This window comes from Nycticebus coucang, chromosome 11 (assembly GCF_027406575.1).
Source record: "Nycticebus coucang isolate mNycCou1 chromosome 11, mNycCou1.pri, whole genome shotgun sequence".
Classification (NCBI taxonomy): Eukaryota; Metazoa; Chordata; class Mammalia; order Primates; family Lorisidae; genus Nycticebus; species Nycticebus coucang.
This window is the reverse complement of record NC_069790.1, coordinates 111,058,359-111,316,735: the sequence shown is the minus strand read 5'-3', so window position 1 is coordinate 111,316,735 and position 258,377 is coordinate 111,058,359. Positions and strand designations below refer to the sequence as shown.

At 45.6% G+C, this 258,377-nt stretch overlaps 5 protein-coding genes, 1 long non-coding RNA gene, 1 other non-coding gene and 3 pseudogenes across 15 annotated transcripts; 6 read left to right on the top strand and 4 right to left on the bottom strand.

The window, feature by feature from the left end:
• Window positions 1-25,159: 25,159 nt before the first annotated feature.
• On the top strand, window positions 25,160-60,560 carry MKRN1 (makorin ring finger protein 1). Of its 2 annotated transcripts, none has more exons than XM_053609167.1 (8): window positions 25,160-25,599; window positions 41,665-41,793; window positions 54,353-54,579; window positions 55,066-55,292; window positions 56,751-56,965; window positions 57,717-57,827; window positions 58,376-58,514; window positions 58,872-60,560. In XM_053609167.1, the coding sequence occupies exons 1-8, from the start codon at window positions 25,400-25,402 to the stop codon at window positions 59,079-59,081; spliced, it is 1,458 nt and encodes a 485-aa protein (XP_053465142.1). In that variant the 5' UTR covers window positions 25,160-25,399; the 3' UTR covers window positions 59,082-60,560. The 2 variants fall into 2 exon arrangements, with proteins under 2 accessions (XP_053465142.1, XP_053465143.1); XM_053609168.1 differs by lacking the exon at window positions 25,160-25,599 and adding an exon at window positions 25,648-26,142.
• On the bottom strand, window positions 45,980-46,101 carry LOC128560622 (small nucleolar RNA SNORA22). The gene has a single exon (XR_008373098.1). It is a non-coding gene; the product is annotated as a small nucleolar RNA SNORA22 (small nucleolar RNA).
• A 10,452-nt stretch (window positions 60,561-71,012) lies between the features above and the next one.
• On the bottom strand, window positions 71,013-87,301 carry RAB19 (RAB19, member RAS oncogene family). 2 transcript variants are annotated; one of them, XM_053609603.1, is made up of 4 exons: window positions 87,148-87,301; window positions 83,257-83,480; window positions 80,656-80,839; window positions 71,013-71,762 (listed from the first exon to the last, which is right to left on the bottom strand). In XM_053609603.1, the coding sequence occupies exons 2-4, from the start codon at window positions 83,455-83,457 to the stop codon at window positions 71,494-71,496; spliced, it is 654 nt and encodes a 217-aa protein (XP_053465578.1). In that variant the 5' UTR covers window positions 83,458-83,480; window positions 87,148-87,301; the 3' UTR covers window positions 71,013-71,493. The 2 variants fall into 2 exon arrangements, with proteins under 2 accessions (XP_053465578.1, XP_053465579.1); XM_053609604.1 differs by having other exon boundaries at window positions 80,656-80,833.
• A 6,271-nt stretch (window positions 87,302-93,572) lies between these two features.
• Window positions 93,573-146,231, top strand: SLC37A3 (solute carrier family 37 member 3). Of its 6 annotated transcripts, none has more exons than XM_053609559.1 (16): window positions 93,573-93,708; window positions 99,410-99,557; window positions 103,171-103,279; window positions 107,228-107,320; window positions 109,701-109,796; window positions 111,130-111,213; window positions 114,642-114,787; window positions 122,846-122,942; window positions 126,254-126,338; window positions 126,945-127,123; window positions 130,001-130,142; window positions 132,322-132,423; window positions 132,985-133,032; window positions 134,000-134,151; window positions 142,773-142,838; window positions 144,743-146,231. In XM_053609559.1, exons 2-16 carry the CDS (start codon window positions 99,469-99,471, stop codon window positions 144,758-144,760), a joined length of 1,506 nt encoding a protein of 501 aa, XP_053465534.1. In that variant the 5' UTR covers window positions 93,573-93,708; window positions 99,410-99,468; the 3' UTR covers window positions 144,761-146,231. The 6 variants fall into 6 exon arrangements, with proteins under 6 accessions (XP_053465534.1, XP_053465533.1, XP_053465535.1 ...); XM_053609558.1 differs by having other exon boundaries at window positions 144,576-146,231; XM_053609560.1 differs by lacking the exon at window positions 109,701-109,796 and having other exon boundaries at window positions 144,576-146,231.
• LOC128598782 (60S ribosomal protein L29-like) lies at window positions 96,993-97,618 on the bottom strand (annotated as a pseudogene). Its single transcript, XR_008383702.1, has one exon. The product of XR_008383702.1 is annotated as a 60S ribosomal protein L29-like (transcript).
• On the top strand, window positions 114,985-115,435 carry LOC128598783 (DNA-directed RNA polymerases I, II, and III subunit RPABC4-like). Its single transcript, XM_053609564.1, has one exon. It carries the CDS (start codon window positions 115,148-115,150, stop codon window positions 115,343-115,345), a length of 198 nt encoding a protein of 65 aa, XP_053465539.1. The 5' UTR covers window positions 114,985-115,147; the 3' UTR covers window positions 115,346-115,435.
• A 48,435-nt stretch (window positions 146,232-194,666) lies between the features above and the next one.
• Window positions 194,667-195,072, bottom strand: LOC128598543 (40S ribosomal protein S17-like; annotated as a pseudogene).
• A 16,218-nt stretch (window positions 195,073-211,290) lies between these two features.
• LOC128598542 (60S ribosomal protein L36a-like) lies at window positions 211,291-211,695 on the top strand. The gene has a single exon (XM_053609043.1). It carries the CDS (start codon window positions 211,314-211,316, stop codon window positions 211,632-211,634), a length of 321 nt encoding a protein of 106 aa, XP_053465018.1. The 5' UTR covers window positions 211,291-211,313; the 3' UTR covers window positions 211,635-211,695.
• Window positions 211,696-236,692: 24,997 nt separating this feature from the next.
• On the top strand, window positions 236,693-237,926 carry LOC128598757 (uncharacterized). The gene is made up of 3 exons (XR_008383699.1): window positions 236,693-236,799; window positions 237,171-237,327; window positions 237,615-237,926. It is a non-coding gene; the product is annotated as an uncharacterized LOC128598757 (long non-coding RNA).
• A 16,891-nt stretch (window positions 237,927-254,817) lies between these two features.
• Window positions 254,818-255,402, top strand: LOC128560303 (39S ribosomal protein L18, mitochondrial-like; annotated as a pseudogene).
• The last annotated feature ends 2,975 nt before the right edge of the window (window positions 255,403-258,377 follow it).

Below are 258,377 nucleotides of genomic sequence, written 5' to 3'. Positions count from 1 at the left end.
AGGCCGGGTTTGAACCTGCCACCTCTGGTATATGGGGCCAGCACACTACTCCTTTGAGTCACAGGCACCACCCCAAATTTTTTATTTTTATTATTTATTTATTTGTTTTTGAGACAGAGTCTTACTATGTCACCCTTTGTAGAGTGCTGTAGCGTCACAGCTCACAGCAACCTCAAACTCTTGGGCTCTAGTGATTGTCTTACCTCAGCCTCCCAAGTAGTTGGACTATAGGTGCCTGTCACAATGCCCGGCTAAGGCAAGAGGATCACTTAAGCCCAAGAATTTTGAGGTTGCTGTGAGCTATGATGCCACAGGACTCTACTAAGGGCGACGTAGTGAGACTGCCTCAAAAAAAAAAAAAAACAAAAAAAAAACAACAGTTAGGGCACCGGCCACATACACCAAGGGTGGCAGGTTTGAAGCCTGGCCTGGGTCTGCTAAACAACAATGATAATGGCAACAACAACAACAAAAATAAGAAAAAAATAAAAAAATAAAAAACAACAACAAAAATAGCCAGGCGTTGTGGTAGGCACCTGGTCCCAGCTACTCAGGAGGTTGAGGCAAGGGAATCGCTTAAGCCCAAAAGTTTGAGGTTGCTGTGAGCTGTGGCACCATAGCACTCTACTGAGGGTGACATAGTGAGTTCTGTCTCCAAAAAAAAAAAAAAAAAAGCAAAAAGCAAAATTTAGGTCAGTGAAGCTGGACACAGTGGTTCCCACCTGTAATTCCTGTACTCTGGGAGGCCAAGGGAGGAAGATCTCTTGAGTCTTGAGCTGAGGACTCTGAGACCAGCTTGAACAAGAGTGAGACCCCATCTCTACTAAAAAATACAAAAATTAAGGCCAAGTGCAGCGGCTCATGCCTGTAATACTAGCACTCAGGAAGATGAGATGGGTGGATTGCCTGAGCTCAGGACTTTGAGAGCACCCTGAGCAAAAGCAAGACCCCATCTCTGAAAAATAGCCAGGTGTTGATGGTGCCTGTGGCTCAGTGAATAGGGCGCCAGCCCCATATACCGAGGGTGGCAGGTTCAAACCCGGTCCTGGCCAAACTGCAAAAACAACAAAAAAAATAGCCAGGCATTGTGGTGGGCGCCTGTACTCCCAGCTGCTTGGGAGGCTGAGGCAAGAGAATCGCTTGAGCCCAAGAGCTGGAGGTTGCTGTGAGCTGTGATGTCACAGCACTCTAATGAGGGCAACAAAGTGAGACTCTGTCTCAAAAAAAAAAAAGAAAAGAAAAATAGCCAGTTGTTATGGCAGGCACCTGTGGTCCTAGCTTCTTCGGAGACTGAGACAAGAGGATCACTTGAACCCAAGAGTTTGAGGTTGCTGTGAGCTATGATGCCACTGCACTGTACCCTGAGGCAACAGAGTGAGACTCTGTTTCAAACAAACAACAAAAAAAATTGACTCAGCACCTGTGGCTTAAGCGGCTAAGGCACCAGCCATATTACACCTGAGCTGGCAGGTTTGAATCCAGCCTGGGCCTGCCAAACAACAATGATGGCTGCAACCAAAAAAAAAAAAATTGCCGGGCATTGTGGCGGGCACCTGTAGTCCCAGCTACTTGGGAGGCAGAGGCAGGAGAATCGCTTGAGTACAGGAGTTGGAGGTTGCTGTGAGCTGTAATGCCATGGCACTACCCAGGGCAACAGCTTGAGGCTCTGTCTCAAAAAAACAAAGAAATTATATACACACACATACACACATATATATACATACACAGACATATATATATGGCCAGGCATGGTGGCTCACACCTGCAATCCTAGCACTCTGGGAGGCTGACGCAGGTTGATACCTTGAGCTCATGAGTTGGAGACCAGCCTAAGCAAAAACGAGACCCTATTTCTATCAAAATAGAAAACCTGAGGCAGGGCAGTGCCTGTGGCTCAAAGGAATAGGGCACCGGCCCCATATGCCGGAGGTGGCAGGTTCAAACCCAGCCCCTGCCAAAAAAAAAAAGAAAAACCTGAGGCAAAGGATTGCTTGAGCCCAAGAGTTGGAGGTCTCTGTCGGCTATGACTCTATGGCACTCTACCAAGGGTGACAAAATGAGACTGTCTCAAAAAAAGAAAAAAGGCAGAAGAAAAAAAATTTTTCCTACCCAGCGAAACATATACCCACGTACCTACCATTTATGTCAACCAGTGGAACATTAACAATCCCAGAAGCCCTGCCGTTGTAACTGGCTCTGTGAACAAACATCAAGAATCAGTATCTATTTTTTATTAATAAAATCCTCTCCCTTAACTAACTCCTTGACCTTTTGAGTTGTTTCCCAGAAATGATGGACTTTCTCCAAGGAGGAGAAGTTAAGATTCTGAAGATCCCAGGGTAGATGTCCTTATACCAGGACTCCCTATCTACCTTGACTGGCCCTTAGGCATGTGGCCCCCCCTTAAAAAGCCCCTCCATTATCTCCATTAGTTAGAAACACAGATTTGAGGAAGCATATCCCTTTCTCCCCTCAAGACGCCTATTAAATGAAAAATTCCTTTATTCCTTGGGAATCCTTGTTACTTCAATAATTGGATCTTTGTGTGATGAGCAAATGGACCTGGACCAAACTCCCTTGTGGTTTTTTTTTTTCCCTTGTGGTTTTGACAGCACTCTGTGTGCCCTCTTGTCACACATACTCCCCTGATGCCAAGAAAACCACTGTCCTAATTCTTTTTTGTTTTATTTATTTATTTATTTATTATTTATTTATTTTGAGACAGAGTCTCACTCTGTTGCCCAGGCTACACTGCCATGGCCTCAGCCTAGCTCACAGCAACCTCAAACTCCTGAGTTCAACCAGTTCTCCTGTCTCACCCTCCTGAGTAGCTGGGAATATAGGTGCCCACCACCATGCCCAAGTAATTTTTTTATATATTTAGTAGAGAGAGGGTCTTACTATTGCTCAGGCTGGTCTCAGAGTCCTGAGCTCAGGCGATCCACTCACATCAGCCTCCCAGAGTGCTAGGATTATAGGTGTGACCCAGTTTTTTTTTATTTTTAGTAGAGACAGGGTCTCCCTCTTGCTTAGACTGATCTCAAACTTCTAAGCTCAAGAGATCCTCCTGCCTCAGCCTCCCAGAGTGCTAAGATTACAGGCATGAGCTTTGTCTGGCCCTAAATTTTTTATTAATATTTACATTTATAGGAGTTCACAGAAAAGAAGCAAAACTCATAGAAAGCCTCTTAGTCTTTGGGGCTTACATATTACTTTAATAAAAGAAAGGGGGTTTTGGCTTTAAGAATGACTAATTCCCGGCCGGGTGTGGTGGCTCATGCCTGTAGTCCCAGCGCTGTGGGAGGCCGAGGCGGATGGATTGCCTGAGCTCAGAGGTTCGAGACCTGTATGTAACAGCAGTGAGCCAGAGTAAGACCCCGTCTCTACTAACATCAAAAACAGCCAGATGTTGTGGTGGGCGTCTGTAATCCCAGCTACTGGGGAGGCAACGGGACAGAGCATTGCCAGAGGAAGCATTGAAAAAAAGAAGAAAGAAAATGAACAAAAAAAAAAAAGAGTACTTCAAACGAAGAAGAATGATGAACAAGCAAGCTGAAAATAAAAATTAAAAAAAATTAAAAAAAGAATGACTAATTCTGGAAAAGTGACTAGGAATGTGGGGAAAACTAATGGAAGATAAGGGTTATTTTAGCAAGGTTTGTTTATGCACACTCACCCTGGTGCCAGCTCTGACTTTGATGATAAGAGTTGCTCTCCTCTTCCTGGTATGGAATGGGGGATCTTCACAGGGGAAATTTCTGTCCTACTTTTAGTCAGATAAGGAGATGGGGCAGAGAATCCTTAATTGACTTCAGCTGAAAATAATCCTTACGCCAAAGTTTTATATCTTGGGAGTGGCACATGCTAATCCCCTTCGTTTAAACTGTGCAAAAGGGTTAGAAAGAGTCATTATTTCTCCTTCATATTATGGGCCAAGCCCAGCCAACTGGCATCTCATTGGCAAATCGATAGTGTCTTGGTCTCATCTGGGGAAGGGAGGAGAGTCATTTCAGCCACCACCGTCCCCGTGAAGGCTGTGCCATCACAGGGTATGGGAGAAAGGGAGGCAGAGGCAGCCTCCTCTAGCCCTGCCGCCTACTTACTGTGGAGATACCGCTCCTTTACTCCCAACCTTCTGTTTCCCATCTGTAAAACAGGAGAAGGGGTTCCTCCTGAACCCACCTCCTCTGACTACTGGAGCTCCTATGGCCACCCCCAGGATAGGGGACCTTGCAGCCTGGTCCAGGGGCAGATCCCAGGGTCTTCAGTAGATGGTGGCACTGGGTAGGCTCTGGGGACAGGGGGGAGCCAGAGCCCTTTGCAAGACAGGGGATACATGAGGCCAGAGCAGATGGGGAGTTCACTGCTGCCTCCGCACAACCAGTTGCTAACAGCTGAGCTGACCTTACAGTCAGGGCACGTCTCAGCTTGTCTTAACAGCTATTTATAGCTCCTAGGAAGCCTTATTTGGATCTGACTGCACTGCAGGCTCCTGGGCTTTCTCTCCCCACAGAGGTCTGCCTTCCTGGAGCAGCTCTATTTCATACAGACTGTGCACAGAACGGGCACCCAGCCAGGTGTGCTGTGTATGTTCCCAATGCTTTGTGCAGCCCTTTATATATTTGTCAAATGTATATTTGTGTTAAAATACACAAAACATAAATTTTACTGTCTTGATCATGTTTAAGCATAGAGTTCAGCAGCCTTATACCCTCACATTGCTGGATAACTAATCTCCGGACTTTTTTCATCATGTAAAACTGAAACTCTAGGCAACGCCTGTGGCTCAAAGGAGTAGGATGCTGGCCACATATGCCAGAGATGGCAGGTTCAAACCAGCCCCGGTCAAAAAGGAAAACAAAAAAAAACTCTGTTTCCATTAAACAAGAACTTCCTATCCTCCCCACCCTGACCCCAGGCCGTGGCAGCCACCGTTCTACTTTCTGTGTACATGATGTGATCTGTCTTCTTGTGTCTGGCTTCTCTCACTTAGCATAATGTCATCAAGGTTCATCCATGTTAGAACATATGTCAGAATTTCCTTCCTGCCTAAGGCTGAACAATCTTCCCTTGTTTGTGTATTCTACGTTTTCTCTAAACATCCACGAATGGGCACGTCCACCTTTTAGTGTTGTGGATAATGCTACTATAAACATAGCTGTGTAAATCTCTTTGAGAGCTTGCTTTTAGTTCTTTTGGGTATATACACAGAGGGAGATTGCCTGATCATATGTTAATTCTATTCTTTTTTTTTTTTTATGCAACAGAGTCTCCCTTTGTCACCCTGGGTAGAGTGCCATGGCATCACAGCTCACAGCAACCTCAAAGTTTTGGGCTTAAACGATTATCTTCCCTCAGCCTCCCAAGTAAGCTGGGACTACAGGCACCTGCCACAATGCCTGGCTATTTTTTATTGTAGTTGTCATTGTTGTTTGGCAGGCCTGGACGGGATTCAAGCTTGTCAGCCTAGTTGTATGTGGACAGTACCCTGCCAACTGAGCTATGGGCACCGCCAAGGTAATTCTATTCTTGATTATTTATTTATTGACTCACAACTGGCAGAGAATTTTAGTTTGTTTTTTTTTGTTATTGTTTTTTTTTTTTTTTTTTTTTTTTTTTTTTTTTTTTTTTTTTTGCCGGGTCTGGGTTTGAACCCACCACCTCCAGCATATGGGACCAGCGCCCTACCCCTTGAGCCACAGGCGCCGCCCTGTTGTTTGTTTTTTAAAGACTGTTCGGGGCTTGGTGCCTGTGGCTCACGTGGCTAAGGCGCTAGCCACGTACACCTGAGCTGGGGGGTTTGAATTCAGCCCAGGCCCACCATCTAACAATGATGGCTGCAACCAAAAAATAGCTGGGCGTTGTGGCTGGCGCCTATAATCCCAGCTACTTGGGAGGCGGAGGCAGGAGAATCGCTTGAGTCTAGGAGTTGGAGGTGCTGTGATGCCATGGCACTCTACCCAGGGTGACAGCTTGAAGCTCTGTCTCAAAAAAAAAAAAAAGAAAGAAAAGACCATGTCGGGGCAGTGCCTATGGCTCAGTGGGTAGGGTGCTGGCCCCGTATACCAAGGGTGGTAGATTCTAACCCAGCCTCGGCCAAACTGCAACAAAAAATAGCCAAGTGTTATGGTGAGCGCCTGTAGTCCCAGCTACTCAGGAGGCTAAGGCAAGAGAATCACTTAAGCCTAGGAGTTGGAGGTTGCTGTGAGCTATGATGCCACAGCACTCAAATGAGCACAATAATGTGAGACTCTGTCTCTAAAAAAAAAAAAGACTATGTCTAGGCTGGGAGCAGTAGCACTCTGGGAGGCCAAGGCAGGAGGATCCCTTGAGCTCAGAGGTTCCAGACCAGCTTGAGCAAGAGCGAGACCCCATCTGAAAAAATAGAAAAAGTTAGCTGGGCAGTCATGGTGGATGCTTGTAGTCTAGCTACTCAGGCGGCTAAGGCAATAGGATCACTTGAACCTAGGGGTTTGAGGTTGCTATGAGCTAGGTTGATGCCACAGCACTCTACCCAGGGCAACAAAGTGAGACTCTGTCTCAAAAACATAAAAATAAAGATAAATCAATCAAGGCTCGGCACCTGTGGCTCAAGCAGCTAGGGTGCCAGCCACATACACCTGAGCTGGTAGGTTCGAATCCAGCCCGGGCCTGCCAAACAACAATGATGGCTGCAACCAAAAAATAGCCAGGCATTGGGTGGTGACTGTGGCTCAAGGGAGTAGGGCGCTGGTGGTGGGTTCAAACCCAGCCCCGGCCAAAAAAAAAAGCCAGGTGTTGTGGCAAGCACCTGTAGTCCCAGCTACTTGGGAGGCTGAGGCAAGAGAATCGCTTAAGCCCAGGAGTTGGAGGTTGCTGTGAGCTGTGATGCCACAGCACTCTACCCAGGATGACAGCTTGAGGCTCGGTCTCAAAAAAAAAAAAAATCAATCAATCAATAAAGACTGTCTAGCTCTGTTGCCCAGTCTAGAGTACAATGGCTCCATCAATGGCTCATTGCAACCATGAACTCCTGTGTTCCAATGATCCTCCCACCTTAGCCTCCCAAAGTGCTGAGATTACAAGTAGGAGCTACCAGACGCCTATAATCCTAGCACACTGGGAGGCCAAGGCGGGTAGATTGTTTGGGCTCATGAGTTTGAGATCAGCCTGAGCAAAAGCATGACCCCTTTTTTTTTTTTTTTTTTTTTTTTTGTAGAGACAGAGTCTCACTTTATGGCCCTCAGTAGAGTGCCGTAGCCTCACACAGCTCACAGCAACCTCCAACTCCTGGGCTTAAGCGATTCTCTTGCCTCAGCCTCCCAAGTAGCTGGGACTACAGGCGCCCGCCACAACGCCCGGCTATTTTTTGGTTGCAGTTTGGGCGGGGCCGGGTTTGAACCCACCACCCTCGGTATATGGGGCCAGCGCCCTACCAACTGAGCCACAGGCGCCGCCCATCATGACCCCATTTCTACTAAAAATAGAAAAACTGAGGCAAGAGGATTGCTTGAACCCAAGTTGGAGGTTGCTATGAGCTATGACGCCATGGCACTCTACCCAAGGTGACAGCTTGAGACTCTATCTCAAACAAACAAACAAACAAACAAACAAAGCAAGTGGGAGCCACCTAACCTAGCTCTTATTTTTAATTTTTGTTTTGAGACAGAGTCTCACCAGGCCCCCCCTCCCCCTTTGGTAGAGTGCTATGGCGTCACAGCTCACAGCAACCTCAAACTCTTGGGCTTAATCGATTCTCTTGCCTCAGCCTCCTGAGTAGCTGGGACTACAGGTGCCCGCCACAACACTCGGCTATTTTTTTGTTGCAGTTTGGCCGAGGCCGGGTTCAAACCTGCCACTCTCTGTATATGAGGCTGGTGCCCTACCCACTGAGCCACAGGCACCGCCCATGACCCCAGAACTTTTAGAAAGACCACTCTTAAATAGCCGGGCGTTGTGGCGGGCGCCTGTAGTCCCAGCTGCTCGGGAGGCTGAGGCAAGAGAATCGCGTAAGCCCAAGAGCTGGAGGTTGCTGTGAGCTGTGTGACGTCATGGCACTCTACCGAGGGCGGTACAGTGAGACTCTGTCTCTACAAAAAAAAATAAAAAGAAAGAAAGACCACTCCTTTCTTTCCTGTGATGGATGTTTGGGCCTGATGGGAGCCCTCTCCCAAGTAACTGGGACTAACAGGCGCCCCCCACAACGCCTGGCTAATTTTCTATTTTTAGTAGACTTAGGTCTTATTCTCTCCTCTTCTCCTCCTGGCATGAGCTACATTGTGTCACCCTCCTCCCCAAACTCCTATGTTGAAGTATTAACTTCAAGCACCTCAGAATGTAACTGTATCTGGAGATAGTGTCTTTAAAGAGGTAATTAGGTTGAAACCAGATGGTATGGGTGCACCCCAATCCAACATGACTGATGTCCTCATAAGAAAGATGTTTGGACACAGACACACACAGAGAGAAGGCCATGTTAGAACACAAGAATATGGCCATAGGGCTCTGTCTCAAAAAAAAAAAAAAAAAAAGAATATGGCCATCTACAAGTCAAGGAGACTGGCCACAGAAGAAACCTACTCCACCAACCAACACCTGATCTCAGACTTCTAGCAACCTCCAAAACTGTTAAAAAAAAAAAAAAATACATTTCTCTGGGGCAGCACCTGTGGCTCAAAGGAGTAGGGTGCTGGCCCCATATGCTGGAGGTGGCAGGTTCAAACCCAGCCCCAGATAAAACTGCAAAACAAATGAACAAACAAACAAATAAATAAATAAATTTCTCTGGTTAAGCCACCCAGGTACTTTGTCATGGCAGCTCCAGCTGACTCATACAATTCTCCTCCTCTGTTCTGTGATTTTCCAAAGAACATCTTAAGCTCCACTCCTGTTAAGATTTGTTTATTTCAAGGGCAAAAAGATGTTCAAATTACAAAGTATCAACTTGGTTTCCAAGGCTCATCTTCTTTTTTTTTTCGTAGAGACAGAGTCTCACTTTATGGCCCTCGGTAGAGTGCCATGGCCTCACACAGCTCACAGCAACCTCCAACTCCTGGGCTTAAGCGATTCTCTTACCTCAGCCTCCCGAGTAGCTGGGACTACAGGCGCCCGCCACAACGCCCGGCCATTCTTTGGTTGCAGTTTGGCCGGGGCCGGGTTTGAACCCGCCACCCTCAGTATATGGGGCCGGTGCCTTACCGACTGAGCCACAGGCGCCGCCCTCATCTTCTTAACACAGGCTGTCTGGGATTCACAGGACAGCCAGACACCTTTCTTTCTTTCTTTCTCTCTTTCTCTCTCTCTCTTTTTTTTTTTTTTGAGACAAAGTCTCCCTTTGTGGCCTTGGCATCATAGGGCTACAGGTAGAATGCCCTGGCATCATAGCTCACAGCAACCTCAAACTCTTGGGTTTAAGTGATTCTCTTGCCTTAGTCCCTGGAGTAGCTGGGGCTACAGATGCCCCAACACCTGGCTCTTTTTTAGAGACAGGGTCTCGCTCTTGCTTAGGTTGGTTTTGAACTCCTGAGCTCGGCAATCCACTAGCCTCAGCTTCCCAAAGTTCTGGGATTACAGGTGTGAGCCTGGCCTGCAAACACCTTTCCATCAGACCTGTTGCTTTCTCAAGGAGCCAGTGGTCCTACCTCAAACTAAGCTTCCTGGGCCTCATTTTAACTTCAAGGATCTCCTCAGCAGAGGCTATAGCCACTGAGGCAGCATCTAATGTAACAGAGGCCGTGAACCCAGACACAGTACTCCAGGAGTCTGAGCCCCTTTACCTGTTACAACTCACAGGACCACTCCCCAAACAATTACTCGTTGGGATTCCACTCAACATATATTCTTTTATTTATTTATTTATTATTTTTGTTTTTAGAGACAGAGCCTCAAGCTGTTGCCCTGGGTAGAGTGCTGTGGCATCATAGCTCACAGCAACCTCCAACTCCTGGGCTCTAGCGATTCTCCTGCCTCAGCCTCCCAAGTAGCTGGGACTATAGGCGCCTGCCACAATGCCTGGCTATTTTTTGGTTGCAGCCATCATTATTGTTAGGCGGGCCCGGCCTGGATTCGAACCTGCCAGCTCAGGTATATGTGGCTGGCGCCTTAGCTGCTTGAGCCACAAGTGCGGAGCCACAACATATATTCTTTATCATCTTCTGTGGGTCAGATACTAGGCTGAGGTGGGTGGATCCCTTGAGCACAGGAGTTCAAGACCAGCCTGCAAAAGAACAAGACCTATCTGGGCGGTGCCTGTGGCTCAAAGGGGTAGGGCACCGGCCCCATATGCCGGAGGTGGTGGGTTCAAACCCAACTCTGGCCAGAAACTGAAAAAAAAAAAAAAAGAAGACCTATCTCTACTAAAAATAGAAAAATTAGCCAGGCGTTGTGGAGGGCGCCTGTTAGTCCCAGTTACTTGGGAGTCTGAGGCAAGAGGATCACTTGAGCTCAGGAGTTTGAAATTGCTGTGAGCTATGACACCACAGCTTGGGCAACAGAGTGAGACTCGCTCTCCAAAAAGAAAAAAGTGGTAAAATATATGTAATAAGAAATTACCATTTAACCATTTGTTTTTCATTCAAGATTTTTTTTTTTTTTTTTTTGAGACAGAGTCTCAAGCTGTCACCGTGGATAGAGTGCTGTAGCATCACAGCGCACAGCAACCTCCAGTTCTTGGGCTTAAGTGATTCTCTTGCTTTAGCCTCCCAAGTAGCTGTGGGACTACAGGTGTCTGCCACAATACCCAGCTACTTTTGGTTGCAGTTGTCATTGTTGCTCAACAGACCCAGGCTGGGTTTGAACCCACCATCCTAGGTGTTTGTAACCGGCGCCTTTGCTGACTGAGCTATAGGAGCTGCCCTCATTTAAGCATTTTTTCTTTTTTGCAGTTTTGGGTGGGGGCCAGGCTTGACCCCACCACCCCCAGCATATGGGGCTGGCGCCCTACACCTTGAGCCACAGGTGCCACCCTCATTTAAGCATTTTTAAGTATACAGTTCTATGACACTAAGTATACTCCCTGTTGTGCAATTATCACCACCATCCATCTCCATAACTCTTCCATCTTCCCAAACTGAGCTCTGTACCCAGTGAACAACAACCCCCTTCCCCTGCCTGAAGCCCCTGGCACCACGCTTTACTTTCTGTCTATTCTACATCTCATTTACATGGAATCATACTGTATCTACTCCATCTCTCCTTTTCTGTCTGGCCCAAATCACTTAGAACAACGTCTTTTGTTTTTTTGCAGAGACAGAGTTTCACTTTATCGCCCTCGGTAGAGCGCCATGGCGTCACACAGCTCTCAGCAACCTCCAACTCCTGGCCTCAGCCTCCTGAGCAGCTGGAACTACAGGTGCCTGCCACAATGCTCGGCTATTTTTTTGTTGCAGTTTGGCAGGGGCTGGGTTTGAACCCGCCACCCTTGGTATGTGGGGCTGGCGCCCTACTCACTGAGCCACAGGCGCCGCCCTAGAACAATGTCTTTAAGGTTCATCCATGTTGGCTCATGAGAACATTCATTCTGTGCCACATTTTGTTTATCCATTCATTTGTCTATGGACAATTTCCTTTCCTTCCTGTGATGGATGTTTGGACACAATGGGGACCAGTCTCTCCTCTCCCCTCCTATTATGAGCTAAATTATATCTGCTCCCTCCCCAAACTCATACATGGTATGAGTATCTTTCACATTTCAGATGCATGTTAGAACCAGAGTCCCCACTGCCAGATTCTAATCAGATTGAATTCGCCAGTTTTATCTTTTTTTTTTTTTTTTTTTTTGTAGAGACAGAGTCTCACTTTACCACCCTCGGTAGAGTGCCATGGCGTCACAAGGCTCACAGCAACCTCCAACTCTTGGGCTTACATGATTCTCTTGCCTCAGCCTCCCGAGTAGCTGGGACTACAGGCGCCCACCACAACACCCAGCTATTTTTTTTGTTGTTGCAGTTTGGCCGGGGCTGGGTTTGAACCCACCACCCTCGGTATATGGGGCCGGCGCCCTACTCACTGAGCCACAGGCGCCGCCCTATCTTTTTTTTTGAGACAGAGCCTCAAGCTGTCGCCATGGGTAGACTGCCGTGGCCTCACAGCTCACAGCAACCTCCAACTCCTGGGCTCAAGCGATTCTCCTGCCTCTGCCTCCCACGTAGCTGGGACTACAGGTGCCCACCACAACGCCTGGCTATTTTTTGTTGCAGCCATCATTGTTGTTTGGTGGGCCAGGGTGGGATTCGAACCCACCAGCTCAGGTGTATGTGGATGGTGCCTTAGTTGCTTGAGCCACAGGAGCCAAGCCCTTTTTTTTTTTTTTTTGAGATGAGTCTCAAGCTGTCACCTTGAGTAGAGTTCTGTAGCATCATGGCTCACAGCAACCTCAAACTCTAGGGCTCAAATGATCCTCTTTCCTCATATTTTTTAGTAGAGATGGGGTCTTGCTTTTGTTCAGGCTGGTTTCAAACTTGTGAGCTCAAGCAATCCACCCACCTCAGCCTCCCAGAATGGTAGGATTATAGGTGTAAGCCACTGCACCCGGCCTGCCCAGTTTTATCTTTTTTTTTTTTGTAGAGACAGAGTCTCACTTTATGGCCCTCGGCAGAGTGCCGTGGCCTCACACAGCTCACAGCAACCTCCAAATCCTGGGCTTAGGCGATTCTCTTGCCTCAGCCTCCCGAGCAGCTGGGACTATAGGCGCCCGCCACAACGCCCAGCTATTTTTTTGGTTGCAGTTTGGCCGGGGCGGGCCTGAACCCGCCACCCTCGGCATATGGGGCCGGCGCCCTACCGACTGAGCCACAGGTGCCGCCCCTGCCCAGTTTTATCTTTAAAGCCTGTACCCTTGGGCAGCGCCTGTGGCTCAGTCGGTAGGGCGCCGGCCCCATATGCCGAGGGTGGCGGGTTCAAACCCGGCCCCGGCCAAACTGCAACCAAAAAATAGCCGGGCGTTGTGGCGGGCGCCTGTGGTCCCAGCTGCTCGGGAGGCTGAGGCAGGAGAATCGCTTAAGCCCAGGAGTTGGAGGTTGCTGTGAGCTGTGTGAGGCCACGGCACTCTGCCGAGGGCCATAAAGTGAGACTCTGTCTCTACAAAAAAAAAAAAAAAAAAAAAAGCCTGTAGCCTTTCACTGATCTAGGGGATGTCATGACCAACAAAGATTTTATGACAGGGGCCGTACACTGTGGCTTATACCTGCAATCCTTATTCTCTGGGAGGCCAAGGTGGGAGATTGCTTGAGGGCATGAGTTCCAGACCAGCCTGAACAGCAGTGAGACCCAGTTTCTACAAAAAAAAAAAAAAAAATAGAAAAGGCTGGGTGGCGCCTGTGGCTCAATGAGTGGATGTCAGCCCCATATACTGAGGGTGGTGGGTTGGAACCTGGTCCCAGCCAAACTGCAACAACAAAAATAGTCGGGTGTTGTGGCAGGCACCTATAGTCCCAGGTACTCAGGAGGCTGAGGCAAGAGAATCACCTAAGCCCAAGAGCTAGAGGTTGCTGTGAGCTGTTGCATCACTGCACTCTACCAAGGATGATAAAGTGAGACTCTCTCTCTCTAAAAAAAAAAATAAAAAGCAGTGAATGGAGGTGGAACATTTACTGGGGCTGAAAAGGCCTGGGCATAAAACCTAGGGAGAGTATTTGGAATAAAAAATATGAAAAGGCCACTGAAGGTGAGATGGTGAGAAAACTGGAGGTCATGGTAATCCCTGTGTGGGTGGATGTTATAGATGTCCAGCATTGTCATTTGTTCAGGCACAGAGATTCTGCAAGCAGGTGCCAAAGCCTCTGATAAACAGGACCTGTTTATTCGACTCAGTTAACAGGGCTGATTTGTTTTTCAGAACAGCTTGTATACAGAAACTGGAGTAGGACTTGGAAACATCCCAGTTAGAAGGATAAACAACAGTGGCAAAGCTGGCACCTGCAGGCCTTGGAGCTACCTTTTTCCACAGTTAGAATATCATCTGTCCGTGCCAGTCCCCTGCATGAAACTGTCCAGGGGCTCCCCAGGGCCTGCAGGACCCAGTCCAGCCACCAGCTGCCTGTTGCCACCTGGGCCGTTATGCTCCAATGATGAGCTGCTTCCAGCTTCCTCCTCCATCATTCTGATCCTCAGCAGTGCCTATGCTCCCACCATCTGTGGCCAGGGTGCCTGGGGCCAGGTTGGCTCCTTTACAACACAGCTCATGACTGTACCTTCCCTGGTACCTTCACTCTTAGCCACTCCTGGCTAAGTGCCACTCTCTGTTTTTGTTCTTTTTTTTGCAGTTTTTTGCCGGGGCCGGGTTTGAACCTGCCACGTCTGGTATATGGGGCCAGTGCCCTACTCCTTGAGCCCCAGGCGCTGCCCCTAAGCGCCACTCTCAGAGCTCCAAGGGCACCCTGCATGTTCCTCTATCACTACACACTTTCCTAGTAGGTTCCAAGCTCCTTGAGGACAGGTGCTATTTCCTTCTGTTGCATGACCGGAGATGCGAACGAACAGCAGCTTTGCCATGGGTGTAAACTCGCTCCTGTAATTATTAAGTCAAGAAGCAGACTACACGGATGGGATGCAGTGTAGCGAAATTCTTTATTCAGGGTTTTGATTTTATACCTTTCTAGTCACGTACACACTTAATCTATTATCTGTTAGTTTCACCATTACCTCATTTTACCTATCTGAAATTAACTTGAAAGGAAATATCCTGTTACTATATCAACACAATCACTTTTGCAGTAAACATCTTCTTCTAGACACTGACTAATCTCTGGGCAGGTATCTAAATAAAGATCGCAGGCCGGGCATGGTGGCTCACGCCTATAGTCCCAGCACTGTGGGAGGCCGAGGCGGGTGGATTGTCTGAGCTCAGAGGTTCAAGACCAGTATGAGCAGCAGTGAGCCAGAGAAAGACCCCGTCTCTACTAACAACATCAAAAACAGCCAGCACCGCCAGAGGAAGAAGAAAATTAACAAAAAAGGGGTACTTCAAACAAAGAAGAATGAACAAGCAAACTGAAATTAAAAAATACAAAAAAAATTAAAAAAAAAAAAGATCATGGCGGTGCCTGTGGCTCAAGGATTAGGGCGCCGGTCCCATATGCCGGAGGTGGTGGGTTCAAACCCAGCCCTGGCCAAAAACCACAAAAAAAAAAAAAAAAATCACAAAGAAGAAAGTAGCCACAGGGGAACAGAGTTAATGGAAGAGTATCTAGTTCACTCAGTTTATTCAGTGTGAAGTAACGACTGTGTCTTTTCCTCAGGGCAGAGCACTTATAGACCTCTGACAATATGTTGTTAACATACGTCAACCCTCTGGCCTTTCCTCAGGGCAGAACACTTATAGACCTGGACAATATGCTGTTAACATACGTCAACCCTCTGGCCTGTATCTCTGAGGAAGGTTGGCATGCCCTTTGATCTCAGGCTTCACAGGGCACACAGCTTCAGAGAATGGGCTTGTGGAATTTTTAACTCCAGGCAAGTCAACTCTGCGTGTGTCCCAGGGGGGCCCAGGTCCCTTAAGCCTCTGGAAAAAAAGCAAGCCATTTTATTTATTTATTTATTTATTATTTATTATTATTTTTTTTTTGTAGAGACAGAGTCTTACTTTATGGCTCTCGGTAGAGTGCCGTGGCGTCACACAGCTCACAGCAACCTCCAACTCCTGGGCTTAAGTGATTCTCTTGCCTCAGCCTCCCAAGTAGCTGGGACTACAGGCGCCCGCCACAACGCCCAGCTATTATTTGGTTGCAGTTCAGCTGGGGCCGGGTTTGAACCCGCCATCCTCGGTATATTGGGCCGGCGCCTTACCGACTGAGCCACAGGCACCGCCCCAAAACCAAGCCATTTTAAACTCACACTGAGTTCACTTTGTGTGCTTGATGTAGGATATGTTTATTTCTAAATATTATCCTACACCTTCTATCCTTGAATTTGCCCATAATTAATGTACTAATTAAACATGTATTTGTTGAACTACAGTGATGTGCCAGACACTATTCTAGTTGGAATGAATGCTCGCCTTGGATTGGAGCTTCTTTTTGTTGTTGTTTTTGTTAAGTTAGAGTGCAGTGGGATCATCATAGTTCACTACAACCTCAAACTCCTGGGCTCAGTTGATCTTCCTGCCTCAGCCTTCTGAGTAACTAGGATGACAGGTGCCCATAACTATGCCTGGCTAATTTTTGTAGAGACATGGTTTGGCTCTTGCTCAGGCTGGTCTTGAAATTCTGATCTCAAATGATCTTCCCACCTCAGCCTCCCATAGTGCTGGATTACAGGTGTGTGCCACCTTGCCTGGCCAGACTGGGCCTTCCTAAAATTCATTCATTCTACAAATATTATTATAATTTTTTTTTTTTTGAGACAGAGTCTCATTATGTTGGCCTCGGTAGAGTGCTGTGATGTCATAGCTCACAGCAACGTCAAACTCTTGGGCTCAAGTGATCCTCTTGCTTCAGTTTTTAATTTTTAGTAGAGATGGGGAGGTCTCACTCTTGCTCAGTCTGGTTTCAAACTTATAAACTCAAGTGATCCACTGGCCTTGGCCTCTCAGAGTGCTAGGATTATAGGTGTGAGCCACTGCCCTCAGCCCATTTTATCTTTCTTCTTCTTTTTTTTTTTTTTTTTTGTAGAGACAGAGTCTCACTGTACCGCCCTCGGGCAGGCAGAGTGCCGTGGCGTCACACGGCTCACAGCAACCTCTAACTGTTGGGCTTACGCGATTCTCTTGCCTCAGCCTCCCGAGCAGCTGGGACTACAGGCCTCTGCCACAACGCCCAGCTATTTTTTTGTTGCAGTTTGGCCGGGGCTGGGTTTGAACCTGCCACCCTCGGCATATGAGGCTGGCGCCCTACTCACTGAGCCACAGGTGCCGCCCTTTTCTTTCTTCTTCTTCTTCTTCTTTTTTTTTGGTAGAGACAGAGTCTCACTTTATGGCCCTCAGTAGAGTGCCGTGGCCTCACATAGCTCACAGCAACCTCCAACTCCTGGGCTCAAGCGATTCTCTTGCCTCAGCCTCCCGAGTAGCTGGGACTACAGGCACCTGCCAGCTTCTTTTTTTTTTTTAAATATAGAGGGTGTCTCACTATGTTGCCAAGGATAGTCTTGAACCTTGAACTCCTGGCCTCAAGTGATCCTCCCATCTCGGTCTTTAAAATGCTGGGATTGGCTCGGCGCCTATAGCTCAAGCAAGCGGCTAAGGTGCCAGCCACAAACACAGTAGCTGGCAGGTTCCAATCAAGCCTGGGCCTGCCAAACAACAATGACAACTACAACCAAAAAACAGCTGGGCGTTTTGGTGGGTGCCTATAATCCCAGCTACTTGGGAGGCTTAGCCAAGAGAATCACTTAAGCCAGGAGTTGGAGGTTGCTGTGAGCAGTGATGCCATAGCACTCTACCCAGGGTGACAGCTTGAGGCTCTGTCTCAAATAAAAAAAAAAAAAAGGGGGCGGCACCTGTGGCTCAGTGAATAGAGCACTGGCCCCATATACTGAGGGTGGCAGATTCAAACTCGGCCAGACCAAACTGCAATAAAAAAATAGCCAGGCGTTATGGCAGTTGCCTGTAGTCCCAGCTATTCAGGAGGCTGAGGCAAGAGAATTGCCTAAGCCCAGGAGTTGGAGGTTGCTGTGATCTGTGATGCCATAGCACTCTACTGTGGGTGATAAAGTGAGACTCTGTCTCTAAAAAAAAAAAATTGCCTGGGGCCAGGCACGGTGGCTCACGCCTGTAATCCCAGCACTCTGGGAGGTTGAGGCAAGCAGATCACCAAAACTCACGTGTTCTGAGTTCGAGACCAGCATTTGCTAGAATGAGACCTGTCTCTAAAAAATAGCCAGGTGTTGTGGTGGGCTCCCATAGTCCCAGCTACTCTGAAGGCTGAGGCAAGAGAATTGCTTGAGTCCAACTGAGGTTGCTGTGAGCTATGATGCCACAACACTACCAAGGGCAATATAATCAGACTCTGTGTCAAAACAAAAACAAAACAGACAATCTGAAACTAACCCTGGGTAGAGTGCCATGGCATCACACAGCTCACAGCAACCTCCAGCTCTTGGGCTTAAGCGATTCTCTTGCCTCAGCCTCCCAAGTAGCTGGGACTACAGGAGCCTGCTACAACGCCCAGCTATTTTTTTGTTGCGGTTTTGGCCAGGGCCGGGTTTGAACCCGCCACCCTCAGGGTTGCCTACATGGCTGGTTCATTTGCACCCTTTAGGTCTCTGTTCACCTCCCATCTTAGAGACCTTCCCTAACCATTGTGTCTAAATGAAGAAATGGATGATTCACTGATGCCATTGTCTCCTAAGCTGCAGCCCATTTAGACCATACCTAGAAGAAGCGTTTTTCTTTTCTTTTCTTTTTTTGTAGAGACAGAGTCTCACTTTATGGCCCTTGGTAGAGTGCCATGGCTTCACACAGCTCACAGCAACCTCCAACTCCCGGGCTTAAGCGATTCTCTTGCCTCAGCCTCCCGAGTAGCTGGGACTACAGACGCCCGCCACAACGCCCAGCTATTATTTGGTTGCAGTTTGGCCGGGGCCGGGTTTGAACCTGCCACCCTCGGTATATGGGGCTGGTGCCTTACCGACTGAGACACAGGCGCCGCCCCCTTTTTCGTTTTTTTGAGACAGTCTCACTTTGTACCCTCGGTAGAGTGCTGTCAAATCATAGCTCACAGAAACCTCTAATTCTTGGGCTCAAGCAATTCTCTTGCCTTAGCCTCCTAAGTAGCTGGTAGTATATGTACCCACCACAATGCCCAGCTGTTTTTAGAAGTGGGGTCTCACTCTGGCTCAGGCTGGTCTTGAACCTGTGAGCTTATCCAACCGCCTGGGCAGCCCAGAGTGCTGGGATTACAGGTGTGAGCCACCACACTCACCACATCACACCAATGAATGGGGTTTTATTTATTTATTTATTTATTTATTTATTTATTTATTTATTTATTTTTTGAGACAGAGCCTGGGTAGAGTGCTATAGCATCACAGCTCACAGCAATCTCCAACTCCTGGACTCAAGTGAGTCTCCTGTCTCCGCCTCCCAAGTAGCTGGGACCATAGGCCCCCCCGCCACAACGCCTGGCTATTTTTTGGTGCCAGCGGTCATTGTTGTTTGGGGGGCCTGGGCTGGATTCAAACCCGCCAGCTCAGGTGTATGTGGCTGGCGCCTTAGAGCCACAGGCGCTGAGCCATGAAAGGGGTTTTATTTTATTTATTTATTTTTTTTTTATGAAAGGGGTTTTAAAGACAGTTTGGCAGGCAATGGGCTGGGCGATTTGGTCTGCAAATTGGCTGGGTTGGGGGAAGAACCATAGTGATGTAGACATTGTTTTCTTGACTGACTTGGTTCGTGGATGGGAGTTGCAAGACCAGCTTAGTCAATTCTGGTTCCTTGGTATAGCCATCAGTCTGGGTGGGTTAGCTGTTGCACCGAATGTAGGGCCAGGAAGATATCTTAAAAACCAGCCTTAGGGCTGTGTGTGGTGGCTCACGCCTGTAATCCTAGCACTCTGGGAGGCCAAGATGGGGGACTGCCTAAGTTCACAGGTTCGAGACCAACCTTAGCAAGAGTGAGACCCCACTCCCCAAGCCCCCATTTCTGCTAAAAATAGAAAAACTGGGGGCGGCGCCGGCCCCATATACCGAGGGTGGCGGGTTCAAACCCGGCCCCGGCCAAACTGCAACAAAAAATAGCCGGGTGTTGTGGCGGGCACCTGTAGTCCCAGCTACTCGGGAGGCTGAGGCAAGAGAATCACTTAAGCCCAGGAGTTGGAGGTTGCTGTGAGCTGTGTGAGACCATGGCACTCTACCAAGGGCTATAAAGTGAGACTCTGTCTCTACAAAAAAAAAAAAGAAAGAAAAACTGAGGCAAGAGGATCATTTGAGCTTGAGTTGGAGGTTGCTGTGTGTTATGATGGCACGGGACTCTATTCAAGGAGACAACCTTGAGTCTCTCTAAAAAAAAAAAAAGAGACCCCCATCTCTAAAAAATAGCTGGGCATTGTGGAAAGCGCCTGTAGTCTCAGCTAGTTGGAAAACTGAGGCAAGAGAATTGTTTAAGCCCAAGAGTTTGAGGTTACTGTGAGCTATGATGCTGCACCACGGCACTCTACCAGGGTGAAAGTGAGACTCTGTCTCAAAAAAAAGCAGCCTTATGTTTCACAAGGGGGATGTTATCTATGGGAGCAATGAATAAAGCTAAGAATCATTATGACTATCAGGTATGTGACTCTTGGATATTTTTTCTTTTTGGAGACAGAGTCTCACTTTGTCACCTTTAATTTTTTTTTTTTTTTTGAGCCTCAAGCTGTCGCCCTGGGTAGAGTGCTGTGGCATAATAGCTCACAGTAACCTCCAACTCCTGGGCTCAAGTGATTCTCCTGCCTCTGCTTCCCAAGTAGCTGGGACTACAGGCGCCCACCACAACACCCGGCTAGTTTTTGTTTATTTTTTTATTTATTTATTTTTGTAGCGATAGAGTCTCATTTTATGGCCCTCGGTAGAGTGCCGTGGCATCACACAGCTCACAGCAACCTCTAACTCCTGGGCTTAAGCGATTCTCTTGCCTCAGCTTCCCGAGTAGCTGGGACTACAGGCACCCGCCACAACGCCCGGCTATTTTTTGGTTGCAGTTCAGCCGGGGCCGGGTTTGAACCCACCACCCTCGGTATATGGGCCGGCGCCCTACAGACTGAGCCACAGGCGCCGCCCCCTGGCTAGTTTTTGGTTGCAGCTGTTATTGTTTGGGGGGCTCAGGCTGGATTTGAACCCACCAGCTAAGGTGTATGTGGCTGGTGCCTTAGCCGCTTGAGCTACAGGCGCTGAGCCTTAATTTTTATTTTTTTTGACAGAGTCTTACTTTGTCACCCTTAGTAGAGTGCTGTAGCATCATAGCTCACAGTAACGTCAAACTCTTGGGCTCAAGCAATTCTCTTGCCTCACCCTCCAAAGGAGCTGGGATTATAGGCGCCTGCCACAACCCCAGCTGTTGCAGTTGTCATTGTTCCTCAGCTGGCCAGGGCAGGGTTCAAACCTGCCCCCTTCGGTGTATGTGCCTGGCACCATAAGCACTGTGCCACAGGTGTCAAGCCATGTCACCTTCAGTTGAGTGCCATGGCATCACGACTCATAGCAACCTCAAACTCTTGAGCTCAACTGATCATCTTGCCCCAGCCTCCCAAGTATCTGGGACTTTAGGCATTTTTAGAGACAGGGTGTCACTCTTGCTCAGGCTGGTCTTGAACTCTTGAGCTCAAGCAATCCATCCACCTTGGCATCCCAGAGTGCTAGGATTACAGGCATGAGCCACAATGCCCTGCCATGACTCCTGAGTGTAAGCAATATTTTTCCTACCCACCCTTCTCACTTTGAGGCCCTTTATTAATTTTATAAAGGGCTGTTTTACAAACAGGGATGGTAACTTGCTCAAGGATACACAGCTATTGTGTTCAGTCCCCCAAACTCCCCCAGGACTCCTATATAGCCCAGATTTTCTACACAGTCCTGATTTAGTTTTATGTTCTCCTGCCTAGTTCAGCTGCAAACTCCTTGTTAAGTTCAGCTGCAAAACTCCTTGTCAAGCCATGCAATAGTTTTGCTTTAATAAACAAGGTCACTGCACTCTGGAAATGACAACAGTTTCAGGCAAAATTGTGAAGGAGATAGCCACCTCCTCCTCTCTCCTCTTATCTCTACCAAGTGTTCCTAAACTGGTGTGGAGGCCAAGGGCAAACTTCCTTTTCACCCTAGGAAGGTTCTCTGAAAACTCAACCCACCCAAGGCAGGGAGAGAGAAACAAAAGGGGTACCTAATGGCACCCAGAAAATCCTGTAGTTTGATTTCAGGGAGGGAGAGACGAGAAACAGAGGTTATTTCCTTTCTTTTTTTTTTGTGGCAGAGCCTCAAGCTGTCACCCTGGGTAGAGTGATGTGGAATTATAGCTCACAGCAACCTCCAACTCCTGGGCTCAAGCAATTCTCCTGCCTTAGTCTCTCTTTTTTTTATTTTTTATTTTTGTAGAGACAGAGTCTCACTGTACCACCCTTGGGTAGAGTGCCGTGGCGTCACACGGCTCACAGCAACCTCTACTCTTGGGCTTACGCGATTCTCTTGCCTCAGCCTCCCCAGCAGCTAGGACTACAGGCGCCCGCCACAACGCCCAGCTATTTTTTTGTTGCAGTTTGGCCGGGGCTGGGTTTGAACTCGCCACCCTCGGCATATGGGGCCGGCACCCCACTCACTGAGCTACAGGCGCCGCCCCTGCCTTAGTCTCTTGAGTAGCAGGGACTACAGGCACCCGACACAACGCCCAGCTATTTTTTGGTTGTAGTTGTCATTGTTGTTTGGCAGGCCCAGGCTGGATTCGAACTAGCCAGCTCTGGTGTATATGGCTGGTGCTTTAGCCGCTTGAGCCACAGGTGCCAAGCCGAAATAGAGGTTATTCTATTGAGAAGCATTAAAGGATTACTAGGAAGAACGAAGGGATTAGGGAACAGAGATTAATTTTGAGAATGGTTCTGTCTGGAAAATGAATGTGCCTGAGAGACAGGTAATCTTGAAAAAGGATCTCTTCAGGCTCGGTGCCTGTGGCTCAAGCGGCTAAGGTGCCAGCCACATATACCTGAGCTGGCGGGTTGGAATCCAGCCCCGGCCGCCAAATAACAATGATGGCGGCAACCAAAAACTAGCTGGGTGTTGTGGCGGGCGCCTATAGTCCCAGCTACTTGGGAAGCAGAGGCAGGAGAATCGCTTGAGCCCAGGAGTTGGAGGTTGCTGTGAGCTGTGATGCTTTGGCATTCTACCCAAGGCAATAGCCTGAGGCTCTGCCTCAAAAAAAAAAAAAGGATCTCTTCTAGTGTCCTCACATTCTAGGTCTTGTTTTCAGTAATAGATAAGGAGATAACAGGGAGGGGAGGGAAAAACAATTGTTCTCTTTGGGGGTGGGGAAGTCTGTTAGGTCTTTAGTACTCACCAGAATAGTCTTTTTCAGTTGTTGGTCCCTAAGGGCATTTAATTTAAACACTATACCAGGAAGACAAATTTTGGAGTAAAGTTTTCTGCACTCTTTCACTGGCCTTAACTCCTGTCAGTGGAGGTGGATAAAACAAAGCTCTTTGGCTCCCGTGGGAGTACTCCCCACGTACTGGCAGCCCCCTCTGGTCTCTGGCATCTGAGAAGGCCTTAACATCATGTCATTACTCCACCTACAACTGAGAATCTGGCTGCGTGCACCATGCTGGTACACTCATACATATTTTGTGAGTGAAGAAAAACATCAATTTGGGGCGCTTGTGGCTCAAAGGAGTAGGGTGCTGGCCCCATATACCAGAGGTGGCGGGTTCAAACCCAGCTTCAGGCAAAAACTGCAAAATAAAAGTACTTTGGGCGGCATCTGTAGCTCAAAGAGTAGGGCGCCAGCCCTATATACAAGGGGTGGTGGTTTCAAGCCTGGCCCCAGCCAAAACTGAAAAAAAAAAAAAAGAGAAATACATCAATTTTGCTTCTGTGCAAATTTTACCGAGTAAAGTGAAACAGACCTGGCTGTTTGTTTAGTTTATTTTGTTCTCTTATAATACAAAACATCATTATTCCTATTTCCGATTGTTACCAGACCAACACTGATCTGGCTGCTTGTCACCGTCAGCCAATATGCAGAAACTGGGATAGGTCCACTAAACTTTGTCAGAAGGTGGGGATTCTGGAAATCAGTGAGAGTAACCTCTCCAAGACTGTTCTGTTCTTCCATTTCCAAAATAATAGTTTTATACATTTGAGTTCAAAGTGAAGACCATGTTAATCCTTACCTTAAACAATAATCAGCAGAACCCAGGACCCATAGTAAACAATAATCAGTATTACTCGTGACCTAAAATAATATTCCAATTCAAAAGTTCATCTCCTAAATCAATCCACCTAAACTACTCAAGATAGGAATCATTTCTTTTTTTGTAGAGACAGAGTCTCACTCTATGGCCCTCGGTAGAGTGCGGTGGCCTCACACAGCTCACAGCAACCTCCAACTCCTGGGCTTAAGCGATTCCCTTGCCTCAGCCTCCCAAGTAGCTGGGACTACAGGCGCCTGCCACAATGCCCAGCTATTTTCTGGTTGCAGTTTGGCCAGGGCCGGGTCTGAACCCACCACCCTCAGTATATGGGGCTGGCGCCCTACCCACTGAGCCACAGGCACCGCCCAGGAATCATTTCTTTTTTTTTGAGACAGAGTCTCACTACTTCAGTAGAGTGCTGTAGCGTCACAGCTCACAGCAACCTCAAACACTCAGACTTAAGTGATTCTCTTGCCTCAGCCTCCCAATCAGCTGGGACTATAGTGCCCGCCACAATGCCTGGCTGTTTTTTTAGAGATGAGGTCTTGCCCTGGCTCAGGCTGGTCTTGAACTTGTGAGGCAATCCACCTGTCTCAGCCTCCCAGAGTTCTGGGATTACAGGTAGGAGCCACTGATAGGGGAGAAGGCAGGAGAAAATGAGGACAAGTGGATTCGAGAGCCTTTTATTAGCCACAATGTTATTCTCTTGAGTTTAGAGAGGTTAAAATACATAGTCAAGGTCACACTGCTGATACCAGGAATAAGAGATCTTTTTTTTTTTGAGACAGAGACTTACTATGTGACCCTCAGTAGAGTGCCATGGCGTCACATCTCACAGCAACCTCAAACTTGGGCTCAAGCGATTCTCTTGCCTTAGCATTCCAGTAGCTGGGACTACAGGAGCCCGCCACAACGCCCGGCTATTTTTTGTTGCAGTTGTCATTGTTTAGCTGACCTGAGCGGTTCGAATCTGCCACCCTCGGTGCTTGTGGCTGGCGCCGTAACCACTGTGCTACAGGCGCCAAGCCGAGAGATCATATTTATTAAGTGTTTGCTATTTTCCAGGTACTAAATCTCGTGATGTCCACGCATGTCATATAAACCTCACAGCAACCCTAGGAAGCAAGGGGTCTAACTAACATCCTCATTAGGGAGAGCAGAAACTGAGGCTGAGACACAACAAACATCTAGCCCAAGTTTACACTAGGAAAACGGAAAAGTCCGATTTCAAACCCAGGCATTGCCTACCCAGGCCTCCAATCCCCAGACGCTTCCAGCTCTGAGTGAGGTTGTGAAGATGTACCTCGCCTGAATTTGCAGCATCGCAGCATACCTGTACACAGCCCCGAGTAGTCCCGCCCCCTTCCCGATCGAGCGGTCTCCTCCACCAATCAGATGCGCCGGGGGCGGGTCGCGGGCGCGCACGCTCCGCTCCCGCATCTCAAGTGGCAAGAGCTCACAGAGAGGCGGCGCGGGGCTGGCGGGGACCGAGCGGGCGCCGAGCGGGCGCCTCAGTCTCCTTCCCCTCGCCGCGCCTTGCCGCCTTTCCTCTTAGCAGCCGGACCGGAACTATGTGATCCCGGAAGTTCCGGGGCCATTGCTGTGTGGGATAAACAGTAATGGCGGAGGCTGCGGCTCCGGGAACAACAGCCACAACATCAGGAGCAGGAGCGGCAGCGGCGGTGGTGGCAGCGGCCTCCCCCGCCCCTCTCCCCACAGTCGCCGCCCCGTCCCCGGGGGCGGGAGGAGGAGGAGGCGGCGGCGGCAGCGACGGCAGCGACGGCAGCGGCAGCGGCTGGACTAAACAGGTCACCTGCAGGTAGGACGTTGCGTGGCCGAACTCCGGGCGAGGGGAGGGAGCCGCGCGGGCTGAGCGGGCGGGAGCGGTAGGAAGGAGGGCTGCCGGCCGGCGGGGAGCGGGCGCGGAGCCAGTCGGGGCCAGCGTGTCGGCGACCCCCGAGGCTGCCGCCGCCGCCGCGTCCCCGGCGCTCACTGCGTCAACCCCCGAACGGCCGCGGAGGCCTCAGCGCGGTCCGCGAAGGCCCGGCCGCGCGCGATCGCCCTGGTGGCCTCCCGGGCTGCTCCGCCACTTCCCCTCGCCTGCGCCCTTCCTGCGCTGGGCTGGGGCCGCCCTTTGAGGGAGGGTAGGATGGCTCCTCCCCTGCGGGACGGAGTGTGTGTGTGGACGGTTGCCCCCAACCCCTCCCTCCGGCTCCGGAGCTTGGGGACCGGGTCGCCCTGAGCCTGTCTGAGCCACCCTCTCCGGGCGCAGGAGAGCGGGCGAGGGCCCCGGCTCTCCTCCCTGCGTGTGATCCGTTTGTAACGTCTTTCGCGTCTCTCCGCCCCCGCCCCCCGTCCAACGGTGAGAAGAAGCTTTGTATTTTTTCTTTGTATGTTGGTGGAGGTTGGTGGTGGTGAGCTTTGTCTTAGGACCCAGCGACCAGGGGACCGGGGTCGTCTCCTCCCCTGGATTTTATGAGCTGCCATTATTACTCCTCCTCTGCACAGGGTTCCTCCTGAAATTAACGCATTTTCTGAGGGGAGTGAAAAGACGTCATTACTTTCCAACGAGAGATTTGGTTTTGGATAGGTAGGTGAGGTGTGAAAATGTCAGAAAAATAAGTGGTGGCAGTTGTTATGGATGTATAAGTGGGGGACAAAATTACCTAGCTGTACGCATAAGAGGGCATTTAATTGCTTGTTACGGTCCTTTTTCTAAATAGTGACCAGTAGGGGCTGTAAGTTGTTCTTTTTCTGTGGATTGAAACAAATCCTGTGAAATGCGCGTTGTCAACACGGTTGAATAATTTATATGCATGTATAAATGTAAACTTTTTTTTTTTGTGGAGACAGTCTCACAATGGCACCGTTGGTAGAGTGCCGTGGTCACAGCTCACAGATACCTCAAACTCTTGAGCTCAAGCGATTCTCTTGCCTCAGCCCCCCGGCGTGCCACAACACCTGGCTATTTTTAGAGACGGGGGTCTCGCTCTGACTCAAGCTCAGGCTGGCCTCGAACCCGTGAGGTCAGGCAATCCAACCACCCTCCCAGAGTGCTGGGATTATAGGCCTGTGCCACTCTCCCTCCCAGTAAACATATTCTTAATGTACAGAACTATCTTGTGTTAGTAACGCGAGATTGAATTGTTCCCAGTCTTTTTATTTTGCAGTTTTTGGCCAGGGCTGGGTTTGAACCCACCGCTTCCAGCATATGGGGCTGGCACCCTACTCCTTGAGCCACAGGCGCTGCCCTTATTCCCAATCTTTTTTTTTTTTTTTTTTTGTAGAGACAGTCTCACTTTACCCCCTCGGGTAGAGTGCCATGATGTCACACGGCTCACAGCAACCTCTAACTCTTGGGCTTACATGATTCTGTTGCCTCAGCCTCCCAAGCAGCTGGGACTACAGGCGCCCACCACAACGCCCGGCTATTTTTTTGTTGCAGTTTGGCCGGTGCTGGGTTTGAACCCGTCACCCTCGGTATATGGGGCTGGCGCCCTACTCACTGAGCCACAGGCGCCGCCCAAAATATATCAGATAACCCAGCACTTGCCTTTTCCTTGGACACTCTTTTTATTTTTTTTTTTTAATTTTTTTTGCAGTTTTTGGCCGGGGCTGGGTTTGAACCCGCCACCTCCGGCGTATGGGGCCGGCGCCCTACCCCTTTGAGCCACAGGTGCCGCCCTGATTCCCAATCTTTTATGTGATATTAATGGTGAGATGAAGCTTTCTTAGTCTTTATATGGTGTATTTACTATGATGTATTTTCCTTTTGTTTTTTTTTAAACAGAGTCTCTCTGTCACCCTGGGTAGAGTGCCATGACGTCACAGCAACCTCAAACTCTTGAGCTTAAGCGATTCTCTTGCCTCAGCCTTCCAAGTGTCTGGGACTATAGGCGCCCACCACATCTGGCTATTTTTTGCTTACAGTTGTTGTTTGGCAGGCCTGGGCTGGATTTGAACTCCAGTGTATGTAGCTGGCGCCCTAGCTGCCTAGCTACAGGCACCTACCCAATATGGTATATTTTCAGTAATGGGATGCAGAAAGCAGAAAGGCAATTTCAGATAACTTGCCTTATTCTGTAGATCTGAAGAATGGAATCAAGTGCAGTATCCCCAGAAATGAAAAATTTAAGGTTCCTAGATGGAGTGACGTGGCTCATGACTATAATCTCAGCACTCTGGGAAGCTGAGGGGGGTGGATTGCCTGAGCCAGAGCGAGACTCTGCCCCTAAAAATAGCCGGGCATTGTGGCTGGTGTACTGACGTGACAAAGTGACACTCTGTTTCAAAAAAAAAGAAAAAAAATTTAAAATTCCTGTTTATAGAGCTACTTATTTGAATCTCTATTTCTCTTTTCTCTACAATGTTATAGTTTATGTATGTGTTCTAGTTGTACTGTGGCTCAGTTGGTAAGGCGCCGGCCCCATATACCGAGGGTGGAGGGTTCAAACCTGGCCCTGGCCAAACTGCAACAAAAAAATAGCCGGGTGCTGTGGCGGGCACTTGTAGTCCCAGCTACTCGGGAGGCTGAGGCAAGAAAACCGCTTAAGCCCAGGAGCTGGAGGTTGCTGTGAGCTGTGTGATGCCACGGCACTCTACCGAGGGCCATAAAGTGAGACTCTGTCTCTACAAAAAAAAAAAAAAAAGAATTCCTTAAGAAGATGATGCCGTGGGCTGCTCCTGTTGCTCAGTGGGTAGGGCACCCGCCCCATATACCGAGGGTGGCAGGTTCGAACCGGGTCCCGGCTAGTTAAAATAGCAGTGGTAAATGCAACAAAAAAATAGCCCGGCGTTGTGGTGGGCGCCTGTAGTCCCAGCCCTTGGGAGGCTGAGGCATGAGAATCGCTTAAGCCCAAGAGTTTGAGGTTGCTGTGAGCTGTGACACCATGGCACTCTAGCCAGGGCAACAGCTTGAGATTCTGTCTTTAAAAAAAAAAAAAAATTCCTTAAGAAGCAGGTTGTGGGGCTGTACTTATGGCTCAAAGGGGTAGGGTGTCGGTCCCATATGCCAGAGGTGGCGGGTTCAAGCCCAGCCCCAGCCAAAACCCACAAAAATAAATAAATAAATAAAGAAGAAGAAGAGCTTATTTAAAAAAAAGAAGCAGGGTGTGGTGGCTCACGCCTGTAATCCTAGCATCCTGGGAGACGGGTAGATTGCTTGAGCTCAGGAGTTCAAATCCAGCCTGAGCAAGAGCAAGACCCAGTCTCTACTGAAAAAATGGAAAAATTAGCTAAGAGGGTGGCACAAGCCTATAGTCCCAGATACTTGGGAAGCTGAGGCAAGAGGATCTCTTGAGCCTAGGAGTTTGAGGTTGCTGTGAGGTAGGCACTCTAGTTTGTGCAACAGTGAGACTGTCTCAAAAAAAAAAAAAAAAAAAGATGTCCACATATTTACCCATCATCTCCAATGTAGAATCACTTGAGTGCCTATCACCAACCTGGCATTTTTCTTTCTTTTTTTTTAGACAGTCTCCCTATGTTGCCCTAGCAATCTTGAACTGTTGGGCTTAAGAGATTCTCGTGCCTCAGCCTCCCTAGTAGCTGGGACTACAGGTGCCCGTCACAATGCCCAGCTATTTTTTTTGTTGCAGTTGTTTAGCTGGCCCGGGCTGGGTTCTAACCCGCTACCCTTGGTGTATGTGGCTGGCACTGTAACCACTGTGCTATGGGCGCGGAGCCAACCTGGTATTTCTATACTCATTTATCTTATTGTGTCCATAAATTCACCCCAGCTTTACATTTCTACACAGAATTTATCATCACTTTGAACATTTTACTTTCCCTTCTGTTAGATACTTTTTCTTGTTTCTCCTTTTTCCAGTTCCTTATCCATAATCTAAGAATGAATCTAAACAGTTTAGCAGACTAATATTCCTCTTCATAGCTGGCACAGTGGCTCAACACCTGTAATCCTAGCACTCTGCAAGGCCAAAGCAGGTGGATTGCCTCAGCTCACAGGTTCGAGACCAACCTGAGCCAGAGCGAGACCCTCATCTCTAAAAAATAGCCAGGCATTTTGGTGGGCACCTGTAGTCCCAGCTACCTGCGAGGTTGAGGCAAGAGGATCACTTGAACCCAAGAGTTTGAGGTTGCTGTGAGCTATGATGCCACAGCACTCTGAGTGCCACAAAATAAGACTGTCTCAAAAAAAGAAAAAAATTCCTCTTTGTCAAAGGATGTTTGAACTGGTAAAATAATCCTAGATATTTCCTGGACTGGCAGGAATTTTTTGCCCAGGAACAAATAGATTTATGTATATAAGAAATTTACATAGCCAAGTAACCTAATAATTTGAAAAAGGATTATGTAAAAGATGTTTAGATGTGCTACTTTGGTTTTATGTAACTTCTCTATAGCTTTTGCTTGAGACAATTACCTCTGAAAAGTACAGATTAGTTCATATATCTTGGGTTTTAATGTTTGACATTTTTTCAATTGTTCTAGGTACCAGCATGATCTCATATTTTAAAAAGAATCTTCCCTTAGGTAGGGAAATATTAACTATGCTATTTCAGTTATGCTAGACTTCGAACTCTTGAGGAGTAGGTCCCTTCATTGTATTATCAGGGCTTTCGTCTGTACCTGGCATAGAGCAGGTCCTCAGTAAATGCTTGAATTGATGCTGATAAAGTCATACCTAAAGTTATCCATTTTAGTAGAAAATTGTAAGATTCCTCTGCTTTCTTTTCTTAACCACTTGTAAATTAGCAAAGACAAAGGACTTAATAGAGCATGTATATATATCTCTGGTACTATGTTGTTTAAATCATTTGAAAAGCATTGCATGCCAGCAATGAGAGATACAATACTAAATACTATTATTAAAGGGAATGCAGAAGTCTACTGGATTATAAATAAATATTATCAAGGGCAGAGCCTGTGGCTCAAAGGAGTAGGGTGCTGGCCCCGTATGCTGGAGGTGGCAGGTTCAAACCCGGCCCTGGCCAAAAACTGCAAAAAACAAAAAAACAAAAAAAAAACCTATTGATAAATATTATCAATATGTTTGATAGTTAGACCTCCTTTGAAGAGAATCCAAGTTAAGGGTGTTTTCTAGTGATTGTGCTAAGTTCTTGTAACAGATCACTCCTATATTTTGGAATTTGTTTGACTAAGGCTATTTTCTTCACTTAGGTATAATCCTCTTAAAAGTTGGTAGTTCTTTCGGTAAGGAAATTTGTTTTTAATTGTTCAGCATCATCTGTTATTTCCATGTTAGTTACTGTTTTCTTAAGGTTTCCCTTGAAATTCTGCTTAAGAAATTTATATAGCTAAGTAACCTAATAATTTGAAAAAGCTATACTTGTTTATCCTACTGTTTCCACAAATTCACCCCATTTTACATTTCTACACAGAATTCATTGTCATTTTGAACACCTTATTTTCCCTTTTATATCGCAGCTTAAGAAAAACCTAAGAGTATCTTTCCTAAGAAATTGTATTATGCTGCCACCACCAGGTTGTTTTTCATGACATTTTTTTTTCCCCCCAGACAGAGCCTCACTCTGTTGCCCTGTGGATGAGTGCTATGTGCATAGCTCACAGCAACCTCAAAAACTCTTGGGATTGAATGATCTTTATGCCTCAACCTCCCAAGTTGCTGTGCCTGCCACAATGACTGGCTAATTTTTCTATTTTTAGTTGAGTTAGAGTTTTTCTTTTGCTCTGGTTGGTCTCAAACTTCTGAGTTCAAAGGATCCTCCAGCCTCTGCCTCCCATAGTGCTAGGATTACAGGTGTGAGCCTCTGCTCCCGGTGTATGTCCTTTATTAGACAAATACTAAACTAGAAATGCTCATTGCTCCTTTTAGTTTCCTTGAGTGTGTGGTGTTAGGACAGTTAATATATGTATCTTTTTTTTGGAGACAGTCTCACTATGTCATCCTCAGTAAAGTGCTGTGGTGTCACAGCTCATAGCAACCTCAAACTTTTGGGCTTAAGCGATTCTCTTGCCTCAGCCTCCCTAGTAGCTGGGACTACAGGCACCTGCCACAATGCCTGGGTATTTTTTTGTTGCAGTTGTCATTGTTGGTTAGCTGGTCGTGGCCGGGTTCAAACCCACCAGCCTGGATGTATGTGGCCGCCAGCCTGGGTATATATGGCTGGCACCTTACCCACTGAGCTATGGATGACACCCTATAGTTGCTTTTTTTTTTTGAATTGACACAGAATCTCACACAATTGTCCTGGGTGGAGTGGCATGTCATCATCATGGCTTACAGCAACCTCCAACTCTTTTTTTTGAGAGACAGAGTCTCACTTCATTGACCTCTGTAGAATGCTTTGGCATTATAGCTCATAGCAACCTCCAACTCCTGGGCTTAGGTGATTCTCTTGCCTCAGCTTCCTGAGCAGCTGGAACTACAGGTGCCTGCCAGAATGCCCAGCTATTTTTTGTAGCAGTTTGGCCAGGGCTGGGTTCGAACCCACCACCCTCTGTATGTGGGGCCGGTGCCCTACCCACTGAACCACAGGCATCACCCCCAACCTCCAACTCTTTAGCTCACGTGTTCCTCTTGCTATTTTTGCTAAAGATGGGGTCTTGCTCTTGCTCAGGCTGTTCTTGAACTCGTGAGGTCAAGAAATTCACCTGACTTGGCCTCCAAAAGTGCTAGGATTACAAGTGTGAGCCACTGTGCTCAGCCAAAACTAGTTTTTTAATTTTTTTTTTCTGTTTAGAGACAGTGTGTCTATTGCTCAGGCTAGGATTTTTTGTTTTGTTTTGTCTTTTAAGTAAATTTGCTGTGACAGATACAGTGCTTTCTTTTCTTTTTTTTAGACAGAGTCTCACTTTGTTGCTCCTGGTAGAGTGTCAGAACATCACAGTTCATAGCAACCTCGAACTCTTGGGCTTAAGCAATTCTCTTGTCTCAGCCTCCCAGGTGCTGGGACTACAGGTGCCTGCCACAATGCCTGGCTATTTTTTTGTTGTAATTGTCATTATTGTTTAGTTGGCCCCGGCTGGGTTCGAACCAGCCTCTGCATGTGGCTGGTGACATAACCATTATGCTATGGGCTCTGAGCCTAGAAACAATGTTTTTTGTTTTTTGTTTTTTTGCAGTTTTTGGCTGGGGCTGGGTTTGACCCCGCCACCTCCAGCATATGGATGGAGCAGCTGCCCTACTTCTTTGAGGCACAGGCTCCGCCAAATGTGTTTTTAATTTATTTAGACTATGGCCAGGTTCGGTGGCTCACACCTATAATCCTAGCACTCTGAGAGGCCAAGGCGGGTGGATTGCTTGCGCTCACAAGTTTGAGACCAGCCTGAGCAAAAGTGAGACCCCTATCTCTACTAAAAATAGAAAAACTGAGGCAAGAGGATCGGTTGAGCCCAGGAATTTGAGTGCTGTGAGCTATGATGCCATGGCACTCTATCCAGGGTGACCAGCTTAAGACTCTGTCTCAAGAAAAAAATAAAAAAAACTTATTCAACCTAGGAAAGAAAAATTAACTTGCTATTGACACTATGATTCACCATCACATTTAGCTGTTTTCTATAGTATTTATTAAATAAATGTGTAAGTATTCTGTGTATAGGTACTATATGAGATAAAAAGCAGAATAAACCATGGGCCAGGTGGTGCCTGTGGCTCAGTGGGTAGGGCGCTGGCCCCATATACCGAGGGTGGCATGTTCAAATCCGGCCCTGGCCAAACTGCAAAAAAAAAAAAAAAAAAAAAATAGCCTGGTGTTGTGGTGAGCGCCTGTAGTCTGAGCTACTTGGGAGGCCAAGGCAAGAGAATCGCCTAAGCCCAGGAGTTGGAGGTTGCTGTGAATTGTGTGATGCCATGGCACTCTACTGAAGGCGATAAAGTAAGACTGTGTCTCTACAAAAAAAAAAAAAAAGATAAATCATGGGCCTTTTTACTTATCAGGAATTTAGTCTAGTTAGAGAAATAGTCCCAATACTCATTTAAAATTAAATATCAAAGTTAAGAAATGTTAACAGAGGGCGGCGCCTGTGGCTCAGGGAGTAGGGTGCCGGTCCCATATGCCGGAGGTGGCGGGTTCAAACCCAGCCCTGGCCAAAAAACCACAAAAAAAAAAAAAAAAAGAAATGTTAACAGCAAATGAAGTGATTAAATGTCGCAGTTAATCTTACAATTTCTAGAAATCCCCAGAGAGGTTGTTATGATGACTAGACATACCAGGAGGGTGGTGTTTAGTTGTCTTGTACCCTCACAAGGTACTTATTATGTGTCTTGGTGATCATGATTAGGTTTCCAAGAGGTGCAACAGTAGGGAGAGTCCAGTAAATTGTACTTGTCTTTATTACTGGACAATGTGTGCCTGAAGTCAGAATATTTGCAGTATAAGGAACTTAAGCCTGTCCCTGAAGCCAAGCTTAGTCTGGGCAGTGGCATCAGGTGAATTTGAATGGTGGTTTTGGTTGCACCATTTAAAAGCAGAACACAAGTATTTATTTATTTATTTTTTGAGACAGAGTCTTTCTCTCTTTTTTTTTTTTGAGACAGAGCCTCAAGTTGTCACTCTGGATAGAGTGCAATGGCATCATAGCTCACAGCAACCTCCATCTCCTGGGCTTAAGCGATTCTCTTGCCTCAGCCTCCCAAGTAGCTGGGACTAGAGGCACCTGCCACAGCACCAGGCTATTTTTTGGTTGCGGTTGTCGTTGTTTGGCAGGCCCGGGCTGGATTCGAACTTGCCAGCTCTGGTGTATGTGGCTGGCACCTTAGCTGCTTGAGCTACAGGTACTGGGCCACAAGTATTTATTTTTAATGATTTTGTTTTGGGGAGAAATTCTTGGAAGTGGGTTTTCTTTTCCCCCCTTTTTGTTATCCAAGTCATACTATGTGTCATACTCTTAGACTTGTATAGGTATGAGTTGGCAAGAGGGGATTTTATTGTGAGGACTGTTTATATTTCTGGGCAAACCACCAGTGTTAGTATCACTTAGGCACAAGGCAAGTAAAACAAGCCAGAAAACCAAATGTACAAAAACAACCAAGTAAAATAATGCTTAGTATTTGGCAGTACCTAACGAGGGCTTATATTCTAGTCTTTTCTGTGGTATTGGTTGATTAAATGTCTGCTTGAATTCCCTCAATGATGGTAGTTCTGGAACTTATTTCATTGCTGGATAGTTTGTTTTTCAGTCCTTGTGTTGAGCCAGATATATTATATAGCTTCCCACTTGTATTTACTTTGTCAAAGTAGTGCTGTAGTTCATGACTAGCCTGAGTAACAGTGAGACCCTGTCTCTACTAAGAGTGGAAAAATGAGCTAGGTGTTCTGACAGGCCCCTGTAACCCCAGGTACTTGGGAAACTGAGGCAGGAGGATCACTTAAGGCAGCGGTTCTCAACCCCTCATTAAAGGGTTGCGGCATTAGGAAGGTTGAGAACCACTGGCTGAAAGCCAAAAGTTTGAGGTTGCTGTGAGCTAGGCTGATGCCATGACACTCCACCCAGGTCAACGCAGTAAGACTCAGCCTTAAAAGAAGAAAAAAAAGACAGTGGATTAAATAGTTTAATGAGGATCATACAGCTAGTAAGGGAATTTAAAGTAAGCTGGAATTTAAAGAGTCATACTAATTCCAGTCCCTTGTGCTTTTTATTGCTACTGTTGTGGTGGCAGAATTCACTGTTGGCTTTTGAAATCTATGATCCCTCTAGACCTACCTATGTAGTTGGTCAAGGTCGGTTATCAGGAAGGAAGTTTAACAGTGTTAAAATTTAAAACTGATTTTGACACTTTACTGGTTTAGACCCTTCAGTGGTTTGTTTGTTTGTTTTAGAGACAGAGTCTCACCTTGTCGCCCTAGGTGGAGTGCCCTGGTGTCACACAGCTCACAGCAACCTGCAGCTCTTGGACTTAGGTGATACTCTTGCCTCAGCCTCCCGAGTAGCTGGGAATACAGGCGCTCACCACAACGCCCGGCTATTTTTTTGTTGCAATTTGGCTGGGGCTGGGTTTGAACCCACCACCCTTGGTATATGGGGCCGGCGCCCTACTCACTGAGCCACAGGAACCGCCCTTTTTTTTTTTTTTTGAGAAGAGTCTCAAGCTGTCACTCTGGGTAGAGTGCTGTGGTGTCACAGCGCACAGCAACCTCAAACTCTTGGGCTTAAGTGATTCTCTTGCCTCAGCCTCTCAAGTAGTAGGACTATAGGTGCCCGCCACAACACCTGGCTATTTTTTTGTTTGTTGTTGTTGTTGTTGTTGCAGTTTTGTTTTAGCTGACACGTGCCAGGTTCAAACCTGCCAGCCTCTGTGTATGTGGCCAGTGCCCTACCTACTTAGCTATGGGCGTCACCCATTCAATGGTTTCAATAACTTGGTTAAGATAACTTGGCTTAACAAAGCCCCGAAGAATCTGTTCCTTAGCTTTCCCTCTTTCTAGAATGTTCTTTCTCCTTTTATTGTAGGTTAGTGGGGACTTCCTAAACAACCCACTTTTATAGCAAACATTACTTTGTTGGTGAAGGGTTTCTCAAGCCACCTGGAAGTCATCTCTCCAATTACTGGGCTCTCATAGCATAAGTTAACTTTTCTTGATAGTAGTTGTATATTTTTACGTCTTTTTGTAGGATTATTTATTTGACTTGTCTCCTCCACTAAATATTCAAGTTCTGTGAAGGAGAAACCATCATCCCTCTAGCTCCTGCATAGCTCCCTACAGCAAGAGTCTCACTCTGTCACGTTGGGTAGAGTGCCATAGCATCATAGCTGATTCTCTTGTTTCAGCCTCCTGAGTAGCTGGGACTACAGTAGGCACCTGCCACACACCCAGCTAGTATTTTTTTTTTTTTTTTTTTTTTTGTAGAGACAGAGTCTCACTGTACCGCCCTCGGGTAGAGTGCCGTGGTATCACACAGCTCACAGCAACCTCTAACTGTTGGGCTTACGTGATTCTCTTGCCTCAGCCTCCCGAGCAGCTGGGACTACAGGCGCCCGCCACAACGCCCGGCTATTTTTTTTGTTGTTGCAGTTTGGCCGGGGCTGGGTTTGAACCCGCCACCCTCGGCATATGGGGCCAGCGCCCTACTCACTGAGCCACAGGCGCCGCCCCCCCAGCTAGTATTGTTTTTAAGAGACAGAGTCTCACTTTGTCACCCTTGGTAGAATGCTATGGCATCATAGCTCACAGCAACTTCCAGCTCTTGGGCTTAGGCGATTCTCTTACTTCAGCCTCCCAAGTAGCTGGGACCATAGGCGCCTGCCACAACGCCTGGCTATTTTTTGTTGCAGTTTGGCTGGGATGGGGTTTGAACCCGCCACCCTTGGTATATATGGGGCCAGTGCCCTACTCACTGAGCCACAGGTGCCGCCCTATTTTTTTATTATTTTTTTAATAGAGATGGAGTCTCACTCTTGCTCAGGCTGGTCTCTGAACTCCTGAGCTCAAGTAATCCACCCACCTGGGCCTCCCAAGGCGTGAGCCACCCTCCTGGCCCAAAGAAATATTTAAGTTATAAACACTATGTCTTGCAAATGGAGTATGAGAGAGTAAAGAATGTTCCCCTTGAGGATGGATCAGGAAAGAGCTATGTTGAAACAGTGACATTGCTTCATAGGAATAACTAGTATCAACTTGTATACCTTAAAGATACTTTTATAGATTTTTTTTTTTTTTTACAGTCTTTGGACATTTGAACTTTAATAACAGATTTAAGATTAATTTTATCTCAAAGGACACCACAACTGCCTAAACAACAAGGCATTTGAGTCATTTCTGCTCACAAAAAGTTCGCAATCTCTTTGGAGACATAGTTACTACAGTCTCCTGTAAACCCTTTTTTCTTTTTTTTTTTATTAATATTAAATCATAGCTGTGTACATTAATGTGATCATGGGGCACCATACACTAGTTTTATAAACAGTTTGACACATTTTCATCACACTGGTTAACATAGCCTTCCTGGCATTTTCTTAGTTATTGTATTAGACAATTATATTCTACATTTACTAAGTTTCACATGTACCCTTGTAAGACGCACCGCAGGTGTAATCCCACCAATCACCCTCCCTCTGTCCATCCTCCCCGCTCCGTCCCCTCCCTCTTCCCCTTCCCCATATTCTTAGGTTATAACTGGGTTATAGCTTTCATATGAAAGCCATAAATTAGTTTCATAGTAGGGCTGAGTACATTGGATACTTTTTCTTCCATTCTTTTTTTTTTGAGACAGAGCCTCAAGCTATCCCCCTGGGTAGAGTGCCATGACATCACAGCTCATAGCAACCTCCAACTCCTGGGCTCAAGTGATTCTCTTGCCTCAACCTCCCAAGTAGCTGGGACTACAGGTGCCCGCCACAACGCCCGGCTATTTTTTGGTTGCAGCCATTATTGTTGTTTGGCGGGCCCGATGCCTTAGCCGCTTGAGCCACAGGCGCCAAGCCTTTTTCTTCCATTCTTGAGATACTTTACTAAGAAGAATATGTTCCAGCTCCATCCATGTACTTTTATAGATACTTTGAAGCATGTTTATGTCACACTGCTATTTACAAGGTATCACTGACTTAGTGTGTTTTGTTTTTTGTTTTTTGTTTTTGTAGAGACAGAGTCTCACTTTATGACCCTTGGTAGAGTGCCATGGCCTCACACAGCTCACAGCAACCTCCAACTCCTGGGCTTAAGCGATTCTCTTGCCTCAGCCTCCTGAGTAGCTGGGACTACAGGTGCCCGCCACAACACCCGGCTATTTTTTTTTTTTGGTTGCAGTTTGGCCTGGGCCGGGTTTGAACCCGCCACCCTCGGTATATGGGGCCGGCACCTTACCGACTGAGCCATAGGCGCCGCCCCGACTTAGTGTGTTTTTAAAAATCTTCTAATCTCTTCATTATTTTTTTCATCTATCAGTACTTTATTAGGAATTGACATAATCTCTTAATTTTTTATGAGGCTAGAAATTGTTGGTACCATTTTAGCATAGATTTATTTATTTATTTTTTTTGTAGAGACAGAGTCTCACTCTATGGCCCTCGGTAGAGTGCCGTGGCCTCACACAGCTCACAGCAACCTCCAACTCCTGGGCTTAGGTGATTCTCTTGCCTCAGCCTCCCGAGTAGCTGGGACTACAGGCGCCTGCCACAACGCCCGGCTATTTTTTGGTTGCAGTTTGGCCGGGGCCGGGTTTGAACCCACCACCCTCGGTATATGGGGCCGGCGCCTTACTCACTGAGCCACAGGCGCCGCCCTAGATTTATTTTTAAAAGTAAAAATGTATCTAGCTTTATTTTATTTTATTTTTTATTTTTTTGCAGTTTCTGGCCAGGGCTGGGTTTGAACCTTTCACCTCTGGCATATGGGTCCGGCACCCTACCTCTTTGAGCCACAGGTGCCGCCCTGTATCTAGCTTTATTAAAGATTATTTTCATAAGCAATACCAATAAAATGGGGTTATATAGAGCACACCTGTCTTCAAAGGTTGCAGAACGAAATTCTGCAGTTGAGCACAAGTTCAAATTGAGTTAGAATAAGTTAAACCTACTAACAGTTGAAATTAGGCTAATTATACCTCTCATTTGTCTTCCTCCCCAGTCTTTTATTAAGACTGCAACCCTAGGACATTTAGGATCTTGATAGTTGTAAAACTATTACCCAAGGTGTTATATTTATTTTTTTCATGTTGTTTACTGTCACATAGAAGGTTCATTTGCAGGTAATCTATCTCTAAATAGAATCTTCCACATTTCAATTTTGGGGACACTTTTCTTCCAGGCTTCTTATATAAATATAAATCTTTTTTTTTTTCCTGAGACAGTCTCACTTTGTCGCCCTGGGTAGAATGCCATGGCGTCATTGCTCACAACAACATCTAGCTCCTGGGCTCAAGCAGTTGTCTTGCCTCGGCCTCCCAAGTAGCTGAACTACAGGCACCAACCATAACACCTGGCTATTTTGAGAGATAGGGTGCTCATGCTCTGGCTGGTCTCAAATAAACAGACAAAATTAAACCTCATAACCTTGCTCAAGAAAAAGAGACCAATAAGGAACAATTAAAAAATAAATCCCTGCAGAAGTCTCTTATGGCACACTAGAACCTCCCCTCCCCCATTCTACTCACTTTATAGGATCAAGGTTGTCTACCAAAACATAAGACTTTGTCTCAAATAATAATAATAATAATAAAAAAGTCTCAAATCGTCACCCTGAGTAGAGTGCTGTGGTGTCATAGCTCACAGCAACCTCCAACTCCCCGTTTGAGTGATCCTCTTGCCTCAGTTTTTCTATTTTTTAGTAGAGACAGGGGTCTTGCTTTTGCTCAGGTTGGTCTCAAACTTGTGAGCTCAAGCAATCCAACCACCTTGGCCTCCCAGAATGCTAGGATTACAGGCATGAGCCACCATGCTCTGCCTCACAACATAAGACTTAAATCATTTCTTCAGTATACACCTTTTCTTGGAGAAACACATATTGCTTGGCCCTCCCTCCAATTCCCATTTAGTAGGTCCAAGGTAGGGTCTCAATTTGCATTTCCAGTAGATTTTCAGATGATGTTGCTTGTCTACTTAGAAAACTACTGAATTGTATTCTGTACCTTGGCTTTTTTTCCTTTTTGAGGCAGAGTCTTACTAAGTCTCCCTTGGCATGGCATAACAGCTCATAGCAACCTCAAACTCTTGGGCTTAAGCAATTCTCTTGCCAGCCTCCCAAGTAGCTGGGAATACAGGCGCCTGCCACAGCATGCAGTCATTTTTTGGTTGTAGTTGTCATTGTTGTTTGGCAGGCCCAGGCTGGATTTGAACCTGCCAGCTTTAGTGCATGTGGCTGGCACCTCCGCTGCTTTGAGCTACAGGCGCCTAGCCTTAAATTTTGTTAACTAAATTTTTTTCTTAAGGATTTCCCTCTCCCTCACCCCACCCCCACACAAATCAAGATTGGGGATCAGTGCCTGTAACTAAAGTGGCTAAGGTGCTAGCCAATACACCAGAGCTGGTGGGTTCGAATCCAGCCCCGGCCTGCCAAACAATAATGACAACTGCAACCAAGAAATAGCCAGGTGTTGTGGTGGGTGCCTGTAGTCCCAGCGGGGTTCCAGCGGGAGGCTGAGGCAAGAGAATCGCTTAAGCCCAGGAGTTGGAGGTTGCTGTGAGCTGTGATGCCATGACACTCTATTCACGGCAACAGCTTGAGGCTCTGTCTCAAAAAAAATAATTAAAATAAAATAAAATCAAGATTGGGGCGGTGCCCATGCTCAGTGGGTAGGGCACCAGCCATATACACCAAGCTGGTGGGTTCGAATCCAGTCCAGGCCAGCTAAAACAATGGCAACAGCAACAAAAATATAGCTGGCATTGTGGTGGGCGCCTGTAGTCCCAGCTACTTGGGATCTGAGGCGAGCGAATCACTTAAGCCCAAGAGTTTTTTTGTTTTTTTTTTTTTAGTGACTGAGTCTCACTGTGTTGCCCTCCGTAGAGTGCTGTGGTATCAGATCACACCAAACTTCAGCTCTTGGGCTTCGGTGATTCTCTTGCCTCAGCCTCCCAAGTAGCTGGGACCACAGGCGCCCACCACAATGCCTGGCTATTTTTTGTTGCAGTTTGGCTGGGGCCAGGTTTGAACTTGCCACCCTTCGTATATGGGGCTGGCGCCCTACTCACTGAGCCACAGGTGCTGCCCAAAGCCCAAGAGTTTGAGGTTTGTGTGAGCTGTGATGCCAAGGTACTTTACCCAAGGTGACAGCTTGACACTCTGTCTCAAAATAAATAAATAAATAAATAAAATGGAGATTGGTGAGCAGCCTTCCTATAGACCCCATGTGGGTCATTTTAGGGTCGCGCAGCCTAGTTCTACTTTCTTCGTGTTCATTTTGTATGTTTGTGTGTTTGCTGGTGGAATATATTAGTTGTGAATTCTTTGAAGACTGGATTTAATCTTTTTTTTTTTTTAATCTAGTGTTGTGGTCTTTTGTCTCACAGGTATTTTATGCATGGGGTTTGTAAAGAAGGAGATAACTGTCGCTACTCTCATGACCTCTCTGACAGTCCATATGGTGTAGTGTGCAAGTATTATCAGCGAGGGTACTGTATTTATGGAGACCGCTGCAGGTAAGAATTCATTTACAAATTCATTGTGTCCAGAGGTAGTTTGGGAGAAAGGAGTGTGAAAAGCACACCTGGGCTGGGCTTGAACCATCTAGCCTCGGTGTATGTGGTTGGCCCCCTACACACTGCACTAGAGGCGCCAAGCCAACAAAATACATAATTCTAATAGCTTAATACATAATAGGTTAAAAATATTTAATACTATAGCCAAGTGTGGTGGAGCGTACACTTGTAATCCCAGCTACTGAGGAGGGTGAGGCAAGAGAATTCCTTGAGCTGAGGAGTTTTATGTTGCTGTGAGCTATGATGCTACTATACTCTAACCTGGGGTAACAGAGTGAGACTCTTCAAAAAACAAAACAAAACAAAAACATTTAATGCTTTGGCTCGGCACCTGTGGCTCAAGCCGCTAAGGTGACAGCCACATACACCTGAGTTGGCAGGTTCGAATACAGCCCAGGCCTGCCAAAACAACAATGACGTCTGCAACCAAAAAATAGCCGGACATTGTGGCAGGTGCCTGTAGTCCCAGCTACTTGGGAGGCAGAGGCAGGAGATTCCTTAAGCTCAGGAGTTGGGGGTTGCTATGAGCTGTGATGCCACAGCACTCTACCCAGGGCCACAGCTTGAAGCTCTGTCTCAAAAAAAAAATTTTAATGCTTTGAAAAGTAAGGTACTCCTGCCTGTAATACAAGCACTTTGGGATGCCAAGGCAGAGAGATTGTTTGAGACCAGCAGCTGAAGAGGAGCCTGGGCAACATAGTGAGACCCCATCTCTATAAGAAAACTTACGTATTGGGCGGCGGCACCTGTGGCTCAGTGCCAGCCCCATATACTGAGGGTGGTGGGTTTGAACACGGCCCTGGCCAAACTGCAACAAAAAATAGCTGGGCATTGTTGCTGGCACCTGAAGACCGAGCTACTCAGGAGGCTGAGGCAAGAGAATCGCCTAAGCCCAGGAGTTGGATGTTGCTATGAGCTGTGTGACACCACAGCACTCTACCAAGGATGACAAAGTGAGAGGCCGTCTCCAAAAAAAAAAAAAAATTATGTATGTATGTTATGTATTTACTTATTTATTTTCTGAGACAGATTCTCAAGCTGTCACTCTAAGTAGAGCGCTATGGCATCACAGCTCAGAGCAATCTCAAACTAGCGGATGTAAGTGATTCTCTTGTCTCAGCCTCCTAAGTAGCTGGGACTAGAGGTGCCTGCCACAATGCCCAGCTATTTTTAGAGACCGGGTTGGCAGGGGGTCCTTGCTCTTCCTCAGGCTGGTCTCAAGTCTGTGCACTCAGGCAATCCACTTGCCTCCACCTTCTAAGTGGTAGTATTAACAGGTGTGAGCCACCATGCCTAGCCTCAAGAACACTTCTAGTGTCTATCTCAGAGTGTTATAGAACCAACAGAGATTAGTTATTAAGCTCTATTATTATTCCTTGAATTAGTACCATAATCTTGTTAAATTGGGAGTTAGCAGTAGTGGGTTTGGGTTCTGTTTAACAACCGGGTAAAGGCTAGGTACAGAGGCTCACATTTGTAATCTTAGCACTCTGGCAGGCAGAGGAGGGAGGATCCCTTAAGCTCAGGAGTTTGAGACCAGCCTAAGCAAGATTTATATCCCATTTCTACTAAAAATAGAAATATTAACCACTAATATTGTGACATGTGCCTGTAGGTAGTTCAGCTACTTTGGAGGCCGAGGCAGGACGATCACTTGACAGGAGAATAAGGTTGCTGTGAGCTAGGCTTGACAGCACTCTTGCCTAGGCAACAAAATGAGATAACAGCTTAAAAAACACAAACAAAAATACTGGGTAGGCCCCTTTTATTTTTCCAGTTCAGAAAATGTTTAGGTATATAGATTATGTGAAACAAGTTACCCCAAAGTTTAGGAGTTTGAAACAGTGAATAGGCTGAGCACAGTGGCTTATACCTATAATCCCAGCACTTTGGGAGGCTGAGGTGGAAGATTGCTTGAGCCTAGGAGTTCAAGGGTTACAGCAAGCTCTGATTACATTACTGCCTTCAGCCTGGGCAACAGAATGAGACTCTGTCTCTAAAAACCAAAAAAACAAATCAAACCAACCAAACAAACCTAACAATCCTGACTGAAATCCTGACAGATACCTCTAGTCTCTTAGGTAGAGCCCATGTAGCTAAGCCATTCACAGATTCTAAAACCCCAGAAGGTGTGTGATTTTTGTTGTTGTTGTTTATTTATGGCTGCATGGCACTAGCTAACAGACTTGAGATATCTGTCTGGATTTCAGTCAGGATGGTAGTAATCTGAAGACTCGATGATGGAGGATTGCTTGCTTGCTTGCTTATTGATTGATTGATTCTTTTTTTTTTTTTTTCCCCAGACAGAGTCTCACTTTGTCACCCTCAGTAGAGTTCGTGGCATCACAGCTCACAGCAACCTTCAGCTCTTGGGCTTAGGCGATTCTCTTGTCTCAGCCTCCCAAGTAGCTGGGACTACAGGCACCTGCCACAGTGCCCGGCTATTTTTTGTTGCAGTTTGGCTGGGGCTGGGTTTGAACCTGCCACTTTCAGTATATGGATCCGGCGTCCTACTCACTGAGCCACAGGCACCGCTCTATTTATTTATTCTTTTCTTTTTTTTCTTTTTCTTGAGAGTCTCACTCTGTCAATCAGGCTAGAGTGCTGAGATACCAGCCTAGCTCACAGCAACCTTAAACTCCTGGGCTTAAGCAATCCTCTCGCCTCAGCCTCTTAAATAGCTGGGAGTATAGGCACATGCCACTACTTTCAGCTAATTTTTCTGTTTCTAGTAGAGACAGGGTCTTGCTCTTATTCAGGTTGGTCTTGAATTCTTTTTTTTTTTTTTTTTTTTTTTTTTTGTAGAGACAGAGTCTCACTGTACAGCCCTCAGGTAGAGTGCCGTGGCCTCACACAGCTCACAGCAACATCCAACTCCTGGGCTTAAGGGATTCTCTTGCCTCAGCCTCCCGAGTAGCTGGGACTACAGGCGCCCGCCACAACGCCCGGCTATTTTTTGGTTGCAGTTTGGCCGGGGCCGGGTTTGAACCCACCACCCTCGGTATATGGGGCCGGTGCCCTACCAACTGAGCCACAGGCGCCGCCCCTGGTCTTGAATTCTTAAGTTCAGCCATCTTCCTGCCTCAGCCTCTCAAAGTGTTACAATTACACGTATGATCCATAATGTCTGGTCTTGCAGGATTGCTTCTAAGAGAGCTTACTCATTTAGCTATTGGCAGGAGACCTTAGGTTTTTATTTTATTTATTTATTTATTTATTTTGAGACAAAGACTCACTGTGTCGCCCTCAGTAGGGTGCTGTGGTGTCACAGCTCACAGCAACCTCAAACTCTTGGGCTTAAGCGATTCTCTTGCCTTACCCTCCCTGGGACTACAGATGCCAGCAACAATGCCAGGCTATTTTTCTGTTGCAGTTGTCATTGTTGTTTAGCTGGGCCTGGCTGGGTTCGAACCCCACAGCCTCAGTGTGTGTGGCCAGTGCTGTAACCACTGTGCTACGGGTACTGAGCCAGGAGACTTTTTTCACCACAAGGCCCTTTCCGTCAGGCTGCTTGAGTGTTCTTACAGTGAGGCACTTAACTTTCTCTGCAGTAAGTGCATCAAGAGAGGAGGCACACAATGCCTTTTATGACCTATGTCAGTAGTCAGGTACTATCATTTCCACTAATGCTGGACTAAGTCACTAAGTCCAGCCCACGTTCACAGGGAGAGGAATTGGGTTTCACCTCTTGAATGAAGAGAGGCTTGTCAAAGGGCTTTAGGCACTACCCTAAAAAGTGTTTTAAGCCACATTAGGTAAGACTTCTTGGCAGTATCATAGCCAATTGTATTGCCATTATTAGAAAAAAATTATTCCAATTAGGTTCAAAAGTTTAGCATTCAGAATAGCAGGAAATTGCCCATGGATGGATGGGATGTTAGTTAACATCTATGTTAGGAAATCCAGTAAGGATGTAGAGGAAGAAACATCTTTTTCATGTGACTAGGAGCGCAGAGATAGATCCCTGAAATCTGAGTTTAGTAGTCACATCATTGTGCTCTCTCCCAATTTTTAACTTTATTTGTGGTGCAATTAAAAGTTCATGAGTTCATGATTAAGTTCAGATAATTTTAATCTTTGAAGGTATATTCTGAATCATTTATATCTTTTAATACAGTCAAGGTAATAATGTGCTGGCATTCTGAATACATTTAAAAGGATAAATACACCTTTCAATGCAGAGGAAAAAGACAGGCATTGCTCTAGTCCCAATTTTTTCATTGCAGTATTTTTTTTTTTTTGAGACAGAGCCTCAAGCTGTTGCCTCGGGTAGAGTGCTGTGGCATCACAGCTCACAGCAATCTCCAACTTCTGGGCTTAAGCGATTCTCCTGCCTCCACCTCCCAAGTAGCTGGGACTACAGGTGCCTGCCACAATACCCGGCTATTTTTTTGGTTGCAGCCATCATCATTGTTTGGCAGGCCCAGGCTGGATTCGAACCTGCCAGCTCAGGTGTATGTGGCTGGCACCTTAGCCACTTGAGCCACAGGCGCCGAGCCTGCAGTATTTCTTGAAAGGGAAAAAAAATGGCATACATAATGACAGTCTCCTCAAAAACACACCAGACGTGCCTTTTTTGTGGTCACAGTATTAAAGAGGGGGAAGGTTATTGGTACTTCACCTTATAATAAATGAATAATTACCTGTAGTCCCAGCTACTCGGGAGGCTGAGGCAAGAGAATCGCTTCAGCCCAGGAGTTGGAGGTTGCTGTGAGCTGTGTGATGCCACGGCACTCTACCGAGGGCCATAAAGTGAGACTCTGTCTCTACAAAAAATAAAAAAATAAATAAATGAATAATTATAGCTTATTATAGGGGAACTGTGTTCCAATTGGTTGAGAGTTACAGCCAACTTCAATGGAAAGGGAGAGGACGATTGAATTTATAGAGCAGAGAATCTGGCTGAGCAAGGTGGCTCACACCTGTAATTCTAGCATTCTGGGAGGCTAAGGCGGGTAGCTTGCCTGAGCTCAAGAGTTCGAGACCAGCCTGAGCCAGAGCAAGACCTCATCTCTTTAAAAAAAAAAAAAAGGCTGGGCGTTGTGGCAGGTGCCTGTAGTCCCAGGTACCTGGGAGGCTGAGGCAAGAGAATCATTGGAGTCCAAGAGGTTGAGGTTGCTGTGTGAGCTGTGATGCCACGACACTCTACCCTGGGGTACAAAGGGTCTCAAAAAACAACAACAAAAAAAAAAACAGAATCTAAGGTGGCTCATAGAGAGATGCGGAAATAGGGTGTGGAGCAAATGGGGAAAAAGTAAGGTTAATTAACAGATAGCTTATTTCAGAAGATGTTCTCGTCTGCTTATTTCAGAAGAGGTCCTCATCTGATTGGACTGTGTATATAGAATGAGTGGGAAATTGAAGGGTAAATTGAAGAAGTCTGTAATAAGGCCTAGCCTCTACATGTTGTTAATCAGCTTATATTCTTGTGAGTCGCAAATGGTTTGATACCTGAGAATGATGTAGACACCATATTTGAGTGAGGCTCTGATGTTTAGTTGTCTGTGAGTTGCCTACTCTTTGGGGGGATGATTCTGGTTTGAAATTTTAAGAGAAAGGAATTCAGAAAACCTGAAATAGTCTGCTTGAAAGTTGCTGATAATTGTTTCAGACAGACTTTTACAACTGACTATTGAAAGCTTGATTGTGGGGCGGCGCCTGTGGCTCAGTCGGTCGTTTGGCTCAGCACCCATAGCACAGTGGTGTTGGAGGTTGCTGTGAGCTGTGTGATGCCACGGCACTCTACCAAGGGCCATAAAGTGAGACTCTGTCTACAAAAAAAAAAAAAAAAAGCTTGATTGTGGACTAGCAAAAGAATTATTTTTTTTTAGATGGAGTATCACTAGGATTACAGTGGTGAGCCACAATGCTCGGCCAAAAGAAGAGGGAATCTTAAGGAGGGGTGCTTGGTTTTTTGTTATATTTATACCTAGGGCCTATTTCTTTCTTCTTCTTTTTTTTTTTTAATAAATTTATATTTTAAAAACAGGATTAAACAGCATGGCTGACATAGACCAAGTGCACACTGGTAAGCTTTTGAGAACTATTTAGTATAGGGCCTATTTCTTACTCTTACTATGTGAGGATCCTTTTATGTATGAAGACAATTAAGTTTGAGAACTCATCCTAGGATAAGTGTTACATGCCTCATAGCTGAAGGTCACTACAGACGCCAGATGGCCAAGTACCTGGAAGGTGACTAGTGATATTAAGCAGTGAGGTATGACATTTTTTGTGACCTTAATTGTCCGACTTCATATATTATGCAATGTGTAGGGGATTCAAATAATTTAAGTCCTCATAGAGGGAATAATTTTTTTTGTTTTTTAGACAGAACCTTAAGCTGTCGCCCTGGGTAGAGTGCTGTGGCATTACAGCTCATGACAACCTCCGACTCCGGGGCTTACGTGATTATCTTGCCTCAGCCTCCCAAATAGCTGGGACTACAGGTGCCCACCACAACACCTGGCTGTTTTTTGGTTGCAGTTGTCATTGTTGTTTGGCAGGCCCGGGCTGGATTCGAACCCACCAGCTCTGATGTATATGGCTGGTGCCTTAGCCACTTGAGCTACAGGCGCCAAACCTTTTTTTTTTTATTTTGAGACAGTTTCAAGTTGTCGCCCTCAGTAGAGTGCTGTGATATCAAAGCTCAGAGCAACCTCCAGGTCTTGGGCTTAAGTGATTCTCTTGCCTCAGCCTTTCAAGTAGCTGGAACTACAGGGGCCCGCCACAATGCCTGGCTATTTTTTTTGTTGCAGTTGTCGTTGTTGTTTAGCTGGTCCTGGCTGGGTTCAAACCCACCAGTGTTGGTGCATGTGGCACCATAACCACTGTGCTATGGGTGCTGAGCCAAGGAAATTAATTTTTTCCATTTTTTTTTTTCTTTTAGTAGAGAACAGGATATGGTTCTTTGTTGTGGGATACCTAACATCATTTGCCTCACCTCCTAAATACCATTAGAACTCCTTTTTCTGGACACCTCCTGGGGACAGGCAACATTGCCTTGGTTTGCCTTGTTGAAGGCAAATCTCATACTAAAGAATCCTATAGGAATCTGTTCTAGGCCATGGAAGCATGGGAGAAATTTAACCCAGCCAAAAGAAGAAGAAAAACTGATTATACTTCTTTAGGTGGAAGTTTATACTATATCAAAATATTTCCAAAATGTAAAAGAAAAGCTTAATATCTTTTATTATTATTTATTTTATTTTGGAGACAGTCTCAAGCTGTTTGTTGCCCTGGGTAGAGTGCCGTGGCATCATAGATTACAGCAACCTTCAACTCGGGCTTGAGCAATCCTCTTGCCTCAGTTTTTCTATTGGGTCTTGCTTTTGCTCAGGCTGGTCTCAAAATTGTGAGCTCAAGGAATCCACCCACCTCAGCCTCCCAGAGTGCTAGGATTACAGGCTTGAGCTTCTGCGCCTGGCCTTTAATATTTTTTTAAAATGTTGCCTCAGCATTAGTCGCAATTTAACACTACACTGAAAAGAACAGCAATTCTGTGACAATATATTGAAAAATTAATCCATCGGGCGGCGCCTGTGGCTCAGTGAGTAGGGCGCTGGCCCCATATGCCGAGGGTGGCGGGTTCAAACCCATCCCCGGCCAAACTGCAACAAAAAAATAGCTGGGCGTTGTGGCCTGCGCCTGTAGTCCCAGCTGCTCGGGAGGCTGAGGCAAGAGAATCACATAAGCCCAAGAGCTGGAGGTTGCTGTGAGCTGTGTGACGCCACGGCACTCTACCGAGGGCAGTACAGTGAGACTCTGTCTCTACAAAAAAAAATAATAATAAATAAATAAAAATGAAAAATTAATCCATAAGCTATAACAAAGTCACTGTCCTGGGCAGCAAATCCAAAAGATGTAAGAATAGAATCCGGGGGGGGGCGGCACCTGTGGCTCAGTGAGTAGGGCGCCAGCCCCCTATGCCGAGGGTGGCGGGTTCAAACCCGGCCCCCACCAAACTACAACCAAAAAATAGCCGGGCGTTGTGGCCAGTGCCTGTAGTCCCAGCTACTCGGGAGGCTGAGGCAAGAGAATCGCTTAAGCCCAGGAGTTGGAGGTTGCTGTGAGCTGTGTGAAGCCACAGCACTCTACCGAGGGCCATAAAGCGAGACTCTGTCTCTACAGAAAAAAAAAAAAGAGGGGCGGCGCCTGTGGCTCAGTGAGTAGGGTGCCAGCCCCATATGCCGAGGGTGGCGGGTTCAAACCCAGCCCCTGCCAAACTGCAACCAAAAAATAGCCGGGCGTTGTGGCGGGCGCCTGTAGTCCCAGCTGCTCGGGAGGCTGAGGCAAGAGAATCGCGTAAGCCCAAGAGTTAAGAGGTTGCTGTGAGCCATGTGATGCCACGGCACTCTACCCGAGGGCGGTACAGTGAGACTCTGTCTCTACAAAAAAAAAAAAAGAATAGAATCCAGGAAGCAGGGATGACAAACTTTTCATAGAGGTCCAAAGAATAAATATTTTTGATGTTTCAGGCTATTAATGATCTTTTACATGCAAAAGCAGCCATACATGGTACATAAGCCAATGGTGGCTGTGTTTTGTTTTTTGCAGTTTTTTGCAGTTTTTGGTCAGAGCTGGGTTTGAACCCACCACCTCTGGCATATGGGGCCGGCGTCCTACTCCTTTGAGCCACAGGCGCTGCCTGGGTGGCTGTGTTGTAATTGAAATTTTATTTGGGGATACTGAATTTAAATTTCATGTAAATTTTTTTTTGAGACAGAATCTCAAGCTGTTGCCCTGGGTAGAGTGCCATGGCATCACAGCTCACAGCAACCTCAAACTTTTGGGCTGGGTTTAAACAATTCTCCTGCCTCAGCCTCCCAAGTAGCTGGCTGGGACTACAGGTTCCTGCCATGTGCCCAGCTATTTTTGTTGTTGTTGTTGTAGTTGTCATTGTTTTTAGCTGGCCTGGGCCGGGTTCAAACCACCAGTCTTAGTGTATGTGGCTGGTTCCCTACCCACTGAGCTATGGGCTCTGCCACCTCAGTTTTTATATTTTTAGTAGAGATGGGGGAGGCTATTCTCAACCCTTGAGCTCAAGCTATGCACCTGCCTTGGCATACCAGAGTGCTAGGATTACAGGTGTGAGCCCCTGCTCCCAGCCTTCATGTAATTTTTTTTGTGTGAAAAATGGTCTATTTTTCCCAGTCATTTAAAAAAAAAATTTTTTTTTATTTTTTAGACAGAGCCTCACTCTGTAGCCCTGGGTAGCGTGCCATAGCATCACAGGTCACAGCAACCTCCAACTCCTGGGCTCAAGCAAGTCTCCTGTCTCCGCCTCCCAAGTAGCTGGGACCACAGGCGCCCGTCACAATGCCTGGCTATTTTTTGGTTGCAGCCGTCATTGTTGTTTGGCGGGCCTGGGCTGCATTCGAACCCGCCAGCTCAAGTGTATGTGGCTGGCGCCTTAGCCACTTGAGCCACAGGAGCCGAGCCTTTCCCAGCCATTTGTATAGTATTTATTTATTTAATTAATTTTGAGACAGTCTCATTTTGTCACCTTTGGTAGAGTGCTGTGGCATCATAGCTCACAGCACCCTCAAACTCTTGGCTTCAAGCGATTCTCTTGCCTGAGTATCTGGGACCACAAGCGCCCACCACAACACCCAGCTACTTTTTACTTAGAGACAGGGTCTCATTCTTGCTTAGGTTGGTCTTGAACCCCTGAGCTCAGGCAATCCACCTGCCTCTTCCTCCCAGAGTGCTAGGATTACAGGCGCAAGCCACCGCAGGGTTTCCTGAACCATTTTTAGTATGTCAAAACTATTCTTGGCTTTAGTTGGATTTCACCTGAGGATCATAGTATGCCCATCTCTGCCCTTAAGGAGGTCCATGTTTCAGTGAACCGTATCTTTCTAGTAAGCATCTTTAAAAATGGGAGTCTTGGGTGGTGCCTGTGGTTCAAAGGAGTAGGGCACCGGCCCCATATACCGGAGGTGGCAGGTTCAAATGCGGCCCCGGCCCAAAACTGCAAGACAAAAACGGGAGTCTTGGTTATCCTTTTTCTTTTCTTGCTTATTAACTTTTTCTTTGTACTTTACTCTTACTGTTGCTTACTCACAGATCTTCACTTCGGAAGCATGTTTTATGTAGCTTTTGTCTGCACTACTGGGAAAACAACTTTGCCCCAGCAGACAGATTTTAGAACATGTGTTTCTCAATGTCTTTCTCTGAATTTGAGTTCTGTTACGTAATATAATCTCTTAGAATAAAGTTATTTGTTTTTTTTTTTTGTAGAGACAGAGTTTTACTTTATCACCCTTGGTAGAGTGCTGTGGTATCACAGCTCACAGCAACCTCCAGCTCCTGGGCTTAGGCGATTCTCTTGCCTAAGCCTCCTGAGTAGCTGGGACTACAGGCGCTCACCACAACACCTGGCTATTTTTTGTTGCAATTTGGCAGGGGCTGGGTTTGAATTCATCACCCTTGGTATATGGGGCTGGCGCCCTACCCACTGAGCCACAGGTGCTGCCCAAGATAATTAGTTTTTATTTGATATATATTTTCTTTTCTTTCTTTCCTTTTTTTTTTAGAGACAGGGTCTTAACTTTGTTACCCTTGGTAGAGTGCCGTGGTGTCACAGCTCATAGCAACCTCCAGCTCTTGGGCTTAGGCGATTCTCTTGCCTCAGCCTCCCAAGTACCTGGGACTACAGGTGCCCGCCACAATGCCTGGCTATTTTTTGTTGTTGTTGCAGTTTGGCTAGGGCCAGGTTTGAGCCCGCCACCCTCAGTATGTGGGGCCAGTCCCCTACTCACTGAGCCACAGGCGCCGCCCTACATTTCCTTTTCTAAAGGAACTCTTAATTTTAAAAGTTAATTTTTTTTTTTTTTTTTGTAGAGACAGAGTCTCACTTTATCGCCCTTGATAGAGTGTCGTGGCATCACAGCTCACAGCGACCTCCAGCTCCTGGGCTTAGGTGATTCTCTTGCCTCAGCCTCCCCAGTAGCTGGGACTACAGGCGCTTGCCACAACGCCCGGCTATTTTTTGTTGCAGTTTGGCTGGGGCCGGGTTTGAACCCGTCACCCTTGGTATATGGAGTTGGTGCCCTACTCACTGAGCCATAGGTGCCGCCCTTTAAAAGTTAATTTTAAAAAGAGATTCTCAGGCGGCAGCGCCCATTGCTCAGTGGGTAGGGCACCAACCACAGAGGCTAGTGGGTTCGAACCCAGCTAAAAGAACAATGACAAATGCAACAACAACTGGGCGTTGTGGCCGGTGCCTGTAGTCCCATATACTTAGGAGGCTGAGGCAGGAGAATCACTTAAGTCCAAGAGTTTGAGGTTGCTATGAGCCGTGAAGCCACAGCACTCTACCGAGGGTGAGACTGTCTCAACAAAAAAACAGGGTGCCGGGCGGCGCCTGTGGCTCAGTGAGTAGGGTGCTGGCTCCATATACCGAGGGTGGTGGGTTCAAATCCAGCCCCGGCCAAACTGTAACATAAAATAGCCGGGCGTTGTGGCGGGCACCTGTAGTCCCAGCTACTCGGGAGGCTGAGGCAAGAGAATCACCTAAGCCCAGAAGCTGGAGGTTGCTGTGAGTTGTGTGATGCCATAGCACTCTACTGAGGGTGATAAAGTGAGACTCTGTCTCAAAAAAAAAAAAGGGGGGGGTGCCTGTGGCTCAAAGGAGTAGGGTGCCGATCCCATTTACTGGAGGTGGCGGGTTCAAACCAGGCCCCGGTCCAAAAACAAACAAAAAAAAATCGGTCAGTGGGTTTGGGCTACACAATCTCCATAGCAGAGTTACCAGGGTTAGAGTGGAATTTTAAGAGTAATAAATGGTTGACAGCAAGGGTAGGTGACTTGCCGGCCAAACCTGGCCAAGGGCTAGTTTTGTGAAGAAAACATGTTTATTCGAACCCAGTCACACGTTCATTTAAATAATGCCTATGGCTGCTTTTGTCCTGAATTGCAGAGTTGAATAGTTGTGAGTGTATGACCTGCAAAGTCTAAAATATTTATGTATTTGATCCTCTAAATTTGGGAACCTTAGTCTGGGATCACCTGGGGGCTTTCTAAACATGACAAATTATGGGTTCTACTTGAGACTTGTAAATTAGGTATCTGCCATTCTTTTTTTTTTTTTTTTTTGTAGAGACAGAGTCTCACTTTATGGCCCTCGGTAGAGTGCCGTGGCCTCACACAGCTCACAGCAACCTCCAACTCCTGGGCTTAAGCGATTCTCTTGCCTCAGCCTCCTGAGTAGCTGGGACCACAAGCGCCCGCCACAACGCCCGGCTATTTTTTGGTTGCAGTTTGGCCAGGGCCGGGTTTGAACCCGCCACCCTCGGTATATGGGGCCGGCGCCTTACCGACTGAGCCACAGGCGCCGCCCGGTATCTGCCATTCTAACAGTTTCCCAGGTGATTCACATACACCTTAAAATTCAAAGAGAATCCAAGGAAGTATCAGCCAGTATATGCAGTTTAGGCAGTGACTGCTTGCTTTTTGCAGTTTAGGCAATGACTGCTTGCTTTTTCATTTTTTCTAGATATGAACATAGCAAGCCATTGAAACAGGAAGAAGCAACTGCTACAGACCTAACTGCAAAGTCATCTGTTGCTGCTTCCTCAAGTCTCTCTTCAGTTGGACCACTTGTTGAAATGAATACCGGTGAAGCTGAGTCAAGAAATTCAAACTTTAAAAGTGTAGGAGCTGGTCCAGAGGACTGGGTGAATGCTATTGAATTTGTTCCTGGACAACCCTACTGTGGGCGTAGTAAGTATTCTGAAGAATAAAATAAAAGTTAGAGGCTAGACAGCCATTCATCAGTTTGCACAGCCTTCCTGCTTCCAACCTTCATTTTTAACCTCATCTTAATATAGTACTCTAAATTGGACTACCTAAGATATACAGATGGAAACTTTTTGAATCCTAGTAGTAGTAATGAATTCAGAATGTTTTGAAGAACTCAAACCTCTCTTCTTCGATTAGTACTTTTAAAAATTAAATTTCATTTACCCAAGAAATAAAGGAGAAGCGTTTTTGTTTTTTTTTTTTTTAAACAAGCCTAATTTTGGAAATACCAGCAATAGAAAAATTCCATTTCTTGCAAGAGTGAAGAAATTAGTTCAATAGACTGTTTTGGCATTTAATTGAAGTTATTTTTATTTTTTCCCCTTACTGTTAGGTTCTCAGTTACCTTATAGTTCTTATATTTGCCTTATCCATTTGGACCTTTATCACCCTCTTAAACATTTTCAGCTGCGCTTTCCTGCACTGAAGCACCCCTGCAGGGCTCAGTAACCAAGGAAGAATCAGAGAAAGAGCAAACCGCCGTGGAAACAAAGAAGCAGCTTTGCCCTTATGCTGCCGTGGGAGAGTGCCGATATGGGGAAAACTGTGTATATCTCCACGGGGACTCATGTGATATGTGTGGGCTGCAGGTCCTACATCCAATGGATGCTGCCCAGAGATCGCAACACATAAAAGTAAGTCTTTAGGGAGACGTGTTTGGTACTGGTGTGAGATAACAATGTTTGTCCTTTCACAGTATTGCCTATTCATTTCAGAGAAACATTTGGTGAATTGGATGGTTATCACTGAACAGGGAAGTTTTTCTTTCTGGGCTGCTACTTTTTTTTTTTTTTCCTTTTTTTTTTTGAGACAGTGTCACTTAGTCACCTTGGGGTTGAGTTGTGTAGTGTCACAGCTCACAGCAACCTCCAACTCTTGGGCTCAAGCAGTCCTCTTGTCTCAATCTCCCAAGAACTGGGACTATAGGTTTCTGCCACACCACCACCTGTTTTTTTCTGTTTTGTAGAGATGGGGTCTTGCTTTGCTCAGGCTGGCTTCCTGGGCAGCCAGAAAGAATGCTTTTATTTTTGAATGCTTTATTAAGAAGTCATACATCCAGGCTTGGCGCCATTTGCTCAGTGGGTAGGTCGCTGGCCACATACACCAGGACTGGAGGGTTTGAACCCAGGCTGGGCCTGGTTAAACAACAATGACACTACAGCAAAAAAGATAGCTGGGCGTTGTGGCAGTTGTCTGTAGTCCCAGCTAGTGGGAAGCTGAGGCAAGAGAATCACTTATGGCCAAGAGTTTGAGGTTGCTACGAGCTATAAAGCTTTTCTGAGATTTGCATTCCATATACAGTTTACTCTTTGTGAGACAGAGTCTTGTGTCTCACATGGGCTTAGAGTGCCAGGGCCTCAGCCTTGCTATGACTCCTAGGCTTAAAGGGATCCTCCTGCTTCAGCCTCCCGAATAGCTGAGACTACTGGGTCTGCCACAATGCCCAGTTAATTTTTTTCTATTTTTAGTAGAGTCTCTTAGTAGGGGACTCTAAAAAAAAAAAAAAAAATAGCCAGGCTTTGTGGTGGGCGCCTGTAGTCTAAAACTGGGGAAAAAAAGAATTACGTGCCTTCTTATAAGTGTCACCTAATAAGTGTTAGTTTCCTTCACCCTTATTTTCTGACAGGTTTTTAATTAGGTCCTTAATCTAATTACATTCTCCATTTAGAAACCAGAAATACAACACACTTAGAATGAAAAGTAACAATACATGGCTAATATTTTAGCCATGCATTACAACAGGAATTGAGCTACAGGTTTAAGCAGAAAAATGGGTAACTACATTTCTGACATTGAGTCCTTGTAGTGTGGTTTTTATAGTACTGTCCCATCTCCCTGCATCTGTATTTACTTGAGAACAAAGCTTTTTTTTTTGCAATTTTTGGCCGGGGCTGGGTTCGAACCCACCCCCTCTGGCATATGAGGCCTGGGCCCTACTCTTTTGAGCCACAGGTGCCACCCAAACAAAGCTATTTTAATGTCAGATTGGGAGTGTTATTTTTCGGTTAACTATTTGATTCTCTGAACATGAGTCATTAATGAGCTTTCAGGATTCAGTGACTTGATTATGCTTCCTGCTCCTCTTTCTCTAGTCTTGCATTGAGGCCCATGAGAAGGACATGGAGCTCTCGTTTGCTGTGCAGCGCAGCAAGGACATGGTGTGTGGGATCTGCATGGAGGTGGTGTACGAGAAAGCCAACCCCAGTGAGCGCCGCTTCGGGATCCTCTCTAACTGCAACCACACCTACTGTCTCAAGTGCATTCGCAAGTGGAGGAGTGCTAAGCAATTTGAGAGCAAGATCATAAAGTGAGACTCCTCCCCAATCTTCGTTTGTGCTTTCTATTTTGGGGAAGAATTTAGTAATTTGTGCCAACTTTGAACCAGCTGGACTGCATTTTAGTGCATGCATTTTACCTTGAAACTGGGGTGTTCTAATTGGGATTTCTTGTTTGTATTTCAGCTAGCTACTAGGTTAGTTGGTCTTTCTACTTTTATTTGAATGAGGAAAGCCTATGTATCAGTTAGTAGAATCTTTGTGCTTTTTCTAAGGGGATTGTATTTAATGGATTATTAGCCAGTTTGGCTCAGTGAACAAACTTACCTGGCTCTGAATGTATGTTTCTGGACGTTTTACATTTTCCACTTTCCTATTCCATCCATTAAGCTAGCCAATAATCCACCATCCTTTAAAGATTGTTCTCATAAATGAACAAAAACTACATAGTCTAAACAGAGCAAAGTTAACAAGAAATAAATTTATTTAAACGAAAGAAAAAGGAGTCTGTGTGAAATGTCTTCTTTTGTTTTTGTTTTTGTTCTTGCCTAAGTTATTTATTTATTTATTTTTTAAATGAACTGGCAAGCCATTGAATTGGATTTATGAAGGAGTTTGTCTTGCCTCAAAATAAATGATCAGTTGTGTGACAGTGTATGGAACCCTTTCAGGAAATGCCCATATGCCTTTCAGCTAAGTCTGGAGGGAACACGCCAGGGTGTGTCCTTGAAGAGTGGGCCTGTAAAGGGGAATGTGCATTGCAGCCTGTTCATTGTTTCCCAGGTCCTGCCCAGAATGCCGGATCACATCTAACTTTGTCATTCCAAGTGAGTACTGGGTGGAGGAGAAAGAAGAGAAGCAGAAACTCATTCAGAAATACAAGGAGGCAATGAGGTATGAGCACTGCAGCCTTTTCTCAAAGCCAAGAGCGCAACGTAGCTTGGGCTCACTTTGAAAAGAACAGTGCTGCATTATGCACTCCTACCTCCTCCCCACCCTCCTTTTACTTCCCAGTACAGTTTGTCACCCCTGAAAACACCTACCCTATATGTCTCTTGCTATAACACAGTCTTTGGGGTGCCTACCAAGGGGCTATGCTATAATGAAGTCTGTCCTGCTGAGAGTTGAAGCCTCACAAAAGGAGTTCTACTTCTGAATCCATGTTCTAGTTGTCCTATGTTAATTCTTGTGTGTTGGCTTTCCAGATTTTCTCTCTGTGGGTTCTGCTACGCAAGAGTTGTTAAATATATAGATTTGAACAGAGTATCTGCTTCTAGTGTTTCATGCAGTGGCACACACATGCTTATAAGAACACATCTTGGGGAGGGCTGTAAACAGACATACTGGTTCTATCCCTACCTATTTTAAAGAAACCCCAGATGATAGTCAGATACAGACCTAAAATCCACTGTGAATAAGGGCTGCGATATTTTCCTTTCCAGCAACAAGGCGTGCAGGTATTTTGATGAAGGACGTGGGAGCTGCCCATTTGGAGGGAACTGTTTTTACAAGCATGCATACCCTGATGGCCGTAGAGAGGAGCCACAGAGACAGAAAGTGGGAACATCAAGCAGATACCGGGTAACTCTCACTGTTTTTTTAAAGGAGGGGAAACACCACGATATCAGTTGAGTCCTGCAAATATTGGGGTAGGGGAAGGAGAAGATTAAACACTCAGGTCTGGGAGTGAGGACTAGGTATTACAGGAGGAAACCTCAGAAAACTGGGAGGGGTAGGAAAGGAAGAAATATAAAGCTGAAAACTCTAGGCTAAGTTGTTTACGTCAAGTAACCAGAGGGGAGAAATTGGTAAGATGGAAACCCTAAAAAAAAGTCTGGTTCGTCATGCCCTCTGGTGTGCTGGACAGTTTGCCTTATAAACAGCAGGATAGAAGATACTGCAGCAGTGCCACCCCTATCATGGCCTTGTTTCTTACAGGCCCAACGAAGGAACCACTTCTGGGAGCTCATTGAGGAAAGAGAGAACAGCAGTCCCTTTGACAACGATGAAGAGGTTGTCACCTTTGAGCTGGGCGAGATGTTGCTTATGCTTTTGGCTGCAGGTGGGGACGATGAACTGACAGACTCTGAAGATGAGTGGGACTTATTTCATGATGAGCTGGAAGATTTTTATGACTTGGATCTATAGCAACCTTGCGTGGTGCGTGGACTGGTCTGCTGAGCCCCAGACAGTAGCTGTCCCCTGTGCTGGCGTGGCAGTGCCTGTGTTTCTCTCCTAGGCAGGCCTATCAACTCCAGGTGCTGTCCTAATAATTTTTACCCAGGGCCTGTCTTCTCAATCCCTCACCTTTCCCCCAACGAGTGTGTTGTTTTCTCTGTTTAAAAAAGTTACAAAAATAAATCTTAAAGTTAGTTTTTTTGTAACATGAGTTTAACTGTCAGACAGTTAGTGTAGGTTTATTGCGTCATCTGTTTTCAACCAGATTGTGTTGATGGACTTTTCACACTCATTTTGAGGACCCCTGGGTTCAAAAGTAAAAGTAATGGCCCTAATCTGGGGTCCAAGAATAGAAATGTTGGGCAAAGGGACTTAAGCTGTAAAGTAGCCTTCTGCTACAAACTAGGAGGTGGATCCTTGAAGTTTCTGGTGAAATCTGCACATCTGTGTTTTTATATCTGTTCCCGACCCTGTAATCCCCACCATGTGCACTTGTTCTGTGGTTTTGGTCTCTTGTTTAATTGCACACAAGTAATACTACTGGGTAACCAGAACCAGGTGCGAATGTGTTGAGATTTCTACTGTGTTTTGCATGACAGGAAAATTGAGAAAGAATACATATAAAAGATATAGGGGCATAAAATCAATGCAGAGTGGAAGTTGACTCCCAAGGACTGATAGGCTTGGGGAGTGTGTGCGCGCGCGTGAGTGAGTGTGAGAGAGTGTGTGTGTGATAAGCTTCTTATTCCTGCATAGATGCAGTATTCTTAGCCTTAGAAAAACTTGGTTTAGTGTTTTCAGCCTAGTGTGGCAGATAGATCTTAAAGGACAGAGCAGTACCTTGGTAGTTAATATAGCAAGGCTAGCTCTGTCTACATACAGAGAAATGGGGTTAGCCATAGACATTAAAGCTATCTGATCATCCCATATATTAACACGAATTGGCTTTTGGATGTGCAGTTGTATTTAATGTTCTATGATCCAGCCTTTCCAGTCCAGGCACTTTCTGAAAACCTTTGTCCTCATTTGAGGAGTTCTGTTGTTGGTTTTTTGTGTTTGTTTTGGTGGGTATTTGCTTCATTCCACCCCCTGAGCTTTCCAGGTAGACGGATATGATTCAAAACTATGTTCTAAGGTGTTTATTGTAGTGAAGTACTTGATTGCAATACTAAGTCACACTTTTCCACTAAAGGGGAGAGGGTAGTAATAGATAATGCAAGCTAAAATTCAGTTGGAAGAATTCCTTGATTGGAAATTTGACCATTGCATTTTGTTGCTCTTTTTCCTAAAAATAACATGGAGATGCTCCTAGTTTGTCCATCTTTGATTCCTTGGGCCCCACCCGTTCTTTCACTTTAAGAAAAAACAAATGTTGCAGAGGCCTCTGTATTTTGCAGCTGCCCTTTTGTAAGAAGCACTTTTCCCAAATAAAACGATTAAAAAAATAAAGTTGGCTTCTGTTTTGTTTAATGAGCTGCTGTGAAATGTGCACATGAAGAAGGATAATATTTTTTTCCTCGACTCTTCATCAGCTCCTTAGTAAGACTCCTGTGAGTATAGAAAAAAGTGACACCTTTTACAAGACATCTAGCCTGCTGAGAAGCCTTAGAGAAAAAGGGCACTGTACCAGCTGGAATCATCTTACTCTTCCAAAGGGAGACCAGCCCTAGGTGGCCTCAGCAGAATCATGGTTTGAACCTGCTTTGTTCCCTCAAATAACAGGTGCAGGTCGAAGCATAATTGTACTTGAAAGTAGGAGGTGGTTCCTCAGTAGCTGTTCTGTTAGTATATCTGCATCTGTGGTGGGGTGAATGGTATTGGCAGAGTCCAAGTATGCTGCCAGGTCACTTCAGGGTTTAGGTAGTTTTATGTTTGGAGCAGCTCCTTTTGTATCTTTGAAAAGGCAGAAGCTTATATATTAGTCCCAGTAATTAATAATCCATAATACTACCCTGTCACTGGCTGCGTTCAGAGCTAATTCCCTTCTTTCCCCAAATATGGTTGCCTATTACAAAAAAATTTGATGGGTGGAAGCCCTGATGGGAGGATCACTTGAGCGTAAGAGTTTGAGATCACCCTGAGCAAGAGCAAGACCTCGTTTCTACTAAAAATAGAAAAATTAGCCAGGTGTTGTGGTAGGCGCCTGTAGTCCCGTCCCAGCTACTCTGGGAGACTGAGGCAGCCTCCCAACCTGCCACAACGCCTGGTTCTTTTGAGAGATGAGGTCTCTCTCTGGCTCAGGCTGGTCTCAAACCGATGAGCTCAGGCAAGCCACCCATGTCGGCCTCCCAGAGTGCTAGGGCTAGGATTACAGATGTGAGCCACCATGCCTGGCCTAGAAATAGGTAGAAGTTTCAGAAGAATGAGACTTTGTATTGTCAAGTTATAAAATATGTCAGAAGCATTTATTTAATCCAGTTTAAATGAGCAGTCAGACGATCGGTTTTTAAGTATCTCAAACAGTAAGAAGTAGTTTCTGAGGGTTTCATAGGTTTCAGCAGCAGCAAAGGTGTTTACTTCTAAGTGGAGAAAGAATTTTTTTTTTTTTTTTTTTTGTAGAGACAGAGTCTCACTTTATGGCCCTCGGTAGAGTGCCGTGGCCTCACACAGCTCACAGCAACCTCCAACTCCTGGGCTTAAGCGATTCTCTTGCCTCAGCCTCCCGAGTAGCTGGGACCACAGGCGCCCGCCACAACGCCCGGCTATTTTTTGGTTGCAGTTTGGCCGGGGCTGGGTTTGAACCCGCCACCCTCGGTATATGGGGCCGGCGCCCTACCGACTGAGCCACAGGCGCCGCCCTGGAGAAAGAATTTTTAAAAACTGAACAGTGAGTCCTTTGTAAGTTGTTTCATCTGAAGTGGTTAATGCAAACCCTCAGAGTGACTGTGTTTCATCATGTTTTAGTGTCTAGGACTTATTTCACAAACTTAATTATTATTATTATTTATTTTTTTTGCAGTTTTTGGCCAGGGCTGGGTTTGAACCTGCCACTCCGGCATATGGGGCCCACGCCCTACTCCTTTGAGCCACAGGCACCGCCCTTAATTATTATATATTTTTAAGAGACAGAGTCTCACTTTGTCACCCATCGTAGAGTGCTATGGTCTCACAGCTCACAGCAACCTCCAGCTCTTGGGCTTAGACAATTCTCTTGTCTCAGCCTCCTGAGTAGGTGGGACTACAGGAGCCCACCACAACGCCAGCTATTTTTTTGTTGTTGCACTTTGGCCGGGGCCAGGTTTGAACCTGCCACCCTCGGTATATGCGGCCGGTGCCCTACTCACTGAGCCACAGGTGCCACCCTATTTCACAAACCTTTAAACAGGTTTACATGATAGATAAATGAATTGCTCTGTCGCGGATTTGTTTTAACAAGACAGCACTTACTTCCTTGAACGACAGGAATAGAGTCATTTCTGGTAATAGAGTGCACTTCAGATCTTCTTCAGTACTAACCAGGGCTCTTTGTTAACATACCACATAGTATCTGAACAAATAAAAGTATTTTTAGGTTCAAGTGATGTGTTAAAGCAAAAACTCCATAAATCCTTAAGGATGTTGACTTCTAGAAGGTTTATATCCGTTCCTGCCTTTGCCAACAGTGAGTATAATCTAAAATGTGAAATAATTTGTAAGGAAATAAAAAGCCTATTTGCTTACTGGAAGCCTCATTTCTCATGATGTTTGCCTCCTAAGGACCTTACTTTGTTTCTACTCATATAGATACAAATGGCACTAAGTTGCTTTCTTTGCCCATCCTTGCCTTGTTAACAGATGACATTTTTAATAAGAAGGCACCCATTTATTTGACAGACATTAAAGACCCTGCACATGTGAGCGTTGTGCTAGTGCTTGAGATGCCGTGAGTGGAAACAGGTGGTAGAAACAGTGGTCCCCACTCCCTCGTTTCTCAGACCTCCCTGCGGTTAAGCTGGCAGGGGTAGCTAATTCTCACAACACGCCATGTGCCTCCTTTGCTTCTCTTTGGTGCCATAGAAGTGTGGGAAGCCATAGTGTTGACAGTGTTACAAGATGGGGGATTCTGTATCCCTGGGTCATGGATAGGGGAGACATCCCTTCCTCATCCCTAAATAAGATTTTTTTTTTTTTTTGAGATAGTCTCACCATGTCACCCTCAAAAGAGTGCTGTGGTGTCACAGCTCACAGCAACCTCCACCTCTTGGGCTTAATCAAATCTCTTGCCTCAGCCTCCCAAGTAGCTGGGACTACAGGCACTTGCCACAATGCCTGGCTACTTTTTTGGTTGTAGTTGTCATCGTTGTTTGGCAGGCCCTGGGCTGGATTTGAACTCGCCAGCTCTGGTGTATGTGGCTGGCACCTTAGCTGCTTGAGCTGCAGGCACCGAGCTTGGCTATGTTTTTTGTTGTCGTTGTTGCAGTTGTCATTGTTTAGCAGGCTCCAACCTGCCACTTTCAGTGCATGTGGCTGGTGCCATAACCACCCAACTACAGGCACCGAGCCAATACCACTATCTTCAAATAAAAACTTGCATGATGCTTTATAAAGCACTTTTACAGCTCTCTTACTTGATTCTCACAGGTCTGAAAACTAGTTCAGACCCCCCCATGTTAGTCTTATTTTGCAAATGAAGAAACCAAGATTCAGAAGTTATACAACCCACTCTTGAACAGCAAGTGTCTAAGTGGTAGACACGGCTTTGGACTCCGAACGTAGGTTACTTTACACAGATCTGCTGCTGTGTGCTGCCTTTCAGGACCTCCCTCACTTTTCTGGGTGACTTTAACAATAGATTGGTATTCTTCTTCACTGTACAATCCCCTTCATCAGTTGTCTATAGCTTTACCATCTTTTTCTTTTTTTATCTTTTGAGACCGGGTGTTTTAAAACCTTTTCATTCTTCCATAATGTCCCTTTTGGAACTTAATTTCAAATAACTCATTTGTTATCAACTATACAATTTGGGGGATGTGAGAAAAATGCCAGAATTGAATGAATGCCCAGCCCACATGGAACCATATCTAGAAAGCAAAGCCTCCCTCGGGGAAGCCGAAGTTGGTGGATCACCTGACATTAGGAGTTGGAGACCAGCCTAAGGAAGATTGAGACCCCGTCTCTACTAAAAATGGAAAAATTAACGGCCTGGTGGCGGGCACCGGTAGTCCCAGCTACTCAGGAGGCTGAACTAGGAGGATGGCTTGAGCCGAGGAGATTGAGCTTGTGGTGAGCTATGATGACAAAAGGACACTCCACATCAGGGAGACAGAATGAAACTCTCACTCTGCCTCAAAAAAAAGAAGAAGAAAGAAAAAAAGACAGCAAAGCCTGCATGCGGCAGTTTCACAGGGTGGGTTATGAGTCCCCTGTAAGCTAATAGAAGACTAGGCCCATGCAGGTGCTAAGCCAGGGAAACCACTCCAGTCGGTAAATTTTATGGGTTTCTTTCAAGTGTAGCCCTATAATTTCAACAGAAGCCCAGGTTTTTAATTACAAGTTGATGGTATTCAGGTGACCTTCCCACCAGGTATAACTTGTTTGTAGTACAATTTCAATTCTATATAATGCCCCAGAGTGCATAATCCCAGAAGCTGATGAGGTTTTCAGAGTATTGGTTCAGACTGATCTGCACGGCTCGGTGCCAGCCACATACACCTGAGCTGGTGGTTTCGAATCCAGCCCGGGCCTGCCTAACAACAATGACAGCTGCAACCAAAAATTAGCCGGGCATTCTGGCGGCTGCCTGTAGTCCCAGCTACTTGGGAGGAGAAGGCAGAGAATCACTTGAGCCCAGGAGTTGGAGGTTGCTGTGAGCTTATGCCACAGCACTCTGCCCAGGGTGACAGCTTGAGGCTCTGTCTCAAAAAAAAAAAAGATCTGCAGAGAAATGAAGGAAAATTGGTGTAAGTGTGTCACCAGGGTTGTGTTCTTTTTTTGAGTTTTTGTGTTCCTCTTTTTTTTTTTTTGTAGAGACAGAGTCTCACTTTATGGCCCTCGGTAGAGTGCCGTGGCCTCACACAGCTCACAGCAACCTCCAACTCCTGGGCTTAAGCAATTCTCTTGCCTCAGCCTCCCGAGTAGCTGGGACTACAGGTGCCCGCCACAACGCCTGGCTATTTTTTGGTTGCAGTTCAGCTGGGGCCGGGTTTGAACCCGCCACCCTCGGTATATGGGGCCCGCGCCCTACCAACTGAGCCACAGGCGCTGCCCTGTGTTCCTCTTTTTAAGTAATTGTTTTAAACATACATTTTCGTTTCACTTGTTTTTTTTTTTTTTTTTTTAAGAGATGGCGTCTCACTTTGTCGCCCTTGGTAGAATGTTGTGGCGTCTCAGGTCACAGCAACCTCCAGCTCCTGGGCTTAGGCGATTCTCTTGCCTCAGCCTCCCGAGTAGCTGGGACTACAGGCACCCACCACAATGCCTGGCTATTTTTTGTTGCAGTTGGGCCGGGGTCGGGTTTGAACCCGCCACCCTCGGTATTTGGGGCCGGTGCCCTACCTACTGGGCCACAGGCGCTGCCCAGTTTCACTTGTATTGTTAAGTAATCCAGAGTTCTTTGTGTATGGGGGTGTGTGTAGGTTTCAGTTTGAACTGCCTAACAGAGGTGGGTGGCCTTCCTCTGTCCCCACCTGGGTGGGCAGCAAGCCTCAAGGCCTCCATTTTCCTGGATGCCAAATTGTCCCCTTCTGACCCCAAGGCAGTGCGTGAAGCACTTGTGCTTTTAGTTTTTAGTTATCTCTTCATTTTTAGGCCCTACAGATTGTCTTTACTGTCTTGTGAGTTTGACTATGAATTTATAACTGTTCGTAAATATTTTGTCCAGTGTTTTCAGGCATTTATAGTAAGAAGATCTCAGGTTACCTAATCTGTGTAATACTGCAGCCAAAAGTCTGGTGCCTTAGTGTTCAATAAGTATTACCTGGGGCATTTAACCTTAATTTCTGTCTGTAAAATGTGGAGAATAGTAGCTAACTCAAGCGACAGTTTTGAAAATGAAAAGAGAGGTTTACATCTTCTTTACAGGAGAGTGACAGTTAATGAAATGTAGAAAAAATAATAGAATCTGAAAAGCACCATTTTACAACTGCTGATGCAAATGATTCCAACAGATGTCATCAGTCTGGGGTGCCAAAGCCAGTAGGTGAAATAATATTTGCACAGTGCCAAAGTAACAGGCAGAAAGGTACACCTCATTGCAAGGGGGGAAAATGTGCTTTTTCATGGAGAGATTTTCAGTCTCTACTTTGAATAAGTGATCAAGCCCAGCACCTCTCAGAGAAGAGGGGGCCTTTGGCCTGATGGAGTGGCCTGTGCACAGCATCCCCCCAGGGCCTGGTCTTGCCCAGAATGGTACGCCCTGAACTGACCTCATCAAGCCTTTCGATCAGACTTTTAGCAGACGGGTAATTCCGAGGATGGAAGAAATTAACCTGGAAGAAAAAGATAAGTTCAGAGTACCATGACATCATCATAGGTCACTGCAACTTCATTTTTATTTATTTATTTATCGAGACAGGCTCACTTTTTTGTCCTTGGTAGAGTACAGTGGCATCATAGCTCACAGCATCCTCAAACTCTTGGGCTCAAGCGATCCCCTTGATCGATGATGATATCCTGGTACTCTACTTGGGGCTTCAGAGTGAGACTTCAAAAAAAAAATTCCTTTTGTTGTCAAAGAGTATTTGTGCCAAGGTGCCAAGATGTAGAATAGAAGGTTTTTTGTTTGTTTGTTTTTTTCTTGAGACAGTTTCTCTTTGTTGCCCTTGGTAGGGTGCTGTGACATCTTCAAACCTCTTGGGCTCAAGCGATTCTTTTGCCTCAGCCTCCTTAGTAGCTGGGACTACTGGTTCCTACCACAATGTCCAGCTATTTTTTTGTTTTGTTTAGCAGGCCCGGGCCAAGTTCAAAGCCACCAGCCCCAGAGCATGTGGCTGGCGCCCAAACCACTGAGCTATGGGCACCCCCAGAGAGAAGGGTTTTATTCTGAAGGGAATAATAGGTGACAGGAAAATGCACCTCTTTGCCCACCTTCCTGGGGGTTAAAGCCTTAAATACCAAATAAAGTGTCTAGATTGTGGTCCAGTTCTTGCCCCTTCCCTGATGTCTGCTGAAATTTTGTGGTGACAATGATTTCTCGTTGTCTTTGTCATACTTTTGTACTTTCCAAGCATTTTGAGCCTCACTTCTTCTTGCTCCTCTCAAGACTTGAATTAAGTAACTGCATCTGAAGAGGTGTATGGCTTGCTGAGGGACACACTATGAGAAGAGCTGCATCCCATGCCCAGGGGTCACCATTCTCCCCAGGCTAGGCCTGCCCTGGTGGGTCACATGAGCTCCCAGCACCTTCCTTGGCTTGGTGCCTATGCGAGTGGTGGGGCCGGACACCTGCCCCCACACTGCCAAGTGCAGGCACCTGAGCATGGGAGGCTCTGCACTGGCGGCAGACCAGGAAGCTGGCCTTTCCACCAGAAATTCGTTGTCCTGAGTGTTCCGTGGAGCGAGGAAGCACCCATGGAACCTGAAAATAAGTTCCTAGTATTAGCCTGTAAACCATTCTTCTGTAGCTGGTCTCAGAGCTTCTCCTCTGTGAATGAAGTGAGGAGGAGGAAGAGGATACTATTGGGAAGGGGCAGAAACTCCAGCAAAATTGAGGCCATCAGATGGAGTTGCTGTTTGTTCTGTGGAGCTGCTCAGGTGGCCAGCGTCTGGCGAGAAGCCCTCCCTTCCCTGGAACTGTCCCCTCCCAATCTGCACCATGCAGATAGCTCTGTCCCTGTGGTGGGAAAACAGTCCCCTAGGTAGTGTCCCCCACTAGGGGATAGCTGCTCCAGTGATCTCTGGTTCCCACAGGCTGCCTTCTCCCCAGGTGCCAGCTTCCAGCAAACTGAAGTCTGAGTGATGTCTCAAACTTAGAAGTTTATCTCTTTAGGTTTGTGTCTTTGATTCCCATTAAAATGTAAATACCAGGCAGAGCCTGTGGCTCAGTGGGTAGGAGACTGGCCCCACATGCCAAGGGTGGCCGGTTGGGGCCTCAGCTAAACTGCAACAAGAAAACAGCTGGGCATTGTGGCAGGTGCCTGTAGTCCCCACTACTCGGGAGGCTGAGGCTGGAGAATCCTCTAGGCCCAGGAGTTGGAGGTTGCTGTGAGCTGTGTGATGCCACAGCATTCTACCGAGGGCGATAAAGGGAGACTGTCTCTACAAAAAAAAGAAAAATTTTTTTTAAATGTAAATACCGGCTCTGCAGCCAGCCCATAGCTCAGCCGCCACAACACACACCACACACACCGGGGCTGGCAGGTTTAAACGCAGCCAGGGCCTGCAAAACAACAATGACAACTACAATAAAAGAAATAGCTGGGCGTTGTGGCGGCCTCCTGTAGTCCCAGCTACTTAGGAGGCTGAGGCAAGAGAATCACTTAAGCCCAAGAGTTTGAGGTTGCTGTGAGCTATGACGCCATAACACTCTACCAAGGGTGACATAGTGAGACTCTTGTCTCAAAAAAAATGAAAAATGTAAGTGCCTGGCAGGGCACAGTGGCTCATCCTGGGATTGAGAAAATAGAAAAATTCACCCCGTGTGGTGCCAGATGCCTGTGGTCCCAGTTACTAGGTCACCTGAGGCAGGAGGATTGCTTGAGCCCAGGAGTTTGAGGTTGCCTTGAGCTTTGATGACACCATGGCACTGTAACCTGGGACAACAGAGTGAGATTGTCTCCAAAAAAAAAAAAAAAAATAGCTAATGCCTCAAGGAAGACTTGTACTTCCAGCTTTCTTTGATCTCTGACTTCAGATCTCCTCCTGGGGTGGAGGAAAGCAGGAAGGAGGGAGGCCTACTCTTAGGAGGGCTGTTCCAATGACCAGGGAGAACTGGCCCCACAGGTCAGCCTAGCAGAACCATCGTCTGGCCAGTGCCTGGTCCTGGCCCACATCCTGGGATTGGGACACACACTGGACAAACTAGTCGGCCTGTTCCTCAGGAATAGACTAACCAACAGGGAATGAAGACTCTGTTGCCAGACCAGGAGTTTCATGGAAACTGGAAAGGATGAAGAGTGCTTCCTGCGATCGGAGGGAGAGAGCGGGGACACCAGCTGTGGCTCTCTAGCTTTCCCTGGTCCTCAGATGGGTCATGAAGGTCAGAATTTAAGTTCTGGCTCCTCCCAGAATTTAAGGACTCCTTGGGGACCAAGAAATGTCTAAGGACGGCTCGGCGCCTGTGGCTCAAGCGGCTAAGGCGCCAGCCACATACACCTGAGCTGGCAGGTTCGAATCCAGCCCAGGCTCGCCAAACGACAATGACGGCTGCAACCAAAAAATAGCCAGGCGTTGTGGTGGGCGCCTGTAGTCCCGGTTACTTGAGAGGCAGAGGCAGGAGAATCGCTTGAGCCCAGGAGTTGGAGGTTGCTGTGAGCTGTGATGCCACAGCACTCTACCCAGGGTGACAGCTTGAGGCTCTGTCTCAAAAAAAAGCAATGTATTTAAGGAGAAGGAGGACAACTCAAGAGGAGGAGAGGACTGACATAGGGTGGGGGGTAGGGGAGGAGGGAAGGGCAAAGGGAGGGCGCCTGCCTAGAAACCAGTTCCTCTCTCTGGAATCAGCGTGGCTGTACCTGGGGCCACGTGGTATCCTGGTGCCAGCCCGGGAAGCTGAGAGTGGAGCAGGAAAGAAGACATGGATGGCTGAGGGTGTTGGAAGAGGAGCAGCAGAATGTAGTTGGTGCCTCTTTTCTCCTCCACTGGAGTGGGCAACCCAGGGCATCGTTCATTCCTGATGAGCCCTGCACAACTTTTTTTTTTTTTTTTTGAGACAGAGTCTCATTTCGTCACCCTCGGTAGACTGCCGTGGCATCACAGCTCACAGCAACCTCAAACTCTTGGGCTTAAACGATTCTCTTGCCTCAGCCTCCCAAGTAGCTGGGACTACAGGTGCCCGCCACAATGCCTGGCTATTTTTACAGACGACGTTTTGCTCTAGCTCTGTCTGGTCTCCAACCTGTGAGCTCTGGCAATCCACCCGCCTCAGCCTCCCAGAGTGCTAGGATTACAGGCGTGAGCCACCATGCCTGGCCCCCTTGCACAACTTCTGACCCTTACGGCAGCCCAGTAAACAGGAGCTGCAGGAATGAGTTGGCTTCATCTTCCCAGATCCCTGTCAGGGGGACGTCCACTGCTCCCTGTGGGCTCAGACCTCAAGGTCCAAAGGGGCTCCCTTGTCCATTACCTGCCACCTGCCCTGAAGACCCCTAATGCAGTCCCAGGGATGGGGATGCCTTCTGACCTCTTCTTATGTTTTCAATTCTGAGAGCTGAGGTTACTCTGCCCACAGCAGGCTCAGCTGCCCTCTGGCCACATCTCAGAGTGGGGCAATATAGCACTGGTTTGATATTCATCTATGAGACAATTTAATTTCAACTCGGAAATGATTTCTGATCTGGCAGACAATTTGGTGTTTTAGAAGAAATTGTGGGCTGGGCATGGTGCTCACACCTGTAATCATAGCATTTTGGGAGGCCAAGGCAAGACACTCCATGAAAAATTAACCAATTAGCCAGTTGTGGTGACACGTGACTGTAGTCCCAGCTACTCAGAGGCTGAGGCAGAAGGATCACTTGAGCCCAGGGATTCAAGGTTTTATAGTGAGCTACGATTACAACACTACCTGGGTGAGAGAGCAAGAGCCTATTCTCCCACCCACCCCCCAACAAGAAGGAAAGAAAGAATGAGAGAAGGAAAGAAAGGAAGAAAGAAAGAAGGAAGGGAGGAAGGAAAAGAAAAAGATTGTAGGCATCACTCATATTCCCAGGAGGGTGACCAAATCAGCCCCATTCCATCTTCACCAGATGGTTCCCGACCATTTGGCAAGATAGCACTTCTAATGTTTATGATAGCACTTCCAAAAGCTTTGCTCCCCGAAGTGAAGATTTCAGGCGTGAAGGTTGGGAACAAAGTGAAAACGTGCTGACTTATCATTGCAGGCTTTTGTCTCATCCTCCTACCTGTGCTTTTTTCAAACTGCTCCAGAATGTTCCAAACATTCTCCCCAGCTCTCGATATTCCTCCTCCCTTCTTTCCATCACTACCCCCATCGAACAGGAAGCAAAATTCAGTAGAAAGCAGTGAAAGTGTTGGGGAGACAGAGGAGCAAGGGGAGAAGAGCACGTGTGGTCCTCCCACGCCACGTCTGCAGTCTTGGTTTCATCTAGAATCAAGGAAAATGATGGCATCCCCTTCCCTCAGAGTCAGTGACTATGATTTGTGGTATGAACCAAGGTGAAGGTGCTGCATATCCAGGCTGGAAGGATTTGGGACACGGAAGTGAGACCACACTTGGGTCTGAAGCACAACCCTAGAGACAGGAGGCCCTTTGACCTCCGTGGTGAGCCAGCTGGCCGGGCCAGCATGTTCAGCAGGAGCAGTGGGTCTTCTCACTTGGACCCTGGGCCATCAGAACTGGGCTGGAGTCCAGGGGGAGGCTGCCCAGGGCGCCCTCGCCCAACAGGTGCAGGCTGTTGCGGGCGATCAGCTCCCTGGCCATGAGCACGAAGACTTCATCTATGTTCCTGGACTCCTTGGCAGATGTCTCCAAAACAGCTAGGAGGCCATATTTCTCAGCCAGTGTGCAGGCATCCTCAAACAGGACATGCCGCTTTTCCCAGAGATCAGATTTGTTCCCTGGAAGTAACAGATAAGCAGACACCACATTGAGTAACCTCTTCTAGTTATTTCAAAACGAACTTTAAAAAGAGTATTTTAGTTGAGCGATAGACATACACACATCCATTCACAAATAGCAATGGGGAGGGGAGAGATTTCCTGAAAATGAAACTAGTGGTGAATGGAAATGGAACCACTCTCTTCATTTACTGTTCTGGAAAATCTTTAAGAACTTTGAGGAATGGGCCAGGTGTGTGTGTGTGTGTGTTATTGTCTGGAACAGCGGAACCCTGGCATTCTTTGCAGGAACCATCATTCTTCCCTTCAGAGTTTGTTAAGGTGTAGGAGTGTCTCTCTCAGTTTCCCCTCTTGCTCCTGCCTCAGGCTCCTAAGTAGCTGGGACTATAGGGGTGCACCACCACACCTGGCTAATTTTTCTAGTTTTTGTAGAAAATAGACCAGTTCTTGCTCAGGCTGTTTCTGAACTCCTGCCCACAAGCAGTCGTCCTGCCTTGGCCTCCCAGAAGGCTAGACTTACAGGTGTGAGCCACCATGCCCAGCTTGCTCTTCTTCTTCTTCTTTTTTGATTGTTTCAGATTAATTGAAGGTATAAAGAATTAGGTTACAATGATTACATTTGTTAGGTAAAGTCCCTCTTTTTTTTTTTCTTTGCAGTTTTTGGCTGGGGCTAAATTTGAACCTGCATGTGGGGCCGGCGCCCTACCCCTTTGAGCCACAGGTACCACCTGGTAAAGTCCCTCTTATAATTGTGTCCTGCCCCCAGGAGGTGTGCCATACACCCCACCGTGTACCCATTCTCTCCTCCCCTCTCTCTGCTCCCTCATTGCCCTGCCCTCCCACCTCGAATTGATTTGAGTTTTTATCTCATGTGGGTGTATATTAGATGCTCTACTGGCTTCATGTTAGAATTGAGTACATTGGCTCGGCACCTGTGGCTTAAGTGGCTAAGGCACCAGCCACATACACCTGAGCTGGCGGGTACAAATCCAGCCCAGGCCCACCAAACAACAATGACGGCTGCAACCAAAAACTAGCTAGGCGTTGTGGCGGGTGCCTGTAGTTCCAGCTACTTGGGAAGTGGAGGCAGGAGAATCGCTTGAGCCCAGGAGTTGGAGGTTGCTGTGAGCTGTGATGCCACAGCACTCTACCCAGGGCGACAGCTTGAAGCTCTGTCTCAGAAAAAAAAAAAAAAAATGTAAACTCTCCTCTTTTTTTTTTTTTTTGTAGAGACAGAGTCTCACTTTATGGCCCTCGGTAGAGTGCTGTGGCCTCACACAGGTCACAGCAACCTCCAACTCCTGGGCTTAAGCGATTCTCTTGCCTCGGCCTCCCGAGTAGCTGGGACTACAGGTGCCCGCCACAACACCCGGCTATTTTTTTTTGGTTGCAGTTTGGCCGGGGCCGGGTTTGAACCCGCCACCCTCGGTATATGGGGCCGGTGCCCTACTCACTGAGCCACAGGCGCTGCCCTTTTGCATGATTTTTTTGGCCAGGGCTGGGTTTGAACCCACCACCTCCAGCATATGGGGCCGGTGCCCTACCCCTTTGAGCCACAGGCACCACCCAAGTCTCCTCTTTTTTAGTGGCTGAATAGTATTCCATGGTATACATATACCACAGCTTGTTAATCCATTCCTGGGTTGGTGGACATTTAGGCTGTTTCCACATTCTGGCAATTGTAAATTGAGCTGTGATAAAGAGTCTAGTGCAAATGTCCTTATGATAAAAGGATTTTTTTTCCTTATGGGTAGATTCCTAGTAATGGGATTGCAGGATCAAATGGGAGTTCTAATTTGAGTTTTTTGAAGATTCTTCATACTTCTTTCCAATGAGGCTGTATGAGTTTGCAGTCCCATCAGCAGTGTAAAAGTGTTCCCTTCTTTCACATCCACGCCAGTATCTGCAGCTTTGAGACTTTGTGAGGTGGGCCATTCTCACTGGAGTTAGGTGATATCTCAGGGTGGATATATCAGGGTGGTTCTGATTTGCATTTCCCTGACAATCAGGGACACTGAGCATTTTTTCAGATGTTTGTTACTCATTCATCTTGTCTTTCTTCATCAGAGGAGGTTCTGTTCATGTCTCTTGCCCAGTGATACATGGGATTGTTGGGGCTTTTTTTTTTTTGTGGTTTTTGGCCGGGGCTGGGTTTGAACCCACCACCTCCGGCATATGGGACTGGGCGCCCTACTCCTTGAGCCACAGGCGCCACCCTGTTGGGCTTTTTTTGTTGATTAATTTAAGCTCTCTATAGATTCTAGTTATAAACCCTTTGTCACATGGATACCCTGCAAATATCTTTTCCCATTCTGAAGGTTGTCTTTTGCTTTACTTGTTGCATCCTTAGCTGTGCAGAAGCTTTTCAACTTAATTAAGTCCTATTTATTAATTTTTGTTGTTGCAATTGCCACTGACATCTTTTCTTTTTTTTTTTTAGAGACAGAGTTTCACTTTGTTGCCCTCAGTACAGTGTCGTGGCATCATAGCTCACAGCAACCTCCAGCTCTTAGGCTTAGGCAATTCTCTTGCCTCAGCTTCCCAAGTAGCTGGGACTACAGGTGCCCGCCACAATGACCAGCTATTTTTTTGTTGCAGTTTGGCTGGGGCAGGTTCAAACCCACCACCCTCGGTATATGAGGCCGGCGCCCTACTCACTGAGCCACAGGCACCACATTCTTTTTTTTTTTTTTTTTGAGACAGAGTCTTAAGCTGTCTCCCTGGGTAGAGTGCCATGGCCAGCCTCCCAGCTTGTGGTGCTGGGTTACAACAGCCACAGCAAACCATTCGTAGGGCTGGTGCCTGCCTTCCAGAGAACTACAGGCCAGTTTGTAGCTAGGGAGGGTGAAGCTCAGGGCCAACCTCTGGTTCCAGCAGAAGGGTATGACAGCCCCTTGTGGAGGACTGGACGAGATGAGATTCTGGTCTGCCCCCTGCACCTCTCTCTGGAGTTTTGACACACACACCCTCCCCCCAGCAGATCCACAGGCCTGACTGCTGGGTCCCACCCTGCAGCAGCTGAGCCCAGGGCCTGGAGGGAGGAAAAACAAAGGGCTACCCCACTAAGTGTATGGTGTTGGGTGCCCACAGGCCGCCCCGCCCCAAGGAAGGGTTTCATCATCTTGTTAAGGAGGCAAGAGAGACACAGATTATTAACCAGCTATACAAGAATTTACCAGTCGAAGAAAGACCATGGAATGATATATACTAAGGACAAAGGGAATGGCATGAGTTGTCAGTAGGACAGGGGAAGAGTCCCTATCAGCAATCCCCAAATCTCAAAACCCCCAGATTCCTAAGTTCTGTGGCAATCATTTCACAAAATCTGACCCAAAGTAGCCATTTGTAAAATCCACTTTATATGACTGTCCATATACATGATTGCATAACTGCTAATGTATTTGGTACTGGTCTGGACCCTGCTGAGGGCATTGCAGAGCATGGAAATGCATGTCTCTAAACTCTGACAAACCCTGAACTCAGAAATATCTGGCTCCCCTAAGGGTTCTGGCTGAGAGACTGTGGCAGACCTGAGTGGGAGTTTAAGTGAAAGGTTTGGCTGAGATCCTACAGCATGAGTATCAGATGCTAAAGAGAGTTATGAGACAGAACATCCAGCATAACCAGCCAAAAGAAGGTGGCTCCTCAAGCCCTTCCTCTGGGGGGGGTGTGTGGTATAACGGAGCTCAGGGATCAGGGCAGAGCAGAGGGGAGTGAGAGAAAGGTAGGAAGCCAGCAGCCACCCCCAGGAAGAAAGCAGGGCTTGGTCACTAAGTGCTTTATCAGCTGTGTTTAGGAAGTTGTGCGTTTTCTTGAGGACAATGGGGAAAAATTATTTTTTAATTTCTGGTATTATATCAGAGATGGGATCTTAAACTCCGGGCCACACCACAGCCTCTGGAGTAGCTAGGACTGCAGGCAGAAGCCACCCCACTCTGGCATCAGGGAGGATTTTAAACAGGGACTCAAAGTAGCTGGGCCTCCCGAGAGCAGCTGGAGGAGGAAGAGCGGCACACGTCAACTCGTGTGGTGCTGAAGTGGCTGCAGGGACAGGTTAAACTTTTGAGACAGAAAGAGACACTTATACAAAGAAATACGGAGTCAGAATGGGGAAAACACAAGAGAAGCAGGGACGCTTCATGAGGCAACAGCACTGTTAACTTTTCTGGGTTCAGGTGAGGAGCCACCGATGGGAAACAGAAGGGCCTCAGCACTCAGATTACCTTTAGGGCATTTCCAGAACCAATCAAGAAGTGGGGCAGGGTGTAAATACCAGGGGACACTGTGAGATTCCTGGAAGCCCTGCAGGGTGCTGGCATTCATTAGTGTCAGCTCCCCCAGAGTAATTAGTAACTGAAGGAGGAGGATGGGGTTGGGGCTGGGCTGGGGAGAAGGTGCTGCTGCCTGGGAAGACAGTTCAGAGGGAGCTCCCCATGGCCTAGAGGCCTGAGGAAGGGCTGCCTCCCTCCCACAGTGTTCCCAGAGGATGGGCAGGAATCTAACAGAAGGGCAGACCCAGCCCCCACTCCTGGGGAAACCTCATGTGTCATAGAGCTGCTTTTTTCCCTCAGTGACCTATTCTGCTCCTTTCCTCCACTGGAGGTTGCCAGTGGCCCTGCCTGCCCATGCAGCACCCGCTGTATGTTACAGCAGAGCCCCTCTCATCTTTGCTCTACCAGGAAATAACAGTTTCCTTTTATCAAGTTCTTAGCACTGTGCGTGGTTTATGTACGTTATCTCTTTTCAACTCAATGATACCTTTATTATTATTTTTTTGTGTGTGGTTTTTGGCCGGGGCTAGGTTTGAACCCGCCACCTCCGGCATATGGGACCGGTGCCCTACTCCTTGAGCCACAGGCGCCGCCCTCAATGATACCTTTAAACGGGCACTAGAATACCAGTTTAACAGTTGAGGAAGCAGAAATTTAGAGGGTATGTAAGGAGCCCAGGTTCAGAAAGGAAGGACAGAGAGAGATTTGAACCCAAATCTGACTCCAAAGTCCAGGCGCATAGACAGAGACACGGCCTCAATCAGAGCTTCAGCAGGCCCCGGCTGCCTGTCTGAGCCTCACCAGCTACGGGAAAATATTGGAAAGGAGCAGAACTCACCATAGACTCTGGGACCAGGCAACATGGCTCAGATCTAGCCTCATCTGTCTGTAAGTAACGGGGCCAAGTTACTTGGCTGGATACTTAACCTTCAGATGCCTCAGTTTCCTCATCTGGGAAATGGAGACAGTGGCCTCTATCTGTTAGGATTGTGGTGAGGACTAAATGAAATAACCCAGGAGAATACTTAGAATAGAGTGGAACATACCAAGCGTTCAGTGGGTGTTGCCTGATACTAGTACCTCCTCAGCCCCATGCTACCCTGGCACATTGCAGGGCGCCCTGCTAGACAGAGAGCAGTAGCTGGGAATAAGGGTGCTAGCAACCCCAGTGAGCTTTTTCTCAGTGCCTTGCAAAAGTGTTGACAAGGAAATAGGGACTCATGTTTTTTCTTTTTTTTTAATTGAGACAGTCTCACTTTGTCACCTTAGTAGAGTGCTGTGGCATCATAGCTCACAGCAACCTCAAACTCTTGGGTTCAAGCGATTCTTTTGCCTCAATCTCCCTAGTAGCTGGGACTACAGGCACCCAGATGAAATAGGGATTCTTTTCAGATGTAGTTTTAATTTTTAGAACTCTGAACTCTGCCACTAGAAGAAGCATCCTTTGTATCAGAAGTCAAATCACAGAAGTTACTGGCCCCAAAGGTGGCCTTTGGATGAGAAAAAGAGCGGAGGGATCTCATCCCTCCTGGGAGAGATGAGGGTGCCCTCCCTGTGGACAACCCGTCTCTACGGAATCCCCCTTCTTCCAGGTTTCTTATGGTGGGAGAAGATACAGCCCCTCTGAGAAAAGGAGGAAACCAAATTTGAGGGGCATTTATTTTGGCAGAAGACTGTGGCTTTTGATCTCATGCAGCAGAAATGACTTTTTTTTTTTTTAGACAGAGTCTCAAGCTGTCGCCCTGGGTAAAGTGTCATGGCATCACAGCTCTTAGCAACCTCAGACTCCTCAGCCTCCCAAGTAGCTCGGAATATAGGCGCTCGCCACAACACCAAGCTGTTTTTTGGCCTGGGCTGGATTTGAACCTGCCAGCTCCAGTGTTTGTGGCTGGAGCCCTAGCCACCTGAGCTACAGGCGCTGAGCCAAGCAGAAATTACTTTTTTTTTTTTTTTCATTTTACCATAGGTACTGCCCCAGAAATGACTTTTGATTATTAAGTTAGGAGAAGCAGAATGAGTTATGAAGAACCATTCTCTTCAAGTCTGTGCCTAAGATAGGGGCAGAATAGACATTAAAACAGCAAAAACTAAAGGAAAAGAATGGTTCTAAAAGAACACATCCTTTGTGGAATCACAATAGTATAAGTAAATCTGCTAGATGTGCCAATGACCTCTGCTAGGGGAACAGGCAATCTGCAGCTGGGCTTTGCATCCTGTGGCTGTCTCCTCTCTTGGGGTCCAGCTCTTGGCCCAGGGTGGGCTCATTACAGGGCAGCCCATTTTTAGTCTGGCCAGCAGTCTGGGCCATGTTCTTCCAAGCAAAGAAGGAAGGGGCCATTGGATTCCCTCCTTGAGGAATGTGAGCTGATGGATACTGAGAGAATGAGGGGCTTTGCATCAGGAACAGGCGAGGGATGATGCTTGGAGAGAATCTACTCGAGACCATTCAGGTGTGAGAGTGTGTGACAGGCCCAAATTATCCCATGCACAAGCAACAGTTGAGTTAGGGAAACATGCATGGTGAGGGACAAGGAAGCTGGTTTACAGAGCCACAGGGAGGGTGGGCCCAAAGCCTGGCCAAGAGCCAGATCAGAACCCTTAAGCCCTTGCTTTAGGCGGGCCTGGCCTCTGCTGCAGTTCCGCTCTGGTCAGGACTTGGTGGTTTTGCTTGTTCTAGGTCCCATGGACTTGCACTTTTGCCACATGTCCCCTATTATTTGAAGAACCTAGATGAGTCAGTTTCTTCAAACAAACAAGACCCTCTAGAAACAAATCTTCCTCTTTATTAAGCACTTCCTGTTGCTAGGTGCCTCTAAGCACTTTATATACATTATCTCATTAAATCTTTACAACAACCTATAGATCTTACAGATGAGAAAGTATCAGTCCCATCTTACAGATGAGAAAACCAAGGCTCAGAGGGTAACTCACTGCAGAGCTAAGATATCCTTGTCAATTCCTAGATTATCTGTGAGACATGGCATTGTTCAGCTATTTCTCAGTCCCAGGGAAGCTGTCCAGACCTGTGATATACAGACTTTTACTTGCATGTGAATTGCTCTATGGTCCTGTTAGAAGAATCTGATTCAGCAGGTCTGGGATAGGGCCTTTTACTTGTACTTTTAACATACTCCAAAGTGATGAAATGTTGCCAGACTTGGAGTAGCAAGAGCCTTAACCAACTTGTCAAAATCAAGCAGCTGCTTGGTAAACAGTAGTGTATTTATGGCTCGGTGCTTATAGCTCAGTGGCTAGGGCGCCAGACACATAACATTGGAGCGGGTGGGTTTGAACCCAGCCCACGTCTGCCAAACAACAACTACAACCTAAAAATAGCTGGGTGTTGGGTTGCGCCTGTGGCTCAAAGGAGTAGGGTGCTGGCTCCATATGCCAGAGGTGCCAGGTTCAAACCCAGCACTGGCCCAAAACTACAAAAAATAAAAAATAAAAATAAAAATAGCTGAGCGTTGCATTGGGGGCCTATAGTCCTAGCTACTCGGGAGGCTGAGGCAAGAGAATCACTTAAGCCCAAAAGTTTGAGGTTGCTGTGAGCTGTGATGTGGTCATGTCATTCTACCAAGGGTGACATAGTGAAACTCTGTTTCAAAACAGGGCGGCGCCTGTGGCTCAGTGAGCAGGGCGCCGGCCCCATATACCGAGGGTGGCGGGTTCAAACCCAGCCCCGGCCAAACTGCAACAACAACAACAAAAAAAGCTAGGCTTTGTGGCGGGCATCTGTAGTCCCAGCTGCTCACCTAAGCCCAGGAGTTGGAGGTTGCTATGAGCTGTGTGACGCCACGGCACTCTACCAAGGGCAATAAAGTGAAAACTCTGTCTCTACAAAAAAACAACAAAAAAAAACAGTAATGTATTTATGAGGCAGGAAAGCTAGCCCTGTTTGTAAAACTAAAATTACTGAGAAGTGACAGAAATATTATGCCTTTCTAAATGTACAATAGGAACACTCGTGTTTCAAGCTGTTTATTTACTTGGTGCGGTTGAAATCTCTGTTAATTTTGATGTTAGTTTGTTGTTAATATTTGCTTAGGCTCTTTTTTTTTTTTTTGCAGTTTTTGGCTGGGGCTGGGTTTGAACCCACCACCTGCAGCATGTGGGGCCTGTGCCCTACTCTTTTGAGCCACAGGTGCCGCCCCTGCTTAGGCTCTTTACACTTAATGTGGTCATTCAACGATGGAACCAGTCATGTTTGTACGAGTGGCTTTCCAGGGATTGGGAGCCACTGACTTTTCTTTTCTTTTTTTTGAGACAGACTCTGTTGCCCAGGCTAGAGTGCCATGGTGTTATATCTCACAGCAACCTCAAACTCTTGGACTCAAGTAATCCTCCTGCATCTCAGCCTCCTGAGTAGCTGGGACTATAATGGTGCCTGCCACAACACCCAGCTAATTTTTCTAATGTTAGTAGAGACAGGGTCTCATTTTTGCTCAGTCTGGTCTCACACTCCTGAACTCAAGGAAACCTCCCACCTCAGCCTCCCAGAGAGCTAGGATTATAAGCGTGAGCCACTGCACAGAGCCCACTGCTTGCACTTTTCTGTGTTCTGCTGCCATGGAAAGTGTCAACAGGGAGGGGTACAATTAAACACTTTGAGAATGCCTTACCAATCAGCATAATGACCAAGTTAGCTGCTCCATATTTTTCTATCTCGTGAATCCAATGAGGGACAGACTCAAACGTGGACAGCCGGGTGAGGTCGTAGGCGATGATGGCCGCATGTGCACTGCGGTAGTAGCTTTGGGTGATGGTGCGGAAGCGCTCCTGGCCAGCTGTGTCCCACACCTGCATCTGGAGGACAGGAAAGAGAGCCACATCGGGAGTTCCCATGTGATGGGAACTTTCTGGGGTCTGATTCCTAGATATTCAGACTCAGGAGATGTGGACGGGGCCTGTGAATGGATTCTTTCAGTTTCTCCCAGGGTGAGCTGGGCATGCTTTCTGGTTTGGGAACCACCACTGAAGAAGACCTTCTCTTGGAGAGGTGGACCTTTTTTATCCTGGGGTCTGTGTTTTTTCGACTGTTCACCTCAATCATCCCTTGTGTGAGATTTTGGGGTTCATCTTTTGAGCTCACCTATTGATAGGAAAACCAGCAAAAGTTAAAGCATTGGCTAAAGTGTTTTGATTTTCAAGGGCCACTCAAGGTGTTTGTGTTTAGGAATATCCTCATAATAACACCTTCCAAATAACTATCCCAAGCATAGCATCCATTTATATACCCTTCAGCATTGAGGGGACCAACTTCTTCCTTCTCTCATACTATTTATATAAAATTTATTTATTATTTATTTTATTATTATTATCATCATTATTTTTAGAGATGGAGCCTCACTCTGTCACTCTTGGTAGAGTGCCGTGGCGTCACAGCTCACAGCAACCTCCACCAGCACTTGGGCTTAGGTGATTCTCTTGCCTCAGCCTCCCAAGTAACTGAGACTACAAGCACCCACAACAACCTACCTCCCAAGTAGCTGGGAATATAGGCACCCAACACAACGCCTGGCTATTTTTTGTTGCAGTTTGGCTGGGGCTGGGTTCAAACCCGCCACCCTTGGTATATGGGACCAGTGCCCTGCTCACTGAGCCACAGGCGCCACCCATAGAATTTATTTTTTAAAGCAAATTTGTAAACATACACAAAAGTAGAGAGAATAGAAAAATAAGGGTGGCGCCTGTGGCTCAGTGAGTAGGGCGCCGGCCCCATATGCCAAGGGTGGCAGGTTCAAACCCAGCCCCGGCCAAACTGCAACAAAAAAATAGCTGGGTGTTGTGGCGGGCGCCTGTAGTCCCAGCTGCTTGGGAGGCTGAGGCAAGAGAATCTTGTAAGCCCAAGAGTTAGAGGTTGCTGTGAGCCGTGTGATGTCATGGCACTCTACCCAAGGGTGGTACAGTGAGACTCTGTCTCTACAAAAAAAAAAAAGAAAAATGAACCTTTAGGGCGGTGCCTGTGGCTCAGTGAGTAGGGTGCCGGCCCCAGATACGGAGGTGGTGGATTCAAACCCAGCCCTGATGAAAAACTGCAAAAAAAAAAAAAGAACCTTCATACACTCAGATTTAATCATTAGTGAGATGTTTGCTACTTGCTTCATCTAGTTCTTTCTGCTGATTTCTTTGAGATATTATCTTAAAGAAAATCCTAGACTTCATGTCATTTTATCTGTACTCACATCAATACACATCCCTACATAAACACACATTTCCTTCCTTCCTTCCTTTCCTCCCTCCCCCCCCTTTCTTTCTTTCTTTGTCTCACTTTGTCACCCTTGGTAGAGTATTGTGGCATCATAGCTCACAGAAACCTCAAAATCCTGGGCTTAAGCAATTCTCTTGCCTCAGCCTCCAAAGTAGCTGGAACTACAGGTGTCCGTCACAATGCTGGGCTATTTTTTAGAAACCAGATCTCACTGTAGCTCAGGCTGGTGTCAAACCTGTGAGCTCAGGCAATCTACCTGCCTCGGCCTCCCAAGTGCTGAGATTACAGGCATGAGCCACCATGCCTGGCCTATTTTGACTTTGTTTATGGTATCTTTTTTTTGAGACAGAGTCTCACTGTGTCTCCCTCAGTATAGTGCCATAGCGTCACAGCTCATAGCAACCTCAAACTCTTGGGGTTAAGTGATTCTCTTGTTTCAGTCTCCCAAGTAGCTGGGACTACAGGCACCCACCACAACGCCTGGCTTTTTTTTTTTTTTTTTTGTAGTTGTCATTGTTGTTTGGCAGGCCCAGGCTGGGTTTGAATCTGCCAGCTCCAGTGTATGTGGCTGGCACCCTAGTTGCTGAGCTACAGATGTCAAGCCTGTTTATGGTATCTTTTTTTTTTTTTTTTTGCAGTTTTTGGCCAGGGCTGTGTTTGAACCAACCACCTCTGGCATATGGGACTGGCGCCTTACTCCTTTGATCCACAAGCACCACCCGGTATCTTTTGAATATATAGAAAATTTGACCCTTATATGGTTACATAGAAATGTATAAATAAATTTGACCTGTAAGATTTAGCAATATTTCCCATTATGGCTTTTGGGATTATGTTATATCTTACTTAAGAGGTGGATTTCCCCATTCCATGATGACAAAAATAAATATCCCCATGTTTTCTTCTGGCTCTTTCATGATTCCTTCCATGTATCTTTTATCACTCAGACACATGTTCTGGCACTGGAAACTCTGGCTGAAAGAGATGGAACCAGCCCCAATGCCCCTCTGACCTTCACTTTCTTGCCGTCAATCTCAAGGGAGCGCACAGTGAAGTCCACCCCAATTGTATTCTGCTGTGTCTCGGTGTAGACCCCAGACTTGAAATGCTGTACCACACACGTCTTCCCCACGTTGGAATCCCCAATGAGGATAATCTTGAACAAATAGTCGAAGTTCTCATCAGCTGCCCTGGCTGAGCTGGAGAACTGCATGGCTCTTCCCTCCTAGAAAAGACCTAGAAAGAGACGAAGGAATTCAGCTTCTCTTGAGTGAAAACCTACCAGCCACCAGGCACTGGGGGCCCACAGAAGACAAGACACAGCACTAACACCCTCCTAGGAGAAGATGCTATTGACTGGTCAGGCACAGGAGAGTTGTCCCCACAGGGCAACTGGGTGTGTGTTCGTATTACTTTAGAGGGACCTACAGATTGAAGAGGTTTTATTGCTATTCTCTGGTGGGCCCAGTAGACAGTCAACGCCATCGGATAAAAGCACTAATGACACCCTAGTCCTTGAGATGAGGTGCCCCATGCTCCAGCGGAGTGCCCAGAGTGCAGGAGGGTGGCGGAGGAGATGCCCCCCACAGTGACTCAGCTGCCATTGGAGGACCTGCCTGTTCATGTTGGGGGGAGACTGCTAACACCTAGGAGACTTACTGCCTAGGCAACAGCAATAAGGACCAGTAAGATTTGACTGGTAAGTTGTTTGGGAGTGATGTGGCATTTTTTTTTTTTTTTGTGGTTTTTTTTTTGTCCGGGGCTGGGTTTGAACCCGCCACCTCCGGCATATGGGACCGGCGCCCTACCTGCTGAGCCACAGGTGCTGCCCGATGTGGCATTTTTTTTTTAGTCAGAGTCTCATTTTGCTGCCCTCAGAAGAGTGCCGTGGCATCACACAGCTCACAGCAACCTCCAACTCTTGGGCTTCAGCAATTCTCTTGCCTCAGCCTCCTGAGTAGCGGGGACTACAGGTGCCTGCCACAACGCCCAGCTATTTTTTGTTGCAATTCTCATTGCTGTTTTAGCTGACCGGGGTGGGGTTCGAACCTGCCACCCTTGGTATATGGGGCCAGTGCCTTACCCACTGAGCCACAGGTGCCGCCTGATGTGGCATTTTTATTCTGGTTGGCATCTAATTTGTTCCTGGACAGGAAATTAGGATTTTGAGAAGAGTCAAAATTAAAACTATAGGCTGAGTACAGTGGCTCACGCTTGTAATCCTAGCACTCTGGGAGGCCAAGGTGGGTGGATTGCCTGAGCAGGTTTGAGACTTGCCAGAGCCAGAGCAAGACCCTGTCTCTAAAAGTAGCCAGGTATTGGGTGGCGCCTGTGGTTCAGTGAGTAGGGCGCCAGCCCCATATGCCGAGGGTGGCGGGTTCAAACCCAGCCCTGGCCAAACTGCAACAACAAAAAAAAATAGCCGGGTGTTGTGGTGGGCGCCTGTAGTCCCAGCTGCTCAGGAGGCTGAGGTAAGAGAATCGCGTAAGCCCAAGAGTTAGAGGTTGCTGTGAGCTGTGTGACGCCACGACACTCTACCCGAGGGCGGTACAGTGAGACTCTGTCTCTACAAAAAAAAAAAAAAAAAAAAGCCAGGTATTGTGGCAGGTGCCTGAGTCCCTACTTGGGAGGCTGAGACAGGAGAATACTTGAACCCAAGAGTTTGAGGTTGCTGTGAGCTGTGATGCCACAGCATTCTGTTGAGGGCGACAAAATTGAGACTCTGTCTCAAAAAAACAAAAAGGGTTGAAGACCAGTCTGAACAGCTTCTCAGGAGGCAGAGGCACGAGGATTGTGCAAGCCTAAGAGTTTGAGGTTGCTGTGAGGGCACCAGGGCACAGAGTGAGATCCTGTCTTTAAAAAATAAATAAAATAAAAAGGAAAGAAAGAAAAAGAAAAGAAAAAAATTCAAATTAAATAAAGAAAAAAATTAAAATGTTATGAGAGCTGGCTACAGTGGGAGGCCAAAGGAGGAGGATTGCTGGAGCCTAGGAAGTCAACACGAGCTAGGGCAACATAGTGAGACCCCCCCCCCACTCACACATAAAAAAAGAGAGTTATGGCATATTTTGCTACAGGTTGGAAATAACTTTAATGTTTCTTATGACAATGTTTCCCAAACTAATGGATTATCAATTTTCTGGAGAGATCATTAAAACTAGACATTTGTGGCTGGCCGGTCATGGTGGCTCATGCCTGTAATCCCAGCACTCTGGGAGGCCAAAGCAGGTGGATTGCTTGAGCTCAGGAGTTTAAGACCAGCCTGAGCCAGAGTGAGACCCATCTCTCCTAAAAAATAAATAAATAAATAAATAAATATAGAAAAACAGAGGCAAGAGGATCACTTGAGCCCAAGAACTTGAGGTTGCTGTGAATTATAATGCCGTGGCACTATAGTCAGGTCGCCAGAGTGCGACTCTGTCTCAAAAATAAATAAATAAATCCAGGGATGGCGCCTGTGGCTCAGTGAGTAGGGTGCCAGCCCCATATGCCGAGGGTGGTGGGTTCAAACCCAGCCCCGGCCAAACTGCAATTAAAAAATAAATAAATAAATAAATAAATCCTAAAAAAAAAGCTAAACAAAAAATATACATTCACGAAGCCCACCTCAGATGCATTGTTTCAAAAAAACAAAAAAAATTTTTTTTAATTACAAAGATTAAAAACAAAACAAAATCTCCTCTCTCTCTCTCTTTCCCCCCACCCCCCGGGTGATCCTGATGACAAACAACGTTTGGAAAACAATAACACAATCCCTCACCTGAAACTTTATTCCCATCATTAGCAGCCCTGCTTACATATCTACTGATGCTTAAATATCGTTGATCACAAGGAACTCACTACTTCCTGAAATAATGCCACTTTGTACTGAGAAGCTCTCACTTCTGTGGGGTTGACACCTGCCCCCGTGGGGTTCGCATCTGTCTGAGTGCCATCCTCACTCTACCAGCACATGTCAAATTCCGATTCCACATGACAGCCAGTCAGATATGTGGGAGCAGCAAGACGAATGTTCCCAGGCACAATATCGTGTTCTTCACATAGTATTGTTCAGGTCTCCTCATCAAATAGCTCCTGTAAGTATTATAACTGAAACCTTATCCATTTGACAATTAAATGTGACATGCCTCAAATTGCTCCTGTGCTATGATGGCCTTCTTCATTCCCCTTTGTTTCTTTCTAAAGTCATGGAAAAGGGCACATCTGCATCATCACACAAAGTAAAATGCACACAAATATCCAATCTGCAAGTGAAAACCCAGGGGTTTAGAGGCAGAAAAAAAAAAAATTAAAAACCCAGGGCTTTAAAGGGATAAGGAAGGGGGTGGCGCCTGTGGCTCAGTGGGTAGGGCACCGGCCCCACATACAGAGGGTGGAAGATTCAAACCCAGCCCCGGCCAAACTGCAATAAAAAATAGCCGGGCATTGTGGCGGGCGCCTGTAGTCCCAGCCAGTCGGGAGGCTGAGGCAAGAGAATCGCCTAAGCCCAGGAGTTGGAGGATGCTGTGAGCTGTGACACCACCGCACTCTACTGAGGGTGAAAAAGTGAGATTCTGTCTCTAAATCAAAAAAAGGATGAGGAAGGATTCCATACCTCTTTTGGATACTTCTGGAATCACCTTTGGCTAAATGACCCAGCAGATGAGAGACACAATCAAAACTTTTTTTCCTCTCTGACTTTTCATAAAGACAGCCATTCCACTTCCGGTGTCTTATCCCCGTAACCTTATTTCCCTGTCTTCCCTGCACACATTGCCCCTCCCCTATAGAATTCCACGAAAGAAGTCCCCTTTAACTCAGCCCTGCCAGGAGAAACAAGCAGTGTCCACCCGGACGACGCCCCTCCATCCCCCATCCGGGGCCTTCCTGGTCCACCTGTTGCTCACGGGTCTTGCTCTCTCACCTCTGCCAGCAAGCCGGTAATGCTTTCTATGTCTCCTGGCTTTCCTTTTCAGCCCTCAGAGCCCCTTCTTCCTCCTGCCTCGCTGCGTGGTGGGAAGTGTAGTTCTGGCCCCAGGTGTCAGGTTTGCGGCCTGAGAAAGTGAAAGGAAGGCGCCTCCCCTGAGCGTGGAGCAGCCACAGGGTTCACAGCGCCAGGTGAGGCGCTGGCCGGCTCTCCCACCCAGCATCGGTCAGCCCAGCGAGAGCCCAAACAAAAGGGAACAGCCAGTTAACTCAACCAATACCAACCGACGTTAAGTTGCCTCTGTTCCTTTCTGCTATTTACTTTCTCTTGTGCATCCTTCACTAAATTTTTCCTGGTGTCCCTTGTTTGGGCTGAAGCTTGTTAGCTGAGAGGATGTCAACTTAAAAGGAAGATAGAGATCTGGGAATTGAGTAATTTAATTGTTTGGCAGTTTTGAGTAACTCTTTTTGAAGAGTCACGGAAAGAAAGGAAGTGATGCAAAGAGAAGGGAAAAACAAAACAAAAACCCCCAGCCCGACTAAAATAACTTCGAAGGTGTAAGAGAAGAAACAGCTGACTAAACCTTCTGTTTTCCTCCAAAACACTGCCATACAAGGCAGGTTAATTTCTACGTCTGAGGACACCTAGGGGTTATCAGTCCCTGATGCTGGCCGTGGAAACAAAGCTGAGGGGAATTTTCCTCATTATTTTTCTGCCACAAACTCTACAACAGCACCTCCTTCTCTTTTTTTTTTTTTTTTTTTGTGGTTTTTGGCCAGGGCTGGGTTTGAACCCGCCACCTCTGGCATATGGGACCCGCGCCCTACTCCTTGAGCCACAGGCGCCACCAGCACCTCCTTCTCAACGCCTATCACAGGGACTAGATTTTCTCCACCAGGGCAGGATGTGATGTGTAGGGCAGGTAAGCGACATTATAGGCACAAATAAACAAAATAGAAACAGAAACATCCTGATTGATAAAATATTTAGATTGGTATAGTGTTTTCAAACTGTAAGCTGAGACTGATGAAGGAGTCATGAAATCAGTTTTAGTGGGTTGCAACCAGCATTTTTACAAGAAACAAGAAGAAATGAAAAAAAAATCAGAATGTGTCTCATGTAATAACAGAAGCATGTTGTGCTGGGGTGATGTGAAATGTATTTCTTTTCTTTTTGGGGGGGGCAAGGGACAGAGTTTCACCGTCACCCTTGATAGAGTGCTGTGGTGTCACAGCTCACAGCAACCTCCAACTCCTGGGCTTAGGTGATTCTCTTGCCTCAGCCTCCCGAGTAGCTGGGACTACAGGCGCCCACCACAATGCCTAGCTATTTTTTGTTACAGTTTGGCTGGGGCCAAGTTCAAACCCGCCACCCTTGGTATATGGGGCCAGCATCCTACCCACTGAGCCACAGGCACCACCCGTGAAATGTGTTTCTTACTGTGGTTTGGGTCCAAAAGTTTGAGAAGCCTTGAAAGAGAGGAAAAGTTAGTTACTATTCAAGAATATTGTTTCTATGATTTCTTCAGATGACCTTTAAAATATTTGTCTTACCCAAAATTCCATTTACACATTAATCATCAATAACCTGTCTTTTGGGAAAGATAAACTTTATTCGAGCAGGTAGAGTAAGAAAACAAAAGTTACTATTAGATGCTGCAGCAGGCTGTCACTTTGAGAGCCACCATCAGATGCCTGTGACTTAGAAATGAATGTAGGTCAAGTTCCACCCCAAATGTGTGAACAGGGCAGGAAATCAAACCTCTTAGGTATCAGTGTCATGAGGTTAGGTGTACAAATGTTTCTTTTCTTCTGATAATGGTTACTGTTAAAAAAAAGAAAAAGTCAGCTAACTCAGGCCTAGCACCTGAAAGTGTTTAGCAGTAGAAAGCAGGTGTTAAGATGTCCAGATGCTTATGGAGGTCCAGGAGATTGAGACTGTGCCTCTCCCCACCTAACCCTCTCTAGTAAGTCACTCTAAGTACATAGAGCACAGATTGGGCTTTCGAGAAGAAGGCATTCGTAACCTGAGTGGTGATGACACAGGTTATAGAGATAAACACATATAGGCACACATATACATGTATGTACACGTAATTGGTCCCTTTTGCAGTTCTTTTTTTTTTTTTTTGAGACAGAGTCTCAAGCTGTCATCCTGGGTAGAGTGCCATGGTATCACCACTCACAGCAACCTCCAACTCCTGGGCTTAAGCTATTCTCTTGCCTCAGTCTCCCAAGTAGCTGGGACCACAGGCACCCGCCACAACGCACAGCTATTGTTTGGTTGCAGCCGTCATTGTTGTTTGGTGGGGCCGGGCTGGATTTGAACCCGCCAGCTCAGGCGTTATGTGGCTGGCACCTTAGCAGTTTGAGCCACAGGCGCCGAGCCTGCAGTTCTTTTTTTTTTTTTTTTTTTGTGCATGAGACAGAGTCTCACTTTGTTACCCTGGGGTTGAGTGCCATAGTGTCACAGCTCACAGCAACCTCAGACTCCTAGGCTCAAATGATCCTCTGCCTCAGCCTCCCGAGTAGCTAGGACTACAGGTGTCCGCCATGACACCTGGCTATGCAGTTCCTCATGTTTCAAGTTCCCAGGCCAGTAAGTTTTGGTGACCAGAACTTTGTACTATTCTGTTTCACTGATCCCTTCCCTTTTGAGTCATTTTTCAGAAACAGTGGACCCTCCTTTTAATAACAGGATAACTGTAAGTCCTTACACTACCCAATTGTTCAGAAAAGTTAAGATAAGTGGCATTCCACTGCAAATATACCCCAGGGACCCACTGAGCAACCTATTCCCCACAATCTGCATGGGTACAAGACTTGAAAGGATGATCGATATTAATGCCTTGTTCATTATACTACTAAAATATCCACCCTGGGAGAGGCTTATCTGCCGTTTTTTGATACTACACATGTGCCAGTATGATTTCTCACAGTGCTTGTGTGTCCTACACCCCACTCCAAACGTGGAACGATATGTGCTCACTTCATCCAGATTCATTTCAACTCTAGAAAAACCCTTGACCCTATCAATTGGGGAGGTGGATTTTAGGCAATTTTCTGCCTTCCAGTTGACATCCTTTGAAATAAATATCCTTTTTCCCTTGGTGTCTCAGCAATTGGCTTTCGGTGTGGCAAATGACTGAGTCCAGGGAAAAACCTCCTTTGTGGGTTTGTTAAATTACACACACACACACGTTGCACTATATATGTATTTTTACCATCAAGTATACAATTCCCTGTTGTGTAACCAACACTGCCATTATCTCCAGAACGTTTCCATCATCACAACCTGAAACTCTATACAAGTTAATTCCATTAAACTTGCCATTTTCCCTTCCCATCATTCTGGTACCCATCATTCTATTTTCTGTGTCTATGATTTGTCTATTCTAAGTACCGCATATAAGTGGAATTATATAGAATTTGTCTTTTCTTTTTTTTTCTGAGACAGAGCCTCAAGCTGTCACCTTGGGTAGAGTGCTGCGGCAGCACAGCTCATAGCAACCTCCAACTCCTGGGCTCACGCGAGTCTCCTGCCTTCCCCTCCCAAGTAGCAGGGACTACAGGCACCGGCCACAACGCCTGGCTAATTTTTGGTTGCAGCCGTCATTGTTGTTTGGCTGGCTGGGCTGGATTCGAACCCACCAGCTCAAGTGTATGTAGCTGGCACCTTAGCCACTTGAGCCACAGGCACCGAGCCTAGTATTTGTCTTTTCATATCTGAGTTATTTCATATTTCACTTAGCATAATGTTTTCAAGGTTCATATTGTAGCATGAATGTTGTAGTCTCACTCTGTCACCCTGGGTAGAGTGCTGTGGTGTCATCATAGCTCATAGCAACCTCAAATTCTTGGGCTCAACTGCTCTTGCCTCAGCCTCCTGAGTAGACGGAACTACAGGTATGCACCACAATGCCAGACTAGTTTTTCCTATTTTAGTAAATGCCAGTCTTGCTCTTGCTCAGGCTAGTCTGTAACTCTTGATCTCAAGCCAGCCACCAACCTTGACCTCCCAGAGTGCTAGGATTACAGGTGTGAACCACTGTGCCTGGCCAATTTACCTCTTTTTCTTTTTTCTTTTTTTTTGTAGAGACAGAGTCTCACTGTACCGCCCTCGGGTAGAGTCCCGTGGCGTCACACGGCTCACAGCAACCTCCAACTCATGGGCTTAAGCGATTCTCTTGCCTCAGCCTCCCGAGTAGCTGGGACTACAGGTGCCCGCCACAACGCCCGGCTATTTTTTGGTTGCAGTATTGGCCGGGGCTGAGGTTTGAACCCGCCACCCTCAGCATATGGGGCCGGCGCCCTACTCACTGAGCCACAGGCACCGCCCAATTTACCTCTTTTTCAAGGCTAAAATATTCCACAATATTTATTTATTTTTGTAGAGACAGAGTCTCACTTTATGGCCCTTGGTAGAGTGCCATGGCATCACACAGCTCACAGCAACCTCCAACTCCTGGGCTTAAGCGATTCTCTTGCCTCAGCCTCCCAAGTAGCTGGGACTACAGGCACCTGCCACAGCGCCCAGCTATTTTTTGGTTGCAGTTTGGCCGGGCAGGGTTTGAACCCGCCACCCTCGGTATATGGCGCCGGCGCCTTACCGACTGAGCCACAGGCGCCGCCCCCACAATATTTATTTATTTATTTACTTATAAAAATAAAGACAGTGTTTCACTATGTTGCTCGGGCTCATTTCAAACTCTTGGCCTCAAGCAGTACTTCGACTTTAGGTTTTCCAAGTATTAGGACTACAGACATGAATCACCACATCACCGTTTTTTGTTTTTTGTTTTAAATAGAAACAGAAACAGAGTCTCATGACATATTTTTAAGAATACAAGTGGAGGCGCCAGCCCCATATACCGAGGGTGGCGGGTTCAAACCCGGCCCTGGCCAAACTGCAACCAAAAAATAGCCGGGCGTTGTGGCGGGCGCCTGTAGTCCCAGCTGCTCAGGAGGCTGAGGCAAGAGAATCACTTGAGCCCAGGAGTTGGAGGTTGCTGTGAGCTGTGTGAGGCCACGGCCCTCTACCGAGGGCCATAAAGTGAGACTCTGTCTCTACAAAAAAAAAAAAAAAAAAAAAGAATGCAAGTGGAGGGCGGCGCCTGTGGCTCAGTGAGTAGGGCGCCAGCACCATATACCAAGGTTGAGGCAAGAGAATCACCGAAGCCCAAGAGCTGGACGTTCCTGCAAGCTGTGAAGCCACGGCACTCTACTACCCTGGGCTACAAAGTGAGACCTCTGTCTCTAAAAAAAAAAAAGGAATACAAGTGGCATATTTGGCTCTTTTAGTTTTGTTCACCCTGTTACAGAAAGCTCAGTCCTTGTCCCCAAGGCAGAATCAATGAGAATGAAGAATGTGGACAAGTAACTGAGGAAAAAGCAAAGAGTTTATTAATTTGCTGGCAAATGAGAAGGATGCCAGACTATCTCTCAAAGACTACCATCCTGCCTTTCAGCAGAAAAATAGGCCTTTTTATTGTTTTATTTTTATTTATTTATTTATTTATTTACTTATTTTTTTGTAGAGACACTTTTATGGCCCTCGGGTAGAGTGCCATGGCATCACACAGCTCACAGCAACCTCCAACTCCTGGGCTTAAGCGATTCTCTTGCCTCAGCCTCCCAATATTGTTTTATTTTTATTCTTTATTTTTGAGACAGAGTCTCACTCTGGTGCCCAGATCAGAATGCCTTAGCATCAACCTCCCTCACAGCAACCTCAAACTCTTGGGCTCCTGCCATCCTGGTCCGCCAGCCTCAGCCGGCTGAGTACCGGGGACTACAGACTCCTGCTACGATGCCGGACTATTTTTTCTATTTTTGGAAAAGACAGTCTTGCTCTTGCTAAGACTGTTCTGGAACTCCTGAGCTAAAGTAATTCTGCCTCCTCGGCCTCTTGGGAGTGGAGTTTTAGGATTACAGGCCTGAGCCACTGTGCCCAGCCAGGAGATTAAAAAAAAAAAATTATGTTTCTCCAACAGTTGAAAAAGAGCCCAGAGCCTTCTTCAGAGACAGACGCGTGTTGTAAGGTCTTTCAAGTTTTCCTGGAGGCCGCGGTGATTGATACTGGCAGACTAATTAATGGCCCTGCCTGCGTGGGCAACTGCATTTCATAAAACAAAACTCTAAAGTTTAGGCAGGTCAGTAGCACACTTAGTTGCCTGTTACTTTGTATAAACGCAAAAAAAGAAATAGCGCTTTTTGGAAAACAAAACTAATGTACACACCAGTGCTCCCTAAATCAGACCTTCTCTCTCCTTGGCCGCCCTCCCCAGCATCGCCCCGGGCTCCTTCTAGCAGCCGGGCTCCCAGCCCTGCCCCCGCGGCGCACCGGTGGGGGCTCCTCGCTCGGACTACAGCTCCCGGCGTGCCCCGGGCGGTCGGTCACGTGAGCGTCCGGAAACCCTGGCCGCGGCGCCCGGGCTGAGGTGGCTGCGGGGCGGACAGCAGCGGAGCTGAGCGGACCTGAGACCTGGGCGGGCCTGAGGAACCGAGCGGCTGGGCGGGAGCGCGGCGACTACTGCGGGTCTCGGGTGCGCTGGCCGCGGTGAGTGGGCCCGCGCAGGCTGGGGGCGAGGAGCGTGTCCGAGGGGCGCGGGGGCGCTGCCGAGATGCAGGCGGCGGCGGCGGGCGGGGTCGGCCGGCTGCTCGCTCCCCTCCGCCCGGCGCCCCGGGCTTGGGCTCCTGCGCCAGGTCTGCTGGGACTGCAGCGGGAAGAGGACGGGCGGAGGGGAGGGCCCTCTTAGAGACCCAGCGGCCCGGCCCGAGCCCACGCGGCGGCAGGGGCTTTGTGCCCCTCGCCCGCGCAGCCCGCCCGCGGGCCCCGAGTCTGGGGGAATTGGACTTAACAATAGTAAAGCTTACCGTGCAGACCAGGTGGAGGGATGCTTTCACCCAGGGACGCTCCTTGGAAAAGAGGTACCGAGGTTCAGAAGGGAGAAAGGTCTTAGTGGACTAACAGGTTTTGTTTTTTTGCTAACTATCATGATATCAAGCAGTTAGGTCAAATGACTTACTTGTTTCTTCACTGTTATTTGCAGCGTGTGCTCTGTTTATTCTGATTTTGGGCAGGGAATAATGGGAATAAGCCTTTTTTTTTTTTTTTTTGCGTTTTCTGAAATATAAGATTGTAGGCGATCTCGGGGTGAAGTTTACTGAAATGTGTATAAGAATAGTTCCCGGGGTGAGCAAACAATGACTCTTTATTGCTGTTATTGTCCACTGCTTTATTTCCGCCTTCAGACAAACAGTTGAAGGGAATGTCCACGATATCTTGGCGCTTGCGTTCTTTCCTGTAAATTAGGCTCTGTACTACCAACTCCGTGTCAATTACCTCATTGGTCCTTATTGGAGGAAATTGAGGCCCAAAGAAGTTAACAAAATGGAGTGTCTTGGATTTCAACTTGAACTTTTATGCCTCTTTGCGATCCACACCTGACTTGTCCTATGAATGACACCGTTCTTCTTTTTTTTTTTTGAGAGAGTCTCACTTTGTCACCCTGGGTAGAGTGCTATGGCATCATAGCTCACGGCAACCTCAAACTCCTGTGCTCAAGCCATCCTCTTGCCTCAGTCTCCTGGGCCTGCCAGAACACCCAGCTGTTCCAGTCTTGCTGTTGCTCAGACTGCTTTCAAACTCATGCGCTCAAGCAATCCTCCACCTTGGCCTCCCAGAGTGCTAGGATACAGGTTTGAGCCACTGTACCTGGCCTTTTCTTTTATTAACTTTCAATTCGTAGTGTATGGAGAAAGTAGAAAAGTCAGAAGACAGTGGGAATCTCCTTTCCCTGTTCTGAATCCACTCTGTTCCCCTGTACCAGTTTCTTTCATATCCTTGCACTATTTGTACCTAGGCACACATGCCAGGCAGATTCCCCCCTCCCTCTCCACAAGCACTTGACACACACTGTTTATTATGCATTTTTTTTTTCATTTGTCAGAGGGTTGAGGTCCATCCATATCAGCACCTACAGAGTGGCCATGATCTTCTGAACACATGCACAGTCTTCTAAGACATGAACAAATATTGATGTTTAACTGATCCGTCGCTGTTCAGCTGGGTGGTTCCCAATCCTTTGCCAAGCCACACAGTCAAGAGCTCGCCTGGCACCTTTCTACTTTGTTCACGCACCTCCCAACCTCCCACCAGTCCTCCACGCTCACCACTTCCTACCTCCCCACACTTGGTCCCCCTCCGGTCCCTGCCCGCCCTGGGCACCTGCCACCTTGGGGTCTTTGTGTTTGCTGTTTCATGGGAGAAATGCTTTTTCCTGTTTCTTTGCAAATAGAAACCTTTCTTAGCTTGTCACTGAAATGTCATCCCATAGAGTGGCCTGTCCTGATCACCTTATCTAAAATGGTCTCCCTCATCCCTGTTTCTTTACTTCAGAGCATTTCTCTCAATATAATTATCTGATTTCATTGTTTACTTGTTTATACCTATGTTGTCCATAAAAGCAGAGGCTGTCTCTATCCTAAGTTCATATCTATATTCCCAGGGATCTAGTCTGCTATTTAGAAGGTTCTGGTAAAGAGTATCTATTTTTATCCGAGTCTTGGGATGTCAGTGAAGGGTTTTAAGCAGGGGCTGATTTATGTTTGAAGATGCATTTCTGGCTGGTATTTTGAGGCTAAGTTGGGTGGGGATGGATATGAAACGGTGAAACCTGCGGGTGGCTGTTGGAGTAGGCAAATTGGAGATGCTGGTGGTTAATCTTAGGCTGGGGGCAAGTGGAGGTGGAGAGAGGAGGGTGGATTTGGATTGTATCTTGGAGGTGAATTAGATTGGACTTGGTGATGGGTTGGTTGTGGAAGCCGAAACAAAATTAATGAAGGATATCCCCTAGTAACATTGGCAGCCTAGGCAGATGGCAGTACCCTTTACTGAAGTGGGGAATGCCACACGTGGGGGTAGATTTGGAAGGAGAAATGAACTATTCTGTTTTAAATCCATGAAGGGATATCAGGTGGTCAGTTACAACCTGGAGGGTCTGAGTTAGAGCCATGAATCTGGGAGTTGTTGGCATAAAGGCATGATACTAGATGAAGGAGGGCAAGTTGTAAGAGGTTTAAAAAGAGAGCTGTGAAGTAGCTGTCTCAGAGGTTGAGAAAGCAAAATTATTAGGGAAGTATAGGCTTGCTGGCCATGTTGTGTGCCCTCTGAGGTTTGTGGTTTTGAATCTAAAACATGTAACCAGCCTGCTTGAGTGATTTTTCTCTGGCAAAACTCAGCCACTTGGGTGCAGGGAATGAGGACAGTTTATTTACATTTTGTTAGTGGAATTTTATAGTCTTACTCTGCTCCTAATTTTGTTAACATTTTTCAGGAATGAAATTAGCTGCATTCTACTGATTTGGAATTAATCCTGGGCAGATCAATAGCTAAAATAATTATCTTTTTTTTGTGGTTTTTGGCCGAGGCTGGGTTTGAACCCACCACCTCCAGCATATGGGACTGGCGCCCTATCCCTTTGAGCCACAGGCGCCACCCTAAAATAATTATCTTTTATGTACTTTTTTTTTTCTTTTTGCAGAGACAGAGTCTCACTGTACCGTCCTCAGGTAGAGTGCCATGACGTCACACGGCTCACAGCAACCTCCAACTCCTGGGCTTATGCGATTCTCTTGCCTCAGCCTCCCGAGCAGCTGGGACTACAGGCGCCCGCCACAACGCCTGGCTATTTTTTTTTTTTTGTTGCGGTTTGGCCGGGACTGGGTTTGAACCCGCCATCCTCGGCATATGGCGCCCTACTCACTGAGCCACAGGCGCTGCCCCTTATGTACTTTTTATTATTTTTTTTTTTATTTTTTTTGTTTTTTTTTTAAATTCTGCCTCAAGTTTATTTGTACAAATAGCACAGGAGGACCCCAGCCCCATACAGACAGCAGCCTAGAGGTCACACCAGTCCTTTTGTCCTCATGGCAGACAGGTGCCTCTACTCTGGAGCCTTCGTGGGGGCCTGGGCACCTTTGGGAGCCTGAGCTGGAACTGAAGCTGGAGCTGCAGATGAAGCAGCAGATTGGGCCTTTGATCCTTAGCCTTAGCCTTTGGCCGGCAGAGCCTGCGACCCTTGGCAATGTGTGCACGAGCACGCTTCCCAAGCTTGGGGTGGGCAATGTAGGCAAGTCGACTGAGTTTACGGCTGGCACCCTTTGGAATCTTGGTCTTAGCCTCCTTGGGCTTTATAAGGGCCTTTATAGCTTCAGCACGTGCACTCACGGCCTTGGCATTGTTGGCCTGCATCTTCTTCAGGCCCTTCTTGTTGTGCTTCTTGGCAAAGCGCATGTTCCTCAGGAACTTGGGATCTACCCCCTTAAGAGATTCATATCTTTGTGATCGGGGTTTCTTGATGCCATTTCTGTGCCATTTTCGAGACTGGTTGTGTGTGGTGTGGTTCTTGGACTTGGCCATGTCTGCACCGCAACCCGCAACGGCCGAAGCGCCTACGACCGGAAGAGAAAAGGGCCCTTATGTACTTTTTAGAGATGGCATCTTACTCTGTCACCCATGCTAGAGTATAATGACTCTATCATAGCTCACTGTAACTTTGAACTCTCAGGAGTTTGAAGTTACAGTGAGCTATGATAGAGCCTCAGCTTCCCTACTAGCTAGGACTATAGGTAGGTGCTCCTGTGCCTGGCTAAGTTTTCTTATTTATTTTTTTATTTTTGAAACAGAGTATTATTATGTCGCCCTCGGTAGAGTGCCATGGTGTCTCAGCTCACAGCAATCTCAAACTCTTGGGCTTAAGCGAGTCTCTTGCCTCAGCCTCCAGAGTAACCGGGACTACAGATGCCTGCCACAATGCCTGGCTGTTTTTTGGTTGCAGTTGTCGTTGTTTAGCAGGCCCTGGCCAGGCTTGAACCTGCCAGCGTCCTACTCACTGAGCTATGGGTGTTGAGCCAGTTTTCTTATTTTTTGTAGAGATGGGGTATTGCTATGTTGCCTAGGCTGGTTCTGGGCTCAAGTGATTATGCTGCCTCAGCCTCCTAAGGCCCTGGGATTATAGACAAGTGCTGTCACCTCTGGCCTAGAACTTTTATTTCTTATGTTTAATACTCATTTTATTTCTTCTGAGTTGTCTATTTCCTCTACTCATTTTTTTGGGTAAAAATTAGTGATTTTCTTACCAGTTTGTGTAAGAGTTCTTTTTTTCTTTCTTTTATTTTTCTTTCTTTATTTTTTTTTTTGAGACAGAATCTTACTTTGTCACCCTCGGTAGAGTGCTGTGGCATCACGTAACTCATAGCAACCTCAAACTCTCGGGCTCAAGCTATTCTCTTGCCTTAGCCTCCTGAGTAGCTGGGACTACAGGCACCTACCACAATGTCTGACTATTTTTAGAGATGGGTCTTGCGCTTGCTCAGGCTGGTCTCAAACCCGTGAGCTCAGGCAGTCCACCCACTTCAGCCTCCCAGAGTGCTAGGATTACAGGTATGAGCCACCATACTCAGCCCTTAAAGTTCTTTCTGTTTAGGATATCTTTTGTAAAGGTTTTTGCTTGCTTTCTTTTCTTTCTTTTTTGTTGAATAGCTATAAAATATCTTTTTTTTTTTTTTTTTTGTAGAGACAGAGTCTCACTGTACTGCCCTCGGGTAGAGTGCCATGACTTCACACGGCTCACAGCAACCTCTAACTCTTGGGCTTACGCGATTCTCTTGCCTCAGCCTCCCAAGCAGCTGGGACTACAAGCGCCTGCCACAACGCCTGGCTATTTTTTTGTTGCAGTTTGGCCGGGGCTGGGTTTGAACCCGCCACCATCAGCATATGGGGCCGGCGCCCTACTCACTGAGCCCCAGGCGCCGCCCTATAAAATATCTTTAATCCAGTTTTCTGGTGTCAAATAACCTATGAGTTTTATTTATTTATTTATTCGTTTGAGACAGTCTCAAGCTGTCGCCCTGGGTAGAGTGCTGTGTTGTCACAGCTCACAGCAACCTCCAACTCTTGGGCTTAAGTGATTCTCCTGCCTCCCCAAGTATCTGGGACTACCGGTGTCCGCCACAATGCCCGGCTACTTTTTTTTTGGTTGTAGTTGTCATTGTTGTCTGGCGGCCCAGGGTGGATTCAAACCGCCAGCTCCAGTGTACGTGATCGGCGCTCTAGCCGCTGAACTACAGGCACTGAGCCAACCTATGAGTTTTTGATTCCCCAAAGGCCTGATTATAACCTGACTGGTCTAATTACTTCAGTTTTTGAATAGACTGTCTATTTTGAATAATGTTAATAATGTGTTTTATCTTTCCAGAAAGAAGAAATGATGTAAATCATTCACTATCTACTTTACGGCTAAAAGTGAGGAAGAACATGGCCTGGCCAAGTATTTTTCAGAGAGGAACTCTGTTTTCCCAGTTTAGCCATCATCACGTCGTTGTGTTCCTGCTCACCTTCTTCAGGTAAGCAGGTTGCCGTGAGAGCAATATTGCAGTGTAAGTGTCTAGTGCACTGATGGGCATAGGCTTATGATGAAATAGACTGGTTATTCCTTCTGTTGTACTTTTGGTTAACTCTACTATAGTAGTTCTCAAGGGCTGTTTTGCCCTCAGGGGACAGTTGGCAGTGTCTGGAGATACTTTTGATGTTGTAGGGAGAGACCAGCAATGCTGTTAAATATCTTACCATGCACAGGGCAACCCCCACAACAAAGAATCTTTTGGTCTAGCTGGGGGAGGTGGCTCACAGCTATAATCCTAGCACTTGGGAGGCTGAGGCAGGTGGATTGCCTGAGCTCACAAGTTCGAGACCACCCTGAGCAAGCGCAAGACCCCATCTCTAAAAATACTCGGGTATTGTGGTGGGCGCCTGTAGTCCCAGCTACTCAGGGGGCTAAGGCAAGAGAATAGTTTGAGCCCAAGTGTTTGAGGTTGCTGTGAGCTATGTGATGCTGCAGCATTCTACTTTGGTCCAAAATGTCAATAGTATAGAGGTTGAAAAGCCCTGATCTAATGTAAAGTCCTCTGTTAAAACCAAAGGCTTGAGAACAACAGATATGAACATTCAGGGAATGCCCAGTGCCTCCTGGAGCAATAAAGGTGCTAAGAGGGAATTGTAAGGAACTTTGTGTTTTTTTTGAGACAGAGTCTCACTATGTTGCCCTCAGTAGAGTGCGGTGGCATCACAGCTCACAGCAACTTTAAACTCTTGGGCTTAACGCGATTCTCCTGCCTCCCCAGGTATCTGGGACTACAGGTGTCCGCCACAATGCCCGGCTATTTTTGTTGTTGTTGCAGTTGTCACTGTTGTTTAGCTGACTGGGGTGAGGTTCAAACTCACCAGATTTGGTGCACGTGCCCGGCGCTGTACCCACTGTGCTATGGGTGCCAAACTGTAAGGAACTTTGTTAACTCCTCTGAGATCCCTGAGTGTTACTAGATCTTGCTTGACTAGTCAGGATGACTGAAAAAATTATCCATGTTTGTGATTCTGTAGTCACAAGTGTTATCTTTTTTATTTATTTATTTATTTATTTATTTATTTTTGTAGAGACAGAGTCTCACTGTACCGCCCTCGGGTAGAGTGCCGTGGCGTCACACGGCTCACAGCAACCTCTAACTCTTGGGCTTACGTGATTCTCTTGCCTCAGCCTCCTGAGCAGCTGGGACTACAGGCGCGCGCCACAACGCCCGGCTGTTTTTCTGTTGCAGTTTGGCCGGGGCTGGGTCCGAACCCGCCACCCTCGGCATATGGGGCCGGCGCCTTACTCACTGAGCCACAGGCACTGCCCCACAAGTGTTATCTTTAGTAACATAAATATATCAGTCCATTGGGTGTTAAGGGAGTGTTATATAAAAACTCTGTTAGTCAACTATTTTTGATATTTCTGCTGAGTAGATTTTATTATTAATCTTTATTGATGGAATAAAGATGTAAATAATGATGAAATAATTTTTTTTTTTTTTGAGACAGAGTCTCAAGCTATAGCCCTGGGTAGAGTGCTGTGGTGTCATAGCTCACAGCAACCTTTAACTCCTGGGGTAAAGCAATTCTCTTGCCTCAGCCTCCCAAGGAGCTGGGACTATAGGCATCCGCCACAATGCCCGGCTATTTTTTAGAGATGAGGTCTCACTCTTGCTCAGGCTGGTGATCTCAGGCAATCCACCTGCCTCGGCCTCCCAAGTGCTAGGATTACAGGCGTGAGCCACTGTACCCAGCCTGAAGTTTTTAAGGTAAAAACTTGGAAAATGCTTATCTAATTATATAAGAGTTGGTATGTAATTTTGGATGCTTGGTTTAGGAGCTATTTATGAGGCATGGGAGGCTGACATTGAGATAAGGAAAAGACAATGACCTGAGGAAAAAGCTACTTGAATAGCTAGTACATTAGTGGCCAGTGGTTTCTATAGACTTAAAATCTTCCAGAACTGCAGATAGTGAGTTAAAGTGAATTGGGATCAGTCACAAATCCAGCTGCTAGTTCTGGGAAAAAGGTAAGAGTGAGCATGGACTCACAGTAAGGATGACTGGTTATCTTTTCCTTTAGGTTAGTGCAGAGACTGTCTCAATTGATAGTTCTTACAAGCAGTACTTTTGTTTTCTTTTGAGATAGAGTCTCACTGTGCCACCCTTGGTAGAGTGCTGTGGTGTCACAGCTCACAGCAACCTCAAACTCTTGGGTTTAAGTGATTCTGGCCTCAGCCTACTGAGTAGCTGGGACTACAGGCGCCTGCCACAATGCCTGGCTGTTTTTTTTTGTTGTTGTTGTTGCAGTTGTCATTTGTGTTTAGCAGGCCCTGGATGGGTTTGAACCCACTAGCCTCGGTGCACGTGCCTGGAGCCATAACCACTATGCTATCTGTGCCGAGCCAAGCAGTACTTGTTTTTTTTTTTTTTTCAGAAGTACAAGCTTGCAGGAGGCCGGCTAACCTTATTTGCAGGATAGCCCCGAGCAACCTCTGCAGTAGCCTTTTATTGACACAGCATAAGACAGGTGAGGGGAGTATTAGATAATGACTCCGTGCCTAAGAATCCTGGGCTCAGGCTCTTTCTCCACGAGGAGCACCTGCAGACGAATCGCCCGAGGGTCTGTTCCCCAGCTGCAAATCATCTTGCTCAGAGGTTGTCTGGCTCTTGGCGTCCTCCACACTATATCACTAAGACAATAAACCCCTTTATGTTCTGTGTCTGCCCTTCCCAACATGGTGACCAGCGGCCATATGTAGCTATTGAGATACTTGCGGTGGGGTTTGTCCACATTGAGATATGTAGTTAGTGTAAAATACACACTGGATTTCTAGGACTTAGTAGAAATAAAAAGGATGTAAAATAGCTTAGTAATAATTTTATATTGAATACATATTAACATGATAATATTTGTGCCATACTTGGCTCAAAAAAAAAAAGTTAAGAAATTAAAATCTATTATTAAAATTTTTTTTCTTTTGGAAATGAGGCTACTAGAAAATATGTCTCACACTACGTTTTGTTAGACAGCACTGTTCAATATCAGTCTTTCTCAAACCCAGTGACCCATCAGAAACATGTAGGAAACAAAACAATATTTAAAAACCCACAGCATCCTGGTCTCTATTCTAGATCTACTCAGTGAGTCTTAGGAATCTGTATTTTTGAAAAACTCTCCAGATGATTTTGAGGCCATTAATTAGTAGAATGTTTGCAAGCAGTACTTTTTTTTTTTTTTTGTAGAGACAGAGTCTCACTTTATGGCCCTCGGTAGAGTGCCGTGGCATCACACAGCTCACAGCAACCTTCAACTCCTGGGCTTAAGCGATTCTCGTGCCTCAGCCTCCCAAGTAGCTGGGACTACAGGCGCCTGCCACAACACCCAGCTATTTTTTGGTTGCAGTTCAGCCGGGGCCGGGTTTGAACCCGCCACCCTCGGTATATGGGGCTGGTGCCCTACCAACTGAGCCACAGGTGCCGCCCAGCAAGCAGTACTTTTTTTAAGAGAAAAATTGTAGAATTGAATAAAACAAATATGGCATATTTCTATAATTTTGTTGAATACTGTTTTCTTTGTTCTTCTTCAGCTGTATTTCTTCTATTTTGCAGTTATTCATTGCTCCATGCTTCAAGAAAAACATTTAGCAATGTCAAAGTCAGTATCTCTGAGCAATGGACCCCAAGTGCTTTTAACACATCACTTGAACTACCCAAAGAGGTAAGCGGAACAAATGTGGTAGTGACTTAAGAAGGGGACCATACCCACTCCTAAATTCTTCTTAAGTTCTTTTCTTTTTATATCATTTGCGTGCTTAGATCTCTGGCATGGCTTACTATTTCCTGTGGCATAAGGTCCAAACTGTTCTGCCAGTTTCTTTTTTTTTTTTGTGGTTTTTGGCCGGGGCTGGGTTTGAACCCGCCACCTCCGGCATATGGGACCGGCGCCCTACTCCTTGAGCTATAGGCGCTGCCCTGTTCTACCAGTTTCAAAGCCTGCTCTAACTCAGGCCCATTTTACCTATCCAGCCAGAGTATTTTTTCCTGTCTTGAAATTACAAATCTGGTGAGGCTATTTTTTCACTGAGATTCCCAAGTACTGTGCTCATTTCTGCCTTTGAGATTTTTTTTTTTTTTGAGACAGAGCCTCAAGCTGTCACCCTGGGTAGAGAGCTGTGGCATCACAGCTCATAGCAATCTCCAACTCCTGGCCTCAAGCGATTCTCCTGCCTCCGCCTCCCAAGTAGCTGGGACTATAGGCACCCGCCACAATACCCCGCTATTTTTTGGTTGCAGCCATCGTTGTTTGGCAGGCCCAGGCTGGATTCGAACCCACCAGTTCAGGTGTATGTAGCTGGCGCCTTAGCTGCTTGAGCCACAGGTGCTGAGCCATATTAGAGCTTTTATTTTAATGCATAGCTGTATTAGGTGCTAATTTTTTTCAAGTTGTAAAATACTTATTTTTTTTTTTTTTGAGACAGAGTCTCAAGCTATTGCCCTGGGTAGAGTGTTAATGGTGTCACAGCTCACAGCAAGTTCTTGGGCATAAGTGATTCTCTTGCCTCAGCCTCCCAAATAGCTGGGACTATAGCACCCACCACAACACGTGGCTATTTTTTGTTGTTGGAGTTGTCATTGTTGTTTAACTGGCGTTGGCTGGGTTTGAACCAGTGAGCCTCAGTGTATGTGGCCGCACTGTAACCACTGTGCTGTGGGCAAAGAGCCTTTACTTAATTTCTGTGAAAGATTTTTTTTTTTCAACATTGCTGGTTGTGGTTTTTCTCTTTAATATTCTAAATTTGAGGCCAGGCTTGGTGGCTCATGCCTGTAATCCTAGCACACTGGGAAGCCTAGGGTGGTGGAGCACCTGTGCTCAAGAGTTTGAGAGCAAGAGCCAGGCTCTGTCTCTACTAAAAATAGAAAAACTGGCCACTGTGGTGAGCGCCTGTAGTCCTAGCTACTCGGTGGGTGGGTGGGGGCCGGACCTGAGGCAGGAGGATCACTTGAGTGCAAGAGTTTGAGGTTGCTGTGAGCTATGATTTCATCGTACTCTACAGAGGGTGACAAAGTGAGAGTCTGTAAAAAAAAAGAGTTTGAGGTCACTATGAGCTATGACACCATGGTACCCTACTCAGGGAAATAGAGTGAGACTCTGTCTCAAAACAAACAAACAGGGCGGCACCTGTGGCTCAGTGAGCAGGGCGCTAGCCCCATATACCGAGGGTAGAGGGTTCAAACCCGGCCCCGGCCAAACTGCAACAAAAAAATAGCCGGGCGTTGTGGCAAGTGCCTGTAGTCCCAGTTAACTCGGGAGGCTCACCTAAGCCCAGGAGTTGGAGGTTGCTGTGAGCTGTGTGATGCCACGGCACTCTACCAAGGGCAATAAAGTGTAACTCTGTCTCTAGGAAAAAAAACAAAACAAACAAACAAACAAAAAAAGGCTCAGTGCCTATAGCTCAGCAACTAGGGTGCTGGCCACAAACACCAGGGCTGGCAGGTTCAAACCTAGCCCGGGCCTGCCAAACAACAATGGCAACTACAATAAAAAAAAGATAGCTGGGCATTGTGGTGGGCACCTGTAGTCCCCAGCTAGTTGGGAGGCTAAGGCAAGAGAATCACTTGAATCCAAGAGCTTGAGGTTGCTGTGAGCTAAGAAGCCATGGCACTCTACCAAGGGTGACCAAATGAGACTCTTGTCTCAAAAAAAAATAAAAATTGTAGGGGCGGCACCTGTGGCTCAAAGGAGTAGGGCACCAGCCCCATATGCCAGAGGTGGCGGGTTCAAACCCAGCCCCGGCCAAAAATTGCAAAAAAAAAATTGTAAATTAAAAATCTCTTTCCTGTACCAACCATCTCAGAAATGCCAGTACATTATAATGAATGGGTACTTCGGAAATGATTCAGTTCAGTGGTTCTTTAACTTTTTGGTCTTAGGACTCCTAAGGGCTTTTAGTCATGTGGGTTTAGATATGAAAACTGAGAATTTAAAAAATACAGTAGGTTTTCTAGTTTTAGTTTTTTTTTTTTTTTAGAGACAGAGTCTCATTTCATTTCATAGCTCTCCTTAGAGTGCTGTGGTGTCATAGCTCACAGCAATCTCCAACTCTTGGACTTAGGTGATTCTCTTGCCTCAGCCTCCCGAGTAGCTGGGAGTACAGGTGCCTGCCACAACGCCCAGCTATTTTTTGTTGCAGTTTGGCCAGGGCCGGGTTTGAACCCGCCACTCTCGGAATATGGGGCGAGGGCCCTACCCACTCAGCACAGGAGCTGCCCTTTTTTTTTTTTTTTTTTTTTTTTGAGACAGAGGCTCACTATTTCGCCTTGGTAGAGTGCTGTGACATCACAGCTCATAGCAACCTCAAACTCTTGGGCTTACGTGATTCTCTTGTCTCAGCCTCTCAGCCTCCCAAGAAACTGGGAATACAGGTGCCTGCCTGCCACAATGCCTGGCTATTTTCTTGTTGCAGTTGTCATGGTTGTTTAGCTGGCCCTGGCCGAGCTCTAACCCACCAGCCTCCATGTACGTGGCTGGCCCTGTAACTACTGTGCTACAGTTGCCACACCGGTAGCTTAGTGGTTAGGGTATTGGCCACATGCACTGGGGTTGGTGGGTTTGAACCCAGCCCCAGGCCTGCTAAACAACCATGACAACAACAACAACAAAATAGTCAGGTGTTGTGGCAGGTGCCTGTAGTCCCAGCTACTAGGGAGGCTGAGGTAAGAGAATCACTTGAGCCCAAGAATTTGAAGTTGCTATGAGCTGTGATACCACAGCATTCTACTGAGGGTGACATAGTGAGACTCTGTCTCAAAAAAAGAAAAACTGAGGCAAGAGAATTGCTTGAGCCCAAGTGTTTGATGTTACTGTGAGCTATGATGCTACGGCGTTCTACCAAGGGCAACAAAGTGAGACTATCTAAAAAAAAAAAAAATAGTTTTGACCTTGTAGACCCGCTTGTAGAAAGGCTCTTGAAGCACTTCCCTCCCCCGCATGTTCCCTAGATCACTGTGGGAGAGCTATTCTCTGTACCCCATAAGTGTGGACAAGTATTACGTGTCAATTAAAAATAATAAAAGCAGGAATGGTGCCTGTGGCTCAAAGGAGTAGGGTGCTGGCCCCATATACCAGAGGTAATGGGTTCAAACCCAGCCCTGGCCAAAAACTGCAAAAAAAAAAAAAAAATAATAATAATAAAAGCAAAAAAATAAGAAATGAGTGTATTAGTTAGGAACTTTATAAATGTATTTGAAGTAAAAATTGGTCTTTAGACCAGGCCTAGTGGCTCATACATATAATCCTAGCACTTTGGGAGGCCGGGGCAGGAGGATTACTAAGCCAGGAGCTTGAGACTAGCCTCAGCAAGAGCAAAGATCCCATCTCTACAAAAAATAGGAAAAATTAGTCCAATGTGGTGACAGCCACCTACAGTCCCAGCTCCTCAGGAGGCTAAGGCAGGAGGATCAGTTGGTCTCAGGAGTCAGGGGTTGTATTGAGCTATGAAGACTACATTGTAGCCTGTGTGACAGAGTGAGACACTTGTCTCCAAAAAAAAAAATAAAAAATTATCTCTAATATTACTGATCTTTTCAAAGTGTTTGTGAAGGGGATTTGAGAAACAAAGCACTAGCAGATACCAACAGGGATTAACTTGTTCTCATATTTCTGTAGATCTGGAACAACAGCCATTTGTTTCCTAGTGCAGAGGAAGCTACTCTTTTCCTTGGGACACTGGATACCATTTTCCTCTTCTCCTATGCTGTGGTAAGTTTTGTTTTATTTTATTTTATTTTTTTGATAATCAGGCCCAGGCCAGGTTTGAACCTGCCACCCCTGGTGCACAGGGCTGGTGCTCTAACTATTGAGCTACAGGCAGCCTGTGGTAAGTTTTGGAATTCTGGGATTTTTAAGTTGAGGAAAAAGAATAAAAGCTAGTGTCTCTAAACCTTGTGAAGTTTGTCAGAGATTTTGAATTTGCTGACTGAGTTCAGTGTTTTTGAAGTATATATTTCATGTCCTTCCCATTCATTTGATAAATGTTTATTGAGTATTTGGCAAGTATCAGGAGGAATTTATCATGAATGACACAAAAAATCCCTACTTTTATAAAGCTTATATTCACAAAATGCTATAAATATAGTACAAGCTCTGTAAGTTGACCACCCAAGGGAGTGTAACAAACTACTCAGCATACAGAGGTGGTCAACATAAGGCACTAGGCCTATTGTACTCAGAGGTACATGTGGTGTATGTCCCATTTGTGAATATCAGGTCAAATTGAGGTGGTTGATGTAGGGAGGTGGTTAACTATGAAGGTTCTACTGTACGCTGTATTTTTGATAGTGATGAGGTGGTAAGTGCTGTGGAGCCCTACTTTTTGTAGAGCAGGGACAGGGGACTAAATAGGCTTGGGTGGGGGTGTAAAGAGCTTGTCATTTTAAGTAGGAAGGCTGGGGAGGATGGTGTAAAGGAGGATGTTTGAGGTAGGTGAGTGAGGTCGGTGTAGCTGGAATAGAGTTGCTGGAAGCAAGGTTGAAAGGTGATGGGGTCAGATCAGTAGGGCTCTGGTTCCTGTTTTTTTTTGAGACAGAGACTCAAGTTGTCGCCCTGGATAGGGTGTTATAACATCACAGCTCACAGCAACCTCCAACTCCTGGGCTCAAGCGATTCTTCTGCCTCTGTCTCCCAAGTAGCTGAGACCACAGGTGCCTGCCACAATGCCTGGCTATTGTTTGGTTGCAGCTGTCGTTGTTGTTTGGCGGGCCTGGGCTGGATTCGAACCCGCCAGCTCAGGTGTATATGGCTGGTGCCTTAGCTGCTTGAGCCACAGGTGCCAAGCCTGCTGTAAGGTTTTTCATAGAGTGACAACATGTGACTTGGGTCTGGACAGGCCTACTTACCACTCTGAGAGACAGGGCTCCAGGACAGAGGAATTGGGAGACAAGTTTGGTTTTTTGCTGTCTCGAAGGGAAACATGGTGGTTGGATCCAGGCTTATAGTAATGGGGTGACGGAAGGAGTTTTTAGCTGTGTTTCGGAGGTAAAGCCAATAGTATTTTTTTCCTATTGACAGTGGAATACCAGAGAACAACATCAAAGAAAACTCTTCAGGTGAAAGTGTCAGGGCAGAGCAGAGGACTATGGGAAGAGAAAGCCTTGGAGGAATCCCTTTTGGACATGTCACATTTGAGATGCCTGCTTTGCCTTAGTGATAAAGAGTCGATGCTTGGTCATATGAGCCTGGAGTTGAATACAAATTTCACAGTTCTTGGCATGTGGATGGCAGATGAAATCATCAAGACAATAGGTGAGAATAGAGAAGAGGTGTGAGGACTGAGCCCTGGAGCTTCCAGTCTTTGGAGGTGGGGCTGAGAAATGGGTGAGGAGGCTGAGATGAATAGCAAGAGGCAGAGACTGAGAGGGTGGTGTGCTGGGCGGTACGGGCAGGATGAGGGACAGGTCAGTGTCTGCAGTAGTGTTGGTTTGGGCAGCTAATGTCTCTGTAGGAGCATCTGTGGTGGCTGCCACATTAGAGTTGAGGGGCTCATGGTGGCAACAGCCGGAACCATGATAGTGAGGAGTGTCCTTTTCTCCCTAAGCATCTTATGTCCTATCTTTAAAGTCTTTTCATTTATAAAAATGTGTTAATTAGAATGTCCATGCAATGTGAAATACTGGGAAGGTCCCCAAGTAATCTCTAAATAAATGCTTATTTGGGTAGTTTTAGGGTATCTTTTCTTCAAAAAGGATCTTATAGAAACAATAGAAATGGATTTTAGATCTTTCATTTAGCCTGGCTTCTTGCCTTGCGCACTTTCTGTACAAGAAAGTAGACTCTACACTTTCTGATGTAGAGTCACGGGGCTTTGGCTGGAGCCCTTCCAGCGATGGGGTGCTTGCTTGTCTTTGAGTCACTGGTTCACTTCAGGGACTGTTTTAAGAGGCAGTATAATTTAGTGAAAGATCATCTCTGCCATGGTTAACTAGCTGTGTTAAACTTGGTTTCAAAATGGAATTTAACCTTTCTTTGATGTTTAGTTTCCTCATCTGTAACACCTACCTTAGGATGAAATAGAGGAAAGATAATTGCCATGAAAAATCAATAGTTCTTCATCTTGAGTTGCGTTTCCTTCTGTGACATCCAGGCCTTTTGCTTTTTGGAGCTTCACAGAATGAATGGATTCCCTCATCTGAAACAGAATTGGGAGATTTTTCTTTTTTTCTCCTTTCTTCTTTATAGGGTAAGACTGTGGATGGGGGGAAGCTGGGGTACACTGGAGCAGTCTATTTTAATGCTTGCTGCCTCTTTTGAGGACAGGGAAGCTTAATGACAACCAGAGAGAAACATTTATAGTGACATCATCTATATTTCTCTATAGTCAATTTATTAGAAATACCTGGTCCTCATCTAAGTCAAGACATTTAACTCATTTTATATATTTGTGGAAGAAACCTAATGTATGCTGCCCTTAAGGTCTTCAGTCTCCCTTCATGCTATGATCTCCGCATTTTTTTTTCCTCTGTGTGTGTGTGTGTGTGTGTGTGTGTGTTTCTTTTGAGATAAAGTCTCACTATGTTGTGCTTAGTAGAGTGCCTTAGCGTCACAGCTCACAGCAGCCTCCAACTCTTGATCTTAGTGATTCTCTTGCCTCAGCCTCCCAAGTAGCTGGGACTACAGGCAGATCTCAGTGTTTTAATTCCAATCACTCAGTGGGAGGGGAGCAGAAGGCAGAATGTTTATCTCCAACTGATTGTTGTCCCTGCCTTCTTGCTCTTCTTGCCTTGGGAAACAGTGAAACCCAAGGGTCAGATTAAATAGGCAGCAGGTGTACCCTACAAGCTTCTGTTTCACTTCTTACAAGGTAGGAGCTGAAACTGTAGGACATGAAGTAACGCATCTTAACTCATCATGCACATGGCAAAGATCTCTTTGAAAAATCTTATAAATAAAGTTTAGGAATTAATCTAGTCTAGAAAATGAGATGTATGTGTGTGTTTATTAGAGTTTTTTTTTTTTTTTTTTGAGGCAGAGTCTCACTATGTCACCCTTGGTAGAGTGCTGTGGCGTCACAGCTCACAGCAACCTCCAACTCTTGGGCTTAAGTGATTCTCTTGCCTTGGCCTCCCAAGTAGCTGGGACTACAGGTGCCCGCCACAATGTCCAGCAACTTTTTGGGGGGGTTGTAGTTGTCATCGTTTGTCAGGCCTGGGCTGGATTTGAACCCACTAGCTCCGGTGTATGTGTCTAGTGCCCTAGCTGCTGAGCTACAGGCGCCTTACCAATTATTAGAGTTATTCTTAGGCGATTTTGTTTGTTTGTTTTCCTTCAGGGAATCAAGTAAAATCTAAGTTTGCTCTGAATTATGGTGTCCTTGGGGTGTAGTGCACAGACGCTCACTGCCATTTCATGAAAGCATTTGTGAAACTCATATAAATAGCTAGCCTAAGCATGTGAATGAGACTGAATTTTAAATAATCTTAATGTTTTGTTTGCCTCATTTGCTTTGCAATGCATGTTATTTTTTTCAGACTGTTATCATTTAAAGCTGTAAAAATTAAATCCTTCATTTTTAGGGCCTTTTCATCAGTGGCATTGTTGGGGATCGGCTGAATCTACGATGGGTTCTGTCTTTTGGCATGTGTTCTTCTGCATTAGTGGTAAGTTGGAAAGGTGTTACAATTGTTATAATTTTGGCCAGGTATTTTAGAATCCAGATAATCCCTCCTCTTCTCTATGTAGAATAGAATAGTAAAATTTTTTGGTGTTCTAGTCCCTCGTTTGCCCTTTCACTCAGCTGAGCTTCTTTAAATTACATCTCTGATCAGGTCCTTTCCTTGACTGTCAGGCACCAGCAAAGTCTAATATTAACAGATAGTCTGAATAAATAGCATGGCATCCACCACTCTCTGGAACCTGATCCCAGCCGGCCTTTACAATCGTATTTGTCACTCTGCTTCACCCCTTGCTCCAGGTTACTTTCTGTGCCCCTGACGTGCTGCTCTCTTCTACCTCAATGCTTTTCTTCCTGCTATTTTTCCTGTCTCTCTTCTTGGCTCTTCGTAGCCCACCTCACTGTCTCCTTCGCATCACTGACCAAGCAGCACCTCTTTCAGACGGCCTGACCATGCTGACCCCTCTTCCGGAAGTAATTAGTCTTTCCCTCTTCTGAGCTCTTGTGCCTGTGTTTCTCTGCAGGCATTTGAAATTGCCACTTAGCCTAGTTATTTCTGTCTCAGTCCCGCTTTCCCAGGAGTGGGTAGCATGGTGGTTAAGATCGCAGATTCTGACTCCATGCTGTGGCTCAAGCCGCTAAGGTGCCAGCCACATACACTAGAGCTGGCAGGTTCGAATCCAGCCCAGGCCCGCCAAACAATAATGACGGCTGCAACCAAAAAATAGCAGGGCATTGTGGCGGGCACCTGTGGTCTCAGCTACTTGGGAGGCGGAGGCAGGAGAATCACTTGAGTCCAGGAGTTGGAGGTTGCTGTGAGCTGTGACGCCACGGCACTGTACCCAGGGCGACAGCTTGAGGCTCTGTCTCAAAAATAAAAATAAAAAAAATCGCAGGTTCTATAGACTGGGGCAGCCCACGTTTCTTTTCTTTCTTTCTTTCTTTTTTTTTGTTTTAGAGACAGAGTCTCACTCCGTTGCTCTCCATAGAGTGCTGTGGCGTCACCGCTTACAGCAACCTCCAGCTCTTGGGCTTAGGGGATTCTCTTGCCTCAGCCTCCCGAGTAGCTGGGACTACAGGTGCCCACCACAACGCCTGGCTATTTTTTGTTGCACTTTGGCCGGGGCCTGGGGTTTGAAACCGCCACCCTCAGTATATGGGGCTGGCGCCCTACTCACTGAACCACAGTTGCTACTCTGGGTTTCTTTCCCTCTTCTGCAGTTTCCTAGCTTATGATTTCCCTGTGTTTCAGCTTCTTCATTTGGAAAAGACAGTATGCATGTTACCTTCTCATAGGGTTGTAGTGAGAATTATATGAGTTTCTATATAGGAAGTATTTCGAATAACGCCTGGCATATTAAGTGCTACGTACGGCAAGGTCCATATCTCTTTCATCTTTATTTACTTATAGGCTCCTATTCAGGAATTTTTGTTGGTTGAGACTATGGGGTTTAGTTAGACCTTCATTTATTACTGTTTTTCAGTGTCTACCATTTAAATACAGGAAAACCCTTTTTATCCTTGAAATTTTAGAGATTGGAGCACTTTATAAACTGCCCAGCCAAGCACATATATATACATAGTATTTTTTTTTTTTTTGTAGAGACAGAGTCTCACTTTATGGCCCTCGGTAGAGTGCCGTGGCCTCACACAGCTCACAGCAACCTCCAACTCCCGGGCTTAAGCGATTCTCTTGCCTCAGCCTCCCGAGTAGCTGGGACTACAGGCGCCTGCCACAACGCCCGGCTATTTTTTGGTTGCAGTTTGGCTGGGGCCGGGTTTGAACCTGTCACCCTCGGTATATGGGGCCTGCGCCTTACCGACTGAGCCACAGGCGCCGCCCTATACATAGTATTTTTTAACCCTGTATATATACTTCCTTGTTTTGTTTTTTTTTTTTTTTTGCAGTTTTAGGCCGGGGCTGGGCTTGAACCCGTCACCTCCGGCGTATGGGGCCAGCGCCCTACTCCTTTGAGCCACAGGCACCGCCCCTACTTCCTTGTTTTTAATTTTAAAAAATGGAAGTATGGGCCAGGTGTGGTGGCTCACACCTGTAATCTCAGCACTCTGGGAGGAGGAGGTGGGAGGAACAGTTGAGGTCAGGAGTTTGATACCAGCCTAAGCAAGAGTGAGACCCCATCTACTAAAAATAGAAAAATTAGCTGAGTGTTGTGGCAGGGCCTGTAGTCTCAGCTTCTCATAAGACTGAGGCAGGAAGATCACTTGAAGTCGGAGGTTTTAGGTTGCTGTCAGCTAGGTGATGCCATGGCATTCTAGCCTAGGCAATAGAATGAAGCTCTGTCTCAAAAAACAGAAAACAAAAAACAAAAACATCACAGTGGGTTGGTTCGGCGCTCAGTGGTTAGGGGGCTAGCCAAATATACTGAGACAGCCCGGTTTGAACCTGGCCCAGGCCTATTGGACAACAGTAACAACTACAGCAAAAAAATAGCCAGCCATTGTGGCGGGCACCTGTTGTCCCAGCTACTTGGGAAGCTGAGGCAAGAGAATTGCTTAAGCCCAAGGGTTTGAGATGCTGTGAGCTGTGACACCATGGCACTCTACTGAGGGTGATAGCCTGAGACTCTGTCTCAAAAAAAAAAAAAAAAAAAAAAATTGAAGTGTGTATATAAACTCACCCTCTTTACCATATAGTTCTGAGTTTCAAATCAGTGAGTATGGTTGTTTAGCTACCTTCCTTTTGGCCCAGCTCTGGCAGCCATTGCCATTTTTCTATCCTTACAGTTTTGCTTATTTCAGAATATCTTATAACTGGAATCAGACAGTATTATATATACCTTTTTTTAATCATGCAGAGTTTTCTCAGAATAGACTTTAGCTGCAAATAAAATGTCCACTTGAACAAAATGCCTGGAAAAAAGCAGCTACTTGATGAAAGCTACTTAATGATTTAGCAGATCCCAAGTTAGATAGATTGTACTTACACTAATTAACTTAGTAGCTGTAGTCATAACAGTGGCTAGCACTTACCTGGTACCTTTACCCAGCACAGTGCCTGGTGCTGTTGGAGGGAGTTTGCCCACACGGGCTCATCTGTCCTCACAGCAGCCCTTTGGAACTTGCTACTTCCTTCCACATCCACAGTCTGAGGGAGAGGAAGTGGAATTAGATATACAATGGGGTAAAAAATGGAGAATTAACTTTTTAGCATCAAAGATACAAATCAGTGGGCTGTGTTGTTCAATATCCTCGTCTCTCTGGGTCGGTGATGATCGGCCCTTGCCTCCTCGGTGCTGGCTGAGCAGGAAAGAGCCTTGCAACAATCAGTCACATGTCTCTTAGGCACTTGCTGTTTGAATATATTCTTCACGTAGTCCTTTTACTCAGAAACATAAGTGTAGCGGGCAGTTGAGTCTACTAAAAATGTCCCTTTTTATTTCTCCCTTCTCTAAGGTATTTGTCTTTGGCACCCTCACAGAATGGCTGCAATTCTACAACAAATGGCTGTACTGCTGTCTGTGGATTGTGAATGGCCTGCTACAGTCCACTGGTTGGCCCTGTGTGGTTGCTGTTATGGGCAACTGGTTTGGGAAAGCTGGGTATGCCACTTCCTTCCTCTTTGATTTCTCTGTTTAAGTGATTTAACAGACTTGGATTACTCAAGATTTGTCGAAGTGAATTAACCTGATCCCATAGACACTACCCACATACTCTTTTTTTTTTTTTTTTTTTTTGTAGAGGCAGAGTCTCACTTTATGGCCCTCAGTAGAGTGCCATGGCCTCACACAGCTCACAGCAACCTCCAACTCCTGGGCTTAAGCGATTCTCTTGCCTCAGCCTCCCGAGTAGCTGGGACTACAGGCGCCCGCCACAACGCCCGGCTACACATACTCTTTTTATTTTAAAAAGTAATAATAGTTTTGGAGTGGGAAGGTTCGTGGTGCTGCGTAGGAACTACAATGGACACCCAAAAGGACGTTCAACCCCCAAACCATCAGCCAGTGATACATATCTGTGGAGAATGTCACACAGAAAATGAAATAAAATCCAGGGATCCAATCAGATGCAGAGAATGTGGATACAGAATAATGTCCAAGGAAAGGACTAAACGATTGGTGATTTTTTTGAGACAGAGTCTCTCTCTGTCGTCTCGGTAGAGGGCTGTGGTGTCACAGCTCACAGCAACCTCCAACTCTTGGGCTTAAGTGATTCTCCCCAGTCTCCCAAGTAGCTGGGACTATAGGCACCCACCACAACGCCCAGCTATTTTTTGTTGCATTTGCCACTGCTGTTTTAGCTGGCCAGGGCTGGGTTCGAACCTGCCAGTGCCCTACCCACTGAGGCACAGGTGCCGCCCAAACATTGGTGTTTTTTTTGTTTTAAGAGACAGAGTCTTTGTTGCCCTTGGTAGAGTGCTGTGGTGTCACAACTCACAGCAACTTCCAGCTCTTGGGCTTAGGCGATTCTCTTGCCTCAGCCTCCCAAGTAGCTGGGACTACAGGTGCCCGCCACAACGCCCGGCTATTTTTTGTTGCAGTTTGGCCAGGTCCCGGGTTTGAACCTGCCACCCTCAGTATATGGGGCCAGTGCCCTACTCACTGAACCACAGGTGCTGCCCAGATTGGTGGTTTTTGATGCCAGATGAAACATGTGAATTCAGAAGATTGTCTTCATTTATATTTGGATTTGCCCCATTAGTATTTCTCATTATTGTATATATATTTCTGTTTAGCATAAGTAATACTCTCCACTTATCCTCGGGATATTTTATTTTCCAAAACCCTTAGTGGATGTCTGAAACCTCAGATATTACCAAACCCTGTATACGTTATGTTTTCCTATGTGTACATAACTGTGAAAATTTTTAATTTATAAATTAGACACAGTAAGAGATTAACAACAATAACAAATAGAACAATTATAACAACAACAACAAAAAGAAATAATAGTTCTGGGAGAGATTTCACATAAGCACATGTTGGAAATGGTGTGGGCCTTGGGGTGATCTAGCCCAGAGGACACATTTCTAACTCCCTGAGCGTCATATTCAGATTCTGAGTGTGAACTAAGGCCGGAGGTCTCAAATTTTTTTTTTTTTTTAAATGCATTGTCCCTTTAGAGAACATTAAAATCTCACATACTGTTCATCCATCATGTATCTTCCTTTGGGTTTGCCTTCCCATTTAACATATTTTATTTTATTTGTTTCTTTTCTTTCTTTTTCTTTTTTTTGAGATAGTCTCACTGTGTCACCCTTGGTAGAATGCCATGGCGTCACAGCTCACTGCAACCTCAAACTCCTGGGCTCAAGCGATTCTCCTGCCTCCACCTCCCAAGTAGCTGGGACTACAGGCTCCCACCACAACGCCTGGCTATTTTTTGGTTGCAGCCGTCATTGTTGTTTGCCGGGCTTGGGCTGGATTCGAATCTGCCAGCTCTGTTGTATGTGGCTGGCAACTTAGCCGCTTGAGCCACAGGCGCCGAGCCTAGTTTTTCTATTTTTAGTAGACATGGTGTCTCGTTCTTGCTCAGGCTGGTCTCAAACTCCTGAGCTCAAGCAATCTACCTGCTTGGGCCTCCCAGAGTGCTAGGATTATAGGCATGAGCCACAATGCCCATCTTAATTTATTTAGTTTTGAGACAGGGTCTCATTCTTTTTTTTTTTTTTTTTTGTAGAGACAGAGTCTCACTTTATGGCCCTCGGTAGAGTGCCGTGGCTTCACACAGCTCACAGCAACCTCCAACTCCTGGGCTTAAGCGATTCTCTTGCCTCAGCCTCCCGAGTAGCTGGGACTACAGGCGCCCACCAAAACGCCCGGCTAGAGACAGGGTCTCATTCTATTGCCCAGGCTAATGTAATGGTGTTATCATAGCTGACTGCATCCTCAAAATCCTGGGCTCAAGCAATCTAACTGCCTCAGCCTCCAGAGGAGCTGGGACTACCCAGTTGCGTGCCACCATGCCTGGCTAATTTTTGTGCTTTTTGTAGAGACCGGATCTTGCTCTCGCTTAGATTGGTCTCAAACTCCTGACCTCAATTGCAATCCTCTTGCCTTGGCCTCCCAAAGTGCTAGGATTACAGGTGTCGACCACTGTGCCTGGCTTCTCTTTCTTTTTTGAGACTTGTGATTTAATTTAACCTTATGTCAAGGGCAAGGAAAGTGAGGCCAAAAATTATTCATGTGACTTGTCTAACGTCACTTGACAAGGGCTCTAATAAGATTCAGATGAATAGGGAGGTGCCTGTGGCTCACAGGAGTAGGGCACCGGCCCCATATGCTGGAGGTGGTGGGTTCAAACCCAGACCCAGCCAAAAACTGCAAAAAAAAAAAAAAAGATTCAGATGAATAATGCCTAATTTTAGAGCTTCAGTTAAATTGAATGTTTTTTTCTGCTAAATCTTCAAGTAGTTGTTAGATGATATTTGATTTTGTGTGTGATGTGGGCTGTGAGATAAAGATGTAATAGGTACCTATAAAGTGTCACTTTAGTAGGCCACTCAGGAAGAATAGGCATACTTGATTCGTAAGGTGGAAAATAAGTTGAAATAACCAAAAACTTTGCTTTGTTGTTCATCATTGTTTGTGATGGCCCTTTTTCAGAAATGTTATTAGTTTGGATTTTTTTTTTTGCAGTTTTTGGCCAGGGCTGGGTTTGAACCCTCCACCTCTGGTATATGGGGCCGGCGCCCTACTCCTTTGAGCCACAGGTGCTGCCCATTAGTTTGGATTTTTATTATTTTTTCTAGATAAATATTTTTGTCAGATGCATATTTGTCTCATTGATGTTTCTCTCTCTTTTTTGTATGTTTACTCTTTTGTGTGAAGACCAGTGTGTGCACCAGACATTATGTACCGATGTCAGGGCTCAATGCTTGCTGTGGCTGACTCTTCTTAGTTTTCTGGCTTCTATAGTTTCATCATGGGAGTTAACTTACTTGTTAATGATCTGTGACATTGTGAGAGTTCACCCATATAATGTCTATGGTTTGAATAAGCACCCCTTAGAAAGAATGCTCTGGCCCCATGATTGCATTAATGTACACAGCTATGATTTAATTAAAAAAAAAAAAAAGAAAGAATGCACTGATTATATTTTAGTGTTATAGTGATCTCTCTTTCATTCTAACTCTAGTGTCACTGGTTTAATGGAATTGTACTGTAAAAGACATTCCCCTATGATAGTTCAGTTTTCCTTTGGAGTAGATGATACTGTGCTCATGTGATATTTTTTTCATTAAGATTTTTTTCCCCTTTTTTTGAGACAGTGCCTCAAGCTATTGCCCTCGGTAGAGTGCTGTGGTATCATAGCTCACAGCACCTCCAACTCCTGGGCTCAAGCGGATTTTCTTGCCTCAGCCTCCCAGGTAGCTGGGACTATAGGCGCCTACAACACCCAGCTGTTTTTTGGTCATAGTTGTCATTGTTTGGCAGGCCCAGGCTAGATTCCAACCTGCTAGCTCTGGTGTATGTGGCTGGTGCCTTAGCTGCTTGAGCTACAGGTGCTGAGCCTTTCATTAAGAATTTTTTTTTTTTTTTTTTGAGACAGAGCCTCAAGCAGTCGCCCTGGGGAGAGTGTTGTGGCATCACAGCTCACAGAAACATCCAACTCCTGGGCTCCATCTTCCAAGTAGCTGGGACTATAGGCACCTGCCACAACGCTGGCTATTTTTTGGTTATAGTTGTTATTGTTGTTTGGCAGGCCCAGGCTGGATTTGAACCCGTCATCTCAGGTGTATGTGGCTGGCATCTTAGCCACTTGAGCCACAGGTATCGATCCTCATTAAGATTTTTTTTTTTTTGAGACAGAGCCTCAAGCTGTCACCCTGGGTAGAGTGCTGTGGCATCACAGCTCATAGCAACTCCAACTCCTGGGCTCAAGCGATTCTCTTGCCTCTGCCTCCCAAGTAGCTGGGACTACAGGCGCCCATCACAGTGCCCGGCTATTTTTTGGTTGCAGCTGTTATTGTTGTTTGGTGGGCTTGGGCTGGGTTTGAACCCGCCAGCTCAGGTATATGTGGCTGGTGCCTTAGCCACTTGATCCATAGGTGCCAAGCCCTCATTAAGATTTTTAAGGTAGGCGGCACCTGTGGCTCAGTGGGTAGGGCGCCGGCCCCATATGCCAAGGGTGATGGGTTCAAACCCGGCCCCGGCCAAACTGCAACCAAAAAAAAAAAATAGCCGGGTGTTGTGGCAGGCGCCTGTAGTCCCAGCTATTTGGGAGGCTGAGGCAAGAGAATCGCCTAAACCCAGGAGTTGGAGGTTGCTGTGAGCTGTGATGCCACAGCACCCTACCGAGGGTGACAAAGTGAGACTCTTGTCTCTACAAAAAAAAAAAAAAGATTTTTAAGGTAACTTTTTTTCCAATTCATGATTTAAAAAACATTATATAAGGAATACTTGTTTATTTTAAATAAACCATAAAATATAAAAGAACAAAGAAAAAGTTTAAACCGACTGACACATCCTGCCACTCAAAGATAACTAACTACTGGTTTCAACATGTATCCTTTTAGAGAATTCTTTTCTGAGCTTTTATGGATTGAATGACACTGGGTCTTTGATAGCAGTGACTGAGTAATGTGCTTCATTATTTTTGTAAATCTGTGACAAAGGAAAAGAAAAGACAAGAAAAAGCTATTACAGTTAAATTTTAAAAGTAAGGGGTGGCACCTGTGGCTCAGTCGGTAAGGTGCCGGCCCCATATACCGAGGGTGGCGGGTTCAAACCCGGCCCCGGCCAAAAACTGCGAAAAAACAAAAGAAATGAACAGGGAGACAACACTGTACAGTGAAAAAGAAAATCTATTGGCAAGTTCGAGCCCTGCTTGAGCCATGTAATCACATTCATCACATGAGACTCTGTGTTCTTATCTGTAAAGTGTTCTTCAGAGGATGACAGGGTGCAATAATACAGGTGAAAGGGCTTGATGCTATTCAAATGGAAGCATTATTATTGCTCAATTTATATTTGTTTTAAAAAACAAGGATCCTTTGAGCCACAGCTGCTGCCCCTCTCTGTTCATTTCTAAGACTCCTTCTGTCTCAGTGAGGTTAGAAAAATGGTTAAAGAGTTAAAAATGTAAACCTAACACAGTTAGGTCTAGTTAGTTGTTGTTGCATATATCAAATAGACCAACTGCATACTACCATATGATAGGTGTGTGTTTGCCTTTTTAAGAAACTGGAGGTCTCTCCGAAGTGGTTGTACCATTTTACATTCCCAGCGGCAGAGTGTAAGGGTTGTAGTTGCTCTGCATCTTTAGCAGTGTGCCTGGTCTTCTTTGGTTTTAGCCATTCTAACGTGTATAGTGATATCTCATTGTGATTTTAATATGGATTTCCCTAATAGCTAATGATGTTGAACATTTTTTAATGTCCTTATTTGCATCATATGTATTTTTTGAAGTAGCTATTAAAATCTTTTCCCCCCTTTTCAACAACTTTAAGATGTTTATAGATTCATGCTTTTTTTTTTTTTTTTTAAGACAGAGTCTTGCTTTGGTAGAGTGGCCTGGTGTCATAGCTCTTAGCAACCTCAAATTCTTGGGCTCAAGTGATTCTCTTGGCTCAGCCTCCCAAGTAGGTGGGACTACAGGCACCCACCACAACGCCCAGCTATTTTTGGAGACAGGATCTCTCTCTTGCTCAGGCTGGGCTCAAACTTGTGAGCTCAAGCTATCTGCCTGCTTCCGCCTCCCAGAGTGCTGGGATTACAGGTGTGAGCCACTGTGCCCAGCCTTCATTCATGCTTTTTAACATACTATTACATTATCTCTGTTATTAATTGAGTTCTGAGAGTTCTTTGTATTCCAGTCACCTATCAGATAAGCGATAAGCAAATATTTCCTCCCGATTTGTCTTTTTAAGTTCTTGTAACAGTATCTTCCAGTGAGCTCCAAATTGAACTCTGTTTTCTTTTTTTGAGACACAGTCTTACTCTGTTTTCCAGGTTAGAGTCAGCCTGGCTGGCAGCAACCTCAAACTCCTGGGTTTAGGCGATCCCCCCTGCTTTATTTTTATTTATTTATTTGTTTTTTAATTTATTTTTTGCAGTTTTGGCTGGGGCTGGTCAGCCTCCCAAGTAGCTGGGACTACAGGCACCTGCCACAACGCCCAGCTGGTTTTTGGTTGTAGTCGTCGTTGTTTGGTAGGCTGGGCTGGATTTGAACCCTCCAGCTCTGGTGTATGTGGCTGGCGCCTTAGCCACTTGAGCTGCAGGCGCCTAGCTGATCCCCCTGCTTTAGCCTCCCAAGTAGCAGGGATGACAGGTGCCTGCCATGATGCCTGGCTAATTCTTTTTTAATTCGTAGTGGTGATCAGAGCTCACTTCAAATTGAACTTTATTTTATTTTATTTTTTGAGACAGAGTAGGGTGCTGTGGAGTCACAGCTCACAGAAACCTCAGATTCTTGGTTTCAGGCGATTCTTTTGCCTCAGCCCAAGTAGCTGGGACTCTAGGAGTCCACCACAATGCCTGGCTATTTTTTATTGCAGTTGTCATTGTTGTTTAGCTGGCCCAGGCCGGGTTCAAACCCACTAGTCTTGGTGTGGCTGGCACCATAACCACTGTGCTATGGGTGCCAAACCCAAATTGAAATTTTTTTTTTTTTTGAGACAGAGCCTCAAGCTGTCATCCTGGATAGAGTGCCATGGCATCACAGCTCACAGTAACCTCCAACTCCTGGCCTCAAGCGATTCTCCTGCCTCCGCCTCCCAAGTAGCTGGGACTACAGGTGCCCGCCATAATACCTGGCTATTTTTTGGTTGCAGCCGTCATTGTTGTTTGGCGGGCCCAGGCTGGATTTGAACCCTCCAGCTCAGGTGTATGTGGCTGGCGCCTTAGTCACTTGAGCCACATGCACTGAGCCCCAAATTGAACTTTAATATAACAAAAATCTTAGAGGAGACCTAATGCTTTGTCATTTTCATGTATTTTTTATTTTTGTTTATTTATTTATTTATTTTTTGGTAGAGACAGTCTCACTTTATGGCCCTCGGTAGAGTGCCGTGGCCTCACACAGCTGACAGCAACCTCCAACTCCTGGGCTTAAGCGATTCTCTTGCCTCAGCCTCCCAAGTAGCTGGGACTACAGGCGCCCGCCACAACGCCTGGCTATTTTTTGGTTGCAGTTCAGCCGGACCAGGTTTGAACCCACCACCCTCGGTATATGGGGCCGGCGCCTTACCGACTGAGCCACGGGCACTGCCCTATTTTTGTTTATTTATTTGAGGCAGAGTCTTACTCTGTCACCCTGGGTAGAGTGCTATGGTGCCATAGCTCACAACAATCTCAGTCTTTTGGACTCAAGCTTTTCTTTTGCCTCAGCCTCCCAAGTTGTTGGGATTACAGGTGCCCACCACTATCTCCAATTCATTTTTTAATTTTTAGTAGAGACTGGGTCCTGCTCTTGCTCAAACTGGTCTCCAAACTCTTGAGCTTAGGTGGTGATCCACCTGCCTTGGCCTCCTAGAGTGCTAGGATTATAGGTATGAGCCACCATGTTAGCCATTCTCATGTATTTTGAAGACATTTTAAATAGAATTTTTAATCTTTGTAATGTGACCCTTCACTGTTTGGGCCATTCTCTACTCTGAACTGCACGGAGAATCCCTCGTGACCTTACTGTCTCCTGTCCCCCATTGTTCTATGTCTTAGACGAGGAGTCGTCTTTGGTCTCTGGAGCGCCTGTGCTTCAGTGGGCAACATTTTGGGAGCATGCCTAGCTTCTTCTGTCCTGCAGTATGGTTATGAGGTAGGTATTTTTTTTCTGGCTTTGTATTGCTTTTTACAAACTGTGGCCATTTAAAACTAGGTCGAGCTTTCTGGGTAGGGGAAGGCTTAAAGGAGGACAAACTTCTGATTCGTCAAAAACATAAAAAAATTATTAATGGCAAAAGAACCATAAAAGAGTCTAAACACAGCCAATTGAGAAGAAGAATTTGCAACTCACGTTACAGATAAAGGAGTCATATCCCTAGTATATGAAGAGCACACACAAATTAGTAAGAAAGAGACCAGCAACAGAAGGGTCAAAAATTTGAATGTATAATTCATGGAAAGGAAATAGAAATGGCTTGTATACATACGAAAAGATATTCAACTTTACTCATAGTTTATTCATTCATTCAATAAATATTTAAGTCCCTCTGTGTGCCCTCAGGCACTGGAGAATATAGAACTGGCCAAAGCAGACAAAAATCTGCTTTGCCCTTATGGCGCTTAGTTGGACGAGAAATGCAAATTAAATCTACGCTTTTAAAGAAAAAGTAAAACTACATTGTGTACTTACTAGATTGGTAAAAATCTAAAAGTTTGATAACAGGTTGTGTTTATGACGACTTGAAGAAACCAGCATTGCAGTTGGGAGAATAAATGTCCCCTTGAGGGGTCAATGTGGCAGTGTCTATCAAAATCGAAACTGAGCAGTTCCCCTTCCAGGAGTTAATCACACAGGTGAATAGACTGTAACATGGACAAATGATATATCTGTAGGTTCTGCCACCTGCTTTATTTTAGTATTGTTTGTAATAGGCAAAGATTGAAAACAAATGTCAAGGCGGCGCCTGTGGCTCAGTCAGTAAGGCGCCGGCCCCATATACCGAGGGTGGCAGGTTCAAACCCGGCCCCGGCTGAACTGCAACCAAAAAATAGCCGGGCGTTGTGGCGGGTGCCTGTAGTCCCAGCTACTCGGGAGGCTGAGGCAAGAGAATCGCTTAAGCCCAGGAGTTGGAGGTTGCTGTGAGCTGTGTGATGCCACAGCACTCTACCGAGGGCCATAAAGTGAGACTCTGTCTCTACCAAAAAAAAAAAAAAAAATAAATGTCAATCAGTAGGGAAATAAACGATCATCTTCCTGTTCAAAGGAGTGCTGTGCAGCTGTGACGTAGAGTTAGGAAGCTCTCTATGTACTACTGATAGAGACCTGTGCACTGGAATGGTGTCAAAGGCACGTTAACTGAAGAAATCGAGAATGCGAAACTGGTGCTGTTTATTTTAAAAGGAAGAATGACCCAGGTTCATGCCTGGAATGCCAGCACTTGGGAGGCTGAGGCAGGTGGATTGCCTGAGCTCATAGGTTTGAGACCAGCCTGAGCAAGAGTGAGACCCCCATCTCTGAAAATAGCCAGGCATTGTGGCGGGTGCCTATAGTCCCAGCTACATGGGAGGCTGAGGCAAGAGAATTGCTTAAGCCCAGGAATATGAGGTTGTGTGAGCTATGATGCCATGGTACTCTACTAAGGGTGACAGTGAGACTCTGTGTAAAAAAAAAAAAAAAATATATATATATATAATAATAAATGAAAGGAAGAATGAAAGAGCATGTATTTGTATTAGCTGTATGTCTACAAAACAATCTCTGGACAGTCAAAATTAAATAACGCTGGTTATTTTGGGAAAATTGGAAGAATTGGGTGGTGGGGGGAAGGCATTAGAGCGTGAGTTTTCATTGTACATCCTTATTAGTCTCTCTTACTTGAATCATGTGTACATGTTGCTTAGTCGAAACCTAAGTAATTAAAGGTAAGTTGCTCTTTGTAGAAATAGATATATTTTTAAAGAGCTCACCAAGAATTTTAGTTTAGAGCCAATAAGAAGTCCTTCCTTTACTCACAGTCACTTTTATTCTAGCTTTCTTAGCCTCACACCTGGGTAGTCCTGATGTGTTCACTTGAGAATTTCATTTTACCCTCTCAGATTTGACTTCTGGAAACACTGCTTTAATTTGTCACTCACATGTTTAAAAATTTGGTTTGGTGCTGTGGCTCACGCCTACAATCCTAGCACTCTGGGAGGCTGAGATGGGTGGATTGCTTGAGCTCACGGGTTTGAAATCAGCCTGAGCAAGAGTGAGACCTCGCCTCTAAAAAGAGCCAGGTATTGTGGCAGGCGCCTGTAGTCCCAGCTACTTGGGAGGCTGAGGCAAGAGAATCACTTGAGCCCAAGAGTTTGAGGTTAACTGTGAGCTGTGACGCTATGGCACTCTACCAAAGGTGAAAGTGAGACTCTGTCTCAAAAAAAAAAAAAGATAAAGTAAAATAAAAATTTGGTTTGTCAAAAAAATAAAAAAATTCGGTTTGTCTATCTACGTCAGGCTCCAGTCTCTGTAAAAACTCAGTTTGCAGCATGGCAGTTGAGAGGCTGTCACCTTTCCAAATCTGTTTTTTTTGAGACAGAGTCTCACTGTGTCACCCTAGGTACAGTGCTATGGCGTCACAGCTCACAGCAACCTCCAACTCTTGGGCTTAAGTGACTCTCTTGCCTCAGCCTCCCTAGTAGCTGGGACTACAGGCACCTGCCACAATACCTGGCTATTTTTTGCTTATAGTTGTCATTGTTGTTTGGCAGGCCGGGGCTGGGTTCGAACCCACCAGCTCTGATGTATGTGGCCGGTGCCCTAGCCTCTGAGTTACAGGCGCTGAGCCTCCAAATCAGTTTTATTCCCTGTTGCCCCCTAGCATAAACCCTCTGCTTCAGTCAGGCAGCAAACTTTCTCTCCCTTTCTTAGCTACCCTTGCCTGGAAAGATGGGCAGTTGCTTTTTTTACCTCTTCATTAGAACTTTGTCTTGCTGCTTCAGCCTCTTTAGGTTTTTCCTTCTTCAGAATTCCTGTGTGTTTCTTACTATGTCTGGGTCCCACTTACTTAGCTTCATGTTGCTTTATAATACTGGTTTTTGTGTTGTTTAATCCCCTCAACTGGTTAATATCTTTGAGGGCAGATACTGTGTCTTTTGTGAGAAGCTGTGTGATGCAAAGAATTAGATTTTTGGAGATAGTTCTGGTCTCACAGTTGTAATAGTGGTTGCCACTTAGTGTCCAGGGGATCTTAATTATCCCCTCCAAGCCATGTAGATTCACTGGGAAACTTTAAATAAGTGAACATGAGTAGAACACTTTGCACAGTGTCTGGCTCACTGTAGCAGTCAGCACTCATTTTTTCCCCAGTCTCCCTGTCCTCCCATTGTTCCCCTACCCCTGCCACCCACAGACCACATGTGTGCCTTCGATGAATGTGTCCGTGGTGACTGTCCCCAGACGTGTAAGATCTCCTCCCTCTCCTCCAGTATGCCTTTTTGGTGACGGCGTCTGTGCAGTTTGCTGGTGGGATCATCATCTTCTTTGGACTCCTGGTGTCACCACAAGAAATTGGTGAGGAGAAGCTGTCTTTTCTATTTAGAATGTTTTACTCTCCTGGCCAAAGGGAAATCTGAGGCCAGGAAATCAGATCTCCTTTTTCCCCCAGAAAAACTGTGAACTCCTTTTAGTGAATTGAAGGAGAACAGTATTGCTGCTTGTGTCCTGTGGGCATGGGAGCCACGCCGCCGGCACAGCTGCACTCTTTGAGGGAGTGGTGCCTGCCTTTTATAGATAACAGGAATAGCTTAGCATTTGCAAATTTTTACAATCATCAGCCTGGCTAGGAATTAGCATGGATATGCTTCTACTTTCACTTCTTGAGTCAGATTTCTTTTTGTTCATAAATAATGATTCAGTTTGATATTTACCTACAGTTGAACACAGAATGTGTATAAGTAAAACCACAGAAGCAAAGAGATGTACAATTCTTCTCTTTTGAGTATTTTTAAACAGGCTATGTGAACTTAATTGACCTTAGTTGATTGGTCTCTGAACCTTTGTTGCTTCTACCGTAAAATGGAAATAAAAATAATATCCACCCCATAAGTAGTGTATGCCAGCCATAGCACCAGCCACACAGGAGACTCTAAATGGTAGCTGCTGCTGTTGTTGTTTTAGGTCTGTTGGGTATTGAGGCAGAAGAAAACTTTGAAGAGGACTCACACAGGCCATTAATTAATGGTGCTGAAAATGAAGATGAATATGAGCCTAATTATTCAATCCAAGAAGATAGTACTGTTGCCCAAGTCAAGGCTATAAGCTTTTATCAGGCTTGTTGCCTTCCTGGAGTCATACCGGTAAGGACTGCTCACACCTCCTTATCCTAGCCAAGAAGCTGTTACTGCACTTGATATTTACTTTGCCTGGGATAAAGCTTCTGTAAGTATTTAGATTCTCTTTGATGCCTTATTTTAGGAAAATATGTTCAGAGAAATATTGTGTAGTGCCCATCAGCTTATCTGATACCTAACGCAGGGGTCAGAAAACCATTTTCATGAAGAGCCAGGGAGTAAATAATTTTCAGCTCTGGGGGGACTATATAATCACTGCTACAACTGCTCAGTTCTATAAAGCAAATGAAGCCATAGACAGTATGGGACAAATGGGTGTGACCAGATTTGATGACGCCAATTTAGCATGTGACTGCGAAAGCTAAGTTGATATTCTTAAATACATATTTTTAGGCCTTTTAAAGTATTATAGAATTATATATGGGTCTGAAGGGTTTTTAATAGTTCATTAAGTCTGTATTATTTGCCTGCATTCTAATCATTCTGGGGGGGAAAAATTGTACGTTTTTAGAAAGCTCTAGAACAGGTGGCGCCTGTGGCTCAGTCGGTAAGGCGCCGGCCCCATATACCGAGGGTGGCGGGTTCAAACCCGGCCCCAGCCGAACTGCAACAAAAAAAATAGCTGGGTGTTGTGGCGGGCGCCTATAGTCCCAGCTACTCAGGAGGCTGAGGCAAGAGAATCGCTTAAGCCCAGGAGTTGGAGGTTGCTGTGAGCTGTGTGATGCCATGGCACTCTACTGAGGGCCATAAAGTGAAACTCTGTCTCTACCAAAAAAAAGAAAGCTGTAGAACAGAGCACTCCACAGTATTTCTTGGTGATGCATTCCAGTGTTCCCACAACCTTTGCTGTCAGGCAAACTTTATAAGTCTGAACTAAATCCCTTCTGCAGTTTTTCCATCTTGATGTTTTGGGTGCTCTAGCACTGGAGTGGAAGCTGAGAAGCCTAGTTACGTTTGCAGCTTACCCACTTTCTGTGAGACCTGGGATAAGTTGTTCAACCCATCCTATGTCTCAGTTCCCCTTCCTATGGAATAGCATAATTTCTTTCCTTTCTTTTTTTTTTTTTTTTTTTTTTTGAAGTTTTTGCCGGGTTTGGTGGTTTGAACCTGCCACCTCCAGCATATGGGGCTGGCGCCCTACTCCTTTGAGCCACAGGTGCTGCCCATAATAATTTCTATTATGCCCATCTTCCCCTAGGTCTGTAACATTGTGTTACTGTGTGGAAAACGAGCACTTGTTTTTGTTAGTTTCACTTTTTAATGGTGCTTTATGAATGAAGGAATCCCTCAGGTAGATTCAAAATTTACAGGCCATCTTTTTCATACTTACCAGTTCCCTTCTGCCTGTGTCTCCAAGCTGAGAACTAACGTAGATAGTTAAGTATGAGTTAAGATGTAAGTGTAATTTTCTATAATTCTATAATCCAAAGTTGATGCATAAGGGAAATGCATGTTCCTTTATGCTAATAGTACTGTGACTAAAATATTCTGCTGGCAATAGTTTAATTTTTGAGACAGAACTTAAATTTGTTGCAACTAAATATGGAACTCTTTTGCTGTACCTTTGTTCTTTACAAGCTATTGTTCTCTGACAAGGGCAGGGATGTAAAGGAAATCTAGTTAATTTAATTCCTTTGTGTTTGTAGTAGCTGTCTGGACAAAATGCACTCATGATTGGGATTTGGCTCTTTAGGGGGTGTCTGTTGCCTGCCAGGGAAGCTGTTTTAAAACAAGTGATACGTAGGGAATAACTGGCCGCTCCAGGGAAAAGAATATACTAGCCAGACACCCTTTGAAGTCAGTCCCTCTGTTTCTCCCCCTTTTGCCTTTGATGCTAAATGTCAGGATTTCCTGGTAATAACGTGTTGGATATAGGAGTCTTAGCCCCACCACCATTTTAAGGCAGCTGCAACTTTTTTTTTTCTTCAGAGGAGAGCCACAAGGCTGGTGAAAACTGTGCTCTTTCATTTTTTTTTTTTTTGAACACAGAGTCTCACTTTCTTGCCCCTGGTAGAGTGCCGTGGCATTATAGGTCACAGCAACCTCAAACTCCTGGGCTCAAGTGATCCTCCTGCCTCAGCCTCCCGAGACTGAGGACTACAGGCACCCACCACAACGCCTGTCTATTTTTTTTAGAGACGGGGTCTTGATCTTGCTGAGCCTGGTCTTGAATCTGTGAACTCAAGTGATCCACCCGCCTCGCCCTCCCAGAGTGCTAGGATTACAGTTGTGAGCCACTGCACCTGGCTGCTCTTTCGTTTTTGACTCACAAGAGATATACTTGTCTTTTCCACTGGATGGGGCAAAATACGGCTTTTGAAAACTCTGAAGTGAAAGTAGTTTTAATGTCGATGCTTTTTATAGACTTTGAAAATACATTGTAGTCCCCTTGCCCTCTATCATTCACACTGCTAACTTTGCAGGAAGTGGAATAACCCAACAATTGGCTGCTTGCAGTAAAAAGGCTGTGTGTTTCCTGGACTTATTTGTCTATGGTTAACGCTGGTTAGCGGCATGCAAACCCCCTATCTTCGTGTGAATAAAGAAATGTGGGTATGTGCCCTGCCTTCTAGCTTCAAAACACTGGTTTGCTTCTACCAGAGAACTGATAGGAGAAGAAACTAGGGACAATGAAGAAATAGCCATCCATGTTTTTTACTTCAAAGGCCTGTTGTCCATGCCTGTCTAGAAGCTAACGGGGATGAAGAGCAGGGGAGACTAGGTGAAGTCAGGCATGTGGGAATTGGTAGAGATGTTTAATTGTAAAATCAGGTACCATTCATCTCAAGCTGCTTCATTTCATTTTGCTTTTTAATTACATTAAACATTGTGGTCATTCTGTGCTCTTTGTCTCTTGCCGATAGTTGGATGTTTCTCTTGTAGTATTCACTGGCCTACGCCTGCTTGAAGCTAGTCAATTACTCCTTCTTCTTCTGGTTACCCTTTTATCTGAGTAACAACTTTAGATGGAAGGAGGCTGAAGCTGACAAGCTGTCCATTTGGTACGACGTTGGGGGAATCGTAGGTATGCCAGTGATGAATCTTTTTCCGTAAGAGTCACTAGTCATCTTTTATTGGGTTATGAAATCTGGCTTCGTTTAAAGTTTTATTACTTATTTCACAGCTATTTTTCCTAAACTATCCTGCTAGTAAACAGCCAAACTCTTAAAAAGCAACAACAAAAGCAGAAAAAGAAAGCCCCAAGCCAAGGCAGGGCTGTGGTTTATACAGCTCTCATTTCTTGGTTCTCTGTTGATGGATCAGTTCTTTTGTCTTGGAAAACACATGAGTATCTCTTATAATAGAACCATTTCATACCTTTTCACTGATATCCTAGTTCTAAAGCTAATGTATGTCAGAGATCCAAGTTAAAATGTGAACATGTTCATTTTACCTACCTCCCACCCTGCCCACCACCCCTGGCCAAAGAAGGGAAAATATAGTAAGTAGTCCCCTCTTAACTCTCAAGTTTCATTACTCAGCATACAGTACAGTAGATATTTTGAGAGAGAGAGAGAAGCCATTCACATAACTTTTATTTTAGCATATCATATTTTTTGATATTGTTAATTTATCATATTTTTTGATATTGTTAATTCCTTGTTATGCTTAATTTTTCAATTAAACTATATTATGGGTATGTATGTATAACAAAAAACATAGGGTTTGGTATTATCTATGGTTTCAGGCATTCACCGAGGGGCCTTGGAACATAGCTCCCCCTGATGGGGGACCATTGTCATACCTTAGTTATGCATTGTTAGATCATAGAAGTAGAAGTAACAGCAGGGATTAATTTTTATGTTTCGGAATTGCTTCACTGTAAACAGATTTTAGGAGTGACTTTTTGCCGTAGCCAGAAACAGGAATAAGGAAGTAAGAAACTTTAATAAGATAATACATTTTACTGGAGGCTACTCATACGCCTATGATATAACCTTAATATCCTTTCTTTCAATGTTTACTTTTAGTTTTTTGAGACAGAGTCTCACTTTGTCACCCTTGGTAGAGTGCTGTGAAATCATGGCTCACAGCAACCTGAAACTCATGGGCTCAAGTGATCTTCTCGCCTCAGCCTCCCAAGTAGCTGGGACTACAGGTGCCCGCCACAACCACTAGCTAATTTTTTTTTTTTTTTTTTTTTGTAGAGACAGAGTCTTTATGGCCCTTGGTAGAGTGCCATGGCATCACACAGCTCACAGCGACCTCCAACTCCTGGGCTTAAGCAATTCTCTTGCCTCAGCCTCCCGAGCAGCTGGGACTACAGGCGCCCGCCACAACGCCCGCCTATTTTTTTGGTTGCAGTTCAGCTGGGGCCGGGTTTGAACCCACCACCCTCGGTATATGGGGCCGGCGCCTTACCGAAGGCGCCGCCCGCTAGTTTTTTTTTTTTTTTTTTAAAGATAGTGTCTTGCTCTTGTTCAGGCTTGTCTCGAACTCCTGACCTCAAGCAATCCACCCACCTGGGCCTCCCAGAGTGCTAGGATTACGGCCACCCTGCTGGCTCACAATGTTTACATTTAGAACTATGGTACAGCTCAACTGCTCTGAGCACACAAAAGCACATGGTACATCCTTAGGTGATATACTATTATTGTATTTGAACTTGCTGTCCTTCTTCTTAGATTCAGAGCCACAGGTGAGGTGGCCATTTTTAGACCTGACCAAACTTCTGTGTGCTCCGAAGTTAAAATAGCCTAGGTGCTTCTGCCTGAAATGGATGCATCAGATGCCTCGTGCTCCTGGAACTCGGAGTGGAACTTATTTAAACGTGCAGTGTTGCTTGAAGGGTTCATATCACCTCTTTCTAAATATCCTGACCTATTAGTCATTATGAAACCATAATTGCTGCATTTAATTTTAGTGAATATTTACTGGCTGCTATTAATAGCCTGTGAGGCATGGTTTTAATCATCTTTTAAATTAAAAAGCAAAGAAGTCGGGAATAGCATCTACATCTTGTTTTGCATGGGACAGTGGGTGATTTTGATGATTTTTCCTATTTGTGGTAGCCTGTCCCCATTGGCCATCGTGGCAATTTAATAGTTTTAAAGAAGAGAATATTTTGGAAAGTCAGCCAACTTTTCTGATAGACCAACGTTAGGGTCTTCTAGCAAGACCAGAGGGTACACTGGGGAGCGTGCTTCAGGTCACTCAGCTCATTAGAAATGATTTTGATAGTGATGTGCTCTTTGTGCTTGAAGGTGGAACTTTGCAAGGCTTCATCTCTGACGTACTACAGAAGAGAGCACCGGTGTTAGCTCTAAGTCTGCTTCTAGCAATTGGGTCTCTTATCGGGTATAGCCGTGAGTATTTTTATATGGTTATATTTCCCCCCCCAATCTCTTAGCAATAGGTGCCATGGGGAAAGCCTGGAGACCAGCTTCCTTTGTGTTGCCCTGTGAATGCCTGGGAAAACTGTCCTCACATCCTTTTATTCGTGTAGGGAGGAAACTGGCATTTCTTCCCCTTTGTTGATTTGTTTAAAAGCTCACTTGGGAGTGTATATGCTTTGTTTGAGGGGAGGCTCCAGGGGGACAGCATTATAGCCAATAAAACAATAAAAGGAGGACAGTTTTTTCCCCTTTATAAAAGTGAAAAGATGGCAATCAGTAGGTTTGGTATATGCCCCTTAAGATGCTGCGAGATAGGAGTAGAGTTTTCCTGTAGCTTTTACAAGTCTCATTACCTTGAGCAGCAGCAAGAAACAGACAACACAAATAAAAGCTGGAAGAGGCAGTGAAAGTGTTGTGTCTGTCTGTTGTCTCTGAGAGTGATTTGGAGGTCGCGGGATTTGGATCTTTGTGTACTGTTCAGTTGAGGCACATGGGATCTACTTTTCAAGACTCTGTGCATGTCTTTGACAGGTTCTCCAGATGATAAGTCCATTAATGCACTCCTGATGACCGTCACAGGTACGACATACGGCTTTGTTTCACTGTGCCATTACTATAAATTCAGAGTAAAAGGGAACTGCTTTCTCCCCTAATACTGAGTAATGCTAAAACCTTAATTACAGAGAACTCAAATGGTAAAAGGAAAGCCGGCTCCTTTCCCTCCTGGTACATGACCTCCTCAGTCCCATCGTGACAGAAGAAGTCTCTATTGACAGATTTTCTAAGATTCTTTATTGCTGCCCCAGCTCCTGTGTTATTTCTGGAAGAGACTTAGAAAGATGCCACATTGGAAACCAGTTCACCAGCTTTGAAAACACTATAGCTAATTTTTCATCTTATGTTGGACTTGGTCAGTGTTTTGGTGCTTTTGGGCTTTGGGCTAGATGAAACAGTTGGGTGCTATTACGGATCATATTATAGCAAAATGACTTACTTTTAAACTTAGATTATAGTTGGGAGAGCCACCTGAGGCATGGGGAGCTGGTCCCAGCAGTGACCCAGATTCACAGGGCCAGCCCATGCTTGGGTCTCAGGCAACTTGACCGAGCACAGTGGCAGATAGAGTCACTGGCACTGTTTCAATAGTTTATTCCTCTTCTTTGTTTTTTCAATGTAGGGTTAAAGGTGGGGAGTCAACTGCTTATATGATGCAACTCTACCATAATAGGTTTGTTTGATAACCTAGTGCAGTCAGTTATTAATGAATGCATACTACCAGGATTAGAAAGGCTACACGTTTCTCTATATTTTTTATATCTTTGGGTTCTATAAAATATACTCAAATTATACATAATTCAAGAAGGGATTTCAGAAAAGTGGATGCTGACTAGTTTGAAGATGATACTATCTGGGTGAGTCCCTACTCTTCATTTCTTTCCAACATATTAAATAAAATATTGGGATAATATTTTGCTTCATGTAGTAGCTTCCTGGTGGCGTTATGAATCATGTTTTTACTAAGAGCCTGTTCTGTTTATGACTTTAGGATTTTTTATTGGCGGACCTTCTAATATGATTAGTTCTGCTATTTCTGCGGACCTGGGTCGTCAGGAGCTGATCCAAGGGAGCAGTGAGGCTTTGGCGACCGTCACAGGGATTGTTGATGGAACTGGGAGCATTGGCGCTGCCGTGGGTCAGGTGAAAGAACAGGAGGGGTCAGGGATTCCAATGTCTTCCTCCTGCATAGGTGGAAGGATTTTACCTGCCTGTTGGCCCACAGTAGGTGGCACTCTTGTGCTGTAGAGTTCTGTACTGACAGCCCAGGGTTTTAGTCTCTGAGGTCCAGCTCATGTGCCCTAATATGGAAGGGCTCCCTACCTTTTTTAGTTTTTTTACATTCTTTCTTCCAGATTTTTCTTGCTTGCACATAAGCTTACGACCTTATAAGACAGATCATTCTGCACCAGCCCACCAACCCCCTTTTCCAGTCCGAACTTGGCAGTCTGCAGGGTGGGGGGAGGTGGTGGGGTGGTGGGTGAGACACATGCTTCTTGTTATCCCCACCTGGTGTTCAAACCCCACCTTTTCTCCTCTCTCCTGTCTCTACCAAGAACTCATGAGTACACAGGCTTTTTAAATGGGTCATCATCACACGTGGACACATGGCCGTGCACTCTGCAACTGCCTCTGAGTTACTTTCTCTGGTTCCTCCATGTCTAAAAATCTGTGATTGTATTTCAAAGGGTGGTTCATAAATGCCTTGTATCAGAATCATCTCAGATACTCATTAAAGTACAGAACACTGAGATTACTGCAGACTCGGTGAGTTAGAGCCGGGGGATCTGTGTGTTCAAGAGCCTTCTTGGTGATTCTTTTTTTGGAGAGACAGAGTTTCACTTTATTGCCCTCGGTAGAGTGCCGTGGCATCACACAGCTCACAGCAACCTCCAACTCCTGGGCTTAGGCGATTCTCCTGCCTCAGCTTCCCGAGTAGCTGGGACTACAGGCATCTTGGTGATTCTTAAGCACGCTGATGTTTGAGATCCACTGAGCCAAGATCAGCCTATTATATGTAGTCAGAACTATTTTTTTTTTAGAGACAGAGTCTTACTTTGTTGCCCTCGGTAGAGTGCTGTGGCATCATAGCTCACAGCAACCTCCAGCTCCTGGGCTTAGGCGATTCCCTTACTTCAGCCTCCTGAGTAGCTGGGACTACAGGTGCCTGCCACAACGCCTGGCTATTTTTTAGATTCTGCTTTCAATAGTTCTGACTGAGTGGCACCTGTGGTTCAGTGGGTAGGGTGCCGGCCCCATATACCAAGGGTGGTGGGTTTAAACCTGGCCAAACTGCAACAAAATTATAGCCGGGTGTTGTGGTGGGTGCCTGTAGTCCCAGCTACTTGGGAGGCTGAGGCAGGAGAATCGCCTAAGCCCAAGAGCTGGAGGTTGCTGTGAGCTGTGACACCACAGCACAAGCAGCATTTGTAGCGTAATTTTAGACCTTATCTCAGAAAGGTACTTCTTGTCTGGGACAGTCATGAGTCATGCCTTTTCTAGAGTGTGCCACTCCAAGTCATGGGATGCTGATTGTGCAAATATATGGATTTGGAAATCATGTGCCTGGATGAAACAGTTGAACTTATGGAAGTGGATGAGTCATTTAACGGGGAGAGAGAGTGGAGGCAGAACCTCCCGGAATGCCCAGTGGTCAGAAAAAGAAAGCTAACAAAGTAACAGCAGTCAAGGGAATAGTACTTGATAAGGTGTTAGTCAGGTGACAGATGTAGAGGTCAGGAGGAAAACTGAAGGACAAAGGACTTAGCTTTGACTTTGACAAGTTGTGTAATGGCCTTGAAGATTGCTGTTTTGCTTGGTGGGCAGGAGTGGATTGCTGATATCTTGTCACTAGCGACTAATGAGACAGCAAGTATTGAGATAAAGTAAACCATCCTAGTATGTATTCTTTTTTTTTTTTTTTTTTTTTTGAAGATAGTGTCTAACTTAGTCACCCTTGGTAGAGTGCCATGGCATCTTAGTTCTCACCAACCTCAAACTCTTGGGTTTAAGTGATTCTCTTGCCTCAGCATCCCAAGTAGCTGGGACTACAGGCACCTGCCACAATGCCTGGCTATTTTTTTTGTGTGTGTGTCTAGCAGGCCCTGGCTGGGTTCAAACCTACCAGCCCCGGAGCATGTGGCCGGCACCCTAACCACTGAGCTATGGGTGCCCCCATTTTCATTTGTTAATGTCTATCTCTCTCACTGTAATATAAGCTTCATGAGGGCAGCATTTTCTGTGTTCTTTTGTGGCTCTAGTACCTAGAACAGTACCTGGTTCACAAGAGATATTCAAATGTTTATTGAGTGATTGTGAAATGAATGATTGATATGCTTAGCGTATTTGATCATAATACTAAAAGACAAAAAAAACTTTGTAGAGGCAGGAGAAATTTGCTAACCTGATTATGCTTTTTTTTTTTTTTTGAGAAAAAAGCTTTTTTTGGTAGCATACTTAAAAATGTTAAAATACAGGGCGTTGCCTGTGGCTCAGTGGGCAGGGCGCTGGCCCCATATACCGAGGGTGGTGGGTTCAAACCCAGCCCCGGCTGAACTGCAAACCAAAAAATAGCCGGGCGTTGTGGCAGGCGCCCTTAGTCCCAGCTACTCGGGAGGCTGAGGCAAGAGAATCACCTAAGCCCAGGAGTTGGAGGTTGCCGTGAGCTGTGTGAGGCCACAGCACTACCGAGGGCGATAAAATGAGACTCTGTCTCTAAAAAAAAAATATTAAAATACAAAATGACTATCGAAGAAGTAAGATCATGCTCTGGAGTTGGAGTCAGACATGCTCTTCGCCACGTTCCGATCTTCATACATGGCAGAAAGGACGACTGTGACACTGGGCACCCTTTTCTGACATTGTTAGATTTTAAGTTACCCTTCCGCATGAGTGTTTTCTTCATTAACGAAATGGTGGATTATAGTGAGCATTTCAGGGAATTTACTTTTATTTGGAATGCCTCACCTGCCAGTGTTCAGACTTCTAAGGTTGAACTTGGGTCAACATTCAACTAACCTTCATGGCTGAGGAAGCATATGTAGAGTAAATCATTCTGCTTTCTTGTTGATTTCTAAATGATTTCCCATTGCCTACGGAGTGAAATCCTAAGCTTTACAACTTAATATTAAAACTCTATTAGCCTTGTCCTCAGCCCCTTGCCTAACTCACCCGGAATAACTTTGTTGCCCCCACCTTTCTCTGACTTCCCAAGAAGAGAGCTAGTTGTTTCCTCCAGGTCACCATTGCAGTTGGCGCACACCTCTGTCTAGCAAAGCACCTGCCTCTGTGCATCTCTCTGTGTCCTCTGGACTCTGCATTCCTTGAGAACAAGAACACCGTCTCCTTCATCTTTGTGTTCCCAATACTTAGTGCATTTTTGACACATACTAAGGGCTCAGGAAGGTTAAGTTGTATCTATTCAAGAGAAATAAGAACAGATGTCTGTGTTAAAACTTGTACCTGGCTGGGTGTGGTTGTTCATGCTTGTAATCCCAGCACTTTGGGAGGCCTAGGTAGGAGGATTGCTTGAGGCCAGGAAATTGAGACCAGCCTGGGCAACATAGTGAGACCCTGTCTCTACAAAAAATAGAAAAATTAGCTGAGCATAGTGGCCAATAGTCTCAGATACTCCAGAGTCTGAGGCAGGAGGACTGCAGTGAGCTATGATTGTACTGCCTCACTCCAGCCTGGGTGGTAGTGAATATCCACGAGCCACTCCTGTTTAATTATCCTTCCTCCCTTCCTCCCTTCCTCCCTTCCTTCCCTCCCTCCCTCCCTCCCTTCCTCCTTTCCCTCCCTACCTTCCTTCCTTCCTTCCTTCCTTCCTTCCTCCCTTCCTTTCCTCCCTCCCTCCCTCCTTCCTCCCTTCCTTCCTTCCTTAGATTCTCACTATGTCGCCCTCGGTAGAGTACCATGGTGTCATAGCTCACAGCAATTTCAAACTCTTGGGTTTAAGTGATTCTTTTGTCTCAGCCTTCCAAGTATATAGGAATACAGGCGCCCACTACAATGCCTGGCTATTTTTGTTTTTTCTTTTTTTTTTGCTGTTGTTGTTGCAGTTGTCATTGTTGTTTAGCTGGCCCAAGCAGGGTTCGAACCTGCCAGCCTTGGTGCAGGTGGCTGGCGCTGTAACCACTATGCTACAGGCACTGAGCCCTGTTTAATTATTTTTTCTTCCAATGAGAAGTACTATAAATTGATGCTTCAAAAGAATTTTGTCTTTTAAGTATGCTGATCATTTTTCAATTATGCTATGTGTTCATAGGATTGCTGTATTACTTGAGCATTCTGCAGCATTTTTATCTTACTTTATTTTTGGAGTAAAGTAAGATCGTGCTTGGAGACAGAGTTTTACTATGTCACACTTGATAGAGTGCCATTGTGTTACAGCTCACAGAAATCTCTAACTGTTGGGCTTAAGCAATTCTCTTGCCTCAGTCTTCCAAGTAGCTGGGACTACAGGCACCCACCACAATGCCCGGCTATTTGTTGTTGTTGTTGTCACTGTTGTTTAGCAGGCCCATGCTGGGTTTGAACTTGCCGGCCTCAGTGTTATGTGGCCAGTGCCCTAACCACTGAGCTACGGGCGACGAGCCCTTACTTTACTTTCTAATTTATTTTATTTTTTTTGAGACAGAGTCTCAAGGGGTTGCCCTGGGTAGAATGCCATGGCTTCACAGTTCACAGCAACCTCAAACTCTTGGGCTTCAGCAATTCTCTTGCCTCAGCCTTCTAAGTAGCTGGGACTACAGGCAGCCTCCACAATGCCCAGCTATTTTTTTGGTTGTAGTTGTCATTGTTGTTTGGTAGGCCTGGGCTGGATTTGAACCCACCATCTCCAGTGTATGTGGCTGGTGCCCTAGCCACTAAGCTACAGGCTGCGAGCCCCCTTACTTTACTTTCAGTTACTAAAAGTGATCTAAAAGCATACAACCCTGGCTGGGTCTGGTGGCTCACACTTGTAATCCCAGCACTTTGGGAGGCTGAGGTGGGTGGATTGCCTGAGCTTACAGGTTCAAGACCAGCCTGAGCCAGAGCAAGACCCTGCCTCTAAAAATAGCCAGGTGTTATGGTGGGATCCTGTAGTCCCAGCTACCAGGGAGGCTGAGGCAAGAGAATTGCTTGAGCCCAAGAGTTGGAGGTTGCTGTAAACTATGATGCTATGGCACTCTACCGGGAGTGACAAAGTGACTCTGTCTCAAAAAGAAAAAAGCATGCAACCTATTTTCCTTTTTTAAATATGCTAAAATATATCTTTTTTTTTTTTTTTTTTTTGTAGAGACAGAGTCTCACTGTACCGCCCTTGGGTAGAGTGCCTTGGCATCACACAGCTCACAGCAACCTCTAACTCTTGGGCTTACGGGATTCTCTTGCCTCAGCTTCCCGAGCAGCTGGGACTACAGGCGCCTGCCACAACGCCCAGCTATTTTTTTTTGTTGTTGTTGCAGTTTGGCCGGGGCTGGGTTTGAACCCGCCACCCTCAGCATATGGGGCCAGGGCCCTACTCACTGAGCCACAGGCGCCGCCCGCTAAAATATATCTTAAAACCAAACAAAACAAAAAAATGAATTTGTACACAAAAGTTCATAGTTGGCTCGGCGCCTGTGGCTCAAGCGGCTAAGGCGCCAGCCACATACAGCTGAGCTGGCTGGTTTGAATCCAGCCCAGACCTGCCAAACAACAATGATAACTACAACCAAAAATTAGCAGGGCACTGTGGTAGCCGCCTATAGTTCCAACTACTTGGGAGGCTGAGGCAAGAGAACAAGAGAATCTCTGAAGCCCAAGAGTTGGTGTTTGTTGTGGACTGTGAGGCCAGGGCACTCTACTGAGGGTGACATAGTGAGACTCTGTCTTACAAAAAAAGAAAGAAAAACATGCTAAGTGGCTTGGCGCTTGTAGCTCAGTGGTTAGGGTGCCAGCTACATGCATTGGGGCTGGCGGGTTTGAACCTGGCCCAGGCCTGCTAAACAACAATGACAACTACAACAATAGCAAAAAAAAAAAAAAAACCTGGGCTTTGTGGTGGGTGTCTATAGTCCCAGCTACTTGGGAGACTGAGGCAGAGAATCACTTAAGCCCAAGAGTTTGAGGTTGCTGTGAGCTGTGATGCCATGGCACTGTACCGAGGGTGACATAGACTCTGTCACAGAGTCTCAAAAATAAATAAATAAATAAAACTTAGTGAAGTAAGCCAGATACAAAAGAACAAATGTGGTGTCCCATTTATGTGAAATATCTAGAATAGGCAAATTCATAGAGAAAGCAAATTCACAGTAGCTATGTGATTACCTACTCATGGTCTGGAGAGAGAGGGTAATGGGCAGTCAATTCCTTAATAGGTTGAGAATTTTTATTTGCGTGATGAAAAGTTTGGAGAAAACTGTAAAAATACTAGAGGAGAATGCAGGGAAAACCCTTGAAGAAATTGGTCTGGGTGAGTATTTCATGAGGAGAACCCTCCGGGCAATTGAAGCAGCTTCAAAAACACACTACTGGGACTTGATCAAACTAAAAAGCTTCTGCACAGCTAAGAACACAGTAAGCAGAGCAAGCAGACAGCCCTCAGAATGGGAGAAGATATTTGCAGGGTATATCTCTGACAAAGGTTTAATAACCAGAATCCACAGAGAACTCAAACTCATCAGCAAGAAAAAAACAAGGGATCCCATCGCAGGCTGGGCAAGGGATTTGAAGAGAAACTTCTCTGAAGAAGACAGGCGCAAGGCCTTCAGACATATGAAAAAATGCTCATCATCTTTAATCATCAGAGAAATGCAAATCAAAACTACTTTGAGATACCATCTAACTCCAATGAGACTAGCCTATATCACAAAATCTCAAGACCAGAGATGTTGGCGTGGATGCGGAGAAAAGGGAACACTTCTGCACTGCTGGTGGGAATGCAAATTAATACATTCCTTTTGGAAAGATATATGGAGAACACTCAGAGATCTAAAAATAGATCTGCCATTCAATCCTGTAATTCCTCTGCTGGGCATATACCCAGAAGACCAAAAATCACAACATAACAAAGATATTTGTACCAGAATGTTTATTGCAGCCCAATTCATAATAGCTAAGTCATGGAAAAAGCCCAAGTGCCCATCGATCCACGAATGGATTAATAAATTGTGGTATATGTATACCATGGAATACTATGCAGCCTTAAAGAAAGATGGAGACTTTACCTCTTTCATGTTTACATGGATGGAGCTGGAACATATTCTTCTTAGTAAAGTATCCCAAGAATGGAAGAAAAAGTACCCAATGTACACAGCCCTACTATGAAACTAATTTGGGACTCTCACATGAAAGCTATAACCCAGCTACAACTTAACAATAGGGGGAAGTGGGAAAGGGGGAGGGGGTGGGTAGAGGGAGGGGGATCGGTGGGATCACACCTGTGGTGCATCTTACAGGGGTATTTGCGAAACTTGGTAAATGTAGAATGTAAATGTTTTGGCACAGTAACTGAGATAACGCCGGAAAGGCTATGTTAACCACTGTGATAAAAATGTGTCAAATGGTTTATGAAGCGAGTATATGATGCCCCATGATCATATCAATGTATACAGTTATGATTTAATAAAAAAAGAAAAAGAAAAGTTTGGAGATAGTGCCGATGGTTGTACAACATTGTAAATGTAACTGATGCCACTGGATCGTACACTTAAAACAGCAAATTTTATGATATATTTTAGCGTAATAGAAAAAAAGAAAATGGATTGTATGCTGTTAGATCACTTTTAGTAATTAAAAGTAAAGTAAGAAAAAATTGCTATAGGCTCAGTGCTTGTAACTCAGTGGTTAGAGTGCTGGCCACATACACTGGAGCTGGCAGGTTCAAACCCAGCCTGGGCCTGCTAAACAATGACAACTGCAACAAAAAAATAGATGGGCATTGTGGCAGGCACCTGTAGTCCCAGCTACTTGGGAGGCTGAGGCAAGAGAATCACTTACGCCCAAGAGTTTGAGGTTGCTGTGAGCTGTGACGCCATAGCACTCTACCAAGGACAACAGCTTGAGACGCTATCTCAAAAAAAAAGAAAAATTGCTATAGAATGCTACAGTAATACAGCAGTCCTGCAAGCACGCAGCATAATTGAGAAATGAGTGGCATACTTAAAAGACAAAACTTTTTTTTTTTTGTAGAGACAGTTTCACTTTATGGCCCTCGGTAGAGTGCTGTGGCCTCACAGCTCACAGCAACCTCCAACTCCTGGGTTTAAGCGATTCTCTTGCCTCAGCCTCCCGAGTAGCTGGGACTATAGCGCCCGCCACAACAACGCCCGGCTAAAAGACAGAACTCTTTTTGTGAAGCATCAATTTATAGTACTCCTCATTGGAAGAAAGAGTAATTAAACGGGAGTGGCTCATGGATGCTCATTTTCCTCTCCAAATAGCAAAGCGAATAAAAATAAACCTTCAGAGCAGGACAGTAGCTATGGAAGTTGGAATCTGCGAAGGAGCATGTAACAGCCCACCTACACATGAAAAAAAAGGAAAAAAGAAAAAATTCTGATCTCACAGCTTCCAGTGTACAGTTTGTATTTGAATTCTGCAAAGTTACAGAATGAGGTCGTTAATAAAACTGAAATGGGAACGTGTCTGTAGGAAGAGTTTTATAATCTGTAAAGCACAATCCAAACCCCTGACTCCCTTACTACTCTCTAAAATAGCCTTGTTTAATCTGCTTTTTAGCTGCTCCATGTTATTAACTTATAAAGAATTATATTGTAATTTCTTTTTCTTCCTTTTAGTATTTAGTGTCTTTGATCCAGGACAAGCTAGGATGGATGTGGGTTTTCTACTTTTTTATTCTCATGGTAAGTGTGTACTCTTTTTTTTTTTTTTTTAAACTAGTCATTTTTCCTATTAATTTAGTTCAAAGCATCTTCTTGAAACCAACAGAATTGCTGATTGCTTTTAAAGACCCTTTTGTAAAAAGTAATATTTTATAGTTTAAAAGACACATTCTCTTTTGAAGGAGGAAAAGGGCCCTCAGTTTGCCCTTGGCCTGAGTTTAATGAGCATTGCCATTTATAATTCCAGAAAAACAACAAGAGACTTATTTAAAGGATTGCCAACCATTAATCAGTATACTTTTCCAGGTTATGTATATCTGCTTAATACAATTTGAGAATTCTTTTTTTTTTTAGAGACAGAGTCTCAAGCTGTCACCCTGGGTAGAGTGCTGTGGTGTCACAGCTCACAGCAACCTCCAACTCTTGGGCTTAAGCAATTCTCTTGCCGTAGCCTCCCAGGTAGCTGGGACTACAGGCCTGGCTATTTTTTTTGTGGTTGTTGCAATTGTCATTGTTGCTTTAGCTGGCCCGGGCCAGGTTCAAACCCGCCAGCCTTGATATATGTGGCTGGCGCCCTACCCATTGAGCCACGGGCGCTGCCATAATTTGAGAATTCTGAAGGAAATTACAATGTAAGCCAAGCACCACAGGGTTAAAAAGAAAACACGGTAGAATTAAAAAAGAAGCATTGCTACAAGTAACACTGTCCTGTGTGTCACTTCTAAAATAGTGGTAGCTTCTTGAGGAACTATTTATTATGCCTTAGACATTGTTGGCTAGGATTCTGTACTTTCAGGAAATACCCAAAACAGAAGAAGGCCTATGCTTTTTGATCACATTATCAGTGGGACAGTGCTCAAGACATGTTGAAACTCTACTTGAGAGAGTCTGGTGAGGCTCGGCGCCTGTAGCTCAAGCGGCTAAGGCGCTAGCCACATACACCAGAGCTGGTGGGTTCAAATCCAGCCCGGGCCTGCCAAACAGCAATAACAACTACAACCAAAAAGTAGCCGGGCATTGTGGTGGGTGCCTCTAGTCCCAGCTACTTGGGAAACTGAGGCAAGAGAATCCCTTAAGCCAGGAGTTGGAGGTTGCTGTGAGCTGTGATGCAATAGCACTCTACCCATGGTGACAGTTTAAGTTACTGTCTCAAAAAAAAAAAAAAAAAAAAGAGTCTAGTGGTGGCCTTGCCCACCAGGGATGCATTTGGCATCCTGTCCTCAGATCCAGGGCATCCTGACTAGAGGCAGCCTTAGTTATCCTGAGCCCAGGAGGCTGTCCTCTTGCTTTATCCGAGGAGCCCTGGGATGATCCAGCTCTAGGAATTCCCTGAAGCTTCCTTTGCATTGCCGTCTGGGCCATGTAACTCTTGTGTTTATTTCTGACATCCGTGCTAAGTAGAGGGGGCACCCTCTGGTGATCCTGGTAGTGTGGCCACACTAGGAATTGTAGTAAAAGAAAACTGGATCATAAGAATCACTGTTTTTAATCTGAGCTCCAGTATCAATTTTCTGTTCTATCTATGGCAAATTATTGTGTACTTCATTCTTTTTTTGATAACTGTAATGTGACATTAAACTATTTTGTAATATTAACTATAATTTTCAAAATCATTTTCTGATTCATGGAAGATTAAAAATTATCTTTGAAGTCAAAATGAATATAATTGTCCAAATCCATTACTGTGTTCCAAAACGGGATGCTCTAACAAAAGTAATTAAATGTCACTGTGTATTTAATACTTTTCTCTCTTCACAGACAAGTTGTACAATTCTCTTTATCTCACCATTAATAGTGAGGGAAATACTCTATCTTGTGCGAAGAAGACAAACTCACATATTGAGTGAGTGACTGGTGCTCACAAGGCAAAAGGAGCAACGGTAAACATACTGGGGCTAGTAGGTTTTTAATTCACCTTGTTTTAGGCCAAGAGCTCAACATAACCTCAGGTTGTCAGGAGTCTTTGAACATTGCCAGCCACCCGAGATGCTGACCAGGAATGAAGGCTGGGCTATTTTTCTACACTACGGCAATTATTGTTGGTGATTTTTACTGTTGTTTCATGAATGTACTGAATGGCTTATGGATCAGCCAGCATCTTCGTTTGGCCTGTTGAGATTTATCCCTGTACCTTAAATGTTATATTGGACCTGGGCCCTTGTTCTTCAGCTTCGAAAGTTGAGAAAGCAGAAGGTGGAGCCATGCATGGTTTGTGGTGACAGTGTGTTCTCCAGTAGGAAGGATCGTTGCATTTTGCTTTGGTAATATGAGAGAGTGGCTCATCTTTGAAGCATCAGATTTTGATAAACTGCTCAAGCCGGATCAAGCTGTAAGCTTGCTTTGGACAAAGAATCCCTCTGTTAACTGTAGCGGGAAAGATCACACTACATGCCTGCTGGCTTAGTCACTCAGTCTGGTCTAAATGTCATTCAGTGTGAGAAACAGAAATATCTTCAAATTACTGTCAATTTGTTTTCCTTTGTCTTCCTTCAAGATTAACTTTGACTCCTGGGAAGTGTTTAGTCTTCCTTTTAAGGATCACAAGGTACATCGGTTAACTTGAACATTCCATCGCGTGACTCACAGCTGAAGCTCTCAACCCCACATTTGCTGTCTAGGAACTTTGGGGTCCTCTGTACACTAATCTGCTTAGTCTCAACTGGGTTCCTGGAGGTATCTCAGCAGCAGACTAGAATTAGAGAAAAGGGAAAGACGTTTTGTCCCTGTGTTAAGTACAAATGACCCTCAAATTATGGAGGGGTTATGCCCCAGTAAACCCATTGTAAGTTGAAAATATTCTAAGTTGAAAACGCATTTAATACAGCTGAGCTACCAAACACCCCAGCTTAGCGCAGCCTACCATAAATGTGCTCACAACAGTTACCTTTGCCTACAGCTGGCCAAAGTCATCTAACACAAACTGTATGTTATAATAAAGTATGGAATAGCTTACGTAATTTATCAACTACTATACATTATGTCAAAGTTGCAACAGTTTACATCACTGTAAAGTCAAAAAGAAGTTTAGGACCCCCTCACGTGACATTGAATCTCATCCTTGGATTGCTAGGGCCCTGAGGGGTGTCTGTTCTTTAGAAGATTATAGAGTATATGTCTCCAGGGCTGTGAATTCTATACTAATTACCAATATTTTAGGATCATCCTGTATATATATATATTCTAAATTATGTAAGTGAACAAGGGAGGAGTGTGCAATTTTGAGGGGTACTTAATTTGCATTGGGTTAGGGAATATTTTTAAACTGCTTGCTTTATACTCTGAACTGTGGTGTGTTTATGAACTTGTTAATGATATTTAATCATGCAGATTTCCAATCAGTGTATTTCTCATTTACTGACAAAAAGGGAAAATACGAAACACAGGAAGGGAAAATAAACTGACTTTTGTAATGAATCTGTGTGCATTTGGTTATTTAAATCTATGCAGTGAGTTTTGAGATTGAGTCTGTGATCGGTGCCTTTAGGTTTCCTGACACTGAGCGATACCAAGGACTCCTGGGCAAGCTGGCATTGACCCCACCGCGCCGCTGGGTCCCACAGCTTCTCCACACGAGGTGCTAGGTGCCTCTGTTTCTGTTCTGTGAAAACTACTACTTTTTCTTTGTGAAAGAACTGTGCTCCATTTGAGTGAATTGCTTAGTTATGATTAAAGATTTGTCTGTGGATGAACCCCATTTTATCATTGAACCTCTTGCTGATGTTTGATTCAGTTTCCTGTCCCCCACTATCAATATGATTGCATATTTGTGTCCTGACACCAACCAGTGTCTTATACCCAGTTTCACTTTGGGGGTGGGGGGGCGGAGAATTCTGACCTCTGTAGGGGTCTCCAAGCTATCCATGAAATGAAATTATAAATAAGCATCTAGCCCTGGACAAAAATGATATGTTGCCCTATGGGTATATTTCTTTATTCTAGTTCTGTCAATCTACGTAGGAATGAACTGGAATAACATCTAAGAGTTCACTTCACTTTCTTGTTAATTTATTTCCTTTGAAGAAAAGGCCATAGCAAAAGCTAATTAGAAAATGCGTCCTTCCCTGACAGATCACTGCTGCTCAGTAGGTTGAAATAAAATGCTGTGACCTGTCTTTTCTTTTTTTTTTTTTGGCCGGGGCTGGGTTTGAACCTGCCACCTCCAGCATATGGGGCCAGCGCCCTATCTACTTGACCACAGGTGCCGCCCATGACCTGTCTTTTCAAAAGGTGTTTTCTCCTTCCTATGGTTTCAAAGGAGAAAATGTCTCTCCCCTTTCCTGAGGGAGCAGAGTGCCACGTCCACATCCATGTCGGATGCTTAACAGAGAAACGGCATCAGTTCAGCTACCATCTGTTGTATGGTTAACAGCAGATCTCCAGGGAGAGAAATGGGCTCCATGTGTGTAACCTCAGCCCCCTCTTTGCTTTTCCTTTTTTGCCCCGATGATTTCTGGTGACATAAAGTTTGTTTCAGTGTATATCTAGGACAAATCAGATTAAATATAAAATGTATTTATGTGACCATATATGATGCAAATTGCTTAAGGTGTTTTATACATGTGTATGTATGTTATATGTAACATACATGTAGTTATTTGTTACTAAATGGCATTTTAGGAGCAAGAACGTTCATGTTATGTGTCTTTGTAACACTATATAACTATGTATACGTAGTTATATATAATATAGTACATATATTTTCATATATTAATATGGTTAAACAAATCTCATACTTGAAAAGCAGTGGCCTTCAATCATTGATAAAATAGTGCTTCATATGTGTGTAAATCTTTCAAAACTGCTGTTCCATTCCCCGCTCTTATTTGTCCCCTCCATATTCTGGGAGGTCGGCATGTGGTTCTGTAGTTGGCAGGTGAGAACCGAGACTCAGAGACGTTAGTGCTTTACCCAGCATCACATCATCTAAATGACAGAACGAGGTCTGAATTAAAACCCAGTTCTGTCCACTTAACTTCAGTGTTTTTTCTGTTCTGCCACTTGGCCTCTCTTTTGACTGAGTCTTACCCTAGGCTTACTTCCAAGAAATAAATCATTCAGCCACTCTCATCTTTCTCAAGGGTCAGAGTCTCAGAACTGTCAGATCTTACGAGGCTGATCCACCTGCAAACCACCTGCAGCCCGGCTCCTGCCTCAGGCTTGGGTCCACTCCAGCTGGCTGGCCTTTCCCGGGGGTCTTAGCCTGTCTCTAGGTGGTTCTCCATTAGCTTTGCCTTTATAAAAGCAGCTCCGCATTCTTTTTCAAGATGCTTCTTTGTGAGTCTGAGAAGTCCACCCTCCCATACACTTGTGTTGTAATCCCTTCCCTCTGTGTCCTGGGACAGGCAGTGAACATGTGCTCATTCCATGTACCCAACTGAGCCAGGTGTGACTTGCGTAGGTCCCTGCTCAGGTACCCTTTTTCCTAATGAATATTCGACTAACTCTGAATGAGATTCTTGCTTCTAAAATGGCATTAGCTTTTTCCTGCTTGCTCTTGCCTTCTGATGAAGGAATTTGTCCTTGCAGAAATTAGATAAGAAGTAGTAAAATCATTCCAAATGGCTGGGTGCGGCAGCTCACACCTGCAATCCTAGCATTCTGGGAGGCCGAGGCAGGTGGATTGCTTGAGCTCACAAGTTCAAGACCAGCCTGAGCAAAAGTGAGACCTTTTCTATTAAATAGAAAAACTGGGCAGCGCCTATGGCTCAGTGGGTAAGGTGCCGGCCCCATATACCGAGGGTGGCATGTTCAAACCCAGCCCTGGCCAAACTGCAACAAAAAAAATAGCTGAGCATTGTGGCGGGTGCCTGTAGTCCCAGCTACTCGGGAGGCTGAGGCAAGAGAATCGCTTAAGCCCAGGAGTTGGAGGTTGCTGTGAGCTGTGATACCACAGCACCCTACCGAGGGTTAATGAGACTGTCTCAAAAAAAGAAAAAAAAAAATAGAAAAACTGAGGCAAGAGGATTGCTTGAGTCCAAGAGTTGGAGATTGCTGTGAGCTATGATGCCACAGTGCTCTACCCAGGGCGACAACTTAAGATTCTGTCTCAAAAAAAAAGAAAAAAAAAAAAAACATTTGAAACTTTTCAGTTTCCTTTATCACTGTGGCTCAGGACTTCCTCATCAGAGAAATGCAGATAAAAGGACCACCCTGATTCACAGGAATGTTGTTAGGGATTTAGTGGGATATTGTTTTTTAGGTAAAACCTTTCATCTGAGCACTTCAAAGACCTTTACCTTATTTCATAGTTATTATCACACCCTAGAGAGTGACATCAGGATACCATGGTCCTAGCTAGGGTTTTGTGTGTGTGCATTTGTTTGTTTGTTTAGCATTTTGTTTGTTTTCTTAGACTCATGATAGAAAGTTTCAGACTTAGCATTGCAGTTGATTTCCACTAAAAAATAGTACCTAACAAATAGCATGTGAAACTTCCCTCTGTTTTGTGGAAGATGTTAATTGGGTTGTAAAATTGAGAACAACCACAGTGGAGCCAGGAGGGCAGGGCTGGGAGGGAAGGGACCCTGGGGAGAGGACAGCAGCAGGAGCTCCCTCCCCAGTGCTCCTGGAGGGAGAGGTTTGATCACTGTTGGGGTGATCTGTGAACAAGCTCTTAGAGCACATCTTTGGAGAAACAAGCTTGTGTGTGCCTGAAGGAAAGATCCCTAATTAAGTTAAAACAAGACCACCCCCACCTCCAGCCTCTGCAATCAATTATAGGCTGGGAAACAGCCTCTGGATAAAGGGATGGGATCCGTGGTTACAGAGAAAAGCCCAGCAAGGGTGGCCCCCCTGGGGACAACCAGTGTTGTCCTCTTTCTGAGTTTGTCTGGTCTTTGGCTGTGGAATAAGCTGTGTCACTTTCTATGAGCTCATTTAATGCTGCAGGATTGTGATGTTGCCGGTTTATAAGATTTTTATATCGTCGGTTTTGCTTTTCTCCCTCTTTCCCCTCAAAAGAAACAGTCCTTGGGCGGCGCCTGTGGCTCAAGGAGTAGGGCGTCGGTCCCATATGCCGGAGGTGGCGGGTTCAAACCCAGCCCCGGCCAAAAACCACAAAAAAAAAAAAAAAAAAGTAACAGTCCTTGCACTGCGGAGGGCCTTTCCCCATCACAGGCCCTTGAGACCTCTCAACTCAGCAGGGGGAGACAGAGTGCCAAAGACACCCCGCTGCACTTGTCAGGCGGGAAGTGCCACTTCTCCATTTCCTTATCTGTTGGGAAGCCCTCTTGGCTGTTTGTCCCCCCTCCTCCCAGCTCTCTCAGTCCTCAGTTCCCTCCCCAGCCTCCTGTATGGCGAGAACCTCCCAGCCTGCTGTTCTGAAAGATCAGGATTATCTGGAGTTCTTCCACTTGAGTCCCCATTCTCAGCCTGGGCTGATGTCGGGGAGGAACTGATGGTTTAGCTTCACTCTGAATTCTATTCCCATTAATTAGCTTCTTTCCGCAGTTTTTCTTCAGTCTTATGTCCCCAGGCCTCTAACTTGAAGCCGTGGGAGATCTGGCCATCAGATGGTGGTGAAGCTTGGTGGTGAAGGAGGTGAAACTCGGCCATCACCTCATCCATGGCAACTACATCCTACTTTGACTAGTGAACAGATTCCTCACAGGGATGATCTATCTGTGCAAATCTCACTTTTTCCTCACCAACTATTCCTTCCCTCATCTGGAATCCAGCTTTGAATTAGGAGTTTAGAGCCAAAAGGGAGCTCAGTCTGCCTCCTCCCCAGTGTCTTCAATCTACACGCTCTAGAAAGTTAGGACTACATTCTAGTTTTTTTTTTCAAACCCCTCTGTGTGACACCAAATGAAAGGGAGGTAGAGTGTTAGTAAATATTTAATTTTCTCTCTCCTAGTTCTGCTACTTCCTTTAAAAGTTTACTTTTTCCTATTTTGTGAAACATACGGATACCTACCAAATATTTAGCTCTAGTCCCAATTTATTACTCATTTTCTGATCCTTTTTCTTTTGAGACAGAGTCTCAAAGTCCTGGGCTCAAGTGATCCTCCTGCATTAGCCTCCCAAGGCACACACCACCATACCCAGTTTAAATAACTTTATTGAGATATAATTCACATGTGTCGTACAAGTGACTCATTTAAAATGCACAGTGGTTTTGGAGCATTTACAGAGCTTGCAACTATTATGATAGTCAATGTTAGGACATGTTCTTTCTTTTTTTTTTTTGAGACAGAGTCTCAAGCTGTCGCCCTGGGCAGAGTGCTATGGTGTCACAGCTCACAGCAACCTCAAACTCTTGCGCTTAAGTGATTCTCTTGCCTCAGCCTCCTGGGGCAATGGGACTACAGGCGCCTGCCACAACGCCCAGCTATTTTTTTTGTTGCAGTTGTCGTTGTTTTAGCTGGCCGGCACCGGGTTTGAACCCACCACTCTTGGTGTATGTGGCCGGCACCCTACCCACTGAGATATGGTCACCACCAATTTTAGGACAGTTTCATCCCCCCAAAAGAAACTCCTTGTCTATTAGCAAGCAGTCACTCCTCATTCCCTCCGAGCCCCCAAACTCTGGCAAACACCTGTCCACCATCTGTCTCTATAGATTTGCTTATCTGGGACAAATTCCATTTCCTCTGAATGGAATTGAACACTGTGGCCTTTTGTAAGTGGTTTCTTTCCTGTAGTGTGATATTTTCAAGGTTCAGCTATGTTGAAGCATGTCTTTTTATTGTGCAAAAAATATTAGATTGCATGTTTACACCACATTTTATGTATCTGGTCACCAGTTGATGAACATTGGGTTGTTTGTCTTTATTTTATATAATACACATACATTAAAATCCACTCCTTGGTACAATTCATTGCTTTTTAAAGTTTCTTCATAGAATTGTGCAGCCATCACCATTTTCTGATTTTGGTATGTTTTTATACCCCAAAAAGGAACTCTACACATTCTGCCCCACTCCCTGCTCCTGGCAAATACCGGTTTACATTACGCACAGATTTCCATGTTCTGGACGTGCCACACACATGGGATCATACAAGGTGTAATCTTCTGTGATGGCTGCTTTTACTTACATGATGTTTGTCAGGCTGTTCTAACTTTTTTTTTTTTTTGACTTCTGATGCCCTCCAGTGAGATCTAACTGTAATTCTTATAGTCTGTATTTGTCTATTTGGCATCACTCTTCACAGAGCCAACTATATTAACTGTATTTTCTTTTTCTTTCTTTTTTTTTTGTAGAGACAGAGTCTCACTTTATGGCCCTCGGTAGAGTGCCGTGGCCTCACACAGCTCACAGCAACCTCCAACTCATGGGCTTAAGCGATTCTCTTGCCTCAGCCTCCCGAGTAGCTGGGACTACAGGCGCCCGCCACAACGCCCGGCTATAACTGTATTTTCTTATTTTCTGTCACCTTAATGTTCTATTATTTGTGACCTCCCTGACTGAGAGGAGACCATCCCTCCAGAGCTGGCCCATCCTTAGAGATGGCAGTGGTCCCTTTCAGGAGAACACCTTTCCTATGTGAACTAAACCAGTCATCTACTTTATCCAACTCTCATAAACCCAGCCCTAAATCCACTCAGGGACAGGTATAGGACAGACAATTGGGGATAACCCCTACTCCCCAAAGCCTGCCAGAATTATTCAAATTGGCCAATCCAGTTGAATTGGATTCAGGCGTTGAAGTTGAAAAATCCTGGTCCTGGGTGGCATCTGTGGCTCAGTCGGTAAGGCGCTGGCCCCATATACCAAGGGTGGCAGGTTCAAACCCGGCCCCGGCCGAACTGCAACAAAAAAATAGCTGGGCGTTGTGGCGGGCACCTGTATTCCCAGCTGCTTGGGAGGCTGAGGCAAGAGAATTGCTTAAGCCCAGGAGTTGGAGGTTGTTGTGAGCTGTGTGATGCCACGGCACTCTACCCAGGGCCATAAAGTGAAACTCTGTCTCTACAAAAAAAAAAAAAGGAAAAAGAAAAATCCTGGTCCTGCTTGCCCCTCTGGGCTGGGCTTTCCCCTTGTCCCTTCTGCCTTCTAACTAAAATTGGCGCTCCTTATGTGGCCCTGCTTGGCAGGATATGCCCCTCCTCTCTGGAGCCATGGATAATAAAAGCCTTCTTTCAGTGGTATTGACCTCCCATGTTGTCCCTCAGTCACCTCCATAAATTAAAATCCTGTGGGTACAATTGAGACAAAGGCTTGTTTATGTTGTGATGTGTATCAATTCTTCGTTCCTTTCTATGGCTTGAATAATGTTGCATTATAGGGTGAGGCCATGTTTTGTTCATAAGTTGATAGACATTTGGGGCATTCCTACTTTTTGGCTATTTTGAATAATGCTTCTTTGAGCCTTCACATGTAAGTTTTTGAACATGTGTACTAAACACTTTTGGGTATATATCTAGGTGTGGATTTGCTGGGTCATGTGGTAATTCCATGTTTAACATTTTGCAGGACAACTAAACTGTTTTCCCAAATGGCTGCACCATTTTGCAATCCCACCAGTGGTCTGTGAAGGTTCTAATTTCTCTGTGTTTTCACCAACACTTGTTATTGCCTGTCTTTTAAAAAGAAAATTTTTTTTTTCAGTTTCTGACCGGGGCTGGGTTTGAACTCGCTACCTCTGGTATATGGGGCCGGTGCCCTACTCCTTGAGCCACAGGCGCCACCCATGTCTTTTTAAAAATTTTTTTTTTTTTTTATAAACTTTTTGTTTTTTTTATTGTTGGGGATTCATTGAGGGTACAATAAGCCAGGTTACACTGATTGCAATTGTTAGGTAAAGTCCCTCTTGCAATCATGTCTTGCCCCCATAAAGTGTGACACACACCAAGGCCCCACCCCCCTCCCTCCTTCCCTCTTTCTGTTTCCCCCCCCCAGAACCATAATTGTCATTAATTGTCCTCATATCAAAATTGAGTACATAGGATTCATGCTTCTCCATTCTTGTGATGCTTTACTAAGAATAATGTCTTCCACGTCCATCCAGGTTAATACGAAGGATGTAAAGTCTCCATTTTTTTAATGGCTGAATAGTATTCCATGGTATACATATACCACAGCTTGTTAATCCATTCCTGAGTTGGTGGGCGTTTAGGCTGTTTCCACATTTTGGCGATTGTAAATTGAGCTGCAATAAACAGTCTAGTACAAGTGTCCTTATGATAAAAGGATTTCTTTCCTTCTGGGTAGATGCCCAGTAATGGGATTGCAGGATCAAATGGGAGGTCTAGCTTGAGTGCTTTGAGGTTTCTCCATACTTCCTTCCAGAAAGGTTGTACTAGTTTGCAGTCCCACCAGCAGTGTAAAAGTGTTCCCGTCTCTCCACATCCACGCCAGCATCTGCAGTTTTGAGATTTTGTGATGTGGGCCATTCTCACTGGGGTTAGATGATATCTCAGGGTTGTTTTGATTTGCATTTCTCTAATATATAGAGATGATGAACATTTTTTCATGTGTTTGTTAGCCATTCGTCTGTCGTCTTTAGAGAAAGTTCTATTCATGTCTCTTGCCCATTGATATATGGGATTGTTGGCTTTTTTCATGTGGATTAATTTGAGTTCTCTATAGATCCTAGTTATCAAGCTTTTGTCTGATTGAAAATATGCAAATATCCTTTCCCATTGTGTAGATTGTCTCTTTGCTTTGGTTATTGTCTCCTTAGCTGTACAGAAGCTTTTCAGTTTAATGAAGTCCCATTTGTTTATTTTTGTTGTTGTTGCAATTGCCATGGCAGTCTTCTTCATGAAGTCTTTCCCCAGGCCGATATCTTCTAGTGTTTTTCCTATGCTTTCTTTGAGGATTTTTATTGTTTCATGCCTTAAATTTAAGTCCTTTATCCATCTTGAATCAATTTTTGTGAGTGGGGAAAGGTGTGGGTCCAGTTTCAGTCTTTTACATGTAGACATCCAGTTCTCCCAACACCATTTATTGAATAGGGAGTCTTTCCCCCAAGGTATGTTCTCTTTTGGTTTATCGAAGATTAGGTGGTTGTAAGATGTTAGTTTCATTTCTTGGTTTTCCATTCGATTCCAAGTGTCTATCTCTGTTTTTATGCCAGTACCATGCTGTCTTGAGCACTATGGCTTTGTAGTACAGACTAAAATCTGGTATGCTGATGCCCCCAGCTTTATTTTTGTTACAGAGAACTGCCTTAGCTATACGGGGTTTTTTCCGGTTCCATACAAAACGCAGAATCATTTTTTCCAAATCTTGAAAGTACGATGTTGGTATTTTGATAGGAATGGCATTGAATAGGTAGATTGCTTTGGGAAGTATAGACATTTTAACAATGTTGATTCTTCCCATCCATGAGCATGGTATGTTCTTCCATTTGTTAATATCCTCTGCTATTTCCTTTCTGAGGATTTCATAGTTTTCTTTATAGAGGTCCTTCACCTCCTTCGTTAGGTATATTCCTAGGTATTTCATTTTCTTTGAAACTATGGTGAAGGGAGTTGTGTCCTTAATTAGCTTCTCATCTTGACTGTTATTGGTGTACACAAAAGCTACTGACTTGTGGACATTGATTTTATATCCTGAAACATTACTGTATTTTTTGATGACTTCTAGGAGTCTTGTGGTTGAGTCTGTGGGGTTCTCTAAGTATAAGATCATGTCGTCAGCAAAGAGGGAGAGTTTGACCTCCTCTGCTCCCATTTGGATTCCCTTTATTTCCTTGTCTTGCCTAATTGTATTGGCTAGAACTTCCAGCACTACGTTGAATAGTAAAGGTGACAGAGGACAACCTTGTCTGGTTCCAGTTCTAAGAGGAAAAGCTTTCAGTTTTACTCCATTCAGTAAAATATTGGCTGTGGGTTTGTCATAGATAGCTTCAAACAGTTTAAGAAATGTGCCACCTATGCCTATACTCTTCAGTGTTCTAATTAGAAAAGGATGCTGGGTCTTTTTAAAATTTTAATAATCCTAATAGATTTGAAGTGGTGTCTTATTGTGCTTTTGACTTATACTCCGTTAATAACTAATGATGTTCAGCATCTTTCCGTGCGCTTATTGGCATTTGTAGATCTTTTTCTTTTTTTTTTTTTTGAGGTAGAGTCTCAAGCTGTCACCCTGGGTAGAGTGCCATGGTGTCATAGTTTACCGCAACCTCCAACTCAGGCTCAAGCGATCCTCTTGCCTCAGTTTTTCTATTTTAGTAAAGGCGGGGGGGGGTCCTCACTTTTGCTCAGGCTGGTCTTGAACTCATGAGCTCAAGCAATCCACCACCTGGGCCTCCTAGAGTGCTAGGGTTACAGTGAGCTACCACGCCCAGCCCCTGTGTATCTTCTTTAGACAAATATCACCTTTGCTTATTTTTTAAATGGGATTATTTATCTTTTTATTGTTGAGCTGTAAGAGTTCTTTACGTATTTTGGAAACAAATCCCCTATCAGATTTATGATTTGCAAACATTTTCTTCCATTCTATGGGTTGTCTTTATACTTTCTTGATGCTGGGTTTTTTTTGTTTTTTTTTTGAGACAGACTTTGTCACCCTCAGTAAAGTGCTATGGCATCATAGCTCACAGCAACCTCAAACTCTTGGGTTCAGGCAATCCTCTTGCCTCAGTCTCCCAAGTAGTTGGGACTACAGGCACACATCACAATGCCCAGCTAATTTGTTCTATTTTAGTAGAGACGAGATCTTGCTCTTGCTCTGGCTGGTCTTGAATTCCTGAGTTCAAGCAATCCACCCGGCTCAGCCCTCCAGAGTGTGGGGATTACAGGCCCTGAGCCAGTGTGCTCGGCCTTCTTAATATGCTTTTACAGAAAAGATCACATCTTCTGGAAATGGAGATAGTTTTACTTCTTCTTTTTCAATCTGGGTGTGTTTTATTTCTTTTTCTTGCCCAATTTCCTTGGGTAGAACCCCTAGCACAGTGCCATGTAGAAGTAGTGAGAGCAGACCCCTTGTCTGGCTCCTAATCTTGGGAATAAAGTACCAAGTCTTTCACCAGTAAGTATGGTGTTAGCTGTGGGTTTTGGGGGATGGCCTCTTGTCTTTTTGGCATTCTGCACTATCCTGTTTTCCTTTCTACTTTGTATATTGGTCAGAATCAGGCTTGGTTTGAATTGATTCGTTTATTAATTCAAACAGGGGGCAGCGCCTGTGGCTCAAGGAGTTAGGGCGCCTGTCCCATATGCCAGAGGTGGCGGGTTCAAACCTAGCCCTGGCCAAACCCCCCCCCCCAAAAAGAAAAAACTATTAATTCAACCAGGAAGTGTTGAGTGTTAGACACTGTGTATGAAAGGAAGTTCCTGCTTCTAAACCACTGATAATAAAACGAGAGACATTGTCATATGGATCAAATGCCGTAGTATGATAAGTACTGTGCGGAGGGTCCTGCCAAGGCAGGGAAGGGCACAGAAAACAGGACCCTGGAAGAGCAGCATAACTTGAGAATATTGTGCCTGAATTGCTCTAAAAAAAAAAACCAGTAGGGAAGCCAGGCATGGTCATTTATGCCTGTAATCCTCGCACTCGAGGAAGCTGAGGTGGGAGGGTTGCTTGAACCCAGAAGTTTGAGACCAGCCTGAGCAAGAGTGAGATCCCATCTCTACTAAAAATAGAAAAATTAGCTGGGTATTGTGGCAGGAACCTGTAGTCACAGCTACTCAGTTGGCTCAGGCAGGAGGATTGCTTGAGTTTAGGAGTTTTTTGTTGCTATGAGCGAGGCTGATGCCAGGGCACTCAAAAAAACAAATGACAAACAAACCCCAACAGTAGGGCATAGTCTTAGAAGGGAGGAACATGTGCAGAGATGGGAAGATAGCTATGTTCCGTAAGCCACAGAGAGGGCATTGAGGCTGGAGTATGGGGTGCCTGCAGGGAAGGGGCTTGAGGTGATCCCAGCAAGTGAGCAGAGATACCTCACCAAGGATTTTGCAAGCTCCTGAAGGCGTAGTTAGAACCGGATTTGTGTTTTGGAACACGGGGTGGTAGGAGGGATGGATTAGTAGCAGGTGAGACCATGAAAAGAGAGACCTAGATTTAGGAAGTTCTTGCCTGAGCAGGGAGCAATTGAGGCCCTCCAGTAAGGTTGGAAGAAGGGAAGATTAGGAGGTAAGATTAACAAGCCGTGTTGCAACGGACTGTGAGAGGTGAAGGGAGAGATGAGTAGGTTTGCAGAGGATGACTCTTGGGTTTCTGACATGGGGATCTGGGTTGTTGGCTAATGAACTAAGATTCCGTTTTCTCATCTGTGGAATGGGAAAAATACTTTACAGATAACATGTGCAGATCTCTTCGCACAGGCCTATGGTTGTGGCTCAAGAAATAGGCATTCCCCCCACCACCCCCAGTTTATTTCTGTTCCTTCAAAGCTTTTTTTGCTGTATCCAACTTCCCACGATGGCCCCTGTATGGATGACTCCCAGATGTCTCTCTCCAGCCTTGACCATCTTCTAAGCATTTTTGACTGTGTTCTGGTCATCTCCTAGGCCCTCACTCTCCCAAAGGAGAACCATCCCCAAATCTCTTCCTCCTCCCAAAGTCCATGTGCCTATGAATGGCACTGTTATCTTAGTCATCCCAGCCTTGACATGAGTTTTTCATTTTGATGCCTTTCTTGTCTCTCATTTTACTTCCAGTGAATGTTTGGCCTCTGTTCGATCACCTCCATAACATTATCCGCCAGTTTCCTTTTCTTTCCCATTGTTATTCTCTTTGTTCAGGCTTCATTACTCCCATATGTATTAAAACCCTGCTTCTTTATCTCTGGATTCTCTTCCTTTTGAGCCATCCCACATGAAACGGCTAGACCGAGCTTCTAGAAGGTCTGATTAGATCATTACCATGTCAATGGCCTTCAGTGGGGTTTCAACACCCACTGGATCAAGCCAAGCTCCTTAGGCTTCTCATTTAAGGCACTTCATGTCCAAACCCCACGTGCCCGTCTGGTTTTATCTCCCCACATCCTTGGAAAAATACAGGACAGGTCTCTGCACCGTTAGCATCATCTCTGTGTCTTCTCTGTAGAAACTGCTTGTTCTTCAAAGAACATGAATCCTGCCCGACTCTCATCAAACCAGATAATTCTCCTTCCTTCTATCACAAAGGACTTGGTGTTTATTTACAATGATCTGAGAACGTATCTTTTGTCTCCTGCTAGATTTAGTCTCCTTGAGGGAGTCTCTTTCACGTCTGTAACTCTGACAATGCCTTTCTCTTGTTTAGTAAATGTTTGTTAATGGGGTGTCTTCCAGCCTGTATCTTCCTAGAGTGTACAGGCACCATCTTTGCTCTTCCACATGCCCATCCACAAGGGGCCGTTGCCCCAGACAGTGAGAAGATGGAAAACAGCAACTTTCTGCTGTGGGTCCTCTTGCAGTTTAAGATGCTGTAATGTTACATAGACAGGTTCTTACTTAAATTCTGGATAACTGAGCCCAGCAGCATTTGGTGGGTTTGAAAGAAACCACAGAGCACTAATTCTCTGTGGCTTGTGTGGATAACAGTCATCGTGGGCTGAGTGGAGCCAGATGGGTTGAGAAACGCAGTTTTATAGAGCTATAGGTACCAGTCTGATTTTTCCTTATAGAATTAAAAACATAACCTATTTCTTGGGTACTTTCAGCCAAATAAAGAGGTAGGTGATTCATTTGGTAAATTCTGCCAGGTCTGCCCTGCCCTGCCCTGCCCCGGAAGGGCTTCTCAGCATGGCTGCCTCAATAGGGCTGAGCCAGAGGGGTAATCTCAGTTCCAGTTTCCTATCAGTGATTTCCAGGAACTGAGAAGGAAGAAGGAAGAACAGAAAGAATTAGATGCTTTCTGTCTTGGGCTAAAAATACTCAAATACCCAGTTCCTACAATGCTTGTCTCCTGGCAGCCAGACCAGGAAGGAGAGAAACTGTGAAGGCTGCCAGGGTGCCAGTGGGAGCACCCATGTCCTTGGCACAGCCCAGAATAGCATTCACAGCTCTCGGTGATTCATCATTCGCAGGCCGGCCCACCCGTGATCTGAGTGACTGAGGACAGGGTGAGTCAGGCAGCCCGCTTCCCCCACCCCAGCTTCCTCCCGTGGCTCAGATTCCTGGCCTTGCCCAGGCTCCACAGGCAGCTGAGCAGAGGGAAGGCCAATGACGCAGGAGGTGCCAGCCAGGAGAGGGTGCCCACTCCGGGTCTGTCCTGGGGCTACATCTTAGTGGCTTCTTGAAGGGCTTTCTGTTCCCCTGCACAGACAGGAGCCCTAGACACAGTGGGGAAGGAGGGAGGTCCTCGCTGCCAGCTTTAGGGACTGTTTTGTCCTGGCGAGCCCAGCAGAGCTCCCCCTCCCATCTCCACACTGTCCCTCATCATCATATGCTGCCCCTCTTCAATCTGCATACTGTTCTCTTTGTTCCACCCTTTCCTCTTTATTCTTTTCTTTCTTCCCTTGCTCAGCAAGAATTACATTTATCAATGACCTCACAGCCATCATTTGCCTCCGGGGTAGTTTTTCAGCCAGGTGCATCCCTGCCTCCTGGATGGTCCTCACCCACTGACAGCCGGTGCTGAAGACGGCAGCCAATCGTCATCAACTGCAGACCCCTGAGTGTGGATCCAGGCCCAGAGGTCACCACATCTGACCCCCCTGTGACCTGCAATGCAATCAGTAGCTGAAACAGCGCTCTAGCTCCTTATCGTGCTCAGAAATGGCTCATTCTTCATCTTCCACCAGAGCCGGGCCCCAGGTCTGATGCCCCCCTTCAGCGCGGCTCTCCCCCATCGGGCACAGCTCTTGCTGTGTGTCCCCTTTACTTGTGCCGCTTTCACAAAACTGATTTTCTTGTCTTCACTGAAGTTAAATCTGTGAATTGTCCCTGTTCCTCCCTCACAGAAGGAGCTCTTTGGCTTACATCATCTACCCGCGTGGTTCCAGGACACTGTAGAAATCCAGGCTCCAGGCCTTATCTGGATGACAAGGCCCTGTCTGGGTGAGAACGAGAATTGATTGCTTTGGAGGTTTCCTGTCTTCCCTTCCTTGTCGCCATGCAGCACATGTGCTCTGGGGAAAAGGCAGCTTTGGTAACAAAGCATCCAACTATACTTAGGTCCAAAAGAGCAGCCCAAAAGGAAGAGCATCATGCTGGGAGAAGGTGTCCTGCATGAGGGCAGAGAACAGGAGGGTGGCTGGGTGTGAACAATGCTTCACTTTCATACAGGAGTCAACACTTAGGATAAATACAACCAGGTCTCCGGATCACAGCAAATTCTAAACCCCAGCGGACGGCCCACTTATTTCAAACATGTTACATAATATTTTAGAGCACAAGGGATAGTTACCTAAAATTCAAGGCCATGTGATAATTTGGGGCACTTAAATGTGAAATGCATTGAAATATCTTCCATTCTTCCCATCACAGAAATCCCGTGAAATGGGAGATCAGAGATGTAGCCCTGTGAAAAGCTAGGACGGTGAGGTGGTCATTCAGTGTCGCGTCAGAAGGACACAGGCCCGCTGGGATTAGTCCCCCATCTAATTGATCCCTAACATGCTGCTCTTTTCTTCAGCAAACCTCTTTCACATATGAGATGAAACTTACCCACTTCCAATAAGACCAGTGTTCTGAGTTGGTTTATTGAAGTCGAGACAGGGCCACATGAGGTCGCTCCTGCCAGTCATCCCAGCTACTCAGGAGGCTGAAGCAGGAGGATTGCTTGAGCCTAGGCGTTCGAGGCTACAATGAGCTAGGATCATGCTGCTACACTCCAGCTTGGGTGAAAGAAGAGACCCCCTCTCTCTAAGAAAAAAAAATATATGAATATATGTGTGTGTATATATATGTGTATATATATATTTATCAGTATCTGCCAGTAAAAGAATTTTGGGTTTGTGTTTTTCTTTTTGTTGATTTTTTTTTAAACAAAGTAGAAAAGGGTTTCATGGAGTTATCCACATGCTCTTCCTTAGAACTATGTATATATATATATATATATATATATTTTTTTTTTTTTGTAGAGACAGAGTCTCACTTTATGGCCCTCGGTAGAGTGCCGTGGCCTCACACAGCTCACAGCAACCTCCAACTCCTGGGCTTAAGCGATTCTCTTGCCTCAGCCTCCCAAGTAGCTGGGACGACAGGTGCCCGCCACAACGCCCAGCTATTTTTTGGTTGCAGTTCAGCCGGAGCCGGGTTTGAACCCGCCACCCTCGGTATATGGGGCCAGCGCCTTACCAACTGAGCCACAGGCGCCGCCCAGAACTATGTATATTTTGTCTGGGATTTACACTAAATCCTAGTAGCAGGCTTCCTCTCTATAATTACTCAGGACTCAACTCCCCTGGCGTTGCCCACACCTTCCCAGACCCTTCCTGCTTGTATCCACCTGGCTTTCTCTGGACCATGTCACTTCCCTTTTATTTTGTTTTGCAAGAGAGTTTCACTTTGTCACTTTCGGTAGAGTGCTGTGGTGTCACAGCTCACAGCAACCTTAACCCTTGGGCTCAAGCGATTCTCTTGCCTCAGCCTCCTGAGTAGCTGGAATTACAGGTGCCCACCACAGTGCCCGGCTATTTTTTTTTTTTTTTTAGAGATGAGGTCTAGCCCTGGCTCAGGGTGGTCTCTAACTCCCCCTGACTCAGCCTCCCAGAGTTCTAGGATTACAGGTGTGAGCCACTGCACCTGGCTGTCACTTCCCCTTTCTCACCTTTCCTTGACATGTGGGAAATGGTGTACTTCGTGTTCCCTAGAGCGTCCCTTCATCCTGCATTTTACAGAGCACCTGCCATGCGTCAGATTCTGTGCAGGTCTGAAGGTACAAAGAGAAAACACAGGTCTACAGCCATACCACCCTAACAGATGTGATCAGATTCAGGTCTGCAGCCCTGCCACTCTGGACCTATCTGCCTGTCAGGTATAGATCTGCTGCCGTACCACCCCGGGCACGTCCGATCAGACACATACCACCCTGAATGTGTCTGGTCTCAAAAGCTGGTTAGTACTTAAAGGCATAGGTCCTGCCCTTGAGGGCTTAGAGTTTTGTGTTGGAAACAAATTGGATTCCATCACCATTATTCAACAGTCTCTTCCCTCGCAAGTTCTGAATTGTGATTGTGTCATTACTCATCCCTAATCCATCCTCTGACTTCTGGGAGGCTCTCTTCCTGCCATGGTATTAGTGCTGGACTGATGGGCTCCTGCCCTCTTCACCGCCATTCTTGTGCAGTTCTTAACTATGGCGCCTCCATTTACAGGATTCTTCAGTCCACAAGGACTCGTTTTACTGGCTGTTCTTCCTCTAACACATTCAGCTCAAAATCTCTATCTCTCATCCTCCCAATTGCTCCAAGGCTACCTTCTCGTCATTTCTCTGCAAATCTCAGAAAACCTCCTGGTTGGCTATTTCAAAGATGTGCCTTCTGTTAATAATAATATGTATTTCAAAATTGCTAAAAGAGCAAATTATTTTATTTTAATTAATTAATTAATTTTTTTGAGACAGAGCCTCAAGCTGTCCCCCTGGGTAGAGTGCCGTGGCATCACAGCTCACAGCAACCTTCAACTCCTTGGCTCAAGGGATTCTCCTGCCTCTGCCTCCCAAGTAGCTGGGACTACAGGTGCCTGCTACAACGTCCGTCTATTTTTTGGTTGCAGCCATCGTTGTTTGGCGGGCCTGGGCCGGATTCAAACCCGCCAGCTCAGTTGTATGTGGCTGGTGCCAAGCCTATTTATTTTATTTTTGAGACAGAGTCTCAAGTTGTTGCCCTGGGTAGAGTGCTGTGCTGTCACAGCTCACAGCAACCTCAAACTCTTGGGCTTAAGTGATTCTCTTGCTTCAGCCTCCCAAGTAGCTGGGACTACAGGCACCCACCACAACACCTAGCTATTTCTTTATTGTTGTTATCGTTGTTTAGTAGGCCCAGGTTGGGTTTGAACCTGCCAGCCTTGGTGTATGTGGCTGGCGCCCTACCCACTGAGCTACAGGCACTGCCAGAGCAAATTTTAAATATTCTCAATACAAAAAAATAAGTATTGAAGGTGATGGACATGTTAATCAGTTTGACTTAATCATCCAACAACATATATATCAAAACATCCCATTATAATCATAAATATATACTGTGCGATTATTGTTTGTCAGTATTTTATTTTTTTGAGACAGAATCTCACTCAGTTGCCCTGGGTAGAGTGACATGGCATCATCAAAGCTCACAGCAACCTCAGTCTTTGGGCTCAAGTGATCCTCTTGCCTCAGCCTCCTGAGTAACTGGGACTATAGGCACACATCCCAACGCCCAGTTAGTTTTTCTATTTTTAGTGGAGACAGGGTCTCACTCTTGCTCAGGCTGGTCTTGAACTCCTGAGCTCAAGCAATTCACCTGCCTTGGCCTCTCAGTGTGCTGCCTATTTGTCAGTTTAAAGAAAGTACACTTCAGGGAAAAAAGACTTTGAACCTAAACAGTCTCATGAGATGCCTTCTCTGCTGGAGAGTCTCATCCTGCTGGCCTTTTATAATACTGATCCTGAGGGCCCTTGGCCAGCACCCCTTCTGGTGCTGAGTGGGGATGCCTGGCCACGGTGCGGTGCTGGTGCTCGGAGCTCTCTCCAGCCGTGGCCAGCCCCACTGACTTCTTCCTCTGTGATGTCCCCTTGTTGAGCCATCAGAGTCACTCCCAGTCTCCTCCATGTCTTAATTCTAAGTATGAAGCCACCTTCCTTCCTCTCCCTCTGTCCCCACTTTCCCCTCACCTCTGTCTGCAGCCTCTGGGCCTTCACCAGGTCTGTCCACTCTGCACTGTCCTGTGCCTTATGCCCTGACAAATTCACTCCACATTCTCGCTCCATCTCCATTGCCCACGACTCCCCACTAATTCTGCTCCTTCAGTCTGCCCTAACCTAAAAAACGGACAAAAACCTCACATCAGAAGGAAGCTGAGGAGCCATCTCTCCTCATGTTTGTAGCCACTACTCTAGCCCCATGGAGATGGTCCCTGCCCTCAAGGCAATCTGCTTCTATCTGTCACTCCTCCATAAGAGACCCTCTGGGCCACTGCTCAGGTCCCCCCACCCCACCCGTGATGTCACTCTTGTCCGTCTGTGTTACACCCAGATGCCTGGCTAATCCTCTCAGGGATGGCTTTGAGGAGCCCCTGTTCTGCTCAAAATGAAGTGTGAATCCTTGATTTGGCAGTAACAGCCCCTTTCCCCTTCCAGCTGCCTGTCCCCTGGGTGTGGTTCCATCACACTTTGTTCAGATGTGTCCTCTCTGTCCTTCCCCTGACCTTCGCTTGTGCTGTTTTTTCCCTGCAGCATCCTGAGTCTCTCGAGGCACATTTTTGTCACCTCTGAAAGTGTGTTGTCACATTACTACTGTGAGGTCTATTTCTAGCCTTAATCTCCCTGAGGATTGGGAATATATATTTTTATTTTTATTTTTATTTTTATCCTCCTCCTCAACCCCACTCACAGTCTCCTCTTGCACGCGGCGCTGCGCCGAGTCCTTGGCCTGTGAAGGTGCTCAGTGCAGATGACATGCCGGTGTCAGTCACTCTGAGCTCAAGGCCCGACCTGTCATGCAGCAACACTGATGTGTGTCCAACCACTCTAGAGGTGTTTTTTTTTTTTTTTCTTTTAGACACAGAGTCTCACTTTATGGCCCTCGGTAGAGTGCCGTGGCATCTCACAGCTCACAGCAACCTCCAACTCCTGGGCTTAAGCGATTCTCTTGCCTCAGCCTCCCCAGTAGCTGGGACTACAGGCGCCCGCCACAACGCCCGGCTATTTTTTGGTTTGCAGTTCAGCTGGGGCTGGGTTTGAACCCGCCACCCTCGGTATATGGGGCCGGCGCCTTACTGACTGAGCCACAGGCACCGCCCTCTAGAGGTGTTTTTAACCATTATTAAGAGTATACTTCAGTGGCACTAATTTCATTGGCAATGTTGTGTAACCACCCGAAACTGTGTCATCATCGCAGACAGAAACTATTACCATTCATTAGGCAATAACTCCTCCCCTCCCACCTCGTCCCTGGCCCAGCCCCTGCTAACCTCTTCTCTACTGTCTGTCTCTGAATTGGCCAATTCCAGGTATTTCACATAAGTGTCACCATACAACATTTGTCCTTTTGCGGCCGGTTTATTTCACTTAGAGTAACGTTTTGACATTTCATCCATGTTGTAGCATTTATCAGAACTTCATTTTTTTTTTTATGACTGCGTAATATTGTCTTGTGGGGATAGGTCACGTTTCATTTACCCATTTGTCTGTTGATAGACTTTTGGGATGTCTTCACCTTTCACCTGCAATGAACCTTGGGCTGCAAATATCTGCTTGAGTCCCTGTTTTCACTTCTTTTGGGAATACACCTAGGAGTGGAATTGCTGCGTCATCTGGTAATTCTGTGTTTAGCTTTTTGAGGAACTCACTGTAGAGTGTCTAAAATTCAAATGAGTTAACAACTTTCATGAATGAGGAATTATACACAAAAATTAGATTTTTTTCAATTTCTTTTGAAAAAATTGGACGCCTGGCACTCCTGGGTCTGCCTCTCTGCAGGGATATGATCTGCTGGGGACGAGTGGGGACAAGCTCCTCTAGATGGGCAGCAGGCATCCGGCTCACAAGGCCCTCACCTGGCTGGCAGCAGACGCTGGTGTTCCCTGCAGGGCCCTTTTTTAGGCTTTTGCTCTGGCTCCCCCACCCAGAGGGTCTTCAGGGGCCCCCCATCCAGGCAGCCCTTCCCGTCCTATCTTGGTGCTCACTGTATATTATTTGTTTTCATGCCATACCCTCTCCACCTGGGAGGTCATTGTTTCAGGGAAGAGCACCTGCCTTTTCATCTCCTATTTACCCAGGACCAGAAGACACACCGCTGGTCTACAGAGTCTTTGTCAAACTGAACTTTCAAGTTGAATTGCTAAGGTTAAGGGCAGAACTAATTGGCACAGTTACAACTGACTGAAGCAAGCAAGTACTAGACGGCACTGTCAAACGTTTTTAAAAAGGAAGAAAAACTGAAAATGGGGAAATGAGTTCTAGATTACAGGCAATGGGGGAAGGGCAAACCACTTCCTTTTTTGAAAAAAAAAATTTTTTTTTTTTTTTTTTTTTGAGACAGTCTCACTTTGTCACCCTGGATAAAGGGCCCTGGTGTCATAGCTCACAGCAACCTCAAACTCTTGGGCATAAGCGTTCCTTTTGCCTCAGTCTCCCAAGTGGCTGGGACTATAGGTGGCCACCACAAAGCCCAGCTAATTTTTTCTATTTTAGTAGATACGGGTCTCACTCTTTCTCAGGATGGTCTTGAACTCCTGAACTCAGGCAATACACTTGCCTCACCCTCCCAGGGTGCTAGGATTACAGGTGTGAGCCACTGTGCCTGGACTAAAATATTTCTTCATTAGGGTTTTCTTTTTTATTACTCTTCCCTGTAATCTGGTAAAAGTCATCTAAAAGGTAATGTACAGAAAACTGGTGCAATATCGTAGAACGAGTTGGTAAGAAATATAATTAAGATGCCTATATCTATAAGGCCTATATCTATAAGCAAAGGAGTAAGTATGAACCCATAACTCACCTCATATACAAAAACTAACTCAAAATTGATCATACATAGCTGGTTGTGGCAGGTGCCTATAATCCCAGCTACTTGGGAGACTGAGGCAGGAAAATCTCCTGAACCCGGGAGTTTGAGGTTGCTGTGAGCTATGATGCCACAGCATTTCAGCCAGGGGCAACAGAGTGAGACTCCATCTCAAAAAAAAAATGAGGTCCAGCGTGGAAGCTCCTGCCTGTAATCCTAGCACTCTGGGAGGCCGAGGCAGGTGGATTGCCTGAGTTCAGGAATTGAGACCAGCCTGAGCAGGAGCGAGACTCCCATCTCTAAAAATACCCAAGTGTTGTGGCAGGCACCTGTAGTCACAGCTACTTGGGAGGCTGATGCAAGAGGATCACTTGAACCTAAGAGTTTGAGGTTGCTGTGAGCTATGATGCCTGGGCACTCTACCAAGGGTGACAAATTGAGACTCTGTCTCAAAAAAAAAAAAAAAAAAAAGGATAATACATCTGAATGTAAGAGCTAAACCTGTAAAACTCTTAAGAGAAAGTATAGGACTAAATATTTGTGATATTGAATTAGGCAGTGCTTTCTTAGATACACACCAAAAGCATAAGCAACAAAAGAAAAAATAGACAAATTGTACTTTTTTTTTTGGCCAGGGCTAGGTTTGAACCCACCACCTCCAGCATATGAGGCTGGCGCCCTACTCCTTTGAGCCACAGGCACTGCCTGACAAATTGCACTTTATCAAATTGAAAACTTTTGTGTTTCAGTGTTTCTTTTTTTTTTTGCAGTTTTTGGCCAGGGCCAGGTTTGAACTTACCACCTCCAGTGTATGGGGCAGGCGCCCTACTCCTTGAGCCGCAGGCGCTGCCCAACTTTTGTGTTTCAAAGGACACCATCAAGAAAGTAAAAAGACCCTAATAAACGCAAACAGTGTAATCCAATTCTTCGTACCCTCAATTAACCTGAAACAAACAAACAAACAAAAGACAGTAAAAAGACAGCTTACATATGGGAGGAAATATTTGCAAATCATATGTATGATAAGGGATATGTGAAGATTCCTTATAACCCAACAAATGTAAAGACATGGACCAATCAAAAAAAAAGACATGGCCCAATCGAAAAAATAGGAAAAGGATCTAAGGAGGTATTTTTCCAAAGAAGGTTTACAAATGGCCATTAATTACAACATCATCAAGAACTCTTAGTATCATTAGTCATTATGAAAATGCAAATCAAAACCACATGAGATATCACTTCGTGCCCACTAGGATAGCTACAATTAAAAAGATGGAGAATAATAAGCGTTAGTAAATTTATGGAGAAATTCGAACCTGGCATCATAGCTCACAGCAACCTCAAATTCTTGGGCTCATGTGATCCTGTTGTCTCAGACTTCTGAGTAGTTGGGACTCAGCCATGATGCCCAGCTAGTTTTTCTACTTTTATTTTTATTTTATTTATTTATTTATTTGAGACAGAGTCTCACTATGCCGCCCTTGGTAAAGTGCTGTGGCGTCACAGCTCACAGCGACCTCAAACTCTTGGGCTTAAGCGATTCTCTTGCCTCAGTCTCTCAAGTAGCTGGGATTACAGGTGCCCACCACAACACCCAGCTATTTTTTGTTGCAGTTGTCATTGTTGTTTTGCTGGCCTGGGCTGGGTTTGAACCCGCCAACCTTGGTGTATGTGACTGGTGCTGTAACCACTGTGCTACCAGTGCCGAGTCTAGTTTTTCTATTTTAGTAGAGACAGGGTCTCACTCTTGCACAGGCTGGTCTTGAATTCCTTAGCTCAAGCAATCCACCTGCCTCAGCTTCCCAAAGTGCTGGGATCATAGGTGTGAGCCACCATGCCCAGCTAGAAAATGTTCTAAAATTAAATTGTGGTGATGGTTGTACAACTCTGTGAATATATTAAAAACCACTAAATCAAAAAATTGAAAAAAGCACCCAAATCACTGAACTGTAAAAGAACAGAACAGAAAGAGGACCTAGCTATAATAATAAAATGCTCTTCATTCCTTTCACATAAATAATAAAATACACAGTGCTCAAAGATGACCAAAAAATGTGTCTGAAGTAGTTTAAAGTAAACCTTTACAGATGACCTGGCATGTTGGGTTGAGTTTGCTTTAAATGCTCCATATAGCTTTCTTTGTGAAATAACCTTGGCTGGGGCCTGGCAGGAGCTCAGTGGGCAAAATGTTGATAATTGTTGATGCTGGCCATGGGCATTCATTCATTCTACTGCTCTACTTCGTGAATGTTAAAAATTTTTTTCCGTAATAAAAGAATGATAAAACATCTGTAGTTCAGTAGTTATTTTGTGTGTTTCTGTTTGGGGAGCTCTGGAAGGACTGTGGTGCCTGTGGCCTGCATGTGGCTGTCCGTAGGTGTATCTCTGTGGACAAGGGTGGGGAGGGTTAACCTGGAGGGGTGGCCAAGCGGCTTTGCAGATGTCTTACCTTGTCAGAGCTGTGTAACCGGGGGGCCTTACAATAACAGAAATGCATCCTCTCACAGTTCTGGAGGTCGGAAGTCTGAAATCAAGGCACCTGCAGGACCAGCCTTTCTCTGCAGGCTCCAGGGAGGGCCCTTGCTTGCCTCTTCCAGCTACTGGTGTCACCATAGTCCTGAGTGGTCCCTAGCTTGTAGACACAGCCCTCCAGTCTCTGCCCCTGTCACGACATGTTATACTCCCTGTATCTCTTCACATTGCCTCCTTCTGTGTGGGTTGTGTGTCTTGGTCTCCGTTTTCTGTTCTTATAAGGACCTCAGTCATATTGGATTCCGGCCCGCCCTAATTGGATATGACTTCATTTTAAATTGATTATATCTCTAAAGACTCTATTTCCAAATAAGGTCTTATTTATAGGAAGTGAGGGTTAGGGCTTTGACATAACTTTTAGGGGGACATAGTTCAACCCCCAAAAGGGTGCAAGGCAGAATAAGCAGACAAATGAGACAGATTCTTAGTGTAGCTCTGATTAGCTGAGTCTCGAGCTGTCCCGTAGGCGGGCTGTGTGGCCACCAGGTTTACAGTGATGAGATGTGACTGCACGCATCCCTTACTGGCCAACACCGTCTTTTCCAACCTGAGACAAGCCTCTTCTGGAACCCATTTTCCACGCTGCATCTTGTCTGATGGATGACACATCTAGACTCTTCCGGTCTATCGACTCTTTTCACCACCAAGTTCTTGGAGATCATGCTAACGAGTATTCACTTAAGATGTTTCAGAAAAGGTTAGTTACTCTTTGACACAGACACATTACTTTTAAGAGTTTACCTTTTGATCTGGCTGCTGAAGTTATTTTAGACTCTACAGTTAAATTGACCCAGAAATAATTCCTCCTTTGAAATTTCCTCTGAAATATACTTGTTTTATCAATTATTGTGAAACAAATAGACCAACATATGATTTTATATCTCCACACGTATCTCTAAAAGGTAAGAATTCTTTTCAAAAATCAGAAATACTTCATCATACCAAAAATTAAAAATAATTCTTTAATACCATCCAATATATGGTCAATGTTCAAAAAAAAAAGAAATTTCCTCTGAAATGTTATTCACTCTGATTCTAACTTGAGATTACATTGTGCTACTCTTTGCTCTTTAATCTTACTCTGGCCTTTGACCGAAAGCAATAAAATCTGACTTCTGTATTAGATGGTACTCAAATATATATATATGTGTGTGTGTGTATATATATATATAAAATATTCTTCTAGTAAACCAGATGTCTGATAATTGCAATATATTTTCAGACAATCACTTAAAGAGTTTCATGGAAAAAGTGCAAACTCCTCGTACGTCCTGAACTGTGAGGGCCCTTTACTGTTGATCACCTTCTAGAGGACACTGGGGGAAGCAGAAGGCAGAGAGGACAGGCTGGCTTTGGGCTCGTTCACCTGTGCTTCCTCCACGGTTAGCTTCAACCTGTATTTCAGCTCTAATTGCAATCGCTCGAAGTCCTTTTCAACCCATTCATTTTCATCTCGTTTTTCTCAGGAGAGTGTAAAAGACACTAGTAGGAAGGAGCTGAAATTCTGCAGAGAACAGGGAGGAGGTTAGCATGACCCCAGTGGAGGAGAGGAGAACGCGATTAGGGGCAGCTAGAGAGAACTTTGGCTGCCAGTGTGGGGAACTTGGATTTGAGCCACGGAGTGTTTCTGAACAGAGATTGGTGAGTCTGGGTGTGGTGTACACACCTATAATCCCAGCACTTTTGGGAGGCTAACGCAGGAGCATCACCTGAGACAGGAGTTCAAGGCCAGCCTGGAGAACAGAGTAAGACTCCATCTCCAACACAAAAATTAAAAAAGAAAGAAAGAAAGATATTAATAAGCACCAGATAAAATCTTTTTTTTTTTTGAGACCAGGCCCCACTCTGTCCTCCTGGCAGGAGTGCAGCAGTGTGATCATAGCTCATTACAGTCTTGAACTCCAGAAGCTCTAGTGATCCTCCTGCCTCAGCCTCCTGAGTAGCTGGGACTATAGGCCTGTGCCACCATGCCCAGTAATTTTTTTTTTTTTTTGAGATAGAGTCTCACTATGTTGCCCCTCAGTAGAATGGCATGGCGTCACAGCCCACAGCAACCTCAAACTCTTAGGCTTAAGCGATTCTCTTGCCTCAGCCTCCCAAGTAGCTGGGACTACAGGTGCCTGCCACCATGTCTGGCTATTTTTTGTTGTTGTTGTTGCAGTTGTTGTTTAGCTGGCCTGGGCCGGGTTCAAACCCACCAGACTCGGTGCATGTGGCAGGCGCATTAACCACTGTGCTATGGGCGCCAAGCTGATGCCCAGTAATTTTTTATTTTTTGCACAGGCAGAGTCTCACCACGTGGCCCAGGCTGGTCTCGAACTTCTGGCCTTAAGTGATTCTCCTGCCTTGGCCTCCTAAAGTGCTGAAATTACAGGTGTGAGCCACTGTGCCTGGCCTCTTAGATGAAATCCTGATCCTGAGTCACTGCTAGTGCTTAAGTAGAAGTAAGGTAAAGAGAATAGCAGCATCTAGACAGGCTGCTAGTAGTATCATAAGAGCGTCCATGTATTGCTGGGTCTCCTAACAGCCGTGCGGCATGGGGTAGAGTGCCGTGGCATCACAGCTCACTGCAACCTCAAACTCTTGGGCTTAAGGGATTCTCTTGCTTTAGCTTCCCAGGTAGCTGGGACTACAGGCGCCTGCCACAACACCTGGCTATTTTTTGTTGCAGTTGTCATTGTTGTTTAGCTGGCCCGGGCTAGGTTCAAACCTGCCAGTCTCGATGTATATGGCTGGTGCCCTACTCACTGAGCTACGGGCACTGAGCTGAGGACTCCTTTTCTTTAAAGCACAGAATCAGAAATAACTGAATGCCTCGAGCCCATTGATGGCCCATTTAGACAGGCAATATTAATTGTACAAGACTGGACCGAGGTCTTGGGAGCTTTTTATAGGTGGATTGAAAGGGACCATAGACTCTTCCTCTGATGTCCAGCCAGAACCTCCCCTAACCCCCAAAAGAACTAGGCTGATTTTTTTTTCTTTTAAAGCTATCCATTAAAAAAGATTTTCCAAGGAGAGCACATTATTTCCTTTGTTAGTTTGGATCAGAGTGAGAGATCCCTGCAAGTCAAAGTTGTCCTTTTCAGCGCAGGGGATGATTGGCATCTGTTCCTTTTATTCTGTGCTCTCAGTGCAGGAGGAAAGAGTCACCCTTCATGTGTGTACAGCCTGGCGGGTTATGACGACTGTTGTTCACTCAGTGCAGGAGGAAAGAGTCACCCTTCATGTGTGTACAGCCTGGCGGGTTATGACGACTGTTGTTCACTCAGTGCAGGAGGAAAGAGTCACCCTTCATGTGCGTACAGCCTGGCCGGTTATGACGACTGCTGTTCACTCACATTTAATTCACTGTTACCTTCTTTTCTAGTGTCTGTTTCTGACCTCTCAGTTATTTTCTGTTTTCTGTTTCTACTGGAATATGGGATTTCTTTGTGGTTTTTTCTCTTTCTTTCTTTTTTTTTAGACAGAGTCTCATTATGTCACCCTCGATAGAGTGCTATGGTGTCACAACTCACATCAACCTCAAACTCTTAGGCTTAAGCAACTCTCTTGCCTCAGCCTCCCAACAGCTGGGACTACAGGTGCCCGCCACAACGCCCAGCTATTTTTTGGTTGCAATTGTCATTGTTTGGCTGGCGGAGCTGGGTTTGAACCTGCCAGCCTGGATGTATGTGGCTGGTGCTGTAACCATTGTGCTAGGCGCCGAGCCCTTTGTGTTTCTTTTAAAAGTAGCGCTTGGGGGTGTTCGCATTGTAACATTTTTGGCTTGTTTTGCATCTCCCTATCCTCAAAGGTGAAGGGGAGAATAAGTTCTACACATTGCTAAAAACCCCATGGAGACCAGCTGCCCAGTGAAGGGAAGTTGCAGTGCTGACTCACAGGTGCTCAGAAGCTCCAGGTTCCTTCAGGCCAGGCGGCAGCATCCAGATGAGGCCTCCTGGCTCCCCTTAGATCCGTGCTCTGAACCCAGATTAGAGTTGTAGATGGCAGCTCTACCCAGAGGAGTAGTCAACCTACTCATGCACTTTCTGTTAACTTGGAGTATTGGGCGACAATTTATTTGTTTTCTACAGTCTTTATCCCAAGTTCTTGCCACTACCCTTAAGAATTCAGCAGGTTTGTCAGGCACACTGGCTCATGCCTGTAATCCCGGCACTCTGGGAGGCCAAGGCAGGTGGATTGCCTGAGCTGAGTAGTTTTAAGACCAGCTTGAGCAACAGTGAGACCCATCTCTAAAAATAGCCAGGCGTTGTGGTGGGTACCTGTAGTTCCAACTACCTGGGAAGCTGAGGCAAGAGGATGACTTGAGCCCACAAGTTTGAGGTTGCTGTGAGCTATGATGCTACGGCACTCTACCCAGGATGCAGAGTGAGACTTTGTTCCCCCACCCCCCAAAAAAGAAGGATTAAGCAGGTTCAAGGTGAGTGGCTGTCCAAGTCTGATCTGGCGTTAGCCTGCCTGAATCACAGCTGTTACATCACACTCTGTGTCTTGCAACGCAATGCAATTTCAACACATGAGAAAACAGAGCCAATCTCAGATGCTTTGTGCCTGCTCTCACGGGACTGCCTGCACCACCTGGAAGATCCTTTCTCTGAAGCAGGTGTCCCCAGGGGTGGGGCCCAGTGCCAGGAATGAACAACACTTAACAAAATGTTAGTAGCCATGAAAATATTTGAAAAAAATATTAGAAGCACGTGAAACCCAAGACATGAACTTTCTTTTCAAAAGTTATCGAAGTTGGCTGGGTGTGGTGGCTCATACCTGTAATCCTAGCACTCTGGAAGGCCGAAGTGGGTGAGCTTGAGCTCATGAGTTCGAGACCAGCCTGAGCAAAGGCGAGACCCTGTCTCTACTAAAAATAGAAAAACTGAGGCATGAGGATCAATTGAGCCCAAGTTGGAGGTTGCTGTGAGCTATGATGCCACAGCCCTCTACCCAGGGTGACAACTTAAGACTCTGTCTCAAAATAAAAAAAGTCATCAAGTCATATTTTGAAGCTATTAACTAGGGAAACCAGGAGGCAGCACAGGACTGTGGAGAAAACCCTGGTGGAGCAGACAGGCCTCAGATCTGTGCCCGACCCGGGAGGCGCCGGCACCCACCCCACCCTCGCTGCCCGCCCTGCCCTCGCCCTGCCCTCGCCCTGCCCTCGCCCTGCCCTCGCCCTTACTCTCTCTCCTTTTCCTCCCTTCCTTCTTCTTTATTCCCTTTCTCTTTTCTCTCCAGGTTCTTCATCTTCTGGGTCTGTTTCTCCTCCCTTCCCTCCCTCTGAGCTTCTCTGGCAGTGCCCTAGGCTTTAAGAGGAGGAAAGGGGCTGGCATTTGTTGATTGTTGATGATTTGCTTGAAGGTCACAGATATAGTCAGGGACCGACTGATGCATTTACCTCTCAAATGTGACTGTGTCCACCATCAGGGGTCACCTGGGGGTCTGTTTAGAATGCAGATTCTGGGGTGGGGCTGAGAAGGTGGCATTTCTAAGAAGCTCCAGGTGCTGCAGCTGTTTTGTGGGCCACCCTGGAGTGGCAAGGGTGGGTCCTCTGAGAACTGAGAAATATATTTTTAGGAAGAGGATGAGTTCTGGACCCACCTCTTCACCTGTGGTAAAACCAGTCTTGATTATTAAGAACACAGCAATACAAGATGATTCCTTTTTACTGACCAAGGCAGTTTGTAATGAAAACTTGGTTGTTGCCAGGGTGCTACTGGGGGAACCGACCACACGGAGGGAATGTGTAACCTAACATTGTGGGGAACTCAGGAGCTCAGGTGGGAAGGGTTCTGCTTCCTGTACTGAGGTGACAGGTGGGCACTATGTCTAGTTATGCAAACCATGTCAAATTTGACCATTTGTGGCAGCCACACAGCCATTTCTCTGTGTAGAGAAGGGTTGTTGAACTACTCAGAATCCATTGGAATGCTCCCACCTGGCTATGAGAAGCAGACCTGCAAACAAGCTCCGAGGGTTACAATGTCTGCAGCATTTAGAAAACAAGCCAACCCCGTGCCACAAGACCCAGACTGAGGTCATAGACAGACAGAGCCCTTGATCCAGGGCCTTGCTAGTGTAGATGAAATGATTCTGGACGTTTTCTTAGCCGCAGAGATCAGCAAGAGGCACTATTAGGAGGTGCTGCAACTTCACAGAATCCATTCTGTTAAGGCAGAAAAATTGATGGAAGAAAAAAGGCAAGGCAAAAACATCTTTTCTAGTTTAGATTCAGCTAGAGCCCGACACTGAAGCAAAAATCCAGCTCTCCGGCTCACACAAGCAGTCACACAATTGCCGAAGGTTAGTGCTAGAAATGTTCTTGCTGATCATAGAACATAAGGGTGTTTCATTTTTTTTGGAGGGGGGGGGGGTTGTACCCTGGACTCCTTCCCCTCAAAAACACACATTATCTTCTGTATCATTTCCAGGGATTGAAGGATTCTCCAGTGGATCCATGGGTTCTAGGTAACCTTTGATGGAGTATATTCCTTCTTAGAGACGAGAAAATCAAGGCCCAGAAGGAAGGGGGCTGACCACGGATCTTGGAGCAATGCGGACACAACTGATGGAGCTGGGGGCGCCATGCTTGTCCCCCGGGAGTGTCTCTACATAATTCACTATTGAAGCCCTGAGAAAAAGAAGCGTCAAAGGCTTTTTGAGAGAGTTATAACTTTTAGCTGAGAGAATCCCAGTATTTAACCAAATAATATTTGAAGAAAAGTAGAAATAACTGAGACAGAAACTTCTTGGACTTAGCTTCTATGATACGTTCAAAAGATGTAAGTGAGGAACCTGGGGCTTCTTGGTAGCCGTGCTAAACTGCAGTGCGGGGCGCTTTTGGGGGAGGTAATAAATTCCTTTCAAAGATTGAATTCACATACTAGCATGAATTTTCCACATTCCCAATCTCCCACATCCCTGAAAACTACTCAGGCAAGACGCCTCACTCACTCAGAGCTCTCCATTTGGTGACACATTTGGGGGTTCCGTCCCTAATGGATCTCGACACAGTCTAGGTGCTCATTAAATATTTATTTAAATAAATGGGCTTTCTTTAACATTACAGTTTTCTGGAGACAGGATGTAGGACGCTGGAGCGAGATCAGTACTTACCGTGTAAGTACACTGTGGAAAGCTCTGGTTCCTAGCAAGGGATTTAGAATCTCACAACCACAGTGTTGAGCAAAAGAAGATGTGCACTACAATTCCATTTACATGAAGAACAAATGTGGACCAAATTATGTGTTAAAAGTGGGAATATTGGTTACCTTTGGTGAATAGTGTGGTTAGTATGTGGAAAGGGAGCTTCTCGGGTGCTGGGTACCCCTGCGGGTTTACCTTGTGATAATTCAGCAAATGATATTCTATGACTTAGCATCATTCTGTATATGTGTTATACTTCAGTAAAAATATTTATTTAAAAAATTCACATGCAGAGGCTGAACACTGTGGCTCGTACCTACAATTCCAACATAAGGCAGGAGGATGGCTTGAGGCTGGGAGTTTGAGACCAGCCTGGACAGCATAATGAGACTGTCTTCCTCTCTAAAAAATAATAAAATAACCTCCCCCCCCCCCCACACACACACAATGAGAGGCAGAAGACAATTCGGAAGTAATATAAGAAGTATTATTTAGCCGGGCGTTGTGGCGGGCGCCTGTAGTCCCAGCTACTCGGGAGGCTGAGGCAAGAGAATTGCTTAAGCCCAGGAGTTGGAGGTTGCTGTGAGCTGTGTGAGGCCACGGCACTCTACCGAGGGCCATAAAGTGAGACTCTGTCTCTACAAAAAAAAAAAAAGAAGTATTACTATAACTTGCATTTCTTGACCTTTTAACTATGTGCCCTGTGTGTTTTACAGACACCAGCTCATTGAATCCTCTCAGAACCCTAAAAGTAAGTACTTATTTTCATTTTATTTTACTGGAGGGTATGACATTATTTTATAAAACATACATATCAAGATTTTTATTTTAGGATTTTTTAAAAAATAATTTTTAATTGATACATAATTTACAAGGTTTTGGGGCAGGAATAATTTTAGATTTATAGAAAATTTTCAGAGATGGTGCAGAGTTACCACTTACCTTTCACCCATCTTCCCCTAATGTTAACATCTTACATAACCATGGCCCATTTGTCAAAACAATATTGAGATTAATATATATATATTTATTTATTTTGAGACATAGCCTCAAGCTGTCGCCCTGGGTAGAGTGCCGTGGCATCACAGCTCACAGTAACCTCCAACTCCTGGGCTAGAGCAAGTCTCCTGCCTCCGCCTCCCAAGTAGCTGGGACTACAGGCACCCGCCACAATGCCCAGCTATTTTATTTTTTGGTTACAGCTAACATTGTTGTTTGGTGGGCCTGGGCTGGATTTGAACTCACCAGGTCAGGTGTATATGGCTGGCGCCCCAGCCACCTGAGCCACACAGGTGCCGAGTCATATATATATATATTTATTTATTGTATATATATATATACATATACATATATGTATATTTTTAAGAGACAGGGTCTTGCCCTATCACCCAGGGTGGAGTACAGTGGTATACTCATAGATCACTATACTCCCTAACTCTTGGGCTCCAGCCATCCTGCCATCTCAGCCTCCCACATAGCTGTGACTACAGGCATATGCCACCATGTCCAGCTAAAACTTTTTGTGTTTGTTTTTGTTTTTTGTCCTTCTCTATTTTATACCCATTTTCTCTCCGGCCTGCCCGCCCTATGACCTTCAAATTTCAGCATCAGACATCACATGTGTGAGGACAACATATACACAGAATCGTCTAATCAGTAGTGCCACAACTGCTGAGATCCAGTTTCTGCAACCCACACACACACACACACACACACCCTAGCGGATCTACTTTTCTGATTAAATCCTTACTTGTGCCCTCATTCTGTGGACATCATTCTGTCCCCTTCCCAGCCACCATGTCCTTGCCTAGAGAGCTCATGAACAAAGGTACCGTAGCAGCAGCAGTGGGAGGTAAGCACGGGCTCAGGAAACTGGACTTTTGCTCTCCATGGCTGATCTGGCTGCAGCCACTGGGCTACAGGTCACTATTACCTGTAAATGATACACCTTTGAGATTTCTTTCCCTTTCCTACAACTTTAGCTTCTGTTTGTCTAGAACTCTTAGGTCTCAAGGGAGGAATGCGTCTATGAGGGCATAGCAGTGTTTCCTTTAAACTGGAAGTTCAGGCTGCTATCTAGCCACTTTGGGCTCCTTGTGCCAGTGAACCAACAAGGTGAGAAAAAAGGAGCTGTTAGCACTCTGGGAGGCCGAGGCAGGTAGATTGCCTGAGCTCACGGGTTTGAGACCAGCCTGAGCTAGAGTGAAATCCCGTCTCTAAAAATAGCTGGGCAGGCTCAGCACCTGAGGCTCAAGCAGTTAAAGCGCCAGCCACATACACCTGAGCTGGTGGGTTCGAATCCAGCCCGGGCCAGCCAAACAACAATGATGGCTGCAACCAAAAAATAGCTGGGTGTTGTGGTGGACACCTGTAGTCCCAGCTTTTTGGAAGGCAGAGGCAGGAGAATCACTTGAGCCCAGGAGTTGGAGGTTGCTGTGAGTGTGATGCCACAGCACTCTACCCAGGGCAACAGCTTGAGGCTCTGTCTCAAATAAATAAATAAATAAAAATAAAAATAGCCGGGTGTTGTGGGTGCCTGTAGTCCCAGCTACTTGGTATGCTGAGGCAAGAGAATTGCTTGAGCCCTAGAGTCTGAGGTTGCTGTGAGCTATGATGCCACCATGGGGGCCACAGAGTGAGACTCTGTTTCAAAAAAAAAGAAGAGAACTGTTAGGCTGAGGTAACAGATCCTGATTATCAAGAGGAAATTAGCTGCTACTTCGCCATGTGAGAAAGCGGAGTATGTCTAGAATTTAGGAGATTCCCAGGGGCACCTCTTAATAATATTGCTATGTCCTGGGATAAAAAGTGATGGAAAACAGCGACAGTGGAATTCAGGAAGGATTGTTGATATCACAAATGCTTCAGTAAGGAAGGTCTGAGTCACCCCATCAGGCAAGGAATCATGACCAGCTGAGGTTCTTGCAGAGGGAACAAGGGGTATAGAATTGGTTGAGGAAAAGGAAGTTAAAAATACCCACTACAATCATGAGACCAACTATGTAAATGAAGACTGTAGTAGTTATAAACACTTCTTTTTACTTTATGAATATTTTTAGATACAGCATCCAATATTTTTCTTTCCTTCCCCCATTCTCCTATCTAAATGAGATGTACTAATAAGTTAACTTTATATTTCATTATTCAAGTTACAGAATACCAATGAGAGATAACTAGAAGGGGAATGAATGTTACCTAAAGGTGGGTAAAAAGAGTGTTAGTATGTTTTTCGGTTGTCTGAAGGATAATTGTATTATGTTAGTTGAATACGTGATTTTGATTTTGTCTTTATTTGGAGGTTGAATGTGACTCAAATAATATGTGTGGATGCAGGTTGACAGTGGTGGTTTGTACTGTGTCAAACAGGCTAAATTAGAACTTTATTTCCCAGAGTCCTCTTCTCAGTAGGTCTGACCAACAGAGGAATTTACATGAGATTTGAAAAACGGACTGGCTGCAGTGGCTCACACCTATAATCCCAGCACTTTAGGAGGCCAAGGCAGGTGGATCGCTTGAAGCAAGGAATTTGAGACCAGTTCAGGTAACATAGTGAAACCTTATCTCTACAAAAAATAAGAAACATTAGTTAGACATGCTGGTGTGCATCTGTATTCCCAGCTACTTGGGAGGCTGAGGCAGGAGGATTGCTCGAGCCTGGGATTAGAAGCTGCACTGAGGTATGATGACGCCACTGCACTCCAGTCTGGGCAACGGAACAAGACCCTTTCTCTTTAAAAGATTAAAAAAAACCCAAAAACAGAAATGAAGCAAAAACATTGCTCTCTGAGGTTATCATGGGTGGAGGCAATGACAGATACCCAGAGTTGTGGGTAGATTCTGCTACATCACTACTTCTACTCCTTTCCAGCTCTTCTTCCCAACTTCTGGCCCTGCCGAGCCCAGCACCAGTCCCTGGGTGGCAGATTCACACAGCAGCAGCTATTCAGAGGGTAGTATTTCTGTGGACATCCCCAGGCACCTTCCCTTGCAGTTCCATGTTGGTGGCCGGATATACGTGGGTTTCAGATGGACTAGTTGGTGACTTGTCTATAGTCTTCCAACATCCCCCCAGGACCTTCACTTCCCCAAATGTAAGGTTTAACTCCAATTATAAATCTTGTACATATTAACTCAGGAGTTGACAAACTTTGGCCCATGGGGTTGCCACAGGTCAATTCTAGCCTGGTACCTATTTGTGTAAATAAAGTTTTATTGAAACACAGCCAGGCCTATTCATTTATATATTATCCATGGCGCTTTAATGGCTGAGTTGAGTAGGTGTGACAAGACGGTATAAACAAAGCTTAAAATATTTGTAATCTGGCACTTGAAAAAAATTACCAGTCCCTGCCATTGATATTGGGTATGCCTCTCTGATTGGACTCTGACCAATATTATGTACACATGGCCAAGCCAAACTCAGTGGGGTGGGGAAAAATATTCTGTTTCTACAGAGAAGAATTGTATTGGTTATAAGGTAACAGGCATGGATGCAGGGAGGGCTGGAGAATTAGGAAAACTAATGCATCTACCACAAGTACTAATATAAATCTAAAGTCTACTCAATTGTATTTGAATTGAACAGAAGAAAATGAAGCTGAAGAAATTGCTTTAAACTTAAGATAAATGCTTCTTCACTGCAAGAGATGCCAGTTCCTAAAATATTCTTCTAAGGCAAAAAAAAAGATATAGAATGAAAAAGATAATGAAAACCGTTAGAGGTTGAATTCATTATAATTTTTAAAATGACATTTCAATTTTAGACAAAATTGACTTATTCCGAGCTATAAGGGACAGAGTGCCTCATACTCTCGATCTTTATTTATATGACTTTTCCTTTAGTTCTGGTTGTGGATTTAGTGGATTCAGCATCCAATATCTATCCGTTTATGTGGCCTCTTCATTCTAAAGTTCTTTATATTGATTTGCCATTTGGCTAGATTTCATCATCAATCCCTTTTTCTTTTTTTAAAGAAGGGCTCGTGGTGACTATAGTCCCTGAATTATTTTATGTTTGAGAGAGTCTGCTATTGCCGATCTGTCAGTTTGGCTGGCCGTGATCTTCTTAGGTCACATTTCTTCCCCTTCGACATTTTTAGATAAACTCTGTAGCTATGAGATAAATCTGAAATCACTTTGATTGTTCCCCCTGCTTCATAAGTGACCTGTTTTTATGTCCCTTTCCTCTATGTCTGAACAATTCTTTCTTTTTCTTTAAATCTTCACATCCCAGAGTCTTAAACAGGATATGTCAATGTCAATTAGACTAAAACAAATTTTCCTGGCATATACGGCATCTTCTCAACTTTTAGATTGAATTTTTTTTTTTTTTTGTAGAGACAGAGTCTCACTGTACCGCCCTCGGTAGAGTGCCGTGGCGTGACACGGCTCACAGCAACTTCTAACTCTTGGGCTTACGCGATTCTCTTGCCTCAGCCTCCCAAGCAGCTGGGACTACAGGTGCCCGCCACAACGCCCGGCTATTTTTTGTTGCAGTTTGGCCGGGGCTGGGCCTGAACCCGCCACCCTCGGCATATGGGGCCAGTGCCCTACTCACTGAGCCACAGGCGCCAGTCAGAGAAATTTTCCCGTATCCCTGAATACTTTTCACTTTCTTCTGTTGAGCTGTGTACATGATGAACACCAATTATCCTTAAGTTAGAATGTTTCTGAGTATAGATACATCACATTGTTTCTAATTGCTTCCATCTCTCTCTCTCCTCTCCGCTACTATCTTAAATCTCTTCTCCATGAAGTTAATTTGATATTTAGCCACGATTGTTTTGTTCTTTTCTTTGCTAATTTATTTGATCTATAATCAAAGTGTTTTGGTTTTTGTTTTATTTTCTTACCTCTGTAACCTTCCTTTTTTATCTCATTCTATTATTTTATTATCTTATTTTTAAGTTTTTATTTAATTCAATTATACTATATCAATATTCCATTGTTCTAAAATGCAAAACACTTGCAGAGGAATTTGTCTCTCTTATGTGAGTTGTGTTACATTTGGTAATTTAAAAAGTATCTTTAATGAAGCTTTATTTTGTCATTCATTTGTTTTTGCTGAAGTGTATTTACAGGGTTGCCATGCAGTTGTTTCTTTCGCTATTCCTCCCAATTACCTTTAGTTGCTCCATCTACATGTTCTGATTCTGCTGACAAGCCAATTTTCTTTAATCACATTCCCCCCCCCCCCACCTAAGTGGGACCAGGTAGACTGCTGGGTTTCTGAAGGCAGAGAATGGAGGAATTTGGCTGGCATTGAGTGCTGTCATTTATCCATTTATTGAGTACCTATAATATGCCAGGTACTATTTTACTATTTATTTTTAAGGTCAAAAAAAATTTTTGAGACAGAGTTTTACTCTGTTGCCCAGGCTAGAGTACTATGGCATCACAGCAACTTCAAGCACGCAGGCTCAAGCAATCCTTCTGTCTCAGCCTCCGGAATAGCTAGGACTACAGGCACCTGGAGCAATACCTGGCTAGTTTTTAGAGACAGGGTCTCACTCTTGTTCAAGCTGGTCTCGAATTCCTGAACCTGAGCAACCTTCCTGCCTCTGTCTCCCAGAGTGGTAGGATTACAGGTGTGAGCCACTGTACCTGGCCTAAATTTCCATTATGAAATAATTTCAGACATACAAAAAAAGTTGCATTAATAGTACACAGAAGTCCCATATATTCTTAGTTTTTCTTTGTTTCTTTCTTTCTTTTCTTTTCTTTTTTTAATGGTGTTCTATATGGTCAGAGAAACTTCTTTAGTAACAAACTGTAGAGATGGTTCCTGAAAGTACAGCCTTCCCTGCTGTCTTCCCCCAGCTTCCCCAAATAATCTGGAATCATAGAAAACTCATCTAAACCAGGAAGTTCATCCTGATATACTGCTATTAACCAATCTTAGCAGAGGTTTGCCTATTACCCCGCCAATGCCTCTTTAGGTCCTGGAGCCAGTCCACGGCCCCCACTGCAGTTCGTCACATGTCCGTTGAGTCTCTTCCAATCTGGAACAGCCCCCCAGCCTTTCTCATTCATGAAACTGGTATTTTTGAAGAGTCCTGGCCAGTTAGTTTGTGGAATGTCCCTCTGCTTGGCTTTTTGGTATTTCATTATGATTAAATTCAGGGTATACATTTTTAAAAGAACACTGTGGAAGGAGCACTGCGCCCTTCTCAGCGCATCCCAGCAGGCGATGAGTGCGTGGTCGTGATGTGCCTTCTTCCTGGACTTCGTGACTTGGTCCCTTGGTGGAGGTGGTGTCTTTCAGATTTCTTCCCTGTAAAGTCATTATGTTTCCGCTTTGAAATCAGTAAGTATGTGGGGAGATTCCTGGGGCTGTGCGAGCACCTGCTTGGCATCATGCTCTGTCCACCCCCTTTGGCGTTGGTATCTGTTTCTCCACCAGGCGCTGTTTCCGGCACTGGGTGTGAGCAGTGAGCAACATGTTGCAGCTTCTGCTCTCTGTCTCTCTTGAGGTCCTGCAACATGTGGATAACTGGCCAGGTGTGGTGGCTCATGCTTGTAATCCCAGCACTTGGGAGGCCTAGGCAGGTGGATTACCTGAGCTCACAGGTTCGAGACCAGCCTGAGCCAGAGGGAGACCCCGTGTCTAAAAGTGGTGGATGCCTGTAGTCCCAGTTACTTGGGAGGCTGAGGCAAGAGAATCTCTCGAGCCCAAGAGTTTGAGGTTGCTGTGAGCTGTGACGCCATCGCACTCTACCAAGGGTGACCAAGTGAGATTGTCTCAAAAACAACAACAAAAAAATCATGTGCATAACTGGGTCTTGGTACCTAACCAGGGCAACACACAAATGGGGGCATTTGTGGGCTTCCGCTGCTCCCTCCATTCAGCACATGGCTCTGGATGGGGGTGCAGCTCGGGGCTCTAACCTGCAGGGTTCCCCCTTGACTGTGGGCTCGCTGCAGGTGCCCCCCTCACTGGCCTCACTCAGGATTGGGTGTGGCCTGTGACTCTGCTCAAGATCTTATCCACTTTCCTACTCATCTAGGTAGTGCTTCTAGAAGTGGGGATGGGATTAGGAACCATGTTGCTCCCTACCCTTCCCCTGCCCCACCTTAGCGTCTTTTTCCCTCTTGCTCATTGCTTTGTTTACAGCATAAAGTTGTTAATGGCATTCTCATTTCCCTGTTAGTTTCCTGCAAGTGAACTTCTGGATAATCCAGAATAATTCTATCTGCACACTTAACCCATTTACTAGGTAAAATAACATATTCCCAGGTTCCAGGAGTTCAAACATAGAACTCTTTGGAGGGCTCTTATGCTACCCACTACAAGAAGCTAAATAATTTGCCCAAGGCCACCCAGTTGGTAAGTGCCCAACTAGGATTCCAACTGTGGTGGTCTGGTCCCAGCTCACTGTTGGTCACAACCTTGCACTGTCCCTTAGCCCCTGAGAAGGCACTTTCTGTGATGGCCCTGACAAATGGCCCATCTCTGCCTGAACACCCCCCTGAAAGGAAGTATTCCTCTAGGAGCCTAGAGAAGCTGAACCTATAGGGTATGTGTGTTCTGTGTGTATAGACACACACACACACACACACACACACGCTTTTTCTGGAGTGGGTGCTAAGCCTGGCTATCATCCTATAACTGAAGTCCTACTGCGTATGGGCAGGGTAGGGTGGAACGGGGTGAGCGGCATGAGCGAAAGCAATTACGCAGTCACTAAGGTCCCTTATCAGCGCCCTTAAATGAAATTTTAGAAAGAAATGCAGCAAAGTCCTTTTGCGATGTGACTAAAACCCGAGTTTTCAAATGTCAAGCATTTAATTCACCTGGGTTATCACTTAGAGGGATTTCTACTATTTCATTGCATTCAAGCTAATAGTTCCTAAATGCGTTTTGAAAATGACTTTTTATTGCAACAGTGTAAAAAAAATAGCAAGCTTAAAGCATGTTTACAAAAATACCACCACCACCAGAAAGAAAACCCTTAGCATTTTGGTATATTTCCTCCCTGGTGTTTCTAGGCCCATGTAATTTTTTTGGAAATTGGGAACATATTGAATGGACAGTTTTACATCCTGCTTCTTTTATGATGTCAGTATATCATAAACGGTTTCTATTATTATGAAAGTAGGTTATTACTGGGGTCAGGGGAGGACTAGCATGAGCCACACAAACACAGGACCCCAGACAGAGTCCAAGAATAAGAGTTAGACTGAGTGGGGGTCCTTTGGTCAAATTTTTACACATGGCAATGAGCTGGGGGGGGGTTCTTGGAGTTGGCTGAGTTTCGGGTTATAAACAATAGTAGGCTAAGCAGTGCATTACAACACAATTAAGTTAATAAGTTAAGTTTTTTTCCTTTTTTCATTTTTCTGAGAGAGGGTCTTGTTCTGCCACCCAGGCTGAAATATAGTGGTGTGATCATAGCTCACAACAGTCTCCTGGGCTCAAGTGATCCTCCTGCCTCAGCCTCCTGAGTAGTTGGGACTACAGGCACATGCCACCTTGCCTGGCTATTTTTTAAAATTTTTTATAGAGATAGAATCTCGCTATGTTGCCCAGGTTGGCCTTGAACTCCTGACTTCAAGTGATTCTTCCACCTTGGCTTCTCAAAGTGCTGAGATTGCAGGCATGAGCCACCATGCCTGGCCTGAAGGGAGACTCTCTATGTGGCAGCCAGAGACAGACTGAGGAGCTGGTTTGGCAAGAGACCTTGCAGGCTCTGTAGCAAGCAGAGGGAGAGAGGGGAGCAGCCAAAGCGTGCTCCAGCTGGCCCTGTTACCTTGGGACTCTCCTTCACTGGCTCAGTGTCCCTGGGGGCCCGCCGTGAGAGCACAGCTCGGGGCCATGCACACAGCAGACAGAAAAGGAACAAGAGAAGCTCTTTGGGCACAGGGGTTCTGGTGGATTTCAAGAAGTTCTTATTCCACAGCCTGAAAATTCCTTTTGAGTCTTTCAAGGCCCTTCCTGATCTGGCCCCTGTTTCCTGTCTAACTTCATCTTCTCCTGCCTCATCCTCCTCCCCTCCACCCAGCTACACCGGCCTTCTTGCCATTCTAGGAAACCTCAGGGCTTCCACATTGCTGCTTCTCAGCTTGGATGCCCCCGCATTGGTGAGACTCAACGGCTCACCAGCAACTACATCTTTGCTGCACAGCCACCTTCCAGGGAGGTGTTTCCTGAGGTCACAGGTTGGATTATGTCCCCCCCAAAAGATGTTCAAGTCCCAACCCCTTATTTGGAAATAGGACCTTTGTAGTTGGTCAAATTAAGATGAGGTCACAGGAGTAGGGTGGGCCTAGGCTGGTATGACTGGTGTCTTCATAAAAGGAAAGTTCAGACACAGAGACAGATGTACACATGAGGGGAACAGGTGAGGAGGAAGGCAGAGATTGGGGCGATGCTTCTACGTGCTGGGAATGCTGAAAATTGTCCCCAGTGCTCTCACACAGATAGGGAGAGACCCATATAGCTCTCCCTCAGAAGGAGGGAGACAGTTGTTTTGAGATTTCTTGGCAAATGCCTTTGGATTCATTCATCCATTCAGAGGATATGTGTTGAGGACCTACGATGTGCCAGGTACTGCTGTCAGTGAGCGAGCCAGCAGTAAGCGAAACTGGGAGGGAGAGAGGCAAGCATCAAATAGCTATGACATAATGGCAGGTGATCATCGTTGCTGTGAAAGTTAATTAACCAGTTAACTACTGCTGTGAAACAGACTACTCTGAAACTTAATGGCCTAAAATAATAATTTAGTATTACTTCTCCTGGTTCTTTGGTTGACTGGCTTCTTGCTGGGGGCCTTGCATTTGGGTGTAGTCAGATGTGGGCCAGGCCTCCAGCCATCTGAAGACTGTGGGCTGCACGTCCAGGGCTCACTCAGTTGGCTGTAGGTATTGTGGGTGTCCACTGGGAGCCCAGCTGGGACCCTGACTTGTAGCCTCTCCATGTGGCCTGGGCTTCTCAGCATGCCAGCTGGGTTCTGGAAGGAGCTCTCCAAGAACGAGTGTTCCAGGCAATAGAAGCAGAGGCTGACAGGCTGGTTAAGGGCTGTGGTTGGAACTGGCTGTCCCCTTCCCTGAACCCATGGGTGCCCTCCCCTGCAGGCTTGCCCTTTGCTCCCTGATCTCCACCAACCCATCAAACCTTGGCATCGAGTCACCCTCTTCAACCCAGAAGCCAGGTACCAACCAGGTCACCCACATTGCTTGTTTGCTGCTCTGAACTCTAGGCCCTCACCCTACAGGTTGCTGAGCCCTGCTCCATGCGGCTGGATTACCTGGAACTGTGCCTGACCCAGCCAGGCTCTGGACTCTTCTGGCTCCCTGGCCACCTGTCTGATTTGTCATTGAAAGACAAACTGCTGGGGTGATGGTTTCCTGGTGATGAGGGTGCCGATTTGGGAGGCTGACTTCGGGTTTAGGTCTGGCTCTGCCACACGCTCAGTGTTACCTTGGACAAGTGGTTTAACCTCCTGTGCTTATCTTTCTTCAATAGAGGGCTTTTATTGCAACTTTAAAATATTATGACTAGGTCTTAGGAATCCTATCTTGTTGTTTGTGTGGCTGGGCAACTCTCAGATGTTCCTTTTTCAGAGACTTACAAGCCACCCTCAAATTTCCTGCTGTCCTTGTTTGTACCTGCTGTGGCTTATGGAATCAAGGTAGCAGCCTGAATTGGATAACAATGGCCAATGTTATTTCCTTTAAGAATTAACTCATCTTGGGCGGCACCTGTGCTCAGTGAGCAGGGCGCCGGCCCCATATACCGAGGGTGGCAGGTTCAAACCCGGCCCCGGCCAAACTGCAACAAAAAAATAGCCGGGCGTTGTGGCAGGCGCCTATAGTCCCAGCTACTTGGGAGGCTGAGGCAGGAGAATTGCCTAGGCCCAGGAGTTGGAGGTTGCTGTGAGCTGTGTGACGCCACAGCACTCTACTGAGGGTGATAAAGTGAAACTGTGTCTCTACAAAAAAAAAAAAAAAAAAAAAAAGAATTAACTCATCTTTGTGGGCTTGAGATACTGAATGAGCAATGTCTGGTCTCACCCAAACCCTGTTGGTATAGTTGTCACCCAGGAAATTTCAGATTTCTGGGTGGCGCCTGTGGCTCAGTGAGTAGGGTACCAGCCCCCTATACCAGAGGTGGTGTGTTCAAACCCGGCCCCGGCCAAAAACTGCAAAATAAATAAATAAATAAAGAGAGAATTTCACCACACACACACACACAAAAAAAAAATTTCAGATTTTGATAAGAGACCATCCTCCTGAGTAGTGATGGGTGGGGCAGCGAGCATACCGACCTCGTTCTGTAGTTCTGTAGCAGAGCCCAGGGCAACGCTCTAGATCGTGACCTGACTATAGGCAGGATGAACTGCAGCCAGTTCCCTCCCGTATCCCACCACTTGTCAGCTGGAGCCTCTTTGTCTTTCCGAGGAGACTAAACACAAGTTTGATGTGACTAAAGCCTCTCCATAAGTTTCCTCTGGGGCCCTTCATGATGCCTGCGTGACCCTTGCAAGTGATGTCAGTGTTTTTCCTGACCTCTGAGGTCTCATTCTTGATTCTCGCGGCAGACAGGGTGAGAGAGAACCTTCAGCTGTGCTTTTCCTTCTCATGTGTAAGGTGGGACATGCCGTAGCTCTGACCTTGCAGGCGTGCTGGGAGAATCGAGTTCACGTATGTGGACAGCGCAGAGGGCGCCCGGCATGCTGCAGGTCTGAGTGTCGGTTTGATGATTTCACTGTATCAGAGTTTACAACTCTTGGACAAAACTCCAGACCCTTCCTGGGCTGCAGCCAGACCACACCTTGAGGCCCCACGACCACCCAGGCCTTTCTGGGTCTCCGCTGCCCCCGCCGCCTCAGAGTCCATGAGGCAGAGTATAAAGTCTGTCTTGTGACAAAACGTATCGAGGCTCCAGGTGAAGACGTTGAATTGAACGCATGCGTCTAATTTGAATTTCTAGAGGCTGCACCCTAAGGACACAAAGTGAAAATATTGGCACCTTGGAGGCAAAGCAGATGCCCTTAGAGACTGGCAAGCTTCCGTGGCAGCCACACAACTTTGTATGCTAGTTGACTAGCAGGGAAGGTGCCAGAATTTCTTTATATGAGGCTCTGGAGGGAAGATGGCAATGCATTTGGAGCAGGAAGCCGAGAGACCTGGCGGGAAGCCGTCTACACGGCGGCGAGCAGGGTGTGCTCAGACTGTGGCCACAGGCAGGGGAGCTGGAAGGTGCTTATGGATTTGTGGGGGAGGCGAAGCCTCTCATGCTACAGGGGATGAGCAGGACACTAGCTTTGTCTCTTATTTGGGGACACTAGGCCCCTGAGTTGGCCAGATCACAAAAAGGTAAAGGATCAAGGAACGTTGGAAGGTTGGAAATAGGCTCTGGTTTCTGTGTTACCTTTTACTGTTTTCAAATTACTTTTTATTGTGGTAAAAGATGCACAAAATAAAATACCGTCTGAACCATTTCCAAGTGTACGGTTCAGTAGTGTTAAGTTCATTCCCGTTGTTCAACCAATTTCCAGAATGCTTTGATCTTGCAAACCTGGAGCTCTGTGCTCATTAAACAACTCCTCCTTCCCCTCCCCCAGGCCCTGGCAGCCCCCCCTTTCACTCTGTCTCTATGAATTTGATGACTCTAGGTGGAATCATACAGTACTGGTTTCTGCGTTCCTTTGGAAAGTCTGGACTTTTTGAGAGCTTCCCCGTGGCTGTCAGCACATGTGCCGTCCTCCTACGTCTCCGGCGGCTGCTTCTCTATCTCCCTGCATCCTCCTGTCTGTGCTCAGCCCACGGACACTGCCTCTCCCGCCCCCATGCTTGGTCGGCATAGCCTTCCCTTCCACACTTTCCTGGGCCCTCTCCCCCAGCCCAGGCTTCACCGCCTCTAACAGCTGATGGCCCCTCGGTCACCTTAAGGCTTCATCCTCCCTGGGCCTTTGCCTCCCACCCCAGCTCCCATCCTGGCTCACTCCTGCTCATCCTTGGGGCACAGCCTTCTCGACAGACCTGGGGAGATCCTGGCCTGTTTCCTTGCCTGTCCACCCCGCCCCCCAGCATGAAAGCTAGTCCAAGGCTGAGAGTCTCCTTCCTCCTGACATCCCAGTCTTGCAGCCATCAGGAGCTCAGGAAATATTTGGCAAATGAGTGAGTAAAGGAATCTTACAACCCAGCTCAGTGGAAAAGTACAGCCAACAGAAAGGTTTCCAGGTGAAGACGTTGAATTGAACGCATGCATCTAATTTGTTCCCAGTGAACTCTCACCGGACTACAGCAAACGGACTTAAAAGATAATATAGGTGGCTCGGTGCCTGTAGCTGAAGCGGCTAAGGTGCCAGCCACATACACCGGAACTGGTGGATTCAAATCCAACCTGGGCCTGTCAAACAACAAGGACAACTACAACCAAAAAGTTGCCAGGCGTTGTGGCGGGTGCCTGTAGTCCCAGCTACTGGGAGGCTGAGGCAAGAGAATCACTCAAGCTCAGGAGCTGGAGGTTGCTGTGAGCTGTGATGCCACAGCACTCTACCCAGGGTAACAGCTTGAGGCTGTGTGTCAAAAAAAAAAAAAGATAATATAGAAACACGTGAGGAGAGTGAAGGGACAGACCTCAGAAACAGAGTCACAAATGACCACTGGGAGGGGCAAAGAACCAATGTCATTTACATGGTTGGATCCTCCAGAGGTGCAGGCAGCAGCAGGGACCCAGAGGACGGAGCAACAGGGGAACCTTGGGGCCTTGCTGGAGGCAGCTGACGGAACCATGGAACAGTGCAGCCCACTTACCCGACGTCTTCCTGTGAGGAGCACCATGCCGTATCTGCACAGATATCCTGATCCAGGGGAGCCCTGCATTACCCATGGTCTTCCTCAAAAGGGGCTCTGAGCACTCAAGGAAGCTGAAGCCGGTCTGTGACCTGCAGACCCATTTGGGATATCTCATCCTGGGAGCCTTCTTCTAGAAGTGGCAACGAGCCCCTCCCCCTATTTAGCTGATCTTGGGCCTAATACCCAACTTTTCAAAACAACAGCAATTGATTAGGTATAGTTAGGTGGTTAAAAAATACTATTTAAAAGAAAGAAAATGATTAACACAAAAAGCCAAAGGGTTATGTCTTTGGGGAAGGGAGGAAGATGACTGAGGAAGAACACGAACACGTTGAATTGTGTTCCCCCCTCCAAAAAAAAAAAAAAACAGGTTCATGCCCATATCCCAGTCCCATGAATGTGAATTTATTTAGAAATAGTCTTTGCACATTGAATCAAATTGGAATCGGGTCATAATGACTAGAGGAATGTGGCCCTAAATCCAATGACTGTGTCTTTATGAGAGAAAGGAGGGGAGATTTGGATCTAGACACACAGGGAGGAAGGCCATGTGATGACGCAGGCAGAGGGGTGGAGTGATGTAGTTACCAACCTAGGAACACCAAGAACTGCTGGGTGTCATCAGAAGTTAGGAAAAGGTAAGGAAGGATTCTCCCCAGGAACCTTCAAAGGGAGCATGGCCTGCTCAGACTTCCAGCCTCCGGAACTGTGAGAGAATAAATTTCTGTTGCTTTAAGGCCCCCAGTTTGTGATACTGTACCTTGTTTTGGCAGTGTAGCAATTAATACAGGTGCCTATGGTTTTACTAATGTTATATTTTATAACCTGGGTTACAGTACATAGGGGTTGGCTTTATTATTTTTGAACTGTACACATGTTTTCTGTACATGTATAATTTTATAATAACAAAAATAAAAATAAGCAGCAAAAAAGGGATATTTGGTAATTGGACTTTAGTGATAAGTTCAGGTTGGACGCATTTGGCTATGAGTTGGTCTTGTGCACCAAGATCACAGCATGGGGATATCGCTGTCTGCAGGTGTGGGGCATGTGCAGAAGGGGACTTTCTGGGGTCAAGGTGAATGTCATAGACAGCAGGGTGATGCTGGAGCTTTGTGTTTTACAAGTAAACATTTCACGTGATCATGGACAAGACAACATTCTTGTCCACAAGAAGATGAAACGCCCTTCCTTCCCAGGTAAAGCAGGTTGTGACCCTCACAGGGAAGGTTCTGGAATGGGGAACCTAAGTGAGGAGTCTTAGGGGTGTCCATGGGGTGGGGTGTCAGGTGTCCCTCAGAAAGTTTTCTGAGGACCTGCCTTAACTGCAGCAGCAGAGCGCCTGTCTTCCTGTGCAGGAAGGTTATCTTTTTCTGGTCCGATGGAGGATATTTGGAAATAGCTAAATAAGGGCACAGTCTAAGCAGCCCCCACCATCTGCAAGGTGCTCATTGTAGACCTGGACTGTGTGTGGCTCTGTGTTGATGAGCGTGACACATGATTTTTTTTCTCTGATTAGTTTCCTGTCTGGTAGTTAGAGGAGGAGATAGTCATCCCAAAGAATTCTCAATATATTGAATATTACTTCAGCTGGGAAAAAATGTTAAAGATGGGAAAGTGAATATTGAACATCTTATGGAACCATTCAAACAGACTAGTTCTAAATTTAAGATTAAAATGCACTTTGAAAAGTGGAGAGAGATTGGAGAAAATCACTTTATATCTTTCTCTTAAAGCTGTGTTAAGTTCTATTTAATGGGGATTCTGGGAAAAGGATTAATTCCTTTAAAAGCTGGGCTGCCCTGCAGCTGAAGCCAAGTTGTAAAACTGTTTGGGATGTAGAAAGGTTAGTAAAGAGACCAACTGTATGGTCATTTCTAATGATCCGATGGGAGGGGTTTTGGAATGGTCTAAATGCTGGCTGCCAAGGAAACCAGTGATCGGAAAAACAACATCACAGGCTTTTTATATGGCCTGCTGGTATCATGATGCAATGTGATTATTTTTCTAAATTTCTGCTTTTACCGCAGGAAAAGGAAGAAGCAAGGGAATGGGAGGAGTGCTCAGATGCCTAATTACCAGTGCTTCCCTCAGATAAATTATAAACAGACAGTTTAAGAATGTTCCCGCTACACCAAGGAAACAAAGCAGCCTTTAAACACCCTGGATGTCAACATGCCCTATTTCAAAAGCACTAGAGCCGTGTATAACGCCAAAAATAATTTTTTCCTCAAGGAATGATTAAACAGAGTTAAAAAATAAAAAAGAGTAACTCAACTCCCCACCCCTGGGCCTGTGGCAGACATCATTAATCAATCATCAAGCCAAATTTCTTTCCCCACCCCATGGGACCTAGGTGCTGCCCCACAATTCTTCTCAAGAGTGTGTGCCTAGGCTAGGTGCAGTGGCTCAGACCTGGCACATGGGATACTGAGGCAGGTGGATTGCCTGAGCTCATGAGTTCAAGACCAGCCTGAGCCAGAGTGTGACCTCGTCTCTAAAAACTGCTGGGCATTGTGGCAGGTGCCTGTAGTCCCAGCTACCTGGGAGGTTGAGCCAAGAGAATCGCTTGAGCCCAAGAATCTGAGGTTGCTGTGAGCTGTGATGCCACAGCACTCTACTGAGGGGGACAAAGTGAGACTCAAAAAAAAAAAGAGTGTATGCCTAAGAGATACCACTATAAATGGATCTGAATTGTCATGTCCTCTGAGCCAAGTAAAAAAGTACTTCACACAGTGGTTAAAGTGTTGTCTCTCAACGCAGCCACTTGAGCTTTCAGGTAAGTTTTTTTTATCTTCAAAATGCAAAAAATAGGAGTTACAGATAGCCTAGTATTTTGTTTTTGTTTTCGTTTTTTGTGTTTTTGCTGTTGTCCCCGATTTATTAAAATGTTACAGTACAGCAGATAGACTCAAACAGTTCCATGTGGTGTTTTGAAATTCATCCCAACTGTAGGCTGAGTGACCTGAGGTTGGACAGACTGCCAAAGTCCAAAAGCTTCAGCATTTCCTTAGTGTCAGGATCTACTTCAATGATCTCCTGATCCAGGGCTGAGACCTCAGGGACACGGTCGTCTCTCTTCTCTCTCTCCTCTTCCTGCAGCTTGATGGAGATGCCTCTACTGGGCCCCTCTGGATCCGTTTCATCAGGTGTGTGACGTAGTCCGCTATCTTGTCGCAGAGCTTCTTGCTGGGAATGAGGGCAATCTCCTTGCACATGCACTTGTTTGTGTGAAAGTCGTTGCCCAGATGCATGTAGTACTTCTCAGTGATGGCCTGGGCTGCCTTCTTCATGGTTTTGGTGCAAACATGGCCCATGTTGGCAGGTCCTTGGTCAAAGAGGACCCTAGTATTGTTATAAGAATTAAATCAATCACCACACCTAGGGAGTTTAGAATAGGGACAAATAGTGAATATTCTACAAGTATTATACGAATTTTTTTCTAGAATAAAGAGCTAAAGATCACTTGCTATTTAACACTGGAAGAAGCATTAATTTTAGTTGTAATTTATGGGCTGAAGATTCATTCAACTAAGATGTGTAGCAACTACTGTTATGTGCTGGACTTTGTACAAAATGCTAGGGATTCTGTGGTCGGCAAGACCAGCAGGTAACAATTTGATCTAGTTGATATACATAAGTCTTGGTGTCCTTTTAAATGTAATGATATATTGACAAATTATTTGTTATATTCAGTTATTTTACTTAAAATTCTATTTAATAGAAAAAGAATAATCAGAAGATAAGTGGCCAGTTTAATATAGACTGTTCCTCAATTTCATTAATAAGCAGGGGAAACAAACTAATACAACAATGAGAATGGGGGTAAGGAAGCTAAGAGAAATAGAAGATCAATCTTCTAGAGCTCTAGAAGATCAATCTAGAAATAGAAGATCAATGTTATCAATCACATAACATTCAAATCTAAGGAAATCAGGAAGAGAGAGAAGAAGCAATAAAGAGGAGAAAATCATCAAAGAAATAATATAAAAATATTTCTAGATCTGAAGGGCATGTATCTTGAGACAAAGGTCCACGAAAGTGCTTGCCACAATGAATGAAGAGCTCCTCACCAAGGCATATTATGACATTTTTGAATCCCAGGGATAAAGAAAACAAGCTCATGGGCGGTGCCTGTGGCTCAAGGGGTAGGGCGCCGGTCCCATATGCTAGAGGTGGCAGGTTCAAACCCAGCCCCGACAAAAACCACAAAAAGAAAAAAAAAAAAAAGAAAACAAGCCCCCCCATAAAAAAAGTCCTGGGTGAGGGCAGGAAGTGAATCACATGCAAAGAAGCAGGAGTGAGAAACATTCGATTTTTAAACCATAATTTTATACCCAGCCAATCTATCAATCAATTGTGAAGATATCTACAGACTGTAATGACTCAAAAATATGTATGTTAATGCTTCTGTTAAATGATAATTTTTAAAAAGGTAAAATGACTCATACGTATATAAAATGAATATATATTAATAGCTTGCTTAACTCAGTATCAATGAAGGAACTAGTAAGGTGGTACAGCCAGTGTAAAGGAGAAGTCAGAGAAGCAAAAATTTATGTAGAATAAAGGAATTTTGAAACAAATTTGCAAATAGACATGAAATTAGATTTTTGGTGAAGGATGGGGAGAGAGTTGTGGATTCTTTATTGCATATCTATAGGTAAGAATTATTTTGGTTTTCTATCAGTTATCTACAACTGGGAGTTGTAAAATAGCTCAAAGGCAATGAAAACTCCCCTATAATTAGAATTAGATAACTCAGAAGGATGCACTCTAAATAATACTTAGCTTTTCACTGAAGCACAAAATGTTTCAAGTACACTCCTTCAAGTACATTCAAGTAACTTTATTAGTACACCACTAGATAATATGCTTTATCAAAAGGAGAGAGTAAACAGACAGGAGATAGGGCATTCAACAGCGGAGGATGGTGAATCTCAGGACAACAGCGGAGAATCTCATGGCTTCTCGAAGAGGCTTCAGGAACTGAAGCAGTTGAGCATATGAAAAATTTCACTGAAAAGCCTTTGGCAGAGATGTCAAACATTTTAGAGAACACTAGTGCTACTCAAGTTCATTAATAAGCGGGGAAACAAACTAATACAACGATGAGAATGTGAGTAAGGAAGCTAAGTGAAATAGAATATCAATCTAGAAATAAAGTGAATAAAAAGTGAGGCCATCATTAACTTCAGGAATATGGGTGGTTGCACAATAATAGAGCTAGGTAATGCTCCTAGCTGTGAGCATTACGTGAGCATTATGTTAGCTCAGCCGTGAAGAACACTTGCATGGTCATTATAACATAAATATCGGCTTGGTGTCCATAGCACAGTGGTTACAGCATCAGCCACATACACCAAGGCTGGTGGGTTCGAACCCAGCCCGGGCCAGCTAAAACAACAATGACAACTGCAACAAAAAATAGTTGGACATTGTGGCGGGAGCCTGTATTCCCAGCTACTTGGGAGGCTAAGGCAAGAGAATCGCTTAAGCCCAAGAGTTTAAGGTGGCTGTGAGCTGTGACACCACAGCACTCTACCCAGGGTGACATAGTGAGACTGTGTCTCAAAAAAAAACAAATATCGACTATTGATTTCTCAAAAAAATGTGATGAAGCTATGTGGGGTGGTGGTGGATGGGACGCGATGGCTGGGGGTACATGAGGGAGAGTTAGGCAGTCACCCACCCAAGTCAGTGAGCAAATAGCAGGAGCAGCACAGTACCCACAGGTGGGGGGTGAATACCTGGGAAAACAGCTATAAGGGCTGCCAGCGGCCACCTCTGGGAAATAGATCCCGGTGATGAGAAGCCTTAGGGAATGGCCGTGGTTCATGAAAAACTTACGTACATACATACATCTATACATATATGTGTAACTATATATATATATCCAGTCAAGTCAATTTGAAAAAAACGCTCACACCCCCAAAGGTATATATATTATTAAGTGCTGGTGGGGTATGGGCAATCTCAAACACTTGCTGGGGAAGGGTGAATTGGCACTGCCATTGTGGAAGGTCATCTGCAGAATCCACTGAAATTTTAATTGCATGTACTCTTTGACCCAACAGTCGTACTTCTTGGACTTTTTCCTCAGAGAATTACTTGCAGGTGTGCTCAAGGAAGCGCGCCTAAGGGTGTTCCCGGAGCATTGTTCATAAGGTAAAAAAATGATAGTGCTATAAATGTCCAAGGAAGGATGAAAGACAGGAACAGCAAAACAAAAGTCTGGTTGTATACCATGCTGCACACACACACACTGGTACATAGTGTGTGCTGATATAAGGCAGTGTCTCCTAGACATATTGTGACAACCACAAGTTCCAGAAAACATTAATGTTACAATTGCAATTATACCCACATGAAATAAACAGTATATCTTTATATGTTCACTGGTATGTGCATGCTTTTTTTTTTTTTTTTGTAGAGACAGAGGCTCACTGTACCGCCCTCGGGTAGAGTGCTGTAGCGTCACATGGCTCAGAGCAACCTCTAACTCTTGGGCTTACGTGATTCTCCTGCCTCAGCCTCCGGAGCAGCTGGGACTACAGGTGCCCGCCACAACGCCAGGCTATTTTTTTGTTGCAATTTGGCTGGGGCTGGGTTTGAACCCGCCACCCTCGGTATATGGGGCCGGCGCCCTGCTCACTGAGCCACAGGCGCTGCCCAGGATGTGCATTCTTAAGGAAGGTTCTGGAATCATTTATACACTAGTATGTGTATACTTAGGGAAGGTTCTTTAAGCATATATACTCATACTTCAACTGATAACAGTGATTGAGTGGGGACTTCACTACATATGTACTATCTTTTAAATTTGGAGATGCAAATCTATCTTTTAAATGCTTAAAATTTTTTTTTTTTTTTGTAGAGACAAGAGTCTCACTTTATGACCCTCAGTAGAGTGCCGTGGCCTCACACAGCTCACAGCAACCTCCAACTCCTGGCTTAAGCGATTCTCTTGCCTCAGCCTCCCGAGTAGCTGGGACTACAGGCGCCCGCCACAACGCCCGGCTATTTTTTGGTTGCAGTTCAGCCGGGGCTGGGTTTGAACCCGCCACCCTCGGTATATGGGGCCGGCTCCTTACCGACTGAGCCACAGGCGCCACCCCGTAAATGCTTAAAAATTTTTAACTGTAATAAAATACACATACAATTTACCATCTTACCCATGCTTAAGTGAATAGTTCAGTAATGTTGAATACATTCATCTTCCAAACTAAAACTACCCATTAAAAAACAACTTCCCATTCTCTCTCCCCAGTCCCCCTAGCAACTACTATTCTACTTTTGATACCTATGAATTTCACAACTTTAGGTATCGCAGGTGGGTGGAATTGTACAGTATTTGTCTTTTCTGTGACTGGGTTATTTTACTTAGCATAATACCCTCTAGGGTCATGCACGCTGTGGCAGGTGTTACTTCCTTTTGAAGGTTGAATTTGACTTATCTTTTCTCTGTGAGAATATATACTCACCTTTTAGTGAAATAAAACATAAATATGATTATTGCAAGAAAAAGAAACTGGAAAGAAATATACAAAAATGTTATTTATTTCTGAATCAGGCAACTATAGTCATTTTAATTTTCTTACATTATTTTTTATTTGCATCATGTGTTACTTTAACACCAGATAAAAATATTAAACATTATGAGAAAGAAAGTGTACTATCCTGGTTTTGTGGGTCACCCTTGGAAGCCCTGCCATTTGGAGAGAAGCAGCATCTGACCTGGGGATGGGCTTGGTGGGCTCTGCAGAATTCTTGTGCCTAAGCCTGCCACATGTTGTGACTCACCCCAGGCAGGTCTCACTGCCTTCTCCCAGGAGGCCCACCATCCTGTGAACTAGGTAGGGCCTTCAGGTTCCCGGGTCAGGCCTGTAGGGGCTAAGACCTTGCTGTGGCCATAGATGTGGCTGTCCTTAGAGCCATGCTGACTCCAGTCATCACCTACATGTAGGTCCAAGGCTGCTTAGAGGGTGCAGTATCTATCCCAAATGGATAAGCTGGAGGTCCTGGTCACCCCCACACAATCTGTGCCTGTGCTGGATGTGAGCAGGGCAGCAGCAAGTGTTGGGGGAGGCACTCTTCAATGCACCTAGGACCTGGGGCTGGACTTGGTCCTTTAAGCAGGGCCCAAATTTCCCTGTCACCAAAATCAATAGGAACCTTTTTAATCTGACTACTTGTGTCACCTTCCCTCTGTCACCAAAATCAATAGGAACCTTTTTAATCTGACTACTTGATTCTAAAATTCATATGGCAAAACAAATACCAGCTGATTCTAAAGTTTATATGAAAAAAAAAACAAATGAATAAAAAGAGCAATGATAAGGGGCTAACTCTATTAGGTATTTACAGAAAACAAGGTTTAAAGTTACATCAATTTTAAAAATGTGGTATTAGCCTGTGAATGGATAGAAAGTTCATTGGAATAAATTCAAAGGTCCAGAATAGACTCAAATATATACAGGGATTTTATTTATAAGCAGGAAATTAGTTTATGGTAGACACTTGGAATCTCACCATTAAATTAATGATATTGAGACTTATAGAAAGAAAATTTGATCTATTTTTCACATTTTAATCTAAAATAAGATGCAGATTAATTGATAATAAAATGTAAAAATGGAAACCATAAAAGTAACAGTAAAATATAAGAGATTTTTAGAAATCTTATAGTGGAAAGTCCTTATAAAATGATGTAAAGCTGGGTGTAGTGACTTGCCTGTAGTCCCAGCTACGTGGCAGGCCGAGAAGGTAGGATTGTGTGAGCCAGGTGTTTGAGTCCAGCCAGGTCAACATGGTGAGACCACCTCTCTGAAAAAAAAAAAAAAAAAAAAGATGTAAAACCCAGAAATCATAAAAGAAAAAGGCTGAACACAAAAATAAAAAATGTCTATGGTACTTATCCACTGAAATATACACCTAAAAATGGGTTAAATGGTAAATTTTATGTTATGTATACTTTATACAATAAAAAAAAGTATAGCTAAAAATGAGTTTGTGGCTCAGTGCCTGTAGCTCAAGTGGCTAAGGCGTTAGCCACATACACCAGAGCTGGTGGGTTCAAATCCAACCCGGGCCCGCCAAACAATGACAGCTACTACCAAAAAATAGCTGGGTGTTGTGGGGGGCACCTGTAGTCCCAGCTACTTGGGAGGCTGAGCCAAGAGAATTGCTTAAGCCCAGGAGCTGGAGGTTGCTGTGAGCTGTGATGCCACAGCACTCTACCCAGGGTGACAGCTTGAGGCTCTGTCTCAAAAAAAAAAAAAATGAGTTTATAATTCAGACCATAGATAAAATGCTATTATTATTTTTGTAGAGACAGAATCTCACTTTATTGCCCTCAGTAGAGTGCCATGGTGTCACACAGCTCACACCAACTTTCACTCCTGGGCTTAGGCGATTCTCTTGCCTCAGCCACCTGAGTAGCTGGGACTACAGGTGCTCACCACAACACCCGGCTATATTTTTGTTGCAGTTTGTCTGGGGCCAGGTTCGAACCTGTCACCCTCGGTATATGGGGTCGGCACCCTACCCACTGAGCCACAGGCACTGCTCCCCAAAATGCTTTTATTTCTAATACATATATAATTTAAACTTCTACAGAGCTATACCTTAGTAAGAAAAAAATGGACAAGGCTAACACCTACACTACATAGCACTTTTCCATGTTGTAATTAACATATTTAACGCTTTTGCAACTCTAAGAGGCACATACTGTTATGTCCCCCTGATAAACTGGCCATGGACACACAGCTGGTGAGTAGCCCTTCCATGGTGCTAACTGTCATGCTGAATCATAACACCTAACTCTAGCCTTGAGAAGAAGAGACGAGACAGGGGGCCCTTAAACATGGGAAAGATGGCCAATCTAACTCACGATACAAGTGACAAGCTAAAGTAAATGAGGGGCTATATTTTTTCCCTATCAATTGGGCAAACCATGATAATACTTTGTTGCTGTGTTGGTGAAGATATGGGAAAGCAAGTGGCCTTAAACTTTGTTGATGGCAATGCAAGTGCATTCAACGTCTATGGACAGCGATTTGTCAATACAGATGTCTATTAAAATAACAAGTGCACATACCCTATGACTCGGAAATTTCACTTCTAGGAATTCTTCTGACAGATAAACGCATGGAAGAGTGACATAGATAGACAGATAAATTTGTTACAGTGTTATTTATAATAGCGAAAGTTTGGGAACAACCAATAAGGGACTGTTTAAATAAACCCTGGGTGTCAACATGATGGGACTGGATGAAGGCATTAGGAAGACGGAGGCAGCTCTATGAACTAATCTGAAATCATTTCTAACACATGGTTTACAGGGAAAAAATTGAGATGTAGAATAGTGTGTATAACATGCTACTATTTATGATTATTTTTATTTATTTTCTATTTTTTTAAATATCCTATCTCTTGGATATTTATGGTTATTTTTAAAGAAGAAAGAATAGGCACATGTGTAATCAGATGAAGGCTTGCCTTTTCAGCAGCACCTCCCCAATGAAGACAATGGGAGATAAATGCCCACACTTCCTAAGAAGAGGCTCCAGATTTGTCCCCGTCAGGCTTCCTAAAAGGAGCCACCTCTCCTGCAGTGTTGCCCGTCATCCATTGCCCGCCACTAGAAAGGCAGATAGATTAGAAGAGAGATGGTCTTTTCCCCTCCGTGTGGGGTTGGGAGGGTTTGGCCTCCCTGCAGCTGAGAGATAAGGGCTTAATGAGATGCAGTCACAGACAGTAGGGGTCTTTTTAAGGAAGGGAGCCCAGAACTTTCCACCCTGGCTGGGTTGTTACCAAGTGTAGGAATCCCAAGTCTTGGTGCTGCCATAGGAAAGTTCCTAGGGGGTTGAGGAGTGTTTCCTGGTGCTGGCGGAGGCAGGACTGCAGAGTAGCTGGAGCCAGCCCCTGGTGTGGAGGAGTCTGAGGGCAGAGAGGGGCTAGAGGCCCCCCTGCAAAAGCGAGTGAGAGTAGCAGGTGGAGAAGCAGTGTTGTTGAGGTTCTCCCTGGGCCAAGGTGGGCTGTGGGTATAGCTGTCTCAGAGCCTGCCAGGACGGGGGTGGGGTGAGAAAGCTAAGGGACAGTCCTGTAGGCATGGTGCCCCCAGAGGGCTCCAGAAATCCCACACAGAGCTTCCTCCAGCATGAGAGTTATGAGCTGAAATGTAGCCCCTCTCAATCAAATTCATGTGTTGAAGTCCTAAGTTCCAGTAACCCAGGCACACTCTGTGACTGTGTTTAGAGATAAGACCTTTAAAGAGGTAATTAAGTTTAAAGGAGCTCTTGAGGGTAGGGCCTAATCAACATGACTTATAAGAAGAAGAGAGAAAGGACACTGTGAGGACACAGGGAGAAGGCGTCTGTCAGCCAATGAGAAGGGCCTCAGAAGACACCTTGACCTCGGACCTCTGGCCTCTAGACTGTGAGACAGTAAGTTTGTGTTGTTTAAGCTGCCAGGTCTGTGCTCCTTTGCCACAGCAGCCGAGGCAGCTCAGTACCAGGAGCTAGCCAGGAGCACCCAAGAGAAGAGGCCGTCCCACCCCCATGGGCACTCTACATGCCCGCCTCTATTCCCCAGGCTGGGGGTGGGGGTCACCTTGTGCCAGTGGTGATGAGATAAAGATTCAAAAGAACATGAAAGAGGTAAAGTCTCCTTTTTTTTTTAATGCTGCAAGGTACTTCTTTTGTGTTTACATGGATGGAGCTGGAAAATATTCTTCTTAGTAAAGTATCTCAGGAATGCAAAAAAAAAAAATCCAATGTACTCAGTACTACTGTGAAACCGATTTAGAATCGCTCACACTTGCATATGAAAAATGAAACACAACTATAGCCTAGGATGAAAGAGGGAAGGGGAGGGAGAGGGGAAGGGAGGGGCGTGGGTCCATAGAGGTCGGGTTAGTAGGGGGACCACACCTATGGAGCACATTGCAAGTACAAGTTGGATCTATAAGGCGTAGAACACAAATGTCTTAATGTTGTAATTGGATAAATGAGGTGAAAGCTATGTTGGTTAGTAGGATGTAAGCACTCCAATTTGGACAAATAATCAACACATCGAATCCCATAATGGCATAAATGTATTTATAATCTATGTACAAATGACTTAATAAAAAAATAAAAATAAAAAATAAATTAATTAATGTACTTAAAAAAAAAAGATTCAAAAGAACATTACTGAGGGCTGCAGAGCCATTCCTCCTAGAGCTGGGGAGAGGTGAGAGGCTTTGATTTGGATATAAATTTGAAGTTTTCATCTACTTTGAACTGGACTTCTTACTACTTGTACATAAGACATTTCTTTCTTTTTTTTTTGGCCAGGGCCAGGTTTGAACCTGCCACCTCCGGTATATGGGGTTGGTGCCCTACTCCTTGAAGAGACATTTCTTTTTTTTTTTTTTTTTTGCAGTTTTTGGCTGGGGCTGGGTTTGAACCCACCACCTCCAGCATATGGGGCCAGCGCCCTAGTCCTTTGAGCCACAGGTGCTGCCCTGAAGAGACATTTCTAATAATTGCAAGCAAGTGGGAAAGTGATGGAACCTCCCTGTTATGTCAGCAAGGGGCAGGGAGGGGAAATCAGACAGATCCTGCCAGCTGTGGGATAGAACACTGTATTCTGATACAGCTCCCCGGATCAGTCTGTTGAAAAATTCCAGTGAACACACATCTGTAGTGTGAGCAGGGGGATTTGCATTTATTTCGCTGTATAGCATTTTAGTCTATGCTCTGTTTTGCCTATTTTTTAAAAATACACATCTGGCTTGGTGCCTGTGGCTCAAGCGGCTAAGGTGCCAGCCACATACACTTGAGCTGGCGGGTTCAAATCCAGCCCGGGCCCACCAAACAATGAGGGCTGCAACCAAAAAGTAGCTGGTGTTGTGGCAGCCGCCTGTAGTCCCAGCTACTTGGGAGGCGGAGGCAGGAGAATCGCTTGAGCCCATGAGTTGGAGGTTGCTGTGAGCTGTGATGCCATGGCACTCTACCCAGGTAGACAGCTTGAGGCTCTGTCTCATAACAAATAAAATAAAATAAAAAATACATTCTGGTACAAATATCTTTGTTATAATGTGATTTTTGGTCTTCTGGGTATATACCTAGTAGAGGAATTACAGGATTGAATGGCAGATCTATTTTTAGATCTCTAAGTGTTCTCCAAACATCTTTCCTAAGAATATGGGAAAGGGGGAGAGGGAGTGGAGGGGGGGGATGGGTGGAGGGAGGTGGGAGGTGGACAGAGGGAGTGTGATTGGTGGGATCACACCTGCGGTGCATCTTACAAGGGTACATGTGAAACTTAGTAAATGTAGAATATAATTGTCTTAACACAATAATTAAGAAAATGCCAGGAAGGCTATGTCAACCAGTGTGATGAAAATGTGTCAAACTGTTTATAAAACCAGTGTATGGTGCCCCATGATCGCATTCATGTACACAGCTATGATTTCATATTAATAAAAAAATAAATTAATAAAAAATACAGATCTATAGTGCTGCCTGGAATCAGGGGCACAACCTTGTTTGCTCCCCACGTTCCTTGTTCCTTCATTCTGTTGCTTCCTGGGTTTGAAGAGCACCCAATCGACTCTCCTGCTTCCCAGCCCTGATCTGGTGCTTCTTATCATTCATGCTCCAGGAATAGACCCAGGCTATTCCCCCCACCCCCGAGCCCCTCGCCTTGCATCTTTCAGGTTTCTGTCCTGCCCAGTGTGACAGCAAGGGGCAGAAATTCTGAAGCCAGACTACCTGGGGGAGTCAACAACACAGTCCTGTGCTTCAGTTCCCTCATTGCTAAAAAGGTACCCATAGCTCTAACCTCTTAATGCTGTCATAAGCCAGTCCAGGGGGCCATTTGTAGTCTGGGGGCATATGCACATCGCACCTCCCAGCCAGGGGAGGGGGGCCCTTATGGTCAGAGCTCAAGCCACCAGGAGAGGAAGATCAGATCAAATGGAAATACACCCAGCTGACGAGATCAGAGACCCATCTCCAGCAGAGGCAACTCATAGGACTGGGAGTCTGTTACGAGGGTGATTCCATAAAGAACCACTCGTCCTGGGAGTCACGTCCTCGTGTGAAGGTGGTTGGGCTAATTCTTGGCTTTGGTGGGTAGAGTGTGGCAGCAGGAACTCCTTAGAAGCCTGTTATAAAGCCCCACAGAGCCCAGCTTCTCCATTACACACCTAGGTGAGCAGCTGAAGAAAATCCCCAGGGAATTATTTTTTAAAAATTGCCATCCTGGGCGGCGCCTGTGGCTCAGTCGGTAAGGCGCCGGCCCCATATACCGAGGGTGGCGAGTTCAAACCCGGCCCCGGCTGAACTGCAACCAAAAAATAGCCAGGCATTGTGGCCGGCACCTGTATTCCCAGCTACTCGGGAGGCTGAGGCAAGAGAATCGCTTAAGCCCAGGAACTGGAGGTTGCTGTGAGCTGTGTGGTGCCACGGCACTCTACCGAGGGCGATAAAGTGAGACTCTGTCTCTACAAAAAAAAAAATAAAAAATAAAAATAAAAATTGCCATCCTCCCCAGCTCCTGGTGAAGATGCATGAATAGGCCCAACCAACTGTACATTTGGAAAAATAAAACTTTATTGAAACCACCACCACCACCAAATTGCTCTCCTACCTGCCTAAATTGGAAGGGGATCCAGTTCTGCTTTGGCAGTCTTGGGACCCTTGCGCTGCCTGTTAGAGAAAACTCTGGAGAGGCCCACCCGGCACCCAGCTTCACTCCAGTTGAGCCAGTCCTCAGGTGACTGTCACATAGGTGACCACCAGGAGGGCTACCACCAGCAGCAGAACCCAGAGTTGGGAGCAAAATAAAAGTGGCTGTTTTAAGCCACTTCATTTTGGGTTGTTTGCTACACAGCAATAGACAAGTACGATGAGGGCCAAGTGCTATTTTGCTCCTCTGATTGCTTAAGGGACCTCCCAGAGTTCACAGCGCAGGTGCAGTCAGAGAAGGGGACACTCCCAGACCAGAATCCCTCCTTATTAGCATGAGCTTTGGCTCTCTTATGATTACCTGACAGTGACCTTGTTTCTGTGTAGGAGTAAGGAGACGGTAAGATGGAGGGGAAAGGCCCTGAATTTAGAGATCAGCCTGTGCTCAATGCCATCTCTGCTACAGACCAGTTGCGTGGAATTTCTAGGCACTTCATTCTTCAAAATGGATCTCCACACAGAACTGTTGTGGGGGCTTGGCGCCTACAGTACAGTGGTTATGGTGCCAGCGACATACATTGAAGCTGGTGGGTTCAATTCTGGCCTGGGCCAACTAAATAGCAAACACAACTGCAACCAAAAAATAGCCAGGCATTGTGGCAGGTGCCTGTGGTCCCAGCTACTTGGGAGGCTGAGGCAAGAGACTCGCTTAAGCCCAAGAGTTTGAGGTTGCTGTGAGCTGTGACACCATGGCACTCTACTGAGGGCAACATAGTAAGACTCCATTTCAAAAAAAAAAAAAGAACTGTTGTGGGGATGAGGCGATAATGTCTTGACACAGTGGGTATTTATTTATTTATTTATTTTTTTGAGACAATCTCACAATGTCACCCTCTATAGAGTGCTGTATTGTCACAGCTCACAGCAACCTCCAACTCCTGGGCTTACGCGATTCTCTTGCCTCAGCCTCCTGAGCAGCTGGGACTACAGGCGCCCGCCACAACGCCCGGCTATTTTTCTGTTGCAGTTTGGCCAGGGCTGGGTCCGAACCTGCCACCCTCGGTATATGGGGCCAGCGCCCTACTCACTGAGCCACAGGCGCCGCCCCCTCATGTCTCTTTTTAAAAGAGACTCATTTAACCTTGATCATCTGATTTAGGACATATCTTCAGATACGGTAACATTGGGGGTTTGGGCATTAACATGTGAATTTGGGGGGAATACAGTTCAGTCATTAGCATATGGTTGAGGTATAACTGTGACTTCATAATGCAGAAAAAAATGAATTTATAACTCCCCAACTAGTTTTCTAGAGTTCATCCTGGAGCTTTATTATCCACCTCCCATTTAATGACTGTTTTTCCCCATCGTTTTCTGAACAGCCTAGTTTTTGCTTTTGAACTCAATCTGATAGCTCTTTGTAACTAACATCCCACATTGAATATTTCTCTGTTTCTGAAAACAGCAGGGGAAGTTTTTGTCCAGATGGCCTGCATTTTCTCAGCATCCCCCAAATGGAGGGGACAGTCTCCCACCTTTCATGAAATGTCACCTGGGAAAGAAAGGGGAGAAGAAAATGCAGAGACCAAAGGTGACTAAAACGTGGCTTGGCCACCTCTTCTGCCTCACCTGTCCCAAGAGAACTGGGTCCAGCCTGTGTGTCCTTGCACTCAGAAGAAGCAGGGCGGGGGTGGGGTGGGGTAGTGGAGAGGGTGGAAGGGGGGAGAGAGAGGGTTATGTCTGTCCAAGCCTTTCAGTGTGATGAAGCAGGGGTAGAGTGTCTGCCAAGAGCAGGTCAGGTTCAAAACAGGAAACCCCAGGGTAGTGATAAATGGACCCTCCTCTGTAGATTTTACATGGATCTCTAGGGAAAGTGCTGGAACTGATCTCATTCAACATTTTTTTTTTTTACAACTCACGTTGAAGAGGAAGTGCACAATGAGCTCTGCAGGTTTGCCAATGACACTAATCTCTTCCAGGTGCCGAAATGCTAAGGTAATGGGGAACCGCTGCAGGAAGCTCCTATGCCCTTCCCAGAAGCACCGGGGAATGGGCCTGCAGGGGCAGGAGGGCAGTGAGGACCACAGAGCGGAGCCAGACCAGCCCTGCTGCAGGTGCTGGGAGGGGGGAGGGGAGACGGGGGCCCAACCTGCCTGGGGGCTCCTGTAACAGCTCCCTGTTTCCTGGCCTGCACACGGAAGTTGAGATTTCCTGGACACCCTGAGGCTCTCCCTCTTGGTGCAGCACTTGGCTCTGTGACCACCTGTGCTGGTTCTCATTCTTGCCAACTGTGTGAACTGATGACTTTCCTTGGCTTCTAACCTCAAACTTTCTCTCTGCTTGGAGGGAGCTTGGTGTGACCTCAATTTATCCCATACCTACATACCACATCCTCTGGCATCATTCGGTTTCTCCCACCCCTTCCAATAAGCCTGGCCCATGGGGCATCCCGTTCTCCCTGACCCTACTCCACTCCAACAAGCATTTGCTAGGGGGAGAGAAGCCCCCCTGAAAGGGGCTCTAGAAGCAAGCAGATTCTCTCCATTCTGCAAGGTCTCTGGCTGGGGTTTCCCATCTCACCTCCCCTGATTCTTTCACATCTACCAGGACTCTTGCCTCAGCGTCAGGTATTTTCTTCAGCTTATCCTGCCAGGATTTCTGATATATTTATTTAGTTTGATTTCACCTGGGAACTTCCCTACCCCACCCCCACCCCACCCCAAATGGTTCTGATCCTTGATTTTCAGCACTACAAAGCTAACAAAATGTTCTTCGGGTGTTGAACTTCTAGGCACCAAGAAACCTACCAGTCAGGCCTGGTCTCCACAGACTGAAAAGTTAGGTTAGAGGATTTCAGGAAAGAGAAAGGCTTCTGAAGGTAAGAGATTTAGCTCCATCCCACTGTAAATACTAATTACTATGTGTTCAGCTATTTATATCCTAGAGCCCTGGGAGGGCTAAACTTTCTTTAAATTGCTAGGAGGGCAACCAATGAAAGCATTGATTCGGGCAAGGGTGTCAATGAGTACCAAGAACAGTAGTGAAAACTAGCTGAGAAATAGGATATGTGCGTGGTGCCCAAATACGACCTCACGGAACTACTGGCTAATTCACAATGAAATGAATGAATGCGGCGGCGCATGTGGCTCAGTGAGTAGGGCGCCAGCCCCATATACCAAGGGTGGTGGGTTCAAACTCAGCCCCGGACAAACTGCAACAACAACAGAGAAAGAAATCTGTGATCAAGTGAGCACATTTAGCATCATTAATACAAGGACACCAGGACATGATGGGCTTCTTGATATCACGTGATGTGAAATGTTCTTCCCCTAACTAGTTAACCTTCCTCTGATCACCTTAATTTCTCAAGGAAGGTCAGCTCAACCAGGGTGGGGTAGAGAAATAAACCCTGGTGCCCCAAGGCATCTGTATTAGTCAAGGTTATCTAAAGAAATAGAATGGGGACGGTGCCTGTGGCTCAAAGGGGTGGGGCACCGGTCCCATATGCTGGAGGTGGTGGGTTCAAACCTAGCCCTGGCCAAAAGCTGCCAAAAAAAAAAAAAAAAAAAATAGAACAGGCTCCACACCCGGCGCAGTTGCTCGGTGAGTAGAGCATTGGCCAAATACACTGAGGCTGCCGGGATTGAGCCTGGCCTGGGTCAACTAAACAACAATCACAACTGCAACCCCAAAATATCTGGGTGTTGTGGCGGGCGCCTGTAGTCCCAGCTACTTGGGAGGCTGAGGCAAGAGGATTGCTTGATCCCAAGAATATGAATTTGCTGTGAGTTATGATGCTAGGGCACTCTACCCAGGGCGACATAGTGAGACTCTGTTTCAAAAAAAAAACAAAAGAAATAAAGAAAAAAAAAGAAACAGAATGAATAGGATGTATATAGGGAGAGAAAGAAATTTAGTGTGAGGAGTTGGCCCATGGGCTTATGGAGGACTGAGTCCCAAGATCTGCAGTCAGCAAGGACAGCCTACAGTATAGTTCTAGTCTGAAAGCCAGCAGGCTTGAGACTCAAGAAGAGCTGACATTTCAGTTGAGTCTGAAGGCAGGAAAAAGCTGATATATATATGTATATATATTTTTTATTACTTTTTTTGAGACAGAGTCTCACTCTGTCACCCCAGGGTAGAATGCTATAGCTTCTTAGCTCATAGCAACCTCAAACTCTTGGGCTCAAACAATCTTCCTGCCTCCCAAGTAGCTAGGTATAGGCACCTGATACAATGCCCAGCATTTTTAGAGACAGGATCTTGCTCAGGCTGGTCTTAAACTCCTGACCTCAGGGGATCCACCTTCCTCAGCCTCCCAGAGTGCTAGGATTACAGGTGTGAGCCACCACACCTGGCCCTAAAACTGATATTTTAGCTCAAAGGTATCAGGCAGGAGGAATTCCCTCTGACTCTTGAGAGGGTTGACCCTTTTCTTCTATTCAGGCTTTCAACTGACTGGAGGGGGCCCAATGCCATTACACAGTCTGCTTTACACAGTCCACAGAGTCAGATGTTCATCTCATCCAGAAACAGTGTCACAGACACACCCAGAATAATGTTTGACCAAGTGTCTGTGCACCTGTCGCCCAGCAGGTTGACAAATAAAATTAACCATCGCTGCATTTTTTGCATGCATCTAGAATGGTTCTAGCATAAAAAGTCACTTACTCTTTCTTGTTCTGTGGTTCATATGAGAAACCTTGCTAAGAAATCTCCGTTGGGAGGAAATAAAGGAATAGAAGGACAAGTTAAATGGCACTACAAGAGAACAATGAGAAGAATCCAGAATGTGAGGCGTTCTACAAAACAACTAACCTAAAGAATGGTTTCTTTAAAAAAATCAGTGTACTTTCGTTGCCGCTAGCGCTCGCGCAAACATGGTGAACGTTCCTAAAACCCGCCGGACTTTCTGTAAGAAGTGTGGCAAGCACCAGCCCCACAAAGTGACACAGTATAAAAAGGGCAAGGACTCTCTCTATGCCCAGGGAAAGCGGCGTTATGACAGGAAGCAGAGTGGCTATGGTGGGCAGACTAAGCCGATTTTCCGGAAAAAGGCTAAAACTACAAAGAAGATTGTGCTGAGGCTTGAGTGTGTGGAGCCCAACTGCAGATCTAAGAGAATACTAGCTATTAAGAGATGCAAGCATTTTGAACTGGGAGGAGATAAGAAGAGAAAGGGTCAAGTGATACAGTTCTGATCATCTTTTGTTTTATCATGAAGACAATAAAATCTTGAGATTATGTTCAAAAAAAAAAAAATCAGTGTAAAGGGAAAAAAGATGGGGGGGGAATATTCTGGAATAAAAGACAAAAGGGGCAGAATAATGAAATAAAAATTTTGAACTTTGTTTGGATTCTGGTTCCATAAAAAAGAGGCATTAACTATATTTTAAGGACAATTAAAGAAATCTAGCCAGGCACAGTGACTCAGGTCTGTAGTCCTAGCACTCTGGGAGGCTGAGGCAGGTGGATTGCCTGAGCTCCTGAGTTTGAGAACAGCCTGAGCAAGAGTGAGACCCTGTTTCTAAAAATAGCTGGGTGTTGCAGCGGATGCCGATAGTCCCAGCTACTTGGGAGGCTGAGGCAAGAAGATGACTTGAGCTCAAGAGTTTGAAGTTGCTGTGAGTTATGATGCCACAACACTCTACCGAGGGTGACAAAGTGAAACTCTGTCTCAAGAAAAAAAGAAAAATCTAAATATGGGCTAACTATTAAATGATATTAGGAAATTTCTATACATTTCTGAGATGTGATAATGGCATAGTGGTTATTTTTAGAAGCTGTATACTGAAATATTTAGGGATGAAATATGATACCTAAAATTATTTTCAAACATTTTAACAAAGAAAATGCACATATAGATAAAACATAAATGGTAAAATGTCAACAATTATTAAATCTAGGTGGTGGGCATTTAAGTGATCATTATGTTATTCTTTCAACTTTTCTATGTTTTAACATTTTCAAAATAATGAGCTGCCTAGAGTGAGGGTTGGGGTGGTGAGTACTGGTCAGTGTGAGTGAGTCTTTGAAGGTACATAGGCCTGGAAAAGTCTCTTCATTTTAAGAGGATCAAAGAGTAGTGTGATGGGCCGAATGTGTTGCCTCTAAAAAACAATCCTAACTCACAGTACTTCAGTACCATCTCTGTAATTAACCTTAATTATAATAATTATTATAAGGTTATGGTAATAATTATAACAAGGTTAGGGAGGTGGGCCCTAATCCAAAATGACTGGTGTCCTTGTAAGACTAGGAAATTTGGACACAGACTGGTAGAGAACTAGTATGGACTGACTTGTTGCTCCCCCCTCCACCTTATCATATATTCATTTACAGAAGCTCTTTCTGAATTTCTAATAGTGTGAGACAAACAAAGAAAAAGTAAAAAAAAAAAAAAAAAAAAAAAAAAAAGCAGTGAAGCCTTAAGTTCAATGAGATGCAATTTGGAGCTGGGGCCTTTGGGAGATAATTAAGTTTAAATAAAGTCATGAGGTTGGCTGGGGCCCTCATGATGGGATTAGTGGAGCAGTTCTCAACCTGTGGGTCATGACCCCCCCCCCCTTTTTTTCTTTGCAGTTTTTGGCCGGGGCTGGGTTTGAACCTGCCACCTCCAGCATATGAAGCCAGTGCCCTACTCCTTTGAGCCACAGGCACTGCCTGGTTGCCACCTCTTTTTAACAATGAAAGCACATTGCATCATTAGGAAGGTTGAGAACCACTGGATTAGTGCCCTTGGCCAGAGCTCGCTCTCTGCCAGCTGAAGACACTGTGAGTACATTCCTCATCACAATCTACATTGGCACCCTGATCTCAGAATTTTAACCTCCAGACCTGTGAGGAGACACATTCCTGTTAAGCTACCAGTATATAGTATTATTTTTTTTTTCTGAGTCTCACTTTGTCACCCCAGGTAGAGGGCTGTGGCATCATAGCTCACAGCAACCTCAAACTCCTGGGCTCAAGCAATCCTCTTGCCTCAGCCTCCTGAGTAGCAAGGACTACAGGTCTGTGCCACCATCTCCAGATATTTTTTCTAGTTTTAGTAGAGATGGGATGGCACTCTTGTTCAGGCTAGTCTCAAACTCCTGACCTCACACTCCACCTGCCTCGATCTCTCAGAGTGCTAGGATTACAGGCATGAGCCACCGTGCCTGACCAGTATATAGTACTCGGTTATGGCAGCCCAGGTAGACTAATACTTGACATGAAGACACAAGAAGATGGCCAGCTACAAGCCAAAAAGAGAGGCCTCAGAAGACATGAATCCTGTCCACACCTGGTTCTCAAACCATGAGAGAATAAATTTCTGATATTTAGGCCATTCAGTTGGTGGTATTTCTTTTTTTTTTTTTTTTAGACAGAGCCTCAAGCTGTTGCCCCTGGGTAGAGTGCTGTGGCATCACAGCTCACAGCAACCTCTAACTCCTGGGCTCAAGCGATTCTTCTGCCTCTGCCTCCCAAGTAGCTGGGACTACAGACACCTGCCACAATGCTCAGCTTTTTTTTTTTTTTTTTTTTGGTTGCAGCCATCATTGTTGTTTGGCCGGCCCGGGCTGGATTCGAACCTGCCAGCTCAGGTGTATGTGGCTGGCGCTTTAGCCGCTTGAGGCACAGGCGCCGAGCCCAGTTGGTGGTATTTCATTACAGCGGCTCTAGGGAACTAATACAAATATTATTCACTATTGTACACTCTGTTTATTTTTTGAGACAGTCTTTACTTTATCGCCCTCAGTAGAGTGCTGTGGCATCACAGCTCACAGCAACCTCCAACTCCTGGGCTTAGGCAATTCTCTTGCCTCACCCTCCCGAGTAGCTGGGACTACAGGGCCCGCCACAATACCCGGCTATTGTTTAGACAGAGCCTAAACAGTTGCAGTTTGGCCAGGCAGGGTTCGAACCCACCACCCTCAGTATATGGGGCTGGCACCCTATCCACTGAGCCACAGGCACAACCCATGTACACTCTGTTTAAATGAGGCATAGCTTTCACACAGGAGTGCTCAGCTGAGGCAAAGTTCAAGCTCTTCTGTGCTTTCCTATAGTTAGAACAAAGCAAGATGGCAGCCAGTGTCATCCACCTCAGACTAGGAAGTGGAGACAGAACAAGACCATGGGAGCCACGTGAGGCTTAAAGTTGTCTCATAGGACATGGATCATTGGAAAAGGATTTGCTATTTAATATTGTTTCCTTTTTGGCTCGGTGCCCACAGCTCAGTGGGAGGGACACCAGCCATATATACCAAGGCTGGCAAGTTTGAGCCCGGCCTGGGCCTGCTAAACAACAATGACATCTGCAACCGAAAAATAGCTGAGCATTGTGGTGAGTGCCTATAGTCCCAGCTGCTTGGGAAGCTGAGGCAAAAGAACCGCCTAAGCCCAGGAGTTTGAGGTTGCTGTGAGCTTTACGGCACTTTACAAAGGGCAACATAGTGAGACTGTGTCTCAAAAATAATAATAATAATTGTTTCCTTTTGTGGTAACCATGATATTAATAAAGTTATATTTTATGACTAGACTACAAAGTGAAAAAATATATTTGCAATAACCAAAAATAAGTTTATGGTATAAGAGTGAAGCTAGGAATGATCGGCATCTGAGAGACAAGATCAGCAGTCTGTAAGAGTAGTTCACTGTACGGGCGCAAACTTGAAGCTTCTTTTTTTTTTTTTTTTTGTAGAGACAGAGTCTCACTTTATGGCCCTCAGTAGAGTGCTGTGGCCTCACACAGCTCACAGCAACCTCCAACTCCTGGGCTTAGGCGATTCTCTTGCCTCAGCCTCCCGAGCAGCTGGGACTATAGGTGCCCGCCACAACACCCAGCTATTTTATTTTTTGTTGCAGTTTGGCTGGGGCTGGGTTTGAACCCGCCACCCTCGGCATATGGGGCCAGTGCCCTACTCACTGAGCCACAGGCGCCGCCCAAACCTGAAGCTTCTAAAGTGGTATTGTGGAAATATTCCTGGCTTTGGCTTGGATAGATGTGGGCCCAGATCTTCCCTCCTCCAATTAGGAGTTGTGAGCCTCTTCATTTGGGACATTTATATAACTTCTTTGGACCTCATTTTCATCCTCTGTAAAATGAACAGAATGTCATCTACCTTGCAGAGTTACTAGGAAGATTAAAGTCACTGAACATAAAGCTCTGGGTACAATACCTCGACAGAATGAATGAGAGCTGCTGTTACTGGTGCTGATTAGGGGGAACACCTAACAAAGGCAACAGAAATGTAGCGTCAGGGAAATAAATACAGGTAGACTCCAGGATAGGGAGTACTTGATGAAAATACAGGGCAAGGGAGGTAAAAGGAAACAGATAACTAAAACACATAAACCATAAAAAAGTGTTGATAAATTTGACTATGTAAAAAATAGAAATTCTATAGGACAAAAATCACCATCAACGAAGTCAAAAGATGACAAACCAGGAGAAATACTTTTAATTTATAGCAAACAGAGCTCATATCCTTGCTGAAGAAAACGTCCATGTATCAGGAGAATGACCTGCAAAAAGTCTAGAAAAGGGAAGCCCAGAGAACATGAATTCTGCTACAGTTTCTCCAGGCCCTTCCAGGGGTACCCAGGGGCGTGCATGTTGGTGGGACAGACAGTTCTTCAGGCTTTGGAATGTTCCAGCTCAAATCTCTCTACATTCTCCACTTGCTGCTTCTCTGCATTTTATACTAAGATCTCTTCAGACACATATTAGGTACCAATAAATACTTGTTAAATGATTTCACATATTAGGTGCATTTGTTTCCTAGGGCTGCTGTAACCAATGCCACAACCTATGTGGCTTAATACAATGGATTGTCTCACAGTTCTGGAGGCTGGAAGTTAGAAACCAAAGTGTTAGAAGGGCCATTCTCCCTCAGAAGGCTGTAGAGGAGAGATCCATCCTTACCTCTTCCTAACTTCTGGTCCCTAGGCAGTCCTTGGCTTGTGGGAGCATCACTCTAATTTTTGCCTCCTTCTTCATAAGGCCTTCTCTGTGTCTTCATGTCTCTCTGGGCTCTGTCCTCATCTTATAATGACACCACTTGTTAGATTCAGGGCCCACTCTATGTCCACGATGAAATCATCTCAAGACAAGATCCTTAATTAATTACATCTGCAAAGATCCTTTAAAAAATAAAGTTTGGGGGCTGGGCGCAGTGGCTCACGCCTATAATCCTCACACTCTGTGGGGCCGAGGCAGGCAGACCACCTGAGCTCACAAGTTCGAGACCAGCCTGAGCTAGAGCAAGAGCCCATCTCTAAAAATAGCTGGGTGATGTGGTGGGTACCTGTAGTCCCAGCTATTAGGGAGGCTGAGGCAAGAGAATTGCTTGAGCCCAAGAGTCTGAGGTTGCTGTGAGTTCTGACGCCACAGCACTCTACCCAGGGTGACAAAGTGAGACTGTCTCAAAAAAAAAAAAAAAATAGTTTGGGGAGGATGTAAATTTGTTGGGGGTATCAAGAAGGTATTCAACCTTCTATGCAGAGCCTTTTCAGTTGAAAATGACAGAAAACCCCATCTTGCAAGCTTAAACAAATTATTAGTAGCAATCCTCTCCTGAGTAGTAGTACCTCTCCCTGAACACTATCAGCAACAATCTCATGCCTATCATTGGCCTGGATTAGTTTAATCTCTAAACCTATCACTGCGGCCAGGCCTGAAGTTATTCCTTAGCTCTAGAGCCTGGGGTAGATTCAGTTCCACTGAAAGGACACAGACTGAGGAGGTCATTCCCCTGGAGAAGGGGGAATGGGTCCTAGGGAATAAAAAAATGTAGCCATCCGCTAGAATGGTCTTCCTCCATTGTCAGAGAGCTCTTGGGAGGCTGTGGTTCTAGTTGTCATGTTTCTGTATTCAAGAGCCTCAAAGAGCAACAAGGCCTCAAATAAATATTTGCTGAGTTGTTTTCAAATTTTTAACAAGATTCAGTCTGTGGAAAAAAAAAAAAGATGCAGTCTGTGAGGACTTTATCCATTATAAATCTGAGATGCAGAGTCTAAACCAGGGCGACAGGGTGACCCCACCCCCCGCCCCACTGTAAGGCCCTTTCTAGACCAGCTGGCCATCTGTTGTGGATGAAATATTCACATGTTGTAGGTGAAAACATCTAAGAGAAGCAAGAGAGGTGTTGACTCAGGGTGGGGTCAAATCACGGCTGGAGAGAAACAAACGTGGTAGGTGAAAGTGAGGGATAAAGGACTCTGCCCCACCCCTCTTTGTTGTAACACTACACACAATCTCATCATCTGCAGGGTTGGGGGCACTGCTGCCCTCACATACCCTGGAGCCCTGGTGCAGACTATGGATTCTGGGTTTCAGTGTGTGTCATCAGTGGTTTCAGCCTGAAGTGTTATGCCTTAAACCCCCACAGAGAGGCCTTGTGTCCCAAGTACCAGAAGAGCCAATGCCCAGAGGGTAAAATCAGACAGCCCTTAAGCTAGATGGAGCTGGAGTTGGAAACCACGTTATGGAGTTTAATTTGCTGACCTAGATGTAGTTTGCAACCCACAAAACCTCACACCACAGCAAAGCCTTTACTTGTGCTGAGACAGCTGGCTGAGCATGGTGTTGCAATGACTCAGTTCTCAGTAATGGGTCTGAGGAAATTCAGGGCAGGGCTACGGCCCCAAGACCACAGCCCCAAGAGACTTCCCTGTTTATTCCACGGCAGGGGAGAAGGGGAGAGAAGGGAACCTTCTGTTTGTGGGCACTGGTGTTTCATCAGAAGGGACACGGCTGGGCTTTGGGTTTGAGCATGGTAGATTATACTTAGAGTGACAATTTGGATCTAACCATGTAGCCCAAAAGCATTTTTGGAAATTCTTTCTTAAAACCATGTGAACCAAATCATGCTTTGCCTTGACTTCCATTTTTAAGTTGGGAATAGGTTTATATGAGGAAAACTACTTCAATAAAATGAGAGTTGAAAGCTCTGAGGACGTCCCATTAAACATAACAATTGAACATGTGCACATCTCAGCCTCCTCCCCAAACCCTGCTAAAATGTGAGTAAAGAGACTTTTTAAAAAAACATAAATCCATAAGGGAGGTAAGAGGAGAGAGAGGAGGATATAATTTTTTTTTTCTTGAGACAGGGTCTCCCTGTCGCCCATAATTGAGGGCAGTGGTATCATCATAGCTCATTGTAACCTCAAACTCCTGGGCTAAAGTGATTTTTCTTGCCTCAACCTCTTAAGTAGCTGGGACTACATAAATATCCACCATGCCTCGCTAATTTTTCTATTTTTTGTAGAAAGGGGGTCTTACTTGGTTTTTGGCCTCAATCAAGCAATCCTCCCACCTCAGCCTCTAAAACTGCTAGAATTACAGGCTTGAGCCACCAAAACTGGCCCTGAAAAAAATTTTCAAGGTGGAAATTAAAGGAAGAGATAGTCAACCTCACTAACACCAGGGAAAAGGATCTCAAAGGGAGGAAGCCAAGAAAACAGGCTGATCCATGCCTCTGAAATGCCCCCAGAGGCTTAGGAATTGGAGGCACCACGTATTTTTAAACTCTGGGTATGGTTGTGGCTGAAAATTAAAGCACTGATTACAAGTTTTTAAGAGAGAGTTAGTTGACTAGTCTAAGGAAGTAAAAAAGAGAGAGATCTTTGAATTCCCTCCCTTAGCCTTTTTCAATAATAAACACTGAGCTCTTATCCTATGGGGAGTCAGAGGAACTAGGGATTTAGACAACAGAGGGTGGATGATTAGCATAGAAAAGGGATTAAGTGAAAGTTAAGGCCCCAGTTAAGCAGCCCTCATTCTTCTCACATTTGACTCCTAGACACTGGGAGTCATGTTCAATACCCAGGGAGGGAGTCTGGACAACCCCCCAAGAAAACTGACCACCAGGAGAGACACCAAGACACCATCCTAGGGATGTCCCCCAAGGACGACTAGCTCCTGTCTGACTGCCCCATTTTGAAGCTCAACATACATCTTTTTAAAATCAGATGTCATTTAGAATGTCATTCTTAAATACAAATAGACAACAAACATAGTGAGACAATTTGTAAAAAGCCTCTAACATGAGAGACATCAAAATAAGCAAACAGAAAAAAGATGAACCAGGGGAAAGAGAGCCAATGAAGGGAGCAGAAGAAAACCTAAAAGAAAAACACCCCACAGTAAATATGTTCACAGAGATAAAAGTAGATTTTTATGTCCATGAAAAACAAGAATAGGCTTGTTTCCCGTTGGGTTCTGCAGAAGCAGATGCTGAGGCAGAGTGTGGAGTGCAGGATATTTTGTAGGGACCAACTGTTGAGGGAGGGATGGGGAGGAAACAGCATCAGCCAGAGGGAGAAGTCAGGCTGGGACACAGGCCTGATGCAGCTGAGGGCCAGCCCAGGGGGAGGTTGAGTTGTCAGACTTGTCCTGGGTTGCGATCACCTTGGCCTTGGTTGGTAGTCAGGTCAGCTGGGATAGGTGTGCCCTTAAACACGTCAGCAGGGGCGATGTGTCCTCCCTGAAGGTGAATTTGCATAGCATGTCTCCATGTCCAAGGATATTATTTCTTAAAAATGAACATTCACTGAACAAAAAGAGCATTCTTGGAAGGTTGAGCTTGTTATAGTAGAAACTAAAATTTCAAGAGAATGATTAGAAGGTGAAGTTAAAAAAAAAAAATCTCAGGCGGCGCCTGTGGCTCAGTGGTAAGGCGCCGGCCCCATATGCCGAGGGTGGCGGGTTCAAACCCGGCCCCGGCTGAACTGCAACCAAAAAATAGCCGGGCGTTGTGGCGGGCGCCTGTAGTCCCAGCTACTCGGGAGGCTGAGGCAGGAGAATCGCTTGGGCCTGGGAGTTGGAGGTTGCTGTGAGCTGTGTGATGCCATGGCACTCTCCCGAGGGCCATAAAGTGAGACTCTGTCTCTACAAGGAAAAAAAAAAAAAAATCTCAGAAAATATGGGGAAGAAAAAAGAAAGATCAGCAAATCAGCAAAGAAAGCCAGTAGGAAAATGATAGGATTAATTTAGGAGGTTTGACATTTAGGCAACTGGCATTCCAAAGAGAGAATATAAAAAATGGCAAGGAATGTTTTAAAAAATAACAAGAAAATATTCTATAAAGGAAGGCTATATAGTTCTAGATTGAAAGGATTTATCCAAGTGTCCCATGCAATGAATGAAAACAGTCCGATACCAAGGCAAAAAAATTGTTGAAATTATAAACAACCACAAATAAGACCCAAAAAGCTTTCAGAAGGGGCAAAAGCAGGACATATGTAAAGGATCTGGGAGCGGAATGGCTTTGCACTTCTCAACCTCAACACTGGAAGCTGGAATGTGATTGACAACCAGTGCCTTCAGATTTGTTTTTGTGCGTGAGATTTAGGGTCTCACTCCGTCGCCCAGGTTGGAGTACAGTGGCATCATTATAGTTCACTGCATCCTCAAATTCCTGGGCTCAAGCCCGTTCTCCTCCTCAGCCTCCCAAGTAGCTGGGACTACAGGTATGCACCACCATGCCTGGCTAAGTTTTGTCTTTTTTGTAGAGATGGGGTCTCACTATGTTGCTCAGGCTGGTCAGAATGTTTAGTGTTCATTCCAACCCATATAAGGCTGAACTAACATTCAAGGGTGAAGGTCAAATAAAGACATTTCCAGAAAGATAAGATTTCAAAATCTTTCTTTCTTAGGCAGCCTTCCTTAGGAAACTATTAAGCAATATATTCCATGAAAATGAAAGAATAAATAGAAAGATTTGAAGAAATCTTTCCAAGAAACATGGAAGAAGAGAATTGGGAGCAGAAGGACAGAGGACTTGAGGATGCCTCCAAGAAAAATAAATGAAACTGACAGATGAGCTGTACATCCAAATATAATGAGGAAAGATTTATGTCTCCAATAGAGGATTTGGGGAAGAATTAGCCATACTTACGGACAATTGAACAAATAGAAAACGAAGCAATATTTATCTCCAGGGAAAACATGAAAAAGTTTATACTGGATAGGAAATACAATCATTCCGCTCTACGCAGCTCAGCTGTGAATGATGGTCACATTGTCAAAAGGAACACTGGCAGAGCTGGCCGGTTTGAATCCAGCCCAGTCCTGCCAAACAACAATGACAACTACAACCAAAAAATAGCCATGCGTTGTGGTGGGCGCCTGTAGTCCCAGCTACTCGGGAGTCTGAGGCAAAAGAATCGCTTAAGCCCAGGAGTTGGAGGTTGCTGTGAGCTGTGACACTGTGGCACTGAGGGCGACATAGACTGTCTCAGAAAAAAAAAAGTATAGGTGTTATTTGACATAAATAGTCAAACTGAAAAAGATCATTATCAAATTATGGAAGAAATTAAACTAATTGTGGCTACTATTGGTTGAATGTTTGAGATGTGTCAGAAACTGTGCATTTTACTTACAGTAGTTAGTCTCTCAACAAACACCAAAGATGTAAAAAAGACGGCCCGCCAGGCACTTACAGAGCAGCGATTCTCACCTTTCTGTGCTTGTGTGAAGCACAAGCTTCACATACGCCCCATGCTCCACTTGGAAGTCCAGGGTTATATTTAATTCTTCACTTTAAAGCCATGTTCCCCCCCCCCCACTCAAGTAAGCATATCTGGATAAGTGAATTAGAGTGACATTATTTTTTGCATAATTTAAAACCTTCTCAAATGTAATTTTTATTTATTTTTATTTTATTATTATTATTATTTATTTTTTTTTTTTGTAGAGACAGAGTCTCGCTTTATGGCCCTCGGTAGAGTGCCGTGGCATCACACAGCTCACAGCAACCTCCAATTCCCAGGCTTAAGTGATTCTCTTGCCTCAGCCTCCCGAGCAGCTGGGACTACAGGCGCCCGCCACAACGCCCGGCTATTATTTTATTATTTTTTTGAGATAGAGTCTTACTCTGCTGCCCAGGATAGAGTGCAGTGGCATCAATCTAGCTCACAGCAACCTCAGCCTCCTGGACTCAAGTGATCCTCCTGCCTCAGCTTCCCCAGTAACTAGGACAAACTCAGCTAATTTTGTATTTTTACTAGAGATGAGCCTTGAGATGAGTTCTCACTCTTACACAGGTGAGTTTTGAACTCCTGACCTCAACTGATCCTCCTATCTCGGCCTCCCAGAGTGCTAAGATTACAGGCATGAGCCACCACACCCGGGGTCAAATGTAAATTTTAAAAGGAAATCATTACAAATCCTAGGACCTTATCTACTGTTAGTTATTAAATAGTCCCTGTGGCCTATCTAACCACCTTTGAGTAAATAGAGCCACAGAGAAGTTGGAAGCTTGTTTGGGCTCCGCACTGAGTTGATGGCACAGACCAGAGAGCTCCTGCTCTTCATTGCCTGTGTTGCTAGACTGGCCAGGGTAAGCTTCTACTGATGGGTGGAGTGGGCATAAGGCTTAACCATCGATTCAAGTTTGTCATGAGGACAGGGAACTCTTCCTCTTCCCCTGTCTGGGCCACTCTTTACGAATGTACCGAGAAATTTTTTTTTTTTGCAGTTTATGGCTGGGGTTGGGTTTGAACCCACCACCTTTGGCATATGGGGCTGGTGCCCTACCCCTTTGAGGCACAGGCGCCACCCAGAAAATTTTTATTGTTAAAGGAAAATAATTCTGTTTTGATTTAGATATGCTCTGGAATCCCTTCCTTCAGTAAATAGGAGGTCAGACAAGTAAGTTTGCAAACTCATCCCAGAAAAAGTGCTGCATACCTCATTGCTGACTATTACTATGGTCACCTTCAAGGTATCCCCTTTGAAAAGCTATGCACCAACACCAGTGCCCAGTCAACCCTTCAAAGCACTATTTCTGGGACAAGTTCATGAACTTATCAGACTTTATATGGTGACAGCTCTGTTGGCCATTCCAGAAGCAGAGTTCCAAAAGTGCTTTGAAGGGTGGACTAGGCTCTGGGGTCAGTGCATAGCTTCCCAAGGGGAGTGCCTTAAAGGTGATCGAGTGATATTCAGCAGTGAAGTACGTGGCACTTTTTTTTGGAGTTCAAGAACTTAATTGTCTGACCTCTGTGTTCTATTGAGTGTCTGTGTTAGTCAAGCCAATAAACTAAACTAGTGTTGTAAAAAAAATGTTTTTAGAAACAAATCTTTAAAAAAATAAATCCACAGGCTCAGTGCCTGTGGCTCAAGCGGCTAAGGCATCAGCCACATACGCCTGAACTGGTGGGTTTGAATCCAGCTCAGGCCCGCCAAACAACAATGATGGCTGCAACCAAAAAAAAAAAAAAAAAAAAATAGCCGGGTGCTATGGCAAGCGCCTGTAGTCCCAGTTACTTGGGAGGAGGAGGCAAGAGAATCGCTTGAGCCCAGGAGTTGGAGGTTGCTATGAGCTGTAATGCCACAGCACTCTATCCAGGGCGACAGCTTGAGGCTCTGTCTCAAAAAAAAAAAAAAAAAAAAAATCCACAAAATCTACTACAGACATGCAACATTTTACAATAGAGATGAAAATAAGGCTACAGCAAAGGGATGACAGAGGCCCTCATTCTGTCTGCCCAGCTACCTCCTTGTTCCCACCTGGCCTTTCACTTGACACTTTGCAGACACACTTTGAAAAAAAAAGAGCTACAAAGCATTCCACTGACAGCTTGCTGAAGTGTGTTGATGTTCAAGAAAAATAAATTTACTTTGGATATAGTTCCCTACTGGGAAATATATCTATCAATTACATTGATCAGTGTTCACTGAAATACTTGCTAACTTTGTGTGAGTGTGTGTTGTGGCGATCGGTTTAGTTTTATATAAATTTATGCTGTTTCTCAAAAGAACACATCTAAGAGTTAGGGTAGATTGGCAGAGAGAAGATTACAAGGGATTTATATATATCCATGTGGGATTATAACGTCAGCCGTGTTTATCAACTTTAGCAGAGCGTTAGGATCACCTAGAGGTCCCTATTAAAAATGACAGTGCTTGTTAAAAATACATATTCCTGGGCCCTGCCCCAGACATACTGAAACATAACAGGGCTGTGGATGGGGGGAATTACCAGGAATTTAGGTTTTTCAAAAAGAAAGGTTTACTTGGAAAATATTTAAACTTACAGAAAAGTTGAAAGAATACAATGATCACCTTTCACTTAGATTCCTCAATTATTATCACTTTACTATATTTGTTTCCTCTTCTGCCCCCAACACCTGTCTAAAAATAGAGTGGCCTTTGCCGAGACCTTTGAAAGTAAATTTTAGACATCCTGACACTTCATCCTTGTGTGTTGAATTGCATCCCCTCCAAATACATGTTGAAGTCCTGAAGTCCCGACCCCTGGCAGCAGGGACCGTGACCTTATTTGTAAATAGGGTCTTTGCAGATGTAATCAAGATGAGGTCATACTGGATTATGGTAGGCCCGAAGTCCAAAGACCAGTGTCCCTCTAAGGAGAGAGATATTTGAAGACAGAGGGAAGAAGGGCACGTGACCAGAGATTGGAGTATATATTGTCATAGTAACCAACAGAAGCTGGGAAAGATAAGGAAAGATCTTCGCCTAGAGACTTCAGATAGAACATAACCCTGCTGACATCTTGATTTTGGACTTCTGGCCTCTAGACTGTGATGAAATAAATTTCTATTGTTGTAAACTACCCAGTTCGTGGTAATTTGTTCCAGCAGCCCGAGGGAACTTATACAACCCCCAAAACAGTTGTTTGCTTGTTTATTTGTTTTGAGACAGAGTCTCACTATGTCACCCTCAGTAGACTGCTGTGGCATCACAGCTCACAGCAACCTCAAACTCTTGGGCTCAAGTGATTGTTTTGTTTCAGCCTTTGGAGTAGATGGGACTACAGGTGTCTGCCACAACGCCCGGCTATATTATTTGTTTGTTTGTTTGTTTGTTTAGCGGACCTGGGCTGGGTTCAAACCCACCAGCCCCAGTCCACGTGGCTGGCGCCCTAACTACTAAGCTACAGGTGCCGAGCCCCAAATACAGGTATTTAGTAGAAATAAGAGTATTCTCATGACTAATACCATTATCATACATAAGAAAATTAATAATAATTCTATTATATCTAATCCATAATCAAGTGTGTCCAATTGTCCTCATATCTTTTGCAGCTTTTTTCTTTTCTGATCTAGATTCCAAAGTATTTTTATATGCATTTGGTTATTATGTCTAATTTCTTTCATTCTGAAATAATCTACCTTTAAAAAAGTCACTTTTTGAAGTGTCTAGGTGTTAAAGAAAGATTATACTCAAACAGTAAAGACTTTAATGAAGACTATTGCAATAGCTGGGCACAGTGGCTCCCGCCTGTAACCCTAGCTCTCTGGGAGGCCGAGGCGGGTATACTGCCTGACCTCACAGGTTCAAGACCAGTCTGAGCCAGAGGGAGACCCCGTCTCTAAAACTAGTCGGGTATTGTGGCAGGCGCCTGTAGTCCAGCTGAGGTTGAGGCAAGAGAATCTCTTGAGTCCAAGAGTTTGATGTCACTGTGAGCTATGATGTCACAGCACTTTATCAAGGGCAACAAAGTGAGACTTTGTCTCAAAAAAAAAAAAAAAGACTATTGAAATAGGGGAGTGAGATCTGGCTCAACTCCAAACACAACAAGGATACATAGGGATTCATAGCCAGATAGCAGGATGAGGGAAATTATTAACAGGAAACATGAAAGTAAGGGGACTCTTGCTAAAGAGAGGCTCTGGGCTTAGACATCAAGAGTGGAGGTGAGAGACTATATCAGATATCCAGGATGGAGGGATGATTGAACAAGAGCCTTTCCTGAAACTGGGCTGGGCAGGCCAAAGACAGGATGGGGGCTGAGGTCCAGGCCCCATCAAAAACAGTGCTCAGAGGAGTCTGCCTAAAGTTTGGTCAAGGAGACAGCCTTTGTCACAGGTCAGTTTTCTTAAAGTTTGTCTAACCAGGCGTCCTCAAACTTTTTAAACAGGGGGCCAGTTCACTGTCCCTCAGACTGTTGGAGGGCTGGACTATAGTTAAAAAACAAAACGAAACTATGAACAAATTCCTATGCACACTGCACATATCTTATATTGAAGAAAAACACAAAATGGGAACAATCACACAGCCTCATGTGGCCCGCGGGCCGCCATTTGAGGACCCCTGGTCTACACTGTGCATCTATCCTTTTGATTCTTCTTGGTATAATTTAAATCCCTGTAAACTGAAATTTAGGTCAAGAGCTTGATTATATTCATGTCAATCACTCTGCATAGTAGTGATTCACAGCAGGTGAATTATGCTGTGAATATTTCAAATTACATCACGTCAGAAAGAGCATAATTGTTGCACTACTAGTGATGCTCAATTTCATAACTTCATTGAGGTGTTGATCCCCCCCAGATCTACCCATTGTAAAGGGAGACTTAAGTCATTTGCAGGTGACACTTTAACCCAGTGTGAGTATCTTGCTCTTTGATAACCTTTGCTCAATAGTTCCATTGATATCTTTGCTAAATTACTTATTTCACTACGGGTTGCAGATAAGTGATTTCCAATTCTAGCATTCCTTCCTTTTTTATCAGCTGGCATTTCCCTTCCTTTCCCCCCTTGTTTTTAATATCATTAAGGACATTTGGATTTTTTTAGTCATTGTATAATTAATTATAGTTCTTATTCATTTTGATGTTCAGATTGCCCCCAAATCTGGCCAGAAAATCTCCCTTCAAGGTAGCTGCTGTCTTTGAACATTTCCTTGTCTTCTGGCACAGTTTCATGTCTCAGGCTCATTTCCCTGTCCCAGATTTGGGACTCGCCATTTCTCCAAGGGGCAGAAATCATGGTCATCCTTCTCAATGACCTAGAACTAAGAAATCACTTTCTTTACCCATTTAAACTGAGCTTAATAGTAGCTAATGTTTATTAAGGGCTGTGTGCAGGTACTGTGCCAAGCATTTTCCAGGTATCACCCCATTGAATTCACATACTAATTCTTTATAGTAGATAATGTTACTTATCTTCATTTTACAAATAAGGAATTCAGGGTGCGGAGAAGTTAAACAAACTGCTTGGGGCCATTCAACTAGCAAGTGGATGAGCTAGTGATTGGAACCCAGGTCATTCTGATGCCAAAGAGCAAGTACAGTAGAAGCTCCATAGTTGACCACCTTCCTATCCTGACCACCTCCTTAAATTGACCTGATTTTCATAGGTTGGACATACACCACATGAGGGTATCAGTATAGCAGGCCTAGTTCCTTGTGTTGACCACCAGTTTGTTACACTCCCTTGGTTGGTCAACTTCCAGAGGTTCTACTGAGTATGCTATATTGGCAATTGGTTATGGAAAAAGAAAATTCCTTAAAAACAACTAAACTTCATAATATCTACATTTGTAAAAAACAAAAACCATGCTTTAAGATGACAGGTATTAAGCAAAATTTAAAGAAGGAAATCTTTGAATATAATTTAGAACTTCTCTCAATTCTCAATTGCCAACAATCACAGTTTAGGATAATCTCCCTGGGACCCATATGATGAGAAAGCTTCCTTACGACTCAAGCAGAAGGCTTACCCTGGAATGGATTGGCGCAGGGACTTTGGACCTAGTGAATGTTAGAAGCTCTTCAGGGTTCTTGTGCTACAAAGCTTTTCTCTGCATGGGGGTGGTTCATTTAGAGCTTTCCTTGCAGGGTAATAAAAGGGTTAGCTGGAAAATAGAGGACAGAGTCACTATAACTGTGCAACTTTGTCCAGGTTGTTTGTTGCAGGCTTCTGGGGCAGGGGCAGAGTTGGGGTCAGGAAAGGGAAGGGAAGAGACAAGGGAAGGGCTGTGACTGCCTGGAGAGAGGCGCCTTTTTTTCTAACCTGCACAAAGGTGCACTATGGACTGGCAGAGGTCCTATCGGAGTAAAGTTCTTCCAATATGGAACTGGCTGTTCCAGGTTCAAGGGCCAGTGACTCTTGATTATCTTTTAAAGAGAGAGAATTTCCTCCTCCCAACAGGAATTTCCAGTTGTAGTTATTAGCCTAGGTGTAACCAAAATGGAAAAGTAATTATATTTCTCTTAGCAGCAGGTTGACCCTGATGACCTGACAGGTTCCTGCTTTTGTTCTTAGGAGGAGAGTGTTTTGCCCTTTAACCCTTTTTCCCTTCTCTACTTTGACCTCAGGGCCCAGCCAAGTCCCAGGTCCTGTCGAGTAACTAGCCTTAACCAAGTCTCTGGCCTGTCCACTCTTCCCGCCTTCCCTTCCTGGGTCTCAGCACCCACCTGAGTGCTGAGCAGTGGGGAGGGGTATTCCAGGGAGCTGTAGTGGGGGCCATTAAGATAAAGGGGCGAATAAACAGAAGCAGATGTCCCTTCAGCCCAGGGTTCCAGCCCATTGACAAACAGGAAACTGGCACGTGAGCTGATAAGAGCTGTCTCCAGGGCCTGGCCTGGACTCCTTGGAGCCAGGGGCTGTGCTGGGCTTCTCAGTCCCCATCTCTGCCTGACAATCTTGTTTTCTTTCCCTGGGGACAGGCCAGAGGAGCTCTTCCTCCTTCTTTCCTCCATACAAATACAAACCAAATCCATTCATGTTCTATCCTCAGTGCCAGTGGCCAGTCTAAATTTTAACACACATGCACACATGTGCACACATACCACACACACTCATACACACCCACCCACCCACGTGCTCTCTCACACACACACAACACATACATACATACACTTATCCACACCCACACCCACCCCCCGCACACGTATACTATATGCACAGAAGCTATCATCTAAGCTGAGACCTAAAAGTCCTGCGGTAACTCCATCCCAAGGGAGTGATGGTCCCCCAAACTTCCACAGCCTCCCCACCCCCACCCCAGAATGGGTTTGAGTGCTCTGGACTGGGGTATCCCCTCTGTGAAGTGAGGACAGTTAACAGGGAAGCCTCTCGAAGCCTACCTGTGCTCTAAAATCATTGACTGTAAGGGCTGGTTTCACTGCTCACCCCTAATCTAAGGAGATCAAAGCAGCAGAGACTCCAGCCCAAGGAAGCGGTGGCCTGCACAGGACTGATGGTGCTTTGGGACCCTCCCCTGACATATCATCGTATAGCAGTGCTTCCCTTTCAAAAAAGTTTTCACAGACTCTAACCTGTCTTAAAGTTATCAATATAACCCAAATATGTACAAATTTAACCTAAATTTGTAGCTAGGTATAAAACTGTATTTGTAACTTTTCTATCATTGTCAAAGCAGGCAGGAAGGGAGGAGCCGTGTGTCACCCTGCCACTCTCAACTTCAGGGGTGTTTCCTTTGAGGGCTGCATTTCCTCCCTGATTTAGTTTCTCCCAGACAAGCCCTCTGGGGTTTCAGCTTTGCTGGGTGATCCCAGGCACAGGAAATGCTGCTCCTTCATTCTGTCCCTCCCTCCTGCTGTTGTTAATCTCTGAGCTCCCTCATCCTCCCCTTTTTGGATTCTTGGTTTATTTGTCCTAGATCCAGGAGCTTGGGGAGAGAGGCAGCACTTGGGAAGAGTGGGGAGTGCAGGTGTCTTAGCAGTGGCAGCTGTGAGAGGGAGGCAGCGGGGCTGGGCCTGGGCAGAGGTGAAGCGGGTGCACCTGCCGCTGCAGCCTGGCCCTCCCTCCTGAGAGCCGCTCTGAAGCCAGGTGGCCCTTCCCAGCTGTGCTGAATTGAGGCAAGGGGCTAGGGCTTTAATTCCTACCCCTAACCCCACACAGTTGAGTTGGGCTGGGGTCACTCCTGGGATGGGGCCAGCCTGGAACCAGGAAGCTCCTTTCAGGCAGGGCTATTCCTGGGCTGGGACTGGCTGTGAGCTGTGGTCAGTCCTGAAGCAGAACCTGGGCAGAGGCCACAGAGTCCACCACAGTGCCAAAGCCCAGCTCTGCTGACTAGCAGTGTGACCTTGACCCAATTCCTTATCCTTGTTTAACATGTAGTTAGTTTCCCTGTTTACAGATGGATTAAACAAGACCATGTTCCTGCAGGGCTGGGAAGGCCGCCCCTGGCTGCTTCCCTCAGGGAGCTGCTGCCTGGCCTGGCCAGGATCCAGTACTCAGGCTCAGCCATGCTCATGAGGGGACGGGCTCCTGTGTGCAAAGATGTGCCCAGCTGTGGCCTTCCCTCTCACTGCTCGCTCTCCTCTCCAGCTCTTCCAGCTCTGAGGACAGAACGAGGAAGCGGAACCAAGGTTCCCTGGGAGCCTGCCCTTCTTACCCACCTCTCATCTTCCTCACATTCATATGAGCAGTTGCCAGTTGGCTCCAAGCAGGGAGCGGGGAGAAGGAGCCTCAGTTGTGCCATCCAGCGTGGAGTGCAGCCCAGAGCGGCATGTCAGGCTCTGCACTATTGGATTTTATCTTCTGTGTGTGCCAGTCCCTCAGGAGCCCCCCAGGAAGGGAGGAGTGGAAGAGCCAGGGCAGAATTCAGGCATTCCTGGGCCCTCTCACCCCACTCACACCCTCAATAGTAGAAAACATGGGAAGATATAAATGGAATTCAGTGAGGGCCTGGGAAAGGGTAAAGTGGCACCCCCAAACTGCTTCAGCGCCCCCTGGGGCAGATGGGGACTTGATGTGAATTGGAAAACAGGCCTCCTCCAGCGGATACAGCCCCACGGAGTGCTCAGCTTAGCAAACAGGTAATGCCTTTGTGCAACTTAAAAAGGCTTTCAGCCAGCCCTTCCCGTGGGGTAGTGACCTGAAGGCAGGCTGAACACTGCGGGCTGCTTGCCCTTTCCTCAGCACGTGCCCAGTCTGAGGTGCAGCCTTGGGCTCTACACATTTTGTGTGATTTATTGCCAGCTCCCAGAACAATCCATCACGGGCTTAGAGCCCATCTTCCCACACATCAGACACTGCTCTCCAGAGCCTGTTTGCAATGACATTCATAGAACCCTGGCCAGGGCTTAAAGTGACCACTAAGCTCTGCGGAGAGGCAGGGGGATGAAGCCTGTTCTTCAGGGACAGACCTCCAGACACAGGTGTCCCAGATGGTAGCCTTTACCCTGTATGTGTGTCCAGCAGTCTCTACTGCTCTGAGCCCACACCTGGCAACCAAAGTTTTCCGTAGACACAGACAGGAATCCTGCCTGTAAGATGTGTCACAGTAGGAGTAGGAGCTGGTGATCTTGGGCTGCATTTAGTTAGATCTGTTCTATCCACCCAGTGTTGATCCTCATGGCGTTTCTTGAAAAAATGCATATGGCCACCACGGGCCTGCATTCCCTCCTGCAGGTCTGGCTGCAGGTGAGTAGTGTCGGCTGCATTGCAGGAGTGGTTTTATTTAACCCCACTCTAATGGAGACACGGTCATTATGGACTCCAGGGTCTGTTGGCCTGCATTTGAGTCTTGGATCACTTATTAGCTGTGGCATCTTGAAAAAGTTACTTCTCTGAGCCTCAGTTTAGCCATCTGTCAACCAAGATGATGAAATGATTATCCTCTTGTGTGCCGGTCCCTCAGGAGCCCCACAGGGTTGTAAGGACTAAATGAGTAAGGGCTTATACACAAAATAGCACACAGTACTTTATCAATACACATTTGCTATCATAATCACCGCAGGTGAGTCCCTATGGATAGAGAAAATATTTATGTAAAAATTTTTTTTTTTTGTGGTTTTTGGCTGGGGCTAGGTTTGAACCCGCCACCTCCGGCATATGGGACCTGCGCCCTACTCCTTGAGCCACAGGCGCCGCCCTATTTATGTAAAATTTCTACAAACAACATTTTATTGTTTTGGTGACTGTTGAACTCCCAGCAACCAACTTGAGACAGTTAATCTTTCATCTATGAGGTCCTCCCACTGTCCCTTTCCAGACTGCCCTGTGGGCTGAGGGAGGGCCACAGCTCCTTGCCTTGATCTGCTCAAAACTGTCTCTGATGGGGGCAGGAAGGGGAGCCCTGTGGTCAGCACCCTCAAAGAGCACCCCATAGCCCAAGGCATCCCCACTCCCCTGCATAAGTTGTTTAGGGGTCTGTCAACAGCTCTGTCCTCCAAGGCTTTTTATTTCCAGCCCTGACTCCTGCTTGGTAATGAGTTCCATGAGCTTACCACCCACCGAGTGAGGCAGATTTTCTTTTATTATTCCTAAACATAACTCTCCCAAGCTTTGAGTGTGGTTCTAGTTCAGGATTTGGTGAATAAATTCATGACCACCCTAACCATAACTCATGATTAAACAGATGTTACTCCTTCCTAGCCCTTATCTTTCCAGATGGAAGAACCCTTGATGCATTGCTTTGTGTGTTTTTATGGCAGCTTCACTATTTCCTGGGCAACTTTGGCTTGTTCTTTTTCTAGTTTCCCATGGCCTTTCCTGAGGTATAACAAGCATGCAGGACAGAAGTCCCTCTCCAACCACAAATCTCTCTTACGCCACAGTCTACTATATTTGGATGAACTTCCGAGCACAAAATGAGAATTTCAGTTTAATATATGCAGATTGCAGTCATCTTGAAGAGAACTGGAAAAAGAAGGGCCTGGGAGCTGGTGAGAGAAAGGGCAAAAGCTACAGAAGAGCACTAGTGGAAGTTTTTTCTTCCCACACAGGCGGGAACAAGGAAAGCAAGTGAGGTCTTAGAACTCCAACTCAGCACTCCACCCTAAAGCCACTGCATGGGACTGGGCAGGTGGCATGGGTCTTACTGAGGGATGCCCCCCACTAGTCCCACCTACTCACCATAGTCCTGGGTGCTGGGCTACCACAACCAGAGGAAGTTACCTTTTCATGATCTGCATGGAGATGCCTTGTGGACTAGGGGCAACCTTGTCCCTTCCTTTATTGGTCAGTATAGGGGCAGCTGTGTCCCATAGGTAGGGAGGACAGAAAAGCGCATGTCAGAGTTTAGGCACTGGGTCCTGACTTTGGAATAAAATCTTCATAGTTATTCAGCCAGTGAATCTTTATTGGCCATCTACTAAGCCAGATGGGGTTTCTTGTTTTCTTTTGTCCAAAAGCATCCTGACTGACATAGGTGATTGAGGAAGAAGGAGGTGATGCTTGAACTGAGACTGGAATGATACTAATTAGCCACATATAGAAGATCTGGAGGAAAAACGTTCTAAGCAAAGGAAAAGACAAATGAGGTGGGCGTGAAAAGGAGAGAGCCACATGGAAGATGGCCTGGGATAAGATGGACGGCTGGGCAGGATCTTGGTGGGCAAGGAGAGGAGCTTAGATTTTACTTTAAATGCATCAAAGCCATTGTTAATTTATTTTGAAAATTGATTCTTATATACAGCAATGAAGTGCACAGAGCTTAAAGGCACAGCCTGATGCATTCTAATACTCACACACATGCACACGTGCTTCCCTCATCCAGATTAAGAATATTCTTAGCTTCCACAAACCATATATGTAATTTAAAATGTTCCACTAGCCACATTAAACAGTGAAAAAGAAACAAGTGAAATTAATTTTAATAATGTATTTGATTTAACCCAAAAGGTCCAAAATATTTTCATATGTAATCAATGTGTAAAGTATTAATGAGCTATTACATTCTTTCCTGAGTCTTTGAAATCCAATGTTTATTCTACACTACGGCACATTTCAGGACTAACCACACTTGAAGAACTCAATAGCCTTGTGGCTATTGGTGATGGTTTTAGTGTATGTCTAGAAAGCAGGGGCTGATAAATGGAAAACGAAGCAACCAGCATCCATTGATAAGATCGTAGCTTGTGTAAGATCTAAACCACTGACTTTATTAAGAGTGCCAACTTCTTGGTTTTGCTTTACTGAAGATAAGTTCACACCCAATCTCAGTTCCCTAACCCTATATTTCTCTAAGGTCCTAGATTACTCAACACAGGATATTCCCACCACAAAGGTTTTTAGTTCCCTTTTGGGCTCTTATGAATATTGTCATTCTTCACATTCTTAGTGTGGATATCTGAAGGATAGGTTCCTCATTTGACCAACAAGCCTTTAATTTCGCCCTTGATTTATCACAGACTTTCCAGATGGAAGTCATTTTCCATCTGTGGGTCCCAAACCTGGCTTACCACCAGAATCATTTCAGGGTATTTAAAACATATAGAACATACCCAGGATCTTCCAGAGATACACTCAGCGGTGGGTATTTTAAAAAAGTTCAAAGGACAGCTGTGATGGGTATTCAACCTTGAGCACTGAGCATCATCTGCTTTGCTGAAAATGAGCAGAGACCTCTTCTGGCACCATGGCAGGGATACAGTGAGTCCCTGACTAACAAATCCTCTAGGAGCAACAGTCCTATTAACAATGTCCTCGTAGCCATGGTGTGTATCTGTGTGTGTATGCGCGTGAATTTTTGTTTCTTTTGGGCTGGGATGATGGCACTGGCTGAGGTGGAGACTTCAGAGGTACCCCTGGATGTAGATTATTTTTTTACTAATTTTATTTTATTTTTTTGTAGAGACAGAGTCTCACTTTGTCGCCCTTGGTAGAGTGCCATGACGTCACACAGCTCACAGCAACCTCCAGCTCTTGGGTTTAGGCAATTCTCTTGCCACAGCCTCCCGAGCAGCTGGGACTACAGGCGCCCACCACAACGCCCAGCTATATTTTCATTTATTTTTTAAGACAGATTCTCAAGGTGTTACCCTGGATAGAATGCTGTGGCGTTGGCGGCACCCCTAGCTCAGTGGGTAGGGCACCAGCTACCTACGCCAAGGCTGGCAGGTTCGAATTCGAACCAGGCCAGCTAAAGAACAATGACAACCGCAACAACAACAAAAAAATAGCCCGGCATTGTGGCGGGCGCCTGTAGTCCCAGCTACTTGGGAGGCTGAGGCAAGAGAATCGCTCAAGCCCAAGAGTTACAGGTTGCTGTGAGCTGTGACACTGCAACACTCTACCAAGGGCGGATGTAGATTATTTTAGAAAGGCAGAGCCCAGCCCAGGGACAGGAAAAAGCATCTCCAGTTGGGGACCAATATGAGAGACGACGGAGGACTACAGGTCTCAGCTGGCCTGAGGGGTGTGTGTAAGGAGGAAACGCACATCTGGTAACCCATCCTCATCACCCCATTCTGTCTTTACCTCTGATACTGGCTTTCCGACAGTGAGTCAGTGGAACCTCTTCTTCACACACACGTGTGTAATAGCAGAGCCAACTTGTGTTTCAAGGGGGCAAAGTGAAAGACCAATGACTGATATAAAATTAACCCAGCCCTTCTGGATTTCATCTTAGTCACTGGGTGTGCCCTTGGCACCAGGATCATAAAACGAACCTGGTTTCCTCCTTTTATGTCTTTAAAGAGCCCTGGGTTTGCAGGTAAGGCACCTGAGTTCCAGTTCCAAACCTGTACTAACTAGCTGTGTCACTGTGCGTATGTGATTTAACTTGCCTAAGCCTCACTTCCCCCACCGGGTAAAATGAGTAATAAATAATTATCTTGTAGGTTACAGCAATTGCTGGGTAAAACAACGCATGTGAAAGCACCGCTTCTAAGATTTCTCACCCCTGCGGGGCACGCAGGGCCGGACATACACCAGGTGCTCTAACCCAAACGCACAGTTCAGTCTGCGCTCCTGGCTTTCCGCCCCTCAGCACGCACCTGTCCCAGGGCGTCGGGGAAGCCCCGCCCCCAAGAGGAGGCGCTGGGCCAGGACTCCAGCGGTGTTTCTAGTGGCCACTGCTCACGTCCCGGAAGGCTGCCATTGGTTCGGTAACCCCCTGAACCGATTTTTCATTGGCCGCCCGTGGCTGGGATGAGGCAAGACAGCCGCATCCGAGGGTCACAGCCGCGAATCCCTTAGCGCCGCGCGACTTTGCTGCCTGCACCCCCATGCAGCCCCCAGCCCCAGCAGCTAGGCCCTCGGTTCACGTCGCCTCCTTTGGGGAACCTTCTCTGCTAAGCCCGGTCCCCTACTCAGAGGCGGGGCATCACTCCCCGGGCCGCGCCCGCGAGCTTGTCGCCTTCGCAGGCTCCCTTCTAAGTCCTCCCCTCCTCGCCCTGACACGCTGGTCTCAGGATGCCGGGGACCTCCCGACACTGTCGCGAAGAACGCTGAGGCTTAATTCTTCGGGCCCCACTTAGCAACAAAGTGGAAAACATGTGCTCATCACTTAGAGAAAGTGTTTCCACTCCGCAGCAGCCGCGGCTACTGCCTCTCCGAGGAAGCTTAGTTTAGCCCCCACCCCGCCACGGAGAACTGACGTTTCTAAAGACTCCCTCCCTCCCCAACTGGCTGTCATTGTTATCCGGCGGGATCCCGCGGTCCGGCCTCGCGCCTCGGCTTCCCTAGCCCTCCCGTCGCGGCGGCCGCCGTGCGGGACGCCTCCTCCCCAGGGGCGGGGCCGGCGCTGCCAATCACGGCGCGGCGCACGTGCGGCACGTCTGCGCGGCCGGGGGCGGGGGGCGCCCCCGCGCGGCTCGGTGGAGGTGCGGGCCACGCCGGGGGAGGGGGAGGTGTGAACGCGCGAGGGGTCGGGGTGTGCTCGCAGCCCGGGAATGCGCGCGGCGCTGTGCTCGGGGTCCGGGAGTGCAGAGGTGGGTGTGAAGCCGCGGGCGCGAAGCGCAGGGATGTGGGGGACGGGGCACCAGAGGGCCCACGAGGGGTTCCGCCTCAGCTCAGCCGCCTCCCCAGGCAATGAGAGGAGCGCCGGGACTCCCTAATCTCTGTTTATTTCTGTCCTCGATTCACTAAAATGTGGGCCACGGGTAGGGACCGGGCAGTTGACCCTCCGGTTTAGCCAAGGGCGCAGCCAGGAGGACCAGCAGAGAGAAATTCAAATGTTGGGTTCTCCCAGCACCTGTTCTGGGGAAAGCAGCTTTATATTTTAGGCCCCTCCTTCACCACCACCCCGCCTCCAGCCCAGAGGGGGAGGAGTCTTTTAATTCTGGCTGTGATATTCAAACAGAAAACCAGCAAATATGTAAACGAAAGAACGGAAGCCCAGGAATCAAAAGAGCTGTCCTGTGGTCTTGGCTGAGGTCAGACAGGAAGCGAGGAGGACCACCTGCTCCGGACACCCACCGAGGTCAAGCTGCCATAGGCGCTCCCCGGCGATCCTTAGTGTAAGGTGGGGGATTATAAGGCGGCAGGGCTGACATTATTTATGCAGAGAGACATTTTCAAGCTTGAGCGTAGTGTTTGGGTCCCTAGAAAGTTCCACGTCCCAAGTGGAAGCCAGTTTGATGTGGCTGGAGCTAGCTGTGAGTTCCCTGAGCGTATTGTTTACTCTCCTTGCAAGGGGTGCTGTAACAACTTCCGGAAGAGAAGGCCCTTTGAAGTGTGGGCAGGATTCGGGTTCTTCTGACTTCTCATCTTCTCATCCTGGTGGCTCCTTTGATGTGGCTGACAGGCTTAGCAGAGATTGGCTGCCCGGACCAATAGCTCGAACACCATTCCAAGTTCACCTCCACCAGGATGGATGTATTGAAGGAAACAGATTGAAATATTCCAGGAGGAATCTCAAAATTTTTCGTTTCCTAGCAGGTTTGTTTTTTTCATTAACCCAGTAGGTATTATTCAAATGCATTACTCAGTTCTTTATGACTATGAAATTACAATGGAAAACTTTGGGCTACAGTGTTCTACCTACATTACTTCATTTAATCCTCTCAGTAACTATTAGGTGGGCATTATCCCCACTTTCTAGATGAGAAATTGAAGGCCTGGGGTCACATAGCTATCTGACAGAAAGCTTTTCTTTATGAGCGCTTCCCTCATTAAAAGTTAATTGTGTTAATTAAATGAATCAAACCACATAAAACAGTTAGACCAGTGCCTGGCTGCACTGTAAGTGTGCAATGAATGGTTAGCCATTCTTTTTTTTTTTTTTTTTTTGTAGAGACAGAGTCTCACTTTATGGCCCTCTGTAGAGTGCCGTGACCTCACACAGCTCACAGCAACCTCCAACTCCTGGGCTTAAGCTATTCTCTTGCCTCAGCCTCCCAAGCAGCTGGGACTACAGGCGCCCACCACAGCGCCCGGCTATTTTTTGATTGCAGTTTGGCTGGGGCCGGGTTTGAACCCGCCACCCTCGGTATATGGGGCTGGCGCCTTACCGACTGAGCCACAGGCGCCACCCTGGTTAGCCATTCTTACCACTACTATTGTTACAAATATGAGACAAAAGTTCTCTCTTGCTGCAGGAAGTTCTACAAGAATCTTAGGCAGTGTATTTTGGTGAATTCTTTTTTTTTGTTGTTGCAATTTGGCCGGGGCTGGGTTTGAACCCGCCACCCTCGGCATATGGGGCCGGCGCCCTACTCACTGAGCCACAGGCGCCGCCCTTGGTGAATTCTTTTTAAAAATATTTTAAGGTTTTGTTTTTCTCTAGTTGGAGCCATTGCCAATTAGTATCAGAAGTAGAGTTTCTGGATTAATGGTCCAAGACAAACCATACGGTGTCTTCCCCAGGCAACCTGGACTTGATCTGTTCCTTCCTTCTCCACCTTAGAATATAACTATGAACAAGCTGCTCAGCTCTCAGCTGGGTGCTTGGATGTCCATGAGTTAAGAATGAAGACTGTGGGATTCTGCTTTTACTTTTGTTTTTATGATAGGATCGTGTGACTTGACTTTGTCCTAAAATTTCACAAAGCAGATGAACATCATGTTACTAAATCACTTACTTTTAAAAAGTGTTTAAAAAGTATTGCTTTGGGGGCAGAGAGGCCTCAAAGGCCCCACTAAATTAAGAGATGAATAGGAATAATCTGAGTGAGGCCAGGTGTAATGGGGGCTGTCCTAGAATATACAGAGGTGTCCCAGGAGACCCAGGAAGAAAGTAGGTAGGCTGAGCTGCCCTGTTGGGTGTTAGCAGGACAGAAACAGGAGGATGAGGGAGCCAGAGAGGTATTGACAGCTGAGATGCCCAGTGGAGCCCAGTCAGAGCCTGTCTTTTGAGTCAGAGCATAGCCAGGGTGGTCAAGCACAGCCAGGCTTTGCTCTTAACCATGATATAATGAAAGAAGGTATAAAGGCGTAGCCCCTGGTAATAGTAAAAATAATAATAAATGGCATTTATTGAATACTATGTGAATGTAGGCACTGCTAGCAGGTTCATGTGCCTTATGTCACTTAACCTTTACATCTAGAGAAACAGCCACAGGGAGGTAAAGTTGCCCAACATTACCTAACTAGAAAGTAGCCTGTGAGCAGGGGACTGCTCCTCAATCATGGCCATGTAACTGAGCCCCTGGGGGTAGAAGTGTGCTAAGATTTGGTTTATCAGTTCTTATCATGGGGGAAGTTGGGACTTCCTGGTCTAAACCTAAGGAAAAGAGTGGCTGGATCAGAGGGAGAGAGAGAACAAAATGGTCAGCTAGCCAAATCAGGAGCTGGGGGAGGACCTGGAATGAAAGGCACAGTGGGACCACAGGACATTCATTGTTGGGGAGCAAAGGGAATGAGAATATCTTCTGGTGGGTGTGTGCTCAGGGAGAAATAGGAGAGATGAGGCCTTTCCAGAGTTGAATAGGGAGCACTGAAGATAATCATGCTAGCTGAGGTATCATGAAGGCCTTGTTTTAACAATACCAATAACACCTCACAGTCTTAGCAGAGTGATATGGGCTTATGTCCCCCACCTCTAATTCATATGTTGAGATCTCACTACAGAACCTCAGAATATGACCTTATTTGGAAATAGGGTCATTGCAGGTGTAATTAAGATGAGGTCATATTGGTTTATTATGACTAGTATCCTATGGAAAGAGGAAATTTGTGCAGAGACATGCACACAAGGAGAATAGCACATGAACTTGAAGGCAGAGATGAGGGTGATGTGTTTATAAGCCAAGGATGCCCCAAAGATGGCTAGCAAACCGCCAGACACTGGTGAAGAGGCAGGGAACAGACTCTCCCTCACAGCCTCAGAAGGAACCAAGCCCGCCAACACCTTGCTCTCAGAATCCTGGCCTCCAGAACTGTGAGATGATCAGTCTCTGTTGTGTAAACCACGTGGCCTGTTGCGCTTTGTTACAGCTGCCCTTGCAAAGTAGTACACACGGCCACGTATCTGACGACACCCTCGTCTGTGCTGGGGCCCTAAGATTTTTGAAACTTGTCTGTAGATGCTGGGAAGACCTGTTTTTTAAAAAATTATCTTCTTTTTCTCTAACAAAGTGATAGATGTATATAGTTTAAAGAAACAAAACAGAAAAATAAAAATTATTCTGGAATATTGCAATCACCGTCAGCCTCTTGCCTACCAGGCTATCTTCCCAGAGGCAACCACTGGCAATGCTATAGCCTTTTCTTCCCTTGGTATTTCCATTTCCCAAAATAATTTGCTTATATTACTATTTCTCGTTTTTCAACTTTGGACATTACTTGTTGACTTCCAGTCATGGTAGCTGGGAAGTTGTTCCCCTTCCCCCACCCACTCCATATCCTTGAATTCCAATGTTTGACAAAATGACCACTGCTGACATTAGGATGAAGAAAACACTGTTCACCTCCAAGCATGCCGTGTTCTAGGACAACACATTCTACTCACACAACGCTTTTCTCCCTCTGGACTTCATAACAGCTTCGTGTTTTACATTTTCTGACTTTCCTGAACCTTTATGTTTTCCCAGTGTCTGGGCATCTGTACCATACTACAATCAAAAGTGTTTCCAAAGTCCTCAACCCTTCATTTTTTCTGGAGTTGGTGCCCTTTGGCCCCCTGCTCCGTGAACAGGTGCCCTAGGCTGCAGTGTGGCCCAAGTCCTGGGAGGGAGGGAGGGAGGAGGAGGAGTATTTGAAAAGTGGCTGTCAGTTTTCTGGGGTTTGAGGTGGATGTTCCCATTCACCTTTGGGGCAAAATCCTTTTGTTGCATGAAGGCCACCCGGATGGGCAGGAGTGCGCTCGCTGTCTAGGGGAAGCTGGCAAGCCACTGTTCTCTCATGAGTGCTGGGCTTCCCAGTTCTGGCTGAGCACGCTGACCATGTGTTCAGGCAGAGCGGGTTCTGAATCCAGGAGAGATGTTGTCTAAAGGTGCGAATGATGGAACTCACTCCTGTGAAAGTTACTATTTTTATTGGTTATTGAGGTTTTGGTGGGAGTTGGTGGGGAGTGTTACTGGAAGTTACTTGCAGGAGATAATGGAGGGGGCAGGAGTGGAGGTACATTTTCTCTCCCTGTGCAAAGTCAGTGTTGCTGAGTTCTGGGGTGTGGGGGTCTAGACCATGGAAGAAGCCCCTCACCTGGAGCACTGTGCCCATAGGGTAGTGGCCCCAAGCCTTTTATTGGTGTACTTCAACCATAGAAACCAGAGCAGAAGGCCATGGTTATGACAGGGACTAATGTTAAGGAGTGGGGGACCCTTTTGATGACTCCCTGAAAGAGCCAGGGGATATGTTTGTAGGGGTGGGGCTAAGGACCTACATTCATCTGGGGCCTCAGAACCATGACTTGGAGCATCACTGTAAAGTGAACTCATGTCTGCTCAGGGTGCTGGAGACTGGGTCATGGTACACCCATGCATTCTCCAGAATGACTTGGGGACGGGGAATTTTACCCCCATTTACATTGGGGAATCTAAATCTCAAAGAGGCTTATATCATCAGGTGACAGATGTGGCATAAGACTCGGGTCCAGTGCCTCCCCATTTGCACTGAAAATGGCACTCAGTGTGCTGGAAAGTGACAGATGAATTAGTGGTCTTTGTCTACCATTCAGGGTTCTAGGTATGAAGTCTTTATTACATTCAATTCTGGGCACTGGATTTTGAGAATAAACGAGAGAGGCTCAGCGCCCGTAGCACAGTGGTTACGGAGCCAGCAATGCACCTAGGTTGGCGGGTTCGAACCTGGCCTGGGCCTGCCAAACAACAATGACAACTATAACAAAAAATAGCTGAGCGTTGTGGTGAGTGCCTGTAGTCCAGCTACTTGGGAGGCTGAGGCAAGAGAATCGTTTAAGCCCAGGAGCTTGAGGTTGCTATGAGCTGGGCGCCACGGCACTCTACCGAAGGTGACATAGTGAGACTTTGTCTTACACACACAAAAAAGAATAAATGAGAGCATTTTATAGACTAAAATATACTGCATGAAAGTGAATAAGTTCTGTTCTTTTTGGGTTTTGTAACGTCTGAAGGTCCCCCCCACACACAATGTTAGCAGCAGCACCAGGAAGCTGGGTTTGCTGTGTCTCCCACACACGGACTCCTGTGTCACCACTGGGCATCATGGTATGCTCAGTGTCGTGGACAAAGGTGCCTTTCTCATGTGACTGATCTCCTCCATAGGCCCATTTGCTGCAGCCTTTGTAATTTGGGTGGCTGCAAATGTGACCAGTTCATCCTCCCCAGGAAGCAAAGTTACTCTGTCCTCAGCTTCATACATGCAGTGATCAATACAGGATCCCCTCCCACCCCCAGGCAGCTGCCCTTTCATCTGGGATAAGTCACCGATACACTGCTGGGGTCCTTCTTGCTAGCAAGGACACTTTCCCCATGCTGCTTCGCTCCCAGCTCTGGGGCAGCTCCAGTGAGGAGGGACTGCCTACTCACCCTGGCTGCCACAGCTCCTGGGGTGCCTCCACAGGTAGGAAGCCAATGGCATTTTCTACATTCCGGTCTTTCCAAGCCAGATTGAATGTGTTGCTTTAATAGGAAGCTCCTTACTGAAGTTTAATAACTATTGGATTCTAATTTCTTCACAAATTTGTTTTGTCTTACTCATGGTCACTATATGTATTTTTACTGAGCTTTCTTTGGACAAGGATAAGGAATCTCTTTGCCTGACTTCTGATTTTCAGTGATCCCTGTTTGGAGTTCATTATCACACAACATCCGGGGTTTTCTGAGGAAAACTTGAAGGCTCAGGAGTGGTTGGGCTTTGGGAGGTCTAGAAATAGAGACGGGGTGGTGCCTGTGGCTCAGAGAGTAGGGTGCCGGCCCCATATACCGAGGGTGGTGAGTTCACACCCAGCCCTGGCCAAACTGCAACAACAACAAAATACAAAAATAAATAAACTTAATAAAAAAAAAAATCTTCAGAAGTGAAAAAAAAAAAAAAAAAAGAAATAGAGACTGGAACATAAAAAACCTTGACCAGCCCATAAGACCTAGTCCTCCAAGGGCTGAGCAAGGTAGCTAGACTGACCTCCTGCCTTGGAAAGCATAGGACTCAGAGGCATCTAGAGTGAATGGGAAGCTTCTAGTCACACCCTCCCAGGCCCCAGAGATGCATCTGGGCCAGATAGCTGGGAACCGTCCTTAAGGCTTATGTGAAGCTGCCCCTGATTTGTATCAGTTTAGTTTAGATTCAGCTGCAACAACCACAACTTAAGATATATTAAATGGTTTTTTACGTATGTGGTCCAGGTTGGTTATGTCAGTTTCACCATCACGGAGGACCTGGGCCCTTTCCAGCTTTCTGTCTGTCCTCACTAGGCCGCGTGTCTGGTCCTCATGGTCTGTCATACCGACCCCTGGTGTTCCAACCATCACATCTGACTTCCAAGCAGCAGGACAGAGGAAAAGGAGAAGAAAGGCCTTGGCCCCCTTTCATTTCGTTTCACTTCATTTCATTTTTTTTTTTTTTTTGTAGAGACAGAGTCTCACTTTATGGCCCTCGGTAGAGTGCTGTGGCCTCACACAGCTCACAGCAACCTCCAACTCCTGGGCTTAAGCCATTCTCTTGCCTCAGCCTCCCGAGTAGCTGGGACTACAGGCGCTCGCCACAACGCCCGGCTATTTTTTTTTATTTTTTGTTGCAGTTTGGCCGGGGCTGGGTTTGAACCCGCCACCCTCGGCATATGGGGCCGGCGCCTTACCGACTGAGCCACAGGCGCCGCCCCACTTCATTTCATTTTATTATTATTTTTTGAGACAGGGTCTTGCTTTGTCACCTGGGCTAGAGTGTAGTGGCACAATCACAGCCCACTGCCTCCTCAAACTCCTGGGTTCAAGGGATCCTCTTGCCTCAGCTTTTCAAGTATCTAGGGCTAGAGGTGCATGCCGCCATACCTGGCTAATGTTTTTATTATTTTATTTTTAATTGAGACAAGCCCTTACCATGTTTTGCAGGCTGGTTTTGAACTCCTGGTCCCAAGTGATGCTACAGCCTTAGACTCCCAAAGTGTGGGCATTACAGGCATGAGATACTGTGCCCAGCCACTTGTCCCTTTTAAAGTGGTTTCCTAGAAGTACTGTGCTTTACTTTTGACAACTCATTGTCTAGAACTTAATGGTCAAGATTGAAGGCCCATGTTGTTTGGGGAAATTTAGCCCTTTTTTTTTTTTGTAGAGACAGAGTCTCACTTTATGGCCCTCAGTAGAGTGCCTTGGCCTCACCCAGCTCACAGCAACATCCAACTCCTGGGCTTAAGCGATTCTCTTGCCTCAGCCTCCCGAGTAGCTGGGACTACAGGCGCCCGCCACAATGCCCGGCTATTTTTTGGTTGCAGTTTGGCCGGGGCCGGGTTTGAACCCTCCACCCTCGGTATATGGGGCCGGCGCCCTACTGACTGAGCCATAGGCGCCGCCTGGAAATTTAGCCCTTATAAGGGTACCGTGTTACTTGAATAAATTGGGAGTTTGTTATTAAGGGGAAGAAAGAGCATTGCTATTGAGTTGGGTAAGCAGCTAAGTATCAGAGAAAGCTGGATTTAGTGGCTGTGAAATAAACAGTTTTTTAGGGTGTATAATTCACTTAATTCTCTTTGTGACCCTAGGCAGGAAATGTTACTTCTTTAAGCTTCAATACCTTCATTAAAAAAAAAAAAAAAAAAAAAAAGACTTCCAATGATTTATATCTGTGGTTGTTAAATTGTGTCCAGAGAAGTCCCAGGGTTTCTTGGAAGCACCTCAGAGCTTAACGGGAACAACTAGAATTATGACAAGAGGGCAGCCAAGGCCAGGGCTTCTTGGTCCCCCACTTTGGGCCACCTCCTTTTCTGTCTGTTTTTTATGTTAACAGAGATCTCCACAGCTCTAAACTTTCCCAGCCAGGTGGGAAACTTTAGGAGCAACTGTGGAAAGTTTCTGAGTTTTGAGAGAAGCAAGTTTGACAGGTTCTGTAGGTTCAGATTTCTGTGGTTCTAGAGATAGAGGGACACATTTCTGCAATTGTGAAAATCCAGGGAGGCAGTGGGAAAAAGGCTTGGCCATACTTTAAAATTCTGTGGGTATTTGGCTGTAGTTTTCATGACTCAGGTGTGCTAGAATATATTCCGTGAGGTCTGGAGTGAAAAGAAAATGAACTTTGGAATAAGATCTAGAGTTGTCTGTCTGCTGCTCGTTCCTCAACCTCTCCTGGCCTCAATGTGCTCATCTATAAAATGAGAATAGTAATAATGCCAACTCCGAGAGTTGCTGTGAAAATTAAATGTAGATACTTATAGAAAGTTTAAAGGCTGTAAGTGGACATTTGTTTACTTCAATGTCAGCTGTTCATTCAGAGGGTCCCTCACCACCTAGGGGTTTAAAATAGAATAGAAAGGCCTGGTTCCTAAATCTCCACACTGATGATATTGGAACCCTGGAGCATTGCCCTGAGCAGGTGTCTGGGCTGAGTAAGGAGCCAGCCGAACCCCACTGCCAGTGTTTACTTTCTGCCCAAAATCTTCAGTCTTTTCCTTCTTACTGTTTTGTTTTTCCTCGTCATCAATTAAACATTCTGAGGTCCTTCCCATCTTGAAACAAAAGACAACCCTTTACTTCTCCGCGCATGACTCTGGCTGCCTGTGTGTGTTCAGGTCTTTCCTCTTTTTACAGCTGAGAAACTTGACTGTGTTTTCTTCACCCTTGGCCTCTTCTTTCCACTTGTCTGAGCTCACCGTGAGCCAGTTTGTGCTGAATCTCTCCCCTGAAACTGCTCCAGCCAAGGTCATGAGCAATCCCAATAAGCAATCTTAGTTCTTATGTGGCCTGAATGTTCCTTGGGCTTCCCAAGGTCACCTTAATGGAGTTAAAGTTTAGAGTTAATATAAGTAATACATGTAAGTCCAGCATCATCCCCACAATTTCTGAGGATTCCCACCTCAGAGGGATATGGGTAGATGTTTGTCTTTGAATTCTTTCCATTTTCTCTCTAATACCTGAAACAACTATCAGCGGCCCTGCTCTCTGATTTGCATCATCTTCAGTTGTGAACACAGACTTTGTCTTCATACCCAAGGACACCACTCACCCAGTGCCACGGGATGAAAGAGACTATTATTAAAGTCTCTGGAAAATTCCAGGGAATTATAACATGGAGAAGAAAGCAAAGAAAACCAAATGTCTACCCTGTGTTTCTGAGGCCCTGACCAGTAGGCCCCGGGTGGGTCTCACACCAGTGGCCGCTCCCCATGGCCACTGTTTTCTTCTGTGTTGCTGGAGCCTCCTTGCTCCCTGCCTGGAATTTCCTCCCATATCTTAGCTTCTTTTTATCCCAAGGCCCAGCCCACAGTCCTGTCTCTGAGGTCACCAGGGGCCCCTGAAAATAACTCTTACTCTCCACGCTGGGCAATATCAATTCCCCAGTGATCTGATTTTTCTTTTCAGGCTGGGGATGCTGTACTCATCCAGTGGGCCCACAAAACACCTTCCTGGTAAGAGCACAGGCCATCACTTGGTATCCACCTCAGCCACACAAAAACCAGCAGAAAATCTGAAGCTGGTTTTTGTTTCATGGAGGCAATAGTTTCAAAGAATATTCTAGGCTTTCCTTTGTACCCATAGCACCTGCAGAAGGAGTTTGTTGTTTTCTAGAACAAACGCACGGGGTGTTGCTTTATTTGTTGTGTCACTCCCTTACATTATATGGCGTCTCTGTTGCAATGTCACCCCCATCCTCAGACCACTGAACTCTGGTTGCCACCTTCTCCTCTCGTCCCAGCCCCTTACTTCTCCTCCTCCCTCTGTGGCTGTTCCTTCTCTCTCCTCCAGGGCTTCTCTTCTGCTCCCTGTTTCTTTCTTTCTTTCTTTTTTTTTTTTTTTATTGTTGGGGATGCTCCCTGTTTCTTTTTAAGTAATTACAGACTTACAAGAGTTTGTTGCACAACAGTGTAAAAACTGGATACTTAAAACTGAGTAAGGATGGTAAATTTAATGTTACCGTCTTTTTTTTACCACAGTAATAACAATTATTATAATAATAAAGAATGCTATTTGAAGGCATAGTTGCACTGCAAAGGGCAGGGGAGAGGAATAGTAGAGGTGGGAGTTGAAATTCTTAGAAGAACAACTAGTAAGTCAGTTTTTAACTCCATTTAATAAATTTTAGTGTTTAACATGCCCCTCAAAATAATTTCAAACTTGTAGAAAAATGGAAAAGAATCCCATCAAGCATTCCAGTCTACCTGTGTCCAGATTCACCTTTTTATCACATTTACTTTATCATTTATCTGCCCATCATCTATCTGTGTAACTTGTTTTTTCTAAACCATAGAAAGTTGCAGACATAATTTTCCTTTCCCCTAAATATTTCAATTAGTGTTTCCTAAGAAGCCATTCTCTTACAGTGCAATGATCAACATCAGAGAAATAAAACTGATATACAAACTGTAAGTACTATTATCTAATCTATGAACTGTATTTCAAATTTCGTTAATTGTCACAAAGAATTGTAGCCAAAACAAAACAAAACTTTGTTTTCTGGTCCAGAATCTAATCTAGGATCATACACTGCGTTATTTAGTTGCTATGTTTGTCTTTAGTCTCCCTTAATCTAGAGGGAGATTCTTCAGTCTTTCTTTGTCTTTCATGACCTTCACTGACAGGTCAGTTATTTGAGAGAATGTCCATCAATATGGATTCGTCTGACATTTGCTTATGATTAGATTCAAATTATACATTTTTGGCAGGAACAGTACAGGAGTGACAATGTGTCCTTCTCAGTACATCCTGTCAGAAGGTATATGATGTCTACCTGTCCCCTAATTGTGATCACTCAGGGGAGAAGGTATCTGCCAGGCTTCTGCATTGTAAGGTTACTTACTTCTTTATATCTAATAAGTGTCATGGATGGGAAACACTTTCAGATTATGGCAATTTCTGTCTGTCTCTTAATGCTGATGTTTCCTTGAGCTCCATCATTAACCTTCTCTTCCTCTCACTACTTAGTGTTTGTAGCTACCTCAAGCTCTTGAGGCTCATTTGGGTCTCCCTCCCCCCTCCAAACCTGCCCTTCCTCCTCTATTCCCTGGTGAAGGTTCACAGCACTACCCTGCTCCCAGCCACGGTCAGCCTAGGCTCCCGGCGTCATTCCAGTCTCCTCCTACCCTGCTGCACTTCATGCGTGATCAGCCACCATGTCCCCTAGGTACTACTCCCTTGGCTCAGGCCACTGTCATCACAGGCTTGGAATCCTGCCACTGTCCCCTCACTGTTCTCCCACACAGGACCTTGCTTGCCTTCCAATTCATTCTCCACCACGATGGCAGAGCGCCTGTCCTGCAGCGTACATCTCATTGGGAAGAGACGAGCAGGTGGGTAGGTGCTGCTGAGACCCCCTTGGTGGCTTCCCATCGTCCTCAGATTCTAACTCCTTCTGTATGGTGAGGCCCTGCCTACTCCTCCAGCAGCCCCAGTCATGCTGATGTTTATAGTTTCTCAGTTTCAGTTGCGCTCTCTCCTTGGGCTTTTATGCCTAAAACCAGGAGGGTCACCCTTTGAATTCAGCTTCGGGGGCGGCGCCTGTGGCTCAAGGAGTAGGGTGCCAGTCCCATATGCCGGAGGTGGCGGGTTCAAACCCAGCCCCGGCCAAAAACCACAAAAAAAAAAAAAAAAAATCATTTGAATTCAGCTTAGGCTTCACATCACACCCACTGCGGCAGATGTTCCCTGCATCCCTGGGCATGATCTAGATGCCCCGCCCTGGTGCTCCCCTGGTACCTTGAACTTGCCTCAACCCTACTGTGAAAATTTTCACACTTTGAAATAGATGCCATCCATTTGGATGATGATGCCGTCCATTTGGGCAATGAGCTCCTCCAGGCCAGGAAGCATGTCTTGTGTATTCCTTGTGGGAAACTCTTCACTAACTCTGGTGCCCACACACATGCTTCATAAACATTTGTTGAATGAATAAGTGGGCAAATGGGTGGAGAGGGTGAGTGAAGGCAGGACTTGGTTACAGCTGCAGGTTTTGGTTGACTTAGGGAAAGTCACAAAGACTCCTGACTCAGAGACTTGGGTTCTAGGGACAGGATGGCTAGTTTTGGGAGGCCAGCTCTCGCAGGACCGGATATCCAGGAGGAATACCAGGAAAGAGATGAAATGCTTTAGAGTCTGAATGACTTAACTAAGGGCAGGGCTCATCAGATATCCTAGGTGCTCCTGACCTACAAGTGCTAAAACTACAAAGGAACAGGTTTCCAAGGCCCAGGTGACTCAGATAGGGTTGGGCTCAGGACTCAGGAAGGAAAACTGCCAGATAAGAAAGCAATCAGCAAGGCTTCTGCCCAGGTGGCCAACCACATGGCCGAAATCCTCCATTGATTTGGCAGCCAGTTCAGCCTACAGTTTCCTAGGGAACCGAGGGCCAACCAATCTGTAACACAACTTGGCATGGAGCCTGGGACATTTTATGAGGGCCAGATGGCTGGACCTGGTGCCTTGTCAGTGTTGCAGGGTAGGCGGCTCAAGGTCTTGGGGGTAGGACTGAATGTTAGGGCTGGGGAAGTCTGAGGAGGGCCGCAGACTCACATAGGCCATATAGGTGAGGGGGACAGGAATGGGGAGTTGGCAGTTAGAAGAACATAGAGGCCCAGCACCAGGATCATTGGTATTAAAAGTCAAGAAAGTGAATGAAAAAGGGAGTAGGAAGGACCTCGTGGTTAGAATCTGGGTCAAGAATATTATTTGCAGCCGGGCATGGTTGCTGGTACCTATAATCGCAGATACTCAGGAGGCTGAGATGGGAGGATTGCTTGAGGCCAGGAGTTCAAGACCAGCATGGGCAACATGGAGAGACCCAGGCTCTTAAAAAAAAAATTAGCCAGGCATGGTGGTGTTCTTTAAGTCCTAGCTCTGGGGAGGCTGAGGCAGGAGGATGGCATGAACCTAGGAGTTCAAGGCTTCAGTGACACCACTGCACTTCATCCTGGGTGAGAAAGTGAGACCCTGTCTCTAAAGAAAACAAACAAACAAACAAACAAAAAGAATATTATTCACCCCTTGAGAACAGGAATCTGTTCTCTCTGTCTCTCTTTCTCTGCTGTATCCGTACTGCCTAAAACACTGCCTGAAACAAGAGTCCCATGGATCAGAGTGAGAATCAGGAATCAGGAGAGCTATTTACAGATCAGAAGCTTGATCATGGCAGAATGGGCTTTTTCAGCCCCAGGGAAAAGAGGTAGTTCTCATGACAGAACAGACCACATTTTCATTAGGATTAATACGTAAGTGAAGCCTAAGTGAAGTGGGTCCCATAAGGAATAAACATTTAAATGATCATGGTGCTAGGCAAAAGGTAATCTTTGCTAAGGGCTGGATCAGCAGCACCTTGGGTGCCTAACCAGGTCAAGGCGTGCCATTGTTAAGCAGATCTGGAGCAGGGAGGATGCATCGTGGGAAGGAATCTCTAGACCTGACTTGTCATGAGAAGGAGAGAAATTTACCCAATTATAACATTAGGTGAAAGCTATATTGATTAGTATGATGTAAGCACTCCAATTTGTACAAATAATCGATACACTGAAATAGGCATAAATGTATTTATGATCTATGTACAAAAGAATAATAGTAATATATAAAAAAAGAGAGAAGGAGAGAAATGACTAAAGTGGAAACCAACCAACAGATATTTTCTGTCTTGATCTTAGTAGATATGTAGATGCAAGTAGTTGAGTACATGCGTGCTGGCAGTGTGTGCTAGGCTGAGTTATGTAACAGAGAGGGGAACCTGTTTGTCATGTATAGTTGTAGATGGGTGCAAAATGCTACAGGTGTTGGATTTTTCCTGAGAGCAGCATGAACAAGGATGTAGGCACAGCTGGGCAGTCATCTGAGGGGCTGTCCGACAAGTGGAAATGCCCGGATTGTTTACAGTCAGAAACCAGGGGTTGAAGTACAGGCAAAGAACACCAGCTGTCAGCAACAGGACTCTGGGCTCTGAGCTGCTGGTAACTCTGGGCAGGAAGCCTCTCACATGGGAAGGGGTTAGCTCGGTGCTGTGGACAGGGAGCAGGAAGACAGAGGACAGAGCAGACAGGGCACTCAGGTGGAGGCTGGCATGTGAAGGCAGAGGAAACCATCTAGAGCTTGCCCAAGACTCCTCGTTTTCAATAGTATTTTAAATGATGCTTCTTTATGAGTCTAAAGGCTCTCCATCGTAATCATTATCAAAATACCATTTATTGATCATTTCCCATTTGTTCAGTTATCCCATTTAATTCTCACAAAATGTTGTAAGTCAGGAACCATTAATATCCACAGAAAGGGAAACTGAGGTTCAGAGAGTCCAGCGACTTGCCAAAGATATATCTAAGAAGTGGCAGAGCTGGACTTTAACTGTATCAAGGTGTGATAGACCCCAAATCCGGAAGGTAGCCTCGAGGGCTAGAGGTACAGACTATGGAAACAGACTCACTACTTCTATGGTGTGGGCAACTCCATGACTCAGTTTTCTCATCTGTAAAATGGGGCTGATGGTGACAGGAGAACAACCTGGTAAGGAAGGCCTGGGGAACTATAATACATAACTACTCCAGAAGTAGGGTTGCCTGATTTAGCGAGTAAAAATACAGGTGGCCCAGTTAAATTTGAATTTCAGCTAACTAATGAATACTATTTTAGAATAAAATGTTTTGCACTACTTCGGACATACTTATGCTAAAAATTATTCATCATTTAGTTAAAATTCAAACTTAACTGAGCATCTTGTATTTTTTTCCAGTGACCCTCGAGAGGGGGCTTCTGTATGCAGCCTTAGGCCATGCACCTGGCTCAGGTGCAGAGCTCCCTGCTCTAGTGAGGCCTGTCCCCTTGTGTCTCCCTGTCATGCCCTCCGTGCCTCCCAGGCCTCTGCTTCCTTCGGGTCTCCTCCTCTGGCTCTCCAGTCTTCTTCATGGCGAGCTCCTCCCAGACCAACCACACTCTGTTCTCCCTCACTAAGCTCTCGTGCCTTTGGGGCGGGGACTGTGTCCCCAGGACAGGAGCGTGTCTAGCTTTCAACAACAGCTGCTTCTTGAGCAGTTGCAGAAATGGAACCATCTGTCTTCCAGGAACCAGCTTCTGAGAGAGCCACTTCTACTTTCTTTGCACACTGGGGCTGTCGGAGTAAACCAGCAGAGGCTCAGTGCCATCAGCTCACCCCAGCCCCCTGCCTCCCAGCCCACCTCCTGCTATGCTTCTCTTTCCCATGGAGGGGAGTGGCTTGGGTTGATATTTGTTTTTTCTCAGTCAAGGAATTAGCACTCAGAATGGAAGGAGGGGCCCAGTGGCTCATGCCTGTTGTTATAGCACTCTGGGAGGCTGAGGCAGGAGGATTGCTTGAGCCCAGGAGTTTGAGGTTGCTGTGAGCTGTGATGACACCACTGCACTCTAGCTGTGACAGGGCAAGAACGTGTCTCAGAAAAAAAGAAAGAATAGGAGAAACACCAACGTGCACCTGTGATGCACGTCACCTCAGGTGCCATGGTGTCTGTGCTGAGTGGCAGGGCCTACCTAACTTCTTTTCCATGCTCCTGGCCAGGGTAAGCCTTTGGATGGACACTAACCTCGGCTACTCTTTGCCTCCCGCTCTCATCCTGCTCTTCTCCTTGCTGTCTCTGGGCCCTTGCAAAGACACACTCCCAGCCCCACTTGGTATGCTGCATTACTAAGGCCATGTTTCTCAAACTAGTGGGCCTCAGAGTCCCTGGGAGAGCACTCTGGAACAGAGATTGCCAACCTTACCCCAGGATTTTCTGATACTTTAGGTCTGGAATGGGGCTTGAGCATTTGCATTCCTGTCAAGCTCCCAGGTGATGCTGAGGCTACTGACCTCAGGACAGTCCTGGTTTCTGGCCTGTAGGAGACTGGGATTCTGAGAGACAGCCTTGACCTCTAGCTCCTGATTTTCCAGAAAGATGAAGGATGCCAAGTCAGGGCAATACTCCTCTGTGTCCCTGTTTATTATGCTGTAGCTGGAAAGACTTTGCATATGGTAATTATAGACCTAGTTGGTGATCCTGTCTGTGAGAGCCCTGACTTTCTTTTTTTTTTTTTTTTTTTTGAGACAGAGTCTCCCTCTGTTGCCTCAGCTAGAGTACAATGAGATCATTATAGCTCCCTGTAGTCTTGAACTCCTGAGCTCAAGCCACTCTCACACCTCATCCTCCCAAGTAGCTGGGGCTACAGGCACATGCCACCAGCCTGGTAGAGATGGGGGTGGCCTACATTATTGTTCAGGCTGGTCTTGAACTCCTGGTTTGAAGCAATCCTCCTGCTTCAGCCTCCCAGTGCACTGGGATTATAGGCACGAGCCACTATGCCTGGCCAAAGGCCCTGATATTATTATGAGCAAGGGCATGACATTGTAGCGGATACTTACAAGGGGAGTAGGAAGGGCAAGCCTTTCCTCCACATCTTTATCATCTAATGTGGAAGACAATGAGAGCAGGTAACAATTGACAGTTTGCTGTGCATTTGGACCCGAGTGCTGGGTTCTGTGGGTGCACATTCCCCAGCTGCTGGAGGCACTGGTGGCTGATGTCTCTTAGGTAAATCTCTTCCCAAGAATTCTGCTTTTTGTTCAAGATCGCAATGGCAGCCCACATCCAATGACTGGTCAGTACTGGAGTTCAGACCCTCTGCCCCAATCCAGGACAGCTGAAGGGCTGTGCCAGCTCCAGAGGCCCCTGTGGGGTCCTCCTCCTGCCACAGGCTATTTCCCCCACTGCCAATTGACAATTGATTCCAAGGTCATTCTCTGCATGCCAGTCTCTGTCTCAGAGTCTGTTGCTTCTGGGAACCTGAGACATCTATATGTCCTGGGTTTGAGGACACTAGAACAGATATCTGGAAGTCTGAAGAAAGTGTTGTCTTCAGGTGTTTCACATCCAGAAAAGGATCCGCCTTCTTTTTTCCACCTTCTCTGCACCAGCTCCCTGCTCCTGGGACCCAGGGACCCTATTCCAAAGGCCTGCAGCATTGACAGACCAAGCCTGTCTGCTTACTGCCCTTCCACCTGCACTTGGCTTCCTACCTTAACTCATGTCTTATCTCAGCTTTCCCTATACTAACTAATCTCCAAGCCTGACCTCTTGTCAGCCCCATAAAAGCCACTCAGGTAGACGCCATCTTCAAGAAGAGAGAAAGAGAGAAGGCTGTCTGGAAGAAAAATGACACTCTGGTTAACATAGCCTTCACCTCATTTTCTTAGTTATTCTGTTAAGATTTATATTTTACACTTAGTAGATTTAACATGTACCCTTGTAAAATGTACGATAGGTGTGGTCCAAATGAAAGTATTTCAAATTGTATATAAAATCAGCACATGGTACCCCATAATTGCATTAATGTACACAGCTATGATTTAATAAAGGAAATAAATAAAAATTAAAAAAAATGAGGAGAATTTGTTTCCTTAATTTAACATGGCTGCGCCCAGTAGCCGCTGAGGTGCCTGTGAGCAAAAGAAGGTGACTCTGTCCGAGATCGTCTTAGCGATGGCGCTTCAGTCGCAGTTCTGCAAGTTGTTGTCGATTTGCAGGAACCCCGAGTATAGGTTGGCAGCCCTCTTAATCAGTTCCAAGCCGACAGTGAAACCTGAAGTGGACCCTCAGGGGAATGAAGCTGTTGCCCAGAGTTTACCAACCAGAACCCCCGGAATCTGGAGCTCTTAGCTGTAGCCAGGAAGGAGCGGGGTTGGAGAACAGTGTGGCCCTCTCGTGAGTTCTGGCACAGGTTGCGAGTTATAAGGACTCAGCATCATATAGAAGCATTTGTTGAGCATCAGAATGGTCAGGTTGAGGTTTCGGTGTCCACTCGTGAATGGGCTATTGAGAAGCACCTTTACAGTACCAGAAATGTGGTGGCTTGTGAGGGTGTAGGACGCGTGTTGGCACAGAGAAGGTTAGAGGCAGGAATTGACTGCATGGTCTACCAGCCGACCCCTTGGGAAGTAGCCTCAGACTTGATAAGACTCGATACTAAGGAATGCCATAACAGAAGGTGGTGTGGTTCTACGGGAACCTCGGAGAATCTATGAATAAATTAGAAGCATTGTTTTGAATGTGATGAAACTTACCAGCTGTGATAGCCACCAAAAGAGCATCCAGAAGACAACCAACTTGGCAGTTTATAGTAATAACATCACAGTGGGACGATATTTATAATTAAAATCATAACCCCTTCCCCTTATGTGTATTTTTTTTTTAAATCAAGGTTTAAATTCTTCCCCTCTTTAGGACATGAGAGAAGCATCTATGAAAAGTAGTAACGGGCGGCGCCTGTGGCTCAGTGAGTGGGGCGCCGGCCCCATGTGCCGAGGGTGGCGGGTTCAAACCCAGCCCCAGCCAAACTGCAACAAAAAATAGCCGGGCGTTGTGGCGGGCGCCTGTAGTCCCAGCTGCTCGGGAGGCTGAGGCAAGAGAATCACGTAAGCCCAGGAGCTGGAGGTTGCTGTGGGCCGTGTGACGCCACGGCACTCTACCGAGGGTGGTACAGTGAGACTCTGTCTCTACAAAAAAAAAAAAAAAAAAAAAAAAAAGAAAAGTAGTAACAAATTATAGTAAGTTGCAAAATAAAGGTTTATTATGAAATCTTAAAAAAAAAAAAAAAAGGAGGACCTGGTTGGGCGGCGCCTGTGGCTCAAGGAGTAGGGCGCTGGTCCCATATGCCGGAGGTGGTGGGTTCAAACCCAGCCCCGGCCAAAAAAAAAAAAAAAGAAAAATGACACTATGTAATGAGTTTTGGTGAGGATCCCCTGATAAGATACTTGCTCTGGGAGTTTATGACAACTAAAGAAGCTCTTTAAATGTGAAGTTCCCAAAGGACTTCTTGATGTAGGAATCATGGTCCTGAATGACTCCCTCCCCGCCAAAAAAAGAATGACTCCTAGGTCCAAGTTAGGGAACTCCCCTACGGAAATCAGGATGATCCTAACTTATTCTAACAGGATAATTCAACTTGCTCGGGCAAATGGTAGGCATTCAGTGAATGTCGAGAAAGGAAATGGGCAGGCTAGGCTGAGCATTTCTGTCAGTTCTTTCATAATGAATAATACAGATGATATCAGCTAGTTTTTTGGGTTTTTTTTTTTTTTTTGTAGAGACAGAGTCTCACTTTATGGCCCTCGGTAGAGTGCCGTGGCGTCACACAGCTCACAGCAACCTCCAACTCCTGGGCTTACGCGATTCTCTTGCCTCAGCCTCCCGAGTAGCTGGGACTACAGGTGCCCACCACAACGCCCGGCTATTTTTTGGTTGCAGTTTGGCCGGGGCCGGGTTTGAACCTGCCCACCCTCGGTATATGGGGCCGGCGCCTTACCGACTGAGCCACAGGCGCCGCCACAGCTAATTTTAAGATTGTAAAATTATTCTTAATGTGTCAGGCTTTTGCAAGTAGAGTTCCTAGGACCTACAGAATATGAAAAAGAAAGATGTATTTGGAAAGTATATCTGTAAAAGAATTACCTCAAATGTCCTCTGAAAGCTCTCCTGACCCTGCCAGTAATTAGCCTCTTCTCCCTTTGGTGGGCACTGTCCCTGACCACCCACCTCTCTAAACACAGGATGCCGTTCCTGTCTCCACTTGCTTCTCTGCAAAGCTGTCTCTTACCAGTGGACAGTGTGTCTTTGTGCCCCTAAGCACGGTGCCTGGCACACTGGAGGTACTTCATAAATATTGAGTGACCAAATAAACTACATATATTTGTTCCAGAAATAATGTAGCATGAGAAAATAGGGGGAATTAATTTTGATTTGGACAAAACTTCTTTCTTCCCAAATCTTTGAGGTGATACAAATGAAACAAAAAAAGCAGAAATTTCTGTTAGAAGCAGCACATAAAACAAGACTGATTAGACAAGTGGAAAACAAGATGTTCTCTGTGGAATCTGGGTTTGTTTTATTCTCAGCTCCTTTTCTGGGAACCAGGGCTTTCTGTATCTTTTTGACACAGCAGAGGACATTGCTATGAAAAGAACATGATGACTTTTTTGTTCGTTTGTTTGACTTTCCCCCTCAGGTTTTAGATTTTGTCTGATTTTCACAAGTAGGCGAAACCTGACAACTTAGATTCTTTAAACAACTTGTAGCTCCACTTACATCAAGAACTCAAAACATGTTAACAGTAAAGCCAATGGGTAGCTGCATAGTTAATGATTAAGTAAGCTATACTTAAACATTTACCATAAGAAACAGTCTACAAGTTATTATATATATTTAATATGCATAGTACGTTTAGTGTTTCCAAACATCAAAGTGATTTCAATTTTTTACAGGGCATTTATGTATAATCTATATCTCTCTTTTCCCCCCTAAGTTTTTCTGTTGCCCTCTCTTTTTCCCAGAAACATTTGTTTCATCATGATTTCAACTTTTTGTAACAATCTAAAACTCTAGCCTCATATTTTTTTGTAAATAAAATCAAATAATTAAAAGACAGGCACAGAGAAAGTTCTGGAAAATAAAATAATAGCTAACATTTACAAATGTTATGGAGATTATTGATTACTGAGTACCAGAGACATTCCAAACACTTTTTACCTCATTGAATCCTCACGATAGCTTCATAAGGTAGATGCTGTTAAACTCAGCCCTATCTTTTTTTTTGGCCGGGGCCGGGTTTGAACCTGCCACCTCCAGTATATGAGGCTGGTGTCCTACTCCTTTGAGCCACAGGCGCCGCCCTCAGCCCCATCTTTTGGTGACAGTCATTGCCCACAGTATTAGGTATTGCCTAAGTTGGTATTCAGTGGTGGGGCTGGAATGCAGACTGCCCTCTAGCACTCAGAGCCTGTGCATTTAAATACACAGCATCCTGCCTCTTTCCAGGACTGAGAGGAGACATGGTCAATGGGGCTCTTGCTTCAGCTCTGCTGAGTCTGTTTGATGTGAGGCTTCTTGGCTATGTCCAGCCTTGGTGTTCAATGTAGAGGAAAGATCTGGTACTTTCTCTTTCTCCCTCTTTCTCTCTTCCCCATGTATTTTACTGCTATATATATTTTTAGCTTTTTTTATTGGTTTCTTATCAAAGGAAAATTTCTTCTATTT

Coding starts and splice junctions, on each gene's coding strand:
- LOC128598542 (XM_053609043.1), top strand. CDS start 211,314: ATGGTGAACGTTCCTAAAACCCGCCGGACTTTCTGTAAGAAGTGTGGC.
- RAB19 (XM_053609603.1), bottom strand. CDS start 83,457: ATGCAGTTCTCCAGCTCAGCCAGGGCAGCTGATGAGAACTTCGACTAT. Junction 80,840..83,256: donor TTGACGGCAAGAAAGTGAAG/GTCAGAGGGGCA, acceptor CCTGTCCTCCAG/ATGCAGGTGTGGGACACAGC. Junction 71,763..80,655: donor CTTGGTCATTATGCTGATTG/GTAAGGCATTCT, acceptor TGTTACTTCCAG/GGAACAAATCTGATCTCTGG.
- MKRN1 (XM_053609167.1), top strand. CDS start 25,400: ATGGCGGAGGCTGCGGCTCCGGGAACAACAGCCACAACATCAGGAGCA. Junction 54,580..55,065: donor ACAACCCTACTGTGGGCGTA/GTAAGTATTCTG, acceptor AAACATTTTCAG/CTGCGCTTTCCTGCACTGAA. Junction 57,828..58,375: donor AAATACAAGGAGGCAATGAG/GTATGAGCACTG, acceptor TTTCCTTTCCAG/CAACAAGGCGTGCAGGTATT.
- LOC128598783 (XM_053609564.1), top strand. CDS start 115,148: ATGGACACCCAAAAGGACGTTCAACCCCCAAACCATCAGCCAGTGATA.
- SLC37A3 (XM_053609558.1), top strand. CDS start 99,469: ATGGCCTGGCCAAGTATTTTTCAGAGAGGAACTCTGTTTTCCCAGTTT. Junction 109,797..111,129: donor TCTCCTTTCTTCTTTATAGG/GTAAGACTGTGG, acceptor CTTCATTTTTAG/GGCCTTTTCATCAGTGGCAT. Junction 132,424..132,984: donor GTCTCTTATCGGGTATAGCC/GTGAGTATTTTT, acceptor TGTCTTTGACAG/GTTCTCCAGATGATAAGTCC.